Source organism: Oryza brachyantha, chromosome 3, assembly GCF_000231095.2.
Source record: "Oryza brachyantha chromosome 3, ObraRS2, whole genome shotgun sequence".
In the NCBI taxonomy this organism is placed as follows: Eukaryota; Viridiplantae; Streptophyta; class Magnoliopsida; order Poales; family Poaceae; genus Oryza; species Oryza brachyantha.
The window spans coordinates 14,143,174-14,426,943 of NC_023165.2; the positions used below are offsets into that span (position 1 = coordinate 14,143,174).

Sequence of the window (283,770 nt, forward strand, 5' to 3'; positions counted from 1 at the left end):
ATACAAGTAAACTGGATGCCGCATGTTTCTACTGATTGTAGCTTCTCATAGAGATGTCATCTTTCAAACCTCCATGGCTCCATGCATTTAACATGGAACCTTGTTTGCACTTACATGGTGTGTATACTGGTGAAGCCGTGAAACTTGCATGTGGCATTGAATGATTTGCAATAGAGAAGCTATGCATGCTGAAACTAACAGACTCTGCACTACCTACTTATCTAGTGTTAACTTAACTGTATTCCTTTGTTTTGGCGGGAAAAATAAATGGAATGTCCTTATTCTAAAAGGTGGTTATCTTTCCTTCATTTCACTTGGAGCCCCTACTCTCCTTCCCACTGTTTCCTGTGTAAGTGACCACATAAGCCAACCAATCAATGGTTACACACCATCTATTTAGTGCCACTGGTATGGAAAATCATTTCTGAAAGTTGTTACCCTATATTAGAATGGATACTCCAACTATGATTTACTGTTACGGCAAGGTGCCAACATAACATTACAATAAGCAGACCAATTTAAACCCAAAGTTACTTGTTTTTTATCTAACCATTTTACAGTTTCAAAAGGGGAAACAATTTTTCTACAGTGTTAGCATTAAAATCAACTTGTTTAGGAGAAGCACAGCCATTTCCTTTCTTGTTGATGTTGAGTTACTAAAAAATTTACAAAGCTCAACTTATGCTAGAGTCAATCACCCATGAAATTTCTTGATGATTGTTGTAAGTTTGTTAGATTTCGGCCATTTCAATGGTTATGGGCCACCATGCATTAATTGGTGGGGTTAATTATGTAAGTAAATGAAGAGGATTATGTGGAAATAAATCTTAATGATGTGAAGAATGGTTTCGACAATCATCATGTTTCCTGGGGCAGAACATCATTGGTTTTTTCCTCCTATCTAATTAGTTTAAGACTGATTATGCACAGTTGAACACTCGCTTCATTACACTGAATATCTGATAAATGTGGATTTCGATTATACCTACGTTAGTATTAAAAGCACTCTATTACCTTCCTGCAGTAATTAAATGATTTAGTTGCTTGCTTTCAAAGTTTATGTAGGGCCGTAGAGTCCTGTTAGGCTGGAACCCTACAAGTACAGTTCAGTTGGGAAGGGCAGCAGCCACAATAACACATTCAATCTGCATATGTCCTGGTGTGCCGAAGTATCCCAATTTGTTTATTTCCTATCCTTTTGCTTTCCAGCTCCTTTTCTTTTTTAATCTTCACCCTGGAATTCAACTTTTCATATCCACCTTATTTGTTGGCTTCTTTTCTGGTAAGTGGGAATTTGATTTCTAGATTGGTGCTGAAAGCATTTAACTAAAATCCTACTTTAGATTCTTCCAACACCATTGAACATTATGATATGAACATGACACTGAAGTAATTTGATTTTGGCGTGTGGTGACCTGTAGGTTTCATTCTTTACCTTTACCACACTACCACTTGGCTTTTCTTGCGCTTTCATTTCTCAACTCACTAGTCACTAAAGATCTTCCAGCACAGACCACTTCATGTGGCAATACATTGATGAGCTTTCTTTAGACTTTGAAGAATACATATTGGTTGACCATGGTTTTCTGGTCTGCTAATTCGCTGGTTTATATGCTGGCCAATAGTGTTTGACTGTAATATCACCGTTTCAGGAATTTGTATGCCCTAACCTCAACAACCTTGAAATAGAACAGTTATGTGTGTTTGTGCATGATTATTTTGTTTGTTTCCTTATTCATTATTTGATTCCTTATCGTCGATTAGGGGTTAAGGCCTTGGGTTGCTTGTCGGCATGTGTCCATCTCATGTCTGTCTTGCCATTGTTCTTGTGGCAGCACTGTTTGCAACTGGTCTGGTGGGTTATTTTGCCATTTTTGCTTTGCTTGTCTTTGTATATTCACTATTTCCTTCTCAACTAGGTCCTGCTGCTCCTGCTAGTTAATATGCTGTTGCTTCGCCATATGAGATAAGTGCCTAGGCATATATGCTGTGGTCTGGTTTCTGGTGCTTTCCCTCACATTGTACCTTGCTAACCATACTGGATCTGCTTAATTTTAGAATGCATGTCTAGGTTTATGCCAACAACCAAACAAGGTTTAACTTTTACATTTACGAGGCACCATGTAGGTAATGCTATTGTTTTGTGGTTAAGCATGGATTCTTAATTAGCTAACAAGATAATTTTCGTTGCTCTTTGGAATTTGGATTACAAGTTGGGAAATGTTGTTACTTGATCCCTTTGGTATTACTCCACTTCACCCATTGCTAGTTTGGAACACAAATTAATATAGAGTGAAAAATATCAAAGTGCCCCTCATTAATAGGAAAGTAATACTTGTGGCTGTGTAGTTAACGGATATTGGAGGAATAAAACTCATCGATTTGCTGACTGGGGATAGGTGAAATGAACTTATTTTGGGACAAAAGGAGTACATCTTTTGTAGAATATGATTTTGGCGAGCTCCAGTGGACACATAGATGGACACCGTTAGGTCATAGGGGATCCTCGATGTGTTTTGGCTCCTACCATGAGAGGGATATGATGGCAAGATTGGTTCATTGAACTTTCCCTCTAGATTTGAGAGACAACATCATCTTACTCAATTAATCACAGCTATTAGGGATAACTTAATGATAAGTGATAATAAGCGTATGTTATTGTTAAGTACTGCTAATACTTATCAATCAAATTTTAATGTTTGCAAGTAATTAAGGCTCTGTTATTTATTTCTTAATCTACAAGAACTAAAAATTTTGTTCTCTTGAGCTTTGTTGTTTTAAAATCTCCCACAAAAAAACCATCCCGTTTTGTCCTGTATAATCAAGCAATTTATTTGCACCATTACGTTCAGTTCTTCAACATACAATCATCCGATGATACAAAAGAGTTGCCTTTGCCTAGACATATCATCACTGAAACTAAAATGTTTGATACTGCCCTATAAACATCTCAGTGGAACTACTTCAGCGTTCCCAAGTTCAACTGAAGATGTTCCTTTGTGGCGGTTTATACTGTAATTGATGGCATAAACGACCCCATGATTTTGTTCTAGCTCAAGTTGATTTCTATCTAATACAAGCCATTTTCTCCTTTCACAGGTTCTCCTTGAGTTGGCACAGAGCCGAAACAAGATCCCGCTGCCCAAGTCGATTGCTCCACCTGGCTCAATTCCTCTGCCACCAGAGCAGGACACGCTGTTGAGCCAAAACTACCAGCTCCTAGCTCCGTTGAAGCCACCGCCTCAGTACGAGGAAACAGAAGATGACAATGAAGGAGCCAACCTGACCCCTACTGCAACCTCAAACCTCACCAACCCAAATCCAAACAATCTGCAGGAGCAGAGGGTTAGCGAGCAGCAGCAGCTGCTGCATCAGCAGCATGCTCAGAGGGTCTCTTTCCAGCTCAATGCTGTTGCGGCCGCAGCTGCAAAGCGCCGAGGGACCATGGATCAGTTGAACATGGGCTAGCTGCTGCTGGGCGTTGCCTGGTTTCCTCGCTTCCATCGTGCAAACCTTCAAATTCTTGCTAGTTTGTTTGTCAGATGAGAAGTAAATAAGCTTAGCTTGTGCAGGTGTACGAATATTGCTTCAAGAAAGGGGAATGATCTCGCATGAAGTGTGTGCATGCTGTTCTTGTTGTTCTTGTTGACCGCTGGTTAATTGCCAACTGTCATATGTTTTTCCTGTTGAATTTTTGTTACGACAACGTTATAATTCTTCTAACCTTCAGAGCACGCCTGCACGCGCAATAAAAGCCCACACGCATGCCCGTCGCTGCTACAAATTGGTCGAACTTGAGATCACAGGAGGCTCAAATCTGGCCTGCTAGCGAAGTTGCACTCTATTTTACTGTATTCCAAGATATAATCATTCATAGATCTCTATTCCAAAACACTACCTGGTATAATCATTTATAGATCTCCCTTCCAAAACAGTGCGACAGTTAAAATTTAAGCATTTCTAATAGAGATATAACTTTACTGTAAGTACTTTGTCCGTGGTCATTCATGGATCCTGACTCGATGAGTATGGATATGGTTTTATCCGTCTCGATGAGTATGGATACGGTTTTAATTTTTTTCTTGTTGGTACATCTGCCCATGACTCGAAAACATAGCGAGAAATAGCCAGACTAATTTTACTCATGGGTAACTCATACGTGACCTGATATTGATGATGATTTTGGCCTATGTCTAATACCTCCTTTTCATTTGCCTATTAATTTTTTAAAATTTGTTAAAATTATACTAGCTTGGTGATAATTTGTGTTGCTCTTTTAAACTATTGGTGATAATTATACAATTTATCGATTATGTTGTTTTCTATTAATTACTCATGTGAAACACATTGAGTACCCACATACCCAACAAGCCTGGCTATGCGCAGAGTTACGCAGAGTTATGCCCGCCAACCTTATCGGGCATTTATCGAGCAGGTGAAAGCGGGTATTAGGTCTGGTATGATTGGGTCGTCCCTATCTTTTCTCCTATGGTCGAAATTTAAATTTTAAGACTTAAATTGGAGTTTTCGTCGCAGTTTATTTTCCCGCCTTTGCTGTAATTAAGATCACTAAGAGCATGTGTATAAAAATTTCATCCAAAAATTAATTTTTAATCGCTAATAAATTATTTCTCTTATATCTCTTATAGTTATCTTAAGAGAAAAGATGATGCCGCTTGATATAAACAAGAAAAAACACGACCAGGACTGAAGTGGAACTAATATAAGGGAAGACGAAAAGCACAGAACCATCTCGGTCGGTTAGGAGAAGAGGTTGAGCAAGTCAATAGTTTATTTTGCAAAAGGATTTTGCACGATAAAACTCCAACCCTCATGGGCTTGGAACCAGATCGTGCTGTCCATGTGTTTGTTAGTGACTCAATTGCATATAAAGTAAAGTTAAAGTTAGAGGATCTACTTCCATGGGCTCACTTAACTCCACACCTATAACATGCACTCATAATACTACAATGACGATTATATTGGTCATCTCTCAAGCTTGTACTCCTAATTAAATGCTACTTATGCAGGGCATGGTTCTGTACAATGACCTCATTTGGTTTGGGAGGTCTTCTCAAGAGTGCAAGAATGAGTAGGCATTAATAAAATTTACGATTTTTTTTAAAAAACGTATTTTAATGGAAAAAAAGAAGCTACTAATGCAACCATTTGTCCAAAGGCCATCGTACGGTGAAATTAAGAGAAATCTTCTGTTTGCAACTATAATATTAGCTTTTTACAGGTTGGCAGAATTCTAACGCTTGGCTTTGGCAACAATTTACACGCTTTTAGCTTGATTTTTACTCAGTTCCTAAAGTATAAAAGATTTTGGTTTATGCAAGCCAAACTATTCAAAGTCGTTTGGAAACTTAAAAAAAAACTTGCCAACCATCTTCCCCTCTTTACACTTGTTAAATAGATGATATTAATTGTATGAATAAATATTCCATCTTTTCCAACATAACATAAATTGAATGAGAGCAATGAAGTCATTTTGAATATTCTCTTAATTATTGTGCACAAACCTAAAATAACTTAGGGCGTGCACAGGAATTGATGCTGGATTGATCTCCTAAGTTATTATTACTTAGGACAATCACAGTGTACAACACAAGCCATAATTTTTGTATCTCCACATAAGAGTAGGTACAAAGCCAGCTATAAATATATTTTAAGATGATAAGAGAGAAGAGATAAGAGCAGTGGGCTACAGATTTATAGCTAGCTGCAGCACGGACTCCAAGACACACGTGTGTATAACATATGAGACCGGATATTAATTGTGTAGCATGTGACTATTGTATAAATTAGCTATTAGAGCAGGTACAATAGCAGGCTATAAGCCAGCTATAAGTATATTTTAAAGAGATAAGATGAGAGAGAAGAGATGTGGACTACTAATTTGTAGACAGCTACACACGAGCTCCAAGACAACATGTGTGCATGACATGTAGGACCATGTATTAATGTTTTTGTAGGTAACTATTTTATGAATTGACTATTAGATTAACTATAGATGAATTAGAGCCAATAGTTGACTATACTATTGAACTTGCTCTTAAGTTGGCTATAGACAATTTGTAGCCAGTAGTTGGCTATACTATTGAACTTGCTCTAATAAAGAAACTACTAGTAATATATTTTTATATATTTGAACTTAATGTACCACAACGCTGTCTTGAATAAATTTGTCTAGTTGAAAGTTCCTAGTAGTACATCTCATCTATTGGGATTGAGATCCTTTAACATTGTGGTTCTTTGCAAGAGTATTCTTAGGTCAGTTCCTGAAGTCCACTTTTTTTAGTCAGAAGTTCACTTTAGAGCAAGTTCAATAGTATAGCCAACTACTAGCTCTAAATTAGCTATAGCTAATCTAATAGTCAAATCATACAATAGCTACCTATAAAGCCTTAATATATAGTCACACATGTCATACACACACTGCGTCTTGAAACCCGTGCTGCAGCTGGCTACAAATTAGTAGTCCATTACTCTTCTCTCTCCTCTCTTACCTTTTTAAAATATGCTTATAGCTGGCTTATAGCCTACTATTGTATCTGCTCTTAGAGCAGGTATAATAGCAGACTATAAGCCGGCTAAATACTTAGGTGGAGTAGAGAGGGGAGAAACGAGCTATAAGCTTATAGCTAGCTTTAATACAAGAACCAAGAAACTCAGTGAGAGACAAGTGAACCATGTATTAATTATAAACAACTAACTACTATATGAGCAGACTGAGAGAAGACAATAAGGATATGCGCAGACTGAGAGAAGACTATAAGGATTCGTATAGCCAACTTGTAATGTTAGAATCAAATGCAAATATGCAATATTTTTTATATTGAAATTTGGGTCAATGTATATTTACTATTCTCTCTTCTAGTAAAACAACTTTTTAAGCTAGCTCAGTTGACTCGGAGAACAGTAAAACATGTGCTGCCTCAGTTCAAGAACAAGAAGAGATTTGAGCACCAGAATCGAATTGCATGGGACGGACTCCTTTGTACATTGCCAACAATGGCAACAAGCAAATGCTGCTACGTGCTGCTCTTAATTTGCTCATGCCTAGCAAAAATGGAGCACGAAAAAAAAAGGAATAATTAATATTAGCTAGAATGCTAGATTGTCCATAAAGGCATAAATAAAAAAAATTTTGCACAAAAATGGCTAATGCCAACTGCGCGCAGCCGTCACGACCCATCCATCCACGGGCGCCGCCCGCCGCCGGCGGCCGGCTTCCTCCGCAGCGCTGTAACGCATGGTGGACCAGTTCAACGGGATCGGCCGGCCGGCGCGCTGCTACTACGGCGTCGGCCGCCACAGCGAGCAGAACGACACCGGCTGCCCCTTCCACCGCAGCGCCACCGCGCCGGCGCCGGCGGCGGACACCACTGTGGCCATGTCCCACCCGCCGTCGTACTTACGCAGCAGCGACTTGGCGGACTCCACCGCCTCGGCGCCGAACGACGCCTCCTCGAACCCCGCCGCCGCCATGCGCTCCCTCCACCCCTCCCTCCCCTCGCCGGCGACGTCCGTCGCGAGGCTCGTGCCGGCCTCGTTCTCCAGAAGCCGCCTCTCGTCCACGTCCTTCCCCTTGAATGCCGCGGACGTCGACTCCAGGAACCGCCACAGCAGCTCCAGCCTCGCCGCGAACTCGCCCGACGCGCTGCCGTCGCCGCCGGAGTCCAGCTCCGAGAGAACAACCAGCTCCGGCTTGAGTTCTATGACCTTGCGGAGGATGTCTCTTCTCTCCTCGGTGGCGGTGTGCCCGAGCCGGAACTGGAGGCACACGACGAGCGCCTCGCCGGGAGTGCAGAAGCCCTGCACGGCGTCTAGGGTGGCGGCGCGGCCGATGTCGAGCTCCAGGTTGATTGACTTGGCGTACCGGAGGAGGTGCGGCGAGAAGTCGTACCCGGGAGGCGACGCCGAGAAGGGCGCCGGAGATGTGGCCTCGGGGCCCGCGACGGTGAGGCGAACGGACGGCGGCGCGCGGCCGCCCGGCTGGCGGGTGAGCGACTCCAGGAGCGTCGGCCACTGCACGCCGTGCGAGACGCCGAGGTCGACGACATGGAGCGGCCGGGGCGCCGCCGCGGCGACGCCGCACGTCGAGGAGGCCTGCGCGATGGCGGCGTTGGCCAGCGCGTTGGGGAGCGCGAACCACGGGCTCACCTCGTGGAACCTGATGAGGGACGCGCGGAACAGCCGCGGCTCCGCTCCCGCGAAAGTCGGCGCCGCGCACTCGCAGGCCGGCACCCGCACGGCCGCGGCGGCCGCGGCGCCCACGATGGCGGGGAGCCTGCGGGCGAGAGCGCGCAGCCCGTGCGCGGCCAGACGGTGGTTGGCGTCGCCGGAGAAGGACTCGAGCTCGCCGAGCACGTAGAAGAGGTGCTGCACGCGCGACAGGTTGCCGGCCTCGACGGCCACCGCGCACGGGTTCAGCAGCTGCTCCGCCCACCTCATGTCCCTGTCCGACCCAGCTCCGCCGCCCTTGCCACCTCCTCCCTTCTTGCCGCCGCCACCGCCTGGCCTCTCCTGCTCTGCCCGGCGGCGCTGGCCGCCGGCCCCGCCGCTATGTCCAGTCGCCCTGTGCGCCGGAGACCTGCGCTTCTTGGACGACGGAACCTCCGACGGCGACGACGCCGCGGGCGACGCAATGCCCGGAGACGCGTACGCCAGCGGCGAGGTAGCAGCCGGAGCCGCCGGCGGAGGGGACAGCGTCTGCGCGACGACGCTCCCAATGTCATCCTGCTGCGCCGCCGGGGAGACAGCCCACCACGCGTCACCACCACCGAGATCGACGCCGGCAGCGAGGAAGGAGGACATCGACTCGTCGAACCAGTCGAAGCCGTTGTTGCTGCTGCTCGTGGCGGCGGCCAGGCCCTGGCGCTCCTGCTCATGGTAGTTCATCTCCTTCATGCAAGCATGGAGATGGAAACTATAGCTAGAAGGAGCAAGTGATCAATGGAGGTGATGAGCTGGCCGGATCTCTCGTGTTCTTGGCGCCAATTCGATTGACCTGGCCTCGGGTGGTGTTTGCTGCTAGCTTCTTTGTTAGTTTAGGGTTTGATGAAATGGAAGAGGAGGACCAGCAGCAAAAAAAAGTGGATTTTATTAGTGATATTGTGGGGGTTATTTTAGGATTGCGCCCTCGTGGAACTGACATATTCCCTGCATCTTTGGCTCATACGTCTCCGTGCATGCTTGTTTATTGAGGTTCTAGCGATTCTACCTTAAGCATAATTCTCCATTATTCTGGCTATGGTTGGCTAAGCTGGTTGCCCCGGTATGTGGGAAAAAGAAGCCATCACTTCATCATTTATTTTGATGAAATACAGAATGTGTTATCAAACCAACCATGAATCTAGACATTCAGTCATAGGTATGTCCATATTCATAGTTAAAAGTTATTTTTTTTTTATGATGGAGGGTGTTGTAGGCCGAGTTGGCTCCTTCTTGTTTGGTCTAGGGCATGAGCCATGTGCACCAAACCCTTATATTGAATGCAATCAGATTGTAAAGAAAGGGTATAGATGGTGCTTTAGACATGTTAGGGTCATTAACACTACTAGAAATCTCAAGTTCCCCAAGTGACATATACTCAAGGGAATAAGAAAAAAATCATAGGGATATTATTCCCCTTCTTATTACGCTAAGGAATTACACTTAGGGAAAGTGTTGTGGGGAAAGAAGTGTTTCTCTAGAGTTCTCTTTTCAAACTCAAGGGGACAAATTCTTTCCCTATGATTACCAGGGCTAGGGAACTAATGGTCCAGTTTTCTACATGGTACTACCTCTGTCATATAATTTTATTTTTCGATTTATATGTCCAACGTTTTGACCGTTCGTCTTATTTGAAAAATTTGTACAAAAACTTAAAATAATTAGTTACGCATAAAGTACTATTTATGTTTTATCATCTAGTAACAATAAAAATATTAATCACAAAAAATTCAAATAAGACGACGAGTCAAAACATTGTATATAAAAATTAAAAAAAAACTTATTTTGGAGTAGAGGTATTTGGTTGCTAGCATGGAAAGTACATAGCCCTAGGGCTTGTAGTTTAATCTACACCCTAGGGAAACATTTCCCGTGGAAAGTACATAACCTTATAAGGAGCATAAAACCCTACTGCTATGTCCTTAGCTGCAGTGTTTTTCTCTAAGAACACTCTCTCCGTTAGGGTACCACACTGACCATGCAACAAGAAAGATTACAGTAAAAAATGGGTGTAATATAAAAATAGAGGGTCATATGTGCCCTACCACCAGGGTTTAGGTGGAGTTGGTGGCAAGAGAGTAGGTGTGCGGCAATTTCTCCACTGATATGGGCCCCATGGTTAGCCTAACGGTTTAAGAAGGAAGGAGCGTGTGCTACTACATAGGTTAACTGTGGCCCAACCGCCCATACTCATTTGGAGCTTAATTCTCTAGTTCTATATCTCTGGTTAATCATGGGTAGAATCCATCCTTCTTTCAAACATAAAGCAAATGTTGCATATCATATCACATTAATTGGATGCAATAGATGGGACAATTAGGGTTGCTTTTGCTCTGAGCTCCTCTGGCTCCGATCTCCAAAGGAAACAAACATGCTTGGGGACGAGTATTGGAGTAGGGCATCCGGAGGTGGTTAGCTCGAGATTGCTGGATCCAGCGAGGCAGCTCGGGATAGCTGGCTTGGTCGTGGAAGGTGTTGAGGCTGGTAGCTTGGGACCAAGAAGAGTGCGTGCACACTTCTTGGGCTACCTAGCTCGGGTCGCCCGCCTTTGGGTCACACCCGTTTAGTGTCAAAGTCCCTTGTGGATTTCGGCTCTTGAGTGACATTTGTCTCCTAACCACTGGTGTGGGGACCCAATTTATGACTCCACCAACAAAGGAATAGTCAACATTTTTTTATTGTGTTTTAAGCCCAACTTCAAAATTTTGGAAACCAAAAACTTTTCATGTATTTGGATGGGATGCAAGAAAATCATATACCGCTCTACGTAATCGAAACAAACTTCCCCACAACTTCTATAATTTTACCATATTTTCTTCAAATATTTTACAATAGAAGTGAGGTTTTAACCGAAGGGCTCAGCAAAGTCAGCAGCAGTATGGCATAATAGTAATCGAACTATGTACTTCCGGACGATATAAACGAAAACTAGTGCCGCCATTTGCACCGGAGAAAGAACAAAAACAAAACTGCATGTGGCCGCCATGCATGTATGCAAACATCATTCATTTTGTGACGCAGGAAATGAACAGCAGTTTGGTTGGAAGGCGACAGGAAATGAACTGCTTGTTGGTTGCTGTGCCCAATTGCCTATGTTACTTGTTGCTTGGATCCACACTAAAGTCTCAAATGATTGGGATCCAAATGACACCATCACACAGGTGCATGTGGCCACACATTTTATATATGTGTGTGTATGCATAGATACACAGATGGAGGCCATGCTCATTGGCTTCTTGCATACTAGCTACCAGCATATACTGCTAGCTGCTGCCATAGCCAAGTTCCTATTTTTCTTTTCTTTTCTCTGTTGTTGATTATATATTGTTCATCCACCATGACAGGTAGGCCGACCTCAGCTCGATCAGTCTATCATCGCCCGACAGATGTTCGTCCCAAAAGCGACGTACGATGCATTTTATTTTTGCTTGATTTTGAAGCCCATTAATTATGCATTTTTTTTTTGTCGATGGATAGATAAGTAGAGTCTGAATATAAGAGTAATTAATTTGCACTTTTCAGTAAGTCAGAAATTGCTTTTTTTCTTATGCCTGTTATGATCATAAGGATGTGTTGCAACAAGTTGCAGATTCCTTAGCGAAGAAAACGAGTTTCAGGTTCTCGGTTAACTCTTGTTCGTCAGGGAAGGCCGTAGCCAGGTTCCTTCAGTGCTAGCTAGTAATTGGCAGAGATGAGATGTCAGAGAAGAGGACAGCAACTTGCTTTCTCTCCACACCTCCAAATTGTGATGCAGATGGCGACTGTAAAATTGTCATCGGAGATATACACAAGTAGAAAGTTCACAACTATTTAGACGGCAGTGTGTCTTTTATATTGCTGCATCCTACTTCGTTCAGTTCTTCACTGCTACTATGCTCTTAAGGTGGCGTATGTTAAGGACTAATTAATTGGTGCTACTTCCGTTTCATATTACGAGATTGTTTTTAGGCTTGTCTAGATTTATCTATTAATAAATTTATATAATTTATATATATATATATCTATATTCATTAGCGACCATATAGATCTAAACAATATTCATTATGAAATGGAGGAAGTAAAATTTAATGGATCTAGAGTTGTGGAGGTTGGAAAAATATAACTCCACAATTTCTATCAATTTCCTGGAGCAGATTCACGTACTACGCTGTACAAAATTTGATCAAGTGACTTTTTTTGTTTGAATCCAAATCCAACGGACAATGATCTAGGAGCTGGAATCCTAACCAAAAAGGCCCTAAATACCGTGAGACAACACTTCCTTCCTGGCACTTCGGAAGAAACAATATAATGATGACTAAGACTCCAAGCCAGAAGTTCTATCCCTAGGCATGAGTCCAATTCTCCTCCTATCATCAGCACAAATTTACTCACTGATGTTTGTCTTTCTCAGCCTATCCAACTATTTTTTTTAAAAAAAAGCCTACAGATGCCAATTTCCAAATAACTTGCCAGATAGAGTCACATCCAATGACTGGTGAGGTAAACAGTTGCAGGAATTGCTTTGTAAGTTCAGAAGATGAGAATTATTGGGAGTACTGTACTGAAACAGGTTGTTAATTCTTCTGTAGCTTTCAGTGGTTTCATTTCTTTCTAATCTCTTCTAATTAATGGTGGCTCACCTATCAGTAATCATTTCATTGTGTTACCAATTAATCAGCGCCTCCACTATGCTAGTTATTGACCTGTTTTGCATTTCAGTATGCTACTGCTTATATATACAGTTTGTTGATGCAAGTAGTACACAAAGAAACGATTTCTTGGAGCTCGTTTTATGATTTGAATAAGGTTCTGTAAATCTAATTAGATTCTGGCACTTGTACATCATGGAGTACATTTAGCATTAGGTTTTTTACAAACTAGTGGGCAGTTCTTAGACTGCAAATACCAAAAAGTATAACACCCTGTGGTTAATTAGCTAGAGACAGTGATATCTCTTTGACTAGTGACTTCTGATCGTTTCGGTAACACTACATACTATTCAGTCTTCATGCAGCTTACTATCTATTGTTTCAGTATATGATGATTGCTTCATACTTTGATGAGATTTCTAACAATCTAAATTCCAAATACTAGGGAAAAAGGTTACTATATATTGTTTCAGTATACTTCATCATCTTCTGTTTCTTTCAAACCTTCTTGCTACTTTGCCATGCTCATACTGAGATGAGAGTTTGAACAATCCAAATTCCAAATACTAGGGAAAAACAATGTAAGCTGTGGTAAGAGCGCAAGCTATCATCGAACAGTGCATGATAAGGTGACTTGTAATGAACGAACTTAGACGCAATCATGGCTCCTTTGATCTACGATTAAACAAAACGCAACCATGTCTATATCTTAAGCATTGAGACAACATCACACGATTCAATTAAAGCAGAGACAGTTACTGCCTTGCACAATAATCTTTTCTTGGTACCTTGGCAGGATAGTACCTCCTTTTTCTATTTGACGCTCTAGAATCTCAGGCCACTAAATTTTTTAAAAGTTTGGCCATTAATATGTTTCAATAATTATGTTTATCAAAAAAAATTTCATAATACTACAATTCATTGTTCTATTTTAATGTAAAGTTATGAAAAGTAATAGCTACAGACACATCTTGAAAACAGCAAAAAAACGCAAAAACGTCAAGTAAAAAGGAACAAAACTAGCACCACATTATCATTATTATGAATTCCAAATTGAAACACAAACTCTGAAAAACCACAGATATATTCGAGCACCCATGTTGCGTTGGACAAATTGGAGGTTGGCACATAAGACATGAGCCCAGAGTAAGCATCAGTGCTAAACTAGTGGAGATTCTTTCGGTGACGTAGCAAGGCAGGAATATACCCCGATGAAATCCCTTGTGCCTTCCCATTAATTTTCCCGTCCCAATATAAATGTATTTCTAGCGCTGTTGGGTCAATTATGTCCTGTTTAGTTCTCAAAACATCACATCGAATCTTTAAACATCTAAATAGAACATTAAATATAGATAAAAAATTAAAACTAATTACATAGTTATGGGGAAATCGTAAGATGAATCTTTTGAACCTAATTAGTGCATGATTAGTCATAAGTGCTACAGTAACCAACATGTGCTAATGACGGATTAATTAGAGTCAAAAGATTTGTCTTGCGGTGTCCAGGTGGAATCTAAAATTTGTTTTGTAATTAGACTACATTTAATAATTCAAATATGTGACCACACGCTGATGTGACATCTCTTCTAAAATTTTTTTAGAACTAAACGGGGCCTTAATTACAAGAAAAAATAACTTAATGCCCTTTATTAAATAAGAAGATTGTGTGGAATGAAAGATATGTATGGATAAAATGGATAGAGATTTAAAAATGAGGTAATTGATGGAACAACTAGTTCTTCACAAATACAGTCTTTGTAAGGCACATTTAAATTCTAGAAATGCAGTTATTATGGGACATTAAATATGGAATTTGGTTTCAGACCAGCACACACACTGCACACCTTATGTTCTGACGTTTTGTGATGCAGATGTGTGCAAATATTTTTATCTATTAGTCCACTCCACATGTAGTATCTGAAAGAGGAAAGACATGTTGGTACTTTCCCTCTTCATCACTCGATCAAATTCTTATTGATCAGACCCTGCAAATTGCTGCGTTTTTTTTGTCGTAATCAATGGCATGTAATGTGTTCGAGCCATGGGTAGTACAGGTCTTAGCATAAAGTAGTACAGAGAGAAAACACGCAAGGTTTTACTGGTGGAATGGAACAAAAACAATTACAGGCTTGATGAGCAAGATTGTAAGGTGGACAACTAAACTAGTACTAATATAGTTTGATGTTTTCTCACTGAACATATGATTCAATTTGTTGGAACAATTCAACATGGAGTGGCATCAACGAAGTACGGAGTTTGCAGGTAACCCCCATAGAAAATATGATGTGCATTTCTTTTCTGAGTGTGTCTGCAGAGATCAGCAGAGCAAAAAGAAAAAAAAAATTGTTCCTCTATTGTTGATGAGAAACATCAGCTGACATCGAAAGGATTGCTGCGGTCGGCGGCCAAAGAAAGTGGACAGAAAACCATAACTCAGGAGAAGAGGTGAACGATGATATATTTTCTTGTGAAAATTCAAAAGTCAGACTAATTCAGCAAAGTGATCAGTCTGCATATGAGCTGACGACAATCTTGGAGCAGTAACAAATGTTTAACCAGCTTTCTTCCTGCAGTCCAAACTGGCAAGCAATCCTGTAGCTGGCAACTAATTAGCGGAGTGGTTTTGTCAAATGATTAACCAAACAGCCAATCATGTCCTCTTGAATCGTACCTGGTTTTCAGTTTTTCAACTTGATGTTTTGGTCAGCATTTGTGGGGCAGCTGCCGATGAAGCATCGACAGAAACATCAACAGACGTCATTTTCGGCAAGGCATCTAATTCCCCGTGTCATTGTCCTAACCAAGATAGGCTCTCCAATAGCTTAATCATACTTACTCCTACTTTGCTTGCAGGTGTGCGCAAGCAAAATAACTAATTAAGAAATTGGCATGACAAGGTAGTGCTTAAAGGCTACTATCCTTTGCTGAATTCATGTTTCAGTCCAAATTCCAAATTAACTCTGGTGGTACCAATTTGGTTTCTCTTTTTCTTTTTCTCATGACCAGTTCCTACCATGTGTTCAACCTACCCTCCACATCTCCGAAAGAAGATGTCTGGAGGGTTCAGCATAGAACTCGTTATATCCCGGATAAAAGACCCAAAATTTTCCATACCTCGATTTGACTTTTTGAAGGAGTTGATTTAAATATTGTAAATTATTGCATTCAGAAGGAACCCTTTAATAGGAACTAAAATAGGGATGTAAGCAGTCAGAAATGGTAACTTTATCTTAAATTATTTCTATGGAAACAGTTTGAAAATTTTCATATTGATGAATTTAACTATTTAGTGATAACTTCAATATGACATCGACAGTTTTCAAAAAACCTAAAAATTAAAAACGAAAATGGTCAGAGAAAAATATTAGTTTTCGATACAATATCGGTATTGCCAGGAAGTTTTTCCTTACAGTTTACATCTCTGAACTGAAGCAATATGCACGGGTGTAACTTGTGTTGAAGATTACCTATTATGTAAAAAGAAAATGAAAACGTATCCACATGGCAATCCTTGTCGATGGATAGGAGCATAAATGCACAATAGCTAATATGTGAAACCCCCCAACAGTAGGGGTGATTGTACCCAAAATCAACTTCAAATTAAAAATTAAAATTTTAGCTTATAAACATAAGCAGAAGTGAAAAGATGGACATGTAGAGCCAGTGGCGTTCCTATGTACATCTACCCGGGGTCACAGTAACCCGGATATAATTCTAATATTTAATTTTTTTAGTCTATATTAATCATATTATTAGTTAAAAATAAAAATATTATATGTGTAATGATACGTATAGAACCCCGGTAATTTTTGTCGTAGGTTCGCCACTGTGTAGAGCTGGTTAGATTTTTTTTTTTGCCCATAAGGATGTCTAGGCTGATTAGCTAGGGAATTTGTTTTAGTGACACAACCTACCAAGTTCCAAGCTCAATCAACTGATGATGGTGAGCTGCTAAAGTCCCAAATAAGCAGGACAGCCACTGTAAAACAGAAGAGAAACACAAGCCCTAGAGGACAGAGAGGGGTCCATGGAGGAAACATGGAGAGTACGGCCCGGCCTTCTGCAGCCCAGGCCGTTATTGCATCTCTAGCATGGGCTTTGTTCCATTTCAGTTCATTTAGCCCGGATTTTAGGGCTTCTTTGCTCTACAAGGCCTCAGGTGTTTTTCTCTGCTGCAAAACAGGAAAAAAAAACAGAAACGTCAGAGAAATTACAGCAAAACATTGTGGCAACAGATTTGCAGATCCTTAAGCATACATATCGCATTTATCTTTGAAATGCAGATCTTACTGCCTATCATAGACATCCAGGGTGAATAGTTGATTGTAAACGGCGTATTTATAAATAAAAAATAATTTTTATATCCGTATTCTTAGCGATAAGCTAGGACTAAAAAATAAACTACAGCTCTAAATTTAAGGTTAAAAGTTTAAATTTTAACTTATAAATTCTACAACCACCTCTAAATTTAAAGTTAAAAGTTTAAATTTTGACTTATAAATGAGAAAATAAGATTGTCATTTTCTTCACATTAGCCGTTGTCATTCTGAATTTTTTGTTGTCACAGAATTGTAGACTATTATTTAGCCTCTGGGATATCTTGCAAGATGCTACATCCATATCCTTCTGTACATTGGCAAACTCCAGATATATATACATACATCTATCTACTCAAATGCAAAGTTTCACACCCAAAAGAGAAGCAAAACAGCATCGATGACCATGAATCTACAAAATACTACTATTTACAGTGGAACTCTGAATTTCTGAAGCCAAAACCCAAGAAACCTATGTGGATGGCCATGGGAGTCCTCACCAGTGGCCGTTTATTACTCTGCTAAAATACTTGATTAATTACTCATTTAATTAAAGATGACTCGCGCGTGCGTCTTCTACTTGTCGTTGCAGTAGAGGTGGGCGAGGGCGTCCTTGATCGCCGCAACGGCGGCGAGGTACCTGCTCCGCCGCTCCAGGTACCTCCCCTCCCGCGCCAGCCGCGCCGCCGCGTCGTCCAGCCGGAGCAGCGCCTGCTGCTCCTGCCGGTCCTCCACCAGCTCCCTCGCCACCGCGAACGACAGCGACGCCGGGGAGGAGGGCGAGGACGACGAGCGCGACGTCGTGCGTAGCGGCCGGCTCCAGCCGAGCTTGTCCGACAGCATCGCCACGTTCCTGAGGTGCTCCTCCACTCCCTCCGCGAGGCGGCGGAGCATGTCGCCGCCGCCGCCGCTGAGCGCGTCGGTCAGGGGTTGGATCCTCGCGACAACGTACGGCTTCGTCCTGACGGCCCCCACGACGCGGAACCGGTCGCCGCCGACGCAGGTGAGGAAGAACCGGCCGTCCACGAGCCGCTCGCACTCCACCACGTGGGCGACGCACCCAACCTCGCCGGCCGCCACCCCGTCCCCTCCGCCGCCGGAGTAGACGACGCCGAACCTGGTGAGCCCCTCCTCCAGCAGCGTGTGCACCATGATGCGGTACCTGAACTCGAACGCCTGCAGCTGCACCGTCGCGCCGGGGAAGACGACCGCCGGGAACAGCACGATGGGGATCTCCGCCGCCTGCTCCTGCCTCGACCCCACGGCGCCCTCGTCCACGCACCCGTGCAGGTTGGACCCCGCCCGGCATTCCACCGCCGGCGAGCTGCTGCTGCTCTCTCCGGCGATTCTTGCGGCGAGCCCTCCAGATGCAATCTTTGGCCGCAGGGAACGCCGCGACGAGCAACAGCCGATGGAGCTGCGGTTGATCGGCCTTGCAAAGCTAGATGGAACTTGCAGAGCCTTTAGGGCCATATAATAATCAATCAAATTCCCCTCTTTTCTCAGTCTGATGATGAGCTCTGTTCATAGAGATACAGATAACAGCAACATTCAGTGACCTTTTGACAACAACATCAACAAGTATAATTGTCTGATGGAAAAATGAGCAATCTTGGCACATCAACCAATGAATACTTTCAAACTGAATTGTAGTTTTCAGAATTCAGATATGAAAATTATTGAGCAATCAAAGATGAGGTTTTGTTGTTATGAACGTTTTATTAACTTATTATTTTCTATTCTACCTCAACTCATTAAAAAACAGTATTGACTAATCATACGAAGCAAAGTTTGATCTCAACATCTGAGCAACTTAGAGTGAGCAGCTCGCAAGGGGCAAGTGACTAAGTGAGTCAGACGCAAGAAGATTCTTCTAGTTAGGTGCCATGCCATGGTGTGGTTGGATAAGCGCTTTATCCTGAATGGATGATTGTGACAGGCCCGCGATTATGCCGCAAACATTATTATCTCCCAGCATCACACCTCATCTTTTCTAGGACAAGAAAACAATTGATTAAGCAAATCAACATTAATTTACTCCTACTCTCTTTTCTTCTTAATCTCACTTGAAGATGAACATAAACACATGAATAAACTCGATCCCCCAACATCAACCCTGATCTATCTATGGAGACGAAATCTGATAATCAGATCCAAGCCTGAAGAGTTTGCCCCTGACAGAAAGCCGACCAAAGAACAGACTATCGATTTGGCGATGGGAAACACAGACCCGGATCATCGCAATTGACAACGGCAAAAACCAAGCCTTCACAAAGAAAGAAAGAAAGAAAGAACACATAGACATACCGATGAATACGCAGGGATCAAAATAGCAACTGTGACCGGCGGCGGCGCCGCGGCAGATAGAAGAGGGAGAGTGAAAAGGAGGAAGATGATGAGGTGAATGGAGGAGGAGACTGAGAGAGAGAGAGAGAGAGAGAGAGAGAGAGAGAGTAGTCAGAAGAAATCTGAAGAGTGGAGATAAGATAGAGGCTCCCACTTATACTATTAGTGAACAGAATAAAAACCCTGCTGCACGTATCATTATTTTCACCGTCTTAACAAGGATTAATATTAGTACTGTATTATATTAGTAAGGTACTACTAGAGTAGTACTGCTTCCGCCTCTTATTAAGTTTATTTTTCAGCTTTCATTTTATTTAAAATTTTTTATAATTAATATTTTTACTGTTAGCAGATGATAAACATAAATAATATTTTATACTAGACACTGACTATTGATTGTTGTATTACTGCTCCAGTGTTATCTGACAAACAAACACGAAAGCGATGAAAAGAAAAAAAAAAGGGAGCGGTTTCGTGGCATCTCTGTTGGCGCCGGTGCCTGTAGCAGCCTGGCACGGTACCTGTGTTGTCGCGACGCGGAGTTGCAATCACGGCCATCTGGAGAGAGTTGAAACACAAGGGAAAGGGTTGCGGATAAGGAGGACAAGAAAATAAAAACGACTAGTAGAAGCGAACAAACGTGATATGGATTGACGGGCATATCACCGGGGTTCATCTTCTTCCACGATTTGGGTGGTATATTTCGACCTTATTAGTATCCTATTTTTCGTTATGGGGGGGCTTCTGTCATATTTTGACTAATATTTTTGGTTAAACTGTACTTTTGTTTCCGGTTGACACCTCACAATTTCGTGCCCCTAGGTAGCCAGTCACCTTGCACGTTAACGCCCTTGTCTAGTTTATAAGTTAATATTAAAATTTTTAATTTTAGATTTTGAGTTGATTATAGGTCATAATTTTAGATTTTGAGTTGATTATAGGTAGTAGTTTATTTTTAAATCACTAAGAATATATATATATATATATATATATATATAACTTTTTATTCATAAATTATTTTTTGTTTTTAAATATACTGTTTTGCTTTCTCTCTTAAAAAAAGTCAAACCATCACCCACCTAATACTACTTGCTGGTACTGAGGAAGAAGAATATGTTTTGTAAACAGCTAAACGACGGTGGGTTTACTTAATATTTTTATCTAAAAGTTATTTTAGCAAACCATTTTTAAGTTTAAAATACCTAACTTTTAGTTTATCGTTAACTTAACAAGATAACTCGTCGTACGTGATTATCTTATTCTTCTGCCACACTAACTTTCAAACTCACCCTAAGTAATGCGTACATTGGAGGATAGCCTTCGTTCATTGCATGTTGCTTTGTCATGTGTTTTGAACACAAATTAACAGTGGATTGGAATGGACACGATCTAAAACTTCCAAAGGGATGCGCTCTCTACTCATTTCTTGAGCTCTTACGATGTAAAATATCACAAATTCACATAGCGGAAATAAGCAAAACGCAAGACTGTGTGCAGAGGACAAGCTGCAGAGAGGTAGTATTTGTTGTTACCTTATCAATCCCCTTCCAGCAACACGAACTGCACTATCCTCGAGTCAGGATTCAGGAACAGCAGCAGCTGTAACTCGAGGTCACTGGAGAGACTGAGAGGGTGTTTAGATTGAGAAAATTTTTGGGAGAATTGTCACGTCAAATGTTTGATCGGATATCGGAAGGGGTTTTCGGACACAAATGAAAAAACGAATTTCACGGCTAGCCTAGAAACCGCGAGACGAATCTTTTGAGCCTAATTAATCCATCATTAGCACATGTTGGTTATTGTAGCACTTATGGCTAATTATGTGCTAATTAGGCTTAAAAGATTCGTCTCAAGATTTCTTCCATAACTGTGCAATTAGTTTTTTAGTTTATCTATGTTTAGTGCTTTATTTAGGTGTCCAAAAATTCGATGTGATGTTTTTGAAAAAATATTTTGGGAAACAAGGCCATATACAATGCAGGTGGAGACTTCTGATAGTTTGAGTTTTTTTTTCTCGAGAAGAAATCCAACCAACATATTTGTAAATAAAAAATAATTTATAAATAAAATTTTTATATCTGTCTTTTTAGCGATCTAAAAGTTAAAGCTGAAAAACAAAATATAATAAAAACCTTTAAATCAATTCTAAATTAAATATTAAATATTAAATTTTGGCTTATAAGTATAAATATAAGTTAAAAGACTAGGGCGCAGAACTTGGTAATCCAGTTGTTACGAGTGCGGTGAGTATAGCTGATTTTGATGCTCCAGATGCCATCTCTAGTAGCAGCATTTGGATAACACACCAAGTTGGCTGGCAAGATGATGAGACCGCCGGTTTGCCGCCGTCCCTGTTGGCGCCGCGGAACCTTGTTTACGTGCACATAATAATAATGATACTATCTTCATCCCTAAATATTTAAATTCATTGACTTTTTTATGCAAGTTTGACCAAAAATTCAAAATTATTAATTATTTTTATATCATTTCATTTATTGTTAAGTATACTTTTATGCGTATATATAGAGCTTTACATATTTTTTTAAAAAAATTGAATAAGACGAATGGTCAAACATATATAAAAAAGTAAAGTCAACGGCATCAAATATTTAGAAACGGAGAAAGTAATAATAATAATAATAATAATTGTGTTACAATATAGGAATACACCCTGACTGACCCCAGTTGATTTGCCCTGGCATTGTGGTCCGTCCATCTTGATCCAGGAGGAGCCAAGTAATAACAGTGCCGTATCACTCTGTCCCTTGACACCCTCCAAACTCCAACCAAACACTTTTTTTTTCCTCTTAATTCTAGGGGAGAAAAAAAAATCAGCTGAGAATTCGACCTGAAGTTCAGTGGGTTCCTTTGTTCTTGATTATAGTACCTCTGAATGGCTGAATGAATTTCTTATTGGAAAACTATCTGTTATCAGTATTACATATCAATACCAGAATATTGACTATTGATTTAAAGTTCTACTATAAGTAAAAAAGAATCTACTACTACTAGTTTTTTATAGTATAAATAGATCTGATCTACCACATATTAAATTAGAAAAAATAAATGATTCAGATTAATTATGGTAGAAGACCTATTTCACTGAAACCCTGATGAACAACTTGGGTGGCACTGCCAGCACCAACAATAGAGGCGAGGTCGTCAGTCAATACACCAACATTATGGATCAACCTCAGACAATGAAACCGACGTGATGTCCTACCACGACACATGTTCTCTCTTCTTCAGATGACCTAAATTCCTTGTTCTTGTTTGCCATCCAGCTTTCCTGTCTTTCTAATCCTGAACAAGTTTGGAAAAACATTGCACCATTTCTGCTTTCAAATTTTACGCTCGGCTCAAAAAAGTATGTTACCAACTTATCATGTTCATGTGTTCTTTTTCTCTTCCCTCATTTTTTCCTTCCATCTGAGCTTGCATTCACAGCAAGAAATTGGCCTACAACGAGTTTAGTTGCATCAACATCATCGATGGTATTATAGACGCAGCAGAGCATTCAAAAAGAAACTTTGACCGGATGTGTTTAGTTTGCAAAAATAAAAAATTTTGTGGTCACATCGTACGTTTCGATTGAATGTCGAAAAGAATTTTTGGACACGAATGAAAAAACGAAATTCACGGCTCGCCTAAAAACTGCGAGACAAATTTTTGAGCCTAATTAATCCGTCATTAGCACATGTGGGGTACTGCAACACTTATGTCTAATCATGCACTAATTAGGATCAAAGATTCGTCTCATAATTTCTCCAATAACTTTGTAATTAGTTTTTTATTTTATCTATATTTAATATTCTATTTAAGTGTTCAAAGATTTGATACAATGTTTTGGGAAAAAATTTAGAAATTAAACGGGGCATTAACTGATGGCCCAAGCCCAAAGTTGCATCTGAACAACCACAACATGTTGGAACCAAAAACAGCTACAGATTAGTACTTCTGAGTTCTGACTGGGTACAACAGCACCAATTAACCTACTCCCAAAATGGAGATGAATTGGACAGTTCATCCAAATTCATGAAATTTGAAAAGGAAACGAAAAGGAGAAATCAAAATGGCTGCAAATCCTGTGCGCCAACAGAGACATACAAACACAAGCAGCTAAGGTTCCTCTGAAGTTTGTCTCATCAGTTGCTGGAGCACCCCCAAAAACACAATTCTCGATCAGTACCGAAGAATTATCGGCTCGATCAGGTCTTTCAGAGGAGCCAGCTCTGCCCTGTCGATCAAACTGAATTCCTGCAAGTAATTTTTTTTTCATGTATAGCAATTAGTCAACACCATAAAAAAATTAATTAATTCAGCATCAATCTGCAGCATTGTGCCAAACAGTATGAGATTTGACCCTCATTTTGCTACTAAATACTAGTAAAGAACAGGGGATGAGATGAAACTTAAAGAACAACAAGTAACAGCACCTATTTGTTCAGAGAAATTGTATTTCGTGTAGCAGAACATCATCATTAGGAGCAAAGCACAAAGTGGCATGAGAATAATAGTAAATTACCCATGTGAAGAGCACAAAGTGCTTGAAGCAAGTGCTGAGATGGGCCTCCTCCTTGAGCTTGACAACCATCTGAAAATGAGAGTGGTAGATGTGGGCGTACACCCTGAAGAGCCGCTTGAAGATGGTCCTGATCACCTCGCCAAAGTTTGGAGGGAAGGGAGCCCCTGTAATTACATAGGTCATATCCCCGTTCATCACCGTTAATTAATTACACCCTCATCTTTTCACTTATGGGTAACGCTTCGGTGCATTTTACTAGTAGTATTATACTATCAGTAGAAAAATGGTATTTTTTTACTTTGTTAATTACTTGATTAACAGTATTTTGTAATTTTATTTTTTTGCAATAAAGATCACAACAAAAATAACGATATTACCCCTTTATATTTCTACTACACCTAATATTATTTTAGTAGTATAATTTAATCACAACCGTTCGATAGATCAACGGTATAGATTAAATTCTACTACTAGTAATATGCACCGGAGTCGGCCTCTTCACTTATACTTATATAAGCCAAAGCTTGAATTTTTCACTTAAATTTAAAAACATTTTTTCATCCTTAAATAGGTACCACTGTTTTTTATGTAAAATTTAGTATCGTCTAGTATTTTAGGTAACAAGAGGTACCAAATTTTACGTAGAAAACAGTAGTATCTCTTTGTATCTACTCAAGGATGGTAAAATTGCTCTAAATTTAAAGGTGATTTTATTTTTTTCATTGTTATTTATTTTTCAGCCTTAACTTTTATATTATTAAGAACACATATATAAAAATTTAATTTATAAATTATTATTATTTTATAAATATATCGTTTTGCTTATTTCTCGAATAAGCAAAAAGATAGGCATCTTGATCTGGTACAAATTTCAGAACGAACCAAGTGATCTAGCTTACCAATCTTTTGAGGGAAAATGGCCTCGTCGTCAAGCTGGGTCTCCACCCAATCCATCAGGTACTCCACGTACTTTGGAGCAGACACTTGAACAGGCTTCTTCACCTTCACTCCATCAGCCCACCTGTACTCATACCTGCCGAAACATTTCACTCGTTTTCGATCAGGGATTGCACGATCGATTTCTATCTACAGATTAACATCGGATAACCTGATTCAGGTTCTTGTATATATCTCTGTTAATTTTTCTGGATATGTGGGTGTAAAGATTCAGAAAGATACATACTTTGGTCCGGCAGACATGATCGGGCAGGTAGCTGCAGTGCAGAACTCCATCAGGGTGCCGTACAGAACACTCACTTGGTTGAAGAAGTCTACAGCTGCAGATAAGGGGGCCATCAGAGAGTACGGTCGAACGACATATTTATAAAAAAAAAATAATTTATAAATAAAATTTTTATATACGTGTTCTTAGCGATTTAAAAGAAAAGACTGAAAAATAAACTATGATAAAAAATATCCAAAATTAATTTTAAATTTAAGGTTAGAAATTTAAATTTTGACTAATAAATATAAGCGGAAATGAAAAGATGGAACTCCAAGTTAAAAATTTATTAAAACCCGTGCAATTTCCAGTGCCTTCAAGCCACCAACTAAGATACCTAATAAGAACAGTTCAGGACAGTGAACATGCAACTGCATTTTGCTTCATCATCGGAACCAAGTGGTTTTCAAAGCTCTCGACATGATAGATGCCATTCTTTCTTTCATTCGATTTAAATCGATAAAAAAAAGGAAAAGTAGCCCATGAAATACATTGTTGAACGGTTATGGACAAACGTGCAAGGTTAAATTCGAGCTACAGAAGACTGAGAAGAGCACACAGGAACGACAAATTCAACTATGAATGTCTGCACTTTCTGTAGTCCAATTCGTTGTTCATGTGTAGCTCAAATTTAATTTCGCATGTTTGGGTGGTATCATAGTACATCTTGTCTAATTTAATTTAGTATTTAGATCGGAACTTGAGAACAAGGACATATTTCTTCAGAGCTTAATATACTATAAAATAAGTGGATTTTAAGCCCACAATGAATCTTTTCTTGCATCCGGTTTAAATAGCTTTAATGAGATGTGCTATATGTCGTTCCTTGCATTTGATTTACATAGCTCAAAGAATAAAACAAACTAACAAAACGGAATGATGAATATCGTTTCACAAACATACAAAGTCATATTCGAGTTCCAGAAGAGGGCATGCAGAAAAAAAAATAAAATAAAAACTCAATTATGAACGTAAATGCGCTTTTCTCTAAGTATAATTGGTTTTTTTTATCAAAACTTGTAGTGCAAAATTCTGGTACCTTAAGGTATATTACATCTTAATATACTAAATTTTTATCCTAGAAAATATGTTAACTTAAAATATGTTTTAAACGATGGTAAAAAGCTCATAATTGTTGTTTGTGTGTTCTGGTTTTGTTAATTGAATTTGATATTATATGACATCATTATCTGTGTTGCTTAATTTTGTTAAGAGTTCGTTTCATAATTTTACATCAAAATTATAGAAACAACTGCATATTTTGTTGAGAGCTTAATATATACTATCATATTGTCCATGCATTGTAACAAGATTTTATTAAAAAATATATCATTAGCATGTTATTAATATTTTTTGCATTTATCATCTCTTAATTCTGCATATATTTGTTACTACCACGTGGGTCTATTTATTACATAATTTTTTCTTCTTATAAAAAATAGAGAGTTATTGGAGTTACTTGCATGTAGGTCTATAGTCATTTTTTTCTTTTAAAAATCTACTCCCTCCGTTCCACAAAAAACTAACTTTTTGGTTTTTTGTCGAACATTTGACCATCTGTCTTATTTGCAAAATTTTTATTTGCAAAATTTTTAAAAAATTTTAGAAAAATAGTCACACATAAAGTACTATTCATATTTTATCATCTAATAAAAATAAAATTATTAATCATAATTTTTTTAATAAGACGAAGAGTTAAACATTATATCTAAACCTAAAAAATTGATTTATTCTAGGACGAAAGGATTAGGAGTTAGTGGGCTGGGACCAACCACCATCATTGAAAATATTTACAGGAGTATTCTCCTACTAGATACTAGGACCTCTGTCCCAATATAAATATATTTATAGATTTTTGTGTCCAAGTTTGATGGTTCGTCTTATTTAAAAAATTTAATAGAAAATATTAAAAATAGTCATATATTAAGTTTTATTCATATTTTATCATCTAATAACGATAAAAATACTAATCATTAATTTTTAAAATAAGACATGGATGATCAAATGTTAAACATAAACTGTGCAAAAATACACTTAATGCAGGATGGAGGGAGCAGTATACTATGACACTGTTACTCTGTTAGAACGTGATCATTATATCATTACATTAATACCCTATTGATTTATTTCAAATTTACCCTGTTTATCTCACTAATTAAAACGAATTTGGAAAATATTTTTACGTAGATAATCTTCACCATCTTATCTACATGAGAGATCTTTTTGTGATTTTAGACAGCCTTTTGGTCTAGGTTTTATACGAGTTTTCATCTAAATTGGGATTTCCATAATATATTTAACCTATCATCGGAGACTACTACTAAGAAAAGGATTTTAAGCTCTAGATTATACATGCCATCCTTTCTTGCATTCAATTTAAATAGCTAAAATAATTATAAGTGCTTAATAAAAATAGATTGTTGTATTGCTTATCATTGAACAAACGCGCTAGGTCAAATTTGAGCTACAGCAGGGCACACATGAACGACAGATTCAGCTACCGATGTGACTTCACTTTCTGTCTTTCTGAAGTCCGAATTGTTGTTCATGCGTTCTCCTTGTGCAGCTCCAATTTAATTTCACATCTTTGCATGCTATTGTGGTATCATACTTTATCTTGTTTAATTTTATTTAGTATTTAGACTGGAATGAAAGAAACGATGACACATGTTCTCGAGAGCTTTCTCCCACTAGATAAAGAAGTGGATTATAAGCCCTCAATGAAACATGCCATCTTTTCTTAACGTTATAAGTCACATTCGAGCCACACGAGAGCACACATACTAACTGAATTTTTTACCTTATAGCTCTTTCAGAGAACTTTAATCACAAATAGACCATTAAAACTTCAACAATAACTGGAACTTTTTCTCGGTTGGCACTAAGATCCAATGTCTCGGCGGCAACGAAGATAGTGTTAACAACCTGATCTATAAGACGGATAAGTCATTGACATGAAGAAGGTGCCAAAGACATTGGAACTGAGGAATTATTTACAAAAAATTCAGAAAGGGATCTAACATAAGAAAATGTTTACAATAGGTCCTCGACACAAATATCTCTGGCGTCGAGGATCTATTTATAAATATTTTTCTTATGCATTGCCTTTTTTCATATTTTTTTATAAATAAACCCTTGACGCTAAAGACATTGGCGCCGACCTTCTCTATGTCTGACTACTATGAGGCAAGGGTCTTAGCTCCAACAACCGTGGTGCCGAAACATTAGACCTCGGCTCCAAGATCATTGGTGTAAGAAAAAGGTTCATTTTTTATTCAAGTTCCTTTAGGAGTTCATTTATAATATAAGTTTTCTAAAATGCTAAAATGTAAAAAATATTGCACATACCAACAAAAAAATTCAACGGCGAACATAAACGTGTACATTTGGTGATCTGACTGTTGTTTGTGTGCCCTCGTCTTTTAGCTTGAATTTAATTTTGCATACCCGTGAACTATTATATATATAACATCATAATCTATCTTGTTTATTTTTCATATTCTTCATGATCAATTACATCGATCGGAATGACATATAGAAGCAAGGCCGATCGAGTTCTGTTGAGGGCTTAATATTAGATAATACAACTGTTAGAACGTTAATTATCATTAGATGATTAACTTAATGCATGAAGAAAGGGTGGATCGAGAAGGAAGGAAGGGCAGGCAGGGCTTACTGTTGACAGCGAGCCATTCGTTGAGATCCTCTCCAATTGGCAGACGGACCGCCTCTCGCAGGTTGCCGCTGCCCAGGGTGGTATCGATGTGCTTCTTCAGCTGCAACCCCTGCATTATATTTTACATGAGCTTTTTATAACTCTTACTTTGAGATATTTTTTCAAACACGGTAAAAAAAACTTATTATATATATATATGCATGTGTACATGGAAACTGAGCATATATGAAAATTATTAATAGATGCTAACACGCATCAGCTAAATTAACTCGGGAGTACTATTAATCTGGTGATCAGGCCGTGTTCTTTTGATGAAGAAATATTATCTGTTTTTTAGTTATTTAATGGTTAGAAAGATAAGAAATATATAAACTTTTAAAAAACATATCATTTAGCCGGGAAAAAAAATAATGTACGTAAAACCACACAACCCAACTATGTGGTATAACCCCCTCTCTAGATATATCCATTTTAGCCCCTGTCAACTTTTATTTTACGTCACAAGAAGCTAGGTAGCCAACTGCCCACAAAGAAACAAGAGAGATTTGTTTTGCTTTTAGAAGATTTTCTTTTAAAAAAGAAATATATAGAGATAAACCACAATAATTAATTGTTTACTAAAATATAAATTTCCTGGCCATGCTAGCTGGCGGCGACACGTCGCCCCGGTCAGAATATATTATGGACGAACCTTTTAATTAACATGCGCCAGTGTTTCCTTTAAACATAATAGTATCATCAATCTCGGATATTTTAAAAAGTGAAATTGTCATCAATCTCAGAATTGAAAACAGGTAACACACTGGTGTGTGTCTGTATCTTTTTATTCTTAGATCATACTGCTTCAGTTATTTTCTTTTCTAAGAAAGCCGACCGATAAAAAGAAAAAATATATTTGTTTGTTTTTCTTTAAGAAAAAGAGGATAAAAGACCAAAAAGAATAGCACAGCTCATCTATTATTGTGGTAAAAAAGAAAGCCTTTCTTCTCAAGCTAGTCTACTACCATCGCTTCACCTTTCAGTGGTTTGTTAGCTCGCCTGAGAAGAAATCATGCACGGAAAGGTAGCACCCAATGTAGACAGCGTTATCAACGGCAAATTAAAATCTCCCCTCTTATATTCCCTCTAGTTTTTTTTAATTAAGGTCATTAACTTTTATATCTACTTTTAACATTCACCTTATTCAAAAATTTTGTGCAAATATGCAAAATTATAAAGCATGCTTAAAGTTAGTTTATTAATAAATCAAATCATAATAAAATAGTCAATAATTATATAATTTTTAAAATAAGACAAATATTCAAACATAAAAGTTAATGGCATAAATTAGAGGGGGAAAAAGCAGAGGGAGTATCATCCCATGCAAAACACAGAAAAAGAATTAAACCGCGACGATTTCTTTCAACAAAAACGAAATGAAAAAACACACGCACACACAACAAGAACTGAAAACTGAATGAATATCTCCGGTATGTATATCGATCTTAATTACCTTGCCCCCGGAAGTGGCGCTCTTCTTGGGCCTGAACGTCAGGTGGCTCCTGCAGGAGCACAACAACAGCAGCAGCACGGCCAGTCAGTACGACACGGCTAGTATATATCTCCGCCGCCGCACACAGATCAATCTACTCCGGCGAGCCCGGACGCCACGGCAGCAAGAAAAAAACAACGGCCGGCGAGATCGAGTCGCGGCACGTCGTCGCCGAAGCCGCCGCCTATACGTACGTACGTACCTGCTGCTGCGACCGAACAAGCTCATCTTCGATCTTCCGCCGCCGCCGCTAGCTAGCTAGAAAGCAAGAAAGCTTTCGACGTCGACGCGACGGCGAGAGAGATCGAGATCAGAGATGGATATAAGAGTAGTAGCTAGCTAGCTGTGTCCACCGGCGTGCTGCGTGCAGTGCAGGCTCCCCCCCCCCCCCCCCCCCCCCTCCCCTCTCCTTATATAGAGACCCACCCGGCGCTAGGCGATCGAGGCGAGGGGGCGCCAGGCTGGAGGATGGCCGGCCGTCCGTCCGTTCCTCCGCCGCACGCCGCGCGTGCCTCTCCGCGCGGAACTGATCGAATCGAAGCAGCTAGCTAGCGACGGATGGATGGTGCCCGCCCACTCGATCCACTGACTGATCGATGCTCGATCGATCACGCTCTCCGCCCGCTCCGCTCGGCTGTGCTAGCTCATATATATACCTCGTGTCTTACGTGTTTCCTTTTTCCTCGCTAGCTTGAATTCGTCGGCTACTCCCTCCCAGCTCCACCTCCACCTCCACTGCCTCTAGCTAGCTTAATTTGCTTCATCAATTAGTTGCTGCTTTTGCTGGGTTTTGATGGATGGATGAGCTAGCACCACCCTTGGCATGCACTTGATATATCTCTGCATCCCCTCTGCGTCCTTGCTGTCCGCCTCTTGGATGCCTAATCACTCTCCCCCTTTCCATTCTTTCTCTTCTCTTGCTAATTATTTAGCCGGTGTACAATATACTACTGTTATATTCCTTTTTTTTCTCTCCTAATATTCTGCGTAATTATGTTTACAGGGTGTCAACAGCTCACTGGTAATTCATAACTTTTGCTAAACCTCCCATGTCCGGCTAGAGGGGAGTGCTTGATGAAAGATATATAAGAGTATCCCCAACAGTTCATCTAAATTTGGTTTTGGATGATCATCTAAAACATATTTATCATTTATATCTTTGTGCTCTAGCAGATAATCCATATATGACAAGAACATCCAAATATGAAGTTTCAATCTTCTAATATGGATGACATCCAAAAATTAAAAAATAGAGGATGAGATGGATGTTCTACTTGAGCTTAATTCTTACCATTCATCCTCTATTTTTCAAACAAAGGATAAGATGGATGTATTATTAGGATGCTCTAAGTGGTATGCTCTAAGGGGTAGGGTTGCTGCCAATGTTCTAAATCTCCGGCTAAGCCTCTTAGCCATATAGTTGAATATATTTTAGCAGTTTTCAAAAATATTATGAAAAAATTCAAAATGTTCATAGGATTTAGGTAAAAGTTGACATATCACTTACTTGATTGCACACAGAGTTCATCACCAATTCAAATTTAAAGTTCATCATCAATTCATAGTTCATACTTCATACTTGCTTTCTATTTTTTTTTTTTTGGCCACAGCTAGGTTCGGCTATATTCAGCTATTTTAGCGGCTATCTCCGGCTAAGTGCAGCTATAAGCATCCGATTATTAAATATTAGCATTAAAGTTGAAGTATCCTAGTTGTTCCCTCTCCATCCGCTATCTTCGGTTATAGCGGCAACTATAGCCGAGGATTTAGAACATCAGGTGCCGGAGAAAAATAATGCACTAGGTTAAAAAAAGGGTGGTTCATAGTTTGATAACCCTAGTGAGTTACAACAACTGAAAGAGATACGCATATAGACACGGCAGCTATAGTGACGACAAAATAGTAGACGCAATTACGAAAGCAGGTATATAACGATACCATTGGCTAGTGCGTTGATTGCATGATAGTAATAAAACAACATAGTTGATAACCAATAACCGAAACAACCGTACAAAAGGTACCATCGATTACAGACAATAGCATAAACCAACATATGTCGTAGTGGAAATTAATTGATATCTACAATAACGATAAAGGGGTAGTGTCAACACAAGTCACCAATATAGCAACATCACACAATGCTCTTATAGTACTCCAGCAGCTCATCCATATATGACATCTGAAATTTCTTAAATGATATTTACACTAGATATAAATGATCTTATACATGTAATTGTCTCAAGAATTTCAATAATATGACAGAGCAATGAGTTTCATGAACATTTCTGTTTGCTCAAATTTATATTCACATCGACATTATAATGTTTTCTTATGTATATACACTCTATAATTCGTGTTGATAGTTTTGGTGATGTCATAGGAGTTTGATGAATCTATATGGAGTACAATTTAATGCAATGAAGGAAGAAAGGGAGTAATTAACTTTTGCACTCCTTAAATGCTGCGCGCAGACGACGTGCAAGGAAAGACAAAAGATTAGCTTCCAGGTTGCACCTGGATGGCGACAGCTATGTGTGATTTGGATTAATCAGTTCAATCGGATTAGCCCCCGGAAAAGTCTCTCAATCCCTGCAGGTGACAGCCAGCATATGCGTCCGTGTTCTACGGAAATTTCAGAAGTACAATACAAATCTGATCATGTACCTATTGATCATTTAGAACACCTGAATTTTATAAGAATTTTGAAGAGATTTCATAGGAACTATCTTTCCAACACATATACGAAAACAAAATTGTAGCGAGATCCTAATAACTTTAGTTTTTTCACTAGACCACATGTCTGAAAGAAGATTTGCGAGTAGAAGCATTAGTCGTCAGAGAAACCAATCTGTCTTCTGACTTTCCTCTGAAATTTCTGTATTTCGATTTAGGAAAAATTGAATTACCATTGCCCTGAAGGCTACGCTCATCTCTAGTTTACGGAGGAAAACATGGTTTCTTTATTTCGAGGAAAGGGAAAAAAATCCATATGATGGATGGAATTCAAGCCATGACTGATATTAAAGACTCCAATCATGTTTTTTTTTTCTCTCATCCATCCGCAAACGCAATCTTCTCAAATTATACTCTATCATTACTCTATCTACTTTGTAAAAATTAACAATGTTCAAAATGGAGCAGATGACAAAGCCATCTTAAGGCTAGGAAGCTCTGATGACCTTGCGCTTTCTTTGCTAATTAAGCATGAGGTCATATAAACAAACAAGTCCAAAAAAATAGCTAATAATTAACCATATATACTAATTTATTCTCTGTTTGCAGCAGCAGCAGAAGCAACAGCTCCAACTCTAGAAGTCCCAAAATCTTAAGGTCTGAGCTTTTTCTTTAATTATGATTGTGTGACACCAGGCTGTCCGATGATATCATGCTTTCTTTCTCTGCATATATCGAATGATTAGAACTGGATTATTGGAAGGGGGACGTAGTGACTCAGATTTTTAGCTCCCAGTTGTTAATAAACTAGAATCTAATTATGATCATGAATGATTGTGTTGTACGGATAGCTAGAAGACGATTAATAGCATCTGCATAAACCTTTTGTAGAGAGCCTGAAACTAAAACTGTAGACACCACCAAATTCATGACACACTCTTGGCATCAGATCCATATACACGTGTAAAGATACATTTTTTTTTGTGGGGAGATGATGTTTTTAGTTAAGTATAATCGGGAAAGCTAGCTCACAACCAGCTAGATCATTATTTGGACGGCTAACAAAATGGATCAAAGGCCATTGATTCAGCAAGTTAAGCTAGCATGCAGGGTGCCACCTTCTTCTTCTTGATTTCAGACATATTTAACTGATCATTTTGAGCATTTCTTTATTCTCTATTGATAATTGGTGGTTAAATTTAGCTCATTAGTTATATATTTGCATATTATTCATGGGGCTTATGACGGTATGCAGTGCTAGCTTGCTGGATGGAGCAGAGCAAAATCAGCCTAGCTAGCTGGATGGCAGCTGTGACCTTGTTTGATTTGATTTGGCCTGCTGCCTTCAATTTTGTTGCTCTGTGCTATTGTGATTTGGAAGTTTTGTAGGTTCCCTTTTCGCTTTGTTCTGACAAAGGGTGGTGGTTTAAGTGGCAGTGGTTGAGCTGTTTATATGTACTCTTCTCTCCCAGGGCTGTCTGTCAGTTTGCCCCCATTTTGGCCCAATATGACACAGGTTTATGTGCTGCTTGGGCAAAATTCTTGTGTAAATACAAGAACAATATAACAAACGTATAGCCTTTTTGTTGAAAAATGTACAGAAGCCCGTCTAGCTCAGTCGGTAGAGCGCAAGGCTCTTAACCTTGTGGTCGTGGGTTCGAGCCCCACGGTGGGCGTGTTTGATTTTTAATATCGAGGTCAATTTTTTTTTTTTGCTTATGGTTAATAATTAAATTTTATAGATTATTTTTTTAATTTTTAATATCACTTCCGAGCTCACGAGGTCATATTTTGCTTCTACTTAAAAATTTAAATTTTAAATCTTAAATTTAAGAGATAATGCATGGTATGTCCTTGAGTTTGTCATAGTTGATGGTATATTGTAGAATATGCAAATTGTATAATTGGGCTAAAGTCATAGGCATAGCCAATTTTTGGATGTTTACAATCTTACATTTATAATATGATATTTTAGCCCTAAGGTTATTTTGGTTATTTGAATAAAATTGTATGGTACTAACCAAGGGTAATCTGACAGCACGGGTAAATCAGAGAGTTAATAAAAAATCGATGACATACTGCACAATGTGATACACTCAGTAGCAAATCGTAAAATTGGGTTAAAATAAGTGACATGCACTAGATTTTCTCTAAATTTAAAGTTGATTTTGAGATTTTTTATCTCGTAATTTATTTTCCGTCATTTGTTTTTAAATTATTAAGAACATATATATAAAAACCTATAAATTATTTTTACTCGTTAATAAGTTGTTTTGTTTATGGTTAATTTCACTGAAACAATAATGTTATTTCATGACCAATGCATTCTGTTTTTGATTTTTCATTTCTTAATTAAGAGAATCACTGCACTTTTCTTTTTCCACAGCTTTTCTTACTTAGTCAGTATATACACTGTTCATATTTTGATCAATGCGCAGTTTGTTGGGGTTTATTGATCCTGCTCCATTATAATCTGCACAGTGAGACGGAGGAGCTGATCATCTGACTACGTCAATAATTCTTCAGAAGCTAGCTTAGCTTAATCCCACGCTTAGTTGATCGATGATCATCACTCATCTTTTTCGATCGACTCAGAGCATTCGACGGATTGCAGAATGATGATCCATGGATGCGGATGCAGCTATATATCAGAGCCATGGTGCCAACTCCAGGTAGTCGTCCTCGTTCCCCGGAGACGAGGAAGGCACCTCCTGCTGCTGCTGTTGTTGATGGTGGCGGTCACCGTCGACGTCTTCCCCCGCTTCCAGCTGCCCCAGCAGCAGAGCCTCCAGGTCTACAGCCTCGCCGCCGCCAGCGAGGTCATAGCCAATAGGCGTCGTCGGCCCCGCTCCGGCGGCGTCGTGGCCGCCGCCGTTCCACGGGCTCAGGAAGCCGTCGAGTCCCAGCTCGATGTCGTCCAAGTCGAGGTCGATACAAACGGCCGGCAGCAAGTCGTCGTCATCCACCCCGGCCAACTCTTGCTGCTGCTGCTGCAGCAGTACCGCCTGCGGCGCGGCCACCTTATCAGCCGCCGCCGCCGCCGCCGCCGCCGCTGCCTCTCCTGCGGGATCGCCGTCTCCCGGTGGCGCGATCCCCGGTGGACGGCCGTCGTGGCTGCAGCAAGCGGCGGCGGCGGCGGCATGCTGCAGCGCCCTGTTGTTGTTGCACCGCAGCGCCTTGGTCCGGATCGGGCTGACGACCGCGCGGGGCTCCGGCGACCGCCGGCGTGAAGCGCTGCTGGTGGCCGCCGGCATGGTGGTGGTGGTGGTGATCCGTCGTCGCGTGGCCCTCTTGCTGAGGGTGCTGTTCCAGTAGTTCTTGATTTCATTGTCTGTTCGCCCCGGCAGCCTCCCGGCGATCAGCGACCATCTGCATGCATGCACGTCTTAATCACCAAAATTTTTCCATCTGGAGCAATTCTGACCAAATTTGAAAGAAAAAATTGAATGAATGGATGCAAAAGTTTTCGCTAGCTATGTACCCCCTCCGAACGTTCTCGAAAAATTGACACTTGCACTATTCAAGTTTAAACTTTAATCACTTGTTTTTTTTGGAAAACAAATGTAAGTACTTTGAAATATGTTGTATTATCAAAGAACCTAGCATTATAAATACAACCATGAAAATTTTATTTTTCATTGTAATATAATCATTTATATGAGATGGCCGTACATTCGAGAAATTGAGAGACTATTACAGATCTACAACAGTGAATACTGAGTGCTCCGTAACAGGTTAATTTGATGTTGCTTTGGCTGCGTATTAGTTGCAGTGCACAAAGTTAGCTGCACTTTTCCATATGTGAAAGAACAAATGCTACATCAGGGAGAAGTGATTGCGCCATTCATGTGCTCTTCCCTAGGCAAAAACATTGCCCTTAATTCTCTCTTTTGTTTGTGTGTCTGGCTTTAGGCATATATAGAAGATGTCTTGGATGATTGTACCTGTCATCATCAACTTTGCTGACCTAATAACTCTTATCAGATTACCCTTCTGGAGAGATAGCAGAAACAGCACTCTGACAACAAAAGGTTTGTTCTTCTAGAGAGACAGCTGATCTGGAAATTTGTACAGGTGGTGACTGATTTGGCTAAATTTACTGACCCAGGTGGTTCTACTAACCGGAGGCAATTAGTTGTTGGCTTGGTCATGCCTGTGTTGGCCTACTTAATTTGTCTGTTTGTCATCTCGTGGATCAGACAGATACTGTCATCAAACAAGAGAAAAGAACAGAAATTAAGCTTCATTTGCTAAACGGAGGAAGTTAATGGCCAGCGAGTCAGGATTCTTGATATATTTTTGTTTTGGGGAAAAAATAGCACCTCGTTGGAGTTTTCCGGAAAAGATTTGAAATTTGAAAAATAAATAGGAGTGTTAACCGAATCTGAACAATTCAAGAAAATTTCAAGAAATTAAAAAATACAGAATTTTCAGGCTAGCAGAAAAACTATCGGCAAAATTCAGACCCATGATTATTTCACCTACTGATCATATACTTATTCGCTAACAATTATTTTATATTTGCTTAACTGAAATATATTCATTTGAGTTGAACACTACTTAACTTCAGGCACTAGTTGTCTGCATCCTTCGTTCATGTCACTGTTCCCCTATAGAGTTTAGCACGAGTTTTCCGAGTCATAAAAACGTATACACGATCCTAACATCTCTCTAACTAACGTATACTTCTACAAGTTAGCAGCCTCATCTTTTAGCATTTCCAATTAAAAAGGCAAATGGCATATTTGCAAATAAAAGTGTGATATATGTGTTTTTTAGCGATCTAAAAACAAACAAACAAAAAATAAACTACTTTAAGGTTAAAAATTTAAAATTTGACTCATAAACGTAAGCAAAAAGAAGAGAGGAGGCCCAGGACGAGCAGAGAGTCATAGACAGGAAAAACAAAAGGAATTTGCATGATTTGTTCATCAGCACGGGAAGGCAGACAGGGATGCAGGGTGCAGTGCAAGCATTCTCAAGTAGAAGAGCACTGGCCTGTTGCCGAGGAGAGTGTGCAGCCTGAGGATGAGCTCCTCCTCGTCGCCGGAGATGTTGCCCCTCTTGATGCCCGGCCGGAGGTAGTTCAGCCACCGGAGCCGGCAGCTCTTCCCGCACCGCTTCAGCCCTGCAAATGCAACCATATATGGCACCCATCCATCCATGATCCATCCATGGCGTCTACATCTCATCAGTTACAGTTCAATCTCCCTGCAGCTAGCTAGCTAGCTAGCATAGCAGCTCGAAGAAAGAGAGGAGGAAGACGATCCAACTAACCGGCTCGGTTTGGGAGGGCTCCCCACTTGCCTTCGCCGTGCTCGGCGATGTAGGAGACCAGCACGTCGTCCTCCGTCGCCGTCCATGCCCCTCTGTTCAGCCCCTCCTTCGCGCAGCACGGCTTCCTCCCCATCTCGATCGCCTGGCTTAAGCTACTAGCTACCTCCAACACCAGCACCAATGTCAGCTTCAGAGCTTCTCTCCCTACCACTCTACCTGTGGAAGCAATTTTTTAGCACTTTTCCCCTCTAAAAACTGTTCCCCTCTACCTGTAGGCTGTAGCTAGCAGAGACGTCTGTGCGTGTATGATACAGGCAGCAGTGTCCCTCGTTACCATAGCTGACATCATTGATTTTTTTTCATAATGATCGTTTTATTCAAAACATTATGTAAATATAAAAAATATAAATTAAAATTAGAATTCATTTAATAATACATCATAATCATAAATAATAATTATATAAGTTATTTTAATAAGACGAATGACCCAATATGTATTTAAAAAACAAAGTTCTCATCTATCAACTTCAGGGAAAGTATAACTACATTTATATATTTGTACTTTCTTTCACCAAATCTCTTCAAGTGGGTATACTTCGGAGGCAGATCTTTTGATATTACTCCCAGGAATACAGTGGCTAATATTTGGATCCACGGGTGGTTGATATCACACATCAATAACTATGTTACTAATATGGGATAATCTCAATCTATGCACATAGAATGTGCTTTCTCCATTCTTTTCTGGAATACGTAAAAGATTTGCACGTCAAAATATTAATGCTTTGTTCGTTAAAAACAATTTAATTATTTTGGGATAGAGATAGTAGAATCGGTTAATTGTTTGTAATCTAACAACGCTATGATAGAAAGATCTAACCGTGAGCCAAGTATCTATTTGGAGATTTGGTGAAAGATAATCAATACAGAATACCGCACCATAAATTACATATCATAAGATGTTTTGGTAGTACATCCGTCTATACATATATACATATCATTTATATGAATCTAGTAAAGATGTAACATCGTATAATATGGAAAGAAGATAATAATTTAAGATTTATTTTAGTCCAACAAAAAGTAACTCGAGGTACCAGAACGTCGTGGTACCAAATCGTGATCGTTGGATCTAACAGTGCACATCCTCACATCCTACTCAGCTAAATCTAATGGTGAAAAATAATTTAGTACCTTAAGGTATCAGTACCTCAAGCTACTTTTGTTGAACCGGAACAAATCTCTAATAATTTAGTTGCTCCAAAAATCATTTCATCAAACGGTAAAGGGGAAAACCAGTAGTACGCTTGTGTTGAGGTGATTTTTCTGGCGGCACTTGCTTCAGTCGAGGGCTAGAGCAGAGATGGCGAACAGTCAGAGCGTTTGTTTGATCTGCTCGTGCCATCAGATCCTGCAGCGACGCAGTTTTGTGGTCTGTGTGTGTGAAGGTGCCGTGTCCGTGTTATCGTTTACTTGGTTTTTAGTAGTAGAATCAACAACAGTGCGGAGTTGGTAGAGTTCTTCAGATTGGTACTACAGATTAGCGCTTTGGCAATTTTCATTAGCGGTCCTAAGGTTTCTGTCGCTGGGAAGACATGGAGTGTCAGTTTGCCTGCTCGTATATATGCCTCATCCAGGCTGGGATTAGCTAGGCTACGTATACACATTGTAGAGTATGTTTTTTTTGGCCTGTATTTTTGGTCAGCCAGATCCTGTAAGATGTTTGATTGGATGGATTAGATGTGACTTACTGACTTGAATGGATATCGTACCCCTCACGTGATAGAGACACTAGTCGGCAACCTGTTTGTTGAATGGATATCGTTTGGTATTTTATAGAATATTAAAATTTTAACCTATACTATTTTTGAATTTTTTTGTCTCTAAACTTTGTTTTATAATTCTTTGTTTTATAATTCTAAAGAAACAAATATAGTTCAAAAATCAGAATTGGTAATTAAAAACTTTGTTTTACATAGAATCCATCCAAAGTACTAATTTGTACTCATGTCTGAAACTGAACTGCTAAACTCGGTTTGGATTCTCAATTTGTAGCTTCCTTGTAATTTAATATTTTTAAAAGTTATAATTAAATAAATATTTTTAGTTGTATTTGGTGTAAGTCTCAATATAGTTTTTTATATTTTAATATTTCCAAAAATCATAAGTAATAGACGTGGATATGTACTCAGCTGAGGAGACCAATTAAGATGGCTCATCACGAACGGGTTATGCATCTTTATTGAACTTGCATATTTCTTTCACACATGTGCCGACGATGCTTTAGCTTAGTCAGAGTAAAAGATAAACGATATATTTACAAATAAAAAATAATTTATAAATAATTTTTTTATATAAAGTAAAACGGCACATGACGACAACAGTGTCTGTCCGGCTTGGATGCGATGTCAGCTTCACTTTTCTTCTCAACCGTCCGATCCCTTCCAGAGCAAGTTCAATAGTATATCTAACTAATAGCTTCAATTTATTTATATTTAATTTATACAATAGCTAGCTATAAAACAAATACTACCATATCCAACATGTCATAAACACACTGTGTCTTGAAGTCTGTGCTATAGCTGGCTATAAATTTGTAGCTCGATGCCCTTCTCTCTTATCTCTTACTTATTTAAAATATGTTTGTAGCTGGCTTATAGCCTGCTATTATACCTGGGCCCTATCTGGTTTCTCTTGTTTCCGCGCGCACGCTTCCTGAACTGTTAAACGGTGTATTTTTTACAAAAATTTTCTATAGTAAAATTGCTTAAAAAATCATATTAATCTATTTTATTTTTAATAGTTAATAATTAATTAATCATATACTAATCTATTACTACGTTTTCTGTGCCGGATAACTTATCGCCTACCTTCCACAAGCCAAACATGGCCCTGCTTAGTGCAATAGCAAGCTATACGAGAGTTGTAAACATATTTTATAAAGAGATAAAAGAAGAGAAAGAGATAAGTAGTGGGCTACTAATTTGTAGTTAGTTGCAGCACGAGCTTCAAGGCGCAGTGTGTGTATGATATGTGAGACCATATATTAATACTTTATAGGTAACTATTGTATGAATTGACTATTAGAACAGGTATAATAGCAAGCCATAAGCCGCCACTAAATATATATATTTTAGTGAGATAAGAGATGAAAGAGAAGAGCAGCATGGATTCCAAAACACAGTGTATGTATAATAGTATATGTTTTGTAGATAACTATTGTATAAATTGGCTATTAGATTAAGGGCATTCCCAACCCATAACACTAGATGTAGATTCCATAAACTCTACATCATCAAGAAACTAGTACTAGACATTATTCTTCCAATGTAAACACCACTATTCCATACTTCAATTTAATGCTACTTATCTCATATGATATCTTAAATGTTGTGTAGAAACCATATCTCATGTAAGACATGGTTTTATTCTCTTTCCTCATTTATTCACTTGCCACATCATCTTTCATTCTAGATGGCAACTTATTTAATGTTATGGACACCATCCTAGTCATTGGGTTGGAATGCCCAGGCAGTCCCAATGGCTGGTTTCTTGATACCGTTTCCAAGAGAGAAAGAGGGCAATTAAAATGAAATAGAAACTACCCTTCCCAATCCATAGTTTTTACAGTAGCTTCTACAACATAGATAACTTAAATGCAACAAAAAATGAATAGATCAACTGTGGCAAGCAACTATATAGCTTGATTTATTTCTGCAGATCAGATGAAACATCTTGCAACAAAAAAACATATAGGAATACGATTCACCGCCTGGACTGCACATGCGGTTTCTCCATATATTAATCATACCAATCCAGAAAATAAAAGGTAGCAGGCTACGCATATAGTTTGCAACAAAATAACAAAAGTTCATGATATATAATAAGATATGGCATCAGGATCATCTCAAGTCCTGCAGCGTTCACAGCTTCAGCACAACATCATCTCAGGTAGGTTCACAAGTCCTCCAGAAGCCATCATGGTGCACAGCATCATCTACAAGCAAAAAATAAATCAATAATGATAAAAAATAAACATAGAGAACAAAGATAAATACAAAAATAGAGAATAAAATAAGCACAAACATTTATATCTCTAAAAATTGATCTACTAACAGATATGTACCTAATTATTTTGCCTATTTGAATTTCCAAACTTTTGCCAAATATGATCAATCAAATCAGATTGTAGTTGTTTGTACACTTGCCGATCATGTAAGGCAATGTTTCTATTAAGTACATCTTCCATCTCCGGATTTTCTCCATGAGAAATTGTAGCTTCTTGAACAAAATATTTGTTGGCTTCCTCATTCAAATCAAGTGGAATTTGCTCTATGTTCTTCTCATATTCAATTATCATGTTGTGGAGGATTATACAAGCAAGCATGATATGCTCAAGATCTCCTTGTTCGTATAGACGTGTTGGTCGACGTAAAATAGAAAAGCGAGACTGCAAAATGCCAAAGGCGCATTCAACATCCTTCCTTGCCCCTTCCTGGTGTTGTGCAAAAATTTTATGTTTTTCGGTTTGTGGTTCACGTATAGACTTCACGAAAACCGGCCACTCTGGATATATGCCATCCGCTAGATAATAACCAATATTATATTGCCTTCCATTGATAGAGTACTGCACCTCAGGAGCTTCTCCTCTCAGCTTCTCAACAAACAAATGTGATTGGTTAAGCACATTGATATCATTGTTGGATCCAGCAATACCAAAAAAGGCATGCCATATCCAACGATCATGCGAAGCAACTGCCTCTAGAATGATCGTAGGTACACCGTGATCACCGCGGGTATACATCCCCTTCCATGCATAAGGGCATTTTTTCCAGTGCCAATGCATACAATCAATACTCCCTAGCATGCCAGGGAACCCACGACGCTCACCAATTTCCATTAGCCGTTCGACATCGTGTACCGTTGTCGCCTCAAATATTCTCCCCAAATAGTTCAATCACTCCCTTCACAAATAACTTCAAACACTCTACTACAGTACTCTCACCAATCTTAATATACTCATCAAGCTGATCTGCTGGGCTTCCATTTGCTAATTGTCTTATAGCAGCAGTGCACTTTTGAATTGGAGATAGCCCAGGACGATTAACAACATCAAATCTTAAGGTGAAAAATGGAGACCACTCACCGAGTGCATCGACAATGCGTACAAACAGGGGCCTCCTCATCCTAAACCTTCTACGAAAAATCGTAGAATTGTAGATAGGATTCTGCATGAAATAATCTTCCATAAGCCGCTGATTGGCTTCTTCACGAGGCCTCGACAGATATCTCCTTGGGCCACTGTTTCGTTTCCTCCCTTTTTCTAGCACTTCAATGTCATGACTCAATTCTGCAACCATTGCGTCTTGCATATCTTCTAATACTTCTTGCTCTGCTAGAAATTCATCAATTGTGTATAGATCTTCTGGGTCTATGCAGCCATCATCAGCATGAGGTTCAGCATCACTCGGTGGTTGGTGAGACATTAGGAGTAGGCAAGATGAGATAGAGAGATATGTTGGCTGTGCATATAGAGGTGCCCACTGTGCATATATAGTGGGCTAGCCGTTCATACATATAGTGAGCTGGTAGTGTTCACACTAATATTTCAGTTTTGGTAAGTAAATACTGCAGTTTCAGTTTCAGCAAATAAATATATAGTTGGATTGCAATGTTCACATTTAATTTTCAGTTTCACATGCAGTTTTCAGTTTCTATTTCTGCTAAGAAGTATACATATAGTGGGCTGGTAATGTTCACACTAATATTTCAGTTTCTGTAAATAAATACTGCAGTTTCAGTTTCAGCAAATAAATATATAGTGGGATGGCAGTGTTCACATTTAATTTTCAGTTTGACATGCAGTTTTCAGTTTCAGTTTCAGCTAAGAAATATATATATAGTGGGCTGGTAGTGCTCACACTAATATTTCAGTTTCAGTAAATAAATAATACAGATTCAGTTTCAGTATATGTTCACATAACCACATCAAAAATGAACATACAACTTACAGTTGGAAAAAGCTAGTGGACTTACCTTAATTATCTGAAGCAAATAAGGCCAACCTCATACTCTCCAATGCTTTTTCCCTCTCAGCCAAAGCATTAGCATTCATGTTGTTTGTCGGAGCTAATAGTAGCTCTCTATAAGTGTCCAGCATTTTGCACTTAAGTTGTTTTTCTGCTGCTTTATCATTCAACCGCGCAGTTTCCACCTTACTATTTGCTGTACTTACCCAAAACCCAAGCAGAGGCTGGTGGACTTACCTTATTTAGTTTGTACACCAATAACATCTTCTTCCTTTGTCCAGTTCAAACGTTTCTCAGTCCGAGCATCATTTGAATCAACATCAATTGTTTCTTTGTTTTTTGCATTGCTTCCACTTGACGGAGTTCTTCTAGAACTTGGAGTTGGAGAAATTGTTTTTGTCATTGGTGTACTGCCAACAAAGTAGAAATTTTCTGGACTATGATTTTCATTTTGTTGGTCAATTGGTTGGTTTAACTGCAACAAACCACCAGGTAGGTTTACCCTAGAACAAAAATCATGATTTCGGCATAGTGAACAAAAATCTTGTGAGAGTAATCTCAGTACAGGACCTCACTAATACTTATTGGCATTTGGTAGTATCACTGTCAACACAACCATACTAATTTTTGCATGGTCCCTTCACATACAAACTAAATAGGCTATGACTAAACACGCATGATCTCAGTGTTACGAGTTGCAAGAAGGGAACAAATCAAATGTGCTATGACTGTCACACAACAGGGAAGAAATCAAATATGAACAAATCACTAAACTTACCCAGATGAATCTTGTCTAGAGGTGGCCCCAAGATATGATGTTGACCACCATGAAGGAACACCAGCCACGTGACCACTATGGGGGACATGAACACCGGCGACCAAAGAAGGTGTTACATCATCATTAGCGGTCGGATCACCAGCGCTTTGCATGAAACTCGAACTGAGATTCCTTGCTCGGGGATTCATTGGCTCAGAGATTGGGGATTTGGGATATTAGCTCATGGAAATCAGGGGAAATCCACAGAAGAAGAATAGGTCAGGAGGGGATTTGGAGAGAGGTGTCATTTGGGAACTCCACGGCCGGGATACAGTCTGTTAATCACGCTAGTTGCGCGCGCGCGGGGGAGGGGGGAGCGAGTGCGGCAGCTGCGAGCGCGGGAGAATCTTGACGGGCAGAGAGGCGCGCGCGGGAAGCGAGTGCGTGCGCGAGAGCTGCGGGCGCGAGAGGTGCCGAGGCGACGACGACGCATAGGATCCAGGAGGAAGAGGATAGAAACTACTCGAGTCCTCCCAGTGCTATTTTTCTAGTTTCTTCGCTTCTTGAACCTGGTGAAGACGTTGAGTCTTGGTGGAGAAACGATTTTTTTGTTTCATATTCTCTCTCCACATTAAATCTATTGCCACCTCAACAATTTGCTTAGCTGTCACCTTAATTAAGATAGATAGAAACTACAATTAATGTCCTATTGGGACTGTCCTAACTATAGATGATTTGGAGCTAGTAGTTGACTATACTATTGAACTTACTCTCTGTTTCTGAATATCTCTGAACTTCTCTTCTCTGAATTTCAGCGCTCCTGACAGCGTGGTCGCGCCGATCTGCCGATTGCCGAAGAGAAGATGAGGAGACGAGACGACGACTGCAAGATCAGCGGAATAGACGAGTCAGCCTCGGGCCTCCACGCGCTCGCTGGCTCCGAATACAGCCCATCAGCAAATCACATAATCAGGCCCAAGACAGCTATATGCGTCCGACTAACACTAGCAATATACACGTGCTAACTCACATCCCAATTTAATAATACACATAAGACAGTTTAATTTTTTAAATGCAATCATATATAAACCAAAATTTAAACTTATTTGCATACCAGATGTTATTCTCTTCACAATCGACATAATTATACCATCATAGTATTACTCAACTTTAAACGATAATTGTAACAACACGTATGCACACACACCTAAAAACACTCTAATCAAGTAGAATTTTTAATATAAAATTAGTGAAGGAAACAAAAATATTATGAAACATGTGCCACTGCTACGAATCAACTGTGAAAGTGGTGTTGCACCAGGCATTTGACAACATACATTGTTGCTACGAAAGACATTAATATATTGTTAGCCACTGGAGTGCTACTACGCCAGCCGCCTACCAACGTCATTGCTGTTAAGAACGATGCAGACAATAATGGTGTGATCCCTTATGCAAAATATTTTGTCTTATGTATAGAAACTCTCATAATATAAAAATAATATATCAAATATATTCACCATGAATTAGTGATCTTTATATGGAAAAGTAATTAAATATATAAGATTTAAGAAGGAAAATTCCTTCTGTTAAATGGAAACGTTGGTGCACTTACGACTCACGTACGACCGCATCGTCGTCGTCTACAACGTTACTCGTCGTGGGTCATGTTTTACCGTGCGGGTGGTACGCGAGTCGCATGATTTAGTCGGAACTCGGGCCGTCGGATCGTAGAGTAGTAGCATTCAAAAACACACACGCACACACACAAAGAAATTAATTGGGTTTAAGCCCGGGAGCCTCTTCGCCTTCCGCTACCCCCGCCGTCGCCTCGATCCCCGCGCTCTCCGTTATTTAGCTTCGATCTCATCCACGCCAATGCCGGAGCAGTAGCGGCAGCAGCCTCGCTCCGCAGAGCCACCGGCCTCATCCTTCCGGTTTGCGCTGGGATCCGCTATGCCCCCCTCCATCTCCTCGCCGCCGCCGTATCGCGGCCACGGCGCTGGCGCTGACGACGGCGGCTCCACCGACCCGTCGGCTCGCCGCCGCCGCAGCAGCAGCGCTGCCCTCCTCGGCCCCAGCCACTTCCCCGCCGTTCCCTCCTCCGGCCAACGCGTCCTCGACGGCGCCTGCCGCCGACCCACCTCCATTCGCCGCCGCCGCCTCCGCCGCCGTCGCCGCAACAGTATTCTCTCCCTCCTCCACCTCCCCACCTTCCGCCCTTTCTTCCTCCGCTACCTCCTCGCGGCACGCGCAGCAGGCCACCGACCCGGCCGGAAGTCCCCCTCGGTAGGAATGGGCATCTATCTCTCGCGGCTGCTCCGGAAGAGCTCTACCGAAGTTTGTAAGGCGCCGCCAGGCGATAGAGCCAAGCAGGTACCCATTTTAATTCTCGTGTGTTCATCTGATAAGAAATGCGCATCAATCTTTGGTTTGCACAGTAAAATTGACAATGCAGCACCTTTCCGGTAATACATTTTTGTGTCGACCCAAATTGCTTCCGGTGAAATATGTTTTATGTTGATAAGTAGGAATATATTAGCTACTCTATCTGATAAAATATTTGTTGTTTAGGATAATATTTAGTCAAACTTTTAAAATTCAGATAACCTGTTTTTTGTTAGAATAAATCTATAAAATCTCATAAGCTTATAATATTATCATAGGACTTTTTGAGATTAAAAAATCTATGTACATCATTTGTTTTGCTTTTAAACTAAATATTTAAAAAAAGACAAAATTTGCTACAGGGCATCGAAAAACTACGTAATTAGCCGGTCAACACCGTAAAATCACGAATTTGTTACAGCGCACCACAAAAATGTGGTAATTAGTTGGTAGACACTCTGGCTTTATTTTATTAATTTCGGAGTCAAAAATTTTAAAAATGACGATATTGCCCTCGGTGGCCAGGTCGCCACCGCCCTCGCCGCAGGCCCGTAGCTGGGTCGCGCCGCTGCCGCCTGCTCAGTCGCCCTATAGGCTAGGGTTCGGGTGTGGTGCGATGCCGAGACCGACTAGGTCTGGTTTCACTGGACCTAGTCGACATAACGGGTTGATCACCGAGGGCAATCTCGTCATTTTTAAAATTCTTGACTTTGAAATTAATAAAATAATAACCGGAGTGTCTATTCGCTAATTATCGTATTTTTGTGGTGTCCCGCCACAAATTTGTGATCTTACTATGTCCATCGGCTAATTACGTGTTTTTTCGATGCCTGTAGCAAATTTTGCCTTCAAAAAATGATTGATGGGATTAATTTTTGAGGTTAACCAACTCTTGTTGTAAATAAAAAAATATTTTTGACCACAGGGAGTATACTGTATTAAGCCGTATTAATCCATAAATCAATAAAATTCCTTTGTCAGTCTGTTTTCATGAATAATTTGTGAAACTTTATTTACAAATTGAATGAGCTTTCTAGTGCTCAATTTTTATTTGGAAGTTAAATAATATCAAATAAATTAATTGGAGCACTGCAAATTAGCCTTTGTAAGTCTGTTGCCTTTTAACTCTTTTCAACAGATTTCACAAATAAGTTAATGTGTATGTACCACATGTGCTATCCTTTACTTTTTCAGGATCTAAGTGAACTTTTTACACCTCTCGCACATGAAGAAGAACGTGAAATAAACAACATTTTGTGTAGTAGTGATCAAAGGTATTCTCGGCAACCATGGGTTTATTTGCTTGAATATTTCTCCTATATCTTATAGCACAATCAGGCATTGATTTTCCACTTATTGTATCCAGTAAGCAAATAATAGTAATGCACGGGCCTTCCAGTATTGAGATTACTAAAGAGATAATCAGGTGCTTGAGACCTGGTTGTTGGTTAAATGATGAGGTAAACATCCATGTCGAAGATGGTCTGTTCATGAAAGTATCCCGAAGAATATGTTAAACAAATGTCCCATTCATTCTGAGCTTGACCAAAATAATTAAACAATTCTGGCTAGCTTGATGTTAGTTGTTCCCATATTTTGTGCTTCACACAACAAGGCATCATCAGTATTCTATCTTTTTTCCTTGCAGGTCATCAATTTGTACCTTGAATTGTTAAAAGAGAGGGCAGAAAGAGACTCAAAAAAATTCTTGAAATGCCACTTCTTTAATACATTCTTTTATAACAAGGTTTGATGATTTGCATATTTTTCTTTCTTGATCTGCATTATGAAATGCTCTTTTCAGTATTTCTGTATTCTGTTACACAGTTTTATGATTGTCAGCTTATCAGTTGTCTCTCTGAAGCATTGTCAAGTCACATTTATGCAACTATTACTTGATTCTTTTCCCATTTCTTGGAGGGGAATGGATTCTTTTCCATCCATAGTTGGAATTATCAGTCAGTTAGCAGGAAAACCTGTGTCCCAACGCTGAAGAATTTGGGACCATACATTAATTTGGGGATATGCTACTCCTTCCTTTACAAGTATCCTTAATATATGTTGATACTTGTCTCACATTGACTGAGTGATTAACCTTTTCTTGAGTAACAAATTTTGTGGGTTGTTAACCTATTTTTCTGTTTTGTGCTAATTTTATATTGCTTGTAACTTCCCTTGCTATTTGTTAATAACCTGTCTTCTTAGTTGTCTTATAATGAATTCTAGCATGTAGCTTGCACACCTCACAACTTTGTGGCTCATCTTCAGCTTGCTTGTGGAGAAGCTGGTTATGACTATCAGTCTGTCAGAAGATGGACAGCCCGGTTGGGCTATGGGCTTCTTGAGTGTGAGAAAGTAATGCTTCCTGTTATGAGTTTCTTTAAGATGTTTTTACTGTGTGTTTTTTTTCAAACTTATTATTAGATTTATTGTGCAGATCTTTGTTCCAATACATAGGGGTGTGCATTGGTGCCTTGCAATAATAAACATGAAGGATAAGACTTTTCAATATCTTGATTCGTTGGGTTGTGTGGACCATGGTGTGCTGAGGATACTGGTAAGCTTAACTGGTAGAAGCATATTACTAGATTAGAGAGCCGGTTACTTCCAATCACTTCAGTTGTGAGTATTTGACTTTTGACATATGAGGCATTATTTTGATAAGATGTCTTTCAGATGCCATAACCGTCTGATCATATTTTTAGTAGTTGATTCTGGCATAACATTTAGACTTAATTGTTCAAAATCATTTTTGCTAAGTATGTTATGGTGTTTTCTATTATATGGATGCTATAAATCTAGAGCCCTCACAATAGTAAAAGGGTAGACAATTTTACCACTAACACATTTGTGGACTTATTTTCTGTGATATAAAAATGGGAAAGGTGTTACATTTTCACAATATTTGCATGTCTTAAAATCTGACATGATTCAGAATTGACCGATAGGAGCTATTTCAAGCTTTTTAGTTTGCTAATTATGCGCACATTTTTTTCCGTAAAAGTTTTGTTTTCTGTTCCTCAGGCTAGATATATCATGGATGAATTGAATGACAAGAGTAACATACAGGTGGACACTAGTTCATGGCTGGAAATATCAGATTATATTCCTTTGCAGCAGAATAGGTACGTCTTCTTTACATATAACCAACCAGAATTCAGTATGGAATGAATACTATCATTCAGTGCATTAATACATTACATTTGTGTTGCACATAGGTAGCAATGATCAGAGATATACATGTTTGACACTGAATTTCTTGTAATAGGTGGGATTGTGGTATGTTTATGCTAAAGTTCATTGATTTCCACAGCAGAGGTGTTGGCCTGTACTTTAATCAGGTGAGTATATAGTACAACATACTGGTTTCAAGTGATTGGATATGCTTAATCTGGTCTCATTGGAGGGGATTAATTGTCTCCGACTTCAAGGCCTCCTAGAACAAACCTACAATAGGGATTCACTATTTGCACTAGTAAGCTAACCTCAAATGTAGGGCCTTAACTTGCTAACATGAAGCTCAATCTCTCGCGTTCATCCATTTATATGGAGTAAACATGTACCTTAATTGGGTGTGGTGTTGTCTAAATCAATACTATCTGCAGGAAAACATGGAATACTTTAGGAAGCGAACAGCAAAGGAGATACTGAGATTAAGAGTTGACTGAAGAGCTGTCCTTTCATGCTGAAATAGTGTTGGGCATTTTGTCATGGCAGGTATTCTTCTTGCAGCCTGTTGGAAAAGGTGCAAGGAAGTGTTTATTTTGATGAGTATAAGATGTAGGTATAAGGGCACATCTATTTTGCACAATTCTCTTATTTTTATAGAGTTAGGGAGAGATTGAAAAGAGAGACATAGGGAAGACGACAGAGCTAGCAGAAGTCGAAAAGTAGGATCTTAGCAGCTTACAACTGGAATGCTTAACCACCCCCCCCCCCCAAATAGAACTATAAGGGGATATGAATCGCATCATATTATTCTTAAACATATACATGTGCCCTGTTATGTCATATATATGTGGTGATTTACTTCAATGATATTCTATGAAAATGGCATCACCCATCAAGTTTTTTTCCTTGTAGCATCTCGTTTGCTTCCGGCTATATTAGCCGTTCTCAATGGCTTGAAAAAGAATGTGTGAAAAAGGGACTGCCATTGCCGGGTGATATTCTTTCTTGAGGGTTACATGGCCCTAATTTTGGGAGCCATATCGCCACAGGACATGAAATAGTGCTAGCTCACACTACTGTGGGTGAAATTAAGCAATCAACATACTTCATGTAGTGATGTAGGAACAAAAAATCACACCCCTTACATTCAGTTAAATTATAGTAGGAACATCTAGATCAACTGCCAAGCAACATAGATAGTGGAATCAGGTGTCACGTACATAAACAAAATCCTGCACTAATGGGGCGTTGCTATCAATAGTACTATTTGTTAAGAACTGACTTAAGTGAACATAATTTGCAACCTATAATTAATTATACACGATAATATACATGGTATGAGGTACACCGTACACACATGTATGCGTGCAAAGCGACTTGTTCTTAGGCTTGCTCTTGGCTATCAGCACACTTTGTTCCAGCGAACACTTAGGTAGGAACAAAATCATCTTCGCATTGGTATCATTTATAGCAAATGCAAGTCCTATTACAAATTACTTAGGAAGTGTTTGTGTGATTTTGAGCACACAATTTTACTTTAGAGGTTTAAGAAAGAGAAACCAAGAGAACGAGTAAAACCGGCCAAACCATACAGGTAGCACAACTTCAATAGATTTTGAGACATCTCTAGAAATACTTAGGAAAACCAATTTTCATATGAATGCAATAATTTAGAAAAACCCTTTGTAGTTAGTAGTTTGTCAAAAAGAAGCCTGAGTTCTAAAGCAATTACAAATTAGTTCCTCGACTCAAGGCCAAACTTCCAAAATTCCAAACCCTGAGGAACCAGAATGCAAAAGTACAAAACCTGTTAGATTTCACCAAATTCCATCAAATAGATAAAAAATTAGTTAAGAGAAAACCTGCACTTTATCCCACCGATCATGCCTAGCTGAGGCGTCACAATGCCAAGAACGGAATAGCCATCAACCCATTCTTTCCAAAAGCAAGCCATTTTGATCGTAGAGACCATCTCAAGCAGCGGTAGGAGCAGCAGATAGAACAATAGAGCAAGCCACTGTTGCAGCCTGTAGCTCTGAAATTCAGCCGAAGCACTTGATCAAGCAGAGCCCCAGAATACCAGCAGTAGCAGTAGCAAGTAGAAATCAAATTAAACCAGCATGCAGGAAGGCAACCTCTGCTAGAGATTAGTGGAAGACAGAGAGGGATAGAGCTTGCCAATTAGTAATCCAGCAAAATATAACACCTATATAACCATAGTTGTCCGGGATTCAGTCACAGGAGAAAAATAGAGCGAAGAAGCAGGATCTCAATTATGATTAGGAGTTCAAGATCTGCCACGAGACTTCTTTCGCACATGGATATTGACATAAGTGTAAGAGAGTTGATTTTGCTGAATGTAAGAATATTCTAGTTTTGATTAAAGTATTGCATGCAATAATGGCATGGTACTGATTCTGTACAGGATTTTAGCAAAAGACCATTAGAACATTCGTGCGTTCATGACAAAATTAAACATGCCAATCTAACCAACAAATCACATTACTTCATTGTATACGTCTTTTGGCACTACGGTTATGTTCGGCATGGCATCACCCCAAGCTCTATCGAGACATGCATGTCACTGAGGACGGTATTGGATAGCCGATATTCATATCCAATTTTATCCATATCCAATTTTAAGAAAATTATACCAATCAATGGGCAAGTGTATAGATATAGGTAGGTTCCACATGTATAGAGACATATTTGGGTTCTGCACGTAGAAACGAATCAAAAGTTACAAAAATTACTTTTATACCTAATAAATCATATTACAAAATTTTAGTTAAATTTGATTTTTTTTAGTGTGAGCGCGAGTTTAAAATTTCTATATCCGTGTTTCTGTATACTAAATATGCATGAATAAAATGGGTAATACCATCCCCATATCTAAAATTACAATGGGTAATTATTTTTTACCTATACCTTACCGAAATGACATGGTTTGATAGTATTTGAGGAATAATTATCGGTTAACTCTGTGCCAGCAGCTACAGTAAGACAGGGGATGCAAGCGTTATCAGGAATGCGTGAAACGGATAGGGTGAATAATGAATAACTGGTGACAACTCTAGCCTCTATCTCTCTTAGAGCTAGAGCCCAACTGAATGGTTTTAACTCTAAAGAAAATGAGAGTGCGATTTGAAAAGAAATGAACTCGAGGTAGAGCTAGTTTCAGGCTACTCCAGACTTCGATTTTAGAGAAGTTGGAGCCCTACCAAACTGTGTAGCATGACTCTACATGTCCAATAATTTCTTTGTATTATAGTGCAACCCTTCATTGTGGTTCATGATCTACATATTACAAGCATGTTGCGCTAGGAAAGTTATGTTCGCCCTCTTCACTAGGGACTCGCTAAACGCCTAGGCCACTTTCCACTATTTGATCGAACGGAGTGAATTTCAAAAACAATGTCTAGATTGCTAAAATAACAAGATCCAATACATTAAGATCAGATAAGTTTGGAGATTGGCATATCATTTGTATGTTCTATCTAATACTAGACGTAAACGACCTAAAATTTATACGAATTATTATTCAGTTCAAAGATACCATAATTGGTTAAAGTAGAAAATTTTATATCATACAATATATTTTGATAGCAAATATGCATGGTAATCTATAAAAATTTTAGTTTTCGGTGAGGCGTCGTCTCAGGCTGCCACGCAGGACGGTACTGTTGCACTGTTCATACAACTGTTCACATATACTGTTCATGCCCGACCTGCCACTGTTACACCGTTTTTACTGTTTACCCACGTCTGCACTGTTTAACTGCTTTATTTTTAGACGGCGGTTAGTTGCCAAAATTTTTTGGTAAGAAAATCATATCGAACGTTTGATCGGATGTTGGAAGGGGTTTTTGGACACGAATAAAAAGAAAATTTATATTCCGTCTGAAAATCGTGAGACGAATCTTTTGAGTCTAATTAAACTATCGTTAGCACATATTGGTTACTATAGCACTTATGGCTAATTATGTCATAATTAGCTTTAAAAGATTCGTCTAACGATTTTCCTCATAATTGTATAATTAGTTTTAATGTTCATGTATATTTAATACTTTATTTATGTGTCTAAAAATTCGATGTGATATTTTTAGTAAAAGTTTTTGGGAACTAAACTTGGTCTTATTTTTATCTATAGTTGATTAACCGTTACTGTTCGTCTGTAGGTGATAAACATGAAAAATTAGTGTTTCAAAAAATATCCTTTACAAAATAGTGTCATTTATATATCTATTTTTCACGGCAACGCGCGGGGTTGTCGGCTTGTTTATATAGTTTTGATAATTTGGAACATACCAATTTTTAAAATTTAAATATTGACTGCACACAGTCTAAAACGAGAACGCCGGAGGTATGTCAAACCAAGAGAATATGAGGTGCTGCCGTGGCGCCGTGCTACAAAGCGCAAAAAATACATGAAAAAAGTCACAACAAATAAAAGAAATGGAGATGTGCAAAACTATGGCATGTAGTACCATAGAAAAATCCAACTGAAAATTCGATGTACGCAAGGAGAAACAAAAAAAAAAAATGAAAAGAAGATAAATTCGTGCTCCAAATAGTGCTCAAACAGTTCACATTACTGTTTACCTGAAATTTGTCTGTCTTCTTTTCTCCATTTGTAGATCGAATTTTGAGTTGATATTTTGTGTGGGGCAAAATACCATAGTGTTGCACATACGATGACTTTCACCGTAATCTTTTCGCTTATACTTATACTTATAAGCTAAAATTTAAATTTTTAAGCTTAAATTTAAAGTTGTTTTTAAGGTTTTTTCATCGTAGATTATTTTTTAGCCTTGACTTTTAAATCACTGTGAATACATATATAAAAGTTTTATTCATTAGTTATTTTTTTTTGCAAATATGCTGCCAAACAATCACCCCTGTATCATATTTTTTTAGACTTTTTTCATGCCTTTTTTTGGTGGTAGCTCCTGAGATTTTGTCGTGTAAATCCTACACTAGGCTGCCATCTTTTATCTTTTTTTCTGAAAAAAACCAAATGACATATTAACAAAAGTAATTTTGAATAAAACTTATATATATATATGTGTTTTTAGTGATTTAAAAGTGACTGCTAAAAAATAAACTATGTAAAAAAAGTTTAAAGAAATTTTTGGTTTATAAAGATAAGCGAAAGTGAAAAGATGATTATCTTTGCTAATGGTGGGGTTGCCACCCCCAATATACCAACCTATATGGTGTTGTATCATTAAACAAGAAGATCGGACCCGGCCCATGTGGAGTTGCACCAAGAATGAAAAGCTTCAGATTCTTCCGTCCTCCCTTCAATTGCAACAATCACATGAAGCTTAAGAGTCAACTATCCTATCATCCACTGGATCAGCTCCAGCTTTATTCCTCAAAAAGGAAAAATAAAAAACCAATCCTGATTGTACTCCATCTTTATTATTCTGCCCCAGCAGCAAGCAATCTCATCTCTCTGCAATGCTGTCAATCTGTCATTTGTGTTAGCCTGGCCCTGGTCACCAGGGCTCAGTTTTCTTTGTGCTTTTGCACTTGCAGCTATGCTGGCCATGCAAAGTTGCTTTCTCTTCAGGCCTCTGCACTTTGTTCCTACATCCAACAAATAATAACTTTATTTTTCAATTTCTATGCTCAACGTTTTGACCGTTCGTCTTATTTAGAAAATTTATATAAAAACTTTAAAAAATTAGCCACACGTAAAATACTATTTATATTTTACCATCTAGTAACAATAAAAATATTAATCACAAAAAAATTAAATAAGATGAATAGTCAAGACATCATATCTAAAATCTGAAAAATGGATTTATTTTGGGACGGAGGTACTAAAATGAAACTACATGGCATGTTCAGAAGACAAAATCTGCAATATACGATGGTGAATATTTGCACTCCCTTAAAAAAAGAGCAGTGGTAGTGATTAGTGGTGAATATTTATACAATTATGCTCCTCTAAATTTTGACTTGTAAGACCACCGTCCATTCTATTTCAAAACCAAACTTGACAAGCACAAACTTCTCAATAGCTCTAAATTTCAAAATATTTTTTTCCTTGTAATGCTTCGATGTGTTTCTTTAATTCCATAGCAGTGTACGTGTATTTTGCTAGTGTAGTTGAAAAGGCTGCAATATTCCCAGGGAAAAAAAGAAGAGAAAATGCTGAAGTATTAAAGAACAAGTGTTTCACTCATTAATCCACTTGTAATAGCCAACCATCCTGCAAGTAGAGGAGATATTATTTCCTATCAAATCAGGAGATAGAATAGGATGCGAGCAAGTGAATATGGAAAGGAGGGGCTCACAAACTCACTAATTTAACCTTCAACAATGTGTAGATTACTTTGTGTTGTATTTCTTGAAAACTATTGAGGAGGTGCTCCCTTTGTTTAAAATATAACTTTTTCACGCTCTCTAACCTTAATTTTGGACTATTAGGTTTCTATAATATATTAACAACAACTATAAAATTAACATCATATGAAAATATTTTCAAGTATAAACCTAATAGTACTTATATGTATGACACAAAACACGTAGTATATCGTTAGCTCAATTACTAGTAAAAATATTTTATCGTTGACTTTGCGAAAAACAAGAAGGCATATTTTTTTAAGATAATGAGAATGCATTATATTTTAGTTTTAACTTTTAAGATTATGAGAATGCATTATATTTTAGAAGGGAGGGACTATCTTTGTTTTGAAGCTTCCAATAAATAATGTGCTTTGGTAATTGGTAGACGTCTCCCAAAATTTCATCTCTTTCTCCAACATGCATTAGTTGGACGAGTTGGAATATTGATAGAGATAGGAGCAAAAAACAAAGGGAGCAGATGCGTTATCAAATTCCCGCTGGTTCACAATACTTTAAGAATTAAATGAGTCCATAACTCCATGAACAATAAGACATGTTGTTCGCTTTTTGATGACGGTAAACATGCATTTCTGCGGGAAAAAAAAAACTCTGTGCACCAAAAAGAACCTGTGTATATCGAGAAAATTGTATTGTTTTCATTGTACTTGGTACAAATTCTAGGCAAAGTTTTATGTGGGATTTTGACACAAATATACTCCCAAGCCTATGCAAAAATCAAGGCAATATACTTTTATCATTTTTTTTCAAAACACAAGCACTTATAACACGCGCACACCCACCCCTATCAACTTAAATATAGAACAAACAAACAGTTTTTTCTCCATTTTTAATGGAACAGTCTATCCTGTAAGAATTTTGAAAAAAAAATCTAGGCTCAAATCATTTTTTTCGAAGGATTTTGGAGATTTTTTCTTATACAAATAATATGCTCTATCATTCTTATGTTCCAAAGATGCTATTCCAAATGTATTTTAGTTTAAAATAACTTCAGAAACCATATGTTTTAGAGACCCAAGGGAGTAATAAATTTTGGGAAATTAAAGAAGTTTTTTACTAATATATATTGTCTCAATCCCCAAAAGATTTCATCTTTGCCAAATTTGTTTATGCCACAAAGAATTCGGTTTTAGAGTAATTATTACTTTAAAGTTTGAGAAAGTGAAAGAAAAATATTTTGGAGTTTGAGAAAGTGGGAGATGAATACGTTGGAGTTTGAAAAGGTGAGGGTACTTTAGTCTTTTGGGTGTATATATATTGAATTATAAATTTTACGGTCTTTGAGAAAGTTCCTCGGGATATCAAATTTTTAATATAAAATATTGGTACATCGAGAAATACCTAGTACTTGGAGGTACCAAGTTTTTACACAAGAAAATTTGACAACTCAAGGTACCATTTCAAGGGTGATAAAAAAACTCATATTGATATGTGTAGGATGGAAGAAATATGAAGTTTGTTAGGATAAAGGGAGTAGCATCTTTTAGGACATTCATAGTACACGTACATGGTGAGTGGTCTCAACAATCAACTTGCCATGTAGGCGGTTTCTATGGAGGGAGAGAGGGCACGTGTGCGGACCAGTGGCTATGTGCGCCCCATCAAAAATCATGTGAAGCCACACATTGTGCCAAACCTGGAGGAGAGGAAGAGTAAGGGAAACAATGATTATTAGATCTGGAGGAGGCGCCAGCATCAAGCCCCGGCGCTAGAGGAGGAATGGGAGAGCCAATGGGTGGAGAAGGTGGAGTGGGCAGGACCAGAGGGAGAAGCGACACTGAAATAGGAGGAACTTACCCGAAGGACCTCCTCACTACTACCATCACTTGACTGATTTGCACCGCACGAAGGTTCATAGGCCCAAACAAGGATGCCATGTGCATTAGCAATGACGACCTCCACAAGGAGTAGCTACAGAGGACTCCATGCCTTTGAGCTTAGGGAATGATAATAGGCAGATCTAGAGTATGTAAAGACGACAGTAGTTAGGTAGAGCTTGGGAGTCGCTTTTGACATCCACAGCACTGTGAGCTCCCCCGTGCCATTCGGCCCCGATGTGTTGACGGCCCTATCCTTATCAAGCCCGCCTTAACTTTCTCATCACTACTGTCGAGTACTGGTGAGAGACGTAGAGGGGTGAGATGGTGCCAAAGTGAGAGGGGTGAAGCGACATCGGAGGATTAGGAAAGGGGGAGTGGAAGTTGCACGCCCATTACCAGTGTAGGAACAAAGAGTGAGGTAGAGGGGAAGTATGAGAGGAGGGGTATTTTCTTCTCTATTTTGGATTTTAGGGTTTTTAGAGTAAAGTTTTGTACTAACATATAAATTGAAAGAAATATAATGACTAGAATAGAAAGTACCAGGAGCCAGAATAGAAAATTGAAGGCACTCTTGAAGCCACTTGTATTGTGAGAAAACCAGATTTTTGACCTATGGTCTTAGCCAATGTGGCACTCTGAGACTACTCATAGGAGTAACATGCATTCAAATGCCCTCAGATAATTAAAAAGTCAAAACAAGTGTAGTTCATGTTCTGTGAGTTGATGTGATGGTTGTTTTTCACTGGCATGAACTTCTATTAGGTAAGTTTCATGGTTGTTAACTAGATAAGGGTGTGTTCGATACTCCTTTTCCCACCTTCTGCTTCCTCGTCTTCCGTGTGATCTTTCGAAATACTAAATGGTGCTTTAAAAAAATCTATAGAAAATTTATTTTAATTAAATTTTTAAATTTTAGCTAATATTTAATTAATTGTGTGTTAATCTATCAGTCCATTTTACATAATAGGAAAAGTTCCTAAACCTACCGAATAGAGCCTAACTGACATCTGCATCACATAGTAAGAATATGAACTCGAAAAAATCAGCTATGTTTCAGACTAAACCACTATTAACATTCCGTAGGGTATTGTTTGTCTGGTTTTACAAGTTGGTGGTGGAAAATAGAGTTCGATTAAGATCGGGCCAAAATAGAATTTACCATTGATGTAAATTTTTCAGGGCTCCTTTTCCAAACGTATTGTTACTTGAAAATAGAAAGAAATGTTAGTTTTCAAAAGGACCCTAAAGGGTGTTTAAAGGTAGTCTAGGATCAACTGTTCTTTGATCCACATTAGAAATAAGAATCTATTTTATAAAAGCGTATATAAAGGAAGAGTTAGGTATAGTTTCTTTATTAATATAAAAAATTATTATTCTTCTTTCCTTTTTATCTACCCCATGCAATAAAATTTTCTTCAACAAATGTAGTCGACTTTAGGCCTTTGTCATGCATAATAATATTTTTTTCTCTCATTCTTTCTTTTTCTCCATATTATCGTATTTATTTGCATGATGATAAAAAAAGTCTGGTAATAATCGTCTTTATATATGTTCTAATATGTTCAAAATTCCAAAGGTAGGCTATCTTCTACAATATGTTGTCTTCTCTTCATTTATTAGTGTCACAAGCAGGAAGCTGGGAAAGAGTAGGAGTAGAATTGAATATGGTCTATCCCGTAAGGTGATAAGATCGGTCATCTTCATCTGTCTCCATCATCTATGAAGAGAGTAAGATTATCTTCACCCTAATATTTGAACAAACCAGAGCCATATAAAAGAAAAACTAATAGATATTTAAGGATAATCCAATATTTGTAAATAATGATGGTTGTATAAGATTAGCTCTAGTTTAATCAAATAAATTAAATTTTATTTTACGATAAAACTTAGTTTATTTGATTAAACTAGAGCCAATCCTAAATTACACATTTGGGGTGATTGTTTGACTTTTTGATTAAAAAAAACAAACACCATATTTGTAAATAAAAAATAATTGATAAATAATATATATATATATATATGTATTCTCAGTTATCTAAAAGCCAAAACTAGAAAATAAGCTTTGGTAAAAAAATTTTCTAAAATCAACTCTAAATTTAAGGTTAAAATTTTAAATTTTGGTTTACGAGCGACTCCAACAGTTACCCAAATTCCGTTTCCAAATCTGGTCTTTTAGCAAGTTTATAACCAATATGGCAAAGAAAAATTGTTTTATCTCCAACCATTAGAGATATTTCACTTGGTAAAAATAGATGTAGTTATCAAAACGGTTGGAAGTTGAGGGAGATCGCATCAGATTGTCATCGCTCTCGTCGCTCCCGTCGCCCCGCGCCACCCACGCCGTGCCACCGTTGCCACGCCACCCCGCGCCGACGGCCGCTGCCCGTGACCCTGCTCTGCGCCTCATGCACCCCCGCGCCGCCTGTGCCGCCCCCCGCGCCCACCAGTGCGCTGTCCTAAGCTGCCCCTTGCCGTGCGGGCGACCAAGGCGCTGGGGCGGAGCGGCCGGCGGCGGCCAGGAACGGGCCTCAGCAGCGGCAGTGGCGGTGCTGGTCGGCGGTGGCTCGACCACGCCGGGACTCCTCTTTTCGTCACACGTGAATTTTTCAGGTGGAGACGCGAGAGAAATCTAATGTCGTATTTTTTGGATGCCAAGTGAAATCCGGACTCCCATATATACGCGTAAACGAGAGGATATGGCAAATTGCCAAAATTTGAAAACCCGGATGACAAACTATTGAAGAGATAGTTTTTTTACAATTTACCAAAAAACAAAGATAGCAAGTTAGGATGAAGAACCGTTGAAGTTACTCTAAGCAGAAGAAAAAGATAATGACGATAGACTGACCCATTCTAGTCCCTATTTCTAAATATAAACATTCATTTTGTGGTAGAGGGTGTCTAGGTACGAATGGGGCCAGCTGACATCCTTGTGTTATCCGACCGCTATCTAGGATTTTCCTAGGTTGAACTATCAACTTCAACCCTTCACTATTTTTTCACAGCTTATTTAATTATATCTAGGTGACAATGACAAACATAGGTATTTTGTAAAAAATATCTTACTAAACAAAGATTTGTTGCAGTAAGAGAAACAGAAAAAAATAATTTGCAAGAATTGAACTATCCCATGTAAAACTCCTACTACAAAATTCTTATGCTCTAAAATACAAAGTTGTCTTATAAATGAATCTTGCACCAAAGCATCTGCATATTAACTGGAGCAGTAGTAACCAAGCTCTCTGACCTTAGGACATCGAATGGTTATCTCACTTGCTATATTTAAATTTGGTAATTTTACGTAAAAAAATATCCTCCAAAAGAATGGTTATTTGACCTATCATGACATTTGAATGACTAAACTTAAATCCTCAATAGCCAAATTTGGTAACCATCTCTACTAGCAAAATTACTATCTATGGGTCCCACCTGGAACCCTTTGTTATCCTCCCCTTGCTAGATTTGAAGAGTATGGATGGAGAGTCTTTTAGAGATGCTCTCAGAATTCGAGTTGCCAAAACTAAAATAAATGGCTACATTTTGATTTAGAGAGTCAAAATTTAATCATTCTCTTGGAGATGCTTTTAAGTTTGTAGCACCGCTTCGCTCATGTGACATGATGCACACAGAATTTGTACTTGTCATGAGTTTTCTCCGATAATAAAGGTATCTTCCAGTGTCCTCTAGCTAATTGCATCTCCCATGAATGTTTCACAAAGCCATGCAAGATATGCAGACCTTTTGAGGGAAGAATGCAGTGGTAGAGTACAGGAGATGACCCTCTGCAAACCATTCACCGGAAGAACAAAAGAGTGGTCAAAAAAGCCGGCCAGCCCCCTTCTTTTGGTTCATCAGATTCTGGTCAAGTTCTGCATGATTGGGAGCTTAGGAGGGCGTGGCAGCTGCTTAAAGATCTCATTTTGCTGGTTTTTTAACTTTCTTCTTTTTTCATAAAATTAGTTCTAAAATTAAGTTGTATAATTTCAACACTGGACAATCAGGTCCAATAAAAATTTACAAAAATACCCCCCATGGGAATCTCATGCACAAAAGCCCACATCCACTTTAACAACAAACATGCTCTCACCAAAAAGGACCTGATCCCATTGGCAAGAAAAAGTACTTTCCACTACTACAAATTTTTAGGAGCAGAGAAAACAAAGTGCAATCATCCAATGCTGAATGCCCACACACTGCAACAGATTTCTGCAGAAAGTGATGCTGTAAAGAAGCATTTGTAGGGGCCGGCCAGGCTCAAAGAAGAGAGAGAGGGGAAAATAAAAACAGCACGGAAAATGCAACAGATTCTACTGGTTTCTATGACCAAATAGAAGTAGTAGTAGTAGTACGAAAACAAGAATATATAATATTCAGTTCAGTTTTGCTTGCACATAAGTATCATGTTTCGTTTTAAAAGGGATAGATTTGTAGGGCCCCATCAATGGCATCATCCATCCAAGCATTATTTGGTCATCTATCCCAAACAGCAACAAAACACTTGTAGAGTAAAAGAGTTATCAGTTCATCTGGCATTTTCAGTGGAAGATCCACTATCAGAGTAAAAAAGTTTAGAAGAAGCAATTTTGACTGGGAAACCAAAAGGGTTTCAACTCAGTTGGATCTTTCAGAGCAACCATAACAACTGATGAAGTGAAGGGCCATTTCAGAATTCAGACTGGGAAAAAGAAATAAAAAAACAAATGTACGGGGAATTCAGAGAACTGCTCACTCTCTTGTATTGCACCATATGGTCCACATCCTTGCATTGATGCATCAAAATCCACAATAGCTCGTATCAGCTACAACAAGATCAACCACAGCTACAAGAAGAAGAGGATAATTTTGTAGTTTTGAGGGCATTGATTGCTCATATATTGTGGTGGATTTGTAGCTACATAGATAGGTAGATACATAGCACATACATACAAGAAATGGGTGTGAAGAAGATCGAGCAGAAATTAAGCAAGAACGAGCTCTGTAGCTAAGCTAGCCGTGGTGGTGGTGGTTAATGGAGAAGGAGGGATTGGGAGTCAGTCGAGGTGGGCCGACCTGACCCGCTTGTGGCCGGCGTGGCGGACGGTGCCGACGGAGCCGCCCTCGGAGGCGGCGGGGCCGCCGCCGGAGGAGGCGGCGAAGAGGGAGGAGAGGTCGGCGTAGAGGTCGACGACGCGGCGGATGTTGTCGTTGAGCTCGCGGATGAGGCCGACGTTGCGGGAGAGGTCGCCGGGGACCTTGGACTCGTGGTTCTGGTTGATCTCGCTGATCAGCGCCCGGTTCTGGTCCAGCAGCCTCTGCACCTGCACGAAGCTCGTCTGGAACGCCTGCAGCACCTTCCCGTCCGCCGCCATCGCCGCCGCCGCCGACAGCGTGTCGCCGTCCATCCCTTCTTGCCCTCTCTCCTCCTCCTTCCTCCTCTCTCTGCAATTCTTCAATCTGCGTGATGGTGAGACGGCAGTAGCCTGATGAGTTCTTGAAGCGCGCACACAGAAAAAAAAATGTTCTTTTTTCTGTAATATGTGTTTGGTTCAGCGATAATTTGTGCAAAAAAAAAATTGGGGTTTTTTTTGGATGGAATGGTTAGGGGAATTTGCAAAGTGGAGCAGGTTTTAGTGGGGAAATGTGGATTTCACTGTTTGGGGAATGGGAGGACACACGTACTGTTCAACGAGATCAGATGTAGTAGTACTTGACGAATCTTTCTTGCTTGGGGTTGGACCCAATAAAAACACGATTAAAATCCTTAATACTTTTTTCCGTATGTAACGTTGAAACTAGCAATGTACTAATGTTGGTGGGAATTTTTTTTAAAAAAAAGGAAATTGGTAGTCTAGAACCCAGATAACTGAAAGTCTGAAACGAGAAAGAATTCCAAATCACACAAACCGCGTCAAATTTCGTAGCGAAAGAGTGGTGATGAGTTATAAAGTGAACAAAAATTAGAGACGAAAGATTCCCAGCAAAGGCATGGAACGAATCCAAGAACAAAAGGCAAAAGAAAATCCGCTACGATGGGATTTTTCTCGACGGAAAATTCGCTCAAAATGGCAGCCGCCTTCGCTACAGAACACATCCAAATCAGCACAACTCGAAGGGAGCAATCCAACTGATGAGAAGGAAATTCAAGCGAAAATCCACAGATTTTGGTGGTCGCAAGGGACAGGAGAAACCACGTCGAGTTCCATCCACTCCCGGTCAACCTCACGCACGAACCTGAATCTGAACCTGAACCAGAGCCAAGAACTGGAGCCGAATTTTGGGCGGCAGGCGGAGCCAAGAACCTAATCCGCCCAAGAACACAGCACTCTCTCTCTCTTTTTTCCCCTCGAACAGAAGAACACAACCAAATAGTACTCGAAATTCTGAGATCGAAGAGGGAGAGAAGGGCTGTGCTGTGCTTACCTCAGGGAGACCGTAGTAGCATTTCTTGGGAGCTGATCAGATCATGCGACCAACAGAAAGAGAGAGAGATAGGGGATGAGATCATGGATGGGTGAAGAAGAGAGAGAGAGAGGAGATCAGGAGATCCTCAGACACACGAAACTAGGCTAGCAGCAGGCAGGCAGTGACCCATCGTCGTCATCGTCTATCTCATAGTATGCTACTACTACTATTTCTTTTCTTTCTTGTTTATAAAGCTCTCCTCTCTTTTCTTTTCTTTTTTAGAGGGAGATAGAGGAGCAGAATCTTTTGGTAGAGAGAGATTTGTGGCACGTTCGGACACGTTTCTCACTCTTTATCTGTGTGCGCGCGCGCTTGCTGGGCTTGGCTGTTTGCTCTTGCTCTTGCTGCTCATGCTCTTCGGTTCGGTGGGTTAGAGCATTTCTAACCGTACTTTTGTCTCGTTCCCAATCTTAAATACAGAGTATACCAGAAAAGAAAAGGTTACTTGAGTAAATACTTAATCTCATCTTTCGAAAACATAGCATAATCTATAGCAGAAGAGTTTCTCTCGTCTCTATATCTTAACATCTAATCCTATAAAAAACGGATAAGAATTATACAAGACGATAATGAAATATATATGGATGATATAGTATAAATATTCCGTTAAATGATACCAAGTGATATAAATATGTAATATATTTAGATGTTCATCTAAATAGTATTATATATAACCAAATTTAAATAAACTCTCACGAATACACTTGCCCTGCTCGGCACGGCGTATTTCAGGAACAACGGTGATTGTACTCATGTTTCGGAAGTTTTTTTCTCTCTTTGTTGGGTGTCCGTGCGGCAGAAACTGACCGCCTGATGTTTTGGTCGATTCGGCTCATCGACACAGCAGCGTGGCCGCGTGGGACGCACACCATTCAGTATCAGCCGCGTGAAAAGTTGCTAGCTTTTCATGAAAATGGTAGTGAGAATAACTTAATATGACAACAATAAAAAACGGATGAATAATAAAAACATAGGATTTTGACAGAAATATAAGCGTAAAACAGAGGATTACAAAATACTAAAAAAACATAGGAATGACTATTTGATTGGACCATAGAAAAACATAGAAATTTGAGGAGAGATAAAGACTCATAGGATTTTTTTCATGATGTTCTACACCTCTTGTTAAATTTCCTCCAAAACTTATAGGGGATGAGACATTCTATAGAAATTTCATAGCTTCATTCCTTTGATTTAAAGGGCTTTGTAGAAAAAAATTTTATATGAATAAAATCCTCTAAAATTCTTATGAATTTCCTTTGAATCAAAGTGCCTAAACATAACTTGAGGGTAGTTTAACTAAATAAATCTATTTATTTCTCTATAATAAGTCAAAAAATCCTTATGTTCACTGTAGTAGTCTAGAAATTTTCAAATTAATTGGAGAGAGAGAAAAATAAGAGTTTAGGTATGAATACAATTTTTAAGTACAACAATTCGGAATAAAAATAAGAGATTGAAATAAGAGATCATCAAGAACACAAATTTAAAATTTGAAATAAAAAATAATACAAATTGTGAAAAAAGAAAAGCAGAGTTCAAGTATGAACAAAATTTTGAAATAACTAAAATTCGGAATAAGGACTATTGAAATAAGAGTCCATCTAGAACTATAAAACATGATTAATTAAAACTAAACATATCTAAAAATACTATTGGAGGGGGGAAATTAGAGTCCACGAGAATATAAAATTTATAAATAACTAAAATTTGGGTTAGAAAATTAAGGAATATGAGAGAAGTGTCCATCTAAAACACACCTCTAGATTAACTATAGTCTGGGGCAAAAAATCTACGTTAATTGGACAAAAATATGAAAACATCAACCGTCGTATCATAGTTGGTCTAAATTAGAGAGGAATATGACCCTGTTTAGTTTCCAAAAACTTTTTCTAAAAATATCACATCAAATCTTTGGATATCTAAATGAAGCATTAAATATACATAAACATTAAAACTAATTCACAGTTATAGGGAAAATCGTGAGACGAATCTTTTAAGCCTAATTAGGACGTGATTAGCCATAAGAGCTACAGTAACCAACATGTGCTAATGACAGATTAATTAGACTCAAAAGATTCGTCTCGCGGTTTTTAGGCGAAATCTAAAATTTGTTTTGTAATTAGACTACGTTTAATACTTCAAATGTATGTCCAAAGATTTGATATGATGTTTTTGCAAACTAAACATGGCCTATATTGACCGATTATAACTAAAATCTAGAGATGTATACAGAAAATTCCTATTCCATAACCAAACACCAAAATTTGTACCAGGATCAAATATCTATTTTAAAATGTGCTGGAATCAAATATCTATGAGGGAAAAAAGAAAGCAAAATACAGTGACCAAAAGTGGTAATTGCATAGAGTGCTTCTTTACAACCTAATCCACCCTTTATCGATACAATATCTCTAATGCATTGGATTCCGGAGACTTGCTTTTTCCAAGTGTTACTGCATGCGACACAATGGGATGAAATAATCAGCAAAATACAGGAAGATGGGCAAAACCCTATGTTGTTCTAAAGTATTGTGTGGAGGGAGCCAAACGGTATTATAAAAGAGATTGGGCTATCTTTATATCTAGCTCACAATTGATTAGTATATCCAACGTAAGAAAAATAAATCTTATGGATACACCAACGAGTTATTCCCTCCGTTCTAAAACATCCCTATTTTCGGCAAATTCAAAATATTTTAAAATTGACTAATAATTGAGCTAACAATAATTTTCTATCATGCCTATAGCATCATTAGATTTGTATTTAAAAACATTTCCATATATGTGATGTCAACTTTGTAGTTAAAAACCTCGCAAAAAGGTATACTTTGGTGCTTAGTGACCTCTTTTTAAACGATTAAAAAAGTTGGATTTCATTGTGGTTGGATTTGACAACGATCGATATTGGCATAACCGATCGATTTGGTCCATTGGCAGGGTAATTATATTTCATGCCGAACACAACAGTGCCTATTTCTCTCCTTGTCTTACTTTGCACAATTTTGGAACATGCAAGCTTTTTCTTTAGTGTAATAGCTGTACGCATCGCACTCATTAATCTATTTTAAAGATTGTAAGTTATAATTGCTCTGTTTGAAAAGGCAATTGGTTTATGCCGAATTGGTAATTAGGCAGCATGTACCTAACCTTCACGTGGTGTACTTGGAGATGTGTTTCTTGATATTCATTCTAGGTGTTGCAGTACAATGAGACCATGAGACCATGTTTGGTAAAGGGTCAGCCACTTGTGCGAAAAAAATAGCAGTGGATTACTCTATGATTAATTAATTATTAACTATACAAAACTTTTAAAATAGATTATATTATTTTTAAAAACAACTTTTCTATGAAAACCTTTTTAAAAAGTTTGAAAGGAGTGTGTGTGGAAAATGATAGAATCTGGATTAGTTAATCCAGGAGAAGAATGCTGCCTGAGTAACCAAATTAAACCAATGGATTTTCCCATTGGAGGCATCCACCCGTGGTACCTAATTTGCTTTAGTTGAGAGAGGATGGTAACAGAGGACATAGAGCCGTTCCGTATTTAGTTTGGCACACACCCAGTTTGTCATCAAAATGGGAAAGTATCCACTACAAAACTAGTCTCCAACGATTGAATGGCACAGATAAATCTATAGAAATACTGCCGATATGGTCGAAGAAGACCATCCAAATGATAAAGAGAAATATTATCACAAATATAATAGAAAATCGTTGAGGTTGTTTATGCGCCAGAGAACACCTAGGACTCATGTTCCAACCACACAAACATGTAGCCTAACATCAAACCGATCGTTGCTATGCATGACCAATTCACATCAGGCCAATACACCGCATGAAACAAAGAAATTCATAAAAATATTTACACTTAAAAGTTAATTTAAATGTTTTTCGGTCCAGTTCTATTGTTTCGATTTCATCCTTTTAAGATGGTTTTGGTTTTAACTTTTGTATTACTAAAAATATAATATATAAAACTAGTACTTAGATTTTACTCTCGTCGCCTATGTTACATGTCTCGTAAGTGGTGTAACCACTGTCTAGTCCACAACCATTAAAAAAAAACTCTAATGCCTTGCAAGTAGACCCAACAATGATATCTCTCGTGATTCATGCTTAAAACTTTCGGCAAAATGCAGTTTGGATCTTGTCATTATCGCTTGGTGGTCCTTTGCTTGACCATTGGGACGCCAAAAACTTCCAATAAACGCCCAACACTTTAACTTCCGATAAACGCCCAACACTTTGCATGTCATGCTTTGTTGTTAGGTCAGATCTTTGCCAGGTAGGCCATCACAAAATCAGCTGACGACCACTTGTTAATTACTCACTCCTTCCCTAAATATTTAAAGCAGTTAACTTTTTTATACACGTTTGACTATTCATCTTATTATTTATTTTTAAATATATAAAACTATATATATATATATATATGTATAAAGTATATTTAGCAATAAATAAAATGGTATAAAAATAATTAATAATTATGAAAAATTTTTAAATAAGATAAATAGTCAAATATACAAAATATCCTACCTCCGTCGTTCCGAAATAAGATCTTTTTCGTTTTCCCATATCTAACGTTTGACCATTCGTCTTATTTGAAAAAAATATGATTAATATTTTTTTCTTACTAGATGATAAAACATGAATAATACTTTATGCGTGACTAATTTTTTTAAATTTTTATATAAATTTTTCAAATAAAACGAATAGTCAAACGTTAGATATGAAAAATAAAATAATTTTATTTCAGGACGGGCAGTAGCTAACAAGAAAGAAACAGTTGAGTGCTTGCTGAGCCTGTAGGTACAACTGTTTGTGATTTAGACAGCATTTTTTTTTCTAATGACGATTCGGATAAGTCTCCACGGGGAAAGCAAACATATATAGCATGTTCACGTGCTCGTAAAAGTCAAGGAACATGTTGATGTTTATCTATTCTAGAATTGCTTTCTCTAGCTTCGCTGATCACCTTAGATCGAGTTGACTCACATGTATGCAGCTCAAAGTCAACTTATCCCTAGATTTTAGACTTTATCCAATAAAAGCATTTATGTTGGTTGATGCAACGCCAACTTCTTTTTGTTATTTTCCATCAGCAATGGTGTCTTCTATTATATATATATATATTATATATATATATATATATATATCACTATAGCTCTATTGTCATGAAGATAATTTTATTGACACGGTCTTTATAGTACAATTTGATAACTGTTTATTGCCGTTATATATTATAAAACTGAACATAACTTGATATTGTTAAAAAATTTAGGGCAAATAAATCATTATAGTTATCGAAAAATATATTGATGCGTAATGTTCAACTAGAAATGAGTCATGACTTTTGATCAATTACATAGATTTCATTTGTATGATTTTGAATTTTAAATTGCTAATAAATATAATGTGATATATTATTTTAGAAAATAATTTATTTTAAACATCTAGGATCTAATTTTTGGAAAATATGAGGTTCAAATTTGGTAGCTGAAGGCAAAACAAAGAAAATTTTCAATAAAAGATAATTGATGAGACATCAAGTACTTTATAAATATATCGTTTGTGAGACGTTTGGAGTCTAACAATGCTCAAATCATCCGATGTTCTTCATCGGTTCCAAAATATACAGTAGTAGTGGTAAGTCAAGCATAACTTATACTATTAGTAACAAAAGAAAGTCGTAGAAGTTCGATCATACAATGATGATGTTATTAGATTTATCATTAAATAAACTATCATAATATATAATTCTTTTTATTTAAAAAGACTTATTTTTATAAATATTATTGGTTAAACTAGAATCTGAAGACTATATCAAAATTAAAAAATAGTTATATTTTACAAAGAAAACGTTTTACGTACTACGAAATCGTACTAGCAATGTACGATTTCAGCCGCCGTCAGCAATCCCCACGATTTGCCGCGGCGCTGCCGTCAATGGTACACACGATTATCGTACGCATATTACTGCTCATTTTACCAACACAGTAATCTCCTTTTTAAAAAAGAAGTAAATAATAGCTGAGGCAGTAACCGTTTCCCAGACACTAGTTGTGAATCTCATACAAGCACAGTACAACTCTTAAATAGGACCATCATGTCGTAGGTTCTCCTCCACGATAGGTTCATTTATTCACCATAGCATTTTTTTTTCCTTTGACTGCATCAGCGCATTTATCGTGGTAACAGCAACTGCCAGTAGCAAACAAGAGACGGAGGCAATTTGCAGTTATTCAACCCCCGTCTTTTCGACAGAATTGATATTTAAGCTTTTTTATTATAGTTTATTTTTTATATTTATTTTTAAATCATTAAGAACAAATATATAAGTTTTATTCATAATCTATCTTTCGTTTGCAAATTTGTCCTCTATTTTTTCATGAAAAAGGCAAACAACGATAACACCCAGTGATTTGCTCAGTTCAGCAGATAGGAAACTATTCTTATTTGCAGAGAACATATTTCCAAAACTACTGACCAATGTATATTTAAAATTTAAAAGAAATTATATATAAAATTCTTCAAAATATCATATTTTTATTGCAATAACTAATACTTAATTTATCTTAAACACTAATGAGATATCTTGTTTTGTACTGCGTGGTGTTTATTCCTTTAAGATGATGTAGAAATGTTATACCCCTTTGTTTCACAAAAAAAAATCAATATTAAAATTAGACCAACTATTTTTGTTTTGCATAGGAGATTAGACAAAATATATATCCCATTGCCATGTCTCTCTGTTTCTTATATATATTTAGAACATAATACAATGTTATAATTTGGATTAACACAACATTATTTGTCAAACACGAAAAAGTCTAAGAACAGTTATACAAAAGGACAACCTTCAAAATTACTTGGTCTGCAATTTCTATTCAGAGTTTCAGTCTTTCAAATGGGTAATTACAATTGTACAAATACCATGATGGATCGTGTGCCTTTTGCCTTTACATAACATTCACAGTTCTTGTGAGTTGAGGCTGTCCATAGCTCCATTTTAGACTGCAAACTCAGAGAACCACAACCAAAATGGGCTTTTACAGCTTGGTGGAAATAATGAAATCGTTTCTTAGAGTTTCTTCCCTTATATTCATTTCAATATTTCAATAAAACAATTACTGCATTTCAATCATGCTTGTTTACTTTTAACTTGTTGCCGTGTTCATCCGCTCCGCAAACCATGCCTTCCAGTCAGTAACTTTTTCGTCACCATTAGCTACCTGAAGTAACACGAAAGATAAGAAGCAGGCCCTTAACTTGTTTGAGCTAGTAGTTACTTAAATATTAAAATTAAGGATCCTGAAGATTGCTTGATCTAATTACCTCAAAAATGAATGCGGTCTGGGGAATGTACTCTAGGGCCTCCACACAGATTGTAGCCGCATCTTCTTTGCTCATTCTTCCCTTGGCTGCTGCACCCTACATGGTTGAAGAATCATATGAGAGCCTACTGAAAAGTGGAACGTCAGCGGCAAACAGAATTGATGATCCCCAAAGAATATATTCCTATAAGTTTGCCTCTTCAAACAGCTCGGTGAAAATTACAGCATGCTTCAAATGAGGGGATTACTAATAGATTAATCTTACATAAAGAAAACTGTAATATTGGAATGTCTTTGCCTGGCTCATCGCATACTACTTCTACCGATACGAAAATTCTTTAACTGCCCAGAGGCAGCACTGCTGCATAATTTCAGAGTACTCGTCTCAAGTAAGATAACTTTCATGCTGATACCTCCGTAAAATCAAAACCTCTCTCGCCACCAGGAGTACTTTGCATAGAACCAGTCCTGATTATAGTAGATGGGATGTTGGATGCAAGAACCACTTCTTCATCCCTCTCAGCTAGCTTTCGCAGGTTGCTATTCATAATTGCTTGGAGACCACCGCTGCCTCTGTAGACAGAGAGCTGCATTTATCAAGATCTCATATGGTTGGTGATTGAAACTAAGCTGAACTGGATATACAAGTTACAAACGCACTGAAACCTGGGATAGCAGAACAATGTGTTGGACACCCTTGAAATCCATCAAATCAGAGAAGAAACCATCCTATTGAAGCATTAAGTTTAAAGCAAGCAAAGCTTAGAATGAGGAAGGAATGGGAACTCTAGATGTCGATATGATGTTTCCATGTAAGCATGGAGCCCAGATATGGTTCAGAATCCCTACTCAAATGTTATCAGGTGCAGTTACTGTAATTATGCAATCTAATGAATGAAGGACCAAGAAAACGAAGTTCTTAACATACATCAGCTGGACAAATTACAGCACGAACACCCCTTAGTGCTTTCTTTGTGAAGGACTTATCTTCCAAATTACCAACCATGCACTACAAGACAACCAAGAAAGGGATTATTAAGATAACATTTCATTAAAAAATTGTTACTAAAAACACAATGAGAAAACCACCCAAAAACATCTATGGCCTTTTTCTAATAACTGATACACTGCCAATGAGATACTATAAAACCTCAAATAAAAAGTGGATGGATGGTATAATATACAAGAACAAAAAGAATGTCAAAGCTATATGTGTGAATTACAAGCTGTCACCTCCACGTAAGTTCCAAATGCTTCTTCAGTGGACCGTTTATCCTTCACTAAAGCTTTTATTCTGGCCCTTTTCAGGATTAATGATAATATCACCATCTGAAATAAATACATGCAGATTAATATGAAGCATTTGAGAAAAAGTTAAAAGACAACTGTAAGATGAAAAAAGGAGATCACAAGGTTCACTAAGAAAATTTCTGAAAGAGAGAACATGAGTCGACAAATAATGGTGAATTTATTTTTGTCTTTGTCTTTTAAGCATTTGTTAAAGGGGGCCACTCCTGGGTGTGTGCGGGTGTAGTGGTGTGCATGCATGTGCTCCATGCAAAAAAAAAAGGAGAAATGATTGAATCATATAATGGTTTCTCCAATAAGGATATGCGTAGAAACAATAGGCAGTTCAAATCGAATTAGGATATTATATTATATAGATACATGTGCCAATCCTAGGTCTCAAATTACTTACCTGACATGTGGATGTGGAGCTACATTATCTATATCCTGAAAAAGTTCCAAACATTTATGGATGATATAACCATTTAAGTGTCAAAATATTGCCCCATGATCTGATTGTGTGCCTGTGTACCCACATATTAAGTAAGATTGTAGTATAATATTTTACTCTAGTGAATGAAAATGCAGCTAAACGAATCTTAGGACTTGTGAGTATTGGATTGTGATATGATGAAAATTGGATTCGTTAGCAATTCTGCAGCAGAACAAAACATTAACTTGAAGAATAACGGGCGACCTGTCCAATCTCGCTATCACCATTGGTGACTAACACAGCATCTCGAGGCTCCTCGATATCTATTTCTCATCCCAAATATGACAATAAATAAGAAACAGTGACTGCGAAAGGGTTAAAGTTTATAGCATAGTGTTTCCCTTTATGTACCTGAGGTTTCATCTTCCTCATCCTTAGCAACGCCATCCTTGGGAAGCAAATCCGGTGCTCCATACCACCTCCTCAACTTTGGACCCCCTGTAAAATACAAAGTGATTTGAAAAATACGACTCAATCACATAGGGGTGATTTTGCAAACGAAAAATAATTTGTGAATAAAATTGTTATATGTGTTCTTAGCGATCGAAAAAACCAAGACTAAAAAATAAGCTATGATGAACAAACCCTAAAATCAACTCCAAATTTAAGGTTGAAAATTTAAATTTTGTCTTATAAGCACAAGCATAAGCAATAGGATGAGGTTGAATGCTTTACAGCTTTAGCGAGTTAAGCAAATATACCCTGTCATGTAAAATCAAAATAACTTAATATAAAGACTTCGTTCTACGATAGGAAAGGCATTGTAATGGCAGCGATTCCATGTCAACTACAAATGTACATAAACAAGCTAATTTTTCTATCGGCTACCAGTGCCCATAAATCCCGCACTAGCAACTACCTTTTCAAACACCGTACGCTGAAGTTCTGAACATTGCATGAAGGATCATCTCGGTTTCTATCAGAATCAACACTATCCTACATCAAGCTGACTGCTGACTGGCATCAATCTGGATATGCGCACACGCGAGCGAGCGAGGGAAGCGCGCAAACCGCACCTTCGATGTAGTCGAGGATGCGGTCGGTGAAGCTGGCCTCGTCCTTGCTCTTGGCCCGGACAGCGGCCACAAGCTGGCGGGGCGGCGTAGTCCTCGGCCTCGGCCTCGACCTCCTAGAGAGTCTCGCGGCGGATGGTAGCAGCAGCGGCGGAGTGGGAGCCGAAGGCTGCGGGGTGGTGAAGGCGCAGCGGCGGGGGGGAAGGGCGCTAGGCGCAGGCATCGGTCTCGGGACGTGCGTGCGTGCTTCGCTGGTGGCGGATTCCGCGTGCGCGGCGGAGAGAGAGGTGGCCTCGCGGCGGCGACGACGACGAAGATAAGGCGCTCGTCGCGAGCCAGTGGCTCCGGCGAGCGACAAAAAAACAGAAGCAGTGACGGCCCATTTCTCCCAGCAACAACTGCGTGGGCCGGCTACCTCTCGAGGCCCACCTTGGCACGGCCCATTTATCCCATGGGCTCGTCTGGGCGGCCCACCACGGGTGGGTTCTAGGGTTTTTGAGGCGGGCGGGCGGCCGCCTCCCGTCTCCTCGCTTTAAAAGCTCGGACGCGTCGGCTAGGGTTTCGGAGCATCTCCGCCGTCGCGCTAGCTAGGGTTTCGCTGCTTCCGCCGAGAGTTGTAGGCGCTTCCAGATCTCCTGCTACGTCATGAGCCGGTCGGGGCAGCCACCGGATCTCAAGAAGTAAGCGTCCTTCTCCCGCCTCTCTCGTTTCAACGCCACGCTAGATCTCGATTCATTTCTGCTCTTCCTGCCCCTCCCGCAGTTTATCCGTTTCAATCTGTTTGCTGATTTGAGTTTTACTTTTGTGGATCGCCAGGTACATGGACAAGAAGCTTCAGAGTAAGTGCGAAAAAAATATCTGTGACGACTGACGAGAAAACTTTGTTCGTAGTTTACTTCTTGCAAGTAATGTAATTGTAGTAACCTGAGTACTGGTAGGTTTGTTGTATGCGTGATTCCTTCGGGAGATGGAGTGACTAGAACCTTGCGATATATCTTAATATATGGCTTTTAACTGTAGATAGCCGCAACATGCTCAAAGAAAAAATTGGTAGTTAGGACGGTGCATTTGTTTATGTTAATTTATAATTCGATCTGTTTTCATGTCCTTAGCCCATGCATCTTGACCAATTGTGCATTCATTGATAACCTGAACGTTCACCTTTTGGATCATCCGCTATCAAGTCTTGGCACAGTACTACGTTATCTAGTTCTTGTTAGGCGATGGAGTTCTATTTAGTTAAGCCCTCATCAGATTGAATGTATATGTTATTTTCTGTGTTGGTATTCCAGTTTCCTGATGCCCTAAGTGATGAACACAATATCTAGCTATGGATTTATCTCCAAATGAAGCTTTTTGTCATAGTTACTCTGATGGGCATTCTCCCTTTCTAGATTATTTATGTATTCTGAGCTATCATTCTTTCATGCATTTTTGTGATTTCTTTTTCCTAAATATTGTGTGTTAAATCAAGTTTGTTAGCCTTGGTGTTTCTGTCTTTACGCTATTGACTTCCCATTTAGTAACTAATTTTCCTCCAAATTGTATTGGTTGGCTGTTCTACATGATGATGACATCCAAAAGCTATGGATTCATTCCAAATGAGGCTTTTTTTGTCATAGTTACTCTGATAGGCTGCCATATCAATGCTTTTAACTAACTGGCATATGCAAATGATCTCTTTTCTTTGCACGTAACACTATGTACTTTCTGAATTTTCATCTTTGTTTGCTTATGTAAAGAGAACGTTTATTGCTATATTATTAGCCAACTTAGGGATTTGAACTTTGCAACAGATTGCTAAATGGTAACATTATGTGGTGTCCTTGGTGGTTATCTGATTTTGACTAGTTTCAAACTTCCAAATATCCTTAAAACCTTTTTAACAGAGCCATAGCTAAAGACAATCTCTGAACATTTAGACCAGGCCCATAACCTAGTACATTATGAATGAAGTTTTCAAGTTCTATTGAGGGCTACATTGGAATGCTGGAGTTCTTTGGCTTACACTGCAACTCTGAAGTTTTTTTCGCCTGAGAAGAAATAACTAGTTTTCTTGGAGTGTTGGTTTTCTGTTTTCCCCCATCATTGCTGTTGAAGTAATCAAACTCAATGCATTTGTGTTTTTTCCATTTCATTGTTTTTACTCAATGTTAAACTTGCTGTGTTGATTTGTTTCAATACATTCTTTTACATTGAGAAGGCCTCCTTAAATGCTAGTTATAACTCTGTCCAACCCTTCTTTCAGTCAAGCTGAATGCAAACCGTGTTGTTATTGGCACACTCCGAGGATTTGATCAGTTCATGAATTTGGTGGTGGACAACACAGTGGAGGTCAATGGAAATGACAAGACTGATATTGGAATGGTGGTAAGCCTTCTATCACTGCTTTTTTTTTCCTGCTAATTACAAAAAGGTTATTATACAATACATCATTACTATGATGAGGACCCAAAATTCTTGCAGGTTGTCAGGGGGAACAGTGTTGTGATGATAGAGGCACTGGAGCCAGTTGCCAAATCCCAGTGACTTCCCTAGCATATTTCTGACTCAGTAGTTATAGAGCTGGTAGTCAGAAAACTGATGTATATGCTGTTGATGTTCTTGTTTGTACCTTGTCCAATTTGTGGAATATTGGCATTATCTCTTGAATGTGGAATGTGCACCATTTATATTGTTATTTACAAGCCACTAACGAGTTCTTGACTTATGCTGATCAATGTCTTGTTCTTTGATTGTGTGATGTATTGTTCCTAAGCTGTCATCTTCACAGCAGGCCTGGCTTCTCTATGCTAGCTCCTGGTTCAAAGATGACTAGATGAATTGTTTTATGCCCTTAATGTGCACTAACTTTGATATATTACTGTTACATCACTTGCTGCATTGGACGGACAAATAATTACCATATGCTCTTGTATTGTCAGTTATCTTTTTTTAGGACAATATTCTTGTGTATCTTTTTTGTGAGTATTGGCTTTTACAGATTATATTGTTTGTTGGATAATGCTTATTAGATGGATGATGTGTGGAATCATCTATCATTCTATAGATTTGTTTGAAGAAACCAAAGGTTCTATCGAGCCTTCTGAAAATTCAGTTTTTCCTTGTATGCAAGGTTTTTTCATCCAGAATGCAGGATTGTGTGTATCGGCTTTACGCTGCTTGTGTGCTGTGCGTTCTTGCCGAAAGTGTTTCCTGCTAAACAAATTTTGAGGAAAGTGGGCAGTTGGGTTAAGCTTGTTATCTGCTTTTTTCAACAATCATTTTCCCCCCATGTAACTAACAAAAAGGAGAAAATTCTTTGATTGCTTTCGCAATGCTGTTCAGGAGTTTGGATAAAGCCAGCAATGTTGTTTCGTTGCAGAAACACTTGTAAAGGACTGTTGTGTTTACTTGTTTCGTGAAAAAGAAAATGGAGGATATACTAGCTCCAATAGTATAGCCAACTATTAATTCTAATTTATCTATAGCCAATTCATACAATAACTACTTATAAAATATATACTATCATGTTTTACCTGTACACACTGTGTCTTAGTAGTCGTGTTATGTGTTGCAGCTGGATACAAATCTATAGCACACTCTTCTCTCTTTTTATCTCACAAAAATATGTTTACAACTTGCCATTGTACCTGCTCTTAGGCCTCCTCAAATGGATATCCATAAGTGTGTTATACAATTTTTTAATAGAAGAGAGATAAAAATATCTCTTAATCAAAAGATAATCAAAAGAGATAATTCCTTATACATATTTTAATGTCAAGTGAGAATGAATTGTAGGATCATTTGAATTATACTCTATTTAGATTCTGTGCTGCAGCTGGCTATAAATATATAGCCTACTTTTCTCTCTCTTTCTTATCTCAGGTCTCTTTCAATAGGTATCTATAAGTTATTTATAAGATGTATTATATAATTTTTTAATACAAGAGAGATAAAACTATCTTACACACATATTTTAATCTTAAGTGAGAATGAATTGTAGGGTCATTTGAATGTACTCTATTTGCTAAGAGCTAGACCTTTGAAGTTGTCTTTTAGAATACTTAGAATACTTAGTGATTGCAAAGGTTGTATTTGTGTCAAGCAATCATGGTGTTTTCTTTTTTGGCTGAAGATGAAAGATATCTTAATTTTGTGATGGATATTTAATAGTTTAAACATTTGAACTAACTACTGTAGTTGTGTTCTTTTTTCATAAGAATGATAAAAGCTTATAAGAAAGACAAAAGCTTATATGATTTTTTATTGTTATTTAATGGTATAAAAAATAGAAATATCTATTATAAAGTTGAAAATATACTTTAGAATTGAGACGTTTGAACTTTTGTATATAAATCCTTAAAAAAAACACTATAGCTCAATACGCGTGCACTCAAATTTTTTTGCTATTGGGCATATGGGTACCACATACCTAAAAATCTAGCTAGCTGGTGGTAGCTGTGGTCTATATTTTATATTTCTCGTGCCTATTTTTTATTGACTCGTTAAAATGTTGAACTTTTATAAAATTATTGAGAGTCTGTTTAAGGAGCTTCTCTCATAGCTGTCTTGAACTTTTATTGACGCATTAAAATCTTGAACTTTTATGAAATTATTGACTTATTAAAATCTGCCAGAAGTTGTTTTAAAGGATCCACCGCTTTCTAAAAGCTCACTCAAACAGACCTATATTAGCTTGTTTGGTGATAATTTGTGTTCTTTTAAACCATTAGTTAATGTTACTATTTATTGATCACCTTAATGTTTAATTATCTATCTATTGGATATTAATTACGTGAAGCCCATTAGAAATCCACTTCAATCCTGCGTGTGCGAAGTTGGGTATATGCCCTACCTGTGCATGACGCCCTGACTTCCCGTTGTCGTCCCTAAATCAGAGGAATCGGGATTGTTGAGGTCTATTTTTCATCTTATAACATTAGTAGTTTTGGCCAAAATGAGAAAAAAAAATTGGCATTCAAATTTCAACAATCAAAAATTGGCATTCAGATTTTAACAATCATTTTCCTGTTATATATAGACGGACGGATGTTTAGGCTGTGTTCGGCAGTAGCCTTTCTTACCTAGATTTTCTTTTTTTCGTGCGCACGCTTTTCAAACTACTAAACGACGTTTTTTTTAAAATTTTTATAGAAAAATTGCTTTAAAATATCATATTAATCTATTTTTAATGTTTTATAATTAATAATTAGTTAATTATGTACTAATTTATTAATATGTTTTTCACTCCTAATCTACTTCTTCCGAACGCGGAATCAACTGGTCATCGAAGCATGGCAGCGTAGCGCATGTGCACATGTTGTTCACACTCCTATCGTGTATGTAGCGCCGTAAGACTATAAAAAAAATACTAGATTTTTTTATCTATATTTGACAATTTGTCTTATTTAACAATTTTATATAATTATTAGCTTTTTATTATGATTTGATTTATTATTGAAGTAATTTTAAGTATGATTTAGAATTTTGTATATTTGGACAAAATTTTTAAATAAGATGAAGGATCAAACGTAAATAAAAAAAATCAACACCGTCAAACAAAAAAAAATCCGAAGGGAGCAAAAAATATCATTGACAAACACCTGACTTTAGAAAATGCCATTGACGAGAATGCTATTGTACCAATAATCTTGTACAAGAAATATTATTGTCGTTAGGGTTTACGGTTTAAGTTCAGCAAAATATAACAACATTTGATCAATATGGTATAAACCATCACTGAGATAGGTGTTGTTTTGTAATAAAATCATCAACAATAGTTACAACTTTTAAGTTATTCAATTAAAGTTCTATTGAATGAATATCTTTGTTATTATTACCACAATGACCATGCTTCACTAAGAAGATAAAATCTTGTTAGCTTATGTAGACTAAAATAAAGTGGAGTTCCTTTTGGACCGATAGAGAGATTTTTCTCGAGTATTTTTCCCAAATTGTTAAATAACTATGAAAGTCTACAGTTGCAAATTTATAAAAGGTGCTGGGCTGCTAGCTCCTAGGACAAAAACCATTTTGATGGGCTGAATAAGTGGGTTCTACAGCCCATGACAAATACTGTAGAGGGCTGGATTTTGCATGAATCGTGAGAGGCCAAGACTCAAGAGAGCCCCGTAAAAACGTGCTCTCGAAGAATCGACTACGGCATGATGTGGATATCATCACCATGATGCCGGTTCTTTTCGTCAATTCAATGCAATGTTTTTCCATTACAACATTTTTGCTATTAATAATCAGACAATCCACTGAATACCGTGCTAATTAAAGTCATTCTAGTTGTCTATGTGCTATTTTTCCACACTTACAAAATCCTCTTCCCACAACATGAGTTTATAAAAAGTGTTGCTCTAGCCACCATCAGGTCTGTCAACAATGGACAAAAACAAAGAGATGGAAATTTCAGGTCAAAGGTATAATGTTGCGTTAATGAAATAAGGTTATTTAAGACAGTTGGAACAACATATCAGTCAATTATAAAATTTCTTGACCTTGTATCCAGTATTTCTTTGTTTGCTGGAATTGTTTCATGTTCCTTTTGAACCTCCTACATGTCTCTAACAACACATTTGTTGCCTGTTGGAAACCAAATAATTTCTGTAACAAAAGGAACTATCAAAAATGATCTTTTATGAAATAAGACTCCCCGCATCAAAATAAATAAGATAAGGTTCTCTTGCTAAACTTCTACCATAAATTCTTAATAAGGCAATTATGTTAGGTTTTTGTTCTTGAATCATGCTTGCAAGGCCCATATATAGTAATGCCGTGAATCTTTACAATACATGTACACAAGAATATAATAGTATTGTATGGAACTTTCATATTTCATACAAACAGCAGCAAACTCATCGGGACATCCTATTTTTATGAAGTTACATTAAAAAAAAATTGCAATGGGACTCCTCACAACATGCTTCTCAGATACCCACTTGAAGCTTCCCTCGCCATATTAGTTTTTCCAATATCTCAACTTGAGCTTAATGAAAAGATCTTCTTCTCCTTCATATCGGTGAATTCTAGCTTTGTTGGTGACACGCTTGCCTTCACCTCTCTGGGCATGTAAATTTCCAGTGTAGCTTGAAGTTGCTTCTCCCACATCAGTGACAATCCGGTCCATAACAAGCTTGCCAGCACTTGCCCTTACTGTTGCAGCGTCAAATTTAAAAAAAAACGGAAGTACTGCCTCCCTAAGTATGCGTTTGTTTCGTGGATTAGGTGGGTTCCATCCCTATTTTACATGATGAGTTGATTCTATTTTTCTGTTTGGTTGGAGGAATGTATTGAAACCCTGTTTTTTTTGTTTGGTTAGAGGACTGAGATGGGATGGAGTGAACCTATCATCTGTTTGGTTCGAAAGATGAACTTGAGATGGTCGGATGTGATTACCTCCTCATAATAAGTTGGTAAGGTTACCTCTTATATCCAAAATGAAAATATTCAATACTAGATTTGATATATGAATAATCTAAAGTAATTAAATATGTAGTTATGTATTTAAAATATTTTAAATAATTTTAATAAAATAAAAGCCTCCTTATCTGCAACAAAACGTGTGAAAAAAATTAGAGAGGCATCATGTTCTGAATATGCATCAAAATCTACGGCAAGCACTTCCTGGTCGCCGTCCTCATGTGCAGCCACAGCAAGGACAAATTGACAGCAAACACAACAAGCAAGCCACATGCGCCCTCCCCGACCTCCTCATGTCGGCCTCCTGCGCAGTCCCCGCCGGCGGCAACCACAGTAACCCCGCCACCACCAGCGCCCTCCCCCACCGGCCATGCCCAGAGCAAGCATCCACAACAAGCAAAAATATTGCCCTCCCCAGCAGCAACCACAACAAAAAAAAAAAAACATTGCCGCCGGCAAGCAAAAAACAGGCCGCCTCCGTGGCACCAACCACATCCTGACGGCCGGGTGCACCCACCCCCGCCGGCCATGGCCACATGCGCCCAGCCCCGCCGCCACCTGCGCCCACCCCTGCCGCCGGCCGCCAGCTCCTAGACACCGCCGGACGCCAGCTCCTGGACGGCCGCAAGTTCACGACGAGAGGAGAAAGAGGAGGTGCCGATACGGCGATACCCTCACCCCCTGTGCGTGCACGCAATGAAACCTGGGTTTGATCCGTCCGGGTAATTTGGTGGGGTGGGTTGGACCCGAATATGAGGAAAATATTTTTTTAGGATAGAACCATCCTAACTACCCACAAACCAAACAGGGGTGGAAATGGCTTGGCTTCATCCCAACTCATCCTATCCCTGAAACAAAACACGCCCTAAATGTTTACGTAGTTGATTTTTTTTTAAATAAAACGTTTGACTATTCGTTTTATTCAATTTTTTTGTCAAATATATAAAGATATATATGCACAAAAGTATATTTAACAATAAATGAAATGATATAAAAATAATTAATAATTATGTATTTTTTTAATAAAATGAATAGTCAAACGTGTATAAAAAATCAATGACTTTAAATATTTAGGGAGGAAGTACGTGATATACCATCTTAATAAAATGTTAAGTTAAAGGTACTAACGTCCTCCCATGCATGTTCATGTTCTTTTATTTTATATCTGAAAACTGAATAATACACAAGATAGACAACATAGTTGATTGTCTCCACGAGTGAATTGCATTTTAGACTGCCTTTCTCACCAATGCTGTCATTTATCTTTTTTCTTCCACCTATGATTATAAGTTAAAATTCAAATTTTCAACCTGAAAAATTGATTTTGGGAATTTTTCATCGTAATTTATTTTTTCGTCTTTGCTTTTAGGTCATAAAAACATGTTTATAAATTTTTTATTCACAAAAAATTTTCACTTACAAATATATCGTTTGAATTTTTTTTAAAGAGCCAAAAGATGATCACATATATTTTCCACTTTGGCCCTTTTCTTGATATTTTGTTTTCCTTAACCTCATATGCACCTATATTTTCTCGCTCTCACCATAACCATAAGAACAAGAGTGCATATACTCCCTCCTCCGTTTTTATAACGTAAGACTTTATATGGATGCTAATGAATCTAGTATATATAAATTATATATATTCATTAATTGATGAATCTAAACAAATCTAGAAAATCTTACTATATAAAACGGAAATAATACAATATACATGTCCACAGTAGGAGAATTGGAGGAGAAGAAACCAAAAGAGAAAAAAAAGTTGAAAAAGTAAAGCAAAAAGAGAGAAAAAAAAAAGAACGTATAAAGGACTCAAAAGGAAAATTACGGTAACAAGGGAGGTATGTACATGTTTATCGACCCCAAAATGAAATCACCTGCTCTCCGTCTCAGAACAAATCAATTTTTCAGTTTTTACATACAAGATTTAACTCTTTGTCTTATTAAAAAATTTAGATTAATATTTTTGATTTTATTAGATGATAAAACATAAGTAAGTAATTTTTAAAAAAAATCTTGAAAATATTTTCAAAGAAAAAGAAAAAAGAAATCGACAAAACCGACGTGAAAACACCCAATCTTCTCTACCTCTTCTCCTCCCACACTCTTCCTGTTGCCCTATTCTCTTCCCCCCCCACACAGCAGGCAGCACGCGCCGCCCCGCCTCCTCACGCCGCACGACCACCCCCACCCCCGCCCCGCGCCGCCGCCGCCGCCTCCATCCACGTCGACGTTCTCTTCCCACCTCCCCTCCCCCCGCGCCGCCCACCGCCGAACTCCCTCTGCGGAGCAGGGGAGGTAGGCGGCGCGCCCGGCGAGGTCCCCCGCCCGCCCGCCCGCCCGCCCGCGTCGACCGATCGGAGAAGATGAGGCAGGTTCGTTTCAAACGAGAAGAAGACGGGGTTAGCCTGCATGGCCGGATGGGAAGATCCGTTCGGGGTTTAATTGATTTCACTATCTGCTTCGTCTCAGTTTCAGTTTGTGCGTGATGCATACAATCAGTTTTTTTTTTGTTCTTCTTTTTTTTAATAATAATAATAATAAAACAGGGTAGTCTGGGGTTCACCCATGCCCGCGGTTAGTTCCGCCCTGTTGACATGTCGCACGACACTAACAAATCGATAGGTGTTTTGATTCTGAAATTTGCTTTGTATCTTTGTACCCGATGATGATACATAAATGCTAATGTGTTTGATGTTAGAAACAACCGTGTTAGGCCTAATGTGAAGGCTGATTTTATTATAGTTGTTATAACCAGTACTACTGTACTGCCTCATTTTATTTTACCTTCCTGTTAGGTCTGAAATTAGAGGATTGATGTTTGTGTTTTTTCAATGTCTTAGGATTATAATATAGCCACTACTCATTTCTACGAAAAACGTGCTTCCATTGAAGCACGCAGTATCGTGTCATGTTTGTACTTTAGCAGTGAAAGTCCACACTCGATTTGGATATGATGCTTGACAATAAAATTGATTACTAGTGTTTTCTAATAAATATTACTAGCCTTCTGATTGAAGTAAATAATGCAAAAATGTTTTAGCGTGCTAGCCATTTCTATTTTGATATAAATTATACATATTTAGGTTTTTTGTTTTGTTAATAAAACATCAACAATATGTGTGGATGATATGGATACCGGGTCCCACATAAAGGCATAATCGGCTACGGATAGGGGCTAGGCCAGATTCAGGATATATGAGATAGACTATAACTTGCATAATATGTTTTCTTGTATCCCACGACAGGGAGAGTCCCAATCAAATTATGCCATGTAAAGCTAAGGAAACCAAAGCTATATTTGGTTAGGTTCTATCTTGTAACCTTGTCCTCCGGTGTATAAGGGAAGACAGGAGTTCTACATCCACCCATACGGCTAAACCCTAGCCAACAGGGGTAGGGTATTACTTCGTATTCGAAGGCCCAAACCTAGATAATTCCTTGTCTCCTGTGCATCATCGTACTTTTGGTCTCATGTGACACCCCAAATATATAAAACATCAACAATATGATTTGTGTTTACTGACTTGTTACTGTCTTTATCAAGTCTTTTTCCTATTTTTAATTTGTTCTGCTGCTGCAGAACACAAGTCACCAAGGTCCCAATGATCACAGGGTACAAAAGGAAATGCAAGCAGAATGGGCAAGACCTGGAAGAGTTTTGAATAGGAATACTAACAGAGGCAGTTACTTTCGAAATTCATTACCTGGTAAACTTTCGTACTGTCTGTTACAGATTAGCATAAAATGTTCTTTTTAATAACTAGTGAATGAACATGTCTTGGTACTTGTTCCAGGTATGGTTGCATTAATTTTTTTTACCATGTTGAGGATCACTTCCCTTTTCCCTTACAGTGTGCTCTGTGTGTAATGTTTGCATTTTATTGTTGTCCAAAACACAATCTTACACTAATATGTGATGATATGATACTGGATTTGCTCATTTGATGTTTTTATTGATGCTGACTGACATGTGATTGGGTTGTCAATAGTACCATCTCGAAATAATGCCATCTTTATTGATTGCTGAATTTAGGCAGAACTGCCTTTTTGCTTGTATTCCTAGCCCCCTAGGCATCTTACGAACCACATGCTTGTAAGAGTACGTTTTGCCATGTTAACACTACGGATGTATTTGCTTGGACGAAAAATTATGAAACCTGGAATTTATGGAGGGTTGGCACCTCTGGTATATCACAATATAGTGTCTGTTGTTGGTCATATATATAGCCTCTGCTAGCTTCAACGTTGTTCATTTTCTACATAACCCGGGCTTAGCAGTTATTGTTTTCACCAGCAATAGCAACTATTTTATTTATATTACTTTGCTGTTCTGTGATCAATTCAAGAGACTAGATGATCTAATTTTTGAAATCTTGTATTTGCAGGAGTCACTAAGGAGTTTCGTGTTGTGAAAGACAACCGGCAGAAGGTAGTTGGTGAGACTATACCAGAATCATTTCACAATGAAGACCCTAGCGATGAACAAAATACTTCCAATAGTGGAGACAAAAGGTAGAGTATATCATAATATTAGTCAATATTAGTCATTCAGTTTTCCCTCAATTTGTATTTCCCCTTTGGATATGCACTTGAGTTATTTAGACAGATAAGAAAGCATATCATCTAAAATAACCAAATCATAAAACATCGTGTTAGCAATGTTATAGTACAAACTAGTAATACATCTGTAGTGTACTTATCATGTAATTGAATGACATACCTTCTTTCCCATATGCTACTTGCTGCTAGCATTCTACTATTCATAATTAGTATTTATTTACTTGAATATTTCGATAGCACTAGTTGTTTCACTGCTTTATGGTTTGACATCTTGCTTTCTTTTGTGGAATCTGAATTCGCTTCAAAAATTTCACCAGTATCACTTCTGTTCATATATGTCCTTGTCATGTTTGTCTGAAGCTCAACTGAGAAGTTACCTGCACAACGCCATTTGGTTACTCAAAGTCCTAGTGGACGTGGAGCAGCTCAAGCTGGTAACGGGTGCAATAGTGCTGCTCAAGCCCATGATAAAATGGTCAAGCCTTCTAATGACCAAACAGTGGGACAATCTGATGGGATGATTGCAACAATGGTTGGTTCACATGCAGTTCTAGGAAAGGGCAATCAGAACAGAGTGCTTGCTGTACCATCAGGAACAAATAATTTTACTGGCGAACTTTGCTGCTCATCGTCAGATCCAATACATGTACCCTCTCCTGGTTCTAGATCAGCTGGGACTTTTGGAGCCATAAAGCGTGAGGTTGGAGTAGTTGGTGCCAGGCAACGGCCATCTGATAATGCAACAACAAACACATCTACTTCAAACAGTTCAGTTAAGATGCCAGTGAACACAGGAGCCAAAGATAATGCTTCAAATGGACAGCAATCTAGATTCTCTGTTGTATCATTGAAAAACTCCCGTCCTACTTCATCTACACACTTGAGCAGCAGACCACCTTCTTCAAGCCAATACCATTCCAAGCCAAACACCCCTGTTGGTCATCCAAAAGGTTAGCATTTTCCATGGGAACTTAATTGGTTGGGAATTGAGATATGTACAAGTACGTTAATCATGGTTGGTATACATCCTTTTTTATGCATATGCCAAAAATATACTTCTTTCCTGCTCAAATTTGACTACAGCAGTTGCTGTTAGGACATTTTTGCTTAACATTGCATGCTAATGACAAGCGATATTCATCTGACTACTATCCAGTGTTAGCAATTCATAAGGGTTGGAGCCCTGTTGCATTAAATCCTATCGCGGTGCATTTTCTGTATGTACGGAGCACTGCTGTATGTTTCCTGAAAACCAAATGCAAGCCGTTGCCATTTAGTTTTGTGTAAATTATTATGTAACATCTTTTAGTATATAAGGGAGAAGTATTACTTAAGATAATTTTCCTTCTTCTGGAGAGATACATTTGTGTTAATCAGATATCGTGGTCTTGCAGTGAACCCACAATTGGAGTGGAAACCCAAATCAGTAAGCCCCAGGCCTGTCAATCATTTAGATAATGTGGCACATTCTAGTGCTGCATCATCTGTTGATGGTAATCAGGCAGACGTGGCTGGCTTGTCTAAGAAGCTTTCACAAGTAGCTAATACTTCTGAAGATGAACATGTCATCATACCTGCACACCTCAGGGTGCCAGACTCAGAAATAAAACATCTTATATTTGGTAATTTTGAATGTGACGTTGAGTCAAAGGCTTTTCCATTAACTCCTGATGCTTCAGCTAACAGAGAATTTAATGCTCATTCAAGGTGATTGTGCTGCATCTTTTTCTTTGATATCATCTTGCATCTTTTTTGTTTCTCAAGCAGTAAACTGTAGCAGAACTTTCTATGATGACTACTGTTGAAGAGTTCAGATTTCTGCTATAAAACTATGCTTGTTTGTCCAAATTAAATCTGAGACTTCTAATTGCTCGTTGATTGCAGCTTGACAGCATTAAATTCTTGCAGGTCAACTGATGATGTGCCTCCTACTGAGCAGACGGATGTTGTTGGTTCTTGTGGCATGCTTCCAACATCGGATTCTGTTGTTTCAGAACATCAGCACCCATTGACTGAGGATGTTGAGGTCTTGATTCCTGGTGTTATTGGAGAGCATAAGATAAATGAGATGATTTCAACCCAGGTCTCACATTCTTCACCTCAACCCCAACATCAGGACAGTTCAGCTGTGCATGACTTTAAGGTGAATGGAACAAATTAAGTGGATTTTGATGTTTTAGTTTTACCTTTTTATTCATGTTTTGCAGTAGATTTTAATGGTTTAACCTGACATTTCATCCTTTCTTTTCCTGGTGGACCAGGAATATGAGCCAGATTCTAGATATGAGTTGTCATTTATCACTAAATCTGTTGATAGTGAAGCAGCCCAAATTATACCCTATCCATCTGAGGTAATACCAACATGCTACTATGTTATCAATTATGATCTGGTTTTTGCCTGTCTGGGATACGTTTATTTGATTAACATTCATAAGCACACTTACGTAAATGGCCTTTATGTTCAAGTCTGGGTTCCTCTAGATTTATTTGCCCATTTAAGCTGATCTTTGGTATTATTTTCCTGACCACATTTCTTTTTTCACACCGACCTAACCAGTACATATCTTGCTTGCCATAGATAGTGAACGCATTGTAAGCCTCTTACTAATGAAATGATTTTTGAGAACCTGGTTGTAACTTGACCTTGTATAAGTTTTAGTAGCATCAGAGACCTGCATTCACTCAAATCTATTATAGCTATACTACTAAGGCCACGTTCGTTGCTTGGTATAAGTTAACTTATGCCCTGGCACGGAAAACGTAGTAATATATTAGTATATGATTAATTAATTATTAATTATTAAAAAATATAAAATAGATTAATATGATTTTTTTAAAACAACTTTCTTATAGAAATTTTTTGCAAAAAAAATACACTGTTTAGCAGTTTGAAAAGCGTGCGCGCGAAAAGCGAGGAAGATAAGTTAACTAAGGGTGCTCGCCGAACGCGGCCTCACTAATAAATTCAAAAGAAGTTATAAGGGAGTCCTTGGCTGCTTTCTCTTTGATGAAACTGTTAGTGCAGCTTGCTTTTCCATACCACCTGCTAGTATTTTTCTTTTGTTTTTTACACTTTAAGCCTGAAATTATGTCATTCCATAGGCTGAACTGAAGCTTCTAAACATGACTAATGTCTCCAGCATTTTATTTTCAGTTATAGTACTGAATGTGTAGGCTTTCCTGTTAGGGTTTATCCACTGCCCAAGTTCAATGTTTCATTAGCAGTTACATGACATTGTGTGAAACTCTGTTGACAGGTGACGAGCTTACATGCTGCAAATTTCAATCAGTTATCTATTCCTGTATCAACGCCACAACCAGTGCCTCAAATGTACCAACAACACATGCATGTACCGCAGTATCCAAACTGCTTGCCATATCGACATGTTTTCTCTCCATACTATGGCCCTCCAATGGCTGTTCAAAACTATTCAAGCAACCCAGCATTTTCACAACTGCCAAATGCCAGCAACTATTTGGTAATGCCGAACGGAACCACTCAGCTAGCACCCAATGGGATGAAATATGGACAGCCTCATCAGTGTAAGCAAGTGTTCCCTGGTGGCCCTGCTGGATACGGTGGTTTTCCAAATCAGAATGGCTACCCAGTGAATACTGGTGTAATTGGTGGCACAGGTACTGTTGAAGATGCCAATATGGGTAAATATAAGGACACCAATCTTTACGCACTCAATCCTCAGGTAATGATATTTTCAGCTATCAACTTGAGCTTTCTGATCATAATTTCGGTTCATGCTGTACTGTAACATGAACAATATTTGCTCTGGTTGCAGGCTGAAGCAGGAGATGTGTGGATTCAAGCTCCTTCAGACATTCCAGTCATGCCACCAACACCATTCTACAACATGATGGGCCAGCCAGTGTCACCCCATACAGCATACTTGCCAGCACACAGTGGTCATGCCCCTTTCAGCCCGGTTCAACATCCTGCTCACTTGCAGTTCCCGGCCATGCCCCACGGGATACAGCCAACAACGATGACCATGGTGCAGAACCCACAACCCATGGTACATCAGCCAGCTGGTAATATCAGCATTGATATGGCAGCCATGGCTTCTGGAGCTCAGGTTGGAGCTTTTCAGCAAAACCAGCTCAGCCATCTCGGCTGGGCTCCTCCCAATTTTTGACGATGGTTTGGATGGCAGTGCTCCCCAGAGACAAGGGAGCTGGTTTCGTACCGGCTAGAAGAAGAAAAAAATGAAGTGATATGCCCCAGTGCTAGAAAGATACTCATGATAACTGCCACCTCTCGTTTATGATGCAGGAAAAAAACACATGTTATTTCAGTTCATCTAGCACCGTCCAAAACGTGTCCTGCATTGGAAACACCAATTTTGACTGCTCGTTTGCCATCTTATTATTTCTGTTTTTACAGTATGCTCCTACATCAGTTCGTCCCAAAACTTGTGAGGGATGAAATCTGTGCGCTGAAATGCTCGTCAGTTCAGTTCATCTCAAATCACATGATTCTTTCGCTTTTCGCTGGAGATTTGTCTCGAAGAGAAGTACCAATTCCCATTTTTTTAATTTGACACCACTAACTTTTGGATCAGGTTTAACCGTTTGTCTTATTAAGAAAATATTATAATTATTATTTATTTTATTATGATTCGTTTTATTAAAATAATATTAAACCTGAAAATTTTAAAAACTGTGAATAAGACGAATAAGCATAATTAGATTTTTGGATCAGGTTTAACCATTTGTCTTATTGAAAATTATTATAATTATTAATTATTTTATTATGATTTGTTTTATTAAAATAATTTTAAACCTGAAAATTTTAAAAACTGTGAATAAGACGAATAAGCATAATTAGATTTAAAACTCAATGACATAAAAAAATAAATAAGAGTAGCTCTCGAGCCACCTGGGCGCTGCCCAGATAAATGCCGGGACAACTGGCTAGTAGTGTGAGTTCACTAGCGAAGGGTTTAAACTCATTAATAAGGCCCGTTTAGTTCCTAAAAATTTTAAGGAGATGTTGGTCCCTGAATGTAGACCCATCGGGCAGGGATAATCATTCCGGTCCTGGGAGAGGTGGCGGCACCAGTCTGAGCTGGGGGAAGCCAGCCAATTGAGTCACTGAAACGACCGCAGGAGGCGCACCCTAAGCCCAGCTTCTCGGAGCTGCTATTGCGAAATACGGCTTCCTTAATATCCAAATTTCAACAAGGGGGCTGGGCTGCTCGCCTTCATAGAAAGGCGACCGGGCCTAGATTAGATGTTCGCCTTTTTATAGAATAGAAAGAGAAGGTAAAGGGGGGAAGGACATAGGAAAGAGGGATGCCTACAAAAAATCAATTGATTCGGCAACACTATTCACGTAGGATGCCCCAGGAAAAAACAACGGCCGAGAGTGATGTGACCGGTCATGTATTTGAAGTATTAAATATATTCTAATTACAAAACAAATTTTAGTTTTTGTCTGGAAACCGCGAGATAAATCTTTTGGGTCTAATCAATCCGTCATTAGCATATGTTGGTTACTGTAACACTTATGACTGATCGTACACTAATTAGGCTCAAAAGATCCGTCTCACGATTCCCCATAACCGTATAGTTAGTTTTAATTTTATCAATATTTAATGCTCCATTTAAATATCCAAAGATTCAATATGATGTTTTTGGGAAATGATTTTAGGATCTAAACAGGGTGTTTGGGCACTTATTTATTATAAATAGTAAACATAGACTATTAATAAAACACATCCATAATCTTAGACTAATTCGCGAGACGAATCTAATAAGCCTAATTAATCTATGATTAGCCTATATGATGCTAAATTAACTCTCATTTATGAAATTAATTTTTTTATTAGTCTATATTGATCAAACATTTGACACGAGGCTAAACAACCCCCGCAAGTTCCAACATGAAAGACACGTCAATTCACCCTGATTTGATGGAACAAAAATACAGAAATCAACGTCACATGGTTATGCCCTAGTTGTGAGGTGTATGTCAGGATTAAAAGCAAAACAAATTGGAAGGTGGAAAGTAGTTGTGAATAAACAAGATTAGTTCGAGGAAAGCGACCTCGCTTACCTATGATAGAGCCCCCTTTGCTTAATACAAAACCTACTTTTGTGCTGTTGATAATTGCGCTCATACGGATCAAGCAGACATGTGGGCTCATGTGTCAAAAGCACCAACAAGTCTACTACTAATTCTTATTGTTAGTACATCTTGCCTGTCTTGTAAGCCAAACAACTGAGCTAATTCGTTCATCAAATCTTGAGAGCGGATGATAAGAAATAAATACGAATTATTTCAAATACAAATAAGGATTATCCCTCGTATTGCTCTTAGAGAAAAAAAATCCATGTGTAATTAGCTAATTTAATACAAATACATGCATAGTTCGATAACCATTTTTAACTTTAAATAATATTGATAGCATGGACTAGTGTTGTACACTAAAGTGCCATTAAAGGCTTATGAAAGTTGGCTATAATTCGGTTAGAGAATTATAGTTAAGAAGAGGAAAGAGATATACTATGTGTTTTGTAGATATCCATATAGTAATAGTAACATATTCGTATTTGTGTCCAATAGAATTATGCATATATGTATCCATATCAAGATCCAAATTATCCGCTCCAAATTGTATCCGTATTCATTTCTCTCAGAGTGAACTGAAACTATACACTCCAATTTCATCTCTATTGAGCTCTATACAACATTATGGGAACTTTGGATAGGTGCTTTTTTTTTCGCGACCGTTTATGAGTCCCCTATTCGATAATCTAAAATTGGTTTATAATCAAAAGCTAAATACTTCCCCAAACATGGATACAATAAAGCATTAAAGCTGTTTCTTCGAGGGACCAGGGTAGGCATACACATATATAATCATATATTTAATCCACAAACATAAAAGATTAGGGACCATGCTAATTATTTTCCCTCAGCAGTTGGTCTACCTAAGGAATTTTCTTAAAGTGGCCAAACAAACCGAGAGTCCAAAATGCAAAAGATGACCATGCAACAGATGCCTTTGTTGGATTGGATCCAATGTCGTCAACATATGTTCTTCCTATCCAGCAACTTATAATAAGAAAAATAATTGAGACGTTGCTGCAGGATTACTGGCTGCTTAGCGTATCTAATCTAGCTTAGCTTGAAGTAGTAGTAGGCATGCACATGCAGAAAAGGAAAGCCGTTTTGTTCTTATCCATCTGCAATTTTTTGTAAGAATCTTTTCTAGAGGAAGCTGTCGGCACAAAAGAGGTAGACTTGCGCACAGGTAGATCTCATCTTATAGAAGTCATCATCAGCCTCGCTGGACCAGCAAACTGGGTGTGGGCAAAACTGGCTGAAATGTGCAGTGCTGATTGGTGAAAAAATCTCCTGATGAAGGGCACTGATCATTAGTAAGGTTACATCAAGTTAACCGACTGTTTTTTTGCCTGCCAATGAGATGGTTAAAGCAGGGCCGAGCTTGAATGAAATAATGAAATATACGGAGTTATGCTCATTTGCTTTTTAATGCTTAGAATTGAGTTTAGATTACTTGTGGTGTATATATTGTAAAAATAGATAAACTCTGGCTATCAAATTTTATGTACCGGTTCTTAGGAACCCCATGTCGGATGTACTTATTTAAAGCTAGTTTTTCTTCTAATATAAAATAGGGTACCATGGTATCAGGCACACGTGATACTTTCGTTGTTCCAAAATATTATATTTTAGTTTAGGACATTTATCACGTGGAGACTATTTCCAAACTAATTGATTCATTGGAGTTGGTTAAAGTAAATAATATATTATTTTAATTCTGCATCGGTCAGTTCTAGGTAGACTGCGCAGTGGAGTATTCCCCATTAATCTTCAAATATATTTTTGGGGACCATGTGCCTCCAAATGTTCATTGTATATATTATAAGGAACTGGTTGGTTGAAGCGTTCTTCTAGAATAAATTGTGCCAAATATGGGCAAGAGGACTGGCAAATGATTTTCAGAGGTTTACTAGGATTTATTTTCGTAGAGACCCCTGTGATTCATAGCAGAAAAGATATGATAGTTTCTATAGGATTGTATCCATGGCCAATTTCAGAGGAAAATAAAATTCCTATAGGATCGAAAAAAATGTTGCTATTTGATTTTAAACTTTTAAATGTTTATGTTTTCTATATCACGTGTTAAAAAGGAGGCGTATAAGTCACAATAATTCTTTGTAAATATGGCTGCTCTTACATATAGGGCTATGTGAATTAAGTATACGTAGGAACCCTTATCCCAATTACTCGACCTATTCCATCAAAATTTATCCGGATTCTTTTTTTTTTCCGTGCGTTTGTTTTCCAAACTGCTCAACGGTATACGGTATGTTTTTTAAAACAATTTCTATTCAAATGTTTCATTAAAAAAATCATATTAATCTATTTTATAATTTTTATAACTAATAATTAATTAATAATGTACTAATCTATTACTACATTTTCCGGACCAGATAACTAATCCCTATATTGCTTATGCCGAACGTGGCCTAAGTCTCCAATCATATTTTCACCACCATTTACCTTTTTTTCCCCTGTGTTGCGTACTTTGATTAAGGGTCTGCTTTTAAGGCCATATCATGATGAAAATGAGTTTTTTAGTTATTCGAAGACACAACTAAATAAATTAAAAGATCACAAGGTAATTTCAAACCATCCAGAAAGATTACTGTCGAAAATCATATGTTTTACTACTTTTATTTCACAACATAACACTTTTTAGCATTATTAACGTTTAGATAGATACTAATAAATGTAGAACTATATACAACCAGTATATATTAATCAATAGATAAATCTAGATATAACTAGAGCATTCTAAGCCTAGCTATGATAATCCATTGACCCTTAGCTCAAATGAAACATTTTTTTTACAATTTAATCTTTTTAAAAATTATTTCAAACGTCGACTCTTGAAAAAGTTATTACATGAATAGTTGAATACATTATTATTTTTCTATCCATGATACTAGAGTCGACACCCTCACCCATAACCGCTAACATGAATTAGGTCAACACCGATGACATATTTATAAATAATTTATTTTACAACTAAGTTCTTAGCACCAATGCCTTCGATGATGATGACCTATTTGTAAAATAATTTATTTTATAAAGGTTTTGAAGAAATTGACACTCATGATCTATTTGTAAAATAAGTTTTTTTAATCTTTTAAATGGGTCATTGATGCTAAAACTAAACGTATCCTCAACGTCAGTGTTTTTTTCGCCTACCACGAGAGATGAGAATGTCGGTGCCGGTACATTGGATCTCGACGTCAATTACCCTCGCACGGACATAAGACTATATTTCTGAATTAAAATGAAATGTGAAAAAAAAAATCCAGTCAAATGAAGGCACCCTAGAACTCTTGAAAAAAAAAAAACGTACATCCAGCTCAACCGTCTAGACAAATTGAGCACTCTGGCACAGCAGTAGCAGTAGCAACCACGCCAAAAGCATCACCGTCGGTTGAGTCGTCATCCCCACCATTGACATCTGGCAGCTTAAAAATATTGGATGGCGTCCTTTCTTCTGATAATAACACCTAACCTGCGCCCACTCTTGCCATATTGCAACAGGACAATAACCAAAGCATAGATGCATATAATTCCACTTGTTTGCCCTACGCAAACGGTAAGCTCAGCTACCCCTCACTTTGGTAGTATCCAGCGTTATTGATACAGGCGCTACTGTGCTATATATCTCTGTCTACAAACTGGCTAAAGTAAAATACTTGTATTTTACTGTGGATAAAAGAAAAAAACATATTATGATATGGTATATACAAGTATATACAACATTTTATATCAAATATGTTATCATTTGTTTTCTTATTTCAATATAGAGTTAATCAGATCAAACGATTCCACTTAACCCTAGGCCGCAACTCGCTCTACCCAGCAGCCTCACATGAGAAAGCCTTAGTATACACTATTGAGTTACCTGATTTCTTTGCGGAGGGTAGATGAAACTTTCACAAACTCTCCCAGACGATCCACACCAATTAGGTACTCATGGACGACGACTATCCGTATAGGAGATCACTATCCATGAGTTATAAGCCCAATCGTCACCATATGCATCCATGATCTTCAAGAGTGAAACCCTCAAGAACACTCTAACTAAACGCACATCTTTAGTCTTGATTCTCACTATAATTACTCTAGAAGGTCTTTGAACTAGTTGGGGAGGCTCGAGAGGTGCTAAGATAGCCCTATGAGTCTACAAATTCAAACTGGGAGCCTTATCAATGGCTAGATCACTACGTTCCACTATAGTGTTGTCACACGTCATGTAGCCGTTGGAAAAAGTGCCAAGGGTCGGACCGTCCGACCAACACTTAGGGTTTTCTTTGAGTTAGGGGCCAAACTATCCGGTTTTGATCAGACTGTTTAATCCAACTTCTCTGGAATTGTAAAACCTAAGCATCTACAACTGACTCAGCTTACTCATTGATGCATATATAGATTCTTGTGTCCTCTCTTAATAGCACGGAGTTCCTATGACTCAAAATCAAAAATAAAAAGTCTTCAACAATGTCGAACTCTGCCTAGGATCACTTTGATCAAACAATTCGTGTTGATAACCAAAATTTTTCTCTGCATCACAAACTCATTAGTGCACAAATGCTTGACTAGCATTGCCATTAATCATCCAAAACTCGATTAGGGATCAGATGCACTTTTAACCATGGTACTACCATTATCGTATATCACAACGCTACACATATCTACGGTAAACCCCGATAAACAATCCCAAAATTATCTATGGTAGTGAACGATTTATAAAAACAAATGCTTAAAAATAAACTAAAATAAAAACCCCTTAAATCAACTTAGACATTAAAATTTCACATTTAAATTTTGGCAGCGGTTTACGAGAAAAAAATAAACAAACAAGAGAGCTGATTATTATCGCTCTGTTTTCTACTCACTCCGTCCCAAATTCCATGCTAGGTGGCTTTTTAGGATGGAGCAAGGATTTTTCAAGGTAATGGCAAGTCAGGATTTGTCCGTAGGCTAACTTCCAAACGTTCATGCAACACGTTTTATACGGTGAGAGTACTCTATGTGCAGCTCTAGGTTCCTCCATGGAGCATAATGATGTTGTGTGCACCTAAGAATTTTTGTGGTGGGTGATGTGTATGATGGTGCCGTAGTGGCGAGAGTGTGACGTATCCCTATTTTTCTTTTTTCCTTTTTCTCCCCTAAACATGTTTAGAGAGAGGAGAGAGAGATAGACTGCATATTTGGCAAGAAGGGGAGAGAGAGGAGCCTCCTCCTCCTCATCATGCATCAGCACTAGTGCCACCATTTCTTTGCCCCTCTCAATCTTTCCGAGAGAGAGAGAGAGAGAGAGGGAGTCTTGACTCTTGATTGGGGAAGGGGGAGAGAGAGAGAGGTACTACTACTATTCTTCTTCTTCTTCCACTTAATTCACTTCCAAATTTTGTTTCTTTTTCTGTGATTCTTTCCTGGCTGTGGTTTCCCGGTGTCATGGGGTTTCATGTTCTTGGCGGAAGCTTTGGGTGGATTTAGTTCTTGCTTGCTCATGTTTTTTCCTCCCATGTCTCCCTCCCACTTGTTCTTTCAGCTGGATCTCCGCGAGATTTGGGACCCCTTTGCAGCAAATTATTGGTGGGGAGCATAGCTATCAAGCTATATGCATAGGTTGTTCTTGGATTATTACTCTCTCTGTATCTGTTGTTCTTTGCCTCAGATTATGTTTTAGAGCAACAAGGCCTTTTAGGAATTTAAGGCTGCTGCCTGATGGTTTGACTGACCGGAGGTCCATGGAATTTTAGGCTGTGTGGCTAAAGTGGGAGTCTTGGCTTCACCTTTTGCTAGATTTGGGGTTATTTCAAGTTAAAATCTAGACGGTTTTCCTGTTTCTACTGCTTTTTACTTGGGGAGATGTACTCTCTTCTCTGCCGATGAAATGAGGTAGAGCTTCTTACTTTGGATGGCCTGTACGGTTCTAAGTTGACTTTTCTGATTTAGTTCCGTTAATGTGCTGTCAGAAGAATAATGGAAGATAAAAGTGGATGCTAGGTGTACGGGTATTTGGTGTCATTATTTGAAGTTTATTGAGCAAGATTGTCTGTCTTATGATAAATAGGTTATCCTAGTCGAGTTCCTGATGGATTTCAGTTGTTATTTCCCCCTCAAAAGTGGGCGTTCTCCTAAATTGGATGATGTACGGTACAAAAGTAGGATTTTTTTCCTGTTTAGTACTTGAATGATGGAGTAGGATCTTCCATGGGCAAAGATAGTACAGATAATGAGAGAAGTAATAACTACTCCCTCGGATCCAAAATAGACAGTATGTGACAGTTCAGATTTGTAATATTAGGATATGTCCATCCAGTTCAGGTTTGTTTATTTGGGACGGAGGGAGATGTCCATCTTGTAATAGGTTAGCAAAATTATAATGACAACCTTGCAATTTTCCCTTGTTTATTTTGGGCCGGTTGAAGTAGATAGTACATTGAAGTGATTACTGATTATACTTTTAAGTTTTCAACTTAACAGGAACTTTGTGGTTGAAAGTGTATTCCTGAAGAAATATAGCGTCTTGTCGGTCATAGAACATACTACTGATTATTAGCATTGATGTAGCCTATATGTCACTCTACTCTGTTCTTGGTTAACTTTGTGTGACCTCTTGCTGTTCTACACTGGTATGGTACTGACCGGCTGGCAGTGAGGACACCTTTTTTTTCTTTAGGTTGGATTAGACCGGTAGACGATGCCACTTAGGACTCAAGACTAGGGTACTTCTCATCCTGGAGAAAGTATACTGCACAGATAGATTAATCCATGATAAAGTTGACAGGGTTTGTTAATGACATTGGTGAGGCTGTACGTTGGTTCTTTGATTTATTTTTGGCCTTCATCATTTTTAACGGTTCATTCAGCTGTGTTTTGATGTTTGTTCAACCTACTCCCTAATCATTGTATGTGGATAGTAGATAAACCGAATTCAAGGTGTTAATATAACTATCAGTTAACTTGGCTACTTTTGTGTGCCGTTGTCAATTTGTCATCATGCCTAAACTGAACTTAAAAATAGCAGGACAGAAAATGTTCGTGGATCTTGAGTAATGCCTTCTAATAATGATAATGTTATCGCAAGAAATGGAGAATCATCCTGTCCAGTTCATGGGCAAGGCCAACTATGTAAGTACAAATTACGCAAATTGGCCTACTGGATCATAGCAGTTGAACAAAAGATAATGAACTCACTCATTGACTTCCGTGTCTGTATAGGATTTTCTCTCTGGGAATGGCTACCCAATTAAGCAGCTAGTTCATAGGAACTCTGACGGAGACTCCTCACCGACAAAGTCTGGGCAGTCTCACCAAGAAGCATCTGCAGCAAGTGACAGCAGTCTCAATGGACAACACACCTCAGCACAATCAGGTACTACATTTTCTTCAATGACATCATTTACACAATAAACCTCATTCTTCCCCTATCAAAGTTTTGTGGTGGTTTGCTTGAACTAGTGATCTTCTGTTTCATTTTCCTGACATAGTTGAGGCATGATCATAACCAACGTTTTGATTCTTATGTTACGGCTCTGTACAATCTAATACAACATATGTTGAGATACACACACATACATATTTGACTCTCAAGAAGCTAAATGGTTTCTTTTGGCACCTAGCTCCTATTATTTCAGTTTGGTACCAAATGAATTATAAACTGTAAATGCAGAATAGTCTGATAAAAGTCTATGAGAGAACAAAAAATGCAGTTATCACAACGGTGCTCAAATGAGCTTAAATTTTGTTTCAGTCTGAAATTTATTTGCCAGTGAGAAAAATTCATATATAATCTCAGAAGATCGACTAAAACTGCAGAAAACACAGAACATGTTCTTGTGTGTGACTATGTTACCCATTTTCAGTTTGTAACACGAGAACTATATTGCATTTGGATGATGCTCATTCAACTATTATTCCTACTCCCCTGTGTTACTTTGTTAAAAGATTGTAGATCTTAAATATATTGTTAAGGCCTTAAGGGTAATTTAACTGTAGTAACTTTGACTTACTAACGAAAGCAGATAAGAGTTTTAGTCCATATCTATTCTAACCCGAATCCCATAGGAATTAATAGTCACACCTGCTACAAAATTATGTAGTCAAAACAATACACTACAGGAAAGTTTATCCTAAATCAAATCCAAACAGACAATGATATCCATTTGAGGGGCCCAGGATGGTGTTTTGGTATATAAATTCACAGGCCTAAATCATATTCAATTATATGAATGTAATGATGTGTTAGTACCCACAGAAAAGGAGCACTTCTGTTTTCTTCTTATTGATCTGGCTCTGGGCATATTAAAGTGGGGGATTACGTGAAAAATAAATCATGCTAGCCTTTCAAATAATGATTGTCTCAATCGTAAGCATTATGCTTAGATAACCAATCTTTGCTCTGAAGAGCACAAAAGAGAAAAAAATTGTTCTTCAAATGGTCAAGCTTCAAATATATGGTAACGTAATTATTATGGTGCATAAGGTTTGTACTCTATAATATTTTTAAAAAATATGATACCTTTGTTATCCAGAATCAATAAAATATGTTCTTATGCCGGTTGGCATATGTGAGATCACTGTGTCCATTCCCCTGTGTTCGGAATTGCATGTGTTCTTCATGTTTGTATCAATTATGCATCTGTAGTGCTACATAATACTTTATAATATAATAATTAGAGGGCGCATTATGTGATCGACTTTAATACTCTGGGTTATGCTATTTCTTATAGAATGACACATGCACTCCAATTTCAATTGTTTGATTTATTAGAAATCACTTCCGTTTGTAAGATGAACAAGTGGCTGACATCACTTATTGTATGACAGTGTTTGTCCCCTCAGATATTAACCACAATGATAGTTATGAGAAGGGGGACCATGGCACAAAGTCAGTATTGTCCTTGGGGAACACAGAAGCTGCCTTTCCGCCTTCAAAGTTTGATTACAACCAACCTTTTGTAAGTTAACATCATCTTTAGTACTACTGCTGTGTTTGAACCTTGTGTTCTTTAGTTTAACAGTCCTTGTTTTTCCAGGCATGTGTTTCTTATCCATATGGTACCGATCCATATTATGGTGGAGTCTTAACAGGATACACTTCACACGCATTTGTATGTTAGACAAGTACTTCTTGGCCTCTTTTTGTTGTATTTTGCTTTGTCATTTATCCAAACAGCAGCAAGAAATGCTTTCAAATGGAAATAAAAGCTGTCCAAATAGTTCTCACCAATTTGTTAGAAGACTGCTGCAAATTTAGGTTTTCATATAATAATGCCATTTGGTGAGGATGATGCTGAAGAATATATAGGCAAGATAAACCCACAAATATGTGTTGCGGCACTAAACCTCCTGTGTGTTATCAAACAGGTTCATCCTCAAATTAGTGGTGCTGCAAACTCTAGGATGCCATTGCCTGTTGTTCCTTCTGCAGAAGAACCAATATTTGTCAATGCAAAGCAATACCATGCGATCCTTAGAAGAAGGCAAACACGTGCAAAATTGGAGGCCCAAAATAAGATGGTGAAAGGTCGGAAGGTATGGCTGAAGCATTTCATATTTGCTCCTAGCGATCTCTAGCGCGACTAATCATTGTCCTGGCAATCTCTACAAACTTTGTCAACCGTCTCATATAATCATGTTTAGATGATTCAGTCATCCTAGTACTATTCATTGACTAGTCATTTTTATTGTTGTCGGATGTACTTTTTATGCATATAATATTCCCTTACCAGCAAACATCAATAGAGGCAGTTAAATTTTCTGTAATGAGACAGAATTAGTGTTCTTTCATTTTTGGTTGCCAATCCTGTCTATTCCTTGTTTGGTTGCATTTGTTTCCTACATGCACGCCTGCTTAAGACTGTAACTACACTTCTCCAGATTACATTGATTGTGATGCCATTCTATTCCCAGCCTTACCTTCATGAATCACGACACCGTCATGCTATGAAGCGAGCCCGTGGTTCAGGAGGTCGGTTCCTTACCAAAAAGGAGCTGCTGGAACTGCAGCAGCAGAATCCACCACCGGTGTCACCTCAGGCTACAACAGGTGGAGGTAGAACCAGCGGCGGTGCGATGATTCTTGGCAAGAATCTATGCCCAGAGAACAGCACGTCCCGCTCGCCTTCGACACCGACAGGCTCCGAGATCTCCAGCATCTCGTTTGGGGGCAGCATGCTGGCTCATCACCAAGAGCACATCAGCTTCTCATCCGCTGATCATCGCCCCACCATGAACCAGAACCACCATGTCCCCATCATGAGGTGAAAACCTCAGGATTGCGGGAGGCGGATGGTGCTGGTACCCTCACTGGCGCGCTCCGGTGTGCCCGTGGCAATTCATCCTTGGCTTATGAAGTATATATATCTGATAATAATATGCTCTCATTTTATATGTAATGCAACTGTATATGTGTCGGACGAACTCCCAAGTTTGTTTTATTGTAAGTTGTAACTGAAAGAACTGTCGAGGTGTCGAGCTATGGATAATTGATATGTTTTGAGCACAAAAATTCTGAAGCTCCTGATATACCAATTGCAGGATGCTTTTGATGTATGCCTACCTCCAAGTCTGATCTTAAAAATCCTTAACTTGTGTAATCAATCATGGTTTATAGAACCTTGCTTCATGCAATCAATCATAGTTTTATAGAACCTGCTTGTAAATTGATTTTAAAAACTAGGCTGCTGTGTTATCTGCATTGCTTCTGTTAATGTTTTTTCTTCTGATCTGGTCAGGGTGGCCCAGATAGCATGTTTCTGGTCAAATTCGCATAAAATTTCTCGGAGTTTCTTATTTACTATTTATAACCGCTTCAATACGTGTATCGTGACAATTACAAATCCTGGGATTTCTGGTTTATCTAAGCTATCTTTTTGTTGTTTTTGTCATAATCTTTTTCCGCCTTGTGAACTCTTCATGATTGTATGTTTTTCTGGAACTTGTAGCCACTTTTTCAATTTTTGCCCTCTCACTTGAGCTTACAGTATTCCTCTAAAACAATTACTTTTTTTTTTAAAAAAAAGGTTCTCGTTGTAGTTTGAACAATATTTACATTCCTTGCATAAACCTAGAATTAGTTCCATATGCAACAGGAGGGACCAATACTTCCAAGGATAATGCAAGATGGTAGATGCCTATTCCATGAGTTGTGACCCTGTCGTCATCTGTGAACAACTGGAGTGAAATCCAGTGAAAGGAAACAAAATTGCAAAACTGGGAAATGGGAATCCTGTTTTGCTTGACGAATCCTCCAACTTTAGTGCCCACAGATAGTGGACGAGTGATTTGTTTGGCTTTTTTTGTAAGATGATAATCTACGAATAAAAATTTTAAATACATGTTCTTAGCAATCTAATAGCCAAGACTAAAAAATAAGCTACAATAAAATAACCTAAAATCAATATCAAATTTAAGATTAAAAATTTAAATTTTGGCTTATAAGTATAAACAAAAGCGAAAAAATGAGGGTGCAATTTACAATTCTCTAAATCAGACATTTTTTTTAATAATTCCTTGGGCTTTAAATTATCTAGGAATATTTTCGAAATGGCCCTTTGAGAAAAGGATTAGGGCATCTATTTCCAAATCCTACGAGATTCCTTAGAAATGACACAGTACACGCAGTTTTTTTATAAAAAAATGTTAGCAATAAGTCCATCTTAAACTTTTTTTGTTTCGTTCCTATATTTTTTTTCCGCGGTCCAATCCAACTAACATTTTTGTTTTCTTATGTGTTAGGATTGGTTTCCTGATGTGTTAGGATCCGAGCAACACTGTGCGTACGACGATCGTACATACGCACAAACGCAACAATAGGCAGCAACGGTGGCTGAATCGTAAATATATCGTACGTACACATATACCAAAATTTAGTATTGTACAACATTTTCCTTAGGATCCTCTGTTTAAATACTTACACATATACCAAAATTTAGTATTTTCTATTCCTCTTTTTTTGTCTTGCGTTTCAAAGATCCCTATATAGGCTTAAGGCATATGGACCACGTATACCACGATTTTTAAACTACAAAAGAGTCTGTACGTTAAAATTGTTTACTAGATGTTTACGATGTTTATAACCCAAAATATTTTTATTCATTTCTCTAAGCAACTGTCAATAATTATTCAATAGTCTAGAAAAATACACACTCACTACTCTGTTTTAATATATTATTAACTTCATTCCAATAGTATTATAGGTGTTCAAATTAAGTATTATTGACACCGTTTTTTTAAATTAGTAGAAGAAAAACTATTTATTAGCAATTTTAAAAAAATATATAGATAAATCAATAAAAGTAAATACTATAAAATGAACTATGATTAAAAATCTTCAAAATTAACTCTATTTGATTTTAAAATTTAAATTCTTCTGTCTTCGTTTCATAACGTAAGATGTTTAATTTTTTAGTTGCAACGTTTGACCATTCATCTTATTCAAAAATTTAGTATAAATATAAAAAGTGACAAGTCGTGCTTAAGATTTTTTAATAAAGTAAGTCACAAGCAAAATAAATAATATTTTTATAATTTTTAAATAAGATAAATGATTGAAAAAAAAATATCAAATATTTTACGTTATGAATAGGAGGGAGTAAGTATAAACGACACACGAAAAAAAAGAGAGACCATAACGACAAATAAAACGACGGCTTTTTACACGAGATTGAAAATCTTTTTATTACCATTCAAGTAGAGGGGAGCAGTACTCCAGTTTGATACGCTTTGCTCTGTCTGATACCTGTGATGCGTACACGTACACCACCATACACACTGCGCCACTCACACGGTACTGTACAAGATGAGCGCTAAAAAAAAAACCGATGTGGCGAGGGTGACGTCACTTGTTGGCCTCGGCCTCGGCGGCGCGGTGGGCCTCGATCTTGGCGGCGATGGCGGCGGCCTCGTGCTCGGCCGCCTCGAGGAGGAAGCTCCCGCCCTCGTCGTCGACGGCGACCTGGAGCGGCTGGGAGCCGAGGCCGTCGGCGACGGCGAGCATGATGCGGCGCATCTCGGCGCGGAACTCGGCGCGGTCGACGGCGCCGCTGTGATCGGCGTCGAACTGCTCGAAGACGGAGTCGTAGAGCGCGGAGACCTCGGCGGGGAGCGGCGCCGGCTCGGCGCAGCCGAAGCCGGCGCCGTCGAGGAGGCGGAAGGACTCGAGGGCGCGGCGGAGCTCGGCGCGGGACAGCACGCCGTCCCCGTTGGCGTCGAGCGCCGCGAAGCGCGCGTCGACGCTGCGGGCGAAGGCGTCGTCGTCCGCCACGAAGCCCCGCACCGTGGACCCGTCCAGGATCACCACGCTCATCCTGATCCGCCGCCGCCTGCTGATCCGCTTGGTTTTGGGTCTCGTTTGCTGTTGGAGTGCTGGTGCTGATCTGCTGCTGCGAGTAGTGTGATTAGTAGATTTGTAGTAGTGACGGGGGGGAGGGAGATATTTTCGTACGGCGAGATTAGGACGAATAAACAAACAAAACGATGGGCCGTTTCATCCTTTCTTTTCGTTTATACTCACGCGTGTTTGTTTCTGTGACCAGCCCCTACCCGCATGGGATGTGACCAGCCCCTACCCGCATGGGATATTTGATATTAATTAGAAGTATTAAATATAGTTTAATTAAAAAAACTAATTTCATAAATGAGAGCTAATCCACGAGATAAATTTTTAAGCCTAATTAATTCATAATTAGAAAATATTTATTGTAGCATCACATAGACTAATCATATATTAATTAGGCTCATTAGATTTTGTGAATTAGTCTAAAATTATGGATGGGTTTTATTAATAGTCTATATTTAATACTTCAAATTAGTGTCCAAACATCCGATGTGACATGGGGATAAAAAGTTTAGCATCATCTAAACAACCCCTTAGATTGCACTTTTTCGTTTATAATTAGATTGCATAGCTAAATTTTATATTTTATATTTTAAATTTAGAATTAATTTTAGAGTTTTCTAATCAAAATATATTTTAACGTTGTATTTTAATCATAAAAAATACATACATAAAAATTTTATTTATAAATCATTTTTTTCAAAATATGTCGTTTTGCCTCTGTGCGATCACTGTCAATATATGCTGTTTTTCTTTCTCAATCAGCGGCTTGGCCTTGGCCTTGGCTTCAGCTACCAAATTGCGCACATGGTTTGCTTTTTTCTTGTTGCGCTCTGTCCACTCACGGCAATTTATGTTTGATCGTGAGGATTTCACGGGATTCTCGTAGTAAATAATTACGTTTCGAGGGGCCCTTTCACCTTGGTTAGGAACCATTGGATATTGGCCGAATATAGACCGTGTTTTTACGGACAATGAACGACGAATCATTTTCCGAGTTTTTATAGCTATTTAATAATATAAATAATAAAATTAACTGTTATAAAATTAAAATTTTATTCTAAAAGGTTAGATGATAAACATCCTATAGAAATTTTTTATAAAAAATAAAAGTTTAAAACGTATGCATAAAAAACAAGAAATAATATGATATCCAAAGAACACAGCAATGCTACTATGCTCAGTTGATTTTTGACCGTACTCACTCCATCCAGAGTTATACTGTAGGATGTATAACCTTTTCCCCTTAATTAATTCGTGGTCCTCGTGCAGTCTTAAATCTCCAATGTGGTAGTTTGGTTCGATGTACATCGTTCTGTTAGTCTTAGGGTTAAGCTAAACTTTAAATTTTTAATATTAAATTTAGGGTTAATATTAAATTTTTAATAAAATTTGAAAGTTGAGACAGTGAGTTGGGAGCAGATCGGGTCTTCACCGCCTTCTCCCCCACAGCCGACCACCGCCAACGCTGCCTTCTCCCTCACTGCCCGCTGTGGCTGGGCCGGCCACCGCTGGCGCCGCCTCGTCCCTACCCGATGTGGCCGGCGTCGTCTCCCCCACTGCCGCCAGTGCCGCCTCCCCCCACAGCGCCGCCTCCACTACCCGCCGCCGCCGGCGGCTACCCCACGCACCGTCTCCCCCCGCGCGTCGGCTCCCCCCACAGCGCTGCCACCACTACCCGCCGTCGCCCAGCCGCCCACTGCCCAATGACACCACCGGCCTAGCTCGGCGCTGCTCCTCCCTCGGGCTCGCTTGGCGCAGCCTCCGCCCACAGGCTCGCTCGGAGCCGCCTCCTCCCTCAGATCTAAGATTGAGACAGTGAGTTGAGAGAGACATGGAAAATATGACTTGAGGGGCAGAATAGTCCATTTATATTTTAAATTTATTTTTAATTTATTTACCCTAAACCCTAACGACATGCATCAACCAAGATCAGACGGCTAGTTCGCTTTTAAAAAGAGGACCAAATTTACAAAGTTGAAAAAAGAAATGTCAGATCCATAATTAGCTTCAAAGTAGGATCGGATATGCAATTGTCCCATACTGTAATGTTTCTCAATTTAAAAATAGGGCTATTGCATAACTAATCCTATTTTGAAGCCTAATTACATATTTAATCCTATTTTTTCACTTTGCATATTTGACCCCAGTTTTCAGCTCGGCTAACTCTAGTCTGTTAAGTGAGAGTAACGATGTAAAATAAGACATAAAAGGATATTTTTACCCTTATATATTTGACCCTACTTTGTAAATGTTCCTGGCATATTTGGCACCATTTGACCCTTGTGACAAAGTTATGATTCATTAAAATCTACATTTGGATTATAACCCATTTGTACTCTAGGACAACGTTAATGAATCATAACCCATTGGGATTACATTTTTGACACTTAATGAATCATAACCGCCGGCGTGATCCTCTCACACTTAATGAACTACCAAACCCATTTGGATTACATTACATATAGTCGCCGTTTACCAAGGCATGAGCTCACGAGCTAGAGCGAAGCTTAATTAGCATCAAGAATTCAAGATCGGAAGGAGCTCTCGTGCGGCGGCAGCGGCGACGCGGGAACTGGATGGGAAACTGCGGGGCGTCGCAGCGCGCCGTGGAGTCATGGGCCGACGGCGACGAGTGGGAGGATGAGGCGGCAGCGGCGTCATCGTCGGAGGACGACCACCGCGAGAGGAGGGAGCACGTGGCGGAGGTGACCATCAGGATCACCAAGAGCGGCGACGGCCCGCCCGCGGCCGCTGCCGCCTCTGCACACGTCGTTACCCCAAGCCGCCGCACCGGGCGCTGCCGCCTCCGCGCGCGCTGTCGCCGTAAGCCGCCGCTGCCCCGCGCGCGCCGTCGTCGTGAGCCGCCGCGCTGGGCGCTGCCGCCTCCGCGCGCGCCGTCGCCGGGAGCCGCCGCCACCGCCCCGTGCGCGTGCCGCCGTCGCGAGCCACCGCCACAGCCTCGCCGCCGCCCCGTCGCCCAAGCGCGCGCGCTGGCCGCCACCGCCCCTCCACGAGCGCGAGCCGCTGCCGCCACCCCTCCGCGCGCGCGCTGCCCCAGCCGGCCCCCGCAGCCCCGCCGCGCGCGCGCGAGCTGCCGCCTGCCCACTGGCCGGCGCGCGACCCGGCCGCCCAACCGCGCGTGATCCGCCGCCGCCACCTCGCCGCGTGCGCGCCCGCTTCCCCCGCCGGCCACCGCCCCCTCCGCTCACCGCCGCAAACCCCGCCTGCCTCCTTGGTCAGAGAGAGAGAGAGATAGAAGATAGGTTTTGAGAGCGAGGGCATTTTGGTCATTTCGTGTGGCCTTTTATTTATTTTTTTCCACCTCTAACTCACAGTAAGAGAGTCAAACGATGCATTTGTTTTTGAAGAATATGGAATATGGTTAAATCTATAAAATAAAAAAATAAGATCAAATGTGTAGTTAGGCTTCAAAACAGAGTCAGTTATGCAATAGCCCCTTTAAAAATATATAGTGTATTTTTTAGATATAAGTTATTCAATAATTACTCTACGATAATAAAATTTGTATGACTTAAAATTGATGTTGTCATATTTGTATTGGAAAATAATTTTCTATATCTGTACTTTTATGATATATTAGTGATATATTAATATATTACTCTTTGGTCGAAATCCTATCTAACAAAATAAAATAAGGTTGTATTTTGAAATAGAGGGAGTGTATTTTCACCAAATGGTTAACCAATAGCATGATTTTTGTACTACTTTAGTTTTAGGATTTCCTTAAGGTACACCGAAGAATCATCCTTTGCAATTTGATCCAGGAGGTCATGGATGGTAAGAGTTATTTATTGCCATTTAATGCTTAATGCTAACTAGTTAACTGTAATAAGAAAAGCAATAAAGTTTACTTAACCTTGTTAATATGAAAATTTTTACGGGATTATCTTTTCGCTTTCCCTTGTGCTTATAAGCTAAATTTAAATTTATAACCTTAAATTTAAAGTTAATTTATAAATTTTATCATAGTTATTTCTGCCTTCACTTTTATATCACTGCATGGAAGATCACTCCCTTATGTAATGAAACGTATATGGGTAAAGCTTCAGTTTTTAATTATATATTGTTATAGTAGATTAAACATGAAATGATTGGGTTACTTTTAGTTTACTAGTAATTAATCCATGCTTCGAATAGGGGTACACAGGGGCTACATACCCATATGATTGGGGATGGAGTAGGAGAATGGATCGAGAATTAAATATTGGATTACTTGCTTTTAATCAAATGTTAAAATAAAACAAATAATCCTCTTATGCCTCTATAGTGGTTAGATGCAACATCTTAAGGTAACTTTTTTCTTAATCTTGATGATGTTGGAAAATATGTGCTACCTTCATTTTTAGATATGAGCATTCTATATTTTTTTTAAAGAAAAGACTAAGAAGAGATCAATTTTTTCTAGGTACTACCATGGTTAATTTTTGAATCGATTGGAATCCCCTTCCAATTATATGATTAGCTCTGAACTATTAGAATAATGAGAATCGGTATAAAAATGATTGGAATAAGAGAACCGATAAAAAACTTACACTATAGTACACAAATATTTATATTTTAAAATGGAGAATGTACCTACCATATATGGTCTAATAACTAGGTATCAGTTCAGATACATATGTGAATCAAATTTGAAACCTACGTAACAGTCTATCCGTTTTGAGATTTTTTTTAAAAAAAATAATACTTTTTCAATAAAAGATTACAACAATATACATTGGGTGAGAAAAATTATGAAAATAAAGCACCAACGAACCTTGTGTGATCGACAGAGCCGTATCGAAAAACGAACGACGAGGTCCTATCAAACAGTACAGTAGACTCCCTCCCCGGAAGTGGAGGCTCATGTCAAACTGCACCATGTGGATAAACTCCATATCAAACAAACAGGTATCGACATATTCCTATCTATCCGACCCAAATTGATTGTGCTTTATTATTGCTATTTTCGATATCCAACCTTATTTGCACAATTTTTCATTTAAATTATATACTTTTTAAAAAAATTCTCCCATTTAAACAGTATAGTTTTCTAGCATTTATGATATTTCTTTTTTCACTGGCACTTGATTAGAAGTAGAACCCTGCATACTTACACTAGAACCGTTAGATTTAGATCCAACGTACGTGATAGTAGCACTCACTATCTACTCCCTCATCTCCATCCAGCTCGTCGCCCTCGACCAGCCAGCCACCTCCACCTCCGCCTCCAATGCCGCCCATGGCCATCTCCACCCCGCTCGCCGTCCGCGCGTCTCCCACCGGCCTCCTCTCCCGCAGGTGAGACCACAGAACCCCCACCTCTGCACGCACCCCCCCCTTCTTACCCGCGCACCGTTCTTGCCCTCACCCCTCGGTCTTGCTTCTTTCTGTAGGCGGGGGGAAGCCAAATCATGCGTGCGTCTCCAAGGTGATGCCTTTTAACCTTTCCCCTTAGCAAAGCATGAAAGGAACATTTCGTGAATTTTAACCTTTCCCCTTGGGTTGGTCCTGTAGCCAAACCTTGTTTGGGATTTGATCGTTGATTTGGTATAGCTTTTAGTAAGATGTTGCAGGTGGTCTTGCACATATTAGGACATGACAACATGGTGTAGTTCTTGTTTAAGCCGTTGATTGCTCGACTATGGGGGCTTTCATTGCCAAGGTGGTCAGTGTTACACCATTTTGTGTGATTGATGGATATGTTGCACAATTAACTCACTAGTTTGTAGAAAATAATGGACGGTCAAAGTAGTTAGGGTGCCATAAGAAATTTTTATAAATATGCCTTTGATTGAGTGATTAATATTAAAGGGTCTGGTTCAATCCAAAATTTCCTATGAAATAAGGAGGCAACCCTGATTCCTGGTGGTTAGTTCCGCACAAAATCTACTCTACATGATCTCCTGATACGAATCGATGAGAACAGATTTAGGATAGAACTACATTGGTTTGTAACTTAGAGCTGATCTAGCTGGATTCTGGGCTTATCTGCCCCATGGATGTTTCTTGGGATAACATATGATGCTGATCTACATGGAGGAATTGATTGCCAGCCTCTTCTGCTACTAGTGTAGTTATTGGTGTCGTAGATTGTGGAGCGGATCAGCCCAGGAACCAGCTGGATCAATAAGTCATGAACTGATCCAGTTCTAACTTTGAAGCTAGCTATGTGCTCTTGACTCTCGTTGATTGGTTTTGGGAGATCATGGAGGAGAAATGGTTTGTGTGTGGCACTAGGGAAAAGGCACATACTGGTGACGCCTCTGCCTCCTCATATTATAGCACATTCTGCCTTTGGACCAGATCCTTTTCCATTTAGCAACTAAATGGTTTAATAGTCTGTCTCATGACCATCACTTCCCAGTTATCTTTCTCCCTACCTATTTGGATCCTAGTTGTCTTGCTCTGTGCCTATTTAGATTAGGGTCTCCATTGGCAGGTACCACAATGAGAGAATTTCATTGTCAGGTATTATACGAGAGTTTGTCAAACTAGAGACTAGAGTACTGGGATTATCTAAGGTACGCATCATGAATGCCTGAATGGTGCAATTTTTTGCAATAATGGATATGCACAAACAATGGAGTATGTGTCGCAAGGATTTAGAGAACAAAGAAATTATCTCTATTGCGTGTCAGAAGGTGGAGATTTTGACTATGCAAGTGTTTGGACACTTTGGCTGGAGATTTAGCAATAGAATTGAGTAATGCTTTACTCTAGTGATCCTCGTTGTTCCTCTCTTGCTTGATGGACTTTTAGCTATATGTATGGGCCAAATTTATGCGTGTTAGGAATCTATAAACTTTGTAATAAGTGGTTGTAGCTTCTTTGAAGTCAAGGCTGGATTCTTTTATCCATTATCTAAAAAATGTGTCGCAAGGATAACACTAATATAAGACATATCACCTCAGTTTGGTCTGGTCGTGAAATTGGTTGAGTGCTTTTTTTTTTTTTGCAAAATACTGAACAGTATTGCACGCTTGTATTTGTGTTAACGTGTTCATCTGTGTGATGTATTAGCACAACTCAGCATGTCATAATGACGAATATGGAGAATGCTATTTTTTCTTTAAACGTGAATTTTGGATCCCTTTCTGTTTAGTTCATCTGTCTTTTCTCATAATATGTTGTTACAAATGTGCTGAATTGCAGTCTTACTCAAATTTCCACACATAGGATTGCAATTTGCAGCACCAGGTATTTCTTCAAGGTTGGATGACAGGATACATTGCCATTCTTCTCTGAGGTGATATATTTGAAACTTCCATGCCTGATTTTTATTGCACTAACAATTCATCTAGGTTTAATTATGCTGTGTATTTGAACCTATTTTATTCATCCATAACATTGCAAACTTTTTTTTCCCACAGGCAAAATACAATTGTAGCATCAGAGAATGAAAATCCACCTTTAATGCCTGCCATCATGACTCCTGCTGGTGCTCTTGATCTGGCAACTGTATTGCTGGGAAACCGTATAATCTTCATTGGTCAATACATTAACTCACAGGTGGCACAGCGTGTAATATCACAGCTCGTCACACTCGCTACTGTTGATGAAGAGGCTGATATTCTGGTTAGTGATAATTTTTGTGCTAAAACAGATCTGAGATATACCTCCAGAGTTCAACTCATAACATTTTACCTAGTACACTCTGCAGCGGGTATCGTGGCTCTATATCTCATATATCTACCTCCTTTTGTGTAATTCAAAATTATACTCCTGTTTTGCCAGATCTACCTCAACTGCCCAGGCGGAAGTCTCTATTCCATCTTAGCAATATATGATTGCATGTCCTGGGTAAGTTATCTATGTTGAGCTGCTTTTCTATCTTCTCCATGCATTTGGTGATTATGTTCACATGTATTTTTTCTTGTTTATGTATTGTATGAGTTGTTCTTCCACCCAATTTACTTTTTACATTGTTGGACCAGATCCCATTGTAGATGCAGGTCAACATTCTGTATCTCCAGTACTATTCATGCGCCTTAGCTAGTGAACTTACATCTGAACTATAGCACAACTTTAGCATTAACAGGAAAGCCTAGTGTAATTTATGCAAAAAAAAATTCTTATATCAATGGTGTTGTTTGCAGCAGTTATATTCTTATACTGGTATTTTAATACATACTAGACCTGAGCATTTACTAAGATTGCAAAAAAAAAAAAACTTATATCAATGGTGTTGTTTGCAGCAGTTGTAAAATAGGGCCTCTGGTTGTGCTTGTTCAGTTGTCACTAACCACTGTCAACTACTCCCTATATAATTACTAAGATTGCAATCATATTTTATTTGTGTAGATATAAATATGTTCTCTTGTCTAGTACTATGTTTTCTTTCAAATGACATTGAGTGGTTCAAAATGAACTAACCAACGTAATTTATTAAAGAATTTAGGGGTATATAATAATGTCATTTACCTTGCCAGAAGAGCTTTGTATAATGGCTTAAGTGTCCATTTATTTTGAGAAACACATGCTTTGCCTTACCGATAGAGAGTGATGGCTCTTTTATGAAATTTTGTCAAGAGGGCCCAAACTTAAACGCTGATATAGCTATGTTGTTCCAATGCATTTGATTTGTATGTTTCGAAGGTTCACTTTAGTTATTAGATCTGACCTTATTTTTTTCTTGTTATATGCCAGTTTTTACATTTTCTGAAACAAATACTTGTACCTGTAATATTGTGTACCAATAAACAAATCTCAAGTTATTAGTCTCACTTTCTTGTTCTGTGCTAACACATCAACCATTTATTGCAGATCAAGCCCAAAGTTGGGACAGTGTGCTTTGGTGTTGTTGCTAGCCAAGCAGCAATTATACTTGCTGGCGGTGAGAAGGGAATGCGCTATGCTATGCCAAATGCTAGAGTCATGATTCATCAACCTCAAGGTGGATCAGAGGTATGATTTGGGGGCTTTCTTATATGAGTCGCTACACCAGGCACAAAACTTGCATGCTTTTGTGTTTATTGTATGAAGTTAGTTTTTGATTCTAACAGTTGGATGATTTGCAGGGTAATGTGGAGGAGGTGAGGCGACAGGTTGGGGAAACCATTTATGCTCGTGATGTAAGTGTTTTATGATAGACAACATGTTCTATATTTTCTTCAATATACATTTTAATCAGATGTTTGATGAGTCTAAGGAATTAATCTCCTAATTCTGGTCTCTAAGCGATTAAAGCGTCTCTAAACAAATATGGATGCAGAAAGTTGATAAGATGTTTGCTGCTTTCACCGGGCAATCCTTGGACATGGTGCAACAGTGGACAGAGAGGGATCGTTTCATGTCTTCATCTGAAGTAAGTTTAATCTCCTAAGTGCATCTGCAAAAAGTAAAGCATCATTTGCCATGTTGAATCACGACTTACTTTTCCCCTTATTTTTTTCCCTAGGCCATGGACTTTGGACTACTTGATGCCCTGCTGGAAACAAGATACTAATGAACACACCTAGCTACATTTTTATTAGCAGAGGCTGCTACAAGGACTCTGGAAAGTGAAGCTGAAACTGAGAATTTCGCAGTCCAACTAGTTCAAAGCCTTCAATGACATCTGGATCTGTGAGCTTTGAATATAGATCATCGTTCATTTGAGCAGCCGCAGTTTGATCCCTGCGTTGAGTGTGGTTTCCGCATTTCTTTTTTGGATCTGCAGTTTTTGGACCTCACCAGTTTATGGTCCCATTACATTGGGCATGATAATGTTTAGGGTAGGACACCGATGATGAGACGTAGGGATGAAAACGATCGAAAGTGGTTGGAAACGATATCATTTTTACATATATGGTTTCGTTATGGGCGTGGATTTTTCATATTTATGAATTTAACTATTTTGTGGTTATTTCACTATGATGCAAACAGAAATTAGGAAAACTAAACTTGTATGTAACTTGGTATGTTCGTGAACTTTTTGTCGTTTTCACCCCTAATGACATGATCTTTGTATATTTTACCAATATGCTGATTCCAGACTTGTGCAACTTTTGTGTGTGTGTATATATACCAACTTTTCTAATAAATTGTTTTAGGCCAGGAAATTTATAGGAATTTTAGAGGATTTTATTCCTATAGGAATTTTTCCAACAAAATCCTTTGAATCAGAAGAATGAACCCTATGAAATTTCCGTGAAATGTCTCTTTCTATGTAAATTTTAGAAGAAATATAACAAAAGGTAGAACCTCATAGAAAAAATCCTATGAGTCTTTATCTCTCCTCAAATTCCTATGTTTTTCTTGTGGTCCAATCAAATGATCATTTCTATGTTTTTCCTGTGTTTTGCAATCCTCTGTTTTACACTTACATTCCTATCAGAATTATATGTTTTTCCTATTCCTCTGTTTTTCCATTCCAGTGATTCAAAGGGACCCTTAGTATATACTCCTTCCATATTTTTTTATATGACACCGTTGACTTTTAGGTTCACGTTTGACTATTTGTCTTATTTAAAAAAATTATATAATTATTAATTATTTTGTTATAATATGATTTATTATTATAGGAACTTTAAGTATGTATTATAATTTTGCATATTTGAATATAAATTTTAAATAAGACGAATGATCAAACGTAATCCTAAAAGTTAACGGTGTCATACATAAAAATATGGAAGGAGTAATTTTTATAGATACAACTAGTATAAGAGACTCTAAATTGATCCTGATTGAAACCTTCAAAGGAAACGATGAAGCCACAAAATCATTGGAGTTAGAGAAACAAGTGATTCATGAAAAATCTAGAAAAAAGTGAAGGAGAGACCGCTTTTGAGTAAAAACTCACCGCAATGACCAGATGATGTTGGACCAACTTCAAATACTTGCTCTGTGGATGAATCGACGAAGAAATAAAAATTGCGGGAGAAGAAGAGGAATCTTGTGATCGTCGTAGAGAGAAAGGGGGAATTAGTTTGCGTTCAGTTGGGAAAATAATTTGAGAGATCATATTGACGTATATGATCACATATTTAAAATATTAAATATAGCTTAATTATAAATAAATTTTAGATTTCGCTTAGAAACCGCGAGGCGAATCTTCTGAGTCTAATTAATCCGTCATTAGTATATCTAGGTTACCGTAGCACGTATGGCTAATCATGTACTAATTAAGCGCTCAAAAGATTCGTCTCACAATTTCCTCCATAACTATGTAATTAATTTTAATGTTTATGTATATTTAATATTTTATTTAGGTGTTCAAAGATTCGATGTGATGTTTTTAAAAAAAGTTTTTTCGAACTAAACGGGGCCTTAGAATTGTGGCTGTTCAAAACGCAATAGATGACTTCCAAAAAAAAAACCACCATCTCCATGTCCTCCCACCTCTACTAAGGCAGGGCCTTAGAATTGTGACCGTTCAAAACGCAATAGGTGACTTCCAAAAAAACCACCATCTCCATGTCCTTCCATTCTTTATTAACTATAAAAAATAGAAAAATTAATTAATTTGAATTTTTAAAGCATTTTTTATAAACAATTTGGGTACGGGTACCGGGTACCCGACCCGACGGAAACGAGTACAGGTACAAATTTTTACCCGTGTATAGTACCCGTACCCAACCCAAATCAACATGGGTATAGATATGGATAGTTTTTTTCCACCCGCTCGTAACCCGTCGGGTACCCGAACGTAGCCCGCATATTGAATTTTGGCTAAACCTTATTATGTTAGTCATGTAATAGTATTTGTGATGTACTTTTTTTAGCTAAAAATTTTGATGTGATCTATGTCTTGAACTTTTGATGTGTGATGCAATATTGAATGGTTGAATCTGAACATCAGATAATGTGCTATGTGCTATTATTATTGCTATGATTAGTTTGTTGTATTTGCTGTAATATTTTATTATGAGCAATATGTGTTGTATTTGTTGAACTTTTTATGTGTGATGCAATATTGTATTATGGTCGGTATGTTTACTTTGTTGTATATGTTGAAATTGTTATTTTGATATGCTTTTGATATGTGAAATGATAGACCCGACGAGTACCCGCCCGGTACTCGACGGGTACGGGTATTATATTTTATCCATGGGTAAGGGTATGTGTAGAAAATTCTACCCGCAACCTTTAAATTGGCAGGCGGGTAATTGCTCTACCCGCACCAAACCCAACCCGTTGTCATCCCTACTAAACCCTAATTACTGCCCACGTAAAATGAAAAGAACGGGCCAAGCCCGTGAAACCGATTTGACGGTCCCGAAAACCACGTGCAAAGAATCCGGAATTGAAAAGATAATCTGCCCCCTTCATGGACCCAGGTAAAATAGCATGCTGATGTATTTATGCGACAAAAAAAGTTGCACGCAGGGATGGATTTATCACCGGGGCTAGGGGCTTCAGCCTCCTACCCGATCTATGCCATTGAAGTACCCCTTAGTCTTTCCAACAAAATTTTTGGTATTACTGAAGAGAAGAAAAAGCTGGAAGTAGTTCTCTTTCGTCCAGCCTCTCCTAATGTTTTCTCTAGATCCACCACTGCCTACACTATGTAGCGCGTCATGGCCTGAGTCGGTCTCCATGCCCGGCGCTGCCGCCAGCCCCAGCTCGCTTGGGCAGGATAAAAGGGACCGAGACTGTTTGAAGAAGCGCGCGCTCCCATGGGCCACGACATTGAGAGACAGAGAGAGCTAGTAGCGAGAGGCGGCAGAGCAGAGAGACTAAGCAGAGCAAAGCAAAGCGAGACGCCATGGTGAAGCTCGTCGCTTTTGGCGCACTTGGCACTGCTAGAGTCGGCGGCCGCCGACGTCTAAGTTCACCGACGAGGACCTCAACTTCGATGAATCCATGTGGCGGCTCTACGATCGATGGGGCACGCGTTACAACGTGACGCGCCACCTCATCAACAAGCTCTGCCAATTCTCCTTCTTGAATCAATCAGCGCGGCACGTTCATCTCCGTGCGATAGTAGCAGGCCAGGCGTCAGGGCTGAATGGCTTGGCCGATCTCACCGATGACGAGTTTAAACAGTACTACACATGCGACATGCTGAAGTCCGATGCTCGAGCTCAGCGTACTCTGCCCATGATCGGTGCGGCGGTGACGGGTCCCTCACTCTGCCCGTCTCCATCAACTAGCGCACCAAGAGCTGCAGCATAGGCCCGTGCCTCAGTCCAATCAAGTACCAGGACAACTGCGGCTCGTGCTGAGCATTCACCGTGTTGGGGGCGCTAGAGAGCCATTACGCCATCCAAGGGGCCAGGGAAAACCGAGGCCTGGTCGACATGTTGGAGCAAGAGCTCGTCGACTGCGACACCTAGAGCAAAGGCTGCAAAGGTGGCTTAGTCCCCCGTGCCTTTAATTACATCATCACCAAGTAGGGGGCGTGACATTGGAGGCCTCCTGCCCCTACATGCATAGGCGGATTTACCACCGGCCCCCACTAGATCTACGTCATCGAAGCCCCCTTAGCCTCCCTAATAAAACTTTTTGGTATTACTAAAGAGAAGGAAGAGCTAGAATCAATTTGTTTTGTCCAGCCTCTCCTAATTTTTTTCTCAATCCGCCACTACTCGCACGAATATTCGTCCGTTAGCCTTTTTATTTTTACCCAACAATTGACACATACACCTTCCACCGGGCACGCATAAGGGGGTGTTTAGTTGGGGAAAAAAATATTTGGGTGTCGCATGACGTTTGACCGGATGTCGGAAGGAGTTTTTGGACACGAATGAAAAAACGAATTTCACCGCTAGCTTAGAAAGCGCGAGACGAATCTTTTGAACCTAATTAATCTGTCATTAGCATATATGGGTTACTGTAGCACTTATGGCTAATCATCGACTAATTAGGCTTAGAAGATTCGTCTCACGATTTTTCACATAACTGTGTAATTAGTTTTTCATTTTATCTATATTTAATGGTCTATTTAGATGTTCAAAGATTTGATGTGATGTTTTTGGATGAAATTTTTTGGGACTAAACAGTGCCTAAGTCAAATCCTACAAAAAATCCCGTCGCACCCTTTTGGTGAGATCGCCGCCGAAAAGTTTCGATTTTTTTGCCGATCCTGTCGCTAGTTGGAGGATGAATATTTTTCACACTGGCGAGTGATGACTCCCCAAACTGAAGCTGAGAAATGCCAGTAGTGGCTAAGTTCAGTATCCAGCCACTAATCACAAACTAACACTAGTGGCGCGGTACCGGAACCGGTGGGGCCCACACGGCCAACCTCACAAACTACAAAAACCAGAGGAGCCAAAACGGAACGGAAAAAAGCCAAACCAGCTCTGCTCGCTCATCGCCACCGACGCCGCCGGCGATGAAGCCCCTCGCCGCCGGCGCCGCGGCCTCCTCCCCGGCGGCCATGCTGGTGCCGGCCACCAAGATCACCATCCCGTCCTCGTTCGCCGCAGAGGCGGCGCCGCCGCCGTTCGGGAAGGGGCGGTACAAGGTGTGGGCCTTCGCGGCCATCGCGCTCCTCGCGCTCTGGTCCATGTCCGCGGCGTCCGTCTCCCTCCGCTGGTCCTCCGGCCGCTTCCTCCTCGCCGCCGCTGCCTCCGAGGACCTCGACGCGCCACTCCGCGACGACCTCGACTCACTCGTACGCTGATTAATGCTTCCTGCCGACTGCTTGCTTTTTGGCCTGTTCATATACACAGATTGGATTAATTGCTAGTAGTGTTTGAATTGAATTTGAAACGGGGTGAGTTATTGTCGTGTTTTTTTTTAGGATGAATTGAATTTGAAATGGGTGAAAATAAAATGGGATGAATTGTTGTCGGTAGTGCTTGGATGAAAAAAAAAAAGGGGAACATGGGATAGTTGCTATGTACTCGTTCTGTTTCAGGCTTAACATTGCCTAGATTCATATGGATGCTGATAAATCTAGATAGATAAACAAATCATATACATTGATTAATGGATGAAATCTATATAAGCCTATAAAGTCTAAATATGGAACTGAAGGAGTAATTATGCTCTTGTTTTGTTATTTGGGTAGTAAAATGCAGGTGAAAGAATGTGTGGGACCGTAGTATTAATTAATTGATGAGGGATTTAATTATCTGAACAGGAACACTACTAGTAGTATTTTTGCGTTCAGAACATGATCGTATTAGACAAACTGGTCAGTTATGAACTTATTACAGGGTACATCTGGTTCTTTGTCTAGTTTGTTTAGCTAGGCTAGAAAAATCTTACTTGGACTTTACTCACCATGGGTAGGAGTGAAGCTATTTTATTCAGTCATTTTTCGGTTATAGCATAACAATCAGAGTACATGTTCAGTTCAAATAGTGATTCAAGATGCGACTTGTCATTTGTTCTCTGATCTTATGGGTCATATGCACAAAATAGATGCGACTTTCTCACCTGGCAGAGCTAGTTTTCTCCTACTGTAGGCATTGCTTGAAATCCATTAGACTAGGATGCAAACATACCCTAAACTTTGTTTAGCTTTAGCATGTGTGAACCCTGGAGTGTGATGATTTTTTATGTATATAAGGCATGCCAATTATTATTCTTATCTGTATATTTGGATAAAATTCATTTCTTTATTTTTAAATTTCCTGCAGTGTTATTTCCTAATTACTGAAGAGCTGTTCCACACTTCACTGTTCCTTATTAGCAGTAGTGTTTTTTTAATGAAAATGGTGTGGTCTTTTTTCCCTCAAATTGTTTTGTGTAAAATAAGCAGCTGAGATTCTGGCGTAACTTGAGCAGGAGATGGAGGAGAGGGAGAAATTAGTGGGTCGAATGTGGGACATGTACACACGCACAGGTGATGAGGTACGGCTCCCGCGATTCTGGCAGGAAGCCTTTGAGGCTGCCTACGAAGAGCTTTCTGGTGATGATATGCAGGTCCGTGATGCAGCCATCTCCGAGATTGCTCGAATGTCAGCCCACAGGCTTGAATTGGAGCAGCCAGTGAATGAGGTATGATCAAAATAGCCTATAAGCTTGAATTCACTGCTTCATATGTATTTAGAGACAATATATACTTTTGTTTGCACTTGAGTAATACCTAGTTTGTATACATTTATCCATTGTAAACAACTCCTGATTATTTCAGCGGGAGGTGCTCATTCCAGAGAGATTCTGGCTAATGGTCTGGGCAAGTGGTTTACATTTGTATTACATAGTTGCAAGTAGCATGTTGTGGAATTTTATATGATTGTGCAGTTCAGTTATGCCATAGTTAGCAAAAGAATTAGTAATACAAATTCTGACAGTTAATGAATCTAATGGCTTCCAATTTTTAAATTATAACTGTTCTGAACAACACCTGAAAATCGTGCTGCAAAAGTACAAACAGTTTTGATTTAAGGTAATGCATATTCCCCATGCATATTTTAAAACTCTCTAGTAAATTTCATCAATACATTCCCCATATTTTTGGCTCTAATTCACATCATGCATTGTAAATTGTTACACCATGCTTTAGGCAACAAACATATTACTAATCCAATAGCAGCCCAATAGCAAATTTCAGAGAATGAACCTATGGTCAGACTTGAATTATTCTTGGAGATGAACAAATCATGTAGCAAGACTGTTAGGAACATGCAAACAAGCTTCCAAACATGGATGGCATAGTGCTTAGTTTTTGGAGAACGATCCATTTTGCTGCTCAATTCCATCAAATATTATATTGTTGGTAATATGAATTTAGCCACTTGATCCATTGGATGTTTTGGTATGATTTCTTATTCCCAAGTAACATTTTGCAGGAAGAAAACACAGAGAACACTAGAAGTAACGAACATGGTAGTCCAAAGTTGAAGAAGTAATTGTTTTGTAGCTTTAAACTTGACGATCCATTGCAGACACCTTGCGCCGTCAGGCGTCAGCAGCTCATGCTTGAAGCTCCGATGTAGTATTAAGGGCATTCAATCTATTACTGCCAGCTAGTGCAAAAACTGCATCTCTGGCACTCTCTGTAATGTTATTTTATCTTGGTACGAGTGTAAGCAAAAGCTTGCCGTAATAAAAGTACAGCGAAGCATCGCGATGCTTATGCTCTATTCAGGAATTGTCATGTTTGGTTTTGCTGTTTGAGTTCCTGTTGCCAATCAACCTGAGCTGTTAATATGTTAATGCCTAGAGCAATTTACCATCCTTAAGTAGATATAAAGAAGTACCACTGTTTTCCATGTAAAATTTGGTACTTCTTAGTAGAAATACCAAATTTTACATGGAAAACAGTGGTACCTCATCAAAGATGAGAAAAAAGCTCTAATGTCTATGGATCGTAAGGGTTCCACAGTTTACCTTTTATTCTAAAAGGTCCCAAGAAGAAGAGAAAATAACCAACCTGTTTGTTTGTTCCAGTAGAAACAAGATAAAAAAACAGAGACCGAGCGAAAGGGCCTGTAGTTACATAAGGCCTTAGTAGCATCTAAGGTCCTGGGTTTGACTTCTCGTTAGAGCGAATTTTTTAGGATTCTAACGGCTTTATGCTTTCAGTGGGAGACGACGTGTCCGTCGATGACGAGGCGCCCGTGGCGACTTCGGGGCGACCAGTCTTCGGAGGTGCTCATAGGGGGGTTTGCACGCGTGCGTTCTTAGGGAGTCTGTGTTGTACTGTGTTCTCATAAAAAAACAGAGACAGAGAGAGAATAAATTCAGAATGCTGCTCTGGTAAAAATGCATGATGGTTTTTCGAACTTCTAAATCTTCAACATATTTTTTAATGAATGCTTAGTTTAAATACATGGAAAATGGCATATGTAGATTTGCTTTGGGAATCTTTTTCTGAAAACTAAACCAATAGAAGACATGGCAATTATATTTCAATAAGCAAGAGTGAAAACCTAGAGGGATTACAAGAAAATAAAAAAGAACGACATAGATGAAAAAGTCTTGTCAAGCTCCTAAATAGGTTTACAACACGGTAATGTAGACAAGCCCACAGCATATACAAAACAACCAAACAAAACACGAGCATACTCGTAACAGAACAACAACGAGTCCAAACACATGTCATGCCTGCCCAAAACTAAGGGTGTTTTTGGTTGGCTGGATTTCCTCGGATGGGAGATAGCCGTCCAATTTTTTGATGTGTTTGGTTCGCGGACGAAACTGGATAGGATGACTCAGGAGAGAAATATTTTATGAAGATGCTGGATGGGTGTATCCGGCCAAATTGGTTGGATGAGCTCATCTAGCTTCACTAACGGTGTTCATTAGTGATTGTTTAGTGATAATTAGTGTGTTTTGTTATTAATTAGTAATTAACAAGTTTAAATTAGTGTTAATTAGTGATGATAGATATATTTTATTGTTAATTTATACTAATTAGGATAATATTTATGTTGATTAATTAATATTATTATTTATTAGTAATTAAATATGCTCATCTTATCCATTCTCATCCATCCAACCAAACAAAACATTGGATCGTTCCATCCATTCAACCAAATATAAATCTGGATCACCATATCCCTAAAAATATGGATGACCATATCCCATCCTACCTTGACTACCAACCAAACGCACCCTAATCAACTCCGGCTTCACGTGTCAGACATTAGCCAAATCAAACCTAAAACCATTTCCTACTCATGGCTAGCACTAGCACACACAAGAAGAGATGACGACATGCCATCGCTGACAAGCTTCGTCTCATCCATCAACAAAGCAGCTTTGACTTCACCTAGGAGAATCAAAGAAAGAACACAAAGTCATCTATTGCAAAGCAAAAATAGGAGTCAAATAAGGTGAAGGTCTCATCAAATATCACCGGCATATAGAAACTCGGTGTGGAAGCAATAGGCCCCGAAATGATATGGATCCTTAATGACCATTGTTGCGAGAATAGATTTACGGAAGTGCCGCCTCCAAGGCAGGCAAGACATGAATTGCCGTCACCGCTTGTTGTCTAGGATCTCAAGCAAGATTTTCACAGCAAGCACTCAGAGCCGCCTATAGGCCACATGCTCGACTTATAGAAGAGTAGGATAAGAGGTTGAGTAAGAGGAGGAGCGAGAATAGGCTGAGAGGCCATTGTCAGCATGGTAGCTTCAGGAGTAGGCCACTGCCTCAATGGACCTATTCCACCTCCAAACCAAAATATCCTCACGCCCATCTCCTCTAGTTGGTGCACAAGCTTGCCGAGGGGCAGATCCGGTGATCTTCGCTGCCAACCACACATTGAGCCTCTGCCTAGTGTTACACAGCCAATTGACAATGGAGGTGTCTAGTGTTGTCGTGTCCTAACACAACAACCAAACATGCTCCTGCCTCCATCTTCCTTACATGGTAACCTCTTCCTCATGTCGCTACCATCCACACTAGGTCTAAGCTCTAAGGTTTGGCATGGATCTAGCCTTACTAGCGACGGCTGTTGCTAATTCTTGCTTCAAAACTAAAAGGATCCTAGAGCAAGTTCAATAGTATAACCAACTACTAGCTCCAATTCATCTATAACCAATCTAATAGCCAATTCGTACAATAGTTACCTACAAAACATTAGTACATGGTCCCACATGTCATACACACATTTTGTCTTGGAGCCTATGTACAGCTGACTACAAATTAGTAGCTCACCTCTCTTCTCTCTCTCCTCTTATCTATTTAAAATATGCTTATAGCTGGCTTATAGCATGCTATTGTACTTGCTCTACAGAGCAGGTTTAATAGAGTACGCTCGGCGAGCGATAAGAACATCATGTTAGACTCCCGATGATCTGGATGAGACAGGAGCAAAGAGAGAACGAGCCAACAATATATAGTAAATGGGCTCCAATACACCTATGGAGTAATTGCAATGCTTTCCTTATACCTTGCTATCCACATTGCAGCAAAGACTTGGAGACAATGGCATATCAGAGAGAAATTGAGTATATGGTTTTTCAAAACTAAAGTTACTTGATCTTGTTTGATGTAGCAACAACCTATTACTATATTCTCTAGCTAGTAGTTGGCTTCTAAATGACGTTGTTATGTCTTATAGCCACCAGCAAACTTATTATTAAACTTGCTCCTAGGGGAGCAACTCGGAGGCAGAGCTCTCCTTGGAAAATTTCTTCTAATATAAAACTGATGGCCAAGTAATACGTAAAACATTTTATGCATCGATACACAAAAGCATTTTTCATCTGAACATTTTATTTAAAGTTATGTATATGACAACAATGCTTACTACTTCATGTGTAGAATTATATGGATGAGTATAGACCATTATCATAGATCCTTTGATAGATCTATAAGCTGGCATCACCAATCATATTGCCCTTGGACCCACCAAAAAAGAGAATTCCTGATGTACCCATAATTTTTCCCTCAATTCCTTCTATGCCCCCGAATTTTATCCGGTCACCTACATGCCCATAACTTTTCTCTTTGATCAATCTCCTATGTATCCATTTCGATGTTTGAACGTTAGATTTTCTAAAATGATTATATCTGTGCAACCTACTCTAAAAATATAATGTAAAAAATAATTTACGATAAAAATAAAATGGTGAAAATGGTTTGATGTCAAATTTTAAAAACGAAATCTAAATTTTTCAACCATTTTAAAAATGATTAAATCCATATAAGATCTTCCCAGTGAAATTGAATGCCAAAATTATTTTTTATTTGTGTTTACATCAAGGTGAAAATGATATCCGAAACTTATCAAATTTGGATTATTTATTAAAAAGGTAAATTGGCTTTGTCAAATTTATCGTCAAATAGTTCAATATCCTATGTTTTTTTACAAATGAATATAATATTCACATTGAGAATTAATATTGAAGAGGGGTAATATGGTCATTTGGATAAAAAATTGTAGTCAACTCATGTTATGCAGACAGAAGGGATCAAAATAAAAACTCATGGGTATATAAAGGACGAAGCAAAAATCCAAAAGTACAGAAAGAATTGAGAGAAAACTCATAGGATAAAAAAATCTCACAAATTCTCACCAAACAATATTGCCACGTGAATATATCATATCATCGTTGCACGCCATGCTAACGTTTAAATAACGATTGGAGCTGAGAAAATATGTAGTGCAAACTCCATATAGTGTAAACTCGAAAACTATCGTTGGGTGCAAAACGGATGAGGAGAGAGGATGATGAGGGAGAAAGGAGGGGGAGAGAGTGGGGGTGTTTTCTGCAAATCTAACGTCTATTTTGCATCCAGCCGTGGCTTCCGAGTTCTCACTGTACATGGGTTTGCACTTGCACTACATATTTTCCCATTAGACCCATACATATACGCCGGTAAGAAAGGGAAAAAAGGTGTTCTATCCAGTGACTGCCCACCCGTAGCAAGATTTCATTCAATTCGATCCGGCCGATTGATCTAGTCAATGTAGAAACATTATCTACTTTGCCCGTTTTTTTTTCCAATACTTTTCATTCTTTATCTATATCCTTTATAAAAGGGTGGAAATGTAAAATACACATTTAACTATGACATTGCAGGTAAGGATGATGTGGCATGTCTACATGGCTCCTTATTCGTCCAAGACCTGTATTAAGGTAAATAATGAACTTTGAGGACTTTACATTGGCTATTTACCAAAATGTTTTTGTTAATAACAAAATTCACATGATCAGCCGTTATCATCATGTCATGGCTCTCTTTACCTCCATAGATAAGATGGAGTTCCGTAAAATAACTGTTTATCGAAAATTTTGAGGACTAATCTGACTTGGTTTAGAAATACTCCCTCCCTCCTAAAATAAATTAATCTTTCTATTTTAATTTTTTATTAAAAACATAAATTTATTTTGGGACCGAGGAATAACGTTATCTGATTTTGGAATGATCGAATGATGAGCAAGTCAGTTGTTAAAGTTATGCACATTTATTTTGTAGCTTGTATGCTGGGGTCTTCTCATGTTTGACTTTCTCGAGTGTTTTACTGTCTGCATACGTACGAACTTTTGGTCGATTTCTCACCCAAAATCCATACAAGTAAACAATGGTGCAACGTTGATATTCAAGCTACAATCCTGAGACTTTACCCGTGCTAATTTCACGACGAACTTACACATTGCTGCAAGAACCCGAGCTTTCGTCCGCAATGATCAAGGATCAGGTGTCCCATATCATGACGACGGCGATGACGGCGACGCCCAGAACGACGGCGAGCAGCCTCCCGGCGGGCGTGTCGGCGGCGACGGGGCTCTGCGGCCTGTACCCCTTGTTGAGGAGGTGGTTGATGGAGACGTAGATGAAGATGCCCGTAGCGATGCCCATGGAGACGGAGAAGATCCAGTCGGCCACCGGGCCCTGCGTGGTGGCGTCGATGACGATGCCGATGGCGACGCCGACGGGGCTGGAGACGGCAAAGGCGAAGGCGTAGCCGAAGCAGGAGAGGAACGGCCGGTTCGGGAGCATCCGGAGCAGCGCGATGCCCATGGCGATCGCCGCGAAGATCTTGTGCAGGCTGATCGTCCACAGCGCCTTCCATGCGTCGGCCTTCGTCTCTGCAGGTTTCAGTGAAAAATTGTCACGTTGAAAGGGACTGCAATGCAGCTGGGCAATTGCTGATTTATGTGAATGACGTATCAGAAAAAAAAACTTTTATATCTATGTTCTTAGCGACTTATAAGCTGACGGTAAAAAAAAAACTGGATGAAAAAAATCTAAAAGATTTAAAAGTTAAGTTTTAGAACCTAAACTTTGACAGTGGGATATAAGTTGTAAGGCAAATGATGGGGCCTAAGAGTATTCGAAAATGGAATTGTCCGGTAGGCACTGAGAAAATGCAAACAGAAATGTTGTCGAAATGGATGGCCAGGAAGCAAAATTCAGGTCAGAGCATCTATTCTAGACTTGAACGAGTAAAATTAGGCGTGAGAATGACTGAACAGAAACATTGATTGCGATAAACGGCGATATGACGGGAACGCGAGAAAAAGAAGGGCCGATTTTTGAAGAGTTCGGGTGGATATATTCTGGCTCTGTTCAACATCCAGCCAATCCAGGCAGCTTTCGCTGTGTGGAAATAGTGAGGCACTTATGCAACTTTGACCAAAAAGCATGGAATGGTTCCACTTTGTCTTCACCAGAATAACGACATCGGACTGCCACCTGGAATCTAGCTAAGAACCCAATCCAGTCTTTAACTGATACTACTTGCAAGCATGAATCTCATAGCACATATATGCTTCCAAATGGCGTGTTTACGCCTAAGCATTTGTTCAAATTATACTAATAAAAACCTGGACAGATTCGCCTATTCCTGTAGGCACCTGCACCACTATGATTAAGCATGTAAACCTAAGTCATATGAGGACACTTGTAATTGTACTCGCCATTTTAGTTTGCAAGCTGGACAAGAGACTACTGGACAAGTTCTATTATTCGTGTCTCTATCGCACTAATCTTACCGGCGACTCCGATGGCGATGCCCTCGAAGACGGAGTGGAAGCAGAGCGCGGCGATGAGCAGCACGCTGTCGCCGAGCGTGCTCGCGTTCCGCAGCATGGACGCCACGGAGTGGCCGTCGGGCGACGACCCGTGACGCGCCGCGGCGTCCTGCACGATTAGAAAACATGTTCAGACTTGCGAAGTTTCAGAGCGCTTCCGTTTGGAACGCCACAACCGGTGCAAGACTCTACTGCTGCTTGCTTACAGCTGCTGGCGGGTCAGAGACGTTGCCATTTGTGCTGCTCAGCTTGCCCTCCTCCAGCCCTCCTGAAAGCAGCATGCATTGGGTCATGATAGACAGACAGATAGTCGGGTAAACGAAAAATATTTTTTGAATAAAAAATATATATATACATATATATATATATACATACTATTTATGATATAAAAGTGATGGATGGAAAATAAATCACGATAAAAAAACTCTAAAATTTTGTTTTGTCATTTGAGCAAAACCCTAAAAAAAAACTATTGTCGAGCAGAACAGCAAGAGAAACTATGCATTACTTGCAGGCAATAGGCATCTATGACATCTATCTATGTCCATTCAGATAAGATCACAAGAAAACGTTATCTGCCCCCAATGTATTCCTATCGATTCAGACAAACAAGAATAAAGTACTAACAAAGCACCAAAAATGAATTGATCTCCCAACTGATTTGCAAATGGAGTAGAGTGCAAGCCACACCACACAAAGATGAACAAACAATCGAACAAACAAATCAGCTCCTGTCTTGCTGAAAGCATCAGGGTGGAGTAGAGTAGGTCACTGCGTCATCAGGTAGTAAAACCGTAAAAGAAAAGGAGTAAAAAAAATCATTACTACCCGCCCTTTTCGCTGACCAAGCACACCAACAATAATATAACCACAAACCAATCAATCAATCGGTGTACCAACGCAGCAATAAAGGAAAAAAAAGTCACATCTATCCGCCAGCTTCCCACCGCGAGCTCACGATCTCTCCTCCTCCTCCCAGCTGCCAGAAACAGAGGCGGAGAGAGAAATCGCGTCACGTGAAAACCCTAGCTGCCAGCTCACCTGCGGCTGCGGTGGTGGCGGCAGCGGCGGCGCCGCGCGCGACGACGGAGGAGATGGCGCAGTCGGCGAACATGGTGAGGACGTAGCCGGCGCAGGCGAGCATGAACGCGTAGGGGTACCCGCTGTCGGGGAGGAGGTCGCGGAACGTCTCGTTGGCGTCGCTGAGGAAGTGCATCATGGCGGTGCCGAGGAAGACGCCCCCCGCGAACTGCGTGCCCAGCACCAGGAACGCCTCGTTCCACCGCATGAAGTAGGGGGACACCCCTCCGGCCAGCGTGCCGGCGAACACCACCAGCATGCACCACAGCTTCGCCGCCACCAGGCCCCTCGCCCGCAGGTCCGGCTTCCCCTCCCCCTCGCCACCGCCGTCCGCGTCGGAATCGGCCCCTCTGCCGCCGCCTCCGTGCGCCCACGCGGTGGTCGCGGTGGCGCAGAGCCAGACAAACACGACGAGGAGGAGGAGGTGGAGGCTGCCGCCGCCACCGCGGGCTCCCCTGCCTCCGCCCATGGACGCAGGTGTTGTGTTCGACCGGGTGCGCGGGCCAAATGGTGGGGGACGCTATTCGGGTGAGGACGTTTTATACGGAGGCGGGAGTGCTCGGAGCACACTGACGCGTGGGGCCCACCTGTCATCCCTTCGTCGTTCTTTAGTACTCCAGTGAAGTACTTTGTACTGCGGGGCTGGCTCTCCAGATTAACCTTACCAGTGCCAACCTCCGCTACTCTGGCAGACAGGTGGGCCCATGTCTGGTGGGGCATGGTTGCAGTGGGTGTGGTGGACGGGTGGGAGAGGTGAGAGTGTAGTACTATCGGTCGTACGAGCGCTCGCTCACGGGGACAAGTGGCAGCCAACGGCGTGAGAGGCGGGAGAGAGTAGTAGTACGAAAGCGACGGCGTTTTGGAAAGTCCGTTACGGATGATTGTCCACGTCAAGAACGACTTGTACTTGACTTGTATGCTGCACAATCATCGTTTTCTAAGTAGGGTTGACAACAGGACAGGTTAGAGCCAGATTAAGCTAGAATGATCTTATCTTTGACCCTTAATATTTATTCTAGCCCCCATCCTTGAAACAAAGATCAAGAGATAATGTTACATCTCAACCCATTTGAAGCGTATGAGTAGCGACGTTTAGATTTATACTGACTAGAAGTGAATATGTAGTTATGGTTTAATATCATCTTAAAAATTTGGGTGAGTGAGGGGCTATTTAATTATAAGCCTTAGTACTTTAACCATAATATCTTCAAGTTAACTCTTTTACGTGAAGTGAAACATGGATCTGCTCAATGTGCATAGCGTCGGGGCCCTAACCCCTAATCGGGACTAGTCACGGAGATCAGTCACGGACCTCTAATTGGAGAAAACAAAGACGATGTTGGGGATATCGTATAAGAGAAGAACTCTAACCTCTAAATGGGACTAGTCATGGAGATGATGTTGGTGACGACGAATAAGAGAGGAACTTTAAGCCTAATCGGGATCAGTCATGGAGATGATGCCATGAAAAACAACGAAGAAAACGGAGATGATGTTGGGGACGACAAACAAGAGAGGAACTCCGACCCTTAATCAAGACCAATCTCTAGGGACAACGAACAAGAGAGAAACTTATTGGGCTACTTTAATGTCTCTAGTAATAGAGGCAATGAATCTGTCACTTGATTGTTGTGTATAATTTTTTTTTCAAATTAGCATATGCTTTTTCCTAATATCATGGAATAATCTAGTTTTTTAAACAAGTGATATTAGTATAGTTAATAAAAAATTATGATATTTTATAATATAATTTCATGGAAAAGCATGGATATTTTACTTCTAAATAAAATGTTCGATCATGGACAGAGCACTCTACTTGTAGTAGTACTTAAGAGAAGATTTTGGCATGCTTCATGTATTTCATTCTTTACTTTCTACGGGTGATCAAAAATTTTTCGGCTACATAAAAAAATGTCTAAGGCTGCGTTCGCCTCCCCATTTCATAACCCATATTCACTCGTTTTCCACGTGCACACTTCCCGAACTACTAAACGGTGTATTTTTTAAAAAATTTTCTATAGGAAAGTTGCTTTAAAAATTATATTAATCCATTTTATATTTTTATAATTAATTAATCATATAATAATCTATTATTACATTTTCCGCACTGGATAACTAACACATCTTTACTCACAAACGAGAGAACTCACGTGAAAACCTTATTCTTTAGGGGCAGTTCCTAAATAACTGCATGTGAAAATAGGTCAAGTTCCACATGAAAGTAGTTTTTAGGCAGTTTTTTAAAAGAAAACCACATATAGAAATGAGGTGATTTTCTTTGTACGGTTCTCTTGTAGAAACGAATATATTTTCAACATCTAAAAATGGAAACAAGACTGTTTCAAAAATGATCACAACCTTTTCATATGAAATTGACAAAATTTATAGAAACTTCTTTCCACTTCATGAGATTTACAACTTTGTACTCGAAAGTTTTTTTTTTCATTTGAGTTGTTTATGGCTCAAATATTCATTATATATTCTCATGTCTACTTTTGAAATATTCATTATACATTCTCATGTCTACTATTGAAAATAGGATATTTTTAATGATGCAATTCAAAAGATTAGTGCATGCGGTTCTTTAGGAAGTCCACATGGGGAAACTTTTTTTCTTATTATCTAAGGACGATTAAACTTTGAAAAATGTACATAATTCATTTTAAGTCACGTCAAGGTGAACGATGGTTCTTTGAAATTGCTATAGTAATTGTGTCAGTGTAATAGATATATGATATGCCATAGACATTTACTACTATATACCTACCTATTCTTGTTGGTTAAAACCGATGTTTCCATTATATCGATCACGTATAAATACAACATATGAGAATAAAACCCCTAATCTAGTATGTAAATATCAATGCAAAACTCAGCATGTTTTTTGGCGGTTAGACATCATCAAACTTCTCCAGCGTGTACTCCATGGGTTTTGCATTGTATTGGTAGCTTGTCTTTCCCCTCGAGACTTTTATTTATACACTCAAGTTCTACCTTATCCAAATATAACTATATGGACAAATATAAATAATATATAGATAATCTTGGCAGGACCTAAATATGAATCTATATTGTGTCCTTCTCAGGTACTACTTCTTATCTACCCGACTCTATCCGTGTATATGGGATCTGTCATAGTAGGACCGAACTTGTAAAAAATCCATATGCCTTTTGTTTTTGCTATAATCTTGTTTACACCTTGACACCAACCAAACCATACATCCACAAATACGTAGTTGGATCTGTGTCCATCAATAATTTTCTTTAATATGGCCAACTCAATATTCGAAAGATTATTTTCTTTATATGTGCGTTCATTAGTGTAAACTTGCCTAGCATGTAAACTCAAGCAGAGGCAACCTGGCTAAGTGAACGACGATCATATGAAAAGAAATATTTTGAGTAACTTTTTATGAACATACTAAAGAAAAATATTGTAAGGATCAAGAAAACTTTAGTTCACCTCAATCAAACTTAAAATAATATTTATATAAATTTTAATCTCACATTATTTTCAAATTAAAGAATAAGAAAAAACATGTTTCTCCTCACGAACCTCCACTAAAAATGGAAAAACCCACATTTCAATTATAAAACATAACTTTTATTGACTAAGTTGGATGAAGACAAATTTTAAATAAAAATTATAGCTCTCGATGAGATATAAGAAGTTGCAGTTAAATATTTAGTGTTTTTTGGTATTTGGGATACATCATGGACCTAAATATTCATTACACGGTCCCAAGTATCTGGATATTATTAATCAAGAAAAATCCTAAAACATAGAGTTATTTGAAAAAGAAAAATGCAATGCATTGCACTATAAATTTCTATAAAATTTTCATGGTAATCTTCATCTAAATCTCTCTCTGATCGAACACTCCAGAAAAATTTCGTATACAAGGTTCAAATTGCATATATCAAATTAATAACTGTCACGCCAAAATGTTGGAATATCCTCAATGTAAATCCAACATCTTTTAAAATAGTTAAAAGAATTCCATTTAGGCTCCTGATTTTTCGGCCCATTCATTCCGTACTATTGAGTTTTGTATGATTTATTTTGTGTCATGGTTGTTTTTTATTTCCTTTTTATACCCATTTCATTAGTTGTCCACGAGTAAAGAGTTTTGTTTTCCCAAAATACCTATATTACAATTCTTTCATACTTGCATGCTTGCTTCCGTATATACAAATAAATTTTCATGGTGAAAAATGTTTATAAAAAAGTAAAGGGGACATAATCATTTGACCACAAATTTGAAAACAAAACCTATATTTTTCAACTTCAATACAATTCAGATGCATACAAATATTTCAGTAAGAATTTGACTATGATAACTCTTTTGTGGTAAATTTTAAATCTGAGTGATAACTTGTGTGAATTTCATAAAATTAGCAAAGATCAAAACAAAGAACCTAGAGACATGCAGAGGATGAGACGAAAAATGCATATAAAACAAAAATATTTAAAAATTGTGAGGGGTAGAAGTGGGAAACGACCCACGGTTTGCAAATTCCAGCAGACTCTTGCTCTCCCCTCCCCTCCCCTCCCCTCTATCTACTGACTACTATGCTTGTTTCGTTCCCCCAGACCACCACTCCCCCCAATCCATCCGCCGCGCCGCCCGCTCGGTTCGCCAATCCGGCGGCGACTGCGGCGGCAGCCCAGAAGCTAGGCCAGCGGTAGCCTGCCTCCCTCCCGGAACCAAGCTGGTGAGATCAGCAGAAGCTTCGTAGCTCGGTCTCTCGCGCCCTGAGGCGTCCGGAGTTCGATGTCCGTTTGCACCCCATGGATCCGCACCGCCTGAACCGCCCCACCGCCTCCGACTCCGACGACGCCGCCTCCGACGACTGGGGTAACCCCCGCTACCCATCTTCCTCTTCTTCTTTTCTCCTAGCTCTCTTTTTTTTTTTTTTGTATACTTTATCTAGGGCTTGGAGACTCGATGTGTGGCTGATTGATTTGCTGGATGCGTAAGCATTACATGTGTGGTTTTCTTTTTCTGTATTTATGTACCATGGTGCCGAAGCAAAGCAGAAAAAGTGTATGAATAGCAGTTGTAATCAGAGATGGTGAGATTCGGTTAGCAATTTTAGCGTCTACGATTAGCTATGCGAGTGCCCTAGGTAAATATTCATGGTGCAAGTAAGGCAATATTTGAACTTACCTGTAGGTAAGGCGGTGGCTCTGTTGATATACCATTAGCTGTTTAATAGTAGGATCTAAATTGTGTATTATAATGATGTAGGTGACAAATCGCAACATTTTGGGTGAACTGAGTTACTGTACTAGGCTTGTTTGGAATGTCTACAGACAGGTGAAAATAGTTTTGGAGCTTTGTTGGTCACTTGCCAATTTGCTATACGCCTATACCCACCAATCTAGTTCAAGTTATTTAGATTTGTTATGTGAAATTTATATCATTCGAATTGTCATCTAAATACTTTTCATGATCATATGACAATGCAAAAACATCAAAATTAATGATCAAAATCACATTTTCAAGGCCATGACAAGGTCAAAAATCAAGTGAAAAAGGATAAACAGATGTAGCTGTAGGATGAAAAGTTCTTTTTGCTCTTTAGTCCTGTTTTGATTGCATTATTTATATTCAATAACTTAGGATCTAGTTCAAATTTGAACCAAAGAAACTCCTAAATAGCTATGATAGTTTTGACTTCTTAATGGTAATAAAAGTATCTTTTCAGCTAATTCTTTGTTTACTGTTTTGTTATGTGTTTTTTATAGCCATCATAGGCAACATGAAATCTTACATAGGCACACTAAGAATGAAGCACATTATATAGGACTAGACGTTATTTGAATGCTATGGTACACGTTATAGATTTTAATTTTTCAGCCAAGAAAGAGCAAACAATATAAGGAATTGTATGTCAGCTCATCCACTAGATGTGGACTGACAAAATGCTGGCCATGGAGTCATGGACAGACACAACTAGTCCAATTCATTGTCCTAGCCTCCTAGGCTATATAGCCACTGATACATCTCAAGTCACCAACATAAACACATTAGAAATTGTTCTTATAATTGTTATTGTTCCTCAGTTGTACTCAAATGACATTTTAGGCAGGGGTATTTAACTTTTTGCCACTCTTCCAAATGACACATAACATATTTGCTACCCGCTGTCTATGACATATGGGTCCTCATGTATCTATGACATGTGGGTTCATTGGCAATTTGTTAGCACCATTTGTAAGAGTGGCAAAAAGTTAATTATTCATTTTAGACATCACAACTTAGAAGAGCATGAGTTATATTTGTGAGGAAGGAAGAGTTAGAATAATATTTTGCAGGTCTTATAAATATAAAGCTCACTGTCTATTGTATATGCTTTCTAATTTCTATGCTGCTCATCCTGAGCTGTCTTTTTCATTCACAGATTCTGCTTGCTAGAAATTCTAGTTACTAGTTAAATATTGTGCAAACTTTTTTTTGCTATCTGTTTTTCAAGGTAGTCTTATCAGTTTAATTTGGTGCATTCTTTAGCCTGATTTGGTTGCTTAAGTTTATGTCTTTGGATTTATGTGACCTTTTATATTTCCTGGCTTCTTTACTGCTTCTTTGTGAATTACTCCTGACAGTTAATAAAATTTTCTTTTGAAAGATCAATCATAGTTCAGTATATTGGAAGAATATTCTCACATGTATTGTGTTAGTTCACAGATAACGATGGCTTTGTGATTCCAAGCTTGAGCGTTGAAGAATCTGATCTGGGTGATTGGGAAGTTGCACGGGTTTCTCATCCTCAACCAACTCCAAAGGTCTCTTGGCAATCATACTATTTTTTTCTAGATCTCTTTAGCTAACTAACAAACACCACTATATATTTACATATGTATTAAAACAACGTTTATCACAGAATATGCTATGCCTCAGAAAACATACTTGCCCCAACATAAAGTAGGCTTATATGCTATGAGAACATAAGCTTTTATATAGAAGCAACAAAGCTAAAACTCTGAATATGACTTGTACATAATCGTTGTCCATGTATGACTTTACTTTTAACAATTTCAGATAACATGATTTTTTTCTCCCAATAGGCAACTAAGGACACCGAGAAGATATATCTTGGACCTCACGGCGCACCACCATCTCGAGCAAAGAAACAAGAAGATATAGCAGTTGCTGCCACTGGCTACCGTGATAAGAGCAAAGTGAAAGAAGCTGATCAAAAGTTGCTTGGAACTGGCCGGGACAACAACAAAGGAGGCAACTTACACCGATACAACAATGTTGGTCAACATGGCAAGGACCCCTACAAAAGATCCACTTGACCTTATCTACATTGAGGGTCATTCGTTTTGAAACTTATCTCCTATATCAACAGCTTGACAAAGTCAAAATTTTCGCGATTTATCACTGTAATGGAAATTATTACTGGTTATAGTTCAACCTATATTGCAGTTGCATATATACATGAACTATGGGCATGTACGTACCGTGTATTTGCTACTCTGTCCCGAACAATCCATTTTGCTGGTTTTCTTTCAAATGAAAAATCTTGTGTTTTTAGATGTCGTCGACACTATAGGTTGCAAGAGCATTATAAGACAGTTTTATTCTATTCCATTTGTCATTGCTATGTTTAATGTGTCTAGTCTCTACTTGGTCTTAACCACGGACATCATTATCTTTGCCATTGTCATATCTTACTTCTTATTTTTAGGATCTTTAATTTTGGCTATAATTACTATGTTTGTACCCTTGAACGTATTATATTAATTTTTATTTCTTATGAAAAAGCGGAGAATTTCTTTTGTTCTCATAAAAAAAGGGTTCTTAAGAAAAAGAGGGTTTATGTGTTAGTGTGAGTTATTATTTTTTCTTTAAGATAATAGTTAGTTAGTGGTGGGGTATTGACAGATTTACTACCGCCGCTCCCTTTTATTAAATTATGATCGTTTGGATTTTTGAAGTAAAAGAATATATTTACAAATGAAAAATAGTTTATAAATAAAGCTTTTTTATATATGTTTTTAGCAATCCAAAAGAAAAGGCTAAAATATAAACTACGATGAAAAACACTAAAGTAACTATATAAATTTAAGATTAAAAATTTAAATTTTAGTTTATAAGCAGAAGCAAAAAATAAAGTTGTAGAAATATAGTCATCTAAGGAGCTTGTGATATAATGATATGCATATCCTCCCTATGTGTGTTTGCATGCCTACTCGTGTATTACTACCTCTGTGATTTGCAAAAAAAAAAATTTACTATCTCCATTCTATAATAAGTTCATTTTTCCATGTATAACGTTTGACCATTCGTCTTATTTGAAAAAATTGTAAACAAACTTAAAAAAATTAGTCACGTATAAAATACTATTTATGTTTTATCATGTATGAAGAATAAAAATATTAATCACAAAAAATTCAAATAAGAAGAAAAGTCAAAATATTGTATTAAAAAACTGAAAAATGATCTTATTTCGAGACGGAGGTTGTATGTTACTTTATCTTCTAGTAAATATTTAATTTGGTAAGAGTATAAGATTTGATCAAACTTTTATAATTTTGATCATTAAGAATATATCAACAATTAGTCTCAAAATTAAATAAAGGTACCCATAAAATTTCATTTATAAATATTACCATGCATAATGTTATAAGATTATTAGATTTTATAACATTAGTTTGCTGTAAAAAATTAACATCAAAAGTTTAACAAAATTTCAGTGACATATCTTTTGGCTATTTAGAGGTATAAGGGAAACCATTAACGATTAAAAAATAATTTATGAGTAAAACTTTTATATATGTGTTCACGCAATCTAAAAGTAAGGGTTAGAAATATAATATGATAAAAAAAATTCCTAAAGTCAACTTCAAATTTAAATTTTGGCATAAGCATAAATGAAAGGATGACGTCTTTATGCTGATTATGACATGTTTAGTTCCTAATTTTTTTAGCCAAAAACATTATGTTGCGACTTAAAGTCACAAACACGAGTAAATATGCTATGGAGTCAAATACTCTTAGCGTATTCAAAGTGAACTCAAACGTAGAGAATGATCAAATACCCTTGTACTGTATTTTTGAATTAATCTTGAATTTTACAAGGCAGTGGTATGGGTTTTTATAGCCCCGGAATCCCCATGTAGAATTACTAGAATACCCCATGGTGGTTATTAATAAGATAAAGGGTAATAGGGTAATGTGTCTAGCCTATTAGGATCACTTTGCAAGCTGTCATTAGCACTTGAGTACTGGTTCCCATGCATATTGTAGAAATATTTCTAGGAGTCGTGGTCGACAAGCTTCATCTCACTCCTTGAAGTTCTGCCTCAAATGGTAAGGCTCCTCTTATATAAAGACACTTGTGCAGTCTTCGTGTTCCAACATACTCGTGAAGCATATACAACAACACTTGTCTGAAAGTAATGCGATCACTTGTCATATACCTACACTCGAATACACTATTAACACACAAGCATTAGGACAAGTTTATATATCAAAGCATGCATATACATCGGGGTGAGCATGTATACTTGTTAACACTAAAATTTGATAAATTTTTTTATTGGATTCAGATAAGGAAAGGTGCAATCGTCGATATAAATTTTATCTAAAAGAGTTTAAATTTAACAGGGAATTATGAAGACCAAGGCATGACACGTAATTTTATCTATTAATTAGAGTTAGTTTAGGATTTTTGCTTTATCTATAAGAGAGTTAGAGTCCGATCAGGACTTGTTTGTTTTCTTTTATCTATTAGAAAACAATGTCGTAACCAATAGAGATTAGAGTTAGAGTCTAAATAGAACTCGTTTGTTATTTTCTTTCATCTATTAGGAGTCGCGTGTCATGTCCGACATGAATTACTATCCACCCATGAGTATAAATATGTATGCTCGGAGTCATTGTAAATCATCTACGCATCAATACATAGATCAATTACTCTCGGCGCATCGCCACCCTTTTCACCAAGGTTTCAACACCGGCGGAACTTAGCACCTGACGCGGGTCTGCGTCGTATCGATCTCTGACGGAGGGGTAAGTCCTCAGTTTTGCCGGCCACGATAATCGTATCGGCTATATTAGAATTGTCTCGATTAAATCCGATCTTCTAATTTGGTTGCACGATTGTTAGTTATCATATCAGTTTCACTTGAGTTACTCCTGTATCTTGGGTTGATCTGGTCGACCACTTTGAGTAATTTACGTCGATTTGATATTTGCTATTTGATATATTCAATCTGATACTGTCTCGGTTCGGTTTGATCTTGTGTTTATTAGATGGTTTATATCAGATCAATGTATCTTGCTCATTGTTTTATGGGTTAATTAGATCCATACATTATAAATTTGCCAGTTTTGAAATATGTCATTACAATTCAACTAATTGTAAATATGCCATTATAATTTTAGAACCATTTCAGATATGCCATTTTTGGACTAAATTGCCCTTGCACATGCCAAGAGCGTAGTAAATAGCAGATGGGTAATATGGTCCAATTTTTTTTAAAAAAATACACCGAAAGGGTATGGAGTGGCATATTTCTAATACTTCTGAAATTATAATGGCATCTTTATAATTAGTCAAATTGTAATGGCATATTTTAAAACTGTCAAATTTATTGTGGCATGGATCTAATTAACCCTTGTTTTATTGGAGTACCAACTAATAAGTTATCAGTCATCAGCTTGTTAGCAATCTACATCTATTTAGTATCTATCCTGACATTGCTAGGCGTAATCTTGAACTATCTCGGTTTGATTCGATTTTCTATGATTATTCTTAGTAATATAAGCTAGATATTTTTATAGATCTTGGTCGTTTGTCAGTCGTTTATAGCCAATGATCTTTGCTGATCTGCATGCTCATTATATTTATATCAAGTCGATTGCCTTACTACCTTGTTTTTACATCAATCGGCTTGATTTACTTAGATCGGTAGTTATTTTGTGTTGCATCAGCTTATGAAAATTACATGTAAATTGGTTTTAGCCGATGGTAACACATGATTCATTGGTTATTTAATTATTTTTCAAGTATATGTGTGTCGGATCCTCAGTCGATCTAAGCTTTCAATAACCGATCGATTAGCCTATCGGCTAGGCTAAATACTGTTACATCAACGGCTAATCAATTAGTTTCTCAGTTACCTATCGGCTCGATAGTCGATCGGCTTGTTTTACTGTTTAACTGACTGGCACGCCCACGCTCATTCTAAGAATTTAGTTCCTGCACTAGAGCGTTCTAAGAAATGACTCTCAGTCCTTCGTGTGTGACATGTCATCAGTCACATTTTGACATCAACAATACTGGAGCGTGCATATACGCTCAAATGTGTATATGCATGTCGATCAACTTCTCTAGCTCCGGCGAATAGGTGCAAGGTGACCCTGTACCAACACATCACATCGAATCTTTGAAGCATTAAACATAGATGAAAAAACTAATTGCATAGTTAGGAGGAAAATCGTGAGACGAATCTCTTGAGCATACTTAATTCATGATTGGAAGTGCTACAGGAACTAACATGTGCTAATGATGGATTAATTAGGCTCAAAAGATTCGTCTCGCGGTTTTCAGGCGAGCCATGAAATTCATTTTTTCATTCTTGCTAAAAACCTCTTTCAGCTGACATGACATTCAATTTTTTTTTCGCGAATGGCCTTGATGACATTATATTGGTGGTGGCTGTAATAGATGTAACGAGTACTAGCACCATTTTATGGAATTAATGTTTGGACGTTGTCTTACGTTACACTGCCGCCGACTTGAAATGGGAATTTTTACGTTTCGTGCATATAGAGATGCATTGCATGCGTTCTTTTTTATCAGTCGGGCTGGTTCTATATCTCTATTCTCAATAGTCAACAGTTCAAATCAATATTTTGTATCCTTTGATATGCTGCTGGAAAAATGTAAAGCTCACTGTATATATCCACTCGTATGAAAGCATGAACAGGTACAACAGTAAAACAATAGTTATATATATATACACACACGTTAGATTAATCATCCTATATGACATCATTAATTCATAGAAAATTGGTTACTGTCTCTTAATTTGTCTGATGCTCATGCACGTGCTCCGAGACTGCATACAACCTATTTTTAAAAATAATTATGCATCATTCTACGTACATATAAAAATGATGTATCAAATCTAGCATGAACAACCAAGCAAATAATTTTAAAAATGATGTTTGTATATATCAAAATAACAACAGTTATCTAAACTATTATACATGCCCTATACACTATTAACCCTTTTCATTACTGCAGTACCTCGGTGTGATTAATTAAGCCCCAAGTACACTTGTTACAACTAGTTTTCTATATTAGGAGCTCTAACCTTGCATTAATGTGGTGTTCATTATCTATCTTATGGTAGCTATTTGGTATTAACAACTAAATCAATGTACAGAATTTTTTAAAAAACTTACTTTGAAAAAAATCACAGGAGATACTTGTATATAGAAAATTATTGTAGAAACACATTGTTTATAAACTTAATAATGAAGTGCTATATGTACGATAATCCATAACTGATAGTAAGAAAAGAACTGGTTGTGATAGAATCATGGAAGGCAGGAACGCCCATACATGCACCATACAAAAAGTACAAAAGTAGCGGTCGTTCAACAACGGAGAAGACGTGTCGGATCGCTCGCTTGTAAGCGAAGCTTGGGTAATGAATAGGTTAAAATTTGTTGGCTGCAGCAAGTACAGTGTTTGTACCATTTGGGTGATGCTTTTCATCATGCAGCTAGGCCCTTTATGCTTTTTTGGTACGCACGAATTTCATAAACAAATTTTGTGACAATTTGTGATCGAAAACCTTTTCACTATCTTGCACCCACATTATAAAAAAGTTCATACCTTTCCAAGGAGTCCACATATATGAACGGTAAATTTGCAAAAAAGAGCGAAACGGCACCAGCATATCAAATCGATGCGACGTCAGCCTTTGACACTACCACTAGCAGTAGCACTGATCTGTAATTATGTTTATGTATATATGCACTATGCAGAGCAAAGTTAATTAATTAGTCGTAACGATAAAGATAGATTGATAAACTTGGAGAAAGAATAATTAGTGCCCAACAACCCAACAACACCTAGCTAGCCAGACCGCTCCCCACGAAAGCTGCATTCCTACTGCACCAACTGCTCCTTTAATTCTTCAGTCCTTCAGCGTGATTGCCTTCTTTTATTGATGTGCTGCTGTTGAGGCCTTGTTGAGTTCTCAAAAAAGTTTCTCCAAAATCATCGCATCAAATTTTTAAACATTTAAATAGAGCATTAAATATAGAAGAAACAAAAAACTAATTGCACAGTTACGAGAGAAATCGTGAGACGAACCTGTTGAGCCTAATTACTCCATGATTAGTCATAAGTGCTACAGTAACCAGCGTGGGGTAACGACGACTTAATTAGGCTCAAAAAATTTATCTCGCGGTTTCCAGCAAAGCTGTGAAATTTGTTTTTTCATTTATTTTCGAAAACTCATTCCGACATCCGGTCAAACGTTCTATGTAACGTTTCCTCCAAAATTTTGTCATCTAAACATATCCTCAGTTTGAAAATGGACCCGTTGTCTTGCATAATGACATAGCCTGAAAACAAATTTAACCAGTATTTTCTATTACAATATATATATATATATATATAATTTTATTGAAAATATTTTTTAATATTAATCAGCACCAGACACTCACACATCGATGAATACGCCCTCTACCATCCTCAAAGTAATGGAAACCAACATTACGTTTCTGATTTTTAACTAAATTTAGGTTGGAAACACGCATGCATCGTGGGGTAATATTCGTGGGCACAAGAATTTAAACCCTGATGGTGATGGCTACTCCCAACCACATCATGTGTGCTTCCCAATCTATGCATATGATATTAATGTTTGTAAAGTAAATATTTTAAATTATTTTATTTACACTAAAAATTTTAAAAGTATGATATCATTCCTATCCTAAATGACATATACTACCTCCGTTCCTAATTGTTTAACACCGTTGACTTTTCTATACACGTTTGACTATTCGTCTTATTCAAAATATTTAGATAACTGTTAATTATTTTTATATCATTTCATTTATTATTAAATATATTTTTATGCACATATATATAGTTTTACATGTTTGCCAAAAAATTTAAATAAGACGAATAGTCAAACGTGTATAAAAATATCAACTGCGTCAAACATTCAGAACATAGGGAGTACTATAAAATCGATACTAAGGGGGTGTTTAGATGTCAAAAAATTTTTGGTAGAAACGTCACATCAGATGTTTGACCGAACGTCGGAAGGGGTTTTCAGATACAAATGAAAAAATGAATTTCACAGTTCACTTGGAAACCGCAAGACAAATCTTTTGAGCCTAATTATACCGTATATTGTTGTTGTAGCACTTATGGCTAATCATGGACATTCGTCTCACGATTTCTCTCATAACTGCGCAATTGGTTTTTTGGTTCATCTATGTTTAATATTTTATTTAAATATCTAAAAATTTGATGCGATGTTTCTGGAAAAATAATTAGGAAGGCTTGTTTAGGAACGAAACAACGGATATATCTCATAGCTGCGCAATTTTAGGAACGAAACAACGGATATATCTCATGCTAGCATCCACTCCAGTACTCCACAGACCACAGGTCAACACTAGCACCAGTAGCTAGTGGAACAGAACGACGTCAGTGCCCACTATTAATAAAGATTTTGTTGTACTTAAGCTTGATGGGTTGCTCAACGGCAGTTATTTTAATTCAGGGTAGCAGGTGATGATCAAGTGTAATACTACTTTTCCCGTCTCTCGGTGTTCTGTCTCCAAATTCAGACGCGTTTGATCCAATAACATATTATAAGCCTTTTACAGCATTCCTAACGACTCATGTAAATTTAATCATCCATATTTTATTTAGATGATCATCTAAAATAGTTTTATCCTTCATATATCTTTATACTCTACCAAATCATCTATATATGACATCCTCTATATCTCTTTGAAGAATGGAGAGATTATCCAAATAAAGTTCTCTTCTAATATGGATGACATGCAAAAATAGATGATAGGATGGTTGTTCTGTTAGAGATTAATTTGTAGTCTTTATCCTCTATTTTTAGGATAGATAAGCCGTTGGGATACTCTTAATGGCTTGATCAATTTGTTGCGCACTGTCACCTTTATCTTTTTGTTTTTGTTATGAATATAAATTTAAATTTAAATTTTTAACCTCAAGTTTAGAGTTGATTTTAGAGTTTTTCCATTACAATTTATTTTGCAATCTTGATCACTGAAAGTACCTATATAAAAATTTTATTTATAAATTATTTTTTATTTGTAAATATGTCATTTGACTTTTTTATTGAAAAATTGAAAATATGACAACGTATGTATACGGCATGCATCCTGGGGTGGAAAAGTTGTATATTTGTATCGTTAAAAACGAAAAAAAGAAGTAGCCGACATGCATAAAGCTCCGGCCATCAGCTTGGAGCTGGTTGTAACGGGCAAAGGAGATGCGAAGAAGGTGATGTCCTATCTGTCTCCGTGCTCATCTCCAAGAGTATCTCGAACCTTATCTTTTTTGCTTCTCTTTATACTTATTTATTAAAACATAAATTTTAAATTTAGAGATTATTTTAATATTATTTTATTATTGTTTATTTTTAGTTTTGACTTTTAGATGTTAAGAATATATATATATATATATATTATTTAAAAGTATTTTTCGTTTATAAATATAAAGGGGTAAAGCCAAATGATGGGCCTTCTGTTTGGCTAGCCCGGGCCCACGTGGCTGAATTTTACGCTTTATGGGGTGTGTTTAGGGCAAACTAATCATGCGTAATGATGCGTGCATCTGCTGTGCTGCCATCCATCTTCGGCTCTCTCATCTTCTCCAGGTTTAAAAAGCGAGGGAACCCTCCATTTCCCTCATCTCTTTCTCCCTCCCTCCGTCTTCACCAAAACAAGGTGAGGTGGGTGACTGCAGAAGCTAGGGAGAGATCAAATCCATGGCAGACAAGGTACTACAACTTAAATTCCCTGATGTATGTTATGCACGCACGAATTGCCTTGTCTTCCTCTACCTCGTCTTGATCTCTTCTTGCTTTGCTGAAAATTCGTGCTGCGTATGTCTAGATTGCAAAGGCTTCCTGCAGCTTTGCCCTGTTCATCTTCTCTGTAGCTCAAACATGAGATCAGATGTCTTCGTCGCATACAGCTGAGTGCTGTCTTCGTGTGTTTCTATAATTAATTCTATTACGATTCGATTCACAGTCAGTCACAGGTATGTGTTTCATTTCGAAGCACTGTGCATGAACGTATGAGCGCTTTTTTGTCGGACAGCTCTGTGCAGTAAAAGGAGGAGCCTGGGGCAAGTGAAGTAGAGAGCAAGCAAGCAACGCAAACCGACACCTTTCTTTCTTTCTTTCATTGCTTTCAAGATAAAATTGACCAACAACCTAACGCACATCGTGGGATCGCATCTGCCGTGAAAATCAGCTGGAATCCGCAGCCAGTTTAGATGATGACTTGATGTCTGTCTACTCCTCTGCTCCTCTAGCCTTAAAAAAAAACAGCTATGCTTCTCTTGAAGAGATCTTATAGAATTTTATATTTTCGGACAGTTTGTTAAGCTCTTGTTTACAAGGGTTAGTTAGTCTGTATCTTGTCAACTGCTATTAACAAGCTTTTATCTCGGCTTGGTGATCTCACATAGATGTCTACAATTGTGATGATGGTGGACCTTGAATGCGACAGATGCTACAAGAAGATCAGAAGGGTCCTCTGCAAGCTCCAAGGTTAATAGTAACTCCCAAATCTCGATCATTACCAAGCTAATTAAGGGGGTAATTGCTTGTTTATTTTATGAAAAAAATCAAACAATATATTTATAAAAAAATTATAGATAAACTTTTATACACGTATTCTTAGCCCTAACTCTTAAATTTCGATCATTACATTTTACTACCAGTAGTAAGACATATAAATCAAGATAATTAAATGTAACAAATTGAAATAAATTACGAATTTTTTTAGTTCATGAAATGGACAGATAAAGCAAGCATCAAGGCTATCTCCTACGACGAGAAGAACAGCACGGTGACTGTGGCGGGGCCGTTCGACGCCGAGGAGGTCTCCGACAGGCTCTGCTCCAGCGCCGGCAAGGTCATCACCGACATACGCGTCGTCAATGGCAGCAAGACCAAGCCTGGCGCCGGCAGCGCCGGCGCTGCCGCCGCCAAGGCGCACGCGAACAAGCCCGCCAAGGACGGTGGCGGTGGAAAGCCGGAGATAACCAAGACGAAGCACGTCAAGTTCGAGATGGCGGACGACATCGACGGCCACGACCACCACCACCACCACGAAAACAGGAAACCGAAGGTGGTCACCACCACCGCCCTCCCGCGGATGGAGGCGCCCCGCGGCGAGCCGACGATGGCCATGGCGGCGGCGATGGCGCCGGTGCCCATGCCGATGACGATGCAGGCGCCGGCGACGCCGTCCATCTGGCCGGCGCCGGCGCCGGCGCTGGAGTGGGGGCACAGCGCCCCGACGTACGGGGCGGGGTGGGCTGCACCGCCGGCAGGCGGGTACTACGGCAGCGGGCCCATGTACGGGCAGCCGGCGCCACCGCCGTACTACGGCGGCGGCAGGAGCCCGTACGGGGGGCAGCCGCAGTACTACGACGAGGAGCCCGCCGCCGGCTGCAGCGTCATGTGACCAACCAAACTTTGAAGGCCATGGTCGAACATATATTTCATATACATCTTCTGCTATGATGGCCCAAAAAAAAACGTATTTTGATCGGTTTGTTCGTATCATGTGCATGTGTAAAGATGAACAAGAAATGCATGCTAGCTGGGCCGGGATCCATGTGTGTAGTAGAGTACTGTAATGTTTTTTTTTTTTTGAAAGGTAGAGTACTGTAATTTAGTTGTGTTTTCACCTTGGTGTATGTATTTATGACGATGAAAACAACCATGATCGAGGGTTCTTTTAGAGCTTTAATCAGACTTTTGACTTGTGCAGTTTTCTCATAGTAAACAGCACAATTCATGTAGGAAAACAAAAACTCGGAGAAATTTCATCGTATACCACCTATTCCGTCCAATTCGCACGGCTTTCGATTTTTGCCACCAAGGATATGACTTGTTTTCTTCGTACGTGCATCACGGGGTGCTTGCACCCATCTTTTCGCTTATACTTGTATTCAAAACTGAACTTCACGAAAATCAATTAGCTACACGAAAAACGATAAACGTAATTAGCATATAATTAATTAAGTATTACTTATTAAAAATTCAAAAAATAGAGTTATTTGATCTTTTGTAGCAATTTATATATAGAATTTTTTTTTTACGAAATACATCATTTAGTAGTTTGAAAAATATGTTGATAGAAAATGAGAAAGAGTTCAGACTAACAGGCTGAAACGAACGCAGCCATACTTATAAGATAAAATTTAAATTTTTAATCTTAAATTTAAAAATGATTTTAGAGTTTTTTATCAAAGTTTATTTTTAGTTATAACTTTTAGATCGCTAAGAATATACGAGATCCTTTACCGTGTTTGCAGTTCTAAAATGGCATATATCAGCTCATGGCAAAAGGTAGCTTATGAAAGATATTAGAGATACAAAGGTACCAAGGGTTAAAGGTTAAATTGACCAAGGGCAATTATGTGTTATAAACTATAGAGGTGCCACAAAGGAAGTGCCTAAGTAGATTAAAAGGTATCATAAAATATCATTTACGTGGTGGAGACAAAAATTACATTTTCTCGTAGTCGGTTTCCAATGTTCGATATTCTGTTGTAGTCGGTTTTCAAACTTCGTCCTGATTTGTTGTAGTCGGTTTTCAAACTTCGTCCTGATTTACGTGGTAGAGATCATATTTGCGTGATCTTAAAAAATCTTTCCAATTAATCACCAGATTTACACGACAATTCTGTGATCGGTCGTTTGATGCATTACGGTATTTTCTTCTGATTTCCAAGGATAAAATGGAAACATCTTAAACAATTGTCTTTTTTATATGAAACATCTCTTGGGCCATGGTAATTGAAGTTATGATGCAAAATTTGTAAAGATTTAATAATATTAAATAAGTATTTGGTTTGATAGATAAATGCTCATGTGAGAAGGCATTCAATTCATTATATTGAAGCCGTACATTATGGTCATTAGCTGAGAAGACAATAAATTTATATAGTTCATATAAAACATATCATAATGACATCACTTAAATTGTCACACATTGGATATGTTGAACAAAATGGCATATACATTTTCATATTAAAAATCAATACATAAACACAAAAGCTTCAGCATGAGTACTCAACTAGCAGTACAATAGTGTCAACATGAGTACTCAACCAGTACATAAGCACAATAGTTATAACATGAGTCACATGGTCATTAGTTCAGTGCATAATGAGGGACTCCCAACATGGGCATATATACAACAAAAACATGTTCCTTTCTCCCCAATTACACCGTCAGCTTCCCTGAAGATCTCACTCCTAAGAGATTCTTACAGCTTTGTTGTGGAGTCCTCATCAGTGGTTGAGGGAGGTGGCCGAACGGAGGCCAACGGAGGGAGTGGAGGTGGCGGACGGTGTATTAGGGGAAGACAGAGCAGTGGTCGATGGGCGGAGTGGCAGGCGATGGAACCATGGCAAAGGTAGGGGTGGCAATAAAAAACCATCTTCTTAGGCTAAAACCTTTATCTCATGCATACTTATTGTAGAATTGAAGCCCTTTCTCTCTGTTTAATGTCATCTCTATGATTTGTACTCTAACGAATACCCACTATCAACTATAGTGAGTTATTCCATACGAACAACAGTTCAAACAATTTATAAAACAATCGGTCTTTCATCGTTTACTTCCAATATATTAAGTTTTGTACAATAAAATAAATATTACCAGACATCAAACAATTTAACCATAAAAATATACAGTAATAAAACGATTATCCTATATTGTACACTAACAATATAGATTTATTTTGCTCCTAACAAATATGATGATTAATGAAAAAATAATAATAGGGACATGCAAATTACTTGAATACTAAAATTCTTATAACATTAGAACCATTTTAATAACCTTCTCATCACAAAACATTCCTAAAACTAAACTCAGTCAACGAAAACCTCAATGTAAGAACAACTAATACCACAGTATAATTTGTAATACAACACATAACTAATGCAATACTTTCCAGTACACACTACTACGTCAGTAAGTGAGTACATATTCACATTAAGCCATTCAATACATATATACAGTATTCAAAATAGAAACAATATTAACATACAATCAATAACTCAACCAACAAAACAAAGAAGGTGTATGACTTGTGTCGCGCGAGACATCATTGTGTAATCAAAGAACTAAAGAACAAATAAAATAAGAAGATTTACATACCTAACGACAACCAACCCAAGTTAATGAGAAATATTTGCGTACTGAACCTAAACCGAACCTCTACAGCCTGACAAATCTACACCGTGCGGCTGCCTCTTTCTCCAGCGACCATAGGCAGTGACGCACAACTTCCTCCGGGTCCTCTTTCTCCGCTGCCCCTCCCTCCTGCTCAACCTCCGTTGACGCCCTACCTCCAGCCCTGCCTCCACCGCCAGGCATCCCTTGTAATAGATTCTCCACCACCACCCTTCCTCGTAATAGATTCAAGACCACGTAAACTTTACATATGATTAGAACTAATTAACGCACGAATACAACCTGGTTAATACCTTCTTATATCTTTTCATATGTGGATGGAAGACAATTTGTCATTCTAATATCATCATATTTACATCATTGCCACCTATTATAACTTTTTCTTTCTGTACTTTGCCTCTCACAGATCAACGATTCACGTCGCCTCACCTTCTTACATCTCTACGTACCTCGCAAACATCATAAAATCCCTCAGAATAAGTTTTATTAATAAATTATTTTTGTTTGCAAATGTCTCATTTGATTTTTGCCATAAAAAACCAAATCACCCCCTTCTCTGCTTAGCCATCCATCGTCAACATATCGGGGTTGTTTCTATGAATGGTGAATGGATGGCAGAGAGGTTGGGACAAATCTCGGTGGCAGCAACAACCCCGCACCAAGTGGTCGGCGACGGATCAGATGGACGGCAAGGAGAGCAGTGATAGCTTCGCGATGGTAGCTTGAGGTCACCGACGATGGACAGATGGTGCAGAAGTCAGGGCGTGTATCGGCATGGCAGCAGCGGCCTGCGGCCCTTTGGCGGCAGCTCAAGATAGCTAGTTAGATGGTAAGATTCGTATCCTTAGTGGAAAAATTCGAACGACATGTACAGTAGGCGGTAAATGTTGGAAACCACACTAATTGGGTGATATATGATAAATTTTTTTGAAAAAATTCTCTCCAAACCAAGACTCAATGTTAGGAGAAGCCCCTGTTTTTAAGGGAGCTCTGGGTAATAGAGTTTCTAGTTATTAGGAAGCTCTTCAAACAGTTCAGATTATCACCCAAATTTTAAGAAGAAATTATAGTTATAGAATCCTGAAAATCTTTACTAACGGTTTCGTCCGTCCGTTCTCCCACAGGGAAAAAAAGCCCCATGTCATCATCGAAGGTCGCACAAAAAAAGGAAAAAGAGCACGGTCGCACACAAGTGAAAAAAAAGAAATGAAGCTGCTCGCCCCCGCCGCCTTCACCGACACCACTTTCTCTTCTCCACCGCTGCCAGCCACCACTTGCCCCCGCCGCCGCTGCCACTTCTCTGCCGCCGATGCCACTTACCCTTCGCAGCCACTGAATAGTGAGTCTTGCAAATAGTGAGCCGCTCTTCGCTGTTGGCAACGGCGTGCCAAATAGTGAGCCGCAACGGTGCCGCCTCTCTCCTCGGGAAGCGACAAGAACATGGAGGAGTGCTCGGGCTGTCCCGTTGCCGGAGGCCCAAAGCGATGGAGAAGAAGCGGAAGGCGGCGGCGACTGACTTCGGTGGGAAGATCTTTGTGCGGTGGCCAAAGCTAGAGCAGAAGCAGCTCTAGAAACAGCGCCACGAGGAGCACCGCCAACTCCTGGGACGGGGATTTAGTGACATTCCTCCGTGACATTCTGTCACTGACATGCGGGTCCCGTGTGGGTCCAGGCAGATGCAGGGCCCACATGTCAGTGACAGAATGTCACCGAGAATGTCACGGGATATTGTCACTGAATTTGAATTCCAACTCCTGGCCTAGACGCCGTCTGCGCCCTCCCCAGCTCCACGTGGGGTTTAGACCCCAACGCGGACCCCACCCATACCACGTTCGGCTGCCTACACTAGTTATCTTATCTCTTTTTCTTCACGCGCACGCATTCTGAACGGTTAAACGGTATATTTTCAAAAATTTTCTATAGAAAAGTTGTTTTAAAAAATCATATTAATCTATTTTATATTTTTTAATAATTATTAATTAATTAATCATGTACTAATCTACCACTACATTTTTAGTGCTGGATATCTAACCCACCACTTACACCTAACGAACGGGTCCCAATCCTCCTGATCCGCTTCCGCCACGTCAGTCCTGTCGGGCCTCGCCGGGAATAAAATCCGGAGAAGAGAACCGCGAAGGGAAGGTCGATGGTTGCAACGTTCAAGCAGTGTGCTCGGTATCTACTCCTGTTTGAGTAAGTTTCTTGAATAATGGACTGTTCATTTGGTTGATTTTTTAATTTTAGTAAATGTTAGGAAAAAGGAACTTAACTAATAAACAATGGCATGGATCGCCGGCCAAACAGCGGCAAACACCTGCTTCTTCCTCCTCAGCTCCTTCCTCAGCTTTTGCTTTAAAAAAAACTTGCATTTGCTGTTGTTGTTGTTTATTTCCTTTTTTGTTCCTAGGATATGCTAATGATAGCTGATTTCTTTTATATAACTTTGAGTTGCATTAGATTTTTTATATGTTATTGTTCTTAATTTGTAAATGTTTTATGTATTATTTATAAAGCTTATTTATTGTTGGTATAGCAAAAATAAAATTTGTCTGAGATCTAACTAATATAGGCCCGTTATGAAGCATGGACATGCAACTGGTAATTTTTTTTTAAAGAAGGGCAAAACCATTGCCACTTATATATTAATAGAGAAGGAGAAAAAAATATAAAATTGTGGTCCATAAAAGAACAAGAATCAGAAAAGAAAAAACCACACACCACGTATTTACAACAGAGCCCTTGGTACTAAAACCCAACTGGCCCTTTGACACTCCCTAAGAAACGAGTTCTTCGAAGCGACGTCTTCAACAAGAAAACGATGATTGCGTCCCCACCGCCCGTCCTAGGCAGGACGTGATTTTCACCTGAAGAAACCCACAGAAAGGATGGGATTACACAGCAACGCCTCAAAAGGAAAACAACGCCTGCAAGCGACGTCGTTGCCTGCCCAAAGGCTAGACTTTCACCCGTAATCAAACAACCCTCCCGTGCCAAAGAGCAATCGTTGGGCTCAAAAGCCACCGCCATACAGCAACCCTCTACGGGCAGCACCACGCCGACGCCTCAACGTCGGCCGGCCATCAAGAAGGAGTCCAAAACTCCGGCGTGCCCCGCTCCATCCACGTTGTTGGGTAGGATGGGGAGAGGGTGAGAGAGAAGAATGGATCCCCTCTCCCCCCACTAGCCCTCCGAACGTGGCCATCTTGAGACGGCAAAAGCGCCGTACAAGTGAACAATCGTCTGGAGTAGGGGTTCGCCGAAGGCTTGCAACGCCCACCTCACGGCGCCACCGCCTCAAGTCGTCGTCGCCACCCATAGCCACCTTCAGGCGTGGCCGCCATCGCCACTCGCCCGCCGAGGCCGGCCAGGAGGTGTGGATTCATGCCATTGTCGCGCCTCCACCGCGCCGTCTCGCTCCGCACGCCGCCGCACGCACCATCACGCCCATGCCACCATTGCTGCACGCGACGTCTCGTGCACACGCCGTCGCACGCCACTGCCGCGCCTCCTCTACTGTGCCGCCGATGCGCGCCCCGCGTCGGATTCGGGAGCACGCGCCAAAACCGGCCATGGGACACCCAAATCTGGCCGCGCCATCGCCGAATCTGACCTCTATCGGCGCCATCGCCGAATCTGACCTCTACCGGCGCTTCAACCCCTCCGCCGCTGGCCTCCGTGCGCCGCCGGGCGCCGCAACGAGCCTCCGCGCTCCGCTGCCGCCCCCGGGATCTAGGCGGGTCGCCATCGGCCGGAGCTGGACGCAAGGCGCCGGTGCCGTGCCGCGCCCATGCTGCCGCCTCCGAGAGGATCGTCGTCGGCCGGATCTAGCGTTGGTGCCGTGCCACACCCACGTCGTCGACGCCACGCCGCCGCGCTTGCCTCCGGTCGGCCCCAGCGCCCCCCCACGGAGAGCACGAGCAGAGGATAGGGATGGCCCTACCGCCGCCGTCCTAGCGCCCAGCCGGCTATGCCGGCGGCCGCTCGAGTGGCGGCGAGGCTAGCGGGAGGAGGAGGCGAGCCTGGGTCGGCGGAAGTAAATTATACGAGAGTTAAGTCCTTCCCAGATCTAAAAGACTTTGCTTCTTTATCTGACACGTGTTTAACACCAATCTTAAAGCAAGTAAGCATATGCGCCTCTTCATCTCAGGCCAATTTTTCTGCACCCGTTCTCTTTTCTGCATGCCAAGCACCAGAAGGCATCTCCACCATGAATTGCTATTGGAATTGAGTCTAACGATTATTGATTTTGCAGACCACACGTTTTGGCTCGTATATGATTCGATTTGAAGGAGAATTTATCTTGGAAAATAATAGCATGCTGCTCGAGTTCATCAACGGCCATAAGTTGCAGAAATTGATGTTTTGGTTAATCTTGTGTCACAGAGCAGCAATCAATTGGTTCGTCCAACGGTCCAACTTGCTGAATGTTGGCTCGCACGACACAACCGAGTGGAGAGTAACGTGGATTGAGGAAAATTTGGTCAGGGACAAAGGGGAGCGAGGTTGCTTGCTTTGAGATTCGAATTGTACACGTGTTACATATAGAAGCAAGGTCTTTCATATCTTGGAAAGACTCAAGTCCTATGTAATTTTCTTCCTGGGTCGGCGGCGTGTCACCGCCCGTGCTGCCCGGGCCCCGGGGTGAGCGGCGCGGGGGCCAAAAAAACGAGCCGCAACTGGTAAATTAAAAACTCACATTCTCACTAACTGCTGTTTAGAATTTTAAACTCCCCTCAAACACGGCGAAAGGAAGTGCTGTACTTGCTTCGGTGCTTCTTGCTCGCCTTTCTGCTGCGTCGTTTAATACTCTCATCACTCGGTTTGTTGCGTCGTTTAGTACTCTCACTCGGTTTGTGCTTTGCCTTTGCATCGATCCGGCACAAGTCCTAATCTTTTTTTTTTTTTTTGAGAACACACAAGTCCTAATCTATACACCAAGCGTATGTATGATATTTTGACGAAGTCAACCCCAAGTCAACGTGGCTCTAGCCTCTAGCCTGCGACTCTCTTTTTAGGTCTCAACACGCTCCATTCTAAAAACATAGCATACAATGCCCTAGTTTTTGCTTGTATTGTCAATATTTACATCGGTGTGATATCATAGCTTAGTATTAGTAGATGTTTAGATCCAGGGATTTTTCTAGTCCCTTGTCGAATCGTATGTTTAGACATTAATTAGAAATATTAAATATAGACTGATAACAAAAAATAATTACATAAATAAAGGTTATTTCATTAGATAGATTTTTTTAAGCCTAATTAATTCATAATTAGTGTAACATTCGCTAATACTAGATTAATTAGGCTCAATAAATTCGTCTCACAAAATAGTAAGACAAAATAGTCTAGAGTAGGGATGAGTTTTATTAATAGTCTATATTTAATATTTCTAATCAGTATTCAAACATTCGATCTGACAGAAACAAAAAGAAAAAGTTGCATGAAACAAACAGGGTCTTAATTTATCACATTCGACTAACCGTAGCATCAAACAGCAACTTCGCTGAAATCAATCGTAGAGTCATGGTGCAGGTGGACAGTCCCACGTTGCCTTATCTCCATCTTCAAGTGTTACTAATGCGTAAGGAAGAATGATTACCTGTGTATTAAGACGCGGATTTACTCACTTCTAAATGACAACTTGTCATAGCTAGAGGCGAATTTGTTTTTTCTAGTGGGTATGTGTTGTTTATGTTTTTTCTGCTGAAGAAATGATTATGGTGATTGTGAAATCCTTGTTATGCACAGCACAAACTTTATTTGATGAATATTTTGGGTGGGGGGGTGGGGAGGGGGTCAGGATGACCTTGTTTGTTTGCTTTTCGTATCTTGCTGTTCGTTATTACCAGCAAGCTGATCTGGTCATGTCTAAGACTCTTAACGATTTTGATCAAAATTGAGCCCAAATTCCCATTCCCATAATCTGATTTCACGAGGAGCTTTAAACTGAAAGGCAAATTGATACAAGTGATTTGTATAATTAAGCTTCCAGTGAACAAAATCCAAAAACGTTTTGTACATTGATCACATCCAACTGGTAATACTGTAGTTACTAGCAAGATCGAGCACTATTAGTTTCTCCTAAAACCTTTTCTCCTCGAGAAAAAAAAATGAAACAAAAGGTTCTCCCTAAACCTTCATGATTAGCTGCAGCTGGAGGCTCTCCAGCTGCATCTTCCTCTTCGTGTTGATGATGAACTCCTCAAACCTCCTGTTCATCTCGTCCACGTCGTGGTCGTCGCCGCCGCCGCAGTGGTCGCGGGCTTCCTTGTCGTCGTCGTCGAATTGGTCGTGGGCTTCTGCGTCGTCGTGTGTGTCCTCGCCGGTGGAGTGATGATGATCAGAGTCGAAAACAGGGGAGTCGTTGGCATCCTCCACCACGACGATCGCTCCCGCAGAAACATGGTCGCCGAGGCAGTGATAGCTCTGATTCTCCTCCGGTGCCGGCGGCGGTGCTGCATATGGCGCCGTCGCCGGTTCGCGGCCCTTCGGGCGACGATGACGCGTGAGGCGATCGCCGTCGTCGTTTCCGGCGTCAACGTGCAGCACGTCTACCACGGCGACCCTGGCCGGGCGCCAAACGACGATGTCACTCGGCGGTGCTGCGTGGGGCCGCCGGTGCGGTGGAGCAGCAGCGCTCGTCGCGGCGACAGGTGAGGAAGCGGCGGCGGCGGCGCTTCTGCTGGCGTGATCGCCGTCGCGGCGAGCTGCGGGGCAGGCGAGGAGGCCGGCGTCCCGGAGCACGATGAGGAGGATGGCGTTGCAGAGCAGGATGATGTTCCGGCGGGTGAGCAGGTCAAGAAGCCGGGAGCAGGCCTCGAGCAGCGCGGTGGCGGAGGCGGGTAGCGCGGCGGGCGGGAGGGATAGGTGGACGACGGCGGCGCGCGGCCGCTGCGACAGGAACAGGGGGAGCAGGAGCGTGGAGAGCACGGCGGCGGCGACGATGGCCTTCGCCTCCATGTGGACCGACCGCTCTATGTACGTGCGTATCTGAACTCGAGGTGAGGCTGTGAGCTGAGCTATCTGAATGAACTGCAGCTACGTACATATAGCAATGGAGCGGCGGCCTCACCTCAAGGGAAGAAAGAGATGGGATCGAGGAGACGAGGAGAGTGCCAGCGAAAGAGAGAGAGAGATGACGACGACGACGACGACGACTGACTTGGGGCGAGAGTGAGCCAGTCAGAGTCGACCGCGTCCACATCTGGGTGGGGCCCGCCGCAGAGTTTCTGGTCTAGTCAGTTCGCCCAAATAAGACTTTGGTGGTTAGATTGACAAAACTTTTGGAAGAACTGTCACATTAAATGTTTGTTTGGATGTTGAAAGGGGTTTTTAGACATAAATAAAAAAACGAATTTCACGGCTAACCTGGAAACCGCGAGACGAATCTTTTGAGCCTAATTAAGCCGTCATTAGCACATGTTGGTTACTGTAGCACTTATGGCTAATCATGGACTAATTAGGCTCAAAAGATTCGTTTCGAGATTTCTCACATAACTGTGCAATTAGTTTTTCGTTTTATCTATGTTTAATGCTCCATTTAAATGTCTAAAAATTTGATGTAATGTTTTTGAAAAAAAAAATTTGGGAACTAAGGCCTTCAGATAATACTATTCCTACAGTCCTCCCTCCTTTGCAGATTGCTATAGCTTATTGATTATATATATATATATATATATATATATATATATATATATATATATATATATATATATTCCTACAGTCCTCCCTCCTTTGCAGATTGCTATAGCTTATTGATTATATATATATATATATATGTATGTGTGTGTTTATATGTTAAAAATTGAATTTACATGTTAAACTTGGAGTTGATTTTGATGTTTTTATCATAATTTATTTTTTAGCATTTGTTTCTATATTGTTAAGAGCATGTACATGAAAATATTATTCGTAAATTATTTTTTATTTGTAAATATGTTGTTTCGTTTTTCACTGAATCACCCAACTGATGACCACCTAAATATTTAACATTTACATGTTGTTTAGTACATATTAATATTAAAAATAAAATACTATGACAACTTTTAACAAATAAGGAATATACTAGGGTGAGAGGGTATACACGTATAAAATGAAAAGAATTTTGCAAATTAGAAATGGTTGATGTGACAAATAATATCCTGAGTACTGTTAGCAGTTCTTGCGACAATGTAAGAAATATTTATATTTTGGGGCGGGGTGAGTACCATAGCTATACACATTGTTCAACTTTGGTTGCTCTTTTGTTGCTGAAAAATGAGAGAATATCTAGTTTTCATGATATTTTATTTAATAATATAAATGATGGAATTAACCATATTAAAGATCTAGTATGTTAAGGTAACATGATGAATTTATATATATATTTTTTTAAATAAAAATGCAATATTTAAAAGTTTGAGAAACGTGGGTGCAAAAGTCAAGTAAAAATATGAGAAAAATATGGCAAAAGAACACGATCTTTGTTGTAGATCTTTATACAACATCTGTCCTAATATGTAATATGTAAGTATTTCTATATTTTTTTAGCACATATTAAGCTTAAGAAAAAAGACTATTGTCGATGATCTAGAAGGTGATCTTGTAAATCCTTATTAGTCTCTATGTTTGTTTGTATTTAAGCATAGAGTCAGCGGCTACATTAATTAGGTGCATCTTCGGTGCACCTAAATTTTATTTATTTTTTAACATAGTTCTTATTAGACTATATGTTTAAATTATTTTCTATCTAAACATAAAGTCGGAGGCTACACCTAATATGTGCATAGTTTTTTCTTCTCTTGGAGCCCTCCACGGTCTCTATAATCATTATGGAGTACTCAGAAAGCAATTGGGAAACACTCGCAAAGATGTGAAAGTGCATTCCTAATGATCAAAAATCTAAATGGATGAATTGCATGGCTTTGTATGGCTCCGGGGGCTGCTGTAAGATACCCGGATATCAGGTATTCATAATACGTACGTATCCATATAGGGAAGAGGTACCGAGTAAGGGAAGATAATGTAATCCAGTATCGTGGCAATTCATATGAAATGTTTATATTTTAGAATGAGATGAGTAGATGATAATAAACCTATGTATGTATATGTGTATGTTTGTGTGTGTATGTATATGTGTGTGTTGTGTATACATGTATATATATACACGCACTCATTCGTGGATAAATATAGGTAGAGTTAAAATGTCTTATAATATAAAATATGTAAGTATTTTCTATCTCGTATATATTAATATGAAGACGGAAATGATAAAAATGTCAAAAATATCATTTACCTTAAGGAACTATAACAAATTTTGTCCTATTTTAGTTCGTCCTAATACATTTACCTTATACTTGAACTCTTTAACTGACAGTAATGTACCTGTTATGTACTTTACTAAACTCAAATGAGTGGTAGGCAGCATATCTATCGACAGTAAAAAGTTGATGGGAACTTTTTAGTCTTAAGTGCCGTTTTCAGAAGCACTCGTAGTAGCGGGATATGTATAGAAGTGACTGCCCATATATTATGAACGTTTGTGTTTATACTGGATTTCATTAATAAAATACTATAAAATATAGGTTTACTATAAACATAAAAAAGTTTCATTTTAAAATGGATGAAGCAGAGTAGTTCTTCTACAAGTAGCCGGACGTGGGTGCTGTTGGGTCAGGTGCGCGTGAGGCCCACCGGCGCCGGAGCTAGCCCTGGTCTTTGCGATGGGGACCGGACCAAGTCCACGGGTCGGAGCACATGCCCTCCGTGACCAACGGGCGGGCCGAGCAGAGATCACTTCACATTCACATGGCATCGCATGTAGGAGTACTCGCTAGCTTGCTCAAGTCAATCCACGGTCTCCTCTCCGTAGCATACAAAAATAAGCAGCGAGGCTCCACCTGCGGCTTACTCCTCGGTTAACCTCTCATTTGTTCCTCTCATCCCCTATTCCTAACCATTTGATTCTAGTGATGGATCTAGCCAATAAAATTAGAGAACTCTGAACAAGATAGATTTTCAGCCTTCGTTTCTATTTATGTTTGACATAAAATTTTAGGGGGTCTTCGTGCGGATTCTAATAGCTTTAACAGGGGTAGCGAGGGTGGCTCGAGCCCCTGCTACTTATTTTGGCTACTTAACTGAAAAACCGAAACAGTATATTTACAAATACAAAAAAATATGAATAAATTTTTTATACGTGTGTTCTCACTAATCTAAAAATAAAGACCGAATAGTAAGCTACGATGAGAAAACCATCAAATCAACTCTAACTTTAAAATTTAAAATTTTAGCTTATGAGTACAAATAGAAGCAAAAAAAAAATTATATAACTACATGGACCAACTTTTACTCAGCGTTCAGCTACAGCTACTTTCTCGGCGTTATATAAGCCCATAGTCGTAGTGTCGTAAAGTGGTAGTAGTTCCAAATTATCTATCACACCGAGACGTACCGACGAAGGGGCATTTTTGCAGAGGGCCGGATTCGTTCAATCAACGGTGGTTTATCGGACGACCGGACAACGTAACGAACCTCGATCGTGGTAGCTCGGCCGTATCGTGCTGCAGTTCCGGTTGGGTTTGAATTTTTTTCCACTACTACAAAAACCATTTTTGCAAACGGGCGGATTGCAGTTTCGAATGCGGTTGGCCGAATGTGGGAATACCCTGTTTGAGCTCGGTATCCCGAAACCACCCACGATCGTCCAGGATTTTGATCGTGCACAGATTGATAAACAGAACGGCTTCAATTACAATACCGGTATAATTTACATGAAATAACATACAAGAGACAACTACAACAGCTTTTAGGGGCCAAACGGCCAAACTCACACAACAGACTAACCTACAAGCAAAAGAACCAAACACAAAACCTAACTAAACATCACAGGAACGCCTGAGAGCAGGCCGACCTAAAAGAACTCCTCGCCACAAAAGAACTCTTCACCTTCTGACGCTTCTTTGGCGAAGAACTGCTCCTCTGAACCACATTATATGCAAGGGGGTGAGTACTGACGTACCCAGCAAACCACAAACCAAGAATACAAATAGAATACATGCAAGTAGTACAAGGATATAGGGTTTATCAAGATTGGTTGATAACAAGCCTATTATAAATAATAATTTTTTTCCTATTTTCATAAAACAGCTTATTTGCAAACATTTATAAATCAAAGGTTTAAAAGGTAGCAATATAAATCACCATCATTCTTATCTGATTCCAATCCAGATTTTAATTATAAAAACTACTCATACCATAAGAATAGGAATCACCCAATGACACATCTCCATTAACCGGGAGCACGGCGTATTCGAATACAGTACGACTCTGCAGCGTCTGCCCAGCGTTACCCACACGATACCACGACTGGATTAGAGTCGAGATAACAGAACCGTTCATTAGTCCCACTTACTACTAGTACCGCCCAGTGGGATATCATCCGTCCTAGCAGTCGGGCACTCGCTCGGCCACAAGCAAGGCATAGTAGGGTCGCTGCTTTCACGGGTGCCACTGTTGTGAGATCATGTCAACTTGGCCCACGGCCCCTTCCACATGTCCACTCCTATATGCTCCTAGAGCCTCTAACAGTCGTTCGTATAGTGGGACCACGTACTAAGTTAAGTCCGATTACTCGGTCCTGTGGATGGGCGCAAACTATATCATTTTCCATGGCATAAGAGGGTTTTTATCCTTATATCCGGGGAAGCAACCAAATTAGCATAGCACATGCATAAAATAAGCACAGTAATACATGTCATAATATCCAGAACAACAACCTTCACCCGGAATCACCTTCCATATCACTCAAGGCAAGTGATTTATATCAAAACAATATTTTATGTAGCTCGATAGCGTCATCATGTGACGACGGGCACAACAGATGTATGTGTATAGAAGTTTGGTGGTATTATCCACTACAATGTTATTCTGAAGTATGCAAAGCTATACCTAGGTTATCAAGGTACAAGATGTAACAATTCACAGTAACTAATGTAACAAGATTATTTGAAAGTAATAATACGCCAAAATAACTTTGCAAGTAATTAATGCATAAAATAACTAAGTGGTTCTCTACTTAGGTTCTCAAAATGATCAAGGATGGTTTCGTGGCTTGCCTTGCACAACGTGGTCTTCTGAAGCTTCAACGTAGCCTTCAGGGTCCACGTCAGCTCCTGCAGGGTCGTCGACGGCTTCGGGTTGATCTATCGCGCACACACACGAATTAAAAACAAACCAAATAAGCTTATAAACAAAATCTATAAATAAACGAAATAAACAAATAAAGAAAGGACAAAACTGGAGCTGGAAGGGATAGATTAACGATTCAAAGGGGTGTGAAAGGCTTCAAATGGATTTTAGGAATTTTTGGATGAATAGTAACCCTAGGTATAATTTAGGGTTATGCCTTCGAAATTTTAGATGGCAACGAAACTATCGCCGTTGAATTTGGAATGACTCAAAGAGTCGGATGATGGTTTCGGATTTTAAATCCGGGATTTGAAAGTCAAGGAATTATTTAAACTGGAGAAAGAATTATTTAAATTTGGAGAAAAGGATAATTTTTGGATTTATTTTGGATAGAAAAAGAAATTAAGATGGACTCCAAATATTTTATTTTTTTATTATTTTATTATTATTATTATTATTTTCTTTTATTTATTTATTTATTTTTTTCTTTTTCTTTTCTTTATTTATTATTTTTTTCTCTTTTTCTCTTTCCTCCTTCTTTCCACGTTCTGGCTTCTTTCTTCCTCGTTCACAGGGGAGGAGGCCAACAAGTGGACGGCACCGGCGGCGGGAGGGGCCGGCTCCGGCCAGGGGGGGCCGGATCCGCGACCTACGGGTCCGGGCGACCCCGTCCCATGGGCGGCGGCGGCCGGGAGGCGGCCGACGGGCCTAGCGACGGTGACCCGCGGCAGGCGGTGGAGGCCGCTGCGGCGGCGGTGCTCCGGCGATCTCCGGCTCGGACGCGGTGTCTAGGGAGGCTCAAGGGAAAGAGGCGGTGCTGGTGGTGCTGCTGGCCGGGCGCGGGGCGGCGCGGAACGACGCGGCACCGTGCAACCGGCGGCGACAGAACGGAGCAGTTGTGGCGGCAGCGACGCCGGCGAACTCCGGCGATGAATTCGCCGGGGAAGGAGAGGGGAAAGGGGCATGAGGAGGTGGTGAACCCATTTTTACCGTCAATTTTGTGGATGGGTAGCTGGGGTGATGAATTTGGAGGAGATGGTGGTGATGGCTGTACCGTGGTCGATTGTTCCACTGCGCCGACGATAGTAGCTCCGGTGATGCAGCCTTTGCTGGTTCTAGGGGGAAGGGGAAGGAGAAGTGAGGGGAGGCAAGGACTTGCTTCCACTGTGGGTGGTGGCTGGAGAAGAAAGACAGCGAGCAGAGGCGGTAGAAAGACGAGGCGGTGGGCGAGTGGATGACGACGAGGGAGAGGTGATGACTGGGTTGAGCTCTTGCTTCAGGTCGGTTGGAGGTGAAGTTGCATATGCGATGGCGACGCGTGGCGCTGGTGTGATGAGCTGCATCGACGACAGCAGCTATGCGGCAAGGTCGGCACAACGGCACCGACGTTGGCGCCCACAGTAAAAAAAAGTGTGAGCGAGAGAGAGAGTTGGATGGGTGAATGGATGAATGGCTGGACGGATGGATGGATTTGATTGGATGAATACACAAAATGGCGATTCGCGCGAGATCGACGACGAATCAGAACGAATGAACTCGGGAAATTATTGTTTGAGATGAATTTAGAAGATTTGCGATATTTGGATGAAATATAAATATCCGAGATTTGGATTCGGACTATTTTGAGCGAATGTGATATTGTTCTGAATTTTTTTTTAAATAATTTCGCAAAACTTTTACCCTGAGAAATCTAGTATGTTACACCGAACCGCATGCGAGAGAAGGTCTACAAAGATCACGATTTTCGCATATGGCCGGCACAACCGGCCAAAAATGGAAAATCGCAAAAAAAAAATAAAAATCCCCCAAAAAAACCCCTAGCCCTAGGCGCCTGAGCTCGCCACCGCCGCCGCCGCCGCTCGCCACCACGCCAGATCTGCCGCCCCCGAGCTTGCCGCCACCTGCCGCCATCGTCGTCACCGCCGAGGTCATCGTCGGCGCACCCGAGCCGGATCTGTCGTGCCGGAGCTCGCCGCTGCCACCCCCCGTCGTCGTCGCCATGGGGATGTCGTTGCACCGGACCCCGGATCCACCGCCCCTGAGCTCGTCGTCGCCGCGGGGGAGGGCGCCGGCGCCTGATCCACGTGGGACGAGGGCGACCGACCCCGGATCCGCCGCCCCTGAGCTCGTCGTTTCCGTGAGGGAGGGCGCCAGTGCAGGATCCACGTGGGAGGGTGGCCGACCCCAGATCCGCCGCCCCCGAGCTCGTCGTCGCCACGTGGGAGGGCGCCGGTGCCGGATCCACGTGGGAGGAGGGTGGCCGACCCCAGATCCGCCGCCCTCGAGCTCGTTGTTGCCACGGGGGAGGGCGCCGGTGCTGGATCCACCTAGGAGGGTGGCCGACCCCGGATCCGCCACCCCCGAGCTCGTTGTCGCTGCGGGGGAGAGCGTCGGCGCTAGATCCACGTGGGAGGAGGGTGGCCGACCCCGAATCCGCCGCCCCCGAGCTCATCGTCGCCGTGGGGAGGGTACCGCCGTCCCCCGCGTGCCGCCTCTCGAGATCGCCCCCGTCGCCTCTCGAGCCCCGCGCTGCTAGCCTCTCGAACTCCGCGTCGCCGGCCTCCGACTGAGAGAGAGGAGATGAGGAGATGACTGAGAGAGAAGGAGGAGGAGAAGATGAAGTAGATAAGGTCGTCGGCTGGTGTGAGATGAAATTTTTTTTGAATGAATGAGAGGGAAATAGGAGGTCCGCATGTAAAAATGGTGTACTTATTTTTACATACGGACCACTTAAGCGCCCGCATGGAAAAATTATGTGTTTTTTAAAATTCAAATTGATTTTTATGACATTAAATCAACTCATGTCAAAAACAAAGTTGTAGAACTCATTGAGATCTACCAATTTTATTTTGGTCATTTCTCCATCCGAGTTTGATTGGACTATACAAGATTTGAATTTTAAAACATAAGAAATTCAAATATTTTTTTAGGTAGTAAATGATTTCAAATGGTAAAGTCCTCAGTAATAAAGTTGTATAACTCATCAAGATCTACAACTTTTGTTTTTATTGTTTTTATATTTGACTTTGTTTGAATAGTTTGGATTTGAATTTCAAAATATGATATATTCAAACAACATTTTTAAATACTAAATGATTTCAATTGAAAAAGTCATCAATAAAAAAGTTGTATAAATCATCAAGATCTATAACTTTTATGTTGGTTATTTCTTCATCCGACAAAGTGATTTGTATGATTGTTCACAAAATGTATAAATCTCTTATATAGTTTTATACATTTTGTGAACAATCTTATAAATAACTTTGTTGGATGAATAAATGACTAAAATAGAAGTTATATATCTTGATGAGTTATACAACTTTATTGTTGATGACTTTTTCAGCTAAAATCAATGACTGCTTCAAAATATTATTTGAAGTTTGAAATTCAAAATTTTAATTGATAAAACAAAGTCATAAGAAAAAAATGGCCAAATAATAGCAGTAAGAACATAATAACATGATAGAGAATGATTTTAGAAACATTTAGAAAAAAGAATCATCTAATTTGGAGTTCAATATAAGTGAGATACACTAGTTTCAAATTTTTTAAATTTTATTTTTGCATGTAACCCCTTAAGTGGCTCGCATGGAAAAATCGATTTTTCCATGCGGACGCTTAAGTGAGCCGCATGCAAAAATGAGCTTATTTTTGCATGCGGCTCTCTGAGGGCTCATTCGTTTCAAAGGATTTTCACATGATATTTGTAGGATTACCTATTTGGAATTGTTTATGCATTCGTTTCGTAGGAATGACATGCAGGAATTCCAAAGGAATACTGTACAAATTCTATGAAAACATAGGAATTTCACAGGATTAAAACATCCACTCTTACCTCATTTGTTTTGGTTGGCATAGGATGCATGCTAATTCTTGTGATTTATATTCATGTGTTCCGAATACTCATACCATCACATTCCTTAGTTGAGGATATGCAAATCTATGATATTCCTATATTTTTTCTATTCCTACGTTTTCCCTATCCTTTGAAACGAATAAGCCTTTAAGAGGCCCGTATGGTAAAATCGATTTTTTTATACGGGCCACTTAATGGGCCACACACAAAAATAACCATCGATTTTTGCAGTCACTAGTTATAGTCCGTCTACAAAAATCAAGGGGGGCAAAAATCAAGGGATTTGTATAGAAAAATCACTTTTGTAGTAGTGTTCCTCCACCTTTAATTAGAGATGCACGCAAGTAACCGGTATAGAAAACGAATTAACAGATTTATTTATGTTTAATTTATTAATTGCTATAAAACCTTAAAAGTGGACCAATATCATTCCTAAATCAACTTTTCTCTATAATATTTTTTCAAAACATATACATTTAAGAAACGTGCGCATAGAACGATAGAAATGAGAGAATCTGATTTACTTAAATTCGCCTAACGAAAGCTAGGGTTTTCGCTTCGATTTGTCATCACGTGTGTTGACCAAATAAATCTAAGCTTCTACTGTCGCTATATATATAGCTTCAACGACGCGCTTGCCGTTGCTACGAAGATTGAAGATAAACGATAGCAAACGAGACAAACTGATCTCCCGTCTTATCACCGGATTTAATGCGTATACTAGCAAAATACCCATATTTTACGACTGTTATGTAAGAAGAGATAGCAAAATACCCATAACGGGTTATGTAAGAAGAGATAGACAAAGTTTGCCATTTTCGTGCACTCTTTCATGTAGTGCTTTTTAACTTATACCACTAATTATCGAGTGTAATTGTACCTTTTACACATATTATTATGAATATCATCTATGCATGTATAAATTTAGAGTTAGTTAAAGTTTCATAATCAATATATCACAATATTATTTTACCCTCCTTTCCTTTTTACACACCCCTGACCCATACAACAAAAAGAATTTTCATAAATTTTAAGAGTCAACTCCGATCCATTGTCATACTTAGCAGCAACATTTTTTTGGGCTAGACCAGAAGCATAGCTTGCCTAAATGCATTTCAGCAATTACTACCTCCATCCCATAATAACTTTATTTTTAGCTTTTTGATACGATGTTTTGACTCTTATTTGAATTTTTCTGTGATCTTTACTGGATGATAAAATATGAATAGTACTTTATACGTGACTAATTTTTTTTAAGTTTTTTTATAAATTTTTAAATAAGACGAATGGTCAAACGTTGGACACGGAAAAAACGAAAAATAAAGTTACTATAGAATGGATGTAGTACCAAGTGAATCATGGTCGCATGCAGGAGCGAGTTAGGTTATTGGCTTGAACTTTTGAAGCCAATTTATTGCTCTCATGATATAATGTCACTCGTAAATGTGGAGCATCCAGATGCTGACACTGATACAACGTTGAGAATACAGATCCCATCAGTTCTGCAGGGGCCAACAATCACCTTCAAGTTCAGCGAAAGCCTCTGAAAATACAAGGGGCATCACATCCATTGTGACTGAGTGCTCAATTGAATAGTAGAATCTTAACATCCGCAGATTTTAAACCGGAGATTATTAGAGCATCTCGAAGAGAATACTAATATTTTACTTTTTAAATATTTGTATTGGCTTTATTAAAAAAATATTAAGCATAAAAATTACACACTCCAGATATCTAAAACTAAATAAGTTAAATTAGGAACAGATATTTTTGCCTCAAATTTAGGATACAAGAGAGCTAATTTTAGGCATGTGTAAATATTAGAAATGTATTTAGTAAACTATTAGACATATATTTTCTAGCCAAATTCCCAAAATTCAATTTTAGAGATCAATATTAGAGAGCAACAAAAGGTAGTTTCAAAGTAACTACAGGACTACTACTAGTACATACCGTTACGTTATCCCAGGAAGAAGTCATTATCTATCATAATCTTAGTAAACTGGAAATCACAAAATCGAGTCGAAGCTTTCAAATGCTCTTCTGAGTGGTATAGTTGTTCAGTAGTAGAACAGATCTTCAAAGCAATATCATTTGTGATTGAAACAATAGCAGAACAATTTTTCCTACAACTGTGTGCACAGCATGAATCGTCCAAATCAGAGTATTGTGCACTCCAGGCACTAAAAGACTTGCTTGGCTAGTAACATGCCCGTGCTAAAGCTACGGTGTCTACTATATCAATTGTTAAATTTATTATTATCATACAAAATACAATCAGGCTTAAAATCAATCCAAGTTATATATCGAATATCAGGATGTAAAGTGTATATATATATATATATATATATGTGTGTGTGTGTGTGTAAATTCGGTAACACCATGGCTACTACAATGTAATAATTTAATTAAATCTATCATTTAGCATTAGCAATACACTTAATGATATCTTAAGCACCAACAGGTACGTTGCTTTCACACCCATTCTCTTGGCATGTCAATAGATGTCTACTCAGCTCATAGCCATCCTACACATATATTTATTTAAGAATTAGAATGTTACGCACTATTATAAATAATAAAAGGAAATGCTTTGATGCTAACCTTGAAAGCAGTCAATTGTAGTTCATCGTTTCTCCATGCACGCATGAAAAGAAGAATAAGATAACCAGATAGTTCATAGTTCATTGACCGTGCATGTAAATATTTTATAATGATATTTTGTACATGTCATTATTCATGAGTATAATCTTTATACACAATATTCTTTAGGCTATTTCCTGTTGGGTCTATTTCCATTTTTGGTTTGGCCAAAATCCTTATTGATTTCCTTGACACACCTGTGCATTACCATCTAAATTTATTGGAAATACCTGAGTTTTCAGTCCACAGAAAGCACATATAATTGCCTACTACTACTGACAATTTTGATAGTTCACTAAATACCTCTGTAAATTAGGACCCTCCACATATACTTCCATGATTAGATAAGGTCTGTGGTCCCTGAACAGAACTCTGATAAGATCAACCACAACCCACACTGAGACATGCTACGAAAACTGGAAAAGGTACTGAATATACTTAGCAAAGACATTTCAAATTTCAGACATGCACTCTCCTTTACAATTCAAAGCTGGCAAAGCTGCCATAATTGTTCTTAAGAAACAACTTTGCAGAAATGTCATTTTTGCTATCGACAAATCATTAATAACAGAAAAAGAAAGAGACAACATTCAACAAGCAATACTTGCATAGAGACTACAGAAAGCAATTTGATCCCTGGATGAACTATAGTAGAATTCAAGTTGCCTTTGGATTCTGAGATCTGATGATTTTAAGCCCGAAACAAAGATTACTTAGCAAAGACAAAGACATGCAACGAAACTATATTTGACAAGGAAATAGTTAGCTCAAAGTACAAATTTCATTTTCAGTATAGCAACCAAAAGTAAGCTTTAGAAATAAGTACACATATAAAGACAAAGGAGCAATCCATCATAATGAATCATTATTAAATATAAAAATATATACTACTTACTGAAGATAATCTTGCTAGCTATGATTGCAAAAATAAAATAATTTAGCTGCAATAGTAAATTGCAGCACCTGATTACAGTTGAATATATGAATCAGTAGTAACCATCATATTTTTTTTGACATAATTGCTTTTCATTTTTGCAATATATATATATATATATATATATAAAAGACATGTTGTGTACATTGTATCCTATTGGTTATGTATGTCACTAACGTGAACTTTTGGACAGATGTTATAAGTCCATCAATAATTTGAGAAATTATTGGATTTCTGGTATATATACAAGGGAAGTGTTTAGCTAACATAAACAAAGTTGCAGTAGCTACAAATAAACGATATTTAATTTATTATGCCGAACAAAGTTCAGAAAGAAGAATATGTAGTACTACTTAAAACATATGTTATATAAATGTTGGTAAATTGCATGCAAGTAAGCAAAACAGAAAATGTGTCATGCTAACCAAACTTTTGATCCAATAGGGTTATCATTAATATAAGCTTTGTAACATCCCTGCCCTCGAAGAATCAATGATAGGATCATTTGATCCATTAATAATAATAAAAGAACATGCTTTAATGCAAAATCATGAAAACCACTTGTTCCTCCATGATACTTTTAAAGTTGAAAATCAATTAAACAACCAGAATCAGTATCAGCCTTTGGGAAGCTAAACACAAGTGAACCTTTATCTGTCATACCATGTAGTAGTTGATAAAAGAACCGCCCTTCTGTACAAAGCGAGCAACACCAAATGCGAGATCTTCAATTAGTCTATGCTACTCAGTTTATTTCTTCAACTGGTCTTTGACGGATGGTTCCTCCAAATTCAGTAAACCTGAATTTTTTTTTTTGCATATTAAAGCAATTGCACACCACTGTGAATCAACAGAATCAAATGATATTCACTTTTGAAGAAAAGTTATGCCAAATATTGAGCAGAGTAGGGTAGTATTGGCCATTTACAGGTGAAGGAAGCATCCTGCATCCAGTGTCAGGGTACAGTAGTGCAGTAAGATCAACAATGTCCTCCAAGTTTAGCTTAATACCAGTTTCTTCTTCAACCTGTCAGCAACGAATGCATCGTTATCAGAAGCTCGTCACAGCAGTGGCGAACCCAGAACAGAAATTATCAGGGGTCCAATATATATTAATTATCTAATTTTTATACCTGTGCACTGATTAATATGATATATTTTAGTAGGAATTGAATAATTTACCCGGGGTCCTCGGACCCCGGGAACATGAACATAGGTTCGCCCCTGCGTCACAGGCCGCTACTGAATCAGTATGTTAACTTCTGACTGCCATGAGTGATATGCAGTATCATTACGGTTTGTGAACCAAACCAGGCCAAAACACGATGAGTGCTAGCCCTAGTCGTTTCCTATCCTATGATAGCATATTCGTACATCAGATAATCGCTAGGCAAATGAAAAACAAAGATATTTTGTTTACGAACTGCAATGCAGACAAAATCCCCTTTTTCATCATTTAGCATCCCAGCAGGTAGTTCCAATATATATTTTCCAACATGAACTCTAACCTAATGTTTCCAGAACGGTCAATACGCAAAGAAGTATTTGCTACCTGCATAAATTGTACACCACTGTGAATCAACAGAATCAAATGATAAGTCCATAATACTCTAGCAAGATAATGCTATCCTTTTTTAGATAAAGTATAACCCAATCAATGCATAAAAGATGCACAAAGCCCATATAAGTTTTTTCTTGTGCAGTGATTATTTGCTTGATCACAGTGATAAGAACCACAAATCTATTATTCTGGTTAGTGCTGTTTTCATGAAAGCTAACCTCTCCTTTGCAAAGCTCTCCATAATTCTCTCAAGGCCTTAATGATAAGGGTAAATAATCAAACATGTGGGAGCTACTTCAGAATATCCTTCACTTTATGTCAACAACAAACAAATATTAACAAGTTGAAAATCTTTCAAGGAAATAGATAGGTAATTCTTTTTTATTCTTGTTCACCAATATTTCATGGAAATTAAAATAATATCCACCTACTTTCATGCCTTTGTATGTTTATGGGTGTTGTATAAAGCGACATGGACTTAAATAAGATTGCTTAAAAAACCTCAACTCAGAAAAGCATAGCAAAGTGCCAATTTTTTTTATTACCTACCACGTTCAGTTCATAGATTTTCCTCAAAAAGTGAAGAATATTCTGAAGATTGGTTAAGAAGTGCACTCTGAAAAATACAGGTGCCAATTTGGTAATTTTAAACCTAACACCTAACAGAACAATACTATGAAGATTGGTAACAATATTAATGGAATACATAAAGTTAATCCACTAATTAACAGAAACTCTGCTATTTCTGTAAATTTTCTATTAATACGATTCACATGCCGATTATCTACAGCTGGTGACCTATCAGGACAGTTGAATCAAGAGCTCTAGAATTTCAGCGCTTAGCATTGAATCCATGCACACAACAAGAACCTACAGTTGAGGGGCATAATGCTGGAATAGATGCTTTTCTATTAGTTGCTGAATGCTATGTTAATCCACTCTTTCTCTTCGATTTCCATTCTAATTTAGAGTCTTTGGATAAAATATCATAGCAGCTAATGGAATACAGAAAGTCAATGCACTAATTTACAGAGAAGCAAATAGATGGCAGATTTGTTGGTAGTTCACGTGAATCTGCCGGCACTAATATTGTTGGTAGTTCACATGAAATGGTTAGATTAACGTGGGATGGCGCGGCGACGGCGTTACTCACCGGTGGGGATGGCCGGACGACGACGGCGGGGGTGGCACGGCGTTTGCGAGGCGAAGGCGGCGGCGGTGATGGCGAGGCTGACGGCGGGGGCGATGGCGCGGCGTCGGTGGTGGGGTGAGGCCGACGGCAGGGCGATGGCTGCCACGGTGATGGCGCGGGGCTGGCGCAGCGACGGTGAGGTAGATCGAAGTTGTGCTTCGCTCATGGTAACTGTATGCATGTCGCATTGGGGCGGCAGGATCCGACGCCGGCCGGGCGTTGGCGTGGGCGCGGCTGGTGGCGTCCGGCAATAGCGGTCGGCGTTGGGGCGGTGAGATCCGGCGCTGGCCGGGAGCGTGGGCGGCGGCTAGCTCCCGGCCGGCGGCGGACGTTGGCGTGCGCGCGGCCAGTGGTGGATGGGAGAGTGGGCACGGCCGGTGGCGGGGTAGAAACCGTCGGCGTGGGCGCGGTAGCGACGGTCGGCATTGGGGCGGCAGCGGTGGTCACCGCCGTGGGGAAGACTTGTGGCGGGCGACGGGGTGGAGGGCGAGACTGTGACGGGGATTTCGCGGTGTGTCAAGGGCGGGCACGTGGTTAGGGGTGTGTCCCGCGAACGATTGCAAGAGCGAGACATTCTAGATTATTTTATTATACCATTGGATAGGTATATTTAATGATGAAAAACTGATTAAGTTATTTTTTGGATGTTTATTGGGGTAATCATAGTAAAATTTTAACTCCTCCTCCTTTTTATATTAGTATAGATAGATATAGATGATGGCCATGGCCCTCTAGCCTCTAGTTTATTGTTTATGACTCTTCATCATTGGCCGGGACATATAATATTGGTTTAGGAAAAACCTTTCTAATAACTTCGTAATAGCACTTGACATTGCATGTTTTTCAAGTATGACAGTCCAAACAACATTAAAGCATTCGTATCAGAGAAATAAAGGGACAAATGGTTATACCCTTTTGGAAGATTAGATGCAGGTACATAGAGGATAGTGGTGGGGGGCAGGGATGAAAACACATCGAATACGGTTGGGAACTACCTCTATCATATTCGTTTTCATATTTTTTTCAAAATCGAAATTGGAAACTCGGATATGAAAACGGAATCGAATATTATCGAATACAAATACGGAGTGAATACGAATCGAAATGAATACGGTGACAAATATTAATCGGAACATAAATACCTATTAAACTAAGCTTCACATATCATTGAAGAAATATAACTTATTATTTTTAATATAAGTATATAACTTATCAATATTTTTAAATATAAGTGATTACTAATACCATAAAAATAAATATTCGTGACGGTTGTGTGGTCGTTGACGCCTAGACTGCTTGAAGCCAGTTAATCAGAACCAGCTAAGGTTAACATTAGTTGGGCCGTTGGATGTACTTCTTTAGGTCGAGCTGATTTGATTGAATGGTTAATGCATATGTCCGGATATCCGGAAAAAAATCCAGATAGTATCCGACGGATATCACCCGTACCGTATTCGTTTCCGTATCCGAAAAAAATCCGAATTCGATTCCGAATCCGAAAATTTCCGAAACTATCCGACCAAAGTTATTCGAATCCGAAAAACGATCAGGTCGGACAGAAATTATCCGAATCACTTTCAACCCCAGTGGAGGGGTATGATCTAGTATTTGAGCAATCCAAACTGCTACTACTGTTAAGTTTATGTTCAACCTACTGTTCTTTGTTCTTTCTGACTGGATGTCAGATGTGCATTGGGTCGTCGCAGTACGTTGCTTCAGATAAATCCATTCTGGGTAATTACTCTCGTGGTCAGCCCAATCTTGATTCCTGAAAATCAAGCCTATGCAAGTACTCCGTCCGATTTTTTTGACACCATTAACTTTTTAATCTACGTTTGACCCTTCGTCTTATTCAAAAAATTTATTTGATTTATTACTAAAGTAACTTTAAGTATGATTTATAATTTTGTATATTTAGACAAAATTTTTGAATAAGACGAATGGTTAAACATAAATCAAAAGGTCAACCGCATCAAACAAAAAACGAAGGGAGTAATATAATAAAGTAAGGCCGCGTTCGGCTCAAAGGGGTAAGTTAACTTATCCCTGATACGAAAAACGTAGTAATAGATTAGTACATGATTAATTAATTATTAATTATTAAAAAATATAAAATAGATTAATATGATTTTTTAAAAAAACTTTTCTATAGAAAATTTTTGCAAAAAATATACCGTTTAACAGCTTGGGAAGCGTGCGAGTGGAAAATAAGAGAGGTAAGTTAACTTACCGTCCCATACGAACGCAGCCTAAGAGCACCTCGACGCTGCACGCAGGCACCGATGAAGTCTACGCTACTTGGCTGCGTTGGGGACCTAGACATAGCCGGGTCTCTTCGCCTCCACACCCTATTACTCTAGGTTCCCCGTCTCCTCCTCAAGTCTCTCGAGATCGTCGGCGACGAACGAATCTGGCTCCACTTCCCCATATCCTTCCTCCTATTCTCCACCACCACTTATCCCCTCTCCTCATTATCTAGGGCGAGCGGCGGCGGCGGTGTGTAAGCGTCGGTGGCGGCGGAAGAAGAGGCTATGACGACGTGGATCGGGCGTTGTTGACGGCACCTGCGCTATGTTTTCAAAACTTCCCACCCCGATACGTGTCATCGCGCCATTGGCTAGACGATATAGTTGCACTTTCTCGCGCCCTACGCCCGCGCGCATGCGGTGGCAGGTCGGCTGGGCCGTTGAATTGCAGGCGTTCCATGGGGCTACCGCGTGTTGAACGGGCCGCCAACGGCCCACATGCCACCGATAGTTTCGTGCTGCCGGCACGATCTAACTTCTGCTTGGGCCATGCTTGCGCGCATGTGGGCTAGCACGACATGGCCCGCTGCAGTCTCTTGCCTAACGGGCCGTTCTTGCCCGTTGGCCCGTTTGGGCTGCCCATCATACTTTATCTATGTAGGCATCCAAACTTTTGCACTAAGAGCAAGTTCAATAGTACATCCAACTACTAGCTTCAATTTATCTATAATCAATCTAATAGTCAAATCGTACAATAGTTACCTACAAAACATCAATACATGGTCTCACATATCATACATATTTTATCTTGGAGCCCATGTGTAACTAGCTATAAATTAGTAGCACATCTCTCTTTTTTCTCCCCTATTATCTTTTTAAATAATGCTTATAGCTGACTTATAACTTTCTATTTTACCTGCTCTAAGCTCCCCTAAATCCACAATTTAATACAGTAAAATCCATCCAAATCCCATTTGTCCTCTCTCTCCCGAGACCCCTCTCCCACATCCTCCTCTGGTACGACGAGGAGTTGATCCGCGGCCGGACCGGCGACGAGCTGCCCAGGCGGAGGCGGCCGAGGCGGGCGGAGCGCAGGGCGGCGGTTGCCGGAGTTCGGAGCGCGGGGCGGAGGAGGCGGCGGCCGCCGGCGGAGCTCGGGGCGGCGCGGCGATCTACACTGCTCTCGCCGGGAGTTTTTGATCGGCACGATGGCGAACATCCGGGCGCTTCTCGCCGGGTAAGATGTTAGATTGTAATGTTCTACCGATTTATAGATTTCTCCCACATTTCTGTTAGACGATCCACGACTTGATGGTTTCCTGCTGTTGGCATCCCGCAGGTTGGCGCGTGCCAGGGGTTCCTTGGTGGACATCGGGCGATCCGCCTCTTCTTCGAGGTATAATGTTGCACGATTAGTCGCTGGATTGTTCTGTTCTGTTCTCCTAATTCGAATCCGTCTAGTATTATTCAATTGTTGCTGGTCTTGGTGCGAACACTAAATCCGATGCTAGGGTTAGCTGTCACTTCTGTGTCTAATTTGTCCAAATGCATTTTGGTCTTTGAATTGCATAATTGGATATTGTTGAATTGGGATGATAAATTTGTGGGATGTTTTTAAGGTACATTGTCAAAGTGGCAACTGCTTTATTTATGTGTCACATGTAGCGGTGCCTTGCACATTTTCTAACAGAATGATTATCTTCCAGGCCTTCATATCTAGCATCATTGAGTGGACACTACAAGGTTAGCTGAAACATTCATCTTCTTCTTATCCACATTTCAACTTATATGATATCTTCTTTTTAGGTTCCTGTAGAAAATCGTTGGTTCTCCTCAACAGGTACGGCATAATATCCCATCCTTCCAGTATATGGTCTACTGTTTTTCTTTTCGATAATATGCATATTACTTTCTTTGGTGTGGATGCGTTGGTATAGTACATCCTGTGGATAAGTCATTGTACTCATGGATAGACTGTATATAAACAAGCAACAGCTATTTAATGGTTTATAGAACTCTATGCCTTTGGCATAGTGCAATCGTCGAAACTCATGCCCTCATGGCTTACATCAATTGAAAATGTGAAATTTACATATTTTATCATAAGTCACATGGATATGCCAAGTTTTACTTGGTTATTTGCTTCTTGTTTGATCCACAATGTTATCAAGAGGAGAAACTCACTTGTAGCAAAGAGAAGTTAGTTTGCTAAGCAAGACACTGAATATGTACGTTAACAACAAATTATAAAGTTAGTTTGCTAAGCAAGACACTGAATTATGTACGTTAACAACTAATTATGATATGATTATTCTAAATTTACTTGATAAATCACATCCATTTGTATATTAAGTGTTTCATAAGCCATTAATGTATAATTTTATTTCCTTTGCACATTTATGTGGTGTATTGAATTTTCTGGAACCAAATAATGACTCGGAAGCAGTATTCATTTAAACTAATTGGCTTCTCTTCACACCTGCATGGCTACATGATATACATGATTTTTGCATTTTGAAAATAGAGTTGTTGTATTTTGTATACAGCTCTTAGCCTGCTTGGCTGCTGCAGCTGCAGCTTATTGGGCAGCAGCAGAAAGCTATGGGCACTGTTGCTTACAACGGCTGGCTATGTCGTAGATGCAGCCACAGCAGCCAAGCAGGGTCTCTGTGCGTAATGCTGAAAATGGAATTGGTCTTCTTATACAACTCTTTCAAAGATGCTAATATAGTTTGGATAGACCACAATCAACAGTGCATATCCTTTTCCTTATATTTTATTATTATGCTGATTTCTAGACCTTAAGTGAATGTGAAGCATTTTCTTCCTACTGCTTTAACATATAACACAAAGATATTTACATCATTAATATATCCTTCTATCTTTCAAACAGGGCTTCCTCCTCATATGGTGGTTGGGATGCCAGCATTATCCCCTACTATGGTAAAAACATAAGTATTGGTCATAGTAATGTTTACAGATGGCTTATTGTGTTCCCCTTTTCTACATTCTTGGCAATCTAACATAGTGTTCATTAGAATCAAGGTAATATTGCGAAATGGAGAAAACAGGAAGGCGAAAAGGTTAGGATTTTGCTATGGGATATTTCATAACATGATTGAAACATCTTGTTTCCAGTATAGAGTTATTTATTTCTTATATATATACCAGGTGTAGCTACCCCCTTCACGTCTAAGATGCAGAAACACCTCCATACATATTTCTTCTCTCTTTCAATAGAAAATACAAACTCTATACATGTAGTTGTATCATTCACATGAGATTTAATAGTGTCTATACTTCCTGTTGGGTGAGAGCAGAAACAGTTATGAAAATGTTTTTCATTATGGACGTGCAGGGAGTAGCTACACCTGGTAGTAGTATCTAATTTTCCTATATATATATATATACTTTTGAGTATAATATCTCCAAAAGTTATATGTTTGCAGATAGAAGTTGGTGACGTGATCTGTGAGATAGAAACTGACAAAGCTACACTTGAGTTTGAGAGCCTCGAAGAGGGGTAATGTCCTTTTTTTGAGTTTTCTTTTTGGCTTGAAGCGTCATTGCGATAGCATTTCCTGAAAATCAATAGTATTTATCAAGTACACAAGGGATTGAATGTTGCACTTCCTAGCTTGTACAGATACGCTAGAAAGCATGATGTAATGTAACTACACAAGTGCTTACCATTAGAATTCCTATTTGATGATAGAACATGTCGTCATGCTCATGGATGGTTTGGGCTATTAAAAGTCATATTTTTCAACTTTTCCTTGTATTATGGTTGGTCTTGTTACCCTCCTGTCTTTTCCTTTATAAGTGCCATTTGGACTGTGGGTTAGATGTGGGAATTGAAAATGATGGTTCTAATGGATCTGCATCCCTGTTTAACTGGGGGGAATGGATGTGCTGGGGCTTTGGGAAAGGGATATGAGGACCTAATGTTAGTAAAATGATGGGACTGACAAAAGTGGCCATTGTTTTGTCCACTATTCTGCTGCTGAGCCAGTATCCCTATACAAAAGCTACTGCATAACCTAATTCCAGCCCCAGTTTGCATCCAAATGGTATATAGAACGTAATGTGTGATTCACTAGTTAACTAATCCAAACACATTGCTCATTCATCCATGCAGTTTCAACCAATCTATTTCTCTATGTCGAAGCAAATTTAAGATATTTCTTTTTCCCGTTATTTTTGTCAATTGACATGGAAAATGGGCAGAATGTTTACATTGCAATTGTTCAATCGATTCTATTACAGCATGGGAATAACATGATAATTCAAAGTCATTTGTAGTTACCCACATATGATGGTTGGCTGTCATGCTTAATGCTTTACATTTTACAAAATAAAACATTGATGTTTATTCCTAGCCTCCTAGATGTATTGTAGATTTGTAGCTCTGTTATTAGCTTTGTCTATGTATAATTTGTGTTTTGTCACTTACCATTTTTTGTTCTTTTTTCACAATATTTTTTTGTTTCCCGTATTTGTTTAGCCTCTGTTGGAGGATAGGCGCCCCCTTTACCAGGGCATCAGAAACAGGCTAAAGGCCATGGCATATGCATAAGGAATATGCCATGGAATATGCACCTGTAATGTACATAACTAACCTTAATAGGGTCATGTAAGTGAGAAGCATGGGTAAACCCTGGTGGCAACACACACACATTCTTTCACACAAAAAGTTGTTTCACTCCTAGCTCTCTTCTCTCACTCGGTTCCCTAAAACTAAGGGTACCATACATGTTTATTGTTCATGCAACAATAATCTATGCAGACCCCTTTCTTAAAATTTCTGAGTGACTTTGTCAATGTTGCAGTTATATGGCCAAGATCTTAGCACCAGAAGGTTCAAAGGATGTTCAAGTTGGACAGCCCATTGCTGTCACGGTATAGCTCCATTTCAATTAACCGTCCATCTCTATGTCTGAATCAACTGCTTACTTACACCATTTGCTTGTGCACATTTCCTTTTTTATTTCACCATGAACTATTTACTCATCCATGTAGCATGATGTCATACTAACCTTTTGCAATCTATTTGAAGGTTGAAGAGCTTGAGGATATTAAAAATATACCTGCTGATGCATCCTTTGGAGCAGAACAGAAAGAGCAGTCCACTGCAAGTGAAACACAAAATGTTGGAACAAATGCTTCAAAAGAGAGCTCAGTAATAACTCGTATAAGCCCGGCAGCAAAGTTGCTTATCAAGGAGCATCATCTTGATCAGTCTGCACTGAAAGCAACAGGTCCCCGTGGCACTCTTCTGAAAGGGGACGTTCTCGCTGCATTGAAGTCCGGCGTTTCCTCAAGTGCAACCAAGGAAAATAATGTTCCATCCGCACCATCATCTCAGCCAAGTCATGATTCTCGACCTCAATCAGTCACCGCTCCACAAAAACACGACACATACGAAGATATCCCCAACAGTCAGATACGCAAGGTATTCTTTATTTGATTTATTTTTATGATAGGAGATATCATGAAATATTTAGTCAGACTTGCATGGGCATTTTATGTCATCTTGTTTCTATGAATAAAAGCTAAAAACATAAAAGTAGGGCCCGCTTTGTCTAATAGCATAGTTTGCCACATTGTGAGTTGTTAAAATGGCCATTATCATTGACTGGTTTGCATTAAGGGCACATATATACCACAAAAGGCATGTGCTGATTTCCTTCCTGTAATATATTTTTTTCTCAAAATACAAGAGTCGTGTGTCAGTGCATTAATAGATGAAAAGAACATCTACATACCAGTAGAGCAACTGTGTATCATTGCGTTAATGTTAAAAGAGACAGAGGAGAGCCCTAGGAACAAATTACAATGTGTATGTCTAATTGATACAAAACTGTAACACCCTGAAAATACCGAATAATAAAAATCAGTAAAATTTTGAACTTTTTAAAATTTTTGCATCATGCTGGATGTTATGGTTATTGGTTGCCAAACCATTATTTATCTTGAATAGAAATATCCACAACAACATGATATAGCCACACAGTCGTCCCCCCTCTCTCCTGCCGCATTAATTCCCTGTAGGCTCGCTGTCATGTCGCTATCCCGTCAGTCAGTGCATCGTGACCAGGCACATCGTGTTGCATCCACCTTTCTCGATGATCATGCGTGCTGACCTGAGCCATTTCGCCTCGTTGCCACGCCCCAGGTCGATGTGCTTGTCTCACCCACAGTCTAAAGGGGGCCCAACAGTTGGATATCCATAGAACTATTCACCAAACATAAAAATTTTGTAAGTGAAGAGAGTGAAAATTCAAAACTCAGATTGCTTCTTTCTATATGGGTTGCCCGGGACTCGAACCTGGAACTAGTCAGATGGAGTAGATACTTATTCCTTGTTACAATAGACAAAAATCCCCCCCCCCCAAATCGTGCTTGCATTTTTCATTGCACATGACTTTCCCTATGGAACAGATCCACTTTTCTTGGAAGATGGAACATTTTGGGGTAATGTACTCTGCTTTTTTGGGAAAACTGTATGGTTCTTTATGGATCCTCTTATGCATTATGTTCGATATCAAGGAAAGGCAACTCTTGCATCAAAAGGAACACCTCTTTTGAAGAAGAAATGGAAATATCACCATGTCTGTTTGTAGCAATAATCTCTCTTTTTGGACTCGGTCGCGAATGATCTATTTAAACTAACTATCAAACTCTTCCTTCGATTTTCTGGGGTACTTTTCAAGTGTACCAATAAATTCTTTGTTAGTAAGGAATCAAATGCTGGAGAATTCATTTCTAATAGATACTCGAATGAAAAAATTCGATACCAAAGTCCCAGCTACTCCCCTCATTGGATCTTTAGCAAAAGCCCAATTTTGTACTGGATCGGGGCATCCTTAGTAAACCAAGGAACGATTTATCGGATTGAGGCACCCGTGCCAAAGCACTAGACTGACCTTCGGTCTGGCCCATTTGGACTCTCTTCTCTCGCTCGTGAATCCCGGTCGCATGTCATCCACGGTGCAGCGCGTCAGTGCATGTGGCAAGGTCTATTTTAAGAATAAGGACTATCCTTGTAGGCAAGGTACCACTCCCCCTTGAACATGTTGAACCTATATTGTGAAAAATGATTTGTTTACAAACAAAGTTGCATGCAATGATCACTACCTACTTAATGTCCTTACCTTGATTATTGAATAACCTGGTTCTTTGTAACCAATAATTACGTATGAGTCCCTAGTCAATTATGACAATGCTTAGCAATGTTTTACTAGTTGTATCTGTTCATATTTGTATCAAACAATTTTGTTTGGGTGATCAACCTAGGGAGAGTGATCAAAATCTTGGCATGTGGAGACATGAGTGCCACATTACCTTTATGATGTTGTACACTTGTTATAAAACCAAAACCAACAACAATATTTTAGACCGGGGCAGCAAGGTGTATTTGGGTGGTTTCTGGAAAGGTTGGTGAACACCTAATTGATTAAGGACCGAGCCTTGTTGATATCCATGAAACGAATTGAGTACGACTGCATTTCTTGAATGGGTATAGACCTAGGAAAGTAAGTAGCCAAACAAAGGTAGTATCCAAGCCGTGATTGATTCACTTAGGTGGGAAGCCTGGCTGGCCCTACGCCAGAGGTAGAGTAACCCCAAACAACATGAAATTGGGAAGCCGAGCTAGCAGTATGTGAGTGCGGTTGCGTACTTAATAGGATGATGGAGTATGATTCCTATCTAGGTTTTGTTTCCCTAGTCAACTTCCTGTGGCATGTCAACTGGGCCCTATTACTACGTTTCGTCTTCCACTGTTGTTCTCTTGTAAGGTGCTGGTTTAACCGGTAATATTGTAACTCACTAGACTTAATTCATTCATAATATGTTGTGATTTGGCTATGTATGTGTGTACTAACTATTGATCCAGGGATTGGTACACAGAAGGTCACCGATCTCCAAAATTTGGGGCTAACAAAAATGACCCAACACAAACGCCTAGATCTCGTATAACCGGTGGGCATTATCATGGAAAGCTCCTTATCCCTGGCCGTGCTAAATAGACAGCAAAAGAGACGTTGGCAAGCTAGGTGATGCCCCATTGAAGATGCAATCATTTCAATGCTTCCACAATGACCTTTTCTGTAATATACAATCCCACAGTCAGAAAACTTCATCTAGACTTAATAATGGCATGCCACATGCTAAGTGAAAACATCTAGATGAACTGACTTTTACAAACATTAGAGGGTTTTCAACTTATGGATTGATATGTCTTCAGAGTGTCAGGTCAGAAGATCAAGATGCATAAATTATTCATAAGATCAATTCAGACTTTTAAGTATCTTGTAGATGAAAGCATACATATATATATGTATATCTAAAAATCAGTGATGCATAATACCATCTTTTTCGACATTCTGGATGTGTAATCTGGCTATGAAAGATTTTAATAAATACATGCTGACTTCAATATAAAATGTGCAATCTATATAACTTTCATGAATAATAAAGAGCTAAGTTCATTAAACTAGATCTTGGCAATCATACAAGAATACTTTGTTTTGTAGCTTAGTTACATTTTGTAGCTTAGTTTAATACAGCTGAGTACACAATCATAGCAGTCATATATAAATGCAAACTACAGGACATTCATACTTATATGAAATGAAAAAAGTAAAACTTTAACATAAGGGACACTATCTGTACTCTGCAAAGTAGACAACACATATATTCACAACATAAGTAAAACTTTAACATAAGGGACACTATCTGTACTCTGCAAACTTTAACATAAGTAAGCAAGTAGTATTTGCAGTGTAACTCATATATTCACAACAACACGGTATGTGAAAAGTACAGTCCGTTTTTATCTTGAAGTCCGAAAATTTGGAGCCACATGTTTGCTGGCACTTTGTTTTTTGTTTGGCCATCTTATCAATTAATAGGCTTATCTACATTCACATACAAGAGTCTTACCCTGGTGTTTGTATCCATGATGTACTCAAAACCTTTTCCATAGCCCAATAATCCATAGTTCCATACTCCTATGCATCTCACAAGCTAGCTGCCAGATGATGCAAAAAAATATATCTTGCTATCTCTTGTTATTTTAATTGATTTTGCCTTAAAGAAGAATGGCACAATGACTCGTTTGGGTCTATTTCGCAAATGGCTTATGAGAGGTGGGTTGGGATATGGAAATGGGTGAAGGGTTAGGATACAATAAAGTGAGGAGAATGGATGGCTAAGATGCAATCTATTATTTCCCTTCTCATTTGCCAACCAATCCCCTATGTTTCAGATACCCATACTCTGTAAGGTTGTATGTACGATACTTCGTAATAGATAAACATAGCATGTAGTTACACTCCATCCATCATATTTTAGTTTTGAGTATTGAACAGGGTCTCTGTAATTGTTTAAGTGTGCCCTAATAGATGAAGCGGCAATGCAAGTAGTGTTGTTATGAATAGATACAGAAAATTAGAAATGAGCACTCAATATATTATGTACAAGTATGCATAACTAATACATTCTCTGGTCACAAAAGCAATGTTGGCATTGTCTCAAAATGCAACTAGAGATTGGCTTTGTGTTTCTCAAGCATCAAAGGTGGTATAGTTGCTAAAAAACATTAATTCATTTTCCATTATTTTTTCTTATAGTTGCTATCTTTGAACCTTTAAGAAAATGAACCTGCTCAAGTTTGTTATAGCATTACAATGCATAGTGAATGATGCATCTTCTATTCTTACTCCCAGTGTCCAACATGTTCTTTTTTATATTGCAGGTGATTGCAAAAAGGTTGCTTGAATCAAAACAGACCACTCCACATTTATATTTATCACAAGGTGTGTATTCATCCAATGCATATCTTGCTATATCATGGCTGTGCTAGCATAATTATGTGTTATATTGTTGTCAGATGTTATACTGGATCCCTTGCTCGCTTTCAGGAACGAACTAAAAGGTGTGCTATTCATCTCCTTTTATTTGTTCTCTGTTGAGTTGTCAGCTAACCAGAAAGAGTTCCTTTTTTTCTCATGATTTCTAATATGGCAGAGCAACATGGGGTTAAAGTTTCAGTAAATGACATTGTCATAAAAGCTGTTGCACTAGCCTTACGGAATGTACCAGAAGCAAATGGTAATTATTATCTGAATTCTTGCAAATATGAAATTTGGTTGCTGTGTTACTATATCTGTATTTGATTAGCAAAAATATCAGGTGTAAATCTTTGTTATCCTTCTTGGTGGATACATTTACCCTCACATTGATTGCGTTGAACAAGTGATGGTAGTTTTTAATCTGGTTGATCTTGGAAAGGTGATGCACTATCATCCCTAGTTGCAGCATTATTGTTTATACATAAGCTAGTGGCAATAGTGCTACAAGATCAAAGTTAGTGAACACAATTTGTTTATACAATGAAGTGAGGAGATTGCATGTTGGCATCGAGAGGTGTTTCCCATGATACATCACCATTGGAATACTGTGATATACTGCCAGCTCTCAAATAACATGGTGGATATATGCTTATGTTTTTAATAAATTGGCAAAGCATAGGAATCCTATCAACTGACTTAAAAATCATCTCAATGATAATATTGAATTGGAATGGTGGAATGTGTACTCCAAATGGATTAATTGAATATTCAGTTACACAGTGGGTAATGTGTTTATACTAATGGACATCTCCCGTCAATCTTGACATTTGTTTTGTTGGGGGCATGAATTGCCAGCATACTGGAACAATGAGAAGGAACAATCCCAGAAGTGTGATTCGGTTGATATATCTATCGCGGTTGCTACAGAGAAGGTATGAGAAATTGAAAAATACTATCTAGAAGATTTTGTTAGCATATCTCTGGCACATTAACCATTACCTTTGCTATTTCTAGGGTCTGATGACTCCTATTATAAGAAATGCAGATCAAAAGACCATATCAGCAATATCCTCAGAGGTATGAAAATGTTAAAAGGTGTAAGCAGACTGCCATAGTTCAGAAGTTTTTTACATGAAATATCAGTCATATGCATGTAGCGCTTGTGTAACTATCATCACATATGATCTTGGAATGATTAAAAATTTAAAATTTTGTGGTCAACAGTTATCATAGATCTTTGGAAAGTGGAAAATCATTTGTAGGAAGACCCGAGTTTTGGTTTAGTGAAAGTAAAGAAAATTCTATAGTGTATATCAAAGAAGGACAATATGTAGATAATTGCATCTCGCTATTACTTATCATAGATTCCTCACTTTCACCTTTAAAGTATTTTGTATGTTGGATGGTTACAAAATATCTCATAACTGCAGGTTAAGCAGTTGGCTGAAAAGGCACGTGCTGGGAAGCTTGCCCCTAATGAGTTTCAGGGAGGAACTTTCAGGCATGTGATCTTTACCTATTTGTCATTGTTTTGGGGGAATCCTGTTCTGCTATTGATATTCAAGTGTTTCTTGTGCAGCATATCAAATTTGGGAATGTATCCGGTGGACCATTTCTGCGCAATCATTAATCCTCCTCAGGTTCCTACCTCCTGTCCTTTGTAGCAATGGGACCCTTGAATCTATGATGATAAATTTTTGATGACGTCTTTTTCAGTCTGGAATTCTTGCTGTTGGGCGTGGTAATAAGGTTGTCGAGCCTGTGGTGGACACTGATGGTATATTTCCTTCATAATTTATAATTCCTTCTCAAAACAAATGCTTTTGTATTTAACTCAAATTGACATGTCCACTTATAAAGGAACCAAGAAGGCTGCAGTGGTTACAAAAATGAGCTTGACGTTGTCTGCTGACCATCGTGTATTTGATGGTCAAGTAGGAGGTATTCTGGTCTCTAGACCTGTAATTTAAATGTTCAATTATACTAGCCTTGTTTTCTCCTTTTATTTGTTTTGAACGTTGTAACCTTCCTCCTTATTTCATATTTTCTTTTTGTTTTTCATGGGAACGCAGGCAAGTTTTTCACGGAGTTATCACAGAATTTCAGTGACATTAGGAGACTGCTATTGTAAATGAAAGGTAGCACTAACCGTGCTTTCAAGAATTCTGTTGGAGAAAGGTTGCCCAAGAAAAAATATTTTGCATGCAGCTCGGAGCTTGGTTGCTTTACCACCAACCCACACAAAACTACAAAAAGTGTGTAATTTTTTTAATAAGGGTAAATCGGCATTTCCGGTGTTTTTTTTTCTTTCATATCCGGGGATTAATTTGCAGGTGCAGTGCCATTTTGTGTTTATGTGGTTCTGCAACATTTAATCTTTTGTTAGGTGGTCAGAAAGATCTGGCAGATGATTCCGTTGTTTCCTGAGGATTTCTGGCAGACGTAGCCTTCTCAAGCATTTTTTAATGATTTCTGATATATATGGCAGCAATAAGTAAAATGATATAATTTCTAAAGCATCATGACATTCTTTTGGGTAGCTGAGTAGCTCCAGTCATATATGTTCCTAGCTCATTTCTCGAGTTTGCTAACTAAAGGTATTGATGGTTGTTCAGCTCAGGTATTTTGCATTTTCTTTCTAGATGTGTGTGCCATCTGAGTATTTGAAAGTTCAAGTGTACCAAGGTATCTCAGGTGTTCCACAGGCAAACGTAATGAGATAATCATATTTGTTCGGTTGTTCCCATACCGTATTGGCGCTGCGATAGGCAGGCGAAGCATTTTCAATGATTTTCCACGTGATGTAGAAGCAGCGTTATTTACTCATTTGTAAATGACAACCTTTGCTGTTGTTGGAAGCAATTTACAGCTGCGTTGTGACTCTGAGTGATCTAATCAGTCATAAGTTGCAAAGCTAGTTTCTATGCTATAAATGATATCATTAGAAATTTCCCTTGTGTTAGAGCAAACCTAATAGCGCATCCAAATTTCATCGTTCTCATTTGAATGATTATCTAAAATAGATTATTTATTTATATCATGTATCACTTTTGTTGAACATCTATTTTGCATTATCTATATATATTTTATTAATATTTTACAACCAGTTGATATCTATTGGAGCCAGTTTTTTTTATATCATCCAATTTGGAACATAGAAAATAGAGAACAGTGGCAGCTTCGTTTCTTTCAAAAATAGAATCGTCCTTCCAAATGCAACATATATAGGTAGGGTTGAAAGTGATTCGGATAATTTTTGTCCAACTGGATCGTTTTTCGGATTCGGATAGCTTCGGTCGGATAGATCTAGAGATTTTCGGATTCGGAATCGATTTTTTTTCTTCGAATACGGAAACGAATACGCTACGAGTGATATCCGTTGGATTTGGATCTCCGTTGGATACTATTCGGATTTTTTTTTTCGGATATTCGGACCTATGTAATAACCACTCAATCAAATCAGCTTGACCTAAAGAAGTCCATCCCAACGGTCCAACTAGTGTTAACCTTAGCTGGTTCTGGCTAACTGGCTTTTTAAGTAGTCTAGGCGTCTACGACCACACAACTGCACGGATATTTTTTTTATGGTATTAAAAATATTGATAAGTTATATACTGATATTAAAAAATAATAAGTTATATTTCTTCAATGATATGTGAAGCTTAGTTTAAGAGGTTTTTATGTTCCGATTAATATTCGTCACCATATTCGTTTTGATTCATATTCGCTCCGTATTTGTATTCGATAATATTCGATTCCGTTTTCATATCTGAGTTTTTGATTCCGATTTCGATTCTGAAAAAAAATTGAAAACGAATATGATAGAGCTAGTTTCCGACCGTATTCGATCCGTTTTCATCCCTACATATAGGGCCCGTTTAATAGAGCTCTAAATTCCAGATTCTTCAAACTCCAACTCCAGTGACAGCTGCTCTTATGGGAGCTGGAGAGCAGATCAAAACTGTTTGGCTAGCTTGATCTGCTCCAGAACTCCTAACCATGATTTAATTATGTTTCTTTTCGTGTAATTAAATATTGATTATTTTTCTTTTGAACTTCAACAACACAACTATATGGTTATAAAATACTATATGTAACACATAATATAAATATTTACTAATAATATATAGTAGCATGAGTGACAGATTCAAGTAATTATAATAAAATAATAAAGGGTAGTGGGTCTTTGGCGTGGAATTGAGCTGTGAAGCAGCAAAAACCTAGCTCCATCCGTATAGTTTATTTTTCAGGAGCAGCTCTATCAACTCCGCCCCAAAAAAAATAGAATCTGTACCGTTTGGCACAACTCCGGCTCCAGTTAAGTTGAAGTTAGGAGCTGGAGCTATGCCAAACGGGCCCATACTCTGCTCATTTTCATGTTGTGTGTCCAACCAGCGCATCCTAATAGTAGGATGTGCCTAGACCTTGTTTTTAACTTACCTGACACAAAAAAACGTAGCAATAGATTAATACATGATTAATTAATTATTAATTATAGAAAAATATAAAATAGATTAATATGATTTTTTAAAACAACTTTTCTATAGAAATTTTTTTACAAAAATACACCGTTTAGCAGTTCGGAAAGCGTGCACGCAAAACACGAGGGTTAAGTTAACTTAGAGGGTTGAACGAACGTAGCCTAGTCGTCAGGACTAGGCTAGTTTAATTGGCATGTTCCTTTTCTTAATCTTGAATGTCTTAGTGTATGTTCAATAGGAGAGTCTATTATGAGCTCTATCTCAAGCCACGTTAGTAGAAAAAACTTCTCATAAAAAAAGAGTTTTTCAAGCCGACTCTTCATGCTAATTAATTTTTCGTTCACATTCTATCTGATCAGCACCTCTGATTAGAGTCAGTACACGTACAGAGCAGATTTTTTAGTTGTCTCGCCGTTTTATGCGTCAAGAGTCGATGTTTTAGTGACTCCATGCAAAACAATCATTTTTCTCTCTTTTATCACCTCTCTTCGACATCAGCGAGCATGCAACGATAAAGACACCAATGAGAGTTATTTGTACGTGTCCTTATGCTTTTTAAATTTTACATTATTGTAATATGAGTAGGTTTAAGTTCACCATTCGTAGATCTGCAAGAATTGGCAACAGTATTATACGATTTTCTTTTCAGTACACCCATATTTCCCACGCTTACGACACTCGACAAGCATGAACCAACCAGTAAACTCAGGTGAGTTTTGAACACTGATTTCATGACAGTACATATATCTATACCATCTACTTCAAATCGATGGTTTCATCTTTCATGTGAGGTTTATTTCACCAAACCTCTAACCTGCTGCGTCCGCTTCTGCTAGCCATCCTTGTTTCATTTTAATTTGACTTAGAATTATTCTTGCGGATTTGTATGTCTGATTTGTAACAGGGTTAACCCTACCGTCAGTAGTCCATTTACCGACCCCTGCAATAGCAGGGTTATCGCGCGGTAACGACGATAACTATGTAAAATGATATTGTAAATTTTGAATTCAATATTTTGACTATACTTGGTAATATACGTTTAGTGCGAGGTAAGCATTAGTAACCGTGCTGTGTTGAAGAAAAAAAAAAGTAAAGTAAAGTAAAATGATGAAAAAATTGTAAAACGGACAAAAATTATATAGAAAATTGTGGATAACTCTAAAAAGTAATATAATATTGCATAAAGTTTTTGGTATAACCTTTGCGATATTTGTATCATTTAAATAAAGTAGGAATCATATCCCAACACATCATTTGTTTATTCCAATTTTGGGTGAGCTCGAAAACATAAAGGTTTGTCGTTTCACAAGCTTTGTTCATCAGATAACAATAGAAATTAGGTACTGTAGGATTATTTTGAATTTTTCACCATTTCTTCAAATTTGAATTCAAACAAAATTCATCAAAACCTATCGGCAGTAACCCCTATCGTGCCCTCACAAAACTAGGTTACCGCAGTAAACATGTTATGGAAAACCTTGGTTTGCAATGCTTCACAGTTTGCATTTCCCTGGAGATTTTCTAGCTTACTGATTAACGCACCGATAGACACTATGAGTTGGGGGTGAAAAGTCTCATATTTTAATAGCACGTTTCTCAAACTACAAAACGATAAATTATTTAAAAATATTTATCCAAAAGCTTCTTTTAAAACATATTAATTTATTTTAAAAGTTTAACATAATTAATATTTATTTAATTATACACTAATGACTCAGCTCGTTTTGCATTTCTTCTTCCTCTTTCCCTTGGTCTCAAACTCAGCCTAAGGGTAAGGGCTTGTTCTGTTGTGAACTTGTGATAGTTCTTGCTGGATTCTCATGTTTTCCATGCCATAGTTCTCTTATTTAGATCATGTCCACATGTTATTTTGACAAGTTTTTCAAGATATGGTGCCCTTAGTTTGCAATTGGTATTCGAGGCACTTTCAAAACAAATAATAAGGTTAAGTCAAAAGATTCTCTTTAGTCTATCTGAATGATCAAAATTTGAATTTTTAATGGCTTAGGTGCCCTTTTGGAACACGTGATTAACTAAAAATGTACAGATTTCAATGCATTGGAATCCATGCCTAAAAATGTTTATATTATGGTACACATTTTGGAACCTAGAAATACATATGTTTTGGAACCAAGATAATATTTTGGATAGTGGAACTGCACATGATCAACAGCCAGAATCTGCTCTCTAGCATTTGAACTTGTTGATTTTTTTTTTTTTGAGAACTGAAGTTGTTGAAGTTAACCGTGGCACTTAGCATGCAAAAACTGAAAAATAACGCATAAACTTTTTTTCTTATATGCATCGTAGGAGCACTGCATGTTGCTTGATACTACATGACAAGATCGATCCTAGGATCCATTCTTCTGTTGCACGCAAATATGCCAACGAATTGAGCAAGAAATATGTTCCAAAACCAATTGGGAAGAAAGAGAGAGGGAGAAAAAAAAAAGAAAATATCTCAGAGGCATTTATCTGTGACCACTTGTCAGTTGTCATCGGACCACAGCCTCCAACCTCCAAGGCCAACTGTCAGGTCAGGAAATTATCAACAACACCAAGGCCTTTTTATCATCCCTGCAAGCCAAAAATCTGAATCGAAATCCAGCTGATGATCCATATGGATTACTCCTGATCCCAAACAGGTTCTTGCAAGTTTTCTCCCTCCTTGCTCCAATGGCTGCCACCGGCTTACGCTTCCGGCCGGGCACCTTCCTCTATCCAAGAAGAGCAAAGCCTCACCACCATTGCTCACCTCAGAGGGTGCATGATGCAAGAGGGAGGAGGTGCCTTCCCATGGCTAAGTCCACGAATGGACGCCCACAGATCAGTGCCTCCTTCAGAGATGGTAGTATTTTTTTTTAACCTGAATGTTTGCGAGCTGACACGGTTGTCTGAATGTTTCTGCACGCACTCAAGAGTGGTTGGTTGGCTGGTTGCTGCAGTGGCGATAGATGGGAAGGCGTCCGGAGACGGGCCGCCTGAGCAGGGAGGAGCCACCGTCAGCATCACCGTCGTCGGCGCCTCCGGCGACCTCGCCAAGAAGAAGATCTTTCCTGCGCTTTTCGCCTTGTTCTACGAGGACTGCCTCCCGGAGGTCAGTGCCGGGTTCGTGTCTCAGCTGCAGATGTGCAGCTGAGCTTGCTATCTATCTATGTGTAGTTTCTTCGGTTTTGGGTTTCGAAAGTCTAGTTGCAATTTAGTTTTTTTTTTTGTTAACCTCTGTTAATGCAGCATTTTACAGTTTTTGGTTATGCTCGTAGCAAGATGAGCGACGAAGAGCTCAGGAACATGATTAGTTTGACTCTGACGTGCCGGATTGATCAGAGGTATGCTGGTTTTAGTTTGCAAAGTAATCATGTTGCACTGTTGCTTGTCTGATTGTTGAGGGAAAACTGAGAACAAAACTGTGATATATGTACTAAGAATTGGCTCTGCACGACGATATATTTATTCTCAAATAGTGCCCGTAAATATTTTCAGTCCATAGAAATTTTACTGTATGAAGGTAACTCATTTCTGTTTTGGAAATTTATCAGGGAGAACTGCAGTGACAAGATGGAGAAGTTTCTGAAGAGATGCTTTTATCACTCTGGACAGTACAATTCAGAGGAAGGCTTTTCTGAACTGGACAGAAAGCTTAAAGAAAAAGAGGTAACCCTGATGTTTCTTATCTTCTGCAATTTAGCGTTTTAAGTGATAAGTGTATGCCCAGTTATTGATCCAAATTCATCGAACTCTCCAAAACCCATATCATGAATGTGGAGTAATATGATTCTGTCAAATAGGTAGTCCGCCAAAAAAATATGTTAGTAGTGCTTTTTAAAAAAAATTCTCAGTCATACATTACAAACAGAATTTTGTTTTTCAAAGAAAGGTACTGTATACAGTTGTTGGATACACAAATTTATATGATCAATGCAAAATGGTCATGAACTCATGATTGATAAAATGCTGGTCATCAGTCTGGCAAGGTACCAAACAGGCTCTTCTACCTGTCGATTCCACCAAATCTATTTGTCGATGTGGTAAGATCTGCTAGCCGCACGGCATCTTCTCAAGACGGTTGGACACGGTTCATAGTCGAGAAGCCATTCGGTCGCGATTCCGAGTCGTCAGGCGAGCTCACTCGATCCCTGAAGAAGTACCTGGCCGAGGAGCAAATATTCAGGTTTTTGCCATGCAACAACTTTCAGAAGCTCAGATACTCTGCCACCGAACCTGCAAACATGAACAACATCTGAATGTTTACTGTTGTGTAGGATTGACCATTATTTGGGGAAGGAGCTGGTCGAGAACCTCTCGGTGCTTCGTTTCTCCAATCTTGTGTTCGAGCCACTGTGGTCGAGGAACTACATCAGGAATGTGCAGCTCATATTCTCTGAAGATTTCGGCACCGAGGGTCGAGGCGGGTCTGCCTACGTTGCTCATCTTCTTTGCCCTTAGCTGCTCTGCAAGATTGCATCTGCATCGAAATAATTGTTCCATTGAATTGGGGAAAAAGAAATCGGTAGACGGTTGATGAATTCTAAGTGTGTGTCTGATTTTCTGTTGCTGCAGCTACTTCGACAATTACGGGATCATCAGGGACATAATGCAGAACCACCTGCTGCAGATCCTGGCCCTGTTCGCCATGGAAACCCCGGTCAGCCTCGACGCCGAGGACATCCGCAACGAGAAGGTCGCATCACGCTCCGACTCCGGCATGGCCGGCACATGAGATTCTGTGTTGCTGATCCGATGGCGATGGTGGTGGGGGTGGAGGTGATGCAGGTGAAGGTGCTGAGGTCGATGAGGAAGCTGAGGCTGGAGGACGTGGTGGTGGGGCAGTACAAGGGCCACGCCAAGGGCGGGAAGACGTACCCGGCCTACGTGGACGACCCGACGGTGCCGGCCGGCAGCCTCACGCCGACGTTCGCCGCCGCCGCGCTCTTCATCGACAACGCGCGCTGGGACGGCGTGCCCTTCCTCATGAAGGCCGGCAAGGCGCTGCACACGCGACGGTCCTCTTTCTTTCTTTCGTTCTTTCTCGATCACGGCGGCCAGGCCATGGCTGGCGGCGGCTGATTGATGAAGTGGATGGCAGGGCGGAGATCAGGGTGCAGTTCCGGCGGGTGCCGGGGAACCTGTACCGGCGGCGGAGCAGCGGGACGGAGCTGGACAAGGCGGCGAACGAGCTGGTGCTGCGGGTGCAGCCCGACGAGGCGATCTACCTCAAGATCAACAACAAGGTGCCCGGGCTGGGGATGAGGCTGGACAGCAGCGAGCTGAACCTGCTCTACTCGGAGAGGTACCGCGGCGAGATCCCCGATGCCTACGAGCGCCTGCTGCTGGACGCCATCGAGGGCGAGCGCCGCCTCTTCATCCGGAGCGACGAGCTCGACGCCGCCTGGGCCATCTTCACGCCGGTGCTCCGGGAGCTCGAGGGCAGGAGGGTCGCGCCGGAGCTCTACCCCTACGGCAGCCGGGGCCCCGTCGGCGCGCACTACCTCGCCGCCAACTACAACGTCCGCTGGGGTGACATCAGCAGCGACACCTAGCACGCACCTACTACAGTTCCCGTGCTTAATTGCTATCAGTTTTACGGAAGACCACGCGGGGTGAAGGTATATCCGTTACTTGTATGTCATCTAAATAGTCATAAAAAATTGTCAAACAAATTAACAAGATATTTTAATATGAGTTATATCACTTCACCAACATACAAGTTTAAATTCAACTTCTGTAAGTTGTAGCAAAAATAATAAAACAATTATAAATATGCGTATACTTAGTTTTAGTTTCAGTTTTGTTTGTTTTTTGTTACAACTTGTAGAAGTTTAATTTAAACTTGTATGTTTGTGGAGTGATATAAATCATATTAATCTATTTCGTCAAATTTTTCATATTTTTTTATAACTATTTAGATGACATACAAGCACAAGGGTGTATATACACCCATGTGCTAAAAACGGTTTCCCGTTTTACATTCTTTATTAGACTGATCGATCAGTGCATATAAAATATAAAATAAAAGAGAGCTCTAATCATTTGAAATTGTTTATCATGGAGTATTTGTATGGTACTAGGCCGTGTTCGGCACGGGAAGTCATCGTAATCTTCCTATTTTTCGCGCGTATATTTTATGAACTACTAAATGATATATTTTTTGCTAAAATTTTTTAAAGAAAAGTTGTTTTAAATAATCATATTAATCTATTTTATATTTTTAATAATTAATTAATTATGTATTAATCTATTATTAAGTTTTGTGCATCAGATAACTAACCTACCTCCCCTCTCGCTGAACACGGTCTAGTTGGTGGTTGGTGGTTGTTTTCCATGTACGGTACTTTCTTCCCTCCAAAATGCAGCTATATTTAGATTCAAATTATGCTCAAAATATAGCTAACCACAAGATGCAAAATGCGATTTTTACCCGATTACTTTCCATACTACCCTCGGTGAGCCAATCACCACACCAAACTCGCACCCCATCCGTACTATCTTTATTCCGTGTGACCTCATTAAATATCAATGAGGGGTATTTTAGACATTTAATTCTAGTTCTTAATTCTCTAAAAGGGTAGCTATATTTTAAGACGAGAAGTGAGCAACAAGATTACGCTGAAAATTGCTCCTCTACAATGTAATTAAAAGACCCAAGGGGTGTTTGTCACTTGTAGGTCTGCCAATGGATTTGGATTCCCTCTGATCCATCTATTTACTAGCTAATCTACTAAATCAATCCACCATAATTATTTTTCATTAGAATTCAATCTAAACCAATTCAACTTTAATTTTAGTCCAACCTGCACCAAATCATTTAGTTATAATGGATCCAACCCACTCTAGTAGAATGTATACGCCCATTTAGTATATATAAACTCGGACCTAAAATTTTAAAACTTGCGTTCAAACTATAAAAATTTATCAAATTTGAATGAAATTTGGTGGGATGATTTATTATGTGTAAGAGCAACTTTGTGCAAATTTTGATCAATTTCTACATGTGGGTCCCACGTATGTCTATTCTCTTATCCATTAGCTAACCAATTAAAGAATCCATTTGTCCTCCATGGGTTAAATCCATTTAAAACCTAAAATCACCTAACCAAACCTAGTCCATACCAATCCATCTGTCTCTGTAACCCAACTCAATCTAATTCATTTGAAGTAATAATCTATTTGCACCTAACCAAAGATAATCCAAATTAAAATTCAACCCATTTAATTCGATCCATTAGCAGGCCTAGTCACTTGAACATCAAAGTGCTTGAGTGCTTGAGACCGAAGGATTAAGGGAGGTCGTCGAGAAAAGTTCCCCTCAGCTCACCTTCTCACCAAGATTCTACACTGACCAAAGCCTCGAACAACCTAGCGGTGAAGCGGTCCTTCAAGCGACAGATCCTCCGTAGTTTTATTTAGAATTAAGATGATTTCCTATTTTTTTACTCTTATTATGCATATCTTTTATGCAAAAAATGTGAATTATAATTAGTTCGACAACCATGAAACAAGTCAAATAATTACCATGCCTACCAAAACCGATCATATTTTCATGGTAGTTTTGATAAGTATGATAATCAAAACCTTATAAACTAGTCCCCTTCCCAAAAATTATAATGAAAGAAGAAGTAGTGCCTCACCCATATACTCCCCAGTCAAAAATAGCTTTTATTTAGGATAAAATTTAGTCAAACTTTTACTCCAACCATAAATTATTCAGTAAAGACTAGTTTAAATTCAAAACAAATGATATAAGTAAAGACTAGTTTAAATTCAAAACAAATGATATACACAGATTTTCATAATATAATAAACTTATTTAATTTTATAAATTTGTTCTATCAAAAAGCTGGTCGTGAGAATTTAAAAAGTTTGACTAAATGTTATGCTAAACGATGAATATTTTTGAAATACTTTAAACCGAAAAGATAGATACTCCCTGAGCAGAGTCGTCCTCTTGGAGATGGACGGTGCAGATATTATTCAATGGAGGAAAAGTCCATCCCTCTAGTTGCCGGGAGAATTTAACTATTTGTCACTCTTACTAACAGCCACTACTCAAATGTTACTTTTGCTGTTGATTTTTAATGTTTTGCCACAATAGAGACATACAACGTCCGTTCTATCCCTGATATCTCTTTTATATTTCCTTCCCATAACTTTCCTTAGCTGTATGGTTTACTCTCGTTATTTTAATGAAACAAGATTACTAGAATTCTAAAATATCCTTACGTCTAACATGACTGACTAACCATAATAAATGACATCATAACTCCTATCATGATGAATTAATATTTTACTCAAACCATATTTATAGAAAGTTTCAACATTTCCAAAGTTTTTGAATGACATAATTAAATGTTTCTTTTCTTGTTACAATCTCTAACAGATATTAAATATGACGTACTAAAATAATGAATAAAAGTTTAATTTCTCAATATCCATAGCTCGAGCATGAGTTAAACATAGAACATTATTAGGGTTAATTTGCATCCGTAGTTATTTTATTTACTATGCAAATTATTTTAGCATACAATCATAAAAAGATTATCTTCACGTACTTAAGATAGAGGATCATGTAAACAAGTAAGTGCATTCCAACAGCTTATCTAAATTTGGTCCTCTATATCTTAGTTTGGATAGTTATCTAAAATAGTTTTATCCTCTATATATTTATATATTTGTGTGCTCCAACAGATCATCCATACTAGAGCATCTATATTTTAGTCTATTATATTTTATTAATACATGTAACTATCATGTATTTGTTTTGTTTTATGTTTATAGTGGTCAAAGTGGGGACAATTGAGACATCTAAAAATAGAGGATTAAATAGATGTTCTGTTGGAGCACTATTTTTACTCTCCATCCTTTATTTTTAGGAGAGATGATGGGATAAAAGAGCTGTTGGGATGCTCTAACATGGTAAAGAAAGATAAAAAGGGATAGAACTGACATTTTACGTCCCTAGGATAATAAAAGGAATTGAGATAACAGTAAGTTTTTATGTCCCTAAGATAATAAAAAGAATTGAGATAATAGTAAGAGGGGCATTTGAGTAGTTGCTGATGGTAAGAGTGACAAATAGATAAATTCTCCCAGTTGCTGCCTCTACGGCAGAGGACACCGAGCTTGCTTCGAGTTCGACGCCGGTGAGGTGGCGGCAACTCAACTCAACTCCACCGCCTTCTCCCTTTCAGCGGAGCGGACCCACGGCCGGTCACTCCACTCGCCGCGCCTCCGCCTAACCCTAGCCCCGCCGGCGCCGCCCCCGGTCAAGTAGGAGCCGGCGACCGCATTCCGGGCCGCCGGTGAGCTCGCAAAACCCCGCCCTCTCTCTCCCTCCAAGGTCAGCCGCGGTTCCCCTCCCTTCCCCCCGCTTCCTTCCTTGCTTGCTTAGCACTGGAGACTGGGCTGAGCTCTCTCCTCTCGCCGCCTTCGTTCGCAGCCGAACGGCGATGGACGGCGACAGCGGCGGCGTCGGCGAGGATCGGTTCAAGGTAAGCTGAGATCCCCCATTTTTCATTAATTCCATTTCAAGGCCGCTTTTTTTTTTTGGGTGTATTGGTTAGCGATTTTTTGAACAGCGAGACTTCTGCTTTGTGCTGTTTTGACTAGTAGCTCGCTTGACTTGATCGATGGTGCCTTCCGCATTTGGTACGGCTGAGGGATTAATCGTGCTGTGAATCCTTTAGCGCCTATGAGCACATTCTTGGTGGTCAGAGCAAGCATGATGAAGTTGATTCTGATTACTGAAGCATGTAGAGAATGATACGTCCTTTTTCAAACTTGCATGTCAAATCTAATGATTCGCATGCATTATGTTGGCAGCATTGTTAGCGAAATATTGAGCTGTATTGGGTGCTTGTTGAATGTGTCCCCCCCCCCCCCTCATAACTAACTATTAGCTCTCTGATTATTGATTCTTGGGTACCAGATCAGTGAATTCAAAGAAGAAATCCTGCAACTTGGTGCGCTTGCATGTGATGGAGAGGTATATAGTGTTGTAGTCATCTGAAAACAACTTGGTGGTACAAATTTCAGTGCGTCCTATCTGTTATATTCTAATACTTCAGCTTGTTTAATGCTGTATCTGTTGTTCATATAACCATGTAACAGGAAACCTCGCGGACAGAGCTAGTGGAGAAGTTGAACAAATGTAACAAAGATACGCTAGTCGAACTGATCCGTTCATTTGATATGACTGGTTCAAAAGCTAATAGGAAGGTAGGTCAGGCTAATATATGGAATTTCTTTTACCTTATGCAATCCTCTGGACATGGGAAACCATTATTTTTCTTCACCAGGAGGAACTTGTGACAAAATTGATGGAGTTCTTGAAAGTAGACTATTCTACTACTGACAGTGCAAACCCAGATAAGGTTAAATTTCTGAACTGCAAGTTAATTTGGTCATGCCAATTTGTTTAAGACACTTTTCTAGTGCTAATGCTCCTTGTATTCTCATTCTGTGTCTCTGAGATAACTCATAGACTATGTCTGACCTACACATGCAAGTGGCATTCTGGCATGTGTCAAATGATTTCATGTACTAATGATTTGAGAATAACCTTTCAATTATCTGGAGAATTATGCCCTGCTCCTCAAATGAGTGAGCTATATTTTAAGGCTTGGTGCCTTGGTTGTCATGACAAGCATGAGGAAACTAGTGTTCAAGTATGTAGTGTGTGAGATATGCTTCATTTTTACTAAAGTACAGATAATATCTAGGGATTGAGCATGTGGTATGCTGATAGCATGTATATCAAGTACCGAGTTATGCTCTTCTTGGAAGCAGATACAGAATTATGTTATTTACTTATGGACCATGCTTTCCATTGTTTATTTAATTCAAATCTAGCTATTGAGTATGCAATTTGTTTGGAGTATGTAAATATTTTTGAGTTATGTTGCTGATCGTGCCCTAATTCATTATAAAATAAGTATTACACCAGTTTCAAAATATAGCCAAAAGTAGCTATATTTTGAGACAGAGGCAGTAGCTTACAGTTTGGTGACCTTTATTACCAGATAAATGACTTCAAAGAAGAAACCCTCCTACTTGCCGGGCTTGCATTTCATGAAGAAGAGGTACATTCATTTCGGAACAGTTCCGATAGTGTAGTTAATTTTGCCATTTCTCTTTTATTCTTTCATAGCAGATTTCTCGAACACTATGTGTAATTTTTATATGGCTGGATGACAGGAAAAATCACGGACAGAGCTACTGGAGAAGCTCAGCAAATCTAACAAAGATACTCTAGTTGAACTTTGTCGTTCATTTGATATCCCTGGCTCAAAAGCTAACAAGAAGGTAGCTCCAACCAAATATTTGAAGCATCTTCAACAATGACATGTCAAAATACCACCTTTTGTTTTGCAGGACGAATTAGTTATAGTTATGATGGAGTTCTTGAAGGAACACTATTCTGGCACTGATGACACAGACCCAGATAAGGTTCAACCCATGTCTGATGTTTTATGTAATGCTAATAATTAAATTGCTTTCTTCATCATAATTGATAGCACATTGTTATATTGAATCCGTCAAACCATCTTGGTTGTTATCATAATTATTGTTTTTCATGACACCATGTTTCTATCAATTTCAGAAAACCAAGAAAAGAAGGCGTAAGAGTGAAGGAACAAATTTATCTGGTGGTAAACCTTTGAAGGTATATCATAGTTGTATTGTATTTCCTTCTGCAGTCATGTTTGTGATGCCAAACTATAGTTTTTTTTCCAAATTAATGCAGAAAAAGAAACTTGATGGAACTGCACTGGAAATTCATGGAGAAGAGGAGGCCACTGGGGTTAAGTGTGAGGAGAATATAACACAATACTCTGAGTGTGGTTTGGAGGACAACAAAAATGAACTTGGTAATCATGAGAAAGGACGATTTCCAAAGGAGAAGTCCAACCCTGAGCCTTCTGAAAGGATAAGTGGCCATGTGTCAGAAAATTTTGATGGAGCAGCTCTCACTGAAGTTCAAATACTTTCAAATGAACAATCACTATCTAAGACACCATCTGCAGGGTTGGTTAGCACAGTTGGAGATAGAACTGACGTGAAAACTTCTGGAAAGAAAAATGCCTCTATTACTAAGAAGAAAACAACCCCTAAGACAGATCGCAAGGAAAAATCTTGTGGTATGTTTCTGGAATCTGCTTTGATTTATGCACCTGTGGCTCATTTGTGTTGTCTTCTTTGCATATCTCCACGCTGAGAAAGAGATTAGAAACATTGCTGGTACATAAGGACTAAAAAAATTGGATTTCCTTTTGTCATAAATATTTGACAATTAGGACAAGAGTTAGTCAAAATTTTGAAACTTTGACCATCAATGATTGCCAAATGCTTACTTTAATGACAAAAAGAATGGCATGTGCAGATTTGCCTTGAAAAGTACTACCATAAAATCATAAAATTATTTTGATGTAAAATTGATTTTCAAAATTTTAGAAGTTTGACTAAGTTTTGTCCTAAACATCAAATATTTATGACTGAAGGGAGTAGCTGTGAAGAATATATGGCATAATTCCAGAAACTATATTGATACAATGATACCAGATTATAATCATGTCAAGGGTAACCAGGATGGTTAAAATTGAGTTAATGCAGTGAGGCATCATTCGATCTCAAGTGAAAGAAAGAAAAACAACCAAAATTCCCTTGTTTTCCGTGAGCTTGCTTCTGCAGCCGCCAAACAGTGTGGTCTTTGCAAAAAAAAAGTTCTATAAGTTGCTTTAAAGAATCATATTAATATATTTTTTAAGTATAGCTAATACTTAATTTATGATTCACTAATAAGACTCCTTTTGTGTGATCTTCAACAACTTCTCCCCTCACTCAAAGTCACCATGAGTATAAATTGGGTTTTGGATGAAGATGAACACCAACACAGATGGACAGATACCTATGGTTATGCTGGTGGTATGGACTAATATAGGGCACTGTAATGCACAAAAACCAAAACACGTGTTATTTACCAATAAATAATTGAATCTTACAGTCATGTGTAATATTGTAATGTACTATGATATTCACTCAGGTAGGGCTTGCGTGAAATAAATTGATCAAAAGGCAGTAGATAGTAATGAGCAAATACTTGTAACTGATTTTGGAGCTTTGCCAAGAATTGATCACACTGTTTTCAATTGATAGTTTGATACATACACAAGATATTACTGATGCATTCTAATCTTTTTTATGAAAATTGAATTTTGCTGTCAACTTCATGTTCTAGAACAGTGTCTCTTTTGATGTTGTGAATGAGATAGGACTATAGGTTAGCTTCAGACAACCTTTTGTTATGTTATTGTGCGACCTTGTTGCTTTTCTCCACAAGTTGTATGATCTCTAGCCCTCACTTATAGTCCTTTTCAAAACCTTGTTTGTTTTATATTAAAAGGTAAACAGATGTATAGAGGAGATGTGAAACCTCAAAAACTGGCAGCAGTACCAAATAGGGATGAGCTGAGGCAAGCTGTCTTCTTGATCTTAGATTCTGCGGATTTTGCGACGGTGAGATCCATTGTACATCATCTATGGTTGACTGTTTTTGTTAATAATGTAATTCAGTTCCACTTCCAACATACAGTAATATTTACATAATTGAAGATCATGTATGGTAAGTTCATTACGTTTTCCCTGTTTCCCATGATATATTTATTCTGTTTCCATTTCAGATGACTTTTGGAGATGTTGTGAAAGAAGTTGGTATGTCTTTTATTTGTCACCTTTCACTTGCACTCTTCTTCCACTCCCCCTACTCCCTGGTGCTTGGAATTACGAAACATTTGTGACTACCTGGAAATACTCTCATTCGATTTCGTTAATATCTTCAGACAAATACTTTGGCAAGGATCTGTTTGAGAAAAAGCCACTTATAAGATCCCTGATAGAAGAGGAGCTCTTTAGGCTAGGGGAGGAGGCTGAGAAGAAAGAACTGGAAGAGGAAGAAGCAGCAGAAGCAAAAGCTAGAGGTGAACAAGCTTCCAAGGAATGGACAAAAGTTGGAGTTGATTCGGGTATAGACAAGGCAGAAGAACGTAAAGTTGCCAAGGATGGGAAATCCAAAGACGCTGCAAAGAACGAACATTGCCATAGTGTTGAAAAAGGTCTGGAAGGTGGGATTTCTGTAGAGGTTGCTGCTGAGAACATAAACAAAAGTGATGCTGCTGAAATTTCACAGGATAGACGATGTGAACATGACAGAGAGAATGAAAACAATGGTGGTGACTTCACCATGGATGATAATGCTGTGCAGGATGCAAACAGTGGTGATCATGTGGAATCTTCCAGAGATGGTAAGACTGAAAGGACAAAGAAGATCAATAATGGTGAAGCCATAGATGGTTCTGAAGATGGCAAAACTGAAGCATCTAATAGTGGAGAAAATGCTGACACTAGAAATGACAGCAACAAAAATGGCGACAAAAGTGCACTAGATGTTGATCATCGTGGAGCTGAAGAGTCTGACGGCAAAAAGAATGGTGAGCATGTAGCTTGTGTGGAAGATGACAAAGCTCATGAAGCTGGCAACACTGAGGGTGAAAATGTTATATCCCACGATACTGAAGACGGCAAAAGAAAAGAAGCCATGGAAAATGCAAGCACGGAACAAACTCTAACAGGCGCTGGTGATGATGGTAAAACTGGAGATGCTGAGCACAACACCGACACCGAAGCTGATGTCGATTCTTGTGCCGATGGTACTGCTGAGAAGGGGAAGACCAACAGTGACGCTGTAACTCTGTGAGCAAAACAGCGATGGAATGGCTCAGGTAGCACAGATATGCAGCTTTTGCAGGAAATTACTACTGATGATGTCCTAACTTGAGTAGGATTAGCTTGTGCAGGGTCAATGTCAAAGTCAGAGGTTAGGTTTGGCCTTGCTGTAGTAGATAGAAATGTTCAAACTGCCATGTAAATTATCTTAACTTGAGGAGGTGTATATTATGTAGCCCAGGGGTGATCTGAAGCCTGGAGCTGGGAATTCCAGTCATATACATGACTGCTGTAAAAGGATTTGTATCAAAGTTTAAACTTAAAACTCCTACTAGCAGAAGCAGTACTTCATGCTCTGTTGGTTTCAGCTTACAACATAAGACTGCAAATTTAACAAAAAGTATCGTTCAAGTTCAGTATTGTGTTTAGCAACGAAATATTCTTTCTTTTCAATGCCTCATCCTGTATGGCTTGTGCTTTGCATGGTCCTGGTGCACGATCCAACGTGGCGAGCCAGCCGGTGGGGCATCTCACGGGCCAGGCGCCGTCCCACGTGTCCCTGGGCCCACCCGGACGGCGCGGATCCATCCGACGTGGCGGTGATCGACAGCCGGCTGGGCGCCAACTGGCACACGCTTATCGGCAAACGAACGGCTCGCGTCGCTCCACGTAGACGCCTCGATACGCTCTTATCCGCGCGATCCAACGGACCGAGCCCGGCGCCACTCCCCCTCCACGCCATCTCCTCCTCCTCCATGGCTCCGACGACCTCTCCAAGCTCCTCCTCCTCCTAGTCTCCTCCCGAGCCCACCAGCACCCATGATTCCCTGAGCTGCGTCTCCGATGGTGATGAGTGGCTGCTTGCTCTGCTTCCTCGGGGTTGCTGTGCGTTCTTGATTTGGTGGTGGGTGGAGGAGGAGGAGGAGGCGGCGGCGATGCCGGACTCGGACAACGACTCCGGCGGGCCGAGCAACGCGGGAGGGGAGCTGTCGTCGCCGCGGGAGCAGGACAGGTTTCTGCCGATCGCGAACGTGAGCAGGATCATGAAGAAGGCGCTGCCGGCCAACGCCAAGATCAGCAAGGACGCCAAGGAGACGGTGCAGGAGTGCGTCTCGGAGTTCATCTCCTTCATCACCGGCGAGGCCTCCGACAAGTGCCAGCGGGAGAAGCGCAAGACCATCAACGGCGACGACCTGCTCTGGGCCATGACCACCCTCGGCTTCGAGGATTACGTCGAGCCGCTCAAGCACTACCTCCACAAGTTCCGCGAGATCGAGGGCGAGCGGGCCGCCGCCTCCACCGGCGGCAGCGGCGGCGCCTCCACCACGCAGCAGCAGGCCGACAACATGCAGAGAGCCGCCAATGCCGGCGGCTACGCCGGCTACGGCGGCCCGGGACCCGGCCCCGCCGGCATGATGATGATGATGGGCCAGCCCATGTACGGCTCGCCGCCGCCGCCGCCACAGCAACAGCAACAGCAACAACAGCAGCAGCATCACATGGCAATGGGAGGCAGAGGCGGCTTCGGTCATCATCCCGGCGGCGGCAGTGGCGGCGACGGCGGCGGGTCGTCGTCGTCGGGGCTGGGTCGGCAAGACAGAGCTTGACACGACACGACACGAGTCTCCATGCACACCGCCTCGTACAGTAATCAGCGATTCAGCAGCTGTTCATTTCCATTACTAGTTTGACTTAAGCTTGCAAATTTGCTAATCTGCACCCTGAGGTTTTTTTTGCCAGCGATTCAACATGGTCAGAGGCTAAATTTATCTGTTAATTACTGATGAATTATTTGTTCTCCATTGATTGTCATGAAAATGTTTGGAAAGCATGAACTTTCCATGCTACTCCAGGCAAGAGGAAAAGAGAAGAAAAAAATCTACATTATTTCAGGCCCATCGTTTGGTTTTTTTCTTGAAAAGAATTCAAATGATATATTTGTAAATAAAAAATAATTTATAAATAAACTTTTATATACGTGTGTTTTTTCGCTAAAAAATAACTACGGTAAGAAAACTCCAAATTAACTCCAAATATAAGGTTAAAATTCAAATTTTGGCATATAAACATAAACAAAAGCAAAAAAAAAAAAAACCTATCTGTTCGACAGACCTGCAGAGTGAGCAAACCCCTACACAATGTTGAGTTGTTAATACGTTGTTACTTGCAATAATTGTTATGAAAGGTCCATGTCTCCATGACACCCCCTTTGAAAAGTCAAATGCAAATTATAATTCTAATTTGTGCACAAGACTTGAAAATTTCTCCAAACTTAAGGCATTCCAACCTAATTGCTTTGTTTATTTATAAAGTGAAATAGCACTTCTACGTTCTAACTTGAAGTTTAAATTGAAAATGTAATTCAACCAAAATGTATCACATGGACTGCTTGATCCCTGACATGAATTTGTCAATTAATGTTCTCTCACTATCCCTCTCATTTTCTTATGAAAGATAGGCGCAGTTATGCATTGAGCTGCCAAAATCTCTTGTAATCTTGGATGACATGGATGAGTGGTTTGTAATTAGCTGTCGCTTAAGACAGAATTAAAGGCCGCCAAAAATGGAGAGGTTGATAGCTCAGTCACTGCCGACCACAGAGGCGCATGTCTACAAGCCTATACTAAAGCAAACAAAAAAAAAGAAAGAAAAAAAGAAAAAAAAAACTCCCTCCATCTTAAAGAAAAATATAGCATGAAGCAAAACTTGAACTAGAAGAGTGAAATTATTTTGAAACCGATGAAGTATATCCTCTAATGAAAGCCATATACACCACAATGATTTCTAATACCTCTACTAATATCTTAAGGTCTACTATTACCTCTACTAATATCTTAAGCCCTCTAAGTTTAGGTTTATAAGCTAAAATTAATATCATACCTCATATGTTGTTGCAAGAATCTATATGAGTAACATAGAAAAATTACTTGCTTGTATGATTAAAACATTGATTAATTAGTATAGTCATGCCAAGGATAAAAGCATATATATATGCTTTTGTACATATGAAGATATATTTTTAATTGCATATGCATATACATTTGAATTGGCTTAATGGAATGATAACTCTCATCCAAACTCAATAATATTAGTGGCCAATTAACTTTTAGATTTAACCAATAGATGAGTTGCTAATGTACGTGGCATATGGATCGGTGGGATCAAACCACGATAGAGATCCAAAGCCAACTATTTCTAGATGACGTGGCTTAGTATATGTTGAGCTTTTGGTTCCATCTATATAAGATATATAGATATAGATACCGAAACCTAGCAGCTATATTTCCCGTTTAGCTAGCTAGCCTTTCTTCAAGCCATAGACCACTCAAAATAGATTTATTTTTGGCTTATATGGACTAGAGTTAGAACTCCATCCTTTAAACCGAAAAGTTATCTTTAAAAATCTAAAGCAATAAACCTAGCTAAAACAAAATAGGCTTGCAAACTGTTACTATATTTGTTAACGTAGTTATTTAATTAAGAATGTATGCACAATAACCATCTTCAATGCGAACTACTACCTCCGTTTCATAATGTAAGATGTTTAATTTTTTTGATTGCAACATTTGATCATTCGTCTTATTCAAAAATTTAGTACAAATATAAAAAAAATGATAAGTCGTGCTTAAAGTTTATTTTGATAATAAACTTAAGTCACAAGCAAAATAAATGATATTTCTATACTTATTTGAATAAGACAAATGGTCAAATATTATAAAAACATTATAAGACATATTAGATTATGAAACGGAGGGAGTACTTGAGGTTGAGGATGCTTAAATCAAGCAGTTGAGGCAAGCTTTACTTGTAAATTGCGGGTCGTCTTTGTAGCGAAACTTAACCACCACAGCACAAGTACTCGTCTTTAATTATGTGCCTGATTGCCAGCCAACATCAAGGTGCATGTAGTCCATTTTTCATTCTCTGTATAGATTGACCAAGGCGCTACTAATGGTAGGACACGTACATAAGTGTTTATATATAAATATAATGATCTTTTAAAGGTGTTTATACGGATATGATTTGTATATATATATATACGTTTATAGCAACGAGGGTGAGTGTATGTCCTGTGAAGTACAGAGAAGTTCTGATAAATTGATTGATCTTTGAGAGGGACAAAAAATATTACAGGTACAAATTTTTGGCAAGTAGCAGACCAAACCGACCTTTCATCTCCTTTGTGCTATATAAAGATCGGAGGAACCTGGGCTGATGGTTTCTCTAAGTTGGACTAGGCCCTACTTGGGCTATTTTTCTAGTACGACCCGATTTAATATGGATCGGCATTCAAGGGCCCAAGGGTTTATTTCTAAATTCTAAGGACCAATTAAGTTGGGTATGATCGATTTGGAAAAGAAAATGGTACATTATACATCCCTGATGATCGATCATCATTTGAGCATGTTTACAACCTGAATATAAGATGTTCACTGCAGGTCCTACAAATATCAAACCGTGCACAACTTTCATGATTCTAGGTTTACCATGCAACCATATGTAATCACGTTCATAACACTTAAAATAATCGAGCGAAAATTTAGGACAAGGTCAAGCTAGACAGTTGCACAGTACAACTCATCACTGCTATGTGTTGCCACAACATATTATTGCAGCTGGTGCTAACTGTAGTGAGATTGCTGGATTAATACAGTATGCAAATGGGTGGAACTTAATTAAGCACCCACATCAGTGATAATAATTTGCAAGCATTTACCAACCCCAAACGAAGTAAACTCAATCTCAATATCCCTCCATCCCAAGAAAAGAACATCTAAAATTTAAAATTTATCCCACGATATAACAACTTCCGCACCTGCGTTATAATCCTTTTTAACCAATTATAAACTCCCGCTGTATTAAAAGTTTTCCACCTATTTATCTTTCCAAACCATTGTAATCTTCTCTAATTTAAATTCAACAACTTACTTAATACCCGTGTTCAGCTTGGTACATTTTGACTCCAGTGGAAGCATGTGGTCCATTTTGGTCAATTAAATCGTTTGTTCTGGTCGCTGTTACCTGTTAGGTACATGTGTGTTTCATCATACTATATACGTACGTCGCATAAGAGTCGTCATTATTAGGGTCGATGCAGATGATCTATCCGTCAGAGCATCCCCAACAGCTCATCTAAATTTGGTCTTCTATATCTTAGTTTGGATGGTCATCTAAAACAGTTTCATCCTCTATATACTTGTGTGTTCCAATAGATCATTCATACTAGAGCATCTATATTCTAGTCTATTATATTTTGATACATATAACTACCATGCGTTTGTTTGATGTTTTATAGTGGCCAAAGTGAGGACATTTGAGTTTTAGATGATGGAGAGAGAACATCTATATTTAGATGTTCTCTCTTCTTATTTAGAGGACATCTAAAAATAGAGGATGGAATAAATATTCTGTTGGAGCACTATTTTTACTCTTCATCCTTTATTTTTAGGATAAATGATGGGATAAAAGAGCTGTTGGGATGCTCTTAATCATGATTAATTAATGTTGCCATGATGCAATTGACCGTGATTGCATCTGCACTCCGTAGCTATAGCTTCCACCTACGAATTCTCGTTTTGGCCGCTACCCTTTTCCCGCCTTAAGCGTGGACCAACGACACCTTGAGTATATAAGAGCGTCCCAATGGTTCATCTAAATTTGATCATTCATATCTTTATTTGGATGATCATCTAAAATTAGTTTTATTTTTCATATCTCTTTGTACTCCACTAGATCATCCATATATGACATCCTCTATATCTCTCTGGAGGATGGAGAGAGATCATTCAAATATGGAAGTTCTCTCTCCTAATATGAATGACATCTAAAAAAATAGATGAGAGGATGACTGTTCTGTTGGAGCTCAATTTAAAGTCTTCATCCTCTATTTTTATGAATAAGTATAGGATAGATGAGCTCTTGGGATGCTCTAATCATGAAAATTTTCTTTGACAACTTTCCAACAAAGGGAACTACTTCCTTTTAGCTACTACCTCCGTCCCATAATAACTTTATTTTTTGTTTTTCTGTGTCCAACGTTTGACCATTCGTCTTATTTGAAAAATTTGTAAAAAAACTTACAAAAATTAGTCACGTATAAAGTACTATTCATATTTTATCATCTAGTACAAATAAAAATATTAATCGCAAAAAAATTTCAAATAAGACGAAGAGTCAAAACCTTGTATCAAAAACGGAAAAATAAAGTTATTATATGACGGAAGTAGTATTTTTTCCCTTTTAACCAATCATAACCATCTACTACCTCCATTTCATATTGTAAGACATTTTAGCCTCGCCTAAATTCATCAATTGATGAATGTATATAATTTATATATATGTCTCGATTCATTAACATTCATATGAATCTAGATAAGACTATAAAGTTTTACATTATAAAACGGAGAAAGTACTATTTAATTTCTTCGTTTACTTTCTCACCTCAACATTTTGACCTCCTCAATCGCTATATGCATTTCTAGGGCTGCGTTTGACACCTCTCTTCTCAGTCTATATTATCTAATTTTTTATTTGCATATTTCTCGAACTACTAAGCAATATGTTTTTTAAACAAATTTCTATAGAAAGTTACTTTAAAAAATCATATCAATCTATTGTTTAAGTTTTTAAGCTAATAATTAATTAATTATATGTTAATCGACTATTACATCTTTCGTGGGGGCCTAAAAGTTCTTATATTTTACTATAAAGTGAATACAAAATAACTTTGTAAGATATAAGTTCTTTAAGGACTTTTTCCGTATGAGCCTTTTCAATTGCTATCGAATGGTTTGTTGAGTTATGATCCAAATTTATTTGGACTCGTATAAAGGCCAACTTTGCCGGAGCGAAGCAGAGGCCCATCGGGGACGTCTGGGGGTACGGGGCCGGAGCCCCCGTGGGTTGGATTCTAGGGTTTTATCATATATATTCTTCATGTAAGCCGTCGTTCAGCGTTGTAACTTTGTCCGATATAATGAAGATATTTGATGACTGACGCTCGTGGTTTTTTCTCTCCTGCTTTACGAGGGTTTTTATGTTAAATCTCATGTTTTCTAGGATTAATTTATGGTTGTTCATCATTTATTTATCGATCGTTTCCTAACATGGTTAAATTCATATAACCTCTTACAAGGGTCTCCTTTGTGCTACTCTCTAGATTCGATTATGCTATTTTACTGCACATATCAAGTAACACAGCTTAGCTGTTGCTATGGTCGTTTTGTATTTGCTTACGATTGGATCGCTATATAACATGGAGTTAATATTTTAGTCGATAATGTTCTATGTTGATACCAAATCTCGCATACGGGCATTATCCATAATTTGAATTCAATCCAAACCAACCATAAATACAGTTTATGCTACCAAAATATTGGCAAGGTATGTTTTGATAGCAATCCAAAATGACCCGATGTTTATTTCAGATCTCTTAAAATAGAGTAATTTCTGTACTTTTTCTTATTCGGTCTTATTTAATTTCTAGGTCAAATGACAGTACAATAGAACCAATTACATCCCACACTACACATGTATAAGATTTTGTATTCTCTCCGTCCTATAAAGATTTTGTTTTTTTTTATTTTTAGAGATTATTAATTAAAATTTTATCTCAAGAGGTTATGGTTAGGCATGTGCATTTAGTTATTTCTCGCTGCTAATTTATCTAAAGAATGTCACGATTTTTTTTTGAGCAAAGAAAGTACAACAGTACACCCATATGCAAACTGAGGAGCAAGGACACCTTTGAATTCGAGAAGTGACAATTTGGAGGATTCGATTTCCTAACATCTTTTTTTTTTCAATAGATTCCTCTAATTTATACATCGTATGGGCAATTCCAAACAAAAACAAGATGTTTAGATCTCTTGAAAACTTTAATTTAACTCTAAGTTTTTCTATGGTGTAATCAAAGAGCTGCTCTTTCTATTTACCATGTTTCCGATTTATATAGAGAATTAACAAAACAAACTACTTTAATTTTTTCTGTTCTTCCGTTTGGGATGAGCCTCAATGATTAACTCAAAGCCTGTACGATGAGTCGATCCAGCTTATACAGGGTTGGTATTTACTACTCCTTCCATTTTATAATGTAAGAAGTTTTAGCTATACTTAGATTTATCTATTAACCAATGTATATTATTTATATATATATATGTCTAGATTCATTGATATCTATATGAATTTAGGATACGCTAAAAAATCTTACATTATGACCCGACCCCTCGCCTCCTCGGGCCCATGACCGCCCGCACGCTGACCGGTGGGACCCGCTCCGCCGCCGCCGCCGCAGCCGTCGCCTCGCTCGCCGAGCGGCGCGCGTTGGAACGCGTGCGCGTTTCCACCCGTTTTAAAGAGAGCAAAAAAAATTATAAAAAAAGAGAAAGAAACGGAAATAAAACCGCGGCCTTTTTCTTTGGGGGTTCTTCTCGCCACGGGGGTTGGTGCTCCTCCGCCTCCTCCTCTCCTACCATTCTTGCGAAGCCGAGGCGGCGAGAAGGGAGAGCGAAGTAGGCTCATCCTCCTCCTCGCCGGTGTTGCTTCGCTCAAGGATTTCGGCTGCATCTCGTGGCCGGCCATGGGTACGTACGTATTCTGCGCGGGGGTGCCACGCGTTCGTGCGGTTCTTCCTTCCTGCTCTCGTAGGGTTGGAGCGAGCTGCTTCCTTACTCTCTCGTTTCATCCTCTGGCGGCGTGTCCAAAGATTTGAGCTTTCTTCGTGCCCCCTCGATGCTTCCGCTCACTCCGTTTCTTGGAAACCGTCGGGTTCTTGCTCCTACTCCTTTCAGGAACGATTTCCCCCCGTTTTGTTGGGCTACGTGTGCAGCTTTCGGTGTCGGTGTTGGGGTTTTCGATTTTTCCTTTTTTTTTTTGGTAGTGAGAATTCGTCGCCTTTGGCGTTCATTCGTCTCTCCGCGCTCGAATTTTAGTGTGCTAAGGAGTTTGTTTGGATTCAGCGTTAATATCTCGGTGCCGTAGCATTCTAATGCCGTGGCAGCTTTGGCAGATGGAGAGACGAGCTGTTCTTCGTGGGACAGTGACGATGAGTACCAGAAGTTCATCCAAAAGATGAACCCTCCAAGGTGACACCCATTCCTCACCACCCATCGATCTTATTACTGCTGCACACTTATCCATTTCCAATCTGTTTGTAACCATGTGATGCGTGTTTGCTGGATTCAGGGTTGTGATTGACAACACATCATGTGCGAATGCAACAGTTGTGCATGTAAGGCACTGACCGAATTCAATGACGTTCTTGGTTCAAATTGTTCTTGTTTGGTTGCTGAAAAGTGATTTTTTAATGGTTTGAATCGTGTAGGTAGACAGTGCCAACAAGTATGGGATACTGTTAGAGGTAGTGCAGGTCCTCACCGAGCTGCAACTCATAGTGAAGAAAGCCTACATATCATCGGATGGTGGATGGTTCATGGATGGTAGGATACGATTCTTGTGACTTTTTCTTGAAATTGGTTAGTTCAAAATGGCTAATTTATTCTGAGTTGATGATTTTGTTATGTTAGTGTTCAATGTGACTGACCAAAATGGGCTGAAGATAATGGATGAATTGGTTCTGGATGAGATAGTACAGTATATCCATAAGGTAGTTTATTGCCAACCAAGCTTGATTCTTGGTTCATTCAGTGTTCATTGTGCATTCGTGCTAAATTTGAGAATTCTGTGCAGTGTCTCAGGGCTGATTCTTGCTTTCTTCCTTCGCGGAGGAGATCTGTTGGAGTGGAGCCTTCCTCTGACTACACTTTGATAGAGCTAACTGGAACTGATAGGCCTGGTCTGCTCTCAGAAGTGAGCGCCGTTCTGACAAACCTGGAGTGCAATGTGGTGAATGCAGAGGTGTGGACTCATAACAAACGAGCAGCAGCAGTCATGCAAGTCACGGATAGGAAAACGGGGCTGGCAATCTCAGATACAGTGCGGCTTGGTAGAATAAAGGAGCGACTTAGCTTTGTGTTCAAGGGGAGCAACAGGAGTCAAGACACCAAGACAACTGTGACAATGGGGATAACCCACACAGACCGGAGGCTTCACCAGATGATGCTGGAAGATCGGGATTATGAAAGGTATGACAAGGATAGGACAAGTGTCAACCCCACACCGATGGTTTCGGTTGTTAATTGGCTCGACAAGGATTATTCTGTGGTGAATATTCGGTGCAAGGATCGGCCAAAGCTTCTCTTCGACACAGTTTGCACCCTGACAGATATGAAGTATGTGGTTTTCCATGGGAGTGTGGATTCTGAGGGCCCTGAAGCTTATCAGGTACCTCTCTGCTAACAACACAATATCTAATTCTGAAAGAATTAGAACTAACATATTGTTTGTTATCTTTTCATGGTTCAATAGGAATATTACATTAGGCATATTGATGGCTCACCTGTCAACTCTGAGGCTGAACGACAACGAGTCATCCAGTGTCTTGAAGCTGCTATAGAAAGGAGAGTATCCGAGGTAATTGGATTAATACCTGCCCCTTTGTGATTATGTTTATTTTGTTCCCATTGCTTATACTACTTTCTGAAGGGGCGTTGATGTTAGCTAAACATTTAGTCTGCATAGTGTAGTGTGGATAGGGACATCATTGTTGTCATGCAGTATGTAGGAGGTGAATTGTGGCTGGAGAGCTGGCATTTTGTATTGTCTGCACACGTTACTGATGAGTCACTGTCAATGTTTTGAGTCCTATTCCTTCTTGATGAAGCACATGCCTGTTTTTCTCTAATGGAAGAGAGTGCTATTCATACAACTAATCCATGCGTGGGAAACACAATTTGCTTCCTACTATTCTGTTCTCCAATTTTTGTTTGTCTTTGATCCTCAGACTTCTTTTTTCCCCCAATAATTGCATATATTATTACCTGCAGGGGCTGAAGCTCGAGTTGTCGACTGGTGATAGAGTGGGACTGCTATCAGATGTCACACGCATCTTCCGCGAGAATGGCTTGACGGTTACGAGAGCTGAAGTTTCGACAAAGGACGACAAGGCTGTCAACACTTTCTATGTCCGCGATGCAGCAGGGAGCTCAGCCGTCGATCTGAAGACACTTGAAGCTATACGCGAAGAGATAGGCCAGACTGTGCTTCAAGTAAAAGGGCATCCTGATCACCGCAAATCAACTCCGCAAGAATCGCCATCTAGGTTCCTCTTCAGCAGTCTGTTCAGACCAAGATCACTGTATAGCCTAGGGCTGATCAGGTCCTGAGTTCTTCTGCGTGTCAGCTCAATCCACAGATCGACAAGCATAGCATGCCGTATCAACAAACACATCACATAGTATACACCCCGTAGTCTCGGTCCAATGAAGGGAAGATGATCCATCGACGCAGTTGTACCTGGCATTGATCAGATGAGAAGCCAAGCATGGAAGCAACAGTCGCATGAATTACAGTAGGTTCTGTAGAAGTGCCCACCGCTGTACATAAACCCCAACCCTTTCTAGTTCCAAAACTGTAAATACCAATATCTCCCTTGCCTCATCAACAACGTTTCCAAAGAACCTGCCATGGTTTCACCGATGTTAAGCTCAGTTCTTCCTCAACCCAAGTGGCCTGAAATATCAATTAACTTACTGCCACACCACACCATACATGCGGCTGCTGTGTCTGCTGACCGGTGAGCAACCTGATGATGTCACTGATGACTCCATGAGAGGTGGAGTGGGATTACCCAATGCTGTCATCATCAAGATTGGGGGGGGGGGGGGGGTGGATACTGGATACGACAATGGCGCCCCTTGTCGACGGTGACACGGCGGCTGCCAATTGTTAGGCAATACTGCGTGCTGGGTAAGCCTGCACATGCCGAAAAATGGGCGCCAGCTCGGCGAGCGGGGCCTACCTACTGTTGGCATTGCTGTGGATGGAAATGGAGATGCACTGCCCTGCTGGTGCTGGTGCAGCATTGGTTTCTTGTCTGTGTTGCTAGGCAGGCAGTAGGCAATTCTTCTGCGAAACCTTTGCGAAAAAAAAAGAGCCTTTTTTGGTCTTGCTTGTGTTTCCTGCACTGTCATGTCCGCGTCTGCTGCTCCATTTCCGTGTGTCGTGGTGCGTCCCTGGCAAACCGGGAAGCTTTCTTTTTGATGGATGGCTCTCATTTCTTCTCCTTTTCCTGTTTCACTCCTGCTCGTGCGTGCAGATTCACCTGTTCATCGGTGCTTCCAGTTTTTGAGCAGGACTATGTTTTTTCACCTTTGCATAAGAAGCCCTTTTCGTGTGTGTGTGGGATGGTAATTAAGCTCTGTTTGTGCACTGCAGCAGAGAGAATCGGTTCCTTGCAGTGACGAAGACCTGAATTTTGGGCATACAACCGTCCTCTTTCGAGTGTTTTTTTTAATAATTAGAAATGAGTCTAGCTTCTACATACATCTGCAAGAAGGTTAACAACATGAATATTTTAATAGATGAATTTAACAAAAAAAGTTCCTTGTTTACGCAAATTGAAACGTGCAATGACTGGTTGAAGTAAAAATGCGACTGTTCTATTACAAACGACAGAATTTCTTTAAAAGAAACAAGATCAGTACAAGTGTTTGCATCCAGCTGGCCAACCCACTTCTGCCACCAGGCAAAATACTGTTGCCAAATGTAGACCTCACGCATGTGCCTATAAACAGAGTACTACTGTACTACTACAACACTACTACTATAGCAAACGCCGGGAGCCGCCGCCGCCGTGCCACGCCGTCAGGCCTCCCGCATCGCCTGCTTTTGCGTTGCGCGGCGCTGCCAGGTGCCCGGGCCTCCTCGCACTGGCGCCACCCGGCCTCCCGCGCCGCCTGCCTCTGCCGCCGTGAGGAAGAAAAGGAGAGAGAGAAAAAAAGAGAAAAAGAAAGAGGGAGAGAAAGAGATCGAGAGAGAAAAATAAAGAGAAAATGATGACATATGGGGTTTAGGTGTCATACACTCGAAATATAGAGGGTGGATGGAGAGACTGTTGGAGAAAAAAATAAATTTGAGTGGCTAAATAAAATAGAGATGACCAAATAGTCATTTGGAGAGTCCAATTTAGGTTGTCTGTTGAAGATGCTTTAACAGCGGCAGATTTCAGTCATCAAGGCTAAAAGATTCACACTTACAATCAGTGTGCCCCTAGTGTCTTCTCTTGCAGCTCTTGTGGCTTCGCAGTACTTTGAGCTTAATTTTACATATTCTCACATGGATGTCAGAGATTTTTCTTAAAAAAAACAGATTTTTAGCTCGGTGAAAGTACGTCCCAACTAACGGATTGCCATCACTGCCAATCATCACCCAAGGTTGCAGGGTGTGTGAGCTGTGACGATCTGCAGTGAGTTGCAGCAACTTTTCAGTGTGGCCTCAGATCTTGCTTCTCCCATGGCACACAGGACTTCCAGTCATCCTCTGAGCAGCTCCAGGACTATGAGCTGGAACAGATCTCGCCAGTTTTTTCGTATCATTTTCTCCAATAGAAAGATTGCTAAAATTGGAGTGCAGTTTAGCGGTTCTTTCCCTATTGTTAATGAGCCCAGATTTTTCAACTTACTATGTATTGTTTAGCTTATTGCTTGGACTAACTGAAAGATTTACAGTTGGCTGAAAGCTTGACCAAAGCTACACTATAACACTGCATGGTATCTTGTCATGAAAGTGAAAAACTAATCTGGTGTTTTCCATAGGGTGTGGGGACTGAAACCCAGAGGTGGGTATGTATGTCTGAATTCTGATCTTGAGCTTGTGGGGGACTGAATGGGTAATTAATTACTGAAACCAAGTGGAATCCAACAAAGACAAGTTGAATCCTATCAGTGGGCAACAATGTGTTGTGCCTCTGAAGCTCTGCGTCCAAGGGGAATACAACTAAGCAACCTCTGCATGAGCATTTGTTCTGAGCCTTTATGGCTTAGTACTACTTTCTTGGTGGGCACTGGTCATGTGGTGCTGTCTCACAATGTAGAGCTATGCCGTATTATTCCGGGCATGTTTTAGGATGCGTGTTTTGAACACAAGAATTTCAGAGTGGACTGTGAAGATCATGTGAAAAGCAAGGGAATTCATGTGTTTCAGACAAAAACCATATGGTTAGATATAAGCAGCCTACTTAGCTTCATGTTTCTTCTAGGTTATTAATCACTGTAGAAGAAATATATCCACTCCGTCCTAAAATGTCACCGCCTACGGTAGGATGGAACACATCCTAATACAACAAATCTGAGTAGACTTTTGTGTAGATTTGTAGTACTAAGATGTGTTCTATCTTATCCTAGATAGCTATATTTTGAGACGGAGTGAGCCGAAAATAAATACGGTTGGATTTAGATACTCAATTGCATTTAAATAGCACGCGGTGGTTTGAACCAAACAAGCTAGCCTGTGGTGCTTCCTTCAAACTGAATTCAGATTTAGGATCGATATATTTTCCTGTTTGCAGCTGAGATGACAACTGAACAATTGTACTATTTTATACCCAATTCTGTCCGCTATTTCAAGCAATTCATCAGTGGTCAGTGGTGATGGCAATGTGGCTGCTTGGCCCCTGTATCAAAAAGCATGTTCCACCTTATTGGTTACTGTTTACTTGGGGCTAAAAATGCATACATACACTCATTCTTCTGGAAAGCAAGTAGTGGTGCTGATAATTGATCATCCACCTGGATATGCATTTCCGAGCCGATCAGTTGCCTTCTGTGTAACTTTAGACCCTTCCATTTGTTGTCATTGGTAGAGGTAAATTATGTTACAAAAGTCATAGCTATTTTTATTTGATTATAGTTAAATACCCGTTCTTTGCTATGGATTTTATGATGTGTTATAAAATTTTCTTATATGAAATAGACATCTTAATTTAAATTTATATGTAGATATCAATCTATATTTAACTAATTTTTAATATCAAGAAATTTGAGGGCTAAATTATAAAACTGTAGTGAGGAAAGGTGGTGCTGGCAGAACACCACTACTCCCCTTTTTATAGGAGTATAGATAAATAAGCTAAGTGATCTGCACGGTAACAAAAGTAGTCCTCAAAAGTTGTTACAGAAGATTCTATGATGGCTTAACTTTGCACACAACTTAACACTATAACCCAACCATGTATAGTGATTTTTTGGGTGTGCTCTGGAAGGTAGGGCATACCTTACTGGTTAGTACTGTATTAATCATTGACTACCTTTATAGTGGTAGCACTAGTATAATCATTGGTAAAAATGATCTAAACCATTAATTTATACTGTCTTAAAATTCAACTGTTTAAACCATTTTTTCGGGAGTAATTAAGATTAAGGTGAGAATTGATTATGATTGGTTAAGATGAAAATGTGAGTAAATAAATTAAATAAGAGATAACTGTGATGAGTTGAGATAAGGTAAATAAGTACTACCTCCGTACCTCCGTCCCTAAATGTTTGGTGCCATTGACTATTTTGTACACGTTTGACTATTCGTCTTATTTTAAAAAATTTCATAATTATTAATTATTTTTATACAATTTTATTTATTGCTAAATATACTTTAGCATATACTCCCTCATTCCAAATTGATCATCATATAAGGCTTGGATACAAAGACCAAGAATCTATTTAATTAGTATTGAAAAAGCTAGAGTCACATATCCCAAGCTACATGCATACATGCAAAATTGAAATTTGCAAATCACACCAAAGCTAATTGGATAGTTGCATGTAAGCATTTAATGTGCATGTAAACCAAAGGGGTTTTTACATTACAATTAATGTAAAGTAGGTTCTCTTCTCTTATATCATGATCAATTTGAGATTTCTTCTTTTCTCTTATATGATGATCAATTTGGGAGAGAGTATGTAGCTTTAAATATTTTAAAAAAAGTTGAATAAGACAAATAGTCAAACGTGTATAAAAAAGTCAACGGCGTTAAACATTTATGGAATGAGGGAGTAATTGTATGTTGCGACAATTTTGAATCCTATAATTAGCTACAGTATATCTTAAGACCGAGGGAGTAAGTTCTGCTAGCGATAAAAGCAGTCACCCCTTTAATTCTACTACATGTGATTGAGATAATAGGATAAATAAATACGCATGGTTCATTAGATACGAAAGAATTAATGAAAATATCCACATCAATTCTATTACTGAGTAGAGTAGAAACAGAGGACACCATAACAATATATTGTTCCTTAATTGCTACGAGTGCTCGATGTACTATGCTCAATAAGACGCATTATTCGTCCAATTCTGTTTGTTGGAGTCCTATCTATACCTTGCAAATCCTCCACGTGGGGGATTTCCACATGTTGCTTTCACTTGGACTATTAGTAGGACAGAGACACGTCAACCGAAAGGTACAAGGTGCAAATTGCAACCTGCAAATCTTCCAAAGACTAGTACATAAATTATTTATTAGGAGTATATTGCAACGACTCTCCAGCCACCCATCCCTACTTACCACATATTGTTGTTGTAGTAGTAGACCCCAATTGGTGTGCTTTCTCAATATATTAGTTCTCTAGTCTTCTACTCGGTGAAAGGGCATGTAGCTTAGTGGTTACAGTGACCTGAGTAGCACTCAAGCTCCTGCGTTTAAATCTTCATAGGAACATGAATTTTAGATTGGGTATTTAAGTGGCTAGATCCCCTACTTGGGCTAAGTTCCCAGAGTTTCTAAAATAAAAAATGGCTGTATATATCCGAGTGGATATAGAGGCCAAATAAAATACCCTTCTCAAAAAAATATTGGTTCTCTAATTGGTGACCAATAATGCATAATTTCATCGAATTTACCACCGTTGTTTGCAAAATTTACTCTTTTACTGTTTTAGGATTATAACACCCTATCTGAGAGAGCTGAAAACGATTATCGATTTTGAGAACCAAATGTAAAAATTATGCACCATTTAAAGAGAGACGATAATTCATATACATCGTCATCCTTTTGATTCTACTTATGCCTATAAACCAAAACTTTAATTTTTAGTCTTAAAGTTAAAGTTGCTTTTAGGATATTTTCATCGTATTATATTTTTCAGTTTTTGCTTTTGTATCACAAATACGGACATAGAAATTTTATTCATAAATTATTTTTATTTATAAATATATTATTTTATTTTCTCTCGAAAAGTCAAACGACACCACCTGTAGTATCTGCAATTGCTACTGCAGACTCTAAAATAGGGCTTGTGTGGCCATTGCTTTTTTAAGAAGCAAGGTCCCCAGCCTAGCTAGTAGGTTTGTTTTGGTAGGTAGCTAGGCAAATGTAATTGGGGATATGATTCATTATCTAATACTAGATGTTTAGCTAGGAGTACATCTAGCTTATACATATGTTATTGTCAATTAACACCAGCTAGCAGCGGTGCACTCTACCAAACAAAATGTAGTCTATAATACCTAGTACCAGCCCGGTACGTATCTTGGCGAATTATTGATTCTTTGTGTAGCTGTTGATTGGATTTGGATGTACTAGTCATGACCATGACCACTGCAACTTGCATGGTGGCAGCTTCTTGTGCGCCTTGGAAGCTTGTTCTTTAGTTTGGGATATCGTCTGCAAATTGCTCACCAGGAAACCTAACCTCCAATGTTCTTTCTTTGTAGCCTTTTCGTAACATAAATTTTATGGGATTTTAAAAAAAACATATCAAGTCATCTATTTTTCATATAAAAATCCTTCAAACAGAAGAGGTCCTCAAAATACAGTACAATCGCTCCTACAAGTCTACACTGCCATGGAGGGCTAGTGCGTTTCTCTTCCGTCTTTCATACCTACCTATGCTTGGTCCTGGTTTTAGTATAATCTTTTCTACCCTGATTTTTTTACTATAGAATGTGTTTTCATAAACGACCATCCATCCATTAAGATCCCAAGTAGTAGTAAGAGGTGCTACTTGCGATGGGATGGGCCAGGGAGGAGGGAATGACATGCTTGCAAAAACTGATTTTCGATTTTTGTAGATATTCCTGTTGAAAGTCCACCCATAAAAACAACTTTATTTTACAAGCGGACTTATTAGGAGGACTGTCTGTAAAAATAGTTTTCGTAATATCGGTGGCAGTGTAACGGCGCCACCTGCCACTGACACCTTCTTATCCACTCATCTCTCCCTCTCTCTCCCTCTTTCCCTCCCTTTCTCTCTCTCCCTCGATCCCTCCTTATCCTCCACCTCCCTACTTATTGCTTCCTCCACAGCTCCACTTCCTCTCTCTCCCTCTTAGTCTCTCATGTCTCTCGTGACGTAGTAGCAGGGGCAAGGGTTGGTGAGGTACGGGTTGATGCTAATGTCACCGATGACTTCCATAATAATGAACTTGATCCTTCATATATGATTGCGATATCACTAGCGCTATTGATGGTCTTGGAGTTCTTGATTGATGATTGATCTCGATCTCTCTTTCATCCTAAGTAGAGTGTGATGATGTCGTGGACGATAGACTAGCAGCGCGAGACACCAAGCCAGCCAACAAGGCCCTAAAGAAGAAGAGAGACCTCTGCCATATTTGGGTGCTCATCGAGGTCGTCTGCACATCGTTGTCGGTCCACCTTGTCGACGTCATGAAGGCCTAACGTGCCACCTACGACTCGTTGCTCGAGGACGACACGGACTCCTACTCGTTGTTCAATAACCTTCTTTGGCACTTCCCTCCCCTCTCCGGTGGCTGCCAGCGGCAACGGGGTGGTGGCTCTAGCGAGATTTTCTAGGGTTCAATTTTTGTTTTCTTAAAACTATTGCATATGGGAGGGTTAAGACACTTGCCTGCAAAAATGTACACTATGCTAGTAGTTGGAGGCCCATCTACGAAGATGCCGATCTTCACAGTCATTTGGGGGCAGGCGGGTCAGCCAATCTCCTACATAGCACCTTTTAACTGCCTACAAAAGCCTTTTGTGTTGTAGTGTTTAATATAAATCCCAACAAAGTTGGCTTAGGTTTTTTAAAAAATATATTATGACACCTTTTGGCTCTGTCTATATTTATCCATCAATCAAAGTATTTGTTTGTATATGTGTCTACATTCATTACAGTGGTGAAGCTAGAGGGAAATATAGGGGGTGCCACGGGTATCTGAATTTGAATCGGAGGAATGAATATACGGTGAAATTTATAAACTTTAGTTAAAAATTTTTTCGAAGGGGGGTTCCTCGGAACCCCTTCTTCTACGCAGCTTCGCCACTGATTCATTAGCATCCATATAAATTTAGACATGTATAAAAAAATCTTACTATATAAATCAAAGAGAGTAATTTATTATCAGCTCGTAACTTAACCTCCATTATGTCCTACGCCATTTGTTCCAAAATGCTATAAGACTTACACCTATTTACTTTCTCCTATGGGATATATATATGCTAATTGTATTTTGGGATGGAATACTCTTATGTATACATATGGAATGAAAAATGAGTTTTTCTTTTCCTTAAGGAAATCACTATAAGATGTTTCTGTACAACGTCTCAAAGACAAATATTATAAGATTTATTTATTTATTTTCTTCTATAGGTCGACGCAAGTGTGTCTTTGTTTGTTATAGTACTAAAATATTGGTAATTTTTGCTATAAATATGGAGCCAACCTATATAGACGTTAGAAACGAAGGAATTTTGAAAATTTTTTACGAGGATAAAATTGATACTAAAAAAGGCATCCGAAGGAGCCCATTTCTATGTGTTCATCATGGTATGTGCATCCATATGCCACATATACTTCGCACCACTTAATTACACGGTTAATATGATTAACGTATACATTAATTAATACATGAATCTAGATAATTAAAAATCCTTTTGATACGAAACAGAGAGTACTAATTATTCCATTCGTTCCATATATAAGACTTTCTGGCCTTAACTAGATTCATTTATGTACCAATGAACCTAGACACATATACAAAACTTATGCATTGATGTATGCATGAATCTAATCAAACCCAAAAAGTCTTATATTATAAAATGGAGGGAATACTTAAAAGTATACTTATGCTCAAATAATCAAAACTGCATAAATCTGGGCGATGCAAACGGCTCAAAACTAGACCAAAAACGTTTACTGTTCCTGAACTGTTTCGTCGGCAAAAGTAAAATCCCAAGGTTTGCAATTTTTTTTCTGGGATCCATAACAAGAGCAGCAGAGCTGGAGAGACAGGAAAGCGTTGGGGACTAGGGGGACCGGCAGGCAGTACGTGTCGTGTCGCCAAGAGAAGGCACATGAGATCTCTTGTCACAGCTGAGCTGACATGATCATGCTCCTGCCTGCCCGTGCTTGCATTGCAAGCAGGGAAGAGAAAAAAAAGTTTTTTTTTTTTGGCAGAGCTTTTCATGTCCTGCTTTTAACCTGCCGGCCAGATCTGGATCTGAGCTGCACTTTCATCCTAAGCAAATGCATGCATGGATTTAATGTCACAACATGGTTTCTTATGCATTGGCAAATTGTGTCCCATGTAAGTGCTGGATGGTTGGTTATCTGCTGTTCAAATAGCCAAGGGATCGCCAATGCCTCATGACCACCAACAGCTTGTAGCTACTGGCAATTGCGGTAACCTGGTAGCGTGTTGATGGAATACAGAATGTATTGGGAATAAATGATAAGAACAGTTGAGGTAGTGTGATTTGTTTGGTACTAGTTTTCTTTTTTTTTTTGGTCAGATCAATTATTATTCATGAGCAAAACATGCTGGTTGTTCAATGTACAGTCTCTGCCTAGTTCACAAATTAGCTACTAACTCTATCTTTGTAGGTAGTAGCTTTATTTTGAGACAGGTAAGAGCAGGCACAATAGCAGGCTATAAGCCAACTATAAGCATATTTTAAAGAGATAAAGAGGGGAGAGAGAAAAGATGTAGACTACTAATTTGTAGCCAGCTGCACACGGACTCCAAGACAAAATGTGTATATGACATGTGGACCATGTATTGATGTTTTGTAGGTAACTATTGTATGAATTGACTATTAAATTGACTATAGATGAATTGGAGCTAGAAGTTGGCTATACTATTGAACTTGCTCTAATAGTTCCTTCTTAGAGCAGGTATAATAGCAGGCTATAAACCAGCTATAAGCATATTTTAAAGAGATAAGAGGAAAGAGAGAAGGGAGGTGTGCTACTAATTTATAACCAGCTGCACATGAGCTTAAAGAAAAAAATGTGTATATGACATATGAGACCATGTATTGATGTTTTATAGGTAACTATTGTATGAATTAACTATAGATTGATTATAGATAAATTGGAGGTAATAGTTGGCTATATTATTGAACTTGCTCTTAGTATTACAGTCTACATATACAAAAGTTTAAAATATAAGCCCCATAAAATCCCTGGCACATTTAACCTCATGCCCAAATGGTGCTCACTTGAATTTAAGAATTTTGCAAGCAAACGAATTTAATATAATTAACTTCATGGGATTTCAAGAACTAAGCAAATGAATACGTATTGTAGTACTCCAGTTTTTTGAGGTATAAAGTTAAAAGCATTATAACTTATAAGCAACACAATTTCAGCACATCAAAATGATTTTGATTTCCTTTAACAAATGAGCTGAGTTCATACTGTATGAAGAATACAGAGCTGTCTATACAAAGAGAAAAGGAGAAGCTTCTTCACCAGTATAAAACACAATGTTCTGGAAAGAATGTAACACCAGCAACTCTGAACAGCTGAATCGGCAATTGGCATTTCCTAAATCTCAAAAATTGACCCACTTATCCAACAACTATATCTCTTTTACAATATCTATCCAGATAATCTGGTTAGACTGCTAAAATTTCCAGTCCAAATTGTATGTAAAATCTGCAAAGGAATTATTTTCATCCCAAAATGAATCTTCCCCAACCCAAAAAGGAATTTTAACAGTTGACTTCTTTGATGCTGTCTCTTGAGTATATAATCTACCTCCGAAGGATTTCTTAAACAAGGTGCTAAAAAGCAATTCCATGTAAGAAACTGAAGCGCCTAGCTTCAATGGCATGAAGGATTCACTGTGAACAGAGATTGCAGGCTTTCTAATGCAACAAACACTCTCTAACATATGGGTGTGTGAAATTGACATACCGATCCCATATATACTTGTACCGGCGAATGGCTAACTTCAGCCAGGGTTTCATATTCCCATTGTAGTGCACAACAGCAGCACTGTCAATCAAACGATCATCTATGTCGACATCATATCCTAGCCCCAAGACATGCCATCTGCGATCTAGGGGCTCCATGAGGCCATAGAAGGTTAAAAGACCTGCAGGAAGTGTCCCTGTCCTCCAAAGTAATAGATCAGCATTTTGCTCTTGCCAATAATGATAAAGGGCTGTAGCATTTGCCTTCCTCCAAGCTATTAAGTCAAAGATGTTCATCCCAAAAGCCCACCCACAAGTATTTGGATCAATTTTGGAGCTGATAATTGGGTGGGAGAAATTAAGATACTTGTGGTACCGATGAAATGACTCTAAACAAGTCTCCACTGCTCCAATGACGTTACCGTGCAACTCAATTGAAAAAAGCTGTGTCAAGTCCTTCTGTACCACAACATCATCATCGAGAAAGACCACCTTCTCCAAATTAGGCAGTATTTGAGGAATGTAGAACCGCAAATGGTTTAACAGAGAAACGAACTTGGGATTGTGGAACTTTATTTCTCTTTCAAGATTTTTGGAATCACCATAATAGAAACCCTGAGTTTCCATCTCAGATAGCTGCCTAACCAGAGGAGAAGCAGCTTTATCCAACCATGTGAACTCATCTATGCAGCGGACTTCAACAGTGCACCCTTTGAAATCATTTATGAGGAACCAAGTTGACATAGCCCCAAAATGGATCCTGTCCGTGACCACATGAAATACAAGCTGTTGAGGGTGGTTTGCATTTGAAACTGTAGAATTGACAACAACTGATGTGGCCAGAACATTGTCAGAGAATATGGCGAAATGGTACAGATTATTGTCCACCAATCTTGTGGAATTCCGATGTTCTTCTGATCGACTCCTAAGTTTTGGGTTTTGAAGCCATTCTTCCGTCAGCTTAACAGTCAAACAGTGCAAATTCTTGGGGACGGATTCTGCAGCTAACTGACCAAACTCAGCAGTTTGAACAACTGCTGCCTTTGCACGTTCCTCAAGTGCAAGGGCATGGCTCTTCAATGTTACAATTGTTGTGCTGATATCATAATGAGAGTCCTGTGCTTTGTATATCAATCGTGCAAGCTGAGTTATTATTGGATGGGCTTCTTCTTGATTGATGGCCCTCCCACTAACAGCCCCTTCAGATAGCAATCTTTGACAATTTCTTATCTGGGAACTAAGCTCCCATGCAAGCTGAAGGTTGCCATGCTCTTTTGCAAGGATGACATAAGCCTTTGCTAGAGTCATTTGATCTGCCAATTGGCGTGCAAATGATGTGCTGCTTAAAAGCTCTTCAGTGAAATTTACTTTCTCATGATGGGCTACCTCAATTTCTGAACCCTTATCCTGGAACATGAAAAAAAGGGGGTAGTGAGAAAACATCCGTTGAAGTTGAATAAAAGCAACAGATTTTTGAAGTGGGCAGAATCAATAGGAAGAAAATTCTCTCTTTGGTAAAGAAAATCTGAACGTACTTGAAGTAACAGATTGAAAAAGTTTCAAATTTTTAATGGCTTATAGTTCACATGGTCCATTAGCTATCTCCCTCATGGCTCAAAATAATCCTCCACTATGAAACATGCAAAATTGGTAAGCTTCTATCAAGATTCAAGGGCAGGGCGTAATCTTTTCCAACTAGCCAAGTAAAAAGTAAGGTTTCTAAAAATCAGTATAACAGGCTGCCATTGATCTCTATGGAATTAACTGTGCATGTTAAAAGGAAATAAATGATGCTGTAAAAATGTATATTTTTAAGGCTATGAACCTGTTTTGTTGAGTATCTATATGAACAGTTAGTGCCGGCGATATAATTTGGTGGCAAAAACATGCACAGGAATGTAAAAAACATACTTCTGTTGAAAGAATCAAGAGGGGCTATTAACATTTACTATCATTACATGCTTAGGCGATTCAACAAACAAATAATCTAAGCTGTTTGGCTGTGTCCAATTTTTTCTACCATGTGCCCATGTCTACCAAATTTTGGTACTGGTCCCTATGACTTGGCCAAGTTTTGCCAAGAAAATCAACTAGGATGGAAAACAAACATAGTGAAAAAATATAGAATACACAACAGATTTTAGAAAATCTTGGCTTCAAAACTAACTACTTTTTTTCTACATAGGCAACAATGCTGTTCCTAACAAATTTACAGCTTGAGAACAAGTTGAAAAACAATCAAATGATTGAAATTTTGAACAGCTTGGACCTCAAGAGGTTAGTCCAACTAGAGCAATTCAAGCATATAGGTTTACAGATCCTGCAAGAAGTGCATTAAGTTGAAAATCCTATATTCCACTAAATATTATGTTTATTTACTAGTACACCACTTTAGAGGAAGAATATTTTTGTTTCTAATGATTATAATGTATCATGACTAGCAAACTTGCCAAAGTTGTGTCGGCTTCACTTTCATCTTCATATGTTGAAAATCATCGGTTTTCCCCAGCAGTCTCTTTGGCAATATACAGGTTCCAGTTAAGACAGACATTACCATCCAATGAAGGATTTCAATCAACTAGCACTAGTCGGTATCACAGGTGGGAATTGTGCCCACAGGGAAACTGAAATCTTTACTGCGGTTTATGTAACCTATGGTACACAATGTTAAAGAATCATGGACATCCAATGGTATTAGTTCAGAGGCAAATACAAGACTAACAATTAACTCCCCAATAGTTCAATTGGACAAGTTCAAGTTCTGAGCCTTTGATACTACATATAGAATATTGACTAAAGGTATGGATTAAATCATCATCATTGCACAGCATTGTTCTCACATCAAAGAGGAAAGTAATCATCCTCCTACTACAGTAATAGCATTTGTTATCAACATGGAAGATGGGAAACCACCTTCTGAGGATGACACTCTACCTAAGTACTTGAGCAGATCTCCAAAGAAGTCCAAAGACAGCCTATCTATAATGTCACACCAACTCTTGAACTATACAGCCCATTTGCTATTTCTAACAACCAGTTCTGATTAGCCATCAGAAATGATTTTTACATGCAAACGGCTAAAATTGTCATAAATATGACTAATTTACTAGAGAAAAGAAACACTAACTTTAAGGATCATATACTGAATTATGGCAAGAAAGATCTAGAAATAGCTGTCATTTTTAACTCAGCCAGCCCACCAAACCACGCTCACTATCTGCTAAGTTAGCTAGCATTCAAATTGCATAATTACAATAAAAAAGCAAGATAATACATGGCACATTGATGAAGATCTCAAACCATTATGCTAATTGAGATCCATCCATGAAAGAGAGGTGAAACACAGAAACAACCTATACGCACAAAAAAGGCATGGACTTTCAGAGTTACTCAGAACTTGAACAACAAAAGCTGCGGTCATTCGAAAGATCCCACGGAATTCAGCAAGGATGGATTCAGCAAACCCCAAAAAAGGTAGGCACAACTCACGATCGCTGGCGGCCGGAAATGCTCCCTCTGCTTGTGGTGCAGGACGAAGAGCATGAGGCCGACGACGAGGAAGATCCCGACGAGCCACCAGATCCACCCGGGCAGCCGCCGCCGCGACGACCGCCGGAATTCCGGCGCCCGCCTCCCGGGGGCGGACCTAACGGGGGGCATGGATGCCGAACCAAAAACCGCCTCTTGCTGCCAGATCTACCCACAGGAGAGAAGCTAAACGCTAAGCAAAGCAAAAGCAAAAGCAACGCAAAGAAAACGAAAGAGAGGCGTACGGGTGGTGCCCAGATGCGGAGGAAGCCGACGCCGGCGCCGCTGGAGTGGAATGGAGATCGGCGAAGTCGCGAGGAGACGGGAGGGAGGGAGGGAGGGAGGCGAGGCCGAGGGAGGAAGGGGGGGCCAATCACGCTGGGCTTTGAAGTTGTTGGAGGCTCGGGCTTTTTCTACACCCCCGCGACGGTGGTACGTTCTGAATGGAACGAAATGAAATTCTGTGATCTCACCGATCACGCTCTCTGATGAGAGAATCCACTCTACGCCTCCAATCAAAAGGGGGAATGAATCCATCAACAACAAATAGCCCAATCAAATCGTTTCTAAATTCGATTCGAACATAAGACTCTTGTGTAACCGAACGTGCAACAAATCCGCACCGAGAAGAAAAACATATGAAATGTCTTGGGAGTCGTCCATTATATTTAAGTCGATCTAAACACGAGATATATTACCGCCGTTTCATACGATAAGACTCTGTAGTCTTGTCTAAATTTATTTATTAATGAACGTATATAATTTATATATATGTTCACATTTATTAGTATCCCATATGAATTCAGGCAATGCTACAAAGTCTTACATTGCGAAACATTGAGAATTTATATATTTTAGGTGAATATTAGGAGAAAACAAGTTGAGAATGGTGCGGTGAGATATAAATAATATTTATTTAAATGTTTGACACATAATCTTTTTGCTTATGCTCATGCTTATGATCTAGGATTTGAATTTTTAACTTTAAATTTAGTGTTGATTTTGTTATTTTTACACTGATGTTTATTTTCAAGAGTTGATGGTTAGATCACTTATTTATATAAAAGTTTTATTTATAAATCCTTTTTATTTGTAAATATGTTGTTTTGATTTTTCCACGAAAAGACCAAACAATCCCCCTCAAGCTTTTGGCATATTTGTTTACGTTTTGATTTTCATAAAAGTTGTTCATGAAACCATTCTTTACTCCCATGCATTTATCGTATGACTTACTAGCGTTACTAAAAGTTTATAGAGTTCAAGGCATATTCGCTGTTTTGCCACAGTGCAATATGAATGTATATTTATCTTCGTCTTGTCTTGTCATTTTTCTCCGTGTTAGATAATGATGGCGATAGATCAAGCCACTAGCACTTGCACCCAACATCCAGTAGCTGGCTCGTGAGTTTGAGCTCTCGGATCATCAACCATAAGATGTATTTTCTTTTGGCAGTAATTACCACCTCTATCTTTTTCTTCCACTTACGGTTAAAAGGTAAGATTTAAATTTTTAGTTTTAAATTTAAAGTTAATTTTAGGGTTTTCATCGATGTTTATTTTTTAGCCTTGGCTTTTAGAATGCTAAAAATACGTATATAAAAGTTTTATTCATAAATTATTTTTTATTTGTAAATATATTGTTTGGCTTTTTCAATCACCTCCTACTACTCCTGGTTTTTTATTTAAAGTCTATTGACTTTTGAATCTACATTTAAACATTCGTCTTATTTAATTTTGTATGCAAATATACAAAATAAGAAATCACACTTAAAGTGTCTTCAGTAATAAATCCAATCATATCAAAATAATAACTAATTATATAAATTTTTGAAGAAGATGAATACCCAGAGATAAATAAAAAAATTAATGACGTCAAATAAAAAAGTGAAAGAGTACATGTATCAATTATTTCTATGTCCTTATTTTGCTTAACTAGTTTACTACTGATTGAGAGATATACTTTTCTAACAATGCTCTTAGGTGTGTGTATATAGAAAGCCTATATCCTACTACTCAGTGTAGTTACTCCATTAACATCTAAGGTACATTTGGTTTGGAGCAAAATATTACCCAGCCAAAATTTCGACAAATTCAGTATTGTAGTGTGCATATTTGCTCTGCTACCGATGTTTGCCCACGCTAGTTCAAATCCTATACAACCAAAATTTGGTAGTGCCCCAATCAAAAATTTTATTGAACAAAAAGTAGCTCCAAAACTAAATAAGCTATCTATATAGGATTTTTAGCTCAGAATCTATGTTCATTCCCTAGAGCATGTCTGCTCATACATCCCTGCCATTTAGCAGATGCAACCGTCTCGGTGACGTCCGTCCGTCTTCAGCCCATTGCCTATTGCCAGCACCTATCTCCTCCCCTATCTTTGACATCACCCATTGTTGGCTACCTCAAGTTCATCTTCTTCATCCAGTTTGGATGTTATTCAAGAGTATGTTTGATTCGATGAATGAAATATGCATGGTAGTCAGGTACTCACTGTACTCAAAACTAATTATGTTTAAGATAAAATTTGGTCAAAATTTTAAAATTTTAACAATTAATTACTTCTTCAATGCTTAGTTTAAATAAAAAATGATCTACAGATTTTCCTTGAAAGCTACTGTAATAATATCATTAACTTATTTGGTTTTATGAATTCATTCTAACAAAAAAATAGTTGGGGCAATTTATAAAGTTTGACTAAATATTGTCCTAAACGATAAATACTTTTGACCGAAGGGAGTACTATTTGATTTAAGGGAGAGATGGAGACACTGACTGCCCAAAAAAATATTTCTAAAATCTGATAGACGGATAAGTCCAGCCAATTTGACCAAATTAGGCCATCCACCCTTACTAGAAACGATCATTAGCTACCCTAAAAAAAAGAAACGATCATTAGCAATGAATTAGTGATAATGAGTTTGTTTTGTTATTAATTACTCCTTTCATTTTATAATGTCTATATGCTAATGAATCTAGACATATATACAAATTATATATATTCATCACTGGATAAATCTAGACAATGCTAAAAAGTGTTAGAATATGAAACAAATGCACTAGTTATTACCATTTTAAGATTAGGGTTGATTATGGATTATTAGGTTAATTTTTTATTGTTAATTAGCAACAATTACAACAAGATTAATAATAATGAATATATTTGGATATGAATCAATAATTTATAATTTTCATTTCATCCACTCGATGTTATACATCCACCAACTAAACAACCCGCATAAGCATATGTAATAAAATATGAATCGTCATATCTACCTAATCTCGCCCATAAACCAAACATATTCTAGTTCGAGTGTATTTTTTTTAAGTATGTTTGCACATCCCGTTGGAAAAATATTCTCCATTTTCTAATCCTGTGGTTCATCACCCTTCCTGCTTGCAAAGAAGGTCCGGGAGAACGTATGTCATTTGGAGCTGCACCATTGGGTAAGCTTCACCCTCAACTTGATACTGTAAGGCCACGTGAGAGGTGTGGATAAGTTAACTTATCCGGCACGAAAAATACAGTAATATATTAGTACATAATTAATTAATTATTAATTTTTTAAAAAATATAAAATAGATTAATATGATCTTTTAAAACAACTTTTTTATAGAAAATTTTTATAAAAAATACACTGTTTAGCAGTTCGGAAAGTATGCGCGTGGAAGACGAACGAGATAAGTTAAGGGTAGCTCAGGGCCGAAGGCGGCGTAAGTTGTACCATGCTTACTGCAGAAATGACATCCCCTGGCCAATCCTATGGAGCATCTTCAAAAAGGTCAAAGCAATTATGGAAATGTCCTACCCATAATTTAACCCCAAATGGTCAAATATGTAATTAACCCTAGCTACATGATGGCAGTACTTTCTAGGCTTAACAAAAGTATATAAACAAGTGACTTTTGTCCGCACCGTTGTTGACCACTGTTTGCTGAGGGTTGGAGTGAGGCTAAGGCCTCGTTTAGTTCCTAAACTTTTTTTTTCCAAAAACATCACATCGAATTTTTGGACATCTAAATAAAGCATTAAATATAGATGAACCAAAAAATAATTACACAGTTATGGAAAAAATCTTGAGACGAATCTTTTGAGCCTAATTAGTCCATGATTAGTCATAAGTGCTACAGTAACCAACAAGTGCTAACAACGGATTAATTAGGTTTAAAAGATTTGTCTCGCGGTTTCTAGGCGAGCCGTGAAATTCATTTTTTCATTCGTGTCCAAAAGCTCCTTCTGATATCCAGTCAAACATTCGATGTGATGTATTTGCCAAAAAATTTTCGCAACTAAAACCACCTAAGCTACCGACAGGAAATTAAAGGCAACAAGTTGCCCACCGGTTTCGGATCCCACTCGTTGACAACAACCCGTTAACGTAAGTAGCACGCAGCAGTGCAGCACCATCCGGGCTTTTTCCTATCACAACCGTTCTCAGCCAGCCCAGGAACCCGTTGAGATGCGCCTTTGATGTTTTTTTTTAATTTCTTTCAGTCTTAAAATAACTTTACTTAGGTAACTGCTATTTATGATATTGTTTACCGGTGCTAGCATATTACTCATATGTTGCAGCAGAATTTACCACTCATTTTACCACCCGGCCATGCTCCTTTTTATATATACAAACATAGATAAGTTAAACGTATGTCATAGTTGTCATAATTTTTCACATACTCCATGTCTCCATCTATCTATCTATTTTGAGTTTCTGTTTATGGTCCAATATCTAAAAGACGATATATATAGTAGAGAAATCTTATGCTCATGGTCCAACAACCATGAGGTGACAATGGAGGAAAGCAGATAATGCGAGTTATGAATAATCTGTTAGGCACTAGGTATGAAAAGTGCCTATAAAATCTTTGTAACCGCCATATGTGAGCTAGGAATGAGTTAATGTTGATGGTTCTTTCTCTATTGAACATTTCAAGCAAGCATCAGCACTATTGTTCGGGGTAACTGTGGCTGGGTTTTGTTTTCATCATGGGCAGGGTCTACGTTACTTTGCAGTAACCATGCAATCATTAGTGCACGCGGGGGGCGGTAACGTCCCTGCAGTCAAAAAAATAATATAAATATATAATAATTTAAAGTTATAGTCATATTTAATATGAATTTGCACTGTTTAACCACGATAACCACCAGAACCGTTAGGGGATGGTAATGGTGCACCCATGATTTTGTGAACCTTGATCATGGCAAAATATCTCTCCAGAGTTTCTCCTGAAGACGTAGAGTTATTAGCATGTTACGAAGGCAGGTGCTAGATGTTGAGAGGGTGAGAACCACGGGTGAAACCAAAAAACATAAAGCCTAGATCTGTTGCTACTCATATTATAGGACCTAGGGTCATCGTTAGGCCCGTTCAAAATCCTGTTTGGACGAGGCTGGGCTTGGAAAAAGCCTAGCCAAAAAACCTAGGTCCGATCCCGACAATTCTAAAAAAACAAAGCCTGAGCTTGGCCCAACCCTAGGTTTTTCATAAATTTTGGGCTTCAATATATACGCCTAAGCCTAGCCCGGTTCATGGTTGGGCCTGGCTAGAACGGGCTTTAGTTTTTTCAGGTTGGGCTAGGTTGGGTTGACCGGGCAAGACAAGGCCTGAACAGGCCTAGTCATGGAGGTGGTGCTCCACAAGTTGATGCAAATGCTTTCATAGGTTAGATCAGGATTTTCAAAAACCGTGGTAACCATAGCCTCCGTCGGGGCTCGGTTTTGGTAACCGGCGGTAGAGACATTTAAATTCGAGGCAAATTCAAAAAAATAATGAAATTTGGAAACAAAAATTATGTGGTAGAGTATAATTTGTAGTGAATTTTGATGTAAGAAATGTATAAAAAGTTAAAATTTATTAGTGAAAAAGGGAGGGGTAAAAGGAAATTTATAATAGTTTATTAGGTTAAAATTATTTGTAGTCATATATTTATATGAAAACTTTGACATGAGGACGGTATCTTCGATGAGATTGATTTGTAGACATATAAGAATATGTTTGTACGTTGTCCGGTTAGTTTATTATGGAGTAAAAATTGTAGCTATTACTTGATTGTTCTAGATAGCTTCCTATATCAATTAATTTAGATAACATTTGTAACTTTTAGAGATACGTATGCTGGATAAATACACATGATTATTCATATAAAATACGTGATTTATTTGTTAGTTAAATGAACACATGTGCATTATGGTAGATATGACCTCAAATCTTATGCGGGAACATGGAGAATCCATGATAATGTTTTTCCAAAAACATGTCCTAACTGTCAAAATTATAGTTAACTACTAATTCCCTATTTTTTCTTATAACTTTAAAGTTTTTTAGATATCTTTTATAATTTACCTCGGTTATACCATCCACGGTTTTCTCTCAAAACCACACGGTTTTGACTGACAAAGCCACGGTAACCGTGGATTTTGAATTCAAAATTTTGAAATCGAATTTGCGGTAGCATCCGCGGTTTCCGTGCTTACCATGCGGTAACCGCACCTCTGTTGGGTCGCGGTCGGAGGTCCTCCCGCGGTTTCAGGAACCTTGGGTTAGATTAAGTTAAATTAGTAGTATAGGGTATAACTTTGATAGGTAGCACAAAGTTTTGAGAATTTTGCTCCAACTTGTTTCAGTCCCTGGTTGTAATCGATGGAAAACTCCCAAAGTTCCTTTCTAGATCAATTAACCAAAAATGAATCGTTAAAAATAATTCGCTTAATTGAATCAGAAGCTAAACCCAATTAAAAAAATATCTAAATAAATGGAAGTGGCTTATCAAAATATTTTAAAATATTACGCATGTGCCAAAATGTGGTAACAAGAGTTTAAGTAGAATTTCTAGTCATGGAAATAAATAAAACAATTATTCAAAATCAGGAAAAGAAATTAATCTCTCTTCCCTTTCTTTTTTTTCACTTTCCCTCCCTGGCGTTGGGATCAACCCTCCCCATGGCCTCATGGGCCTGCTCACCCCTCCCCTCTCTTTCTCTGTTTCCGTCCTTCCCGGGTCGCTGATATGTGGGGACCACCTGTTGGGGGGGCGTCCCCTTCCTCCCGCCGCCTGCCCGGGCTAGGTAATCGCTGCACACCTGCCCACGGGCCCCCAACTGCCTGCTCGCCCACGCCCCACTCCGTGCCTACAACCACCGCCCACCCCGCTCACCCTCACCGCCAACAAGAGGGAGGACTGAGTCGCCACCCCACCTCTCCACGCCGCCGCCCCCTCAGGCCACGTCTAGCACCCCACTTCAAAAGGCCGCCCGCAAGCCGCAGCCCTCTTCCTCCCCCCTCGCCCACTCTCGCCCACCCTCACTCCCGCTCTCTCTCTCTCTCGCGCGCTCGAGCTCGTGCTGCCATCGCCGGTGAGTCGCCACACCACATCGTTTTTTTCTCCTCCACACCATTCCGCGTTGCTCGCCCATCATCTGTCATCGGCTGCGTGCCCCACCTGTGTCACCGCCGCATCATAACATCGCGCCACCATTGTCATATACCTTGTCGTCGCGTTGTGCCGTCGCCCTCACCATGTGCATCATCAGTAGCCGAGCCGCCCTGTCGCCGTTGCCTACTCAACTGAGCGTCTCCTCCCCTTTAGAGTTCGGTCCGTGGACTGAGTTCGTGGTCCGAGTCCACAGTTGACACCGTGAGCCAAGTCACCGAAGTATGGGCTTGCATGTCGTCGCTTCCCTCTCCTCGGCTATCGTTAGCGCCTCTTTTAAATGTGCAGTAAATTTAATTAGGACTTTTCTGTTTAGTTTAAAAACACAGAAAACTTCTAAAAATCATAGAAAATTCATCTAATCTCTATTTTAAGTCCATTCAAATAACAGTAAATTCAAAAAAATGCAAAGAATCCATTAACATTAGTTTTCTATTGTTTTGGTAGACTTATAGTCTATTTTTGCTTGCGTGCTTTATTTGTCATGTAGAATCCAATTCCTCCGACGCACCGGTCTACTCCGAGGATGTCGCATTGATCCCTATAGGTTCCCATGGCAATTAAGAACTGTGGGTGCATGGTTTTATTCATTTCCTTATCTCCATCAATTTTCCTGAATTCGGACTCTCTTCCAAATTCGACTTCTATTTTTCTTCCTTATCTCCATAAATCTTTCCAAATTCAGACTTCTTTCTAAATTCTACTCCTCTTTTCTTATTTGCATCCATCTTTCCGAATTTAGACTCCTTTCCAAATTCGACCCCTCTTTCCATACGCACACAATCCCTCTGGTATGCAATATGAAAATTTTATCACCATGTGCATTATCCTCTAGCCTTTAGTATCCCGCATGATCTCATGATTCCTAGACATTGACTACTCCCTAGTCAACTCCGATCCATCACCGATAATACTCTTCTAAGGCCTCAAGTGATACCTACACATGCACAATAAAGAAACCATATTTCGAGCACAAGTCCAAAACCAAAACCGTCATCTCATCACAAAAATACTTATTCAAATCACAACCGCCAATTATTCATCATCAAAACTTATAGATCAACTCCTCTATTTTACATGAGGTAGACAGGTAGCGGTCGACGACGCTGAGGTGGTGGTAGGGACAATGATGATGATGAAGATGGTGAAGGCCCAAGCAACGGTGGTAATGACCTTCCCTCAAAGCTCATCCCTCTTCCTTGAGCAAGTTGCTCCGATCGCATCTAGATCTGAAGCTCGAGCACACTACCTGTACCCTCTCCTCATCATCGTCCTCCTCCTCCTCTGTTGATTACATGTGGTTCGCCCTCTTCAGACCCTATTTTTTTATGTTTTGGGAAGAAACAAGGAGGGAACGAATCAGCCTATGCCTACGCCTTGCACGCACGGTGGCCAATCTTCACACATGTGGCTATAGCCCGCCATATGGCCCGTATCCATTGGGCTTGGCCGAGCTACGAAGCTCGAATTGAGCATTTCTCCTCAGCCTGGCCAAAGAGCCCTTTTTTCATGGGAATGGTCTAAATTGGGAAGGTCATCCAAACAACCAAACAAGAGATAGTTATATTCATAGATACATGCCAAGCCTAAGGCCATGTTCAATGGTAGAGTTTATTATGGGTTCTATCTCAGGCCACGTCAACAGAAAAAACTACTCATACAATGGATAATCTTTTAAGCTGACTCTTCATGATTATATGCTAATTAATTTCCCGTTCGTATTCCATGTGATCAGCGCCTCTGATTAAAGTTAGCATACATACAAAGCAATTTTTTTGGTTGTTTCCTCGTTTCATGCGCTAAGAGTCGATGTTTTGCTAACTCTATGAAAAACAACCACTTTTCTCTCTCCTATCATCTTTCTTCCATTTCAGCGAGCATGAATTGATAGAGACAACAATAAAAACGTTTTGTACGTACCCTAGTATATACATAATCGGACAGCCACATCCCACATAGTACAAAACACTGCTGCTGGGGCCCTGCTCGAAAGAAGCTGCCAGTACTGGAACACTTGGCATATGAACGAGTTGACTGGGTATCCAATCCAATAATGGAGTGAGCGAGCACATCGATGAGTTCGGAATCCATCAGATTCCTGGACTCTAACCAACTAGGCATTCCTCCTGTTGAATGGCTACATACTGTCTAGCTGCTTTCTTGATATATAACGGTGTTTAGCAAATGAAAATTTTTACATATCATATCAGATGTTTGATTAGATGTCGGAAGGGGTTTTTGACATGAATGAAAAAACGAATTTCACGGCTCGATTAGAAACCGCGAGATAAATCTTTTGAGCCTAATTAATCCGTCATTAGCGCATGTGAGTTACTATATCATTTATGGCTAATCATGGACTAATTAGGCTCAAAAGATTCATCACGATTTCTCCATAACTATACAATTAGTTTTTCGTTTCATCAATGTTTAATGCTTTATTTAGATGTTCAAAGATTCGATGTGATATTGTTGTGTTAAGTAAACAGGGCCGATCGAAAGCAAAAAAACGCTAAAGCAGGTCTCCCATCACTGTAGCTCTACATGACATGAACCCCATCGCTCGTGACTATAGCTGGTACCAACCATGCAACTAATAATTAATTTAGTAGACGTGATGTTGCAAATTGATGGTTTTTTGCATGATAGATGAGAGGTCCTAATTATCTAGAAAATTATTGCACTAATCACCGACAACATATTTTGTCAAACCATCGTATTCATCGGTGTTTAACTGTGCTCTTATGCGCTTAACTAGTTGGTACGTGTAGGGGCTAGACAGTTCATTTTCTCATTGAAAAAGAATAAAAGCTTTACTTGCTTTAATAATGGAAAATGTTATATTTTTTTTGGCCTCTGCACTAGATGCCCACGCAAATGCAAATGCATCCTAATTACAGGTACATAAAGCCAAGAAAAAAACGAAGCAACTAATAATTAACGCTCTAAAACTAATATAGTCTTGTGTTACTAGTTACTACGACCTAAGAAGGAAATAGTCACATGGCGACCAACTTTAAGTTAATTCCGACGCTAAAATGCATGCCGATACTCTATTGCCATTGCGAAAAAACCCACTCCATTCCAAAATATTATTTAAATCGTGTACTGAAATATACACATTTTGTCACCTCAATTACTTTTCATTAATTTTTTTATTTCATCATTCCTATCACCCTTATCTATTCCTCATTTATTAAATTCCTCATTTATTAAAGAAAACCATAGGAGGCAACCTAAGAAAGAAAATAGTTCCATGGCGACTAACTTTAAGTTCTTTCCGACTATAAAATGCATGACAATCCTCTTGTCGTTGTGAAAAAACCAATTTTTTGTACCGTACAAAGAAGGTGCCTTTAATATAGATAGATTGATGTCAACTGATTTGGGGTTCTTTGAAATGCATGCTTGAGAAAATGGACAAATAAGAAATGAAAATTTTACTACAGGACATCCTGACTTCACGAAATTAGTTGGGGGACACCGCAAAAATCAAGTTTTGAGAGAAAACACCACAAAAAGCTGGAAATTAGTTATAGGACACCACCTCCCTTTTTTAGTGTATCAGTGCTGAGATGGAGAGAGAAAGTGAAATTTTGACGCGAATGGACCAAACCTTCCATGATTTAGTTGCCCCAACACTCCTAACTAAATCATTCAAGGGTATTTTCATCCATTCATGTCAAAAATTCCCTTCCCTCTCCACATCGAAAGGCGATGTCTTATAGCTAATTTTCAGTTTTCGGTAGTGTCTTTCCCCAAAAACTTAACTTTTGCGGTGTCATCTAGCTAATTTCATGAAGTCCCAATGTCCTATAGCGAAATTTTCCAATAAGAAAACATAGAATTTGGGTACTTCGGAATGTAATGAAAAATAGAGGATTGCAAAACATAAAAAAAAATATACGTGAATGACTGTTTGGTTCAGATGAAAACACATGAATTTGGAGAGAGATAAAAAGTCAAAAGGAAACTTTCCATGAGGTTGGACCTCATATTATTTTTTCTTCAAAAGTTGCATAGAAATAGAATAAGGCATTAGGAATTTCATATGATTCTATAATGTCCATTCATTTGTTTCAAAGGGCCATTCGGCAAATAAGTCCTATAGGAATGAGATTCTCTAAATTTCCTGTTATTTCTATGAATCAAAGAGGACTTAACTATTTTTTTCTTTTAGATTAACCATGATTTGTTTTCTGCTTAACTATTGTCTCTGTCTCAAAACAACTTCATTTTTCACCCATCCAACATATACCGATACAAAAGCAAAAGGCCATACCCTCCACTTTATCATATCTCATTGCTATTGTCCTCATTTTATCTGGTCCTAATATGTTTGTCCACTACTTTCACAAATCCAATTCAATGATTACTTGCAAGATGAAGTTATGTTGAGATAGATGAAACAAATTATAATTAACTTTACGACTTTCATATTTGCCTTTTGATGTTTTCTTATAATAAATGGTCATCTGGACTTGGAATGCACAACTACATATCTAAATGAACAGCATATCAAATTGTAAGTTTAGTATAACTCTAGTGTAAATATCTTTTTAGTTTGTGCTTTAATTTAATGCTTATCTAGTTATATATTTATCTCGAATATATTGGCGAGGGTCCACGTCGGAGTATATATATAAATCTTTTAATTTTAAGTTGGAATTTTTTTTGTTTCATGCAAAGGAAAATAGACATATGAATGTGTTAGATGATCTAATGATTGAAATTTGACAATTAGATGCTCCCAAAAGTCGACTGTTCAAGGGGATCCAAAATAACTTTCACATTGCCTACCAATATACATCTACACTTTCTGGTTGTATGTTGGGAAACTTACCAAGGAACTGTGGTACGACATAAATAAATAGATAGCTATGAGGACACAATTAGATGAACATATTGGTGGCATGTGCTTGTCAGGTAATTAAAACGATTGATCAACAATAAGAGCCTGTGCGTGGAATTGAAGTGAAAAACCTAAACCCTCTTGCCTGTCAACTTGTTAAATTAATTGTCCTCTCTTGAAGATAACAGGAGAACATTGACATAACTGCGTAATAGTGTTGATATTGGATATGTCTTAGAGGCACATATTGTTAGTTACTTAGGAAATTAACAAAGACATGTATGCATGGTTTGTTAATTATTTGACCTTGATATTAGCCGAATGTTGCACGGGTTCCGGCAATGGTCTGAGAGGCTAATTAATGGGCAGATTGAATTCGTTTGAGTCGATCAAGGTCACGGCTTGCCAGTACCATATCGATCTTGGTGTAGCAGTGGTGAGGATCCTCCTGTGCAATATATCCTGTCGCTGAGATGGTAGCAATTTGATGAGGACAAGGTCACCGATGGTAGCAGCAGTGATCTGGCCTAGGGTCGGCAGAAAAATTGCAATGACTATGTGTCGTGTGCCATATTTCTCATTGTTGAGAGATGATCAGTTGGAAGTGGATGTTGGAATAAATTGGTTAGAACCTTTTTATTCTAAATAAATTTTATTGGCTCACGATCAATGTTATACTACTGTGAAAGTTCCATTGAGTGATTGAGATGAAAGATAGAGCCTCATACGTGTGTCATCGGCCAAGGACCACAGTATGGGACGGGGTTCCTAGGGCAGGACGTGATCCGAGAGTTAGGTCAGGTCCTGGGGTCCTAAGGCCAGAGCTCCGAGACCGAATCAGGAGCATCGGCTGGTTCGTGCCTTGGGGTCCCGAGGCTAGGGATTGACTCGAGCCCAGGGGTGCCCTAGGGACTCAAGGCCAGGTGACCGGTGTCCCGAAGCATGAAGCCATGGCGTGTGTGCTTGATGTGCATGAGGTTAGAGTTTGTCCCATGTAACGGCTGAGCGCGCTAATCATGCATGGATCCGATCATTACAAGGGTAACAGCTAGTGCGTCGATGACTCATTAACGTCTCGTGGAAACTACTCTGATACATTTTCGTTACAAAAGCGTTAGGAGCTTTCACGGAATTATTCTCTCTTAATTTGTTCTTGTGTTGCCATCTTGGTTCTCCCCGATTCATGGAATGAGCATACCTTCAAAACTTTGTCCACCGGCATACTTGTATGGGTAGGCGGGCGATCATGTTTTTGGGGAGCATCTTGATGCAACTGCTCTGTCCTCATCTCAGCGCTCTACTTTGCCTCAACGCTTGGTGCGTTTGGTTGTGGCAGCTTCGTCTTGGTCTTCGGCAAGTCTTCTCCAAGCTTCGGTCTTCCTCGTCCTTGTCTTCACGATACCACGTCCACAAATGACAGTATCGGCAGTGGCGTTGGTGACGGCAACGGCAAGAGAGGAGGCAATGGCAACGAAAACGGTGGCGGGGCAGGGGGCAGTGGCAATGGCAACGAAAACGGTGGTGGGGGCAGGGGCAATGGCAATGACAACGGCAATGGAGGAGGCACCATCAACAATAATGCCTCTCCGAACTGAAGAACGGACACGTTCTCAGGGTATAAATTCTCTGTTACTTCCATGCTAAACATGTTTATAGTAGATGCTTTTATAGTAATGAGCATATTCATGTTTAGCATAGTCACACGGTCAATGTGCTTAGATGTCATGATTAATATTTTATTTCTTTGGATTAAAATATGCCAATTAATCACTATATTTCCAACGGTGGCTACTCTCATGTGGCGACTTATGCATTCTTTGGTTATCATGGTTGGCTTTATATATGTGATTCTTTTTCAGCTAGCTCTTTGGTTCCCAGCAATTGTCTTGGGCAGATGTTGCTCTCGGTGAGCTTTCTAAGGTCATGGACTAATATTGGTGGTAAGGATATCTGAGATGAGACAACACAGATGCTGTTTACCAGGATTTTACAATGCCGATGCTAATTTGTTCGATTTTTTGTTGCATGTGTTGTCTTTTGAATGAAAATCCAACGCTAACTTCAAGTTGTTTTGGAGGAATATATCGTCGATAATCATATGGCGGTTCTTTGTTAAAGCCAAAGTTAGAAAGATTGTATCATAGTAACCTCTCAATTCGTTAACTGGGTTGAATTTTTTTCATTCTTCTACTATTTCTTCAATTTATTTTTTATTAGAATTGAGATATTTCCAATTTATTTTTTATTAGAATTGAGATATTTTAAGGAATCGTTTTTTAAGTATCATTCTTGTACTGACGGTCATTACGGCAGTGTATCAGTTAATACCATCTTAATATCAGTTGGTACCAAGTGAATATCAGCTGGTATCGTTCTAGTATCAGCTAGTACCATCGTGGTATCGGATATGATACTAATGATGTATTATGTTTCATACCTTATAGGAATTATCCCGTTGCGAAATGAGATACCATACGGTAGCGGCTCCCTAATTATTTTTACGAACTCAATTTTTGTATTTACAATCTAATTCCATAACGAAAGCATAGTAGAAACTTACCAAACAAACATCATGTTAACTATGGTAGGTGTAATATATTATTTTGTTCCCTTATTATGTCTATTGCCACCAACAAGGTAAGGTAAGAGAAGTATCAACCGTTGGATTGGTGTCTATTGAAGGATCCAAACTAACTAGGACTAGTGTAAAAAAAATCTCTAGTTTTATCTTTTTTTTCTATTTTATGTGGTTTTGTGTATTATCCCTGTTGTTGAAGAAGCATAATATTAAAGGAATATTTCATCATGTAAAAAAGCCATTTTTGTAGAAAGTTTAGAAAGTGACAAATATGCACCAACAAGTAGAGCAACTCTCCACATCATACCATTAGACTACTGCAGAGAGGAAAAGCACTGATTCATAGTAGAGTAAAAGTGTGAAAAGTAACATGCACATGCAAAAAAAGGCAACCAAATTGGGGTTTGGTGAGGCATGCTTTGGGGGGACAGCTGATCCTTCCGCATGTGCACTGTGACTTACGGAATTTTATTAATTAATTCATAGTCTGCTATTATATAAAGTTGAGAACACACAAACTTGATTATGTGGTAGCTGATCTTCTTTTGTTGGTTAGGTTGGGAGTTTGCTTCAAGATTAAGGCCCTTGAGAAAGCATGGGAAATACTTGATTAAATTAGGAAATGGAGACCATGCATCCCTTTCCAAATGCACCATGTATACAGGGATATTGCATGGAGTATATATGCTCTTTTTTCCCCTAGTTCTTTTTTTGTGAAAGGGATATTGCTTTTGTTTTTGTTGACTTGTGTTATGTGGCCACTAGAAAAGTTCATGCCTTTGTGAACATAGTTATTTTGTCAGTTTCATTAAAAAAAAAGGTCATTCTGTCAGTATCAGATGGTTGCCAAATCCATTATAACTAACTAGGCAGATCAGGACTCATTTTGGATCGGTTTAATCAAGATATATGGACTCAAACTTGCAGTGAATTCCACTAGGTTCTTAACCCTTGAATTTTCTCTTATCCAACTCGGCACAAAATTAAACCAACTTGTCACTACACCGTAATTAAGTTGACCTCGACAATAATGGGTTTCATATATAAACCTATGATTCTAGTGTCAAAACTCACAAGTACTAAGAAAGAGCATCCTCAAGTTCAAAATTTTCAGAAACCCACATGTTTATCAGCAAAAAATTATACAGTTGCGGATGTGACAACTTGCCCACGGTACAGTTCACCCACCCCTACATTACATGGCATGTTGGACAGTGATACGGTGCGTATGATATGTGGGACCCAAGTTGAGCAGGTAGGGTCATTTGCGAAAGAATTGTAATTTTCTGTGAGTTTTAGTTGTATATTGTTATCTTTCAAACTAAAAGGTTAGGTCGTAGTTCCTTCGATCAGTTTGAAATCTAAAGATGCCATTCTTTGACAGTTTAGAAGTATCAAGTTTCGTTTTCATGGATTTCAACTTAAAATATTACTTCCTCGTTCACATTGCAAGATTTTTTAGCATTGTCTAAAATTATCTATTAATTGATTTAATGTATATGCTTTGTAAATAGGTCTAGATGTATATAGACATGGCTAAAAAGTTTTACGCTGTAAAACAAATGGAATACATCGCCAAGGAAATATATCAAATTTTGGCCAATGACGACCTTAATTCACGCAAATGTTTTATAACCCCTTGTGGTTGATATGAATGTTATAAATGCTTCAATCTTTGCAGTAAGATTCTTATTTGCTAATCCATCCGGTGTTGATCACTGAGGAAAAAATTATACCAGATTCAAGTCCTGTGATATATACGACCGTGTATAATTAAGGGAATACCTGTGTACAGCACAACCATAATCACAACAACTATAATGACAAGTTCAGATGTTTATAACAAGAGCTTATAGCAGTAGAGTAGGAGTGAGTTGCAAACTTTTGAAATGCTCTCGAGTGGGCCAAAATCTTTGTAGAGGCCCAACTAAGCCATTTCTCTTTTCTACTCACAGCAAACATTCTTCTGTTTCCTGAACGGACATTTTCTTTAGGCTAACAATTTTAGGTTTTGCAAAACTTCGTTTGATCCATATCAACAAACGAGCCAGAAAGTTTAATTTGATTTACTGGCCCATTAATTTGTAGACACAGGCTAATACATGCGTGAGAGCAAAGTGGCAAACTGCGTGCACAACGAAAATCCAAATCAGTGCAATATTCGTCAGAGTTATTTGGGGTCATTACTACACCTAGGCGTATGCAGTTCAATTCGAAGTTTATGGGCAGAAGAAAACATATTTGCAAGATGGTACCTGATGGTTGCAGATGAGAAAAGGATCGGAAATTTTAGGCCCTAACACTTCTCATGCTTAAATACTCAGAGTGCATTTTACAAATGATTTGTACATTGGGTTACCTGTAACATACTCCTATTTTTGTTATATACTAGTAATACTGGTAAAAAACAATCCAATGTCAGACATGCAAGACTTTGTTCTTGCAGTATGACTACCGCTGCTTCTCAAGCACAAGGAAATTTCTGCTCACAGCCCTTCGCATGATGACTACCGTGCTCACTCTGTATCAATATTATCATTGGTAGAAAAATCACAACCGCTTGCTCATAATTCTACCACCGATAGAAAAAATTAGATCTAATCCATTAAATTAGATAAAACAAACAACCAAAATTAGCTAGAGACTATTGCAAAACATCAATTTCTGGTAAAGAGGCAAAACTGAAGTCGAGAAACCAAGAGATATCTGCAAGAAAAATGAGCAAATCAACAGTTTCTAGCTGCACCATGGCATGTTAATTGGCATTCCATCCATTAGAGCTACAGATTCTGATTCTACTACAGACTACTAGATCCACTTGCTGATTCTGAACCAATCTAGATGTAGCAAAGTTAATCCAAAAAATAAAGTTCCCCATGAGATTTCTGAACTACTAGTATGTGTCTTCAAGGTTCAGTGCAATTTCTTGGCACCCAGATAGACAATGCAGGCAATGACGAGCGCCACGCCGCCGGCCACCAGCTGCTTCCATCCGGCGCCGCGCCGCCGTGCCTTCCGCGCCGTCCGGACCGCGGCGTAGTAGCGCCTCGGGCTGGCCCTGAACATGGCGCGGGGGACGCGCGCGCCGCCGAGCCCGGGGCCCTTCATTGTCCGGCAGGTGAGGGCGCAGACGACGCCGCCGAGGAACGCCACGGCGAGGAGAGCGGCCGCCAGGAGGGCATACACCGCGACGCCGCCGTGGCCGTGCACGGACCAGCCTGGCGTGGGCGCGACGGTGATGGTGGCCTCGGCCGAGCCGTCCGCTCCTCTTTCCATGGAGGCCGTGGCGGCTCCCGGGAGATTCTCGACGGCCTTGTCTCCGGCCGTGACAAGCCGTCCGCAGAGGTCCTGCAGGAACTTCGACGCCATTGCTAGCCATGGCTGCGAGGTCTCAGCAGCGGACTCCGCCGCGTTCTTGGCCACGTCGGGGAGCATCTCGACGGCCACAGCGCTCGCCGTGACCAGCCACCCGTACAGGCCCTGCAGGAGCTTCGCCGCCACTGCAAACCATGGCTGCGAGGCTTCTACCGCGTTCTTGGCCACGCCGGGAAGGCTTTCGACGGCGACGGCAATCGCCGACAGCAGCCACCCATAGAGGCCATACAGGAGCTCCGCCGCCACTCCCAGCCATGGCTGGGAGGCTTCTATAGCGTACTCCACAGCGTTCTTGGCCATGTCGGGAAGATTCTCGACGGCGACCGCTGTCGCCGCGAGCAGCCACAGATAGAATCCACGCAAGAACTCCGCCGCCATTTGCAGCCATGGCACGGAGACCTCGACCGCGGACCACGCCGCTCCCTTGGCCACCGCGGCGGCGACGGGGAGATTCTCCACGGCCACGCCTCTCGCCGCGAGGAGCCAGGACCAGAGGTGGCGCAGCAACCACGCCATTGAGGCCCCCACGGCTTCCCTTGTCACGGCCGCCGGGAGCATCTCCGTGGCGAAGGCCCGGGCCGCGCGCACCGCGCCGGCGGCGACGGCCGTGAGGTTGGAGGCCATGGCAGCTGGCGCCAGAATGGGCCTCTCGGCTATAGTACTGTGCAGCTCGCGGTTTCGCTTTTATCGAGGAGCGCAGTGAAAAAAGGAGATAAAAAGGAGAGAGTCGAAAAGCCGCACCACCGAAGCACTCGATCGGGCAGTGTGGTGTGGGCTTTGCTTAGCGTGGCTGTACTCCTTCCTGGAGCAAGTTCGATAGCATAGGTAATTATTAGCTCTAATTCATATTAATTTAATAGTTAATTTATATAACAGTTATCTATAAAATATTGATACATGATCTCAAATGTTATACACACACCGTGTTTTAGAGCTTATGCTACAGCTAGCTATAAATTAGTACTCCATTGCTCTTTTCTCTTCTCTTTTATCTCTTTAAAATATATTTATAGCTGACTACTGAGATCAGGTCACTATGCCAACTACACGTCTCACAGTATGCTCCGTCGTCACTCCCTCCATTTTATATGCTAATTTTTTTTAGCTATATCTAAATTTATCTCTATGTATTAACATATATTGTTTATATATATAGATCTAAATTTATTAGTTGTATATGAATTTAATTAATACTAAAGACTGTTACGAGGTAAAACGAAGGTGGTAATATAAAGCATAGTGTTTTTCCTTATAAAAAAAAAGGAAGTGATAATAGTACTAGTCATATAAAAAACATGGTAGAGGAGAACAAAGTAGTATGAGAGTGTATCAACGGAAAATAAAACCGTACAAAAGTTGATAGGTGAAAAATAAAATAGTACAAAAGTTAAAAGTTAATATGTCGTCAACAAAGTAATGTTGCCGGGTCATAAAATCCTTCATATAATGAGCAAAGTTCAGTCCTCGTAGTTTTTTCAATTTACCTGGAAGACCATATTGTTTTGCACTGAGCTCCCTGGAAAATCTAAAACGACAAAATCAACTTTAAAAATTTAAATTTTAACTTATAAGCATAAAGCAAGCCAAAAAATAGTGATGTAATGCAAATTACAAATTTTGCCAAAGGGCATTATAGTTTTCATTTTTTTTCTTATCACGAAAAGAATGTGCGGCCAAATTTCATTAGTGCCACCACTATTTTTTTTAATATATGAATCTTTGATCTTTAGACATATCGTTTGACCATTTATATTACTCAAATATGCTAAAACATTTCTTATACTCAACTTACTTTTAAGGATAAAATGAGTCACAATAAAAAATACTTTTAACTTTTTTAAAAAAATAAGACAAATGATTAAATTAACGTCATGCCAAAAAGTTACAGCATCATACTTATAATATAGAGTAGTACTTTTGTCATAGTTGGGAGATAAAATTTACGAAAGACTCGATTACATTCTATCACATACCAAGTTACAAAACTTACTTAAATTGTAATATTTGATCCATTGAAATCAAATTGAAAAACCTACGATTTCTTTGGCACTCTTACATAACTGTCAGTTATCCGTTACTTTGGATTCAACGGATCTAATTTCCTTCTACAATGCGGGTAATAGCGTTATAGAAATTTTACAAAGATAAAATTAAAACTAAAATATATAAAATTACAATAAATTTCTGTATAATATTTCATATTAAAATAAGTGAATTGCTAAGTTTTAAATAAAATATTTAATATACTTATGGTTAGATTTAAATTTTAAATCACTGGCGTAACCATGCAAAAAACCTAGCCAGATCTCCCCCAGTTTGGCGGCAGCGCCCTATGACTTCAGCTGTCGAATCGATCTGGCTTCAACGACGAACTCCTGAACAATGGTACTGCTATTTTAACCTAGGTTGTATCAGAAACAAAACCAACATACGAGCAATTACAAGTTTACAACAGATTCAATTGGTGCATATGCGCAGCACAGCAAGTGAACCCCTTCGCTTCTTCATCGTAGTGCACCCAGCGCCGTCATTTTGAAATTGAAGCCCCGATGTTATGTGCAATATGGATATATTCGGTTTGAACCTTTTTGCAATATTAGCATTATTACTTTGAACTTTTTTTTGCAGGATAAGTCTTATTCTTCTAGCATAATTACAAGACCCTCGTTAAAATTATTCCCTTGTCCGGAATGTACGTATGCCCATATTAATTAATCCATATAAATTTTTCCAAAAGGTTTGAATGGATACAAATTTTCCTATGTTTTTCTTGTCTACAACATATAGGCTATGATTGATTGAATGTCATTCAAAAGATGGGAAATAGTTAAAATTAAATGGATAAACACTGTCATTGGTTAAGATTATGATTGATTGAGAAGAAAATATAGGTAAAAATGTTGTTATACATATTTTGGGGCTCAACTTCAAACAAATCAAACTCTCAATCAATCATAGTGCATTTTTTCTGGTGTAATCCGGCAGCTATACTCCCAATTATCCAGGAGGGTCTAAAAGTTGTTTGGTACAGCTATCACTTTGGTGGATAGTTAAGGATATTATAAACGATCTTATAGTAGAAGCATACCAAATAAGCCCTTAGAAAATTTAACAGATCTCAGTGAATAGCAACAAGATGCAACTCAGAGACTGACAGACACTATGCATGCAGCTAGTTCTGCAGCCACACCTGCAAAACAAATTAAGCGACAAAACTTATCCCCGAAAGGCTGAAATGCTACTAACATTTTACTAAAGAAAGATGCAAAGCAGAGCTAAAAATGGGACAAACACAAAGAGAGGCCGGCCCAGCAAGGTAGCACAACGTCACGCCGGCCACCGCAGCTACCGGACCGACCGTCCGGAGCAGCCAGAAATACAGGTCCGGGTTCGCGGCGAACGCCGCGCGAAGCATCCACAGTCCGCCGCCACCCGGAGCGGTCATCGTCGCCCATGGCAGCATAACTAGGGCGGCGATGATCAGGCCGGCAATGGCCACCCTGGCGCCGAACGGGATCTCGCAGCCGAGCACCGTCTCCATGAACCGGAAGCCGCGCGCTACAGCCTTGCTGGTGGAGCGGATGGTGGCGTCCCAGGCTTTCTTGACGGCCTTCTTGACCTTCTCGAGGAGCTTGGAGGCGCCAGCCATGGCAGCCTTGCCGGCGTCAACCACGGCCCTGCTCGCGCTCCCGAAGAAACGCGACGCGGCGACCATGGTCGCCTTGCCCGCCGTCGCGCAGGCCGCCGAGAGGGCGCTCGCCTGGGCACCCATGTCGATCCCGCCTTCGAGGAAATGGAAACACGTGTGGAGTATTTATGCGCATGGTGCTTAACGGGGTTCCAACGGCGATTGGTCGCGAGGCAGCGCGCGCTTGCGATTCTCCACGCATGCAGCCTTCGAGCAGATACGACAGCCAGAGTATTAAGGCAGCTATAAACATATTTTAAAAAAATAAGATGAGAGAAAAGAGGTGTCCTACTAATTTGTAGCCAGCTACACACAGTCTCCAAAACAAAATATGTGTATGATATATGGGACCATGTTTTGTACATAACTATTGTATGAATTGACTATTAGAGCATGTACAATAGTAGGATATAAACTAGTTATAAGCATATTTTAAAGAGATAAAGAGGAGAGAGAAGAGAGGTGGACTACTAATTTGTAGCCAGCTGCACACGGGCTTTAAGACAAAAAATATATATGACATGTCGAACCATGTATTGAAGTTTTGTAGATAACTATTATATGAGTTGGCTATTAGATTGATTACAGATAAATTGGAGCTAGTGGTTAACTATACTATTGAACTTGCTCTTAAATTGACTATAGATAAATTGAAACTAGTAGTTAGCTATACTATTGGACTTGTTCTTAAATTAACTATAGATAAATTGAAGCTAGTAATTTGTTATACTATTGAACTTTGCTCTTAGTTCATTGGATTGGACGGTTTGCGCGACACGACGGCCGAGGGGTTGGCTAATCGCGTGCTTTTTGCTTGCTTGCAACGATGAGCCAGCTTAGGTGGCTAGGGTACAATATTCCCCTGCACGTCCATAATGAAAAATATTTTCATAACTGTCTCTGCTCTCACCCAACAGAAAATATAGAGGCTATTAAATCTCAAGTGAATGATACAACTACATGTATAGAGTTTGTACTTTCTGTTAGAAGAGAGAAAAAATACATATAGAAGTGTTTCTGCACCTTAGACGTAAAGAGAGTAGCTACACCTATTAGTAGGATATACTTTCTGTTGGAAGAGAGAAGAAATATGTATAGAAGTGTTTCTGCACCTTAGACGTGAAGGGAGTAGCTACACCTGGTAGTAGGATAGAGGTTTTCTATATATATATTATCATCCATATGACTATAGGAGAAATTTGAGATTTTGCCACTGCTTAATGTTGGTTTCGATGTTATGGCATCTCACAAATTGGCTTCGATAAAGAGCCACGCTTAACTGGGTGGGCTTCGATATTTTTCCATTTAAATCAGTTTAGGATAATTAAGCTAGCAAAATATCAAAGCCCACCTAGTTAAGCGTGACTCTTTATCGAAACTAATTTATGAGATGGCATAACATCGAAACCAACATTAAGCAGTGGCAAAATCTCAAATTTCTCTGATTATTAGAGATAGTGCCCATCTAATAGTACAAAATGAAGATAATTTATCATTAATATAAGACACATCTCTATACGAACATTGTTTTGAAGTTTGTGCTGTACCTGGCTAGAAATATATAGTATGTTTTTCTTCTCTCCTCTCCAAACAAGCACAAATATGAGAGCAAGGTCAATAGAAGAGCTAACTGCTAGCTCCAAACTCTTTCCATGTCATTAAGAGTTAATATCCAGCCAACTTTTACAATAGCTACACATAATCATATGCTACATCATTAGTGTATGGTCCATCTCTCATGCACATATATTGTCTTGGAGCCTATGCTATTGTTGGCTCTAAATTTTAGCTCACTTTTCTTCTCTCTCCTTTCCTCTCTCCTCCATGTAATCAAAAATCTGATGTGACAATTGTTGAAGCCCACCTATGAAATACCTTTACTAGGGGTATCCGTAGACTACATATATACATATAGTCGTAGAGGTACCAAATAAGAAGGAGATTATATCTGTATGGTATCAATCGGAGTTTGGTTACGACTGGATTGCATGCCGCCTATACTGGGTCCGAGTTGTAACCGAATTAGGATAGATTTTAGTCTCATCAGATTAGGACTCTATCTGTAAGCCCTACCCCCCACTATATAAGGGGGATAGGGGCACCCCTCATGGGTAGGGCCAGACAGACGGCATATTCAGATTGGCTATCTTCTAGTTGATCTGTCCACAATCTAATACAATCACCAAGTAGGAGTAGGGTATTATCTCGCTAGTCGAGAGCCTAAACCTGGGTAACCATGTGTCTTCATCCTAGCCATCGATCTTTACGCCTCGCTAGCCACCCCATATATATTGTCGATATCCAAATCGACGACAGTTGGCGCGACAGGTAGGGGAAGCTACTCCGAGGTCTTCGATGAGATCAATGGACCCAAACTCGAAGATCATGAAGACAAAGTTCGTCCCGGGGCAAACCTTCAAGTTTGGCGGCATCAGATTCACCGCCGGTTAGGGTGGTGCGCTCTCCTAAACGTGTTTAGATTCATCTGGGCATGAGGAGGAGGTGTCCCGCTTCGGACCAGACAACTCGGCACTGTTCCAAGATGAGATCCAATCTAGATCTCACCACACCGAGCTGCAGTCTCTTGAGTCGGCGCCTCCGCCGCTCGGGATTGAGGTCAATGCAAAGCCGACTGCTCAAGTCGCCGCATCAGACACCTACAGCAGCTCGGGAAGCTTCATCCCCCCAGAGAGGTCTTCACCATCACTCGGGCAACCACGAATGAGGTTAAGAAGAAGCGGCAAGAGGAGCAAGCAGCCAAGCTGGCCAGAGAACGGCGACGGGAAGACGAACGCCATCGACTTGAAGACGGAGCCAAACGCCAACATGAGAATCAACATCATGAACATCTAGGGAGCCACCCGCGCAAAGTGCAGCGCGATCTACTCCACACTCGGGTTGAGGGCATGCATTTTTTAAGACCCCTCAACAAAACCTCCAAGCGACGGTGGATCTACTCGGCAACGTCGTTTAGCAGCTACCTCAGCAAGATCTACCGATGGTTGAAACCATCAACAAGATCAAGGCAATGGTAACAATAGTTGCGATCCAACACTTGTTGCAACGCAACTCGGGAACACCACCGGTACGGTCAGAAGCTCAGTCGTCTAGGTCAACCCGATCTAGATCAAACCTTTCCAAAAGTCCATCGGGATCTTGGCCACCGACTAATAACAAATCGTGTCGAGCATCTCCTGACCCAGAGCAGAGGAAAGACACAGCCAGTAAGCAACGTCGCCTCAATGACGAAATCCGCCGACTGGATAAACAACGCCGAGACCTTGAGGCCGAGAAGGAGCATGTCTACCAGGAAGATAACTTCAACCTCCGCCGAAAGATCGAACGCCAACGTCAAGCCTGCCAGGAAGGTTGTTGTCGGGACCGGAAACATCGAAGCCATAGCCGAGGGTCTAGGCATCGGTCACCCGAGAGCTCAGACACCGACACTGACGTGGTCGAAAGTGTAGCGGCCTTCACCAAAAACTTGAGCCAACTCACTTGGCCGACTGGTTTCAAGCTGACTGGTATCAAGAGGTATGACAGCTCCACCGACCCCAAGGCTTGGCTAACAGTGTACACCATGGCTATCTGTGCGGCTGGCGGTGACATTAAAGCAATGGCCAACTATCTACCAGTCGCTCTGGATAACTCGGCTAGACATTAGATGTTGGAACTCCCCAAATAGTCTATTGACTCCTGGGCAGAACTCCGCAATCGGTTCATAGCCAACTTTCAGGGTATTTATGATAGACCACGGCCCTAATACGACCTATACCAGGTCCAACAGAAGAAGAACGAATCTCTACGGGCCTACATCAAACGGTTCTATGAGGTTCGCAATTCCATCCCCGACATCAAGGATGATGTGGTCATCGCCGCCTTTCGCAAATGCGTGAAAGATGAGCCATTAATTACGAAATTCACTCGCAAGGAGCCAGCTACGGTCAAGGATCTCTTTGACATAGCTAACTCCTATGCTGCATCGACAGATGCAGTCTCTGCATCTCGTTCTGACCGGCACGACGACTCGGACGACATGAACCAGGAAAATTAAATCTACTGCTCATGAGCTCTTCATCTGTTTACTGGATCGACGTCTGGATGCGGTTACACGACTTCGTGGCTACGCCCTACTCACCATACCGAACCGAGTAAACGACGCTATGCTCCGCGCTAGCTAAGTCCACCCGGGGGCTGTCGGGATGGGCACACGGCGCGAAGCCAACTCAACACCAAACATGATTGAAGACCGCCGAGTGGTCAAGATGAAACGAGCGGTCATCAATGACCCTAGGTCGTAGGTTCTTCATCAACTTCGTCACCGCCGAGATCATCGTCGTTGAATGGAGATCTCTTCGCCAAGTCAACCACACCCGACTTCATCCTCGCCGAGTGGTGATCCCATCACCACACCGAATGCATGAACCGCCACCGTGTTAACTTCGTCGCCGCTAAGTGGTAATCTATTTACCATGTCGGTCACATCTCCTTTCGATATCAGGATAGTCACCACCAAATCGTGATCGCATCCGTATGTTGGCCATCATCATCGCCATCCGAGAAAACTTGTGGAATATCGAATAGCTAAGTCCCTTTCATACTTAGTACTTTTTTGTAAAAGTTTCCTCTTTCTCCATCTTTCGACTGCCCATGCCGAGTGGACTGTATCATGTCATATGGTTCTAATAAAGTCTGTTGTTTAAAAGCTCTTTTTCGATCACGAGACCAATATCTGAATAAAGCTAAATGAATTTCGCGGTTATGCCCTACTTACCGTACCAAACCGAGTAATACGCTATGCTCCGCGCTGGCTAAATCTACTCGAGGGCTGTCGGGGTAGGTACACAGCACAAGTTTACATAGCTCATTTCAGATTGCGAGATCTAAATCGGAAAAAAGACTTCAAGCAATAGCAAAACTATTTAGATTACAGACAAATAAATATCTTGCAAAAGACAGGTTACAGCTAATGGCTATATTTCCTATATGCAGGTCAAAGGTCCGAACTATGGAGTCGGCACCGGCTTCAGCCTCCTCCGCTAGCGCCAACACCTCCTTCGAGTCGCAATCGGCTATGAAAACTGACAGTGGCTAAAAAGACTACCCAGAGACAAAGGGACTTCATTGTGGCGAAGGCTTGACGAGTTGCAATCATCGCCATATCCCTCACCTCCTCAGCCACGTGCCCGGGTACCTCTTTAAAGCCTCACAAGGATTTTATTGGGTGGCATGAAGCTAAAGTTGGTCGCCATAGTCTCGAACGACCCGAAGATCACCAAAAGGCTGCATGAGCAAATCGGTCCCGAGTAGCTTTGACTACATTAAGTCGGGCCTCAAAATCGACTACTGTGGCACAAGTGCTCTATCGCACCAAATGTCCAAAATCGCGGAACTAAAACAGTTCAACGACTCAAAATCTCTAAAACCGACTAAGTGTTACTATGTCCCTTCGTGGGCCCAGCGGACCGATGCGTAAAACTCGGTGCTGGCATAGTTGATACCATGTCGACGAGGACGTTGCGAGTTTATGGTCTGCCCAAATGGTGACATAAGATTCGTGGATTCTCATATTTCAGGAATCAACGGTACGCCTATGTTATGGGCCCATGGCCGCACTCGTACAGGCGTCAGCTGATATCGCCCAGGGCACTTAATTGCGCTTTTCAGCCTGTGCCTAAACTTTGAGTAAACCCGAATAAACTCGGTACTAACTACTCGACTGCAACGATTAAGCCAGTTGGCGTAACCTACCCCACGGGAAAAACATAGCCGAAGGCTGTATGTTTGGGGAAAAACGGCACAAAAACCATCTCCAAACCACTCGAGTTCGAATCGCTCGGAGAGAGCAACCAGAGTTGGGTACCACTCGAGTCCAGAAGTACTTAGAACAGTGTTACTCGAGTCGGAAAACTCGAAACTTCGAGAAACTTCTTTTGGGTAACAGTCCATAGAAGACTTTATGTTTAATTGTTGCACATTTAAGCATAGAGTCGGGGGCTACATCTAATACGTGCATCTTCGATGCACCTATTCCTTACTTTCATTCGGAGCCATCCAAATTGTCGACACCACCTATGTCACTTATTATACTCATTGTAAGAGCATGTTTAATAATGTTTAATAGTAATGGTGGATATTATCTCTAATTTTGCCCATATAAGAGCAAGTACACTATCAAATTATAAGCCTGTGTGAAGAAGAGAGAAAAAAAAAGTGAACTATTGGCTCTCATGCAAAAGCTAGCTCCCCATGCTCCAACATAAATGCCTTAAATGCATGTGGAAAAAAATGAGAAAAATAATGGACCAACCTTATAGCTAATTTATTATATATGTTAGCTATAATATGAAGTTGCATCTAATAATTGGTTCTATTGTTAAACTTGCTATAAGAAACATATTAAATAAGAAGTGGCATATACAACCAATGGTGGAGAGCTCAAGCCTGCACTACTATGTTATTCTTTTCTAGATCCGTCGATATAATATCGTGTCTACACCACCTCTAATGCACATATTATTTGCTCAATCACTCTTCTCTCTCTTTTTATAGAGGGAAAGAGAAGAGATGCGGTTCCTTCGGGCAGAGGGGAAGAGAACGGGAAGGTCCAGCACGACCCAAATATGCTAGATTTCACAAGCTAATAATAAAAAAAGACAACAATACCCTCACCACATTTCTACTACTAATAAGAGCTTATTCCGGTTTGAAGAAAATTCAACCAATAGAAATAGAAAATGTGGATGAATAGGGATGTATAGCAACACCAGATCACATGAATTTTTCCAAGAAGTTTGAGTGGATGAAAATTCTTTTATATTTTCCTTCTACATCTCATAGGAAAGAAAATTTTCCTTTGATTTTCATATGCTTCATTTCTACAAATCAAATGGCTTTCAAATGAATCCAATACTTAGGAATTGGATCCTTTATTTTTCCTTAAAAAATGAATAGGCCCTAATGTAGTTGGTAGTGTAATTTAATCATAACTATTAGATAAAACTAGATAAATTATACCGCAAGTAGAGAGCACTGAAAATGGGCTCTAAATTTTTACACATGTCTATATATTACTATAGAATAATCCCAATAGTCAGGGCATGGCTGACATGGGTTTTTACATGGATAAGTTGTGGAATATGTACATATTGTCTAGCAGATAAACTTGAAATTTCTTGTTTAACAATTGAAAAAGGCATTATTGTTGTATTGTGATAAACTCCATAATCTGTTAATATATGTTGAATTAACCAACTATTATCACTATACAAAAAGTCTGTTTGCTTATTTGGGAAAGAAGATTCTGCAATGTCCTTAGAAAAAACAAATTATCAAATAGCAAGCAACAGAATTGTTAAGTGTATAATTTTGACGCATGTTCATGTACAGCACTAACTTTGAAGGGATCTGTTATCGTGTGCCTAAAAAGTGTAATAATTTTTAACATGGAGTACTTTATTAATATCAAAGTTGTATCGTCTTGTCACCGAAGACATAGGCGACTATGCAGGTATAATAACGATAACATTTGAATTATGTGCTTAACATGTACAAAATAAATGAAGATAGTTAAAACTAACCAATACTAGTAAGGGATGGCCCAAATACCTAATAAATAGTAGGTTTGTAGATTTTTGCAAGCAAAGACACCACCAAACAATTGTACTGCCCTAGTGACCTTCCCTATTTCCTCTGAGTCTCTTTTTAAGGGTCTGTGGGTTGTCTAGCCTCCCTTTGTGCATGAAGAATGTGATCATGAATACATATATAATATGGCTTAATTTTTTTTAATCAAAATGTAAAAGGAAATGGCATAAGCATCCTTGGTTCAGTACAGACACATCCTAATGCCTTGATCACTCAAGATGATGTATATCTTTAACCACAGTTAAGAACAGAACTTCCATGCGTGGTAAAGGAAAACTGCAGTGTTGGAGACCACTGGAATTGAATGATCATCTGACCTTGGAGCAATCTGGACACAAGAGGCGGCCTTTAGATTGGCACTTTATGCAAGGAACTAAGTTGCTTGTCTTTGTTTCAGCTCCAAGAGATTCATAAATATCATCTAGCATGCCAGATGTGAACATTCCCCCTTTCCTAACAGAACCAGTTCCTTTGCATTGTGAGCATGCTACAACCCGAAGATCACCGCACCTCTTGCACATGCTTAATGACCTGCCAATACATATATTTACACTTCTTAAGCTGAATGAGGATGTATTGACTTAAAATTTTAAGAACTTGATATGATGAAACATATTCAGTTATGAAAAATATTCTGTTCTACAGATGCAACAACAATTATTCCAAAAGAATGTATAAGTTAAGAGCTTCTCAACAACTCAGTATCAAAGTCAAATCATATGGTTTCCAGTGCTCTTAAGGCGACAAGGCAAGGCAAGGCGACCAACCCCTGCCCAATTGCCTGGGCGTTTAACGTGAGTTTAAGGTGTGGCATTACACACATGAGCACAAGAGGAATACTAGAGATCTAATTATATTTTTAATTGGAATATGAACATAAGGAAAAAAGTCAACAAGTCAACTAGAACGCTAGGTAGTGGCGACACTTTGCTTCCTGAAGGCTCCCAGACACCTACATGACACTTTAAGACCATGATGGTTTTCCAAAAGAATACACAGTCAATGAAGCAACTAAATATCTCCCTCCCTCCTACTCTCACTCTCTCTCACACAGAAAAACACAATCTTACGTTTTTTTTCCTAACAAAGCAAGCATGGTGGTTGTCTTAGTAAAACTAAACCACGTGAATTTCAGCTTATGTTTGTTGCCAGTCCTAGTACCACCCGATTGAACACCAAAACATACCTTGAATTTGAGAGTTTTTTGGCTGGTTAGGCAGAATGGCTCACTAGTTGTTCTGGATAGTAAATTAAAGATAAAGACAATACACAGACCTTTGATTACTTTAGGAAAGACAATGCTCATTCAATTTAGTAAAACATCACTGTTAGATTGCATATACATGCAGCCATCCAGGCCATGCGTCTTAAAGATCAAACCACCCTCAACTTTTTCTGTCGAAAAATACGTGCCAAGCTCTGAAGTGAGCCATTAGAAGCACAGCACTGAAGGATCCCAACAATGGCCCCGCCTTTTCATTGTTGATTGATTCATGTCTGTACTAGATCGAGACTAAATCGTACCGCGAGCTCGAAGTTGATGTTGATGAATTGCATCAGCACAAATCAGGTTGGTGTTCGAGAGGATACACGCGCAAACAGTAGGGTGGCTGGGTGGGTAGGGATTAGGATGGGAGGGGAATCAGCTTACGTTCTCTGTGAGGTGGCGATGAGGCCGTCGACTCTTTGGGCGGCGACGGTGGCGCAGACCAGCAGTGCTCCCACGGCGAAGCCGGCAATCTCGCTGCCCGTCAGCCCCTCCATGCTCGGATCCGGTGTCCCTCCAAACCTTCTCCTCCCAACTCGAATCGTGCAGGAAAAAAGCTGCAACCAAGCTAAGATTTTGAGGAGAAGATGAGAAAGAAAAATCGCAAAAGAATCAGGACGGCGGGCGCGTGATTACCGTTCGTTCAGCAGGGGAGGAGGGCGGAGCGGCGGCGGCGGCGGAATCCGAACGGATAACGAGCGTCCGAATGCTAATATCGTATCTCCTGTAAAAATTACGTTTTTGCCCACCATGGTTCGCGAAATCACCGATCAGTTCGTTTTCCTTTTTTTTTCATTCAGAATTTCAGTTTGGCGAGAATGGCTAGTAAAAAAGAAAAACAAAATGGAATAAGACGGATTGTTCGATCGGTTAATCGAGAGAACGGCCTCACCATGAAACAATACTCCCTAAATAATTCTTACATGCTATGAAAATGTATTTTTACAAGTGAGAGTCGCAGCTGAACGCAATAGATCATCATGCCCCATCTTCACAGGCGGCTAGACAGCGGCCTGCGAAAATACATCTTACGAGCGGTGCACCCCCTTACACCGCCTGCAAATATATATTTTTACAAGCGGTACGTCGTTGATGTCAAAAGTTGACCCGATGACATGTTACATACGGAGGTCTAGTATTCTCTTCTTAGATCGTTCCAATATATGACCTAAATTCTTAAAATGCGCAGGCGTGCCAGTCAGTTTGAATCTGCAACTGATAAATATAGAATAAAATAAGCCAATTGGCTATCGAGCCGATAGGTAACAAAAAATCCAGCCAATCAGATGTTGATATAGCAGTGTTTAGCCGATAGACTAACCAATCGACTGTTAAAAGCTTCAATCGGCTGACGATCCGATATAAATATAGTGATAACTGACCAACATCTATAAAATATCTAGCCTCACTAGAAATAATCATAGAAGATCAAACCAAACTGAGACAACTCAAGATTACACCTAGCAAAGTCAGGATAGAAACTAAACAGATCTATATTGCTATCAAGCCGATGAGCCGATGACTGATAACTTATCGGCTGGAACTCCGATAAAACAAAGAGAAAAATACGTCGATCTGATATAAGCTATTTGATAAACGTAATCTAATATGAAGATGTCAAACCATGAATATCAAACCAACATAGATCATCCAAAGTGGTCGACCAAACCAACTCAAGTTACAGAAGTAACCTAAGCTAGAACTAAAATGATAACTACCAACTGTACAAGAATATCAGAAGATCGGGCCAAACTGAGACAATTCTAATTTAACCGATACGATTACCGTGGCTGGCAGAACATAGGACTTACCCCTCTGCCGGAGATCGAGACGATACAAACCCGCGTCAGATGCCAAGTTCCATCGGGGATAAAACCTCGGTAAAGAGGGTGGCGATGCGCCAAAAGTAATTGATCTATATTATGGGAAGCAGATGATTTATAATGACCCCAGGCATACATATACCCATGTGCAGATACAAGTCAATATCGAACACAACACGTGACTCCTAATAGATAAAAAGAAATAACAAATCCTTTTTAGACTATCTCTATTTCTTATTGTATATGACATTGTTTCCTAATAGATAAAAAGAAATAATAAGTCCCGATCGGACTCTAACTCTATTAGAGATAAAGGAAAAATTCTAATCTAACTCTAATTAATAGATAAAATTATGCCCCCATGCCTTGGTCTTCACGATTTTTTGTTGAATTCGAACTCTTCCGGATAAAATTTTCATCAGTGATTACACATTTCCTTATCTAAACCCAATAAGAAATTTTACTAAATTTTGGTGTTAACACACATACCATCCACCACCTATAAAACTCAATTTTTATAGGCGGTGGATAAAGGGCACCGCTGTAATAATTTTCCTTGGTAAAATAATCCTAAAAATAAAAAAAACACCTAATCGCTTTGTCCTAGCACCGGTTGCCAGCTGGCTGTCGCCATCAATGTTGTCATCAGTGTCTTCGCAACCTCCGTCAGATCTACCCTCCTCGCCAGTGACATGCTTGGATCCGACTACTGTCATCGTCATCGCCACCTTCGCTGGATCTAGCCTCCCCGAGGTTGCCATCGACGGATCCGGCCTCCCAGGGGTCCCCACGCTAGATCTAGCCGCCGGCATCGTAGCCACCTCCATGGCTGTGCTGAGCTACTACTGGCCGCTCGTTGCCGCCTCTATAAGATCCTCATGCCACCGTCGTCCTCCCACCGGATCCTTATGTCGCCATCGCGTACTATTCATCGTTGCCGAAAGAGAGCATGGAGGAGAGGTGAGAGCCGTGTGTGGAGAGACATTCCACACCTTATAAATAGTAGACATGCCACTTTTTGCCCTTGCAGACGGCCCGTAAAGAGCCCCGTCTAACAAAATGATTTTACTGGCAGCCTATAAGGTGGTCCGTCTGTAAAAATAGTTTATTTTTATAGACAGACCTCTTTATAGACCACTTATAAAAAACAATTTTGCAGGCAACGCAACAGGCACTTTTAGGCAGTCGATGATTCAGCCGCTAATAATTTTCGCGTATGGTCATTTGCAAAATAATCACTTTTGGTGCAATGAAATCTAACCTCTCAGCCTTGTCCGACTATGTGGAGAAAACGAGGAAAAAGAAGAGAAGCGGAGAATCCTCTCCCTTCCTCTCTATTGCCCATCTCAGTTTATTCATTTCCAAATTGTTAAGGATGTGTTTTGGTCCCAGGGATGTGATGGGTTAGGACAGAGCTAACCCATCCCTGACGCTGTTTGGTTGGTAGATGAGTGGGATGGGTTGGACCCAGGAGAGGAATATTCCTCCTAGATCTAGGTCCAACCCATTCCACCAAAACGGTGGGACGGATTCGTCCTAGGACAATCACGACGCACAGAGGGTTGTTCATTTTATTTATTAAATTTATTTAAAATATATTACTTGTATAAATATACATTCAATTACTTTAGGTTATTCATATATTAATCCTAGTATTTAATATTTTATTTTGGATATGAGAGGTAACATTTATCATATCTCATCCTTTCAACCAAACAAAAAACAGGTTCAACCCATCTCATCTCATCCCTTCCCCCAAACAAAAAACAAGGTCCAACCCATTCATCCAATCAAACAGAAAAATAGAACCAACACATTCTACAATCTAGAGATGGAGCCAACCCAACCCACCTCATCCATGAACCAAACACATCCTAAGTTGACGCTTATGAGTATGATAGATAGGACCATCTGAGTCAATAACAATGGGTTGGAATGTCAAATAATCAAAACCTAATTTTAAAAATCACTCCCTTAAAACCTCACACAGCCCAAAACACTCATGGGCCTGAGACTACCGGTACAGCCCACCACCATCATATATGTATGATGGATCTGAGATGCACTGGAAAAAGAATACCAAAATGAGAAGATTTCGCTGGTCCATGTTGCTGCTCGATTTTTTTATTTATGTATTTATTATTTTGAAAAATTATAAACATATATTTTTATTGACAACATTTGTTAAAAAAAATACTTCTCCCACCATCTAGGGGTTTCTTTTAATATGAACGCTCTTCTATGGTAGATATGACATGGCGGATCGGACCAACATTTCCTCGCCTAATGGTTGCGTCAATTTTATCATTTATATATTATTCCTGAAAGGCGTCACTCTAGATGGACGAACGAGAAGACAAGCGGAATTGTATCGATCTTGATTAGTAACCATGATTACACACTTTCACATCACACTCACTTAATAATATCAGTACATAGAAAAGAATTGTGCGCTACATAAATACAAAATAAGACCCGAACTATAATACTCCCTCTTTCCCTAAATATTTGACGTCATTAACTTTTTTATAAACGTTTGACTATTTGTCTTATTCAAAAAATTTACATAATTATTAATTATTTTTATATTATTTTATTTATTATTAAATATATTTTTATGCATATATATATATAGCTTTACATATTTAATAAAAAAATTGAATAAGATGAATAGTTTAGGATGACGCAGTAGTAAATACGTTTCAGTGCCAATTGCACAGCTCTACCACATTAATCTGATGAATCTGTGATTATGCATGCATGTAAAGACACCAACTACATAAACATGTACTTGAGATTTACTTTTTTTTATGCACGCATGGAATAGATCGACTCAATCAGTGGGACGTAAGTTTTACTTTGTTTTCTACCTAACATTACCGATTACAAAGAAAGGGTCAAAGGAGCATGTGATTAATGGCAATGTCCATAATTTATTTAATTAATTACTCCGTTGCTGTTAGCTACGATAATATTATTTCGTACATGCATCTCTCTAGATTAACAGTCCATAATGATCAACTTCTTAGTAGCTCTAAGTATCTCGCAAACACCGTAAAGTTGTCTAACTTTTAAATCTATGTTTAACCATTCGGTTTATTGAAAACTACTTAACTAATAATTATTTTATTGTGATTTATTTTATCATTAAGCATAATTTAAGATCATGCATCAAATTAGGCCTCGCCCTTTCATCAACCCACACAATTTGCATGGCCGTCTTGCCTCTTGCATCTTGGCACACACCGGCAGCATGACAAGACTTTCTTCTTCTTCTTTTTCTTCGAAGAGAACACAGGACCAATTTAATCACAACAGTTTTGTTGAGACCGAAAGATCGAGCATCAACAACTAATTTTAATTAGCATGTGTTCCTCTGTGTCATCCATCTGCCAGCTGCATTGCATTTCGATTGCATCGCAGAAAACACACACAGCTAATGCGACCTCACCACGGTACCTACAGTGGCTGCAGTACTTTGTGCTGCTGATTTTACTGCTGTCAACTTCGCTGCTGTGTGTTTGGTTGCTCGCATCAGTCTAGCATAGCCATCTCTCCCATCATATGTAGGAGGAGTGTGGTATAATCGTGGAGTTATACATGTAGCTGTTTGGTTGCTTGCTTAGACTTGCTAGTCTGAGATTGTGTTTGATTACGTGTACGAAAGATATGGCCGAGAAGAGATTTTGTTTGATTGATTACATATACCAAATGTATGGGTGTCTGTATAATTTTTTGGGGTTGAGATGACTAATTTATGAAGGAAAATTCCTACTGCGTAATCAAATTAAAGTTTTGTGCACTCTAAATTTATAAAAATTATCGTAGAAGCCATTCCTATATATAAAACAAGGTTTTTCCCAGAAAACCCGTGGAACATAAAAAGGAAAAAAGGAAAAAAATAAGTGAGTGCAGCAGCGAGCACATCCTCATCATTGCTGATGGCCGATCCACTGCCCACCACGATCGGACTGGCCAAATCCGGCAGCCACCGATGGGCACAAGATCAAGGGAACGAGATCGTCTGAAGTAAGTTCCTGTGACTGCTGCCGGCAGTCATTCCATCGCAACATATCCATTCCACTAACAAAAAAGAAAAAACACACACACACACACACAAGCGTATACGGTGAACAAGAGAACGATTTCACAACATCAGTCACACAATACGAATGGTTCCACAGCACTCCCAATCTGAACTTTTTATCCTTAAATTCCATGGTACACCAAAATAGTTTTTGATATCACCCTAACGTGCGAACGAGGCAGAGCTGTTTGGGCTCAGCTGCTTCATCGGATAGCAGCGAACGGCTGCGATGGAGTGACTGCCGGCAGCAGTCACGGGGACTGACTGCAGACGATCTATTTCCAAGATCAAGGCCTCTACGGTGAACTCGTCTAGTATAGGTGGTGGTGTCGTAGAGCGTGCTGTTGTCAGTGAAGACTCACGTACGGTCGTCATAGTCACAGAACAACACATAGCGACATGACCGGCATGGTGTGCCTCGAGGCGGAACTGGCGAGCGGCGACAGCAGATTGGGCTCCATGGATCTGGCAAGCATAAAACTCCGGTTCTTGGACAGAGTTGGCGAGCGATTCCACGAGCTCCCCGAGCCACGTGAGGAGCATCATAACGCATCAGTAGGCCTGCCTTGACGGCTGCCGCCAAGTCCATGTTTGTGAGCTCATCCGTCGATGCGGCAAGGGCAAGAGACAATGGCGAGGGTGAGGAGGAGGCGAGCGCCGTGGTGGGGCGATCTAGCACTCGGGCACCGCACATGCATCGCTCGCTCGCACCCGCACCTACTAATGAGCGAATCTCCAGTTGAGCGTTCCTCCTCAAACTGGCTGCGTGGCCAATTTTGCACCCGCGCGTGCAGGCTTCCAGTGCATGCAACCAACCAAATGCTCATGTTCTTGCTCCCCTACTGCAAGCCAACCCACATGCCGGCAGCCCAACATATCCATGTAGAATGTATTCTTTTCGGTACTATCAATTGATTATGGTTGATCCAATGGATCTAATTTTATATAGTATCAATGGATCTAATTTTATATAGTATTTGTTGTAGAAATTTTATATGGTGAAATTAAAATAAATATATAGCATTACAACAAATTCATGTACCATATACTTTATTAATATAGATGAATTGGTGCATCTATCATATATATATATATATATATATATATATATATATATATATATATATATATATATATATATATATATGAAAATCTATAGTCACTACGCTATTACAGCCGGTAGTAGGAGGTACCGTCCTCATATGTGCCCATATAGCATAGTTATGTAGAAATACAGAGATAATCATGGAGGCAGGTGCAAAGTACGAAAGTTGATTTTCTCCGCTGTCCTTTTGATCGAATTGCAGGGTTGAAAATAAGGGGAAAAATACCAAAAACACATGATTTTGAAGGATTACGGATCGTAAAACACAATAAAAATACATGATAATCGTTTGAATTGACCATAAGAAAAATACACAAATCGGATAAGAGAGAGACTCATAGAAAAATTTTTCAAGAGGTTTGAGCTCTTGCTAATTAATGCCCATTCATTTCTGAAGGCCATACTAGAAATTTTCTTGATAGTATTGAAATCTTCCAATTTTTTTATGTGTTCCTACAAATTAGTCTAATCAAATAGGATCTAAGTATATAAAATATTGCACTTCATGCTATTAGTTTTTAAAAATAGAATTTCTGACCGACAAACGCTCGACATTTTTTTTGAAGGGTAAAACTACCGGGTGAGCTCCTAGTAGTGTATATATATTAAAAGCAAAAGTAATTACAAAGTACAGAAAGAAAACAAAAGGTTACAACTTCAATGAAGATCTAAATTGTCTGTAACCAATCAGAAATTGACTATTTGAGTTTGTCATTCATTCTACACATATGTAACATATGTAGAAGAATCTTCATTTTGCAAGCACACCACGAGCCATCGAGGGAGGGATCCATGTTTTGAAAAATCTTCCCATTCCGTTGCTTTCAAATATGCCAGCAAGCAATAAAGCAAATGTCATTCTCAGTTGCCCCTTTCATTTCACAGTTTTTAAGTATGACATGTTATTGTTCTAATTTTGTTGTGTAAAATAAAAGGCATTTCTTAATGGTCTCTTTTATTTCACAGTTTCATAAATTTGATAGACCATTAAATTACTGTATGAGAGTAATTGTTGTATGAGAGGAAAATAGAAGATAGACCCTGCACGAGATCTAGATGAAAATAAGGTTTGGTCTCAATGGACTTTCATTCGGCTTTCATTTGCTTAGAAACAACGCCACAAGCCTTTCACTAGGATGAAAGTGTTCTACTCTTTTCTAATTAAATTCTTACCATGTCATAAAAAAATCTAATATGACACCTAATTAATGTCAAATGAAAGGGCCATTGAGAATGGCCTAAAGATTGTTAGGTTATGTTTATGCTTTTATGCTTATGTAGAGGAAAAGAGAGAAGAAAAATAGGCTATGGATTTATATCCCGCTATAGCACACATTATGTGTGTACTATAGATAGATCATACATCGATGATATAACATATATTTGTCTCTAATTATTATATAAGTTAGCTCTAGCTCTTATGAAAAGATTTAGAGGCTAGCAGTTAGCTCTTATTAATATTGCTCTTATGGCCTTATATTCATCTGCATGTGTGGTGGCTCCGGCTATATGCCACTAAGAAAGATGTCCATGGTATAGCTATGTACTCTGATCCAGCGAACACTTTATATTATTGAGATTCATTCGAGGTTATCTTTTGGCTTTTATAAAGACGAAATTATATATTTGTAACAAAAAATAATTTATAAACGTGTTCTTAGCGATCTAAAAACAAGCTAAAAGATATATTGCGATGAAAAAACCTCAAAATGAATTATGAATTTAAGGTTGAAGATTTAAATTTTGGATTATAAGCATGATTATCAGTATAAGCGAAAAGTCAAAAGATGAGTGCTTATCTGTCCAGCTGCTGCTTCTTATCTTAGCCTAATTAATGAAAGGGCAGCCAGGCTTTGCTCAAATCAGGTTTCTTGTCTTGTACCTTTTCCTAGCTTAATTAGCTTCATTTATGAACCGAAGGCATGGGGGCCTATAAGCTTCATTCAGTTCCCTCAGTACTTCTCTTAATCCACAACAGGCACGATGGTGACTTTTCTAATAGGTGTAAATGAAAAGAAACATTAATTAATTAGAGAGCACATAGATTGATTCCCTATCAGTGGCCAACAATTATGACATGAATCAGCTTAGGGAGACTTGCTGTGAAACAGTTTTTAGCATATATAGATTGATTCCCTATCAGTTCCCCCAGTGCTTCTCTTAATCCACAACAGGCATGATGGGGACTTTTCTAATAGGTGTAAATGAAAAGAAACATTAATTAATTAGAGAGCACATAGATTGATTCCCTATCAGTGGCCAACAATTATGACATGAATCAGCTTAGGGAGACTTGCTGTGAAACAGTTTTTAGCATATATAGATTGATTCCCTATCAGTTCCCCCAGTGCTTCTCTTAATCCACAACAGGCATGATGGGGACTTTTCTAATAGGTGTAAATGAAAAGAAACATTAATTAATTATTGAGAGCACATAGATTGATTCCCTATCAGTGGCCAACAATTATGACATGGATCAGCTTCGGGAGACTTGCTGGGAAACGGGTTTTTAGCATATGGGTGGACATCCACCCGTGTGCTTGTATGTCATTTAAATAGTCATCGAAAAATATAAAAAAAATTGATAACATAGATTAATATGAGTTATATCACTTCACAGACATACAACTTTAAATCCAATTTCTACAAGTTGTAGCAAAAGAATAAACTAAACTGAAACTAAGTATATGCATATTCATAATTATTTTTGTTATTTTTTATATAACTTGTAAAAGTTGAATTTAAACTTGCATATTTATGGAGTTATATAACTATATTAATCTATCTTGTTAATTTTTTTTATATTTTTTATGAATATTTAGATAACATGCAAGCAACGGGTGAACATACACCCGTGTGATAAAAACTGCTTCCGAGACTTGCTTGACTGGAAGTCTAGAACAAATACTCCTGTCAACGATTTGGATGTCGGCAATATATATGGGGTGGCTAGCGAGGCGTAAAGATCGATGGTTAGGATGAAGACACAGGGTTACCCAGGTTCGGGCTCTCGACTAGCGAGATAATACCCTACTCCTGCTTGGCGATTGTATTGGATTGTGGGCAGATCAACTAGAAGATAGCCGATCTGAATATGCCGTCTGTCTGGCCGTCCCATGAGGGGTGCCCCGCCCCCCTTATATAGTGGGGGACATGGCTTACAGATAGAGTCCTAATCTGATGAGACTAAGATCTATCCTAATTCGGTTACAACTCGGATCCAGTATAGGCGGCATGCAATCCAGCTGTAACCAAACTCCGGTTGATACCATACAGATATAATCTCCTTCCTATTCGGTACCCCTATGACTGTATGTATACATATAGTCTACGGATACCCCTTGTACAGGTATTCCACAGCAGCCCCCGGAGTCGTACATAGCCGCGCAAATCATCCGTGTAGATTGTTGATCATTAGGTGCATCTTCACACAGTATGCTTGACGTTATCCTAGTGCTTCCTAGGCGCTCCCCGAGTGCTTCCCGAGGGATCCCGAGTACTCCTTTATGATTGTAGAGGCTGTTGATGGCTCCGAATGGAAGTAAGGAATAGGTGCATCTTCGATGCACCTATTAGGTGTAGCACTCGACTCTATGCTTAAATGTGTAACAATTAAACATAGAGTCTTTTGGAGACCCTATAAAAAAGGCTTAGGTGCATCAGAGATGCACCTAATAGGTGTAGCCAAGAGATGTTTCTCGAAGTTTCGAGTTTCCCGACTCGAGCAACACTGTTCTGAGTGCTTTCGGACCCGAGTGGTACCCAGCTCTGGTTGCTCTCTCCGAGCGATTTGAACCCGAGTGGTTTAGAGATGGTTTTTGTGCCGTGTCTCCCCAGACATACACCCTTCGGCTACGTTCTGCCCGTGGGGTAGGTTACGCCAACTGGCTTAACTGTTACAGCCGAGTAGTTAGTACCGAGTTTATCGGGTTTACTCAAAGTTTAGGCACATGCTAAAAAGGGCAATTAAGTGCCATGGACGATATCAACTGACGCCTGCCCGAGTGCGGCCATGGGCCCATAACATAAGCGTACCGTCGATTCCCGAAATGTGAGAAATCACGAATTTGATGTCACCGTTTGGGCGAACCATAAACTCGCAACGTTCTCGTCGACATGGTATCAACTATGCCAGCACCGAGTTTTACGCATCGGTCCGCTAGGCCCACGGAGGGACATAGCAACACTTAGTCGATTTTGGAGATTTGGAGCCGTTGAACTATTTTAGTTTGGCCAATTCGAAGATTTGGTGCGATAGAGCACTCTTGACGCAGTAGCCGATATCGAGGCCCGACTTAAAGTAATCGAGGCTACTCGGGACCGGTTTGCTTCTGCAGCCTTTGGTGATCTTCAGGTCGTTCGAGACTATGGCGACCAGCTTCAGCTCCATGCCACCCAATAAAATCATCGTGAGGCTTTAAAGATGTACCTGGGCACGTGGCCGAGGAGATGAGGGACATAGCGATGATTGTAGCTCGTCAAGCCTTTCATCATGATGAAGTTCCTTTGCCCCTTTTATAGACCGTCGAGGATTTTATAGCCGATTGCGACTCGGAGAAGGTGTTGGCGCTAGTGGAGGAGGCTGAAGCCGGTGCCGACTCCATAGTTCGGACCTTTGACCTGCAAATAGGAAATATGGCCATTAGCAGTAACCTATCTTTTGCAAGACATTTGTTTGTCTGTAATGTAAATTGTTTTGCTATTGCTTTAAGTCTTTATTCTGATTTAGATCTCGCAATCTAAAATGAGCTGTGTAAACTTGTGCTGTGTACCCATCCCGACAGCCCCCGAGTAGATTTAGCTAGCGCGGAGCATAGCGTATTACTCGGTTTGGTATGGTTAGTAGGGCGTAGCCACGAAGTTTGTTTAGCTTTATTCAGATATTGGTTTCATGATCGAAAAAGAGCTTTTAAACAACAAACTTCAAAAGAATCGTATGACATGGTACAGTGTAGACTCCGACTGGCTTGTTGAGTGTGAAAACCACTCGGCGTGGGCAGTCGAAGGATGGAGAAAAAAAAAACTTTTACATAAAATGTACTAAGTATGAAAGGGACTTAGCTCTTTGGTATTCCATAAGTTCTCTCGTTGATGGCGATGATGACGGCCACTTAGCGGCGACGAAGTTGATGTGTCCAACATGGTGGCGGCGCATGCACTCGATTTGGTGATGGGATCACCACTCGGCGAGGATGAAGTCGGGTGTGGCCGACTTGGCGAAGAGATCTCCATTCGACGACGATGATCTCGGCGGTGACGAAGTTGATGAAGAACCTACGACCCTCTGTTGAAACTAGGGTCATTGATGACCACTTGTTCCATCTTGACCACTCGGCGGACTTCAATCATATTTTGGGTTAATCTGTTTGCTTGTAGTCTTTTACAGTTGTATGTTTCTTAGTCGTGAGATGAGTTGGCTTCGCGATGTGTGCCCATCCCGACAGCCCCCGGGCGGACTTAACCAGCGCGAAGCGTAGCATCATTTACCCGGTTCGGTTCGGTGAGTAGGGTGTAGCCACGAAGTCGTGTAACCGCATCCAGACGTCAATCCAGTGAACAGATGAAGAACTCATGAGTAGTAGATTTGATTTTCCCGATTCTTGCCGTCCGAGTCGTCCTGCTGATCGGAACGAGATGCAGCGACTGCATCTGCTGATGCGGCATAGGATTTAGCCATGTCAAAGAGATCCTTGACCATAGTTGGCTCTTTGCGAGTGAATTTCGCAATTAATGGCTCATCTTTCACGCCTTTGCAAAAGGCGGCGATGACTACGTCATCCTTGATGTCGGGGATGAAATTGCGAACCTCAGAGAACCGTTTGATATAGGCCCAGAGAGATTCATTTTTCTTATATTGGACCTGGTATAGGTCGTATTTGTGTCGTGGCCTATCGTAAGTGCCATGGAAGTTGGCTATGAACCGATTGTGGAGTTCTGCCCAGGAGTCAACAGACTGTTTGTGGAGCCCCAACAACCAATGTCTAGCCGAGTCATCCAGAGCGACTGGTACATAGTTGGCCATTGTTTTAGTGTCGCAGCCGGCTGCTCGGATAGCCATGGCGTACATCGTTAGCCAAGCCTTGGGGTCGGTGGAGCCGTCATACTTCTTGATACCAGTCGGCTTGAAACCAGTCGGCCATGTAAGCTGGCTCAAGTTTTTGGTGAAGGCCGCTACACCGTCAACCATGTCAGTGTCTGAGCTCTCGAGTGACCGATGCCTAGACCCCCGGATATGGCTTCGATGTTCGTGGTCCCGATAACGACCTTCCCGGCAGGCTTGACGTTGGCGTTCGATCTTTCGGCGGAGGTTGAAGCTATCTTCCTGGTAGACACGCTTCTTCTCGGCCTCATGGTCTTGGCGTTGTTTATCCAGTTGGCAGATTTCGTCATTGAGGCGGCATTGCTTACTAGCTGTGTCTTTCCTCTGCTCTGGGTCGGGAGATGTTCGACGCGATCTGTTACCAGTCGGTGGCCGAGATCTGGATGATCGTTTGGAAACGTTCGATCTAGATCGGGGTGACCTAGACGACTGAGCCTCCGACCGTACCGGTGGTGTTCTCAAGTTGCGTTGCAACGAGTATTGGATCACAGCTGTAGTCACCATTGCCTTGATCTTGGTGATGGTTTCAACCATCAGTAGATCTTGTTGAGGTAGCTGCTGAACGATGTCACCGAGTAGATCCGCTGCCGCTTGGACGTTTTGTCGAGGGGTCTTAAAAACTGCATGCCCCTCAACCCGAGTGTGGAGTAGATCGCGCTGCACTTTGCCCGACTATCTCCTTAGTTGTTCGCGAGATTGATTCTCGCATTGGCGTCTGGCTTCATCTTCAAGTCGATGGTGTTCGTCTTCCTGCTGCTGTTCTCCGGTCAGCTTGGCTGCTTGCTCCTCTTGCCGCTTCTTCTCAGCCTCATTCGCTGTTCCCCGAGTGATGGTGAAGACCTTTCTAGGGGGAACGAAGCTTCCCGAGCTATTGTAGGTGTTTGATGCGGTGACTTGAGCTGTCGGCTTTGCATTGACCTCAATCCCGAGCGGCGGAAGTGCCGACTCAGGAGACTGCGGCTTAGTCTGGTGAGATCTAGATTGGATCTCATCTTGAAGCAGCGCCGAGTTGTCTGGTTCAAAGCGGCACACCTCCTCCTTAGGCCCAAATGAATTTGAACACGTGTAGGAGAGCGCACCACCCTGATCGGCGAGGAAGTTGATGCCGCCAAACTTGAAGGCTTGCCCCGGGACAAACTTTGTCTTCATGATCTTCGAGTTTGGGTCCATCGATCTCGTCGAAGACCTTGGAGTAGCTTCCCCTACTTGGCACGCCAACTGTCGACGATTTGGATGTCAGCAATATATATGGGGTGGCTAGCGAGGCATAAACATCGATGGTTAGGATGAAGACACAGGGTTACTCAGGTTCGGTTCTCGACTAGCAAGATAATACCCTACTCCTGCTTGGCGATTGTATTGGATTGTGGGCAGATCAACTAGAAGATAGCCGATCTGAATATGCCGTCTGTCTAGCCATCCCACGAGGGGTGCCCCCGTCCTCCTTATATAGTGGGGGACAGGGCTTACAGATAGAGTCCTAATCTGATGAGACTAAGATCTATCCTAATTCGGTTACAACTCGGATCCAGTATAGGCGGCATGTAATCGAGCCGTAACCAAACTCCGGTTGATACCATACAGATATAATCTCCTTCCTATTCGGTACCCCTACGACTATATGTATATATGTAGTCTACGGATACCCCTAGTACAGGTATTCGACAACTCCAAATCTAACAACTTGAAAAGGCTTTTTTTTTTCTCCTTTTGTGACATTACACACAGCACAAATGGAAATTACCACGGTGTCCCATATGTATTTTACTCGTAATATGGTTGACGGAAAAATTTAAAAATAAACATTTTCTTCATCGTTACACATCTGGTACATAAATATACAGATGCTGAGGGGGTCCACCATCGTGTCATCGGCCCGCGACTGTCAGCCAGGGCAGTGGTAGCACCATGTAGGGGTGTCAAAAGAAAGATTCAGACTCACGAGTAGCTCAAGCTTGATTCATTTTAAGCTATATTTGAGCTCGAGCTCGGCTCGAGTTCACGGTGAGCACGAGCCGAGCTTGTACCGAAGCCTTGTCGAGCCGAGCTGAAGCTTCAAACGAGAATAAAGAATGTAATTTTATTATTTATTTAATAAACTGGTATATCAAATATGCTATTTGCATAAATCCGCGTAATGAATTAGCTTGCGTTGATATTATATATTTATCTAGTTCATTCTCTTCCTATTTTATTAACATGGCTAACTAAAAATTACTTATTTTTATGATGATATTATTATTAAAATATATGTTATATCACTTATGAGTAAAGCTCGGTAGTGAGCTTGAGCTTGATCGAGCTCGAGTCGAGTGTGTCTAGAAGCTTGGAAGTTACATAGACTCAACTCAAGTTTAGCTTAAGCTTGTATTGAGCTTGAGCCTAGAGAGATGAGCTCACTCGAGTTTGGCTCATTGACAGCTCTACCACGATAAGGATAACATGGATCGTCCCTTCCCCTATCCAGTCCCCCTTCCTTAATTCTTGGGTTTTTCAAAGTTATTTGAAAGTTCAGATTAAATGCAATGTTCTTTATCTATCTATAAAAATATCAATTAAGGGAGTTATTTTTTCAAACAGACACCATAAGTTAAGCAGTCAAAATCCCTATTTAATAATGGAAATGGTTTACATATCCCGTCCTTGCCGATAGACACATGTCAATAAGTTTAGTTGATGGAAAAAGATATTAACTCGAGGGACAGGTCCCTAGCCACTCTGATAATATAAAAAATCACATAAATTCTAACAGGTATTTCTGCACGCAAAACACCATCCAAAATGATCAATCCATAACGCCTAATTCTTAAGTAATTCTGTAGCTAATACACCATCGAAAGTGGTCAATTCCTGACCCATAGTTCTTTGTTTCTCGATGAGAACCATTCAACGCAAGCCAACCCATTTGAGATTTGGATTTAAGCTGTATATTATTTGTGGTTTTAGTAATCTGATTCTCAACTAAAAATGACTAGAGATGATAAAAACTAATCTCTAATGGTTCTAAATCAAGAAAATATAGATATTAACGAATTTGTTAGAGTTGTATATTGTTTACAGGTTGTTAGAGATTACTGAGGACAGGGGTGGTCAAATATCATATATATCTCATTTAACATTGATAACCATACTTGTCTGGACCATTCTGAGATTCACTCTCACCCTCCCATCCCTATTTAGTGAGGAACATACATCAAAATCTTTAACTTATAACTTTAATCTACTTAATTAATCTAGGTATACTTAGATGGAAGGGAGTCTTATTAACATGTAAGTAATGGAAATGAATATATTTGATTTCATTATCGTCATGTGACATCATCGTTACTTGTTTAAATAATTAATCTTCTGGCTTTAAGATTCGCATGCTAACGTAGTGTACATAGGGTGGGAATGGGTCAAGACTCATGGGTTCTTTCACAACCTTAATTAATTCTTAAAAAAATTTTAGCTTAAAACTCTATATAATTCTCTTTTTAATCCATTTTAAACCTAGCCCTTAAATTTTATAGACAAAATAGTTAGTCTCATTATCACCCCTAAGTGTAAGTGTAAGTGTAGGTATGGCCATCGGCATGCACTTCAATCATTAGCCAGCAGGGAAGGACACTCGGATTAGCTAGATTTCTACTCCATTTTCGTACATTGAATCACATCCCTTTCTCGCTGCATGACATTCCTAGCTCATCATCCCCCCATTAATTACTTTTCCCAACATTAATTTAAGACCCCATCCTTGAAAGGTATACATATCGTTCTCTCCACTGTTTGAGATATAAAAAAATATTATAAACCGATTGAAATTATAGAAATAACTTGAAATACCAATAATGTCTAAGATTTTATGTCCTTAAAATATATTAAAAGAGTCTAGATATGTATGCATTATAATATCAGTATAGAGACATGGCCGTTGACAAGGGTGTGCGAGATAGGCGATCGCACAGGGCCCCTAAATTTTTGGGGCCTACGCCTAGGAGTGGGCCACATATACACCTAGCACACGGCAGATAGTAATCGTTAATTAATTATTGTATGATTCTCTGTCAGTAATCTCATCTCTGATTCTCTATCAATAGGTATACTGTATATGTCGTATGTTGATTTTTTAAATGATTGATTAAATCAAACACATATCACATATGTCTTTTCTTTTGTTTATAAAACAGGAACTTAGGAAGGCTTTTATTTCCTCAATTGCTTCAATTTCTCATCAGTCATAATGTATTCTAGAAACATGAAGTATGACTCCGGTGTAAAAAACGTAAGAGACAAAGGCTAGATGCAACAACTCAATCTTAGTTATGAAGATATAGTTGAAGATTTTATTTGATGGAACGATGATACTTTCAGTAGAACATGAGGCAGTAGTACAACCTTTTCTCTTCTAGCATTAATATGTGTATAAAATAATACATATTAAAGTTATATAGCCAATTGAAAGTATGCTTTGTTTATACTAATTATATAAAATTTTGAAAATTTAGGGCCCCAATTAACATTTCGCACAGGGACCTCAAATTTTTAGAGACGGCCCTGTATAGAGAGCCTAGAAATTAATACCTCTGTCGTATGAAAAGATTAGAGAAAAACTGAAGTGTAAATTCAAGGTATTTCTTTAATCTTATCCCAACATGTGGGATTAATTTGCATACCTCATTCATAATTAATGCTCCTTTTTAATAATTGTTATGGTATAACATCGAAATTAGCTGCTATACAAAGTTAAAAATCTTGCAAAAATAAACATTATTTAGCCATTTAGAAAGCATGCGCAAAAAGATGTGAATAATCTGTCCTAAAAAACAACATAAATAAATAATAATTTAAATTGTGATCATTAATTGCTTTTGAATTGCTAGGTCAAAGTGAATAAAATTATGATGCTTATATTTAGGACATACCCCACAATAATAATGTGGTCTCATTTCTTCTTTTTTAAATCTTATAAGATTTAACAAGTAATCAAAGTTCAAAATGGGGGATGTCTAGTGTTGATTATTAAAAAACAAATTGAGTATAGCTTAAGAGCATGAGGGGTTATAGGGATGTGCACGGGTCTTAGTAATTTGTCATTAGTTTTAGTTCAACTAAATAAACTAATTAAGATTCATTTTTTTATTTAGTCGAAGTAGAGTTAACCGCGGATTAACCGTGTACCGACCCACACCGAGAAAAATATAACATGGATATATATAACTCCAAGAGCTCTACCACAATTCGCACATGCATATCCACTTGCCCGGTTGCATTGGTACATCCTGTACAGCATGCACCAGCGCCGGCAGCACGGCAGCTCCGGCGAGCTCGACGTGTTCGGAGCGACGCGCTACTTCGCCGGGCTTGCTACGGCCCGTCGCATCGCCGCCGTCGTCAGGGAGCCTGAAGACATGATCATCCAAGTGAAGGCGACGTCGACCAGCAGCGACGACGACGGCAATACCAACACGGAGGAAGGCCATCACGCCGGCCAGCTAGCCGCCGCCGGCGTCGCCAAGACCAACAGGAGCAAGCTCGCCGCCTTCCTCGGCTTTTCCTTGCAGGTGTCGCCGGAAGCAACGAGCTTCCGCAAGAAGTCGGCGCCGGAGAGCAGCGTTACCACGCCTACCTACGCCGATCACCAGCCGAAGCTAGCAGCAACCTCGTCGCCGGCCGCCTCAAGCCGCCATGGCGACGACGATCTGGGCGCAGCGGCGATGTGGGAGGACCGGAGGCTGCAGGGTGTAAGGGTCGTGAGGTGCGGCGGCTGCGACGAGGAGAGGTGGGTGGTGAGGTGCGGTGGTGCTTGGGAGGAGGAGCACCACCACCACCACCATGATAGCCATGAAAAAGCGAAGGCCATTCTTGACGCTGCAGCATCAAGAAGCAGGTACGGATCGCAGGTGCAAGGTGATCAAGAGGTTGTCGGGGATGGTTCTGATTGGGAGAGCGACTCCAGTTCTGATCTGTTCGAGCTGGATCTGGATAGCACATGACATGCATAATCTCTCTACCCTTTCTTTTTCTCCAGCTGATATGATCGAATTTTACCAAAATGGATCTTTGAATATAATTGTTATGTATTGTACCTATGGTGGGATGAGATTAGCTAATAACGCAATGTAACTTATAGTTATGATTAATCTTTTGTGATAAACAACTGACTTATAAATTGACTTATTAATATAAATTAGTTTATAAATATTTATGGTGTTGGTGTAAGTGCGTGTGACTAATTAATATCGGTCAAGTAACGGTATATGTGCTTGAAAATGGTTGGTTTGTCTCTAGTTATGCAGTGACTCAAGATCAATCTTGATCGATGGTAAGGATCAGAACTAGGTTTAAGAAAGCACCGATGTCTAAATGGTTGAGATAACATATGATATTGTTGGATAAGAGTCGTAGCTAAAGAAAAAAAATTCAGACGACTCATAAATAAAGGTGAACAAGTATTTATTTATGCGTTGTTGTCTCGTATTGTTGCTTTCGGCGCCTTGCATACGTGTGTAGTTAGGTTAGGCTAGCAAGCAAGCATGCCTGAATTAATTCAGTGTGTTAAATCGCTGCGAAATGTAATTTAGCGACTGCCTACTTAAACGGCTGATATATATCAGGCTAAATAACACTATAGCGCCTAATTGTGGATCCAGCCCTCGGGCAGATCGCACAACCACTCGGGCTCGACTGATGTCGTTTTCACTACACACCACTGTCAATGTCTGAAAAATTGGTTGATCACCTAAAAACATTAATTATTAATTTCTCAGGCTCGATGATGTACGTTGTTGGCTAGCTCTGTCGTTATAGACGTATCCTTCTTAAATACTCTCTCCGTGACTTTCTAGATTTATATATATATATATATATATATATATATATATATATATATATATATATATATATATATATATATATATAGTTAATATAAAAACTCATGGAGGGAATATTTATATTTGGAGATTTGAAAAATTGATCATTGCACTTGTTCTTGCGCGTTCTGTAGGTCGATCTTGGATTTTGATCAAAATTTAGGAGCACTGGCGCACAGTATATATACACATATACTCTATATTGTGAAAAACTTTATTTCTTACGTGTGAAGTAAAGGTAAAAAGGAAAATATATTTTCTATTTTAAAATATTATATTGAGCTACCATATTAATTTTCTAATGTAAAAGCTTAGAAACGTCAAACATAAATACCCTAAAATTTTAGTAACTTAAGCATTTTTATCGAGAATGGTAAAATTTTCCTCCAAGAAAAGTTAGCTGATCAAGCTTACCTAAATTTGGTAATTCGATCGTTTTCATTGAGTACGGTAAAATTTTCTAACTATGTTATATTATAAGATCTAATAATTCTTTATAGATTTATATAGATAATAATGAATTTAGACATATATTTAACTAAACAAGAAATCCAAAACATTGGAACGGAGGGAGCGAGTGCATAACTGCACACTCGGCTGTCCCGTATGTGAAGGAAGCTACTATCTATGGCACTGCTCGTATAGTTGGCGCGTGCGTGTCTTCTCTTGTGTTGTGGGTTCCACAGTAATGAGTACACATACATGGTGCACGCATGGCATGGGATAGACACACATGCACGTATATTCGGTGTGATCTTTAGCTGAATCTTATCCTTTTTGCTGTCGGTGAACATGCAGCGGTGCTGTGCGGCTGTTAAATGATTGTCTCCTATCCGCAACTGCATTGGATGCATTGTTGACTATGTGACACGAATGCACTGTAGCGGGAATATATATGCCGCTTTGTCTTCCGACCTGCCGCCCGCTTTCACGCTACCACGGTTTAGACAACGGCTGTCTATTTGATTTGATAGGTTAATAGCTAAAAAAACAGTGTGTACAATAAGCTGTCTGTTTAGCTGTCTAGAAGCTATTCAATTTATCATATAAATAGTGATCAAGTGTGTACATTTGAACTTTGTAGCTATTTCGGTGTCCTCGTACATTGTTTTTTTTTCTTTGCGTTAGAATACATGACGCCCATCATTTCAGAGAGAATGCAAATTTGTCCAAAGACTAAACTGATATTTCTTTATACTCTTCTAGCTTGTCCTGCCCTGCTGATTCTCTACTGTGGCCTGCTGCTCTACTGCGGCCTGTACGTGCTAGGGCCGCGTGTCGCCGGGGATGAGACGAAGCATGGTGGTGTGTGGCTTGGAAGCTAGCGTTCACGTGGTGGTACAGAGGGTGTACACAGCTAGCAGGCAGCAGGGAGGTGGCAACCAGCGGCCACGACGCGCGCGGTGAGACAAGCTTCCTTCGTTGTAGCTTGATTTTTTCCAGCCACAGAAGATTTTGCAGCGCTGTTGTCGGATGGAGACGACCCGCTTCTCGGAGCATGTGCCTTGGCCGTCGTGAGACGACGACTCTCTTCCCCCTCTTCATTAAACGCTGTCCACGTCAGCTCAGTTTGCTTGCGTGGAGGTATAAAGACGACAGCTGTCTGGAAACGCGTGTTTGGTTTCTTGCACCGAGGTATAAAGGGCGTGTTTGGTTTCTTGCACCGAGCTGGCTCGCATCCGCGCATGCAAGCGAGCATTGTTTGGTTGCCTGGACCGACGCTGCGTCGTGGATCCGCTCATGCAAATCGAGCCCCCGAGCCAGGCCCGCTGGAAAGATCCAGGCTGAGCTCGTGCAGACGCGGGGACGAGCGGGTGCAGCGGCGGGACGCGCTGGTGCAGCCGTGCAGGAGGCCCGATGCGATTCGTCGCCCTCGACGCCAAGCCGACGCCGCTCGATGCCGGGCCGCGGCCGCTGCTCGACTCTGCGCCAAATCCTCCGCCCCTCGACGCCGCACCAGGTCCGCCGCCGCCGCTCGACGCTGCACCA

General features: G+C 39.5%; 27 protein-coding genes, 1 long non-coding RNA gene and 2 other non-coding genes across 40 annotated transcripts in view; 16 read left to right on the forward strand and 14 right to left on the reverse strand.

Annotated features, from left to right (window-relative positions):
• Positions 1-3,691, forward strand: part of LOC102713257 (transcription initiation factor TFIID subunit 9) — a 4,617-nt gene extending 926 nt beyond the window's left edge. Inside the window, exon 2 of the mRNA XM_006651427.3 lies at positions 3,100-3,691. Coding sequence (XP_006651490.2) covers positions 3,100-3,468 — 369 coding nt within the window. The 3' untranslated portion in view covers positions 3,469-3,691. The remainder of the gene's footprint in view (positions 1-3,099) is intronic.
• A 3,611-nt stretch (positions 3,692-7,302) lies between these two features.
• On the reverse strand, positions 7,303-8,460 carry LOC102713535 (protein NODULATION SIGNALING PATHWAY 1). The gene has a single exon (XM_015834448.2). It carries the CDS (start codon positions 8,458-8,460, stop codon positions 7,303-7,305), a length of 1,158 nt encoding a protein of 385 aa, XP_015689934.2.
• An 8,921-nt stretch (positions 8,461-17,381) lies between these two features.
• Positions 17,382-19,647, reverse strand: LOC102718528. Its single transcript, XM_006650121.3, has 2 exons — positions 19,475-19,647; positions 17,382-18,687 (listed from the first exon to the last, which is right to left on the reverse strand). Exon 2 carries the CDS (start codon positions 18,638-18,640, stop codon positions 17,744-17,746), a length of 897 nt encoding a protein of 298 aa, XP_006650184.2. The 5' UTR covers positions 18,641-18,687; positions 19,475-19,647; the 3' UTR covers positions 17,382-17,743.
• A 4,048-nt stretch (positions 19,648-23,695) lies between these two features.
• LOC102718812 (MOB kinase activator-like 1A) lies at positions 23,696-30,695 on the reverse strand. The gene is made up of 7 exons (XM_006650122.1): positions 30,670-30,695; positions 30,429-30,477; positions 28,937-29,045; positions 25,222-25,315; positions 24,938-25,071; positions 24,039-24,202; positions 23,696-23,770 (listed from the first exon to the last, which is right to left on the reverse strand). Exons 1-7 carry the CDS (start codon positions 30,693-30,695, stop codon positions 23,696-23,698), a joined length of 651 nt encoding a protein of 216 aa, XP_006650185.1.
• A 4,048-nt stretch (positions 30,696-34,743) lies between these two features.
• On the forward strand, positions 34,744-34,816 carry TRNAK-CUU. Its single transcript has one exon. It is a non-coding gene; the product is annotated as a tRNA-Lys (tRNA).
• Positions 34,817-35,494: 678 nt separating this feature from the next.
• On the reverse strand, positions 35,495-38,589 carry LOC102713813 (anthocyanin regulatory C1 protein-like). The gene is made up of 3 exons (XM_040522560.1): positions 38,418-38,589; positions 38,139-38,268; positions 35,495-36,509 (listed from the first exon to the last, which is right to left on the reverse strand). The coding sequence occupies exons 1-3, from the start codon at positions 38,548-38,550 to the stop codon at positions 35,789-35,791; spliced, it is 984 nt and encodes a 327-aa protein (XP_040378494.1). The 5' UTR covers positions 38,551-38,589; the 3' UTR covers positions 35,495-35,788.
• Positions 38,590-42,029: 3,440 nt separating this feature from the next.
• LOC102714086 lies at positions 42,030-45,732 on the reverse strand. 4 transcript variants are annotated; one of them, XR_001549817.1, is made up of 3 exons: positions 45,225-45,732; positions 44,684-44,856; positions 42,030-42,414 (listed from the first exon to the last, which is right to left on the reverse strand). XR_001549817.1 is itself a non-coding variant. In XM_015835014.1 (2 exons), exons 1-2 carry the CDS (start codon positions 43,901-43,903, stop codon positions 42,365-42,367), a joined length of 390 nt encoding a protein of 129 aa, XP_015690500.1. In that variant the 5' UTR covers positions 43,904-44,426; the 3' UTR covers positions 42,030-42,364. The 4 variants fall into 4 exon arrangements, 2 of the variants coding, with proteins under 2 accessions (XP_015690500.1, XP_015690499.1); XR_001549816.1 differs by lacking the exon at positions 44,684-44,856; XM_015835014.1 differs by lacking the exons at positions 44,684-44,856; positions 45,225-45,732 and adding an exon at positions 43,564-44,426.
• Positions 45,733-47,406: 1,674 nt separating this feature from the next.
• Positions 47,407-51,647, forward strand: LOC102714363 (ubiquitin-like-specific protease ESD4). The gene is made up of 9 exons (XM_015835117.2): positions 47,407-47,579; positions 48,786-48,865; positions 48,958-49,051; positions 49,240-49,338; positions 49,860-49,946; positions 50,029-50,148; positions 50,661-50,716; positions 50,860-50,932; positions 51,197-51,647. Exons 1-9 carry the CDS (start codon positions 47,499-47,501, stop codon positions 51,257-51,259), a joined length of 753 nt encoding a protein of 250 aa, XP_015690603.1. The 5' UTR covers positions 47,407-47,498; the 3' UTR covers positions 51,260-51,647.
• Positions 51,648-63,525: 11,878 nt separating this feature from the next.
• Positions 63,526-65,722, reverse strand: LOC102719089 (protein ELF4-LIKE 3-like). Its single transcript, XM_015834865.2, has 2 exons — positions 65,357-65,722; positions 63,526-64,390 (listed from the first exon to the last, which is right to left on the reverse strand). The coding sequence occupies exon 2, from the start codon at positions 64,336-64,338 to the stop codon at positions 63,988-63,990; it is 351 nt and encodes a 116-aa protein (XP_015690351.1). The 5' UTR covers positions 64,339-64,390; positions 65,357-65,722; the 3' UTR covers positions 63,526-63,987.
• Positions 65,723-72,240: 6,518 nt separating this feature from the next.
• On the reverse strand, positions 72,241-75,844 carry LOC102714635. The gene is made up of 9 exons (XM_006651431.3): positions 75,532-75,844; positions 74,867-74,953; positions 74,720-74,778; positions 73,969-74,064; positions 73,664-73,744; positions 73,402-73,464; positions 73,149-73,322; positions 72,737-72,832; positions 72,241-72,633 (listed from the first exon to the last, which is right to left on the reverse strand). Exons 1-9 carry the CDS (start codon positions 75,749-75,751, stop codon positions 72,559-72,561), a joined length of 951 nt encoding a protein of 316 aa, XP_006651494.1. The 5' UTR covers positions 75,752-75,844; the 3' UTR covers positions 72,241-72,558.
• Positions 75,845-76,068: 224 nt separating this feature from the next.
• On the forward strand, positions 76,069-78,254 carry LOC102719469 (probable small nuclear ribonucleoprotein G). Its single transcript, XM_006650124.3, has 4 exons — positions 76,069-76,208; positions 76,345-76,367; positions 77,777-77,898; positions 77,995-78,254. The coding sequence occupies exons 1-4, from the start codon at positions 76,174-76,176 to the stop codon at positions 78,055-78,057; spliced, it is 243 nt and encodes an 80-aa protein (XP_006650187.1). The 5' UTR covers positions 76,069-76,173; the 3' UTR covers positions 78,058-78,254.
• Positions 78,255-78,657: 403 nt separating this feature from the next.
• Positions 78,658-78,805, forward strand: LOC121054017. Its single transcript, XR_005811484.1, has one exon. It is a non-coding gene; the product is annotated as a small nucleolar RNA snoR135 (small nucleolar RNA).
• A 4,309-nt stretch (positions 78,806-83,114) lies between these two features.
• Positions 83,115-91,897, forward strand: LOC102714907. The gene is made up of 10 exons (XM_040521649.1): positions 83,115-83,271; positions 85,087-85,316; positions 86,525-86,651; positions 87,330-87,456; positions 87,865-88,454; positions 88,899-89,211; positions 89,413-89,647; positions 89,766-89,855; positions 90,762-91,205; positions 91,299-91,897. The coding sequence occupies exons 1-10, from the start codon at positions 83,115-83,117 to the stop codon at positions 91,650-91,652; spliced, it is 2,667 nt and encodes an 888-aa protein (XP_040377583.1). The 3' UTR covers positions 91,653-91,897.
• Positions 91,898-98,762: 6,865 nt separating this feature from the next.
• LOC102719750 (nuclear transcription factor Y subunit A-3-like) lies at positions 98,763-104,259 on the forward strand. Of its 6 annotated transcripts, XM_015835761.1 has the most exons (9): positions 98,763-98,933; positions 99,126-99,202; positions 99,337-99,475; positions 100,608-100,711; positions 100,802-100,955; positions 102,410-102,540; positions 102,619-102,693; positions 102,950-103,117; positions 103,496-104,259. In XM_015835761.1, exons 4-9 carry the CDS (start codon positions 100,649-100,651, stop codon positions 103,847-103,849), a joined length of 945 nt encoding a protein of 314 aa, XP_015691247.1. In that variant the 5' UTR covers positions 98,763-98,933; positions 99,126-99,202; positions 99,337-99,475; positions 100,608-100,648; the 3' UTR covers positions 103,850-104,259. The 6 variants fall into 6 exon arrangements, with proteins under 6 accessions (XP_015691247.1, XP_015691248.1, XP_006650188.1 ...); XM_015835762.1 differs by lacking the exon at positions 99,337-99,475; XM_006650125.2 differs by lacking the exons at positions 99,126-99,202; positions 99,337-99,475 and having other exon boundaries at positions 100,605-100,711.
• A 1,978-nt stretch (positions 104,260-106,237) lies between these two features.
• On the reverse strand, positions 106,238-107,065 carry LOC102715195. The gene has a single exon (XM_040522419.1). It carries the CDS (start codon positions 106,890-106,892, stop codon positions 106,425-106,427), a length of 468 nt encoding a protein of 155 aa, XP_040378353.1. The 5' UTR covers positions 106,893-107,065; the 3' UTR covers positions 106,238-106,424.
• Positions 107,066-111,803: 4,738 nt separating this feature from the next.
• LOC102715471 (ATP-dependent Clp protease proteolytic subunit 6, chloroplastic) lies at positions 111,804-116,743 on the forward strand. 2 transcript variants are annotated; one of them, XM_015835735.2, is made up of 10 exons: positions 111,804-111,836; positions 112,116-112,226; positions 112,322-112,356; positions 114,081-114,174; positions 114,299-114,503; positions 114,663-114,728; positions 115,692-115,832; positions 115,946-115,999; positions 116,140-116,232; positions 116,326-116,743. In XM_015835735.2, the coding sequence occupies exons 2-10, from the start codon at positions 112,159-112,161 to the stop codon at positions 116,371-116,373; spliced, it is 804 nt and encodes a 267-aa protein (XP_015691221.1). In that variant the 5' UTR covers positions 111,804-111,836; positions 112,116-112,158; the 3' UTR covers positions 116,374-116,743. The 2 variants fall into 2 exon arrangements, with proteins under 2 accessions (XP_015691221.1, XP_006651496.2); XM_006651433.3 differs by having other exon boundaries at positions 111,805-111,836; positions 114,105-114,174.
• Positions 116,744-121,114: 4,371 nt separating this feature from the next.
• LOC102720218 lies at positions 121,115-123,975 on the forward strand. Its single transcript, XM_006650127.3, has 3 exons — positions 121,115-121,467; positions 122,589-122,801; positions 123,596-123,975. The coding sequence occupies exons 1-3, from the start codon at positions 121,186-121,188 to the stop codon at positions 123,653-123,655; spliced, it is 555 nt and encodes a 184-aa protein (XP_006650190.1). The 5' UTR covers positions 121,115-121,185; the 3' UTR covers positions 123,656-123,975.
• A 4,730-nt stretch (positions 123,976-128,705) lies between these two features.
• On the reverse strand, positions 128,706-131,817 carry LOC102720502 (zinc transporter 2-like). Its single transcript, XM_015834970.2, has 4 exons — positions 131,282-131,817; positions 130,447-130,508; positions 130,202-130,349; positions 128,706-129,295 (listed from the first exon to the last, which is right to left on the reverse strand). Exons 1-4 carry the CDS (start codon positions 131,787-131,789, stop codon positions 128,901-128,903), a joined length of 1,113 nt encoding a protein of 370 aa, XP_015690456.1. The 5' UTR covers positions 131,790-131,817; the 3' UTR covers positions 128,706-128,900.
• A 4,065-nt stretch (positions 131,818-135,882) lies between these two features.
• On the forward strand, positions 135,883-138,960 carry LOC102720778. Its single transcript, XM_006650129.3, has 3 exons — positions 135,883-136,179; positions 138,013-138,110; positions 138,393-138,960. The coding sequence occupies exons 1-3, from the start codon at positions 136,113-136,115 to the stop codon at positions 138,624-138,626; spliced, it is 399 nt and encodes a 132-aa protein (XP_006650192.1). The 5' UTR covers positions 135,883-136,112; the 3' UTR covers positions 138,627-138,960.
• An 8,199-nt stretch (positions 138,961-147,159) lies between these two features.
• On the forward strand, positions 147,160-149,340 carry LOC102715749. The gene is made up of 3 exons (XM_040521615.1): positions 147,160-147,353; positions 148,049-148,130; positions 148,385-149,340. Exons 1-3 carry the CDS (start codon positions 147,342-147,344, stop codon positions 149,050-149,052), a joined length of 762 nt encoding a protein of 253 aa, XP_040377549.1. The 5' UTR covers positions 147,160-147,341; the 3' UTR covers positions 149,053-149,340.
• An 8,369-nt stretch (positions 149,341-157,709) lies between these two features.
• Positions 157,710-158,797, reverse strand: LOC102716029. Its single transcript, XM_006651434.3, has one exon. It carries the CDS (start codon positions 158,760-158,762, stop codon positions 157,932-157,934), a length of 831 nt encoding a protein of 276 aa, XP_006651497.2. The 5' UTR covers positions 158,763-158,797; the 3' UTR covers positions 157,710-157,931.
• Positions 158,798-171,788: 12,991 nt separating this feature from the next.
• On the reverse strand, positions 171,789-174,152 carry LOC107303956. Its single transcript, XR_001549960.2, has 3 exons — positions 174,118-174,152; positions 172,332-172,430; positions 171,789-172,203 (listed from the first exon to the last, which is right to left on the reverse strand). It is a non-coding gene; the product is annotated as an uncharacterized LOC107303956 (long non-coding RNA).
• A 3,233-nt stretch (positions 174,153-177,385) lies between these two features.
• On the forward strand, positions 177,386-188,737 carry LOC102716307 (dihydrolipoyllysine-residue acetyltransferase component 1 of pyruvate dehydrogenase complex, mitochondrial). Its single transcript, XM_006651435.3, has 19 exons — positions 177,386-177,639; positions 177,742-177,798; positions 178,109-178,145; positions 178,209-178,242; positions 179,296-179,345; positions 179,441-179,485; positions 179,852-179,925; positions 181,232-181,301; positions 181,459-181,854; positions 186,163-186,223; positions 186,298-186,342; positions 186,435-186,518; positions 187,115-187,191; positions 187,274-187,336; positions 187,690-187,760; positions 187,839-187,899; positions 187,976-188,036; positions 188,120-188,200; positions 188,332-188,737. Exons 1-19 carry the CDS (start codon positions 177,611-177,613, stop codon positions 188,388-188,390), a joined length of 1,455 nt encoding a protein of 484 aa, XP_006651498.1. The 5' UTR covers positions 177,386-177,610; the 3' UTR covers positions 188,391-188,737.
• Positions 188,738-193,264: 4,527 nt separating this feature from the next.
• Positions 193,265-196,433, forward strand: LOC102716585 (glucose-6-phosphate 1-dehydrogenase, chloroplastic-like). Of its 2 annotated transcripts, none has more exons than XM_006651436.3 (9): positions 193,265-193,588; positions 193,686-193,837; positions 193,975-194,069; positions 194,280-194,394; positions 194,706-194,911; positions 195,003-195,152; positions 195,301-195,421; positions 195,514-195,743; positions 195,827-196,433. In XM_006651436.3, exons 1-9 carry the CDS (start codon positions 193,417-193,419, stop codon positions 196,278-196,280), a joined length of 1,695 nt encoding a protein of 564 aa, XP_006651499.1. In that variant the 5' UTR covers positions 193,265-193,416; the 3' UTR covers positions 196,281-196,433. The 2 variants fall into 2 exon arrangements, with proteins under 2 accessions (XP_006651499.1, XP_040378396.1); XM_040522462.1 differs by having other exon boundaries at positions 193,497-193,588; positions 194,004-194,069.
• Positions 196,434-199,682: 3,249 nt separating this feature from the next.
• Positions 199,683-205,864, forward strand: LOC102721060. Its single transcript, XM_006650130.3, has 13 exons — positions 199,683-200,077; positions 200,177-200,228; positions 200,666-200,722; positions 200,848-200,955; positions 201,036-201,110; positions 201,759-201,818; positions 201,934-202,041; positions 202,111-202,185; positions 202,340-202,402; positions 202,484-202,877; positions 204,140-204,252; positions 204,417-204,447; positions 204,576-205,864. Exons 2-13 carry the CDS (start codon positions 200,187-200,189, stop codon positions 205,487-205,489), a joined length of 2,040 nt encoding a protein of 679 aa, XP_006650193.1. The 5' UTR covers positions 199,683-200,077; positions 200,177-200,186; the 3' UTR covers positions 205,490-205,864.
• A 326-nt stretch (positions 205,865-206,190) lies between these two features.
• LOC102716860 (nuclear transcription factor Y subunit B-8-like) lies at positions 206,191-207,349 on the forward strand. Its single transcript, XM_040522282.1, has one exon. It carries the CDS (start codon positions 206,394-206,396, stop codon positions 207,063-207,065), a length of 672 nt encoding a protein of 223 aa, XP_040378216.1. The 5' UTR covers positions 206,191-206,393; the 3' UTR covers positions 207,066-207,349.
• A 6,608-nt stretch (positions 207,350-213,957) lies between these two features.
• Positions 213,958-217,085, forward strand: LOC102721346 (ACT domain-containing protein ACR4). Its single transcript, XM_006650131.3, has 8 exons — positions 213,958-214,040; positions 214,466-214,541; positions 214,642-214,687; positions 214,781-214,895; positions 214,983-215,062; positions 215,146-215,739; positions 215,824-215,928; positions 216,342-217,085. The coding sequence occupies exons 1-8, from the start codon at positions 214,037-214,039 to the stop codon at positions 216,678-216,680; spliced, it is 1,359 nt and encodes a 452-aa protein (XP_006650194.1). The 5' UTR covers positions 213,958-214,036; the 3' UTR covers positions 216,681-217,085.
• A 9,774-nt stretch (positions 217,086-226,859) lies between these two features.
• LOC102717144 (hexosyltransferase GAUT11) lies at positions 226,860-231,312 on the reverse strand. Its single transcript, XM_015835796.2, has 3 exons — positions 231,226-231,312; positions 230,942-231,148; positions 226,860-228,859 (listed from the first exon to the last, which is right to left on the reverse strand). Exons 2-3 carry the CDS (start codon positions 231,110-231,112, stop codon positions 227,405-227,407), a joined length of 1,626 nt encoding a protein of 541 aa, XP_015691282.2. The 5' UTR covers positions 231,113-231,148; positions 231,226-231,312; the 3' UTR covers positions 226,860-227,404.
• A 17,237-nt stretch (positions 231,313-248,549) lies between these two features.
• LOC102717421 lies at positions 248,550-249,837 on the reverse strand. Its single transcript, XM_040521650.1, has one exon. The coding sequence runs from the start codon at positions 249,835-249,837 to the stop codon at positions 248,752-248,754; it is 1,086 nt and encodes a 361-aa protein (XP_040377584.1). The 3' UTR covers positions 248,550-248,751.
• A 10,544-nt stretch (positions 249,838-260,381) lies between these two features.
• Positions 260,382-262,554, reverse strand: LOC102721626. The gene is made up of 3 exons (XM_006650132.3): positions 262,452-262,554; positions 262,200-262,372; positions 260,382-261,079 (listed from the first exon to the last, which is right to left on the reverse strand). The coding sequence occupies exons 2-3, from the start codon at positions 262,310-262,312 to the stop codon at positions 260,857-260,859; spliced, it is 336 nt and encodes a 111-aa protein (XP_006650195.1). The 5' UTR covers positions 262,313-262,372; positions 262,452-262,554; the 3' UTR covers positions 260,382-260,856.
• Positions 262,555-283,770: the final 21,216 nt, after the last annotated feature.

Bases quoted from the DNA above. Each gene is read 5' to 3' on its own strand.
- LOC102718812 (XM_006650122.1), bottom strand. From the start codon at position 30,695: ATGAGCTTGTTCGGTCGCAGCAGCAG. The intron at 30,478-30,669 runs GTACGTACGTAC...GTGCTCCTGCAG, and splicing joins TTGTTCGGTCGCAGCAGCAG to GAGCCACCTGACGTTCAGGC. The intron at 25,072-25,221 runs GTATGTATCTTT...ATGTTTCGGCAG, and splicing joins ATCATGTCTGCCGGACCAAA to GTATGAGTACAGGTGGGCTG.
- LOC102720218 (XM_006650127.3), top strand. From the start codon at position 121,186: ATGAAGCCCCTCGCCGCCGGCGCCGCGGCCTCCTCCCCGGCGGCCATG. The intron at 121,468-122,588 runs GTACGCTGATTA...TAACTTGAGCAG, and splicing joins GCGACGACCTCGACTCACTC to GAGATGGAGGAGAGGGAGAA. The intron at 122,802-123,595 runs GTATGATCAAAA...AACATTTTGCAG, and splicing joins TGGAGCAGCCAGTGAATGAG to GAAGAAAACACAGAGAACAC.
- LOC102714363 (XM_015835117.2), top strand. From the start codon at position 47,499: ATGGGCATCTATCTCTCGCGGCTGCTCCGGAAGAGCTCTACCGAAGTT. The intron at 50,717-50,859 runs GTACGTCTTCTT...TTCTTGTAATAG, and splicing joins ATTCCTTTGCAGCAGAATAG to GTGGGATTGTGGTATGTTTA. The intron at 50,933-51,196 runs GTGAGTATATAG...TACTATCTGCAG, and splicing joins TTGGCCTGTACTTTAATCAG to GAAAACATGGAATACTTTAG.
- LOC102715749 (XM_040521615.1), top strand. The intron at 148,131-148,384 runs GTTAATAGTAAC...TGAAATGGACAG, and splicing joins GGTCCTCTGCAAGCTCCAAG to ATAAAGCAAGCATCAAGGCT.
- LOC102713535 (XM_015834448.2), bottom strand. From the start codon at position 8,460: ATGAGGTGGGCGGAGCAGCTGCTGAACCCGTGCGCGGTGGCCGTCGAG.
- LOC102717421 (XM_040521650.1), bottom strand. From the start codon at position 249,837: ATGGCCTCCAACCTCACGGCCGTCGCCGCCGGCGCGGTGCGCGCGGCC.
- LOC102714086 (XM_015835013.1), bottom strand. From the start codon at position 43,317: ATGGAAATTGGTGAGCGTCGTGGGTTCCCTGGCATGCTAGGGAGTATT.
- LOC102715195 (XM_040522419.1), bottom strand. From the start codon at position 106,892: ATGAGCGTGGTGATCCTGGACGGGTCCACGGTGCGGGGCTTCGTGGCG.
- LOC102717144 (XM_015835796.2), bottom strand. From the start codon at position 231,112: ATGCCCCCCGTTAGGTCCGCCCCCGGGAGGCGGGCGCCGGAATTCCGG. The intron at 228,860-230,941 runs GTGAGTTGTGCC...TTCATGTTCCAG, and splicing joins ATTTCCGGCCGCCAGCGATC to GATAAGGGTTCAGAAATTGA.
- LOC102719089 (XM_015834865.2), bottom strand. From the start codon at position 64,338: ATGGACGGCGACACGCTGTCGGCGGCGGCGGCGATGGCGGCGGACGGG.
- LOC102721060 (XM_006650130.3), top strand. From the start codon at position 200,187: ATGGACGGCGACAGCGGCGGCGTCGGCGAGGATCGGTTCAAG. The intron at 202,186-202,339 runs GTTCAACCCATG...TATCAATTTCAG, and splicing joins ATGACACAGACCCAGATAAG to AAAACCAAGAAAAGAAGGCG. The intron at 202,403-202,483 runs GTATATCATAGT...AAATTAATGCAG, and splicing joins CTGGTGGTAAACCTTTGAAG to AAAAAGAAACTTGATGGAAC.
- LOC102719469 (XM_006650124.3), top strand. From the start codon at position 76,174: ATGAGCCGGTCGGGGCAGCCACCGGATCTCAAGAA. The intron at 76,368-77,776 runs GTAAGTGCGAAA...CCCTTCTTTCAG, and splicing joins CATGGACAAGAAGCTTCAGA to TCAAGCTGAATGCAAACCGT. The intron at 77,899-77,994 runs GTAAGCCTTCTA...AAATTCTTGCAG, and splicing joins AGACTGATATTGGAATGGTG to GTTGTCAGGGGGAACAGTGT.
- LOC102718528 (XM_006650121.3), bottom strand. From the start codon at position 18,640: ATGGCCCTAAAGGCTCTGCAAGTTCCATCTAGCTTTGCAAGGCCGATC.
- LOC102713813 (XM_040522560.1), bottom strand. From the start codon at position 38,550: ATGGGGAGGAAGCCGTGCTGCGCGAAGGAGGGGCTGAACAGAGGGGCA. The intron at 38,269-38,417 runs GTTAGTTGGATC...TTGCATTTGCAG, and splicing joins AGCCCTCCCAAACCGAGCCG to GGCTGAAGCGGTGCGGGAAG. The intron at 36,510-38,138 runs GCCAGTGCTCTT...GCATGCATGCAG, and splicing joins CACACTCTCCTCGGCAACAG to ATGGTCGCTGATCGCCGGGA.
- LOC102716307 (XM_006651435.3), top strand. From the start codon at position 177,611: ATGGCGAACATCCGGGCGCTTCTCGCCGG. The intron at 178,243-179,295 runs GTACGGCATAAT...TCTTTCAAACAG, and splicing joins TCGTTGGTTCTCCTCAACAG to GGCTTCCTCCTCATATGGTG. The intron at 181,302-181,458 runs GTATAGCTCCAT...ATCTATTTGAAG, and splicing joins GACAGCCCATTGCTGTCACG to GTTGAAGAGCTTGAGGATAT.
- LOC102714907 (XM_040521649.1), top strand. From the start codon at position 83,115: ATGCATCAAAATCTACGGCAAGCACTTCCTGGTCGCCGTCCTCATGTG. The intron at 89,856-90,761 runs GTAATACCAACA...CTCTGTTGACAG, and splicing joins TTATACCCTATCCATCTGAG to GTGACGAGCTTACATGCTGC. The intron at 91,206-91,298 runs GTAATGATATTT...CTCTGGTTGCAG, and splicing joins TTTACGCACTCAATCCTCAG to GCTGAAGCAGGAGATGTGTG.
- LOC102716860 (XM_040522282.1), top strand. From the start codon at position 206,394: ATGCCGGACTCGGACAACGACTCCGGCGGGCCGAGCAACGCGGGAGGG.
- LOC102720502 (XM_015834970.2), bottom strand. From the start codon at position 131,789: ATGGGCGGAGGCAGGGGAGCCCGCGGTGGCGGCGGCAGCCTCCACCTC. The intron at 130,350-130,446 runs GTAAGCAAGCAG...CTAATCGTGCAG, and splicing joins TCTCTGACCCGCCAGCAGCT to GACGCCGCGGCGCGTCACGG. The intron at 129,296-130,201 runs GTAAGATTAGTG...TGAAACCTGCAG, and splicing joins CATCGCCATCGGAGTCGCCG to AGACGAAGGCCGACGCATGG.
- LOC102721626 (XM_006650132.3), bottom strand. From the start codon at position 262,312: ATGGAGGGGCTGACGGGCAGCGAGATTGCCGGCTTCGCCGTGGGAGCA. The intron at 261,080-262,199 runs GTAAGCTGATTC...ATGTATTGGCAG, and splicing joins ATCGCCACCTCACAGAGAAC to GTCATTAAGCATGTGCAAGA.
- LOC102716585 (XM_006651436.3), top strand. From the start codon at position 193,417: ATGGCTGCCACCGGCTTACGCTTCCGGCCGGGCACCTTCCTCTATCCA. The intron at 193,838-193,974 runs GTCAGTGCCGGG...CTGTTAATGCAG, and splicing joins ACGAGGACTGCCTCCCGGAG to CATTTTACAGTTTTTGGTTA. The intron at 195,422-195,513 runs GTCGCATCACGC...GAGGTGATGCAG, and splicing joins AGGACATCCGCAACGAGAAG to GTGAAGGTGCTGAGGTCGAT.
- LOC102721346 (XM_006650131.3), top strand. The intron at 214,896-214,982 runs GTAGGATACGAT...TTGTTATGTTAG, and splicing joins TGGTGGATGGTTCATGGATG to TGTTCAATGTGACTGACCAA. The intron at 215,063-215,145 runs GTAGTTTATTGC...AATTCTGTGCAG, and splicing joins TAGTACAGTATATCCATAAG to TGTCTCAGGGCTGATTCTTG.
- LOC102714635 (XM_006651431.3), bottom strand. From the start codon at position 75,751: ATGCCTGCGCCTAGCGCCCTTCCCCCCCGCCGCTGCGCCTTCACCACC. The intron at 74,954-75,531 runs GTGCGGTTTGCG...TGTATTTTACAG, and splicing joins CATCCTCGACTACATCGAAG to GGGGTCCAAAGTTGAGGAGG. The intron at 74,065-74,719 runs GTCGCCCGTTAT...TATTTATTTCAG, and splicing joins GTGATAGCGAGATTGGACAG to ATGGTGATATTATCATTAAT.
- LOC102716029 (XM_006651434.3), bottom strand. From the start codon at position 158,762: ATGGAGGCGAAGGCCATCGTCGCCGCCGCCGTGCTCTCCACGCTCCTG.
- LOC102720778 (XM_006650129.3), top strand. From the start codon at position 136,113: ATGGATCCGCACCGCCTGAACCGCCCCACCGCCTCCGACTCCGACGAC. The intron at 136,180-138,012 runs GTAACCCCCGCT...GTTAGTTCACAG, and splicing joins CGCCGCCTCCGACGACTGGG to ATAACGATGGCTTTGTGATT. The intron at 138,111-138,392 runs GTCTCTTGGCAA...TTCTCCCAATAG, and splicing joins ATCCTCAACCAACTCCAAAG to GCAACTAAGGACACCGAGAA.
- LOC102719750 (XM_015835761.1), top strand. From the start codon at position 100,649: ATGATAATGTTATCGCAAGAAATGGAGAATCATCCTGTCCAGTTCATG. The intron at 100,956-102,409 runs GTACTACATTTT...ATTGTATGACAG, and splicing joins ACACACCTCAGCACAATCAG to TGTTTGTCCCCTCAGATATT. The intron at 102,541-102,618 runs GTAAGTTAACAT...TTGTTTTTCCAG, and splicing joins TTGATTACAACCAACCTTTT to GCATGTGTTTCTTATCCATA.
- LOC102715471 (XM_015835735.2), top strand. From the start codon at position 112,159: ATGCCGCCCATGGCCATCTCCACCCCGCTCGCCGTCCGCGCGTCTCCC. The intron at 114,175-114,298 runs GTGATATATTTG...TTTTTCCCACAG, and splicing joins CATTGCCATTCTTCTCTGAG to GCAAAATACAATTGTAGCAT. The intron at 114,729-115,691 runs GTAAGTTATCTA...CATTTATTGCAG, and splicing joins TATATGATTGCATGTCCTGG to ATCAAGCCCAAAGTTGGGAC.